At 44.5% G+C, this 271,473-nt stretch overlaps 1 protein-coding gene across 4 annotated transcripts; it reads right to left on the bottom strand.

The window, feature by feature from the left end:
- Positions 1 to 46,309: 46,309 nt before the first annotated feature.
- ACVRL1 (activin A receptor like type 1) lies at positions 46,310 to 229,130 on the bottom strand. 4 transcript variants are annotated; one of them, XM_088445812.1, is made up of 10 exons: positions 228,898 to 229,130; positions 164,044 to 164,149; positions 155,469 to 155,705; positions 149,155 to 149,348; positions 147,373 to 147,472; positions 136,492 to 136,638; positions 125,516 to 125,791; positions 105,799 to 105,996; positions 85,163 to 85,293; positions 46,310 to 47,224 (listed from the first exon to the last, which is right to left on the bottom strand). In XM_088445812.1, the coding sequence occupies exons 2-10, from the start codon at positions 164,096 to 164,098 to the stop codon at positions 47,066 to 47,068; spliced, it is 1,497 nt and encodes a 498-aa protein (XP_088301938.1). In that variant the 5' UTR covers positions 164,099 to 164,149; positions 228,898 to 229,130; the 3' UTR covers positions 46,310 to 47,065. The 4 variants fall into 4 exon arrangements, with proteins under 4 accessions (XP_088301938.1, XP_088301871.1, XP_088302008.1 ...); XM_088445745.1 differs by having other exon boundaries at positions 228,909 to 229,130; XM_088445882.1 differs by lacking the exon at positions 228,898 to 229,130 and adding an exon at positions 166,055 to 166,137.
- Positions 229,131 to 271,473: the final 42,343 nt, after the last annotated feature.

The following is a 271,473-nucleotide window of genomic DNA, read 5'->3' as shown; positions in this document are numbered from 1 at the left end:
TAGACACATGCCCGAGTCTCCTGCACAGGGCGCCTGAGGCCACCCTCCATGATAGCAGCAGCGACTCGCTCTACCCACAGGGAGAACACTGAAGTCAATCATGCAGAGTTCCCTCCTCTCTGTAACTGTTCCGCCAACTTTATACCGGCTGGCTCTCTGCCGCCTGGGAGTAGCATGGCCAATGTGCTGTACCTGTCTGAGGGGTGATATCTGGTGTTATTACTGCCTAATGGCAGGGTGCCGCCAGATCAATTATTATTATTATTATTATTATTATCCTTTATTTATATGGCGCCACAAGTGTTCCGCAGCGCCTTACATAGTACATAGAACTAATAAGTGAACAAGAAACAAGTAACTTACAGTACATTACAGTGCAGGACAGGGACACAACTTATATACATTGCTGAAATAGTGATTAAAGCACTCACAATAAGCTGCCGGGAGTTGGCGGTCCCGTGTTAGGTGCCCTAATGGGGAGTAGAGAGTAGAAGAAAATGTAAAGAGAAGCACATGAGGGAAGAGGTCCCTGCTCATGAGAGCTTACATTCTAAGGGGAGGGGCAGACAGACAGGCGTGACACAGAAGGGGAAGATAGGAAGGAAAGAGCATGAGGTGGGTTAGGAGGAGTGCTGGAAGGCCTTGATGAAGTAGTGGGTCTTGAGAGCCCGTTTGAAGATTTGTAGAGAGGTGGAGAGTCTGATAGGGAGAGGGAGAGCATTCCAAAGGTAGGGAGCAGCACGGGCAAAATCTCGGATGCGGGAGTGGGAGGAAGTAATCAGTTGGCAAGAGAGGCGGCATGCATTAGTTGAGCGAAGTGGGCGGGTGGGAGTGTGAAGGGAGAGAAGGTCAGAAATGTATGCGGGAGAGGATTTGGTGAGGGCTTTGTAGGTGAATGTAAGAACCTTGAATTGGCATCTGAAGGGGAAGGGGAGCCAGTGTAGGGCTTGAAGGAGAGGGGAAGCAGATATAGAACGTCTGGAGAGGAAGATGAGCCGAGCAGCAGCATTGAGAACAGATTGTAGTGGAGAGAGGTGAGAGACTGGGAGGCCAGCTAGGAGAAGGTTACAGTAGTCCAATCTGGATATGACCAGTGAGTGGATGAGGGTTTTAGTGGCATCCTGGGTGAGGAAGGGTCTAATCCTGGAGATATTTTTTAGGTGAAAACGGCAGGACTGCGAGATGTGCTGAATGTGCGGTTTAAAGGAGAGGGAGGAGTCTAGGATAACTCCAAGACAGCGCACTTTGGGGCTAGAGGAGATAGTTGTGCCATCAATAGATAACGAAATTGTGGAAAGTGATGTAGTGGAAGAGGGTGGGAAGATGATCAGCTCAGTCTTAGACATGTTAAGTTTAAGAAAGCGTTGGGACATCCACGAAGAGACAGCAGAGAGACAGTTGGAGATACGGGTAAGGAGCTCAGGGGTGGAAAGGTAAATTTGAGTATCATCTGCATAGAGATGATATTGGAGGTCAAAGGAGTTAATGAGTTCACCTAAAGAGGATGTATATAGGGAGAAAAGGAGAGGTCCAAGAACAGAACCTTGGGGAACTCCTACCTTTAGTGGAAGTGGAGGGGAAGAGGAGTCATGAGAGGACACAGCGAAGGAACGATCAGAGAGGTAGGAGGAAAGCCAGGAGAGGGCAGTTTCACGTAAACCGAGAGAGTAAAGGATTTGCAGGAGGAGAGGGTGGTCTACAGTGTCAAATGCAGCAGAGAGGTCAAGGAGAATGAGCAGAGAGTAGTGACCCTTGGATTTGGCAGCAAGGAGGTCGTTGCTGACTTTCGTGAGGGCAGTTTCCGTGGAGTGGAGAGATCGGAAGCCAGATTGAAATGAGTCAAGGAGGGAGTGGGAGGAAAGAAAGGTGGTAAGGCGGTTGTAGACAATACGCTCAAGGAGTTTGGAAGCAAAAGGGAGAAGAGAGATGGGTCGATAGTTTGAAAGTATGTTAGGATCAAGGGTAGGTTTTTTAAGAATGGGGGAGACAAGAGCATGTTTGAATGCAGAAGGGACAGTGCCAGATGATAGGGAAAGATTAAGGAGGTGAGCCAGATGGGAACAGGCAGAAGGAGACAAGTGGGAGAGGAGACGGGAAGGGATAGGGTCAAGAGGGGAGGTGGAAGGAGGGGAGGACCGGATGAGGGCCAAGACTTCCTCTCCAGAAGCAGGGGAGAAGGATGTCAGAGTTGGTGAGACAGAAGGGGAGGGGTGGTAAGGGCAAGGAGGGAGAGGAGTGCTAAGGGTCTGATGGGATATGATGTCCTCACGTATGGAGTCAATTTTAGATGTAAAGTAGGTGGCAAAGTCGAGGGCAGAGAGCGAGGAGGGAAGGCAAGGAGGGGAAGGGCAGAGTAGGGAGTTGAAAGTGGCAAAGAGACGCCGGGGGTTTGAGGACTGGGAGGAGATGAGGTTCTTGAAATATGTTTGTTTGGAGAGAGACAGGGAAGCACTGTAGGAGGAGAGAATAAATTTGAAATGGAGGAAGTCAGCCTTAGAGCGTGACTTTCTCCACTGACGCTCCGCAATTCTTGAACACTTTTGTAGGTATCTGGTGCATTTGGAATGCCAGGGTTGTGGTGTGGATCTGCGAGGGTGAGTGGTTATTGCTGGAGCAACAGAATCAAGAGCAGAAGCAAGGGAGGAATTGTACAGGGAAGTAGCTTGTTCAGGACAGGAGAGAGAAATGATAGGGGAGAGAAGAGAGTCCAGCAGGGAGGAAAAAGCAACAGTGTCAATAGCCTCAATATTACGCTTAGTAATGGTAGCCTTAGGAGTTAGAGGAGGGCAAGGAGAGAGGGATAGGTTAAAAGAGAGAAGGTGATGGTCAGAGAGGGGGAATGGGCAATTGGAGTAATCAGAAATATCACAACGGTGCGTAAAGACCAGGTCAAGTGAGTGCCCACTCACATGGGAGGGTGAGGAGGTCCATTGGGCGAGACCAAATGAAGAGGTGAGGGTAAGGAGTTTAGCTGCAGAGGATTCTGTGGGAATGTCAATAGGAATATTAAAATCACCTAGGATAATGGAGGGAAGATCTGAGGAGAGAAAGTGAGGGAGCCAGGAAGCGAAGTTGTCAAGGAATTTGGAGGGAGAGCCAGGGGGACGGTAAATGACAGCTACTCTGAGGTTTACTGGTTGGAAGAGTCGTATAGCATGAACCTCAAATGTGGGGAATGTAAGGGATGGTTCAGAGGGTATTAGCTGGTATGAGTAACTGGTGGATAGAAGGACCCCAACTCCACCACCATGGCGACCCCCAGGCCGGGGGGTGTGGGAGAAGGCAAAGCCCCCAGAGGATAGAGCAGCAGGAGAAGTGGTGTCAGAGGGTGAGATCCAAGTTTCAGTGATGGCTAGGAGATTCAGAGAGTTGGAGATAAAAAGGTCATGGGTGGGGACCAGTTTATTACAGACTGACCTGGCGTTCCAGAGGGCACAGGATAGAGAGATAGCATTTGTGGGGGAGATGTGAATGAGATTGTCCGGGTTGCTGTAACGTGGAGGTGAGATTAATTTGGGGGACCGATATGAATAGAGTTTAGTGATGGTGCGGGCACCTGAGCTGGAAAGGGAACCAATAGGAGGTGGGCAGGAAGGGAGATGTGGATGGCAGTGGGGTGAAGTGACAGGGAGAGGAGTGTAGGAGGAGGGTTTGGTGGTGGGGTAGTAGGACAGAGGGGGGTAGAACAGGAAGAAAGTGGAGTAATGGGTGAGGAGTGAAGAGTAGGCAGACAGAGGAGGGGGGAGAAGGGGAGGAGGAGGTGGAAGAGATAAGGGGGAAAGGATAAAGGTGGAAGCAGGGGGCAGAACAGAGGATTAGGTAGAGACAGAGGGAAGGAGGGAGTTGACGAAAACCTTGTCATGGTGTTTATAAGTAAACAAGAGGAAAGAAATTTGGAAATTTAAATGAGATATGAGTGCAAGAGATTTGTAGGAATGCAAGTAAGAAAACAGTGACGTATCAAAGAACAGTGTATCAATATGTATGCAGATTAACAAGATTGTTATAGGGAGAAATAAAAGTGAGGTTCTAAAGTGTGCAGAATGTGAAAAATAACGCAGATTGTAAGCAGACAGAGGATGTGAGGCTAGGCAAGAGAGCTGAGATAAAGGACAGTGTTTCAAAGTTGATAGATATAAACTGACATGGGGAAAAGTACGATAAGCATTGAATTGTATGCTAGAATCAGTAGGCCAGCATTATGAATAGCATTAGAAGTGTTCTTGCCGTGATTGTACAGGGAGTCCAGTTGTAGTCTGAGTCTTTAGATTGTTGGGGTTTGTTGCGTGATGGACCTTTTTTCTCCTTCTGTTTTTCCTCGGTTTAACGCAGGTCTAACGCTAGTTATGCACTTAAAAAACTACACTTAGAAAAAAAGCTGCACCCAGCCAAGGCTTCCCCAGCCAAACTACTGACACTTATACAGGGAAGCAGGCAAGTGTGGACACTAATTAATGAAAACCCCCAATTGGCCAGCCAGAGAAAGCTAGCAATAAAAATGGCTTAAGTCAACAATGACCACATACCATACATCTAAGGCTACAAATAAATCAAGCATTCACTTTAGTCAATAAACTGAGAGAATCCTTAAAACAATGTAACTATTACAAATCATAAGGCATTAGAAACAAAAGCATAAGGATTCAGTAAAGAATAAGCTAGTTACCTATGATTATAATTAATAAAGGAGGCACAGGAGGTGAAACACTTTGCAGTCACAGTCAACTTCAGTTACCTATGATTATAATTAATAAAGGAGGCACAGGAGGTGAAACACTTTGCAGTCACAGTCAACTTCAGTTACCTATGATTATAATTAATAAAGGAGGCACAGGAGGTGAAACACTTTGCAGTCACAGTCAACTTCAGTTACCTATGATTATAATTAATAAAGGAGGCACAGGAGGTGAAACACTTTGCAGTCACAGTCAACTTCAGTTACCTATGATTATAATTAATAAAGGAGGCACAGGAGGTGAAACACTTTGCAGTCACAGTCAACTTCAGTTACCTATGATTATAATTAATAAAGGAGGCACAGGAGGTGAAACACTTTGCAGTCACAGTCAACTTCAGTTACCTATGATTATAATTAATAAAGGAGGCACAGGAGGTGAAACACTTTGCAGTCACAGTCAACTTCAGTTACCTATGATTATAATTAATAAAGGAGGCACAGGAGGTGAAACACTTTGCAGTCACAGTCAACTTCAGTTACCTATGATTATAATTAATAAAGGAGGCACAGGAGGTGAAACACTTTGCAGTCACAGTCAACTTCAGTTACCTATGATTATAATTAATAAAGGAGGCACAGGAGGTGAAACACTTTGCAGTCACAGTCAACTTCAGTTACCTATGATTATAATTAATAAAGGAGGCACAGGAGGTGAAACACTTTGCAGTCACAGTCAACTTCAGTTACCTATGATTATAATTAATAAAGGAGGCACAGGAGGTGAAACACTTTGCAGTCACAGTCAACTTCAGTTACCTATGATTATAATTAATAAAGGAGGCACAGGAGGTGAAACACTTTGCAGTCACAGTCAACTTCAGTTACCTATGATTATAATTAATAAAGGAGGCACAGGAGGTGAAACACTTTGCAGTCACAGTCAACTTCAGTTACCTATGATTATAATTAATAAAGGAGGCACAGGAGGTGAAACACTTTGCAGTCACAGTCAACTTCAGTTACCTATGATTATAATTAATAAAGGAGGCACAGGAGGTGAAACACTTTGCAGTCACAGTCAACTTCAGTTACCTATGATTATAATTAATAAAGGAGGCACAGGAGGTGAAACACTTTGCAGTCACAGTCAACTTCAGTTACCTATGATTATAATTAATAAAGGAGGCACAGGAGGTGAAACACTTTGCAGTCACAGTCAACTTCAGTTACCTATGATTATAATTAATAAAGGAGGCACAGGAGGTGAAACACTTTGCAGTCACAGTCAACTTCAGTTACCTATGATTATAATTAATAAAGGAGGCACAGGAGGTGAAACACTTTGCAGTCACAGTCAACTTCAGTTACCTATGATTATAATTAATAAAGGAGGCACAGGAGGTGAAACACTTTGCAGTCACAGTCAACTTCAGTTACCTGCCTGGAAGACTGCTCTGTCTCTGGTCCCTGCGGATCAATAAGTACTCTGAGCTGGAGAGAACTCATGAGTTATGTGATATTAAAATGATGTCTTTTATGGAGTTTGTAAACCAATGATAGAGGAGAACATGCTGGGAGTTGTAGTTCTACAATAGCTGGTGAACAACAGGCTGCCCCATGTATTGCGAACAATTTATTAAAATAGAATCAGCTTCTACTGGGTTGAAGATTGACATTTCTAAGGGGATTGAGAGCTGGCAAATGGATCGCTAACTATACTTTTTACATATTCAAGCGCAGCCTTTATCATCATTTGGACGCATGCACATCCTTCCTGGAAAATATCACTGACGCCATTTTCCTGGTGATTTCTCTATTGCACATTTCTCCAGGAAAATGACAGAGGCTCCACTTTACTGGAGGTTTCTTTAGAGACATCTGCACTTGCCACACAGGGTAAGTAGATTAAATAAGTGCGGAGTGGGCCCCACCGGACTCAGGGGCCTGTGTGCAGCGCACACCATGCACCCATTAGAGATACCGTCCTACTCCATGCTAGGCGCAGGAGATCCATCTGAATTTATCATCCGGAATTCATACCATGACTCCGAATAGTAACTCTAGCTACAGATGGTTCTCTTGCATGCGTTCACATTGTTCCCACCCATTAACCCCCATTTAGCGTCTGCTGAGAAATGGGTAATATCCATGAAATTCCCAATCGTGTGTATATTTGCAAATATACTTATATAGCCCGGGACGCATGCGCTGTATACGAATGAATACTAAATGTGACCGCATACAACGTTGTATGAGAATCAGGCCCATGATGGTCATGCGGGTACTGAGATTTATTTACCATAGGAATTTATTAGGTGATTTATTATATGTAAGGTAAACACATTAAAGCATATTTACCAATAGAACTCATTGTTTTGGGTGAGAACAAATCAAATTTAATTTTCCGTTACACAACCTAGACTCGCTCATAGTGCCCAGCAAGCAGCGAGAGGCAGAAACAACTGACCTGTTCTTTATTAATAATCCAAGGGCAGTTATTTTGGAATGCATCTTGTTCTTTTATATTCAATTTTGTTTAGGACAATCCCCATTTTGCTTGTGTATGTGTCTCGTAGAGAACAAGTGTAAATATTGCACAACATTTTTGGGCATTGTTTTTCCCTCTGACAAACATTTACATTGCTTGTCCGCGGAGTACTTTGTTCTGGCCCTCTGAGCTTTTCTCTACTAGCCTCATCTGGCTAGCATGGTGCCTAGAATGACACCCTGCAGCCAGAATCTATGCAGCAGTGCCACCAGGAGCGTCCTTAGGACAGTTCAGACGGTCACACCGCTGCCCTTACAGCTCCACAGAGCATCCTGAGGATGCTGTAATCATCGGCGATTGTGGCCCGCCCCTGTGTGACATCACACGGAGGGGGTGTGGCCTGCATCGGGTCCGCGAATAATGTTCTATACCGTGTTTCCCCGATAATAAGACACTGTCTTATTTTTTTTTTTTGGTCAAAAAAACACCATAGGGCTTATTTTCGGGTAGGGCTTATTTTAATTTGGATATTTAATTTAATGTTGAATGCAGCCTGTGCTCTCCCTCCCCCCCGTTGTTGATTGCAGCCCCTGCCTCTCTCTCTCCCCCCCTATTGTTGAATAGTCTGTGCCTCTCCAGCCCGAACCCCCCCCCACCACGGTCTTGATTGCAGCCATTTCCCACTTACCTTTTTACAATAAGAATAATCGGGAGGCGGCTTCTTCATCCACGATCCGCGGCTCCTCCGTAGTCCACCTTCAGAGGCGCGCCATGATGTCACGCGCGCTGACTACAGTACCCATAAGCTGGTCGGGTAGCCTCCTCCAGCTCTTTCATTTACCGTAGTACCATACGGTACTACATGCGGGGGGCGGAGCTGGCTAGTGTAGTGCAGGGACCCGGAAATATTTGATTTTAATAGGTCTTATTTTCGGGGTAGGGCTTATTTTGGGCCATCCATCAAAACTAAGGATAGGTCTTATTTTCGGGGTAGGTCTAATTATCGGGGAAACACGGTATATCAAAATGGCCCTTGGCAGAAAAAAGGTTCCCCACCTCTGCCATAAATCAACAATCGGCATAATTCTGTGTCGTGTCAATGACTGTGTAAGGGTCCAACATGTTTGAAAATGTTGGAATCGGCGAGTTGAGGGTTTCTAACGTTGGATTCTTCAGATCAATGGAGAATCGGAGATCTAGGAATCGTATCAGGGAATCGGGCTTGTAGCTGTATGGCCCCCATTACATGTATCTTTTTTATGTTTGAAGCATATTTTTGTTACTGCATTGGTCAAAAGCCCTGATTCAGAGCCGGACGCTCTGAATCAGGGCCGGGCCACTTTTTTTTTTTTAGAACGGCCTCCTGGCCGCACGCATAGCTGTGGGTGACCACCCACAGCTATAGTGAGTGGCCAGGAAGATGGTCGCGATGGTCAAGACCATTGCGACCATCGGGCTTGCGACGAGACCCTTGTGGTAGGGTCTCGTTGCCACAAGCCCCAGAGAGATTTCGGCTCTAACAGCCGAAATCTCTTCCACTGACATCACTCGTGATGTCAGTGGGGCCGCCCCCAAACGGAGGCGTTCACATGGGAACGCCTCTGTTTGGGCAGCCACTCCCCTGGCCCGCCCACCAAAGGGGGCGTGCTGTCACTCAACATCGACAGCCCGCCCTCTTTGGTACGAAACCCAGAGCAACGGATTGCCCGTTGCTATCCAGGTCTTGCGCATGACGGAGCCGGCTCCGTCATGCGCTTTGGACCACCATCGACCCGGTTGCGAGCGCTCAGCGATTGCGACCGGGTCTGAATCAGGCCCTAAGTGCGCTTAGAAATTTGATTTCCTGCAGACCTGTATCTGGGTGTTCAAAATGTATTTCTTTAGAGGACCATATTCAGCAGAAGATGGAATTGCAAAGCCCACAGAAGTGGCTTTGTTAATCTGTTCTGCAAAAATGCAGTTGTAGCAGGAGGTTTCTGACATGTCCTTGCTGCATCTGCTATCCCAGCGCTGCGACTGCGGTCGTAGCCTGGGGTCACCATCAGTCACGATAGTTTCCCCTTTGGTCACAGATTCTTTCCTTGCTACTCACAGAAAACGGGCAACACGCTCATGTTTCCTGGAACGCAGGCCGCCCCTGCAAACACCTCCGCCTGTCAATCAGACAGAGGCATACGGGAGCCTGCGTGTGATCTTTCAGGACCCGTTCTGCACATGCACAGAACAGGTCCTGCACGTGAGCAGATTTCCAATAATCGTGCATCTGCGGTCAGTAGTGTACTAGCATGCACTGCTGAATCCTGACCAGAGTCCCAAAACATGGTTCCATTGTATAAAAGTAGGAGTCTGATGTCACAAAAATGTTTGATTTTACACTTTTTGAAGTTTATAACAACCTTATACAGTACAATATTAGCATTCATATTGTACAAATGTATCCTCAGAACATCAAATTTATGATTTTAACTATTTATTCAAACTTGTATATGTAACAAAACCAATAAATAGTCAATATAGGTATATAATTGGCACAAACAATATAACTTTTACTTTAACATTGTATTTATTTATTTTTAAACAAAGATTTTATTGTATTTTTTTTTAGATAAAGCGATGGTACAGCAGTAACTTGCATACAGTACAGATAGGTAATTGCAGGTAGTGTGATAAACTTGTAATTGAAGTGGGATAATAGCAGAATGGCCATGAGGTCAAGTGAGATGTGACAGGAGTTTCAGGGAGTGATCAACATAACATATGTACTCAGGAATAGGAACAATGAAAAAAGAAGAAGAGAGACTGGCAGGAGGAAGAAAGGGAGATGAAGAGAGGGGAAGGGAAAAAAAGAATGAAATGTGTTAGTAAGGGAAGAGGGGGTAGAGGGAAAAAAAAGAAGAGAAGATGCTGGTGGGCTGAGAACATGGGGGTGCAACAATGTGCTGTACAATCAGGATGTGGAGGGGTGTAGAGAAGAGAGAGAAGGAGTGTCCGGATGCTTCCATTGGGCAGCAGTAAGGACATGAGTAATTAGCTGTTGAGCTTTGCCTGTTTATGTCAGGAATGTTTATAGATAAAAAAGAGAAAGATGGGCAGAGTGGCATGGTGAGAGCAGTAAGAGAGAGGTGATTAAACGGTGGACGGAGTTCCCGAAATTTTAGATATTTGGACAGAGCCACCACATATGACTATAAGTGCCCCTTTCCCCACAGCCCCTCCAGCACTGATCAGTGGAGAGGTAAACTAGCATGAAGTTACCAAGTACCAGTGAAACATATGTTTGTATGTGTTCTCCTTGATTCTTTAGCACAGAGATGCTCCAGCGGTATTATGTTTACTATCCTCCTCCCATTCTTCCAGAGGCAGGTTTATCCCTATCTCTCCCAAGCTGGTTTGTGGGGCTCCTTTACAGGTTGGTTATCGGAAATCAGAAGGCTATAGAGGGACGAGATGAGGCCCCAGGAATTCATGTGCAGGATACAAAAGTTCTCCAGAGGAGTATATTGGGTTCTGTGGCAGGAGCTAAACTGAGAAGAGCAAAAGTGGCGAAGCTGGGAGGTTTTAATAAAAAAATGTAAAGGAAAGGCAAAATCTGTCCCTCAGGGTGGAAAATCTGGCTAGGGGAGAAAGTTAACATTGTGTCTATTCCAGAGAGCATAGGCTTTGAGGTCCTGGCCCAGGGGGAAGGCAGTATTATTCCAAAGAGGGGGCTTAAGGGGAAGATTATTAAGCTGCCCGAATACTCTGGCATAGTAATCCCATAAAGAGAGGGTAAATCAAAGGGTGGAAGGGAGTCATTGTTGATGACAATGAAAATAAAAAGCAACAAAAGAGTAGAGAGTTGGGTAATAATGAGCAAAATGCATTGACGGAACACTATAAGAGCTTTGCAAAGAGACCATGGTCTCATTTACTAGAGATTTACTTTAGAATATGTTGAGATCAGATCTAGAAAGAGCCCTGAGATGAGATTTGATGTTTCCTGGTGGAGAGGCACTGTTGGTTTGTGCTGCTGATGGAGGCTCTTATCCCTTGAATAGCAGAGATTAGCCAAATTTGCTATTTGTTTTTTGGTTAGTGTGGGTATTTCCTATCTACACAATATTTAATGGCCATGCTAGTATGTGCCGCCTGATGTAAGGTTGGTTTGGAAGATCTTTTTGTGGAGGAATACTAACAAATAACCCAATGGAATGAGAATTTGTAGCATTGCATTGAGATTTTAGCTTGAAGATTGTTACCATAATAATTGCTTGCAGATTTCTGCCACATATCAATAAGCATTTACATCATAACCCCTATAACATAATACAGTGGTTCTCAAACTCGTTGCCCTATATTATCAGCATTTTCTTCACGGCATTCCTAGGCCTAAAATCTCTTATTGAGAAATTCTGCAAAAATTATAAAATTAAGTAAATTGTGCTTATATGTTCAGTTATGTGGTGGTGGATAGGGTTGCAATACTTTCTGTCCACAGATTTAATGTTAGGCAAAACCAGTGCTGATGGCTGCCAATCACATGGACCATAAGTAATTTGATTTGATCCTGGACCACCAACCTATGGCACCCGTGCACGTGCATTGCGGCACCCTGTTTGGGAGACACTAACATAATAGATATATGATGGACTATGTGTTGGGTGATATACCATTCAAGAGAGAATTTCTAGCGATTCTTTTTGTCGGATATGCATAAAGATGATAGCCAAGTTTTAAAAAAAAATCCTGCCCAGTCTTCTATTGATAATACAGGAAGCCGCGAGACTCCTATTTAATTTTTTGTTTTGTTTTCGGTTGATTGCTATGATAAACATAGTTGTATAAAGTTTTATACCAATAATTCTAAAGCCTCATCCATTAGGTTTACTACATGAGTATAAATTTCAAATTATTAAGTCATCCTTATGTGGTGACCTGGTGGGAGGCTTTTCACAAAATGGACTAAACACTTTACATTGCTTCAGATTACAGGCAGTTCATATCAAGTAGGAACATTTTATTAAAGCAAATTAAGTCTGCAATTGTGTGGAATCACCAAGATGACTACTAACAAAACAAGGTACCAGAAAGACTGGATGGAAAGGCAGGATTCACAAAAGAGATGTGTCAGACACGCTATTATATTGGTGCTATAGGAAATAACATGGTATATCAGACTTCTTGCATTTTTTTATATAGAGTTATTGTATGAGGTCTATCAGAAGGCTGACACCACAAGATATCTTACACTAACAATGTATTTTCCATCCCAACTCATCTGTTATAATTTGTTGTGATCAGTTGAATGATTTGGGCACATTCATTGTAACCAGCTTAAGGCTGCCATCCCTCCATTTGTGGATAAATATCTCCCTGCTAATGCAATATGATTTACTACTTTACAGAAAGTCCACAACTGAAATGATGAAAGATCAGGCAGCTGAGGACGAGAAAGGACCAGTATGAAGACTTGGGGAACTGCGTACTATGCCTTGGAGAGAGATAAAGTACCAACCAATTAGCTCCTAACACATTTTTCAAGCCTGTAATATTGCAGTTAGGAGCTGATTGGTTGGTACTTTATCTCCGTCCACTTTATCTCATAGGCACCTTGGTAAGATTGTATCTATGCATTTATTCAACCAAGTCAGGAGATGAGATTTTTAGACCATAACTTGAAGTCAAGTAATTTGGAGTACATAAGAAAATAACAACATATAAATCTTGCAAAGAGGGTCTTATGAATAGTCTAACTATATGGTATAATATAGATATATTAGCTTCAGATTTATAATGGTTAATTTTGGTAATTTGATTAATTAGCCGGTAAAACATGTGAAGAGAATGTAAACAATGTAATTTTGAAGTCCTCTGAATGCATTAGATGGATAACCTTGTAAAAGAGTTCAGAGAAGAAACATCTAAGGCTAGCAGTAGTATCAAGATAAAGAACCATACTGCCACTTACAATGGGGTGGAAATCCAAACTGCTTGAGGACCTGTTGCATATATATCTCCTGTCAACCCTATAGATGGAGATTTTCACATCCAATAACATTTAGGATCCCTCAAACTGCATACATGAAACGTAGGATTCTCTCAATGCTTCTGACTTGTCATGGTTTATCTTGTAACTGGAGAGTTGCCCATAGAGGGAGAGTGAGAGTAAAGAGTACATCGTCTGTGAAAGAGAGAGTTTGTAAGAGGAGCCACCAACAGAGATATCCGGGTTCGCACGGATCCTGCAGGCCAGAAGTTCAATCATTAGGGCAAAGATTAGTAGGGAGAGGATACCCCTGCCTAGTGCCATTAGAGATGAGGAAGGATTCCAAGAGAAGACCCCCTGCAAGAACTGAGGTGGAAGGATTATGATAGAGGGCCTAAATGGCCTGTAGAAATTTACCTCCAAAGCCGAAAATGAGAGTGTTTATCATGAAAGACTATGAAACCCTATCGAAGGCCTTCTCGGCGTCAAGGGCAAGTAAAAAGGGAGGGGAGCCTGATAGAATTGACTCTAAATTTACTCTTTAAATCTACTGTACGTCTAGTATTATCAGTGGCTTGGTGGGAAGGTACAAAGCCCACCTGGTCCGGATGGATAAGAGAGGGATGGATGGGGTTTAATCTGTTTGCCAAAATTTTGGCAAGGAGTTTGAGGTTATTATTTAAAAAGGATAATGGCCGGTAGTTAGCAACCAATTGGGGGTCTTTACCCGGTTTTGGAATAACTATTATTTTGGCCCTAGTGGTATCCGGGGGAAAGAAGCTGCCCTCACGGATTTTATTGAAAGAGTTTGTGAGGTGGGGAACTAACGAGCCATGAAAAGTTTTATAATAGGAGAAGGGAAGATCCATCCAGGCCAGGTGCCTTGGAGGGTTTCTGTAACCTGAGAGACCAACTCCTCAGTTATGGGGAGATTAAGAGTTTCAAAAGTGGAGGAATCGATCCGAGGTAGAGTGCAAGATTTCTAGCTATGAAGAAGGTTACTCTTTAGTGGATCAGTTAAATGGGTGCCTGGTGTGTAGATAGTCTGTGAATAGTTTTATTGAAGACCTTTGGCATGCGGGTGATAATCTTAGATGTATTATATCAATCTAAGAGAAGTTACTCTTGTAGATTGAGATCACCTTCAAAAATAATAAAACCTGGTGAATTATTATTCAGAATGTACAAAATATATCTAAATAATTTAGATTGAGATGAGCTAGGAGCATATCACTGTAGTAGTCATTTGAGTTTGATTTAGATGCCCACTGAGGATCACACCTGAGGAGTTTCTTCCTATTTTTTAGATTGAAAATGAATGATCTGTTTTTGTAGATTTAGGGCCTGATTCCAAGATCTAGATCAATGCTGCTGCAGCTGTAATTTATACTGAGCAGCTGTACGAAAATATGCAAATGTCGCAGTCGCCGGCATTTGTATTGAGACGCCCACCAGCAGCTTCGCAAATCCAAGCAACTGCATACAAAGACGCAGCTCGGTCGCAGATCAGTCGATTGTCGGACTTCTGAGTAACCCTATAGTCGCACAGAATGGCCCCAGGAACTGAGACATTTAGACAGTGTACAGGATCACAGTTGCAGGGTGAGACATGCCCCAAAAACGGTTGTAACACGCTTGCATTTCAGTTGGCAGCCCCCTGTTCCTGCCCACAAATGGTCTCTGCCTTACTATCACCTCGCAAATAAATCCATACTGTAAGCGACAATTAAAATTAAACGACGCATGCGCTGTGTGACTCAGACGCATACGTAGCTTACTGAAAATCGCTCAAACTTGCTACATATCTCCATTGGGTCCATCTCTGAATCAAGCCCTTAGATGGGTGGTACACCATGGGGTATGTGGAATGACAGAATTTTGGGTCATAATTAGCTGTATGATGGATCACTCTTGGAAATATAACATTGACTTTGAGTCGATAGACAATTCTCAGCATCAGCCAACTGTTGGGGACTTTATCATCATTGATTATTCTAACGGTGTCAGAGGTAATTTTAAAATAATTAGTTGTCACGGGAGAACTGTAGAATGTAAAGGAAACTGAGGAATTGGTATGGCCTGATTCAAAGGAGCAGAGATTATGCTGGGATGAGGAGGGAGGAGAGAGAAAGACTAAGGAGCCTATTCATTGTTGGAGGCCGAGTGGCCCCCAATAATTGAGTAACTCTCCGCAAGTGGATATGAAATGGTTCCTAAAAGTAGCTATCCCTGCATGATATTCTATTCCAGGGGTAGGCAATCACTGGCACTCTAAGCTGATGTGGAACTAAACATCCCAGCATGCCTTGCCACAGTTTTAGCATTGCCTAACAGTAAAACTGGCATTGCATGCTGGGTTGTGTAGTTGCATAGCTGGACTGCAAGGGGTTGACTACACCTGGTCTAATCACAGAGTAAAGCAATAAACATGCATGCAACTTGATGCTAGAACATTAGTGAGATAAAACAAATTTCAGATAAAATTAAAAATCATATGCTGAATAACCAGAGTCTAAAGTGGCATAGTCTAGCATCCAACATTAGCAACCAGGGCTATTGCAGGTCCAGCAGCTTTAGTATATTGTGGGAAACATTTGTTGACCATGGACTAATTTGGAACTAGGGAAGTGGAAGAAGTTAACATAAGAGTATTTTACATTTCAAGCTGTGAGGTCAAATTAGCAGACACATCTTTCTGATCCTTGAGATCTAGAATATAAACATTTTTGGATACATTGTTGAGTGGAGATGAGGCCTTTTCAGGTAAATATAAAGAATCTATTTATTTTTTCATTTTTTTTAAATATATTTTTATTCGTCTTTGCAAAAAATATAAAGTATAGCACAAAACATTTTTATCAATATAACACAATACAATACAATAACCACAATTGTTTGGTGCAAAAACATATTCTGAAATAGAATATGGGGGGGGGGGGGATATAGAATATTCTGATTTGTGATATTCTGATATAAAAATCTATATTGGGTCATTATAAAATGAAAAGCCCTCATCCGTTTTAGTAAATCATACATTATCTATTACATGGATAATAAATTGTCTAACGTTTCAATATCTCTAGTTTTATTTCTTAAAGATCCACTCTATATAAATCATGGACTTCTTTTAAGCTGCCTACAGTAGTTTTTTGTGGAGAAACCAGTCAGTAGACTCAAATACCATAAAGATATGAGACTGAGTAATATCATCTAAAGTGTCGACATAAGGATCCCATTTCTTATAAAATGAGATTATCCCATGTTCAATGCCTGACTTTGCAGATTGTTGATCGAAATATATCAATTTAAGTAGTATCTGCGTCACCGCAGTGACTGTCGGAAGAGAACGGTAGATCCAGTGTTTAAGAATAATTTTCTTAGCCACTGTAACTATTATGGTGAGTATAGAACATAGGGATGTTGTGAATCCATGAGATTTCCATGAATCAAAATTTGCGTGTAAGAACGCAAAAGGATTCAGAGGCAAACGCAGATTAAAAGTTTTATTTATAAAGAATAGTAGTTTATGCCAGAATCGTTTAACTTTCCTGCATTCCCAAAAGTTATGTATTAAAGTCGCAGCTGACCCTCCACACTTCAGGCATTTGCCTGTTTCTTCTGAAGCATAGTGCTTTTTTTGGGCCTGTGAGATGTAGGCTCTATGTATTGTCTTGGCATGTATTTCTTGCAGGATTGAAGAACGAAGTATGCGAAAGTTTTGTCATAGTATTTAAGACAATCCTCATTTTGGTTGAGAGAGGGGAAATCTTGTTTCCATTTAATAATTAAATGTGTCGATAATTTATCTGCGTTTATCTCTGTGAGCTCTAGATACAAATAGCGGGTCCTATATGTATATTGAGCAAGCCTCTCTAGCAGTCTCAGTATCGGGTGTGGGTCGGGCGGATTAAGCATAGCTTTTGGAAGAGACTGAACAAAGCTCTTAATTTGTAGATAGGTGAAAAGATGGTGATAAGTCAAACTATATTTTTCTTGTAATATAGAAAAGGGATAAATTACACCACCTGGGTCGAAAACATCAGCAGTTGTTCAAATCCCTTTAGTCTTCAACCTAAGGAATGTGTGGTCTTCCATCCCAGGTGTGAACAGATGGTTACCCGATAAAGCGATATTATTTGTTCTACCATGGTTCCTGACAAACTTTTTGTTAATATTACACCAGGAAGAATAAGTGTCATGGAACAGGTTATTCAAAAAAGCAGGGGGAATTTTTGATCTGGGAGCATGTAACAGTGCATTCGGGGAGTATGTTGTGAATAACTCTGAATCTAAAGCAAAAATAGTATATGTATTCCTCTCGAAAATCCAGTCTACAATGTATCTAAAAAAGGCCTTGTGGGAAAAACTTTGTAGGTCAGGTAAGTCAAAACCGCCATTGGTGCATGTGGTTTGTAATTTGCTTTCGCAATTCTATCTTTTTTTCCCTGCCATATAAATCTTTGAAACATATCTGAAAGTACTTTAAAATCTGTTTTTGTTAAGCTAATTGGCAACATTTGTATGGTATAGGAAATTTTTGGAAAAATTATGGATTTTATCACAGCTATTCTGCCTAAGAGTGATAATGGGAGTAGCATCCAGCTGTCTAATAATTTAGACAATGATACAATTAACTGTGTAAAATTGCTGGAATATAATTTATTCAAATGAGATGGGATATGTATTCCCAAGTATTTAAATTGGTCTTTGACAATTTTTATAGATTGTAGAGTAGGTTTGGAGGCTAGGAACGTTAGTTCACCAGATAAGAACATAATTTCTGATTTTTCAATATTTATTTTATAACCTGAGAAACTTGCATAGGTGGAGATTATTTCAAGGACAATAGGCAATGAATAAGCTGGGTTGGATAGAAATAGCAACATGTCATCCACAAAAAGCGCCACCCGTAGGTCTATTTTCTACTTCAGGGTCCATAGGGTATCCACAGGATACCTTGGGGTATAGGTGTGACGTCAGTCATCGGGCACCAAAGACAGCATGGACGTCAGGACTGACTGTCCATGCTGTACATCCAGATGTGCAGCCACAGCTGCATAGAAGAAAGCTTCAGGGGCTCTTCTAGCCCCCACTCCGACAGGTGCACCCGACTCTGGCCGGGCACCAAACTAAACTGAGGTGCCTTGGCTCGGGGACGGGGTATAGGAGGGGGACCTAGTGCATCCTGGGAGGCTGTAAGCTTAACTCTTTGGTGCCCGATGACTGACGTCACACCTATACCCCAAGGTATCCTGTGGAACCCTATGGACTTCGTAGAAATAGAGATAACAAGGGTAAGTTCTTACCATATCTCATATTTTTTCTGTCAAGATGCCCTGATACAGAGGATATTGCCTTAGTGCAATGACAAGTGGCTCGAGGGCTACCGTGAATAGCAAGGGCAACAATGGGCATCCTTGCCTGGTGCCTCTTTGTATGGGGAAGGGAGTGGACAAATAACCGTTGCATGATATCTGCGACGATTGGGTCTTATATATTGTTTTGATATAGGCTATACATTTTGAAGGGAAACCGAATCTTTCCATAGTGTCGTATAGATGCTTCCAAATAACCATGTCGAAGGCCTTTTCAGCATCCAATGACAAAATGGCTCTAGCTGGAAGATTAGGTATTTGGTTTGTGGCGGATATAGCTGTCAGGATTCTAAGAATATTAACTACTGATGATCTCCCTGATATAAATCCTGTTTGGTCACAATGGATTATATTGGGTAAAATCAATTTCATTCTATCTGCAAGTATTTTTGTCAGGATTTTGTACTCTATATTTAAGAGTGATATGGGCCTGTATGAACCTGGGTTGCCCATATCCCTTCCTGGTTTTGTGAGAAGTTTAATAGTAGCCGCATTAAAATACAAAGGCATAATGTTGTTATCTAGAATAAAATTAAATAGGATAGTCAATGTGGGAACAATCCTCGGGGACAAAAGTTTGTAAAAGTCAGCCGGAAAGCCATCGGGCCTGGTGCTTTCCCTAGTTTCAATTAAGAAATTGCATTTTTATTCTCCAATTCCGTAATAGGCATCACCAGGTCCTCACCAGACTGTGTTGAGACTGAAGGTATGGGTAGATTATCCCAGAAAGTATGGTGATGAGAGGGAGGATCAACCGGCTGTGCATACTGGGCCTGATTCAGACCCGCTCGCGAGCGCTGAGTGCTCGCAAGCGAGGCGATGGTGCCCTAGAGCGCATGCGCACGACGGAGGGAGCTCCGTCGTGTGCATGCGCGAGACCCGCATAGCGACGGCCAAGCCGTCGCTATGGGTCTCGCACCAAAGGGGGCGTGCTGTCGATGGTGAGTGAAAGCACTCCTGGGCTTGCGGCAGCGAGACCCTACCGCAGGGTCTCGTCGCAAGCCCAATGGTCGCGATGCTCTTGACCATCGCGACCATCTTTTTGGCCGCTCGCATAAGCTGTGGGTGGTCACCCACAGCTATGCGAGCGGCCAGGAGGCCGCTCCAATTTTAGGTAGGAGAGCCCTGATTCAGAGCGAGCGCTCTTGTCAGAGCGTCCGGCTCTGAATCAGGCCCACAGTCCGGTGCATAAATATTGGGACATTGACAGAATTTTCATATTTTGGCCTCTATTCACCACCACAATGGCTTTGAAATTAAACAAACAAGATGTGCTTTAATTGCAGAATTTCAGATTTAATTTGAGTGTAATTACATCCAAATCAGGTGAACGGTGTAGGAATTACAACGGTTTCTAAATGTGCCTCCCACTTTTTAAGGGGCCAAAAGTAATGGGACAAACTAAACAATCCTAAATCTAACTTTCACTTTTTAATACTTTGTTGCAAATCCTTGTAGGCAATTACAGCCTGAAGTCTGGAACGCATGGACATCACTGCTGGGTTTCATCCCTGGTGATGCTCTGCCAGGCCTCTACTGCAAATGTCTTCAGTTCCTGCTTCTTCTTGGGGCATTTTCCCTTCAGTTTTGTCTTCATCAAGTGAAATGCATGCTCAATCGGATTCAGGTCAGGGGATTGACTTGGCCATTGCATAACATTCCACTTTTTAGCCTTAAAAAACTGTTTGGTTGCTTTTGCAGTATGCTTCGGGTCCTTGTCCATCTGCACTGTGAAGCGCCGTCCAATGAGTTCTGAAGCATTTGACTGAATATGAGCATATAATATTGCCCGAAACACTTCAGAATTCACTCTGCTGCTTTTGTCAGCAGTCACATCATCAATAAATACAAGGGAACCAGTCCGATTGGCAGCCATACATGCCCACACCATGACACTACCACCACCATGCTTCACTGATGAGGTGGTATGTTTTGGATTATGAGCAGTTCCTTTCCTTCTCCATACTCTTCTCTTCCCATCACTCTGGTACAAGTTGATCTTTGTCTCATCTGTCCATAGGATGTTGTTCCAGAACTGTAATGGCTTTTTTAGATGTTGTTTGGCAAACTCTAATCTGGTCTTCCTGTTTTTGTGGCTCACCAATGGTTTACATCTTGTGGTGAACCCTCTATATTCACTCTTGTGAAGTCTTCTCTTGATTGTTGACTTTGACAAATATACACCTACCTCCTTGAGAGTGTTCTTGATTTGGCCAACTATTGTAAAGGGGTTTTTCTTCACCAGGGAAATAATTCTTCTGTCATCCACCACAGATGTTTTCTGTGGTCTTCCGGGTCTTTTGGTGTTGCTGAGCTCTCCGGTGCGTTCTTTCTTTTTAAGAATGTTCCAAACAGTTGATTTGGCCACACCTAATGTTTTTGCTATCTCTCTGATGGGTTTGTTTTGATTTTTCAGCCTAATGATGGCTTGCTTCACTGATAGTGACAGCTCTTTGGATCTCATATTGAGAGTCAACAGCAACTGATTCCAAATGCAAATGTCACACCTAGAATCAACTGCAGACCTTTTACCTGCTTAATTGATAATGAAATAACGAGGGAATAGCCCACACCTGTCCATGAAATAGCTTTTGAGTTGTTAGTCCCATTACTTTTGGCCCCTTAAAAAGTGGGAGGCACATATTGAAACTGTTGTAATTCCTACACCGTTCACCCGATTTGGATGTAATTACCCTCAAATTAAATCTGAAAGGCTGCAGTTAAAGCACATCTTGTTTGTTTCATTTCAAAGCCATTGTGGTGGTGAATAGAGGCCAAAATATGAAAATTCTGTCAATGTCCCAAAATTTATGGACCTGACTGTATATATTAGCATAATAATTTTTCATTACTTCTGTAACTTGTTCGCTAGTGGAAGCAAAAGTATTATCAGGTAGTTTTAAAGGATGTATTACTGAAGGGGTATGCTTGCCTCTCAATAAGTTAGTCAGAAGTTTTCCGATTTTATTACCAAACTTAAAGAATCTATAGTCTTTCCTGAAAGAATATGATGTCTCCATCAAAATGCGACTTAGCGGTTAGGTATGAATTTTTGTTAGCAGGATTAGGAAACATTTGGTAATGTTGAAAGGTATTAGTCAATTGTTGTTGTGCATCTAAATAGTCAGCAGACACCTTTTTTCTATTGGCTATATAATTTCACCCCTAACAACAGCTTTAGATGCTTGCCAGAAGAGCAGCAGGTCGTCTTCTAATCATGATATATTATTTAATCGATAGTCCTCCCATACTATTTCTACCTTATCACGGAACTGGAGCGAATGACAAGCTAGAAGGATAACGCCAAATTTTATATGGGCCTGTGTCAATATTAGTATGAATTGTAAACCATAACAAAGCGTGATCTGACATGCTGATAGGTTCCATCTCGGTCTTCGAGATTCTCGGGAATAGAGTTGATGAAACAAATAAGTAGTCGATTCTGGACATCGAACCATGGGCGGCCGACATACTTAATTGCATTGACTTTCCGCCTAGGCAGAGACGGGATCACAAATGTTATCGCAATATAACATCACGACAGTGTATATTTCTTTGCATCAAATACATCTCAGTGATCTGCGATATAGTTACACATAGCAGGTGATCTCAGTGGCATCACAAGGGGGGTGCGGTGGGTGCGGGCCGCACCGGGTGTCACCCTCCAAGGGGATGACACCAAAATCCGACTCATCCCTGCCCCCTGCTCAGCAGAGCCTGCACTGTAGGAAGATGCCAGGCTGAGCAAGTTTTTACTTCTGCCGCTGCCCCTGTCACACTGAGGCTGGGGGGGGGGAGAGGAGGAGGGTGTGCGCAGGGGCGCCGAGAGGGGGGGGAGCGGGTACAGATTACCCGGGCTTCCTGAGGGGCCCGGCGGGGGCCCAGGTCCGGCGCCGCACGCCCCCTCACTGAGCTGCATTTGGAGACTGCTTGTGGCTGCTGAGCAGCAGCCACAGCAGTCTCCTGTGCGTGGGAGCGATCACACTGATCGCGCCCACCCTGGCTTTGCACTGGGCTGAGGGGGCTCAGAGCTCCCCCCCTCCCCAGCGCGCGGTGCTGCAAATCCTTGTTTTTTTTTTTTCCTCAAGGCAAGGGGGCGTGGCCACGCCTCCCCTATTAGGCCATGCCCCCTATTACCGGGGCCCGCCACGGCTCTTGGCGGGCCTGGGTGTGCGCTAGAGGCACAGGGCTGATTACCTACTGTAAACAGTGTAAAGACGATCAGCCTGACTGAAGCCGCTGGGGTGGATGGCAGCTGAGCTACTGCTCCTCCTCTCTTCAGTGAGTCAGCTTGTTCCCTGTCTGACAGATCTCACGCTGGGAACAAGCAGGGACAGTCTGCATTTGCCAGTTTACAAGTGTATTCAAATACTGTTGATTACACTTGAATAGTGACAAGTAGTTTGTACACCGTCCCTGCTTGTTCCCAGCGTGACCCTCTGACCTCCCAGTCAGAGAGGATGAGAAGGAACTGGGAGACAGCATGCAGTGCAGCAGCAGCACAGTGACTATGGTCTAATGTATACAGTAGGTGTAATGGGAAGTAACTAATTCAGTGAGGAGGGGGGGGAGGAGCATTACCTGTGTGTGTTTATTATACCTGTGCCTGCAGGGGCTGTGTTCTCCTTATCCTTTATCTCCTATTTAGTGGTGCATTGTTTTACCAAGTTAACTAAACATAGGGTCTATTTACTAAGCAGTGTTAGGAGACAGAGTGAAAAGTGATAAGTCAGTGATAAGGTGCCAGCCAATCAGCTCCCAACTGTCATTTTTCAAACACAGCCTGTGAGATGGCAGTTGGGAGCTGATTGGCTGGTACCTTATTACAGACTTATCACTTTTCACTCTGTCTCATAAAACTGCTTAGTACATAGACCCCTAAATCTCTGTAATTGCTTCTGGAGGAGAAATATTGTCATCTATTTTTTTTTTTTATAAAAACATCATGGCTTATTTACATTGTCTTTACTGCCTGGTCTGTGCAGAGTTCTGTTTTCATTCCCTTTCCCCATTACTATGTCTTGCTTACCTAACCTAGCATTTCCTTTGAGATGGGTAAGGGATGCCAGCGTTCAGGATCCTGGCAGTCAAAATCCCAACACCAGCATCCCGAAAGGGATTCAATGAGGAAGGGTGTATTTGTTTTTAACTTGGGGAGGTAATACTGTCTATGCTGGGGATGGTGTATTAATGTATGTGCGTGGGTATAATTATTGTGTTTCTGTTTGTGTAAGGGTGTATTCATATTATGTGTTATATGTGGGTCAATGATGGTCTCTGCATTATCTGGCATTCACTGCGACTCTACATTACCTGGCGGTTACTACGACACTCTTTGCATTATCTGGCGGTTACTACGACACTCTCTGCATTATCTGGCGGTTACTACGACACTCTCTGCATTATCTGGCGGATACCATCACACTCTCTGCATTATCTGGCGGCTACTACGATGCTCTCTGCATTATCTGGCGGTTACTATGATGCTCTCTGTATTATCTGGCGGTTACTACGATGTTCTCTGCATTATCTGGCGGTTACCATGACGCTCTCTGCATTATCTGGCGCTTACTACGACGCTCTCTGCATTATCTGGCGGTTACTACGATGCTCTCTGCATTATCTGGCAGTTACCATGACGCTCTCTGCATTATCTGGTGGTTACTATGATGCTCTCTGTATTATCTGGCGGTTACTACGATGCTTTCTGCATTATCTGGCGGTTACCATGACGCTCTCTGCATTATCTGGCAGTCACTGTTACACTCTATGCAATACAATAGGGGGCATTACTTCTGGGAGTAATATAGGGGGTATTACCACTGCCACTGTGGGCGCTATTGGGGTGCATTACTAATGGGGGCACTACTACAGGGAGCATTACTTTTGATGGCACTACTACAGGGGGCATTACTACTGAAGGCATTACTACTAGGGGCATTTCTACTGAGGGCATTACTACTGGGGTCACTACTATACGGGGCATTACCACTACCACTGGGGGCACTATTAGGGGGCATTACCACTGGGGACATTGCATAGGGGCACCACTACTGTGGGCACTACATACGGGGCACCACTACTGGGGGCATCGTGTAAATGTGTTTGCCGGACTGGTATTAGGGGAGCGTTTGCGGAGCTGCGCATCAATTTATTTATTTTTTTTGGTGGAGGGGGGGTGTCACCATGAGTTATAGCACCGGGTGACACCAACCCTAGTGACGCCTCTGGGTGATCTCAAGGCACATTAGAAGTAGAGCAGTGCGCTGCCACAGCATCTTCTTCCTCCAGGAACGCTTTTGCATCATCCGCTGTTGTAAAGTCTACAAATGACGAGCCATTATAGATACTTAAGCGAGCCAGGTATAGTAGTGCAAATTTTCTTCCTTGATCAATCAGTTGGGAACATATAGGGGAGAAATTATTTTGCGCCTTCATCAGCTCCGCTGAATAGTCTTGGAATAAGAATAATTTATTATTTTCCCACATTAAAGAGCGGTGTCTACCTGAGGCACTCCAAAAGGTTTCTTTGTGTTAATAGTTCAAACATCTAAATAATACCACCCGGGGTCTTGCGTTGGCATGTGTGCGCTAGGGTCCAATTCTATGCGCCTGTTCTATTATTAGATCTTTACAAACCTCTTGGACCTGTAACATTGACGGTAGTGTGGTACCAATAGTGTCCAGTAATTCAGGCCCCTTTACTGACTCAGGCAGACCAACTAGTCTGAGATTATTCCTTCTTGACCTATTTTCTAAGTCATCCAGTTTGTTCCAAATCTGGTGCTGTGATTTAATTTGGGAGGCTTTATATTTTTGTAACTGAGAAACATCCTCAAATAATTCCCCCACTCTGTGTTCAGTGTGCTGTAGCTGTTTTGTAAGTTGTGAGATCTGTCCTGCTATGCTAACAGTTTGTGCTTTCAGTAAGGGGCTCATAGCTTCTCTTATAGCCGTGATCATGTCTCCATATGTCACAGGCGTGTCTAAGGCAGGTATTACCTGATTTGGCATGGAGGAGGTGAGCAGAGCACTAGTAGTGTATCCGGAGCTATCATCTCCTAGTCCGCGGTGTGTGCGGAGCGGAGGTGCGATCAGGGGATGAGGAGGGTGTATTGCTGCAGTCTCCGGCGTCCGGCGCCATCTTGTATTCGTCCGGCCGGCTTTGCCGATTGTTTTTGCGGGGCAGGAGAGGCATAAAATACCTCTCCATATACCGCGTTGTGTTCCTGGAGAGTTGCGCTGCACTCCTGGTGAGTTGTAGAGGCCAGGGGAGGCCGAAAAATAGGGTGTGAGGATCGGTGGTAACGGTGCAGTGCTCTCACGCTGCTCACATGCCGGACCGGAAGTCTCAATAATCTTGTTTTAAGATCTTTAGTAGTTATCAGTTTGGCACAAGTTGGCAAGCTCAGTTTCAGTTGCTACACTCTTGGGCTGCCAAATCATGTCAACTATAAAAAAAAGGTTTTTTTAACACCTGTTTATACCTGAATAGATCTTTTGTAATTATATTTTATTGTTACTCATGGCAGCTTTACTGTAAAAAATAAAATGCATTGCTTAATTTAATAAGCTCAGTGCTGTTTTTTTCTATGAAAAAAGGTATTGGTATTCTCCTAATGATCTATCTCAGTCACGCTAAAAAAAAATCCATATTTCGGAATATTTGGATATGAGAGACTCAACCTGTAGTAGCTTTCATATTCTGGGCAAGACTTCAATCCCTTATTATATTAATTTCTAAAATTGTTAAATTGATTTCATACTGTTTCCAAATTTACACTATAATACAAACAATAAAAGGTCAACAATTCCCCTAATTATCTGCTGCAGGGGTATTGACACTGGTTACTAATCTGTGTAAAATAAGCGCTGAGTTTGTTTGAGTTTATTGAATGTTTCCAAAACTAGTTATAAGAAATTTTATACAAAAAAAGGTGACAATACTGCGTACTGGGGAGCGCCATCAGGAAAAGAGCACTGAATACACATAATATTAGATATTGGAAAATGTGTCCACTGTTAAAGGACTTGTCTTTTGTACACCCCTTTTATTATAAACTGCCAATGCCTTATATAGAAAATAAGAAGGGTCCTCTTCAGTGTTAGACTGGAGCATGAAGGGCCACTGGGAAATGCAGTGGCAGGGGCCCAAGCTTAAGAGGTGTGACCAACCACCTGAGGGAGTGTAGCTAGCCACCACAAAGGGACTTGTCCAACCATTTGAGAATATATGCAAAGAACAGGGGCCCTTTATAAAGCAGGGGACGGGTGTGTCAGGACAACCACATTGATCAGCACGAGGGCTAATCTTGGTGTAGTTTCCATACTAACAAAACAAGCACCCAGGTTCATCCATGATCCTGCTTCACCAAGTTACCGACCCCTAGAGAAGGGGATGGGGCCCTTAGACAGTGGGACCCACTGGGGATTTCCCCTGTACCCCTGTGGGCCTGTCCGACCCTGGTCCCCTTACCGCCTGAGCCACAGTTGCCTGAAGCCAGGAGCCTATCACATGCAACATAGAGCTAATTAGAAATCAGCATAACTTTTTATAAGATCTTAAAAGCATGGGTGATTTGCAATTGGAGAAAAATACAGTAAATGCAGTGTAAATGTTGTTTCTTCTTTTGTGAAGCCATACATGTGTGCCCACAGTCTTTTTGAACATTGAAAATAACAATGTAAGTAACTCACAATTTTCCTGTATAAAAAGTCTAGACAGAAAAGGCCACACCCGCACTGTGCTGATGCCAGAATCATTACATGTAATACCACACTACTACTGGCCGAAGGAAATCCAGGCTGATTGGACTAGTGTTTTAATTTACTGTATTTATTTTATATATTTTCTAATTATAGGTAATTTTATTTCTGATCAGGATAACATTTCTCTCACCTAAAATTACTCTCAGCTTTGTATTTTATTTTCTGTACTTTGTATTGCTGGCTTTCATATTAAGGCCCGTATTCAATTTGAGGCGAAAAGCCAGAATCCGCAGAAAAGTTTCGCCGATGACGTCATTTCGCCAGGCGGAAAAGTATCACCGTATTCAATTTGAAAGACTTTCTGCCTAGGCGGAAAGTCAATGCAATGTAATAGGCGGAAAAGTTTTGCCTATGAATAGCAGACGGAAAAAAGTGCAGAAGTGGGGTTTTGGGGTGCAACGTCGTGGGCACCCCTATGCAGCCTTCAGACATTCCCCCAAAGATAAACTATGTAAAAAAAAAAAACACTTAAGAACACCCCAAAAAATCACTTTGAATTTGGGGGCGGAAAAAAAAATGTTGGGGGACAAAGTTAAAAACTAGCATACTAGACTCTGGAGGGGTCCCCAAGTATGCCCCATGTGTTTTTTTCATTGCAGGGGCTTGCGGCAGGTGGATTTTTCACACTTTACTTTAGCAACTTTAAAATATGCTGACCCCCTTTTTCAAGTACCCCAAATTTGCTGGGATAAGTTATTTTCTGCAAAAAAACCCTCCAGAATACTATTCAAAACTATACAAAAACGCTATTTAGCAGATATTGAGCCCGTTTAAAAACACCAAATACCTTCAGCAAGCCAAATCGGGGGGGTACCATAGCTAACCCCCATGTCAGAGCATCTTTTGGGGGGTGTTGGGCTGATTTCCCCAAATCTGACAGGACTTTCCGCTTGTTTAAGTTTCGCCGGGTCACGTTTTCGCATACTTTCAAATGGAATATGGGGATACGCGTGCACGCGCGTAGTACTTTTCCGCTACAAAACACATGATGTAGGCAAAAAGTCCGGGAGGTGGAAAAGTATCGCGGGTCCGCTCAAATTGAATACGACTCTATGTATATATATCACTACATCCTAAGTACAAATATTTGACCTGAAAAAAAGAGATTTAAAAATGGAAACATTGACTGGGAAGCATGTAAGTAATATTATAGAGGAAAGCAGTACCATTTTCATACTTAAGAACATTCCTCTTTTATCCCGATGGCATATGAAGACTGTCTTGGACACTGACTAGTACTTTCACAATAGCCCTCACACACCTCATGTACCTTCTCATTTTCCTCCCTGTCCCTTCCATCCTTTAATTCACCACTGTGTCACCTTATCTTCAGTGGAAGGTTTGGAAATATTGCAGGGCGCAATTCTGAAAATTCACTTTAGATTTGCTTTGTAAATGTTCCCCCTCATAATAACATTATCTTTAAAACCTTACACATTCTCAAGCTACTATAATCAAGGTATTCATACCGGGTGTGTATTACAGTTACTTCTCATTTACTGAAATGTCAAATATCCATTACTAAAATCCATAAAGATTATGGTAATTACATTTTATTACAAAACATATTTAAATCTTTTATGCATACTGTTATTTCTATACACAAAGCTGAAGCACAATTCCATGTTGTATATATAAATTTAATTTCAATGATTTACAATCCAGTGATATAACATTAGCAAATAAAATTGGTTTAAAACATTGTTACAATAATTTTAGGTATAGATATATAATAAATAATGTAAGCAATATTACATGGTGTGCTGTACATTGATTAAAGTTGCTTATTTACAACCTACAGTCATGAGGAAAAAGAAAGTAAAATCTCTTTTGAATCTGTGTTTTTACAAGACAAGGGAAAATAATACATTTAAATATAGTACTATAGGGTGAGTGGACCAACAGTTCTCTAATTAGATGTAAGAGAACTCACTATAAGTAAACTCATTTGGAATAAACGTCTTCAAGTTATTCATCATACAAACTTACTGAATAATTAGACATACTTTTCACACAAGGGAGAGATGTACTAAGCTTTGGAGAAAGAGCAAGCCTGTAAATAAGACAGTTAGGAACTGATTGGATACTACTTTACCTCTCTACTTCTTTATGGGCCATATTCAATTAGCCATGGGAGTTCACCTGTGACTAATTGCCGGCCCAAAGTCCCGCGGCACGGGGATTAGCTATTCAATGAAATAGCTTTTTCTCTTTCATCCACTAGGGGACACTGGAGGTGCTTACGCTGGGGTATAGAGGCATGGATAGCTGGAGCTGGCACTTTAAAATTTAGAAGTGTGAAGCTCCTCCCCCTCTATGCCCCACCAGCCCTCAGTTTAGAAAATGTACCCTTGGAGCTGGTCACAACCTGCTGTGCTCCAGCAAGCCACATAATTTATTTCTTTTATTTCATATATATTTTATTATTAGTTTTTCTTTCTTATTTTAAACATCTTTTACATAATTTTTCTTAGTACCCTTCGCCACCTCTCTAAAGGTGGGGTCCGGGTTACTGGCACCCTGTTAACCTCCTGGGTTACAGGAAGGAGTGTGCAGTGCTTAACCAAAAGCATCTGACAGCTCCTTAATGCCGCACACAGCACACACACCACAGCTGCCTTCATGTGAGTGCTGTTCAGAGGAGCTGTCCGGAGAGGGAGCGCAGTGAGTATGAATCACATGCACATGCCCAGTTTCCTGTCCCGCGGCCAGCGCTGGCTTCAGAGAGCGCGATAGCGCTGCTCATTAATTACACTATCTCCCCGCTGATGAGCGCGGCTAGCGGCTCCTACTCAGCGGGGCTTGCACAGGGGGGAGATGATCCTGCAGGCGGGGGCAGCCATTTTCCGGTCCTTAGGGCATAAAGAAAGGAGGCGGAGCCTAACAGCGTGGGCTCCCTGTCTCAATAGAGCAGCTCCCTGTCTAGATAACGCGGCAGCGGCTGTGTGCACAGCGTGGCTGCTGTGTTTAACTTGTTTGAAAGACTGCATCTCTCCACTACAGGTCGTATGCATTATATACAGAAGGCTGATTCTCCTGACTACATCCCTGACAAGAGGTTGTGAGTAACACTGGGGTGTTTGGCAGGGAATCTAATCTGTGGGAAAGAGTGGGGAGTGCCTCTTCCTCTGTGTCCCAAACCAGCCTTCTGTTTTTTCTTTACTTCTGTATATACTCTGTCCCTCTGTGTCTGGGTGACTGTGTGTATCCATGTCAAACAGAACAAAAGCGCCTCAAAAGATGTTTGTCTGTTCTAAGTGTAACAACAAACTATCCAAGCCACATGCTGCTGGGTCCACGTTATGTGATACTTGTATAGCAATAGATCCACCTATGGCTATTACTGCCTCTCCTGCTCCCCCATGGGCCGCTGACATGGTAGGAGTAATGACGGATTTAACGTCTGAGTTAGCTGAGGCACATAAGTCTCAACCTCCCTGGGTGGCGGGGCTAACCAAGTCTCTAGACACCCTGGTACAGGTTATGGGTACAGTGGTGCCTGCACCCTCCACCTCCTACCAAAGACCGACACAAAAGCGTACTCGGCCGACTGTTCTCCAATCAGAAGAGTCGGACGAAGAATTCCTCGGAGGAAACAGAAGAAAGGGAATTGGAGGAAGCGTTACAGGAATTAGAATTAGAGTACACTTCTTCCGGGGTGAAATCTCTAATTTTGGCCGTCAGAAAAGTTCTGAATCTACCTGAGGATGTAATACCTGCATCCCAGGAGTGTGAATTATTTCATGAACAACCAAAGAGCTCTGCGGTTTTTCCGTTCTCACAGCAACTTCAACAGCAGCTCTCAGTGGCCTGGAAGCAACCGGAAAAACGGTTCCTAATTCCGCGCCGGTTTCCGTCTAGCTATCCTTTCCATCATCCATGATGGAAAAGTGGGAAACACCCCCTCCAGTAGATGCATCAGTCTCCCGTCTCTCTAAGAAAACAGCACTCCCAGTACCGGGAGCTACAGTACTAAAAGATCCTTCGGTCGTAAGTTGGAGACAACGCTAAAATCAATTTATACTGCAGCGAGTGCTCAACTTAGATCCACCCTTGTTACCGCTTGGGTTAACAAGGCAGTGGTCGGCTGGGCTGACCAGTTGATTACCGGTTTGGACTCTGCTACCTCCAGAGCAGAGTTACGTCTACTAGCAGAACACATCCGTGAGTCTGCAGTTTACCTGGGAGAAGCTTCGAAAGATATCAGTCAGATTAGTGCTCGCATATCTGCTTCTGCTATTTCGGACCGCAGAGCCCTCTGGTTGCACGCTTGGCAAGCGGACGCAGAATCCAAGCGTGCGGTGGAGGGTTTACCTTTCACTGGCGATATGTTGTTTGGCCCGGAACTGGACAAATGGATATCCCAGGCCACGGGGAGTAAGTCTTCCTTCCTCCCATCGGTTGCTCCAGCTCCAAGAAGATCTTACAATGGACCTTCATTTCATTCCTTTCGTGCGCCACATTCCTTTCGTGGTAGAGCCAGAGGTGCTCCCATGCAACATAGAGGTTGCAGAGGTAGAGGTCGTCCATACCCTATTGCACGTAGACCAGAGCCTAAACCAGCGGAAAAGCAGGTGGCATGACGGTCTTCCGTACCGCCTGGGACCTCCTGCAGTGGGAGCCCGCCTGCAAAACTTTCAACAGGTTTGGAACCAGACCTCTACAGAACCGTGGATCCGCAGACTGGTTTCCCTGGGGTACCGAATAGACTTCGAAGTCCCCCCTCCACCTCGGTTCTTCACCACAAGTCTGCCAATGCCTGCAAGCAAGGCCAAGGTTTTACAGGAGGCTATCCAGTCTCTAGTAGTATCATCTGTACTAGTTCCGGTTCCAGAGCATCAGAGAGGTTTGGAGTTTTACTCAAACCTGTTTGTAGTACCAAAACCAGATGGCTCGGTCAGGCCCATCTTAAACCTCAAGTCTTTGAACCTGTATCTGAAGATTTATCGCTTCAAAATGGAGTCTCTGCTGTCAGTCATAGCGAGCTTGGAACCAGGGGAGTTCCTATTATCCCTGGATATCAAGGATGCCTATCTCCATGTCCCCATTTGGGAACCTCACCAGGCTTTTCTGCGTTTCGCCATATTGAAGGATCATTATCAGTTTCGGGCATTGCCGTTCGGGTTATCCTCGGCTCCCCGCGTCTTCACCAAACTCATGTCAGTCATGATCGCTCTCCTTCGGTCATCAGGAGTGAACATAATCCCTTATTTGGACGACCTGTTACTCAAGGCTTCATTGGTATCTCTTCTATCAAATCAGGCCTTACTGACATATCAGACCCTAATCCAACACGGTTGGATAATCAACTTCAAGAAATAAAATCTCAATCCGTCCCAGTAACTTCTGTTTCTGAGCATGATCTTGGATACGGCCTCACAACGGGTTTTTCTTCCAATAGACAAGGCCCGGGATATCCGGTTGTTAGTTCAGCTGGACCTCAGAACAAGGAAGGTGTACCTGCTTCTTTGTCTGCGTCTCTTGGGGAAGATGGTAGCAGCTTTCGAGGCACTACAGTTCGGCCGGTTCCACTCCAGGGTGTTTCAGCTGGACCTGAGAGCACAGGGGTCAGGGTCTCATCTGCTTCTTCATTGACAGATCCATCTGAGCCCGGTTACCAGAGTGGCCCTTCTTTGGTGGACACAATCCAACAATCTGTTAGCGGGCAGAAGATTCGGAGTGTGGGACTGGATCATCGTAACAACGGATGCCAGCCTTCGAGGATGGGGAGCAGTAGTCCTCGATTATCACTTTCAGGGTCGATGGTCCCCTCAAGAACAGAAGTGGCCCATAAATGTGTTGGAACTCAGAGCGATTTACAATGCTCTGATAGAGGCAAAAGACTTTCTAAAGGCTCGTCCGGTAAGAGTTCAGTCCGACAACGCGACGGCCGTCGCTTACATCAACCGCCAAGGAGGGACTCGGAGTCGCATGGCTATTCGGGAAGTAACTCAGATCCTTCGGTGGGCCGAAAAACAGTCAGTAATCCTGTCGTAGGTATTCATCCCGGGTGTGGACAACTCGGAAGCAGATTACCTGAGTCGACAGTATATGCATCCCGGGGAATGGAAGCTTCATCCAGAGGTGTTCAATGCGCTGATACATCGATGGGGATGTCCTCAGGTGGACCTCATGGCATCGCGATTGAATCAGCTCCCAGTATATGTCTCAAGAACTCGGGATCCGCAGGCGGAAGCGGTAGACACCCTGACAAGTCTGTGGATCTACGACTTCGTTTACCTTTTTCCTCCGATTCCGCTTCTTCCTCGTCTTCTAAAAAGGATAAAACAAGAATCAGCCTCTGTAATTCTTGTAGCTCCGAACTGGCCTCGGAGAAGTTGGTTCTCGGACCTTCGGTCCCTATTGTCAGATGATCCGAGGCCCCTTCCTCTACGCCCGCATCTTCTACAGCAGGGTCCATTCGTACATCCCAACCTAGTGCAATTGCGTTTAACTGGATGGCTCTTGAAACCGATATCCTAAGACGCAGGGGCATCCCAGACGCGGTTATTCCCACCATGCTACGCGCCAGGAAGCCAGTTTCGGCTGCGCATTATCATCGCATCTGGCGTGCTTATATCTCATGGTGTTCCAGTCGGGGTCTTCCATCTAGAATTTTTCGGTTGTCCCGGTTTCTGCTTTTCCTTCAGATGGGTCTGGATTCTGGCCTTCGGCTGGGAACTCTAAAGGTGCAGGTTTCTGCCCTCTCCATTTTCTTTCAAAGAAAATTGGCCCTCATTCCTGAGGTGCAGACGTTTCTTCAAGGGGTCTTGCGCGTGCAGCCTCCTTTTGTACCTCCAATAGCTCCCTGGGACCTAAACTTAGTGCTTCTGTTTCTTCAGTCGCCCATGTTTGAACCTTTGGAGGAGGTCGATCTTAAGTACTTGTCTTGGAAGACTGTCCTCCTCCTGGCTCTCGCTTCGGCTCGTAGAGTTTCGGAATTGGGTGCTCTGTCCTGTAAGCCACCTTACCTTGTGTTTCATGCTGATGGGGCGGAACTCCGGACGGTAGCCACCTTCCTTCCCAAGGATATGGTTCCTTTCCATATCAATCAGCCTATTGTGGTACCGTCGTTGCTGGAGGACTCTGGTGGATCTTCTACCTTGGATGTGGTTAGGGCTCTCCGCATCTATGTTGCCAGGACAGCATCCCTCCGTAAGTCTGAGTTGCTTTTTGTCCTCTATGATGCTGTTCGGAGGGGTTGGCCGGTGTCTAAGCAGACTTTGGCACGTTGGATCCGGCTGACTATTCATCAGGCTTATGATAGTGCTGACCGTCGGCCTCCTTCGTCCATTTTCGGCTCATTCCACACGTTCTGTGGGTGCGTCATGGGCGGCCGGTAGAGGAGCCTCCACGTCACAATTGTGCCATGCGGCTACTTGGTCTTCAGTTCACACGTTTGTCAGGTTTTACAAATTTGATATGTTTGCTACTTCGGCATCCCGTTTTGGCCGTCTTGTTCTGCAGGCGCTGCAGAGCACTCCCGCCCGTGGGGAAAACTTTGGGACGTCCCCAGCGTAAGCACCTCCAGTGTCCCCTAGTGGATGAAAGAGAAAATGGGATTTTGGTACCTACCGGTAAATCCTTTTCTCTGATTCCACAGGGGACACTGGACGCCCACCTCTGCGCTCTATGCCTGCCTGTTCGGTTTTGTTCTGCATGTTGTATGATTTAGTTATTGTGTGTTCTTCTCTCCTTTCACTCCGCTTGTTCTCCACCTCCTCTCGGTCTTCATTTTCTAAACTGAGGGCTGGTGGGGCATAGAGGGGGAGGAGCTTCACACTTTTAAATGTTAAAGTGCCAGCTCCAGCTATCCACGCCTCTATACCCCAGCGTAAGCACCTCCAGTGTCCCCTGTGGAATCAGAGAAAAGGATTTACCGGCAGGTACCAAAATCCCATTTTTCCCACATCGTAAAATCGGTACTTGTGCGCGTAAACACACTGATTCCGCGAAAACTGCAGAATCAGTGTGTTTTTTCTTCGCACACGAGGCCGATTGGGCCGTTTTTACGCGGATTTTACCTCGCACCTCCATGAGGTGTGTGGTAAAGTCCGACTGCGGGGACTCTCGCGCTGGGTCTCGGGTGCGAGGAATCCCCCCTAATTGAATTGGATCAGCGCGACAATTAGTCGTGGGTGAACTCCCGCGGCTAATTGAATATGGCCCTATATCTCTCCAAAGCTTCATACATCTAAAATCCAGAAATCCCCACACCGCAAAGCACAGTCCTTATTGGGAGAGCTGTCCTTTGTTTAAATCTACATGTATATGGCTTTACTTAACACTGCTATGCATGCGATCATTGGCGGGATGCATTTAATCCAAAATGTGATGATTGATGCATCCCGTCCTTGGTGAGAACATGATGATTGTTCATTGTATCCTAATATGTAAAAGCAGATTTGAACAAGGTTGGGCTATATTTATCACATGGTTGTATAACTATAAATATATGGTTCATCATTTGGAATAAAAGGGTACAGATTTCAATTTGATTTCAGATCTGAGGAAGTCCTTTGTAGATTTATTCTGGATGATAGCTGTCAAAAGCTTCCAACACATAAAAAGATAATGTTGCTCAGTCCATTAGCAGAGCAACAGAATCGTCTTTCAATTTGAACACACACTTTGTGGCCTAATGGGCTAGATCTGTCCTTTAAAATTTCTAGAGTCGTTAAGTCGGATCATTTCCCACATCTGCCACGAAGATGATCTAACACAGATGTTATATTTTGTCTGCCTTTTCTGACATGCCCAATAAGTTCAATGTCAATGCTCTTTTTCAATAGGAGCCTTATCTGGGATTGTGGTGGTTTCAGAGCAACACATACTGTGATATATAGTCAATTGCCCAATTTTTTTCTGCAGTAGCAGAAAATATACTGATGTAACTATTGAGAGAACTTTCCAGAGGATGGATTTACGTCACAGTAGACAGAGGGAAACACTTGTGACATTTACACTTGACTTTTAAGACATCTCTAAGCATTGTCAGTGGAAGAATGTGCAGAACAATTGTAGCAACAGGATTGTGACATTTAAAAACTGAAAAATAGATACACAAATAAATTGAGTAAAGATTGTCAGTTACACAGACAAAGCGTGACTTTTCTTATTGTGAGATTTATCAGATCTTGATTAAGTTGAGAGAGCTAAAGTACCAACTAATTGGCTTCTGTCATATTACAGGCTGTGCTAGAAAAATGACAGGTGATTGGTTGCTATGAGTAACAACTCCACTTTATCACTCTGCAAGATTTGATAAATCTTCCCCAGTGTGTTAAATGTAAATAAATATCTCCTACAGATGGAAACTGTCTACACGTTTTTGTGTATTGCTTTCATAAGGGTCACCGCCTGACCGGTCGTCGCACATGTGCATGACTCAACAGCTCGTCACTGGCAACGATAGGCTGCCAGCAACAGCGCAGAGGATGCTGCTAAGGAGGGGGACATTGCTGGACCTCATTTAAGGGGTAAGTAATGTTAAATACCAACGGCATAGTCGTTGGTATCACTGAGATTCTAAACAAAATAAACCGTTGGTAATATTCATTGTTGTTAAATGGGGCCCTAAATGTCATTTTCTATTTTAGTTTAGAAACTGAAAGCAAGTTTCTGATTGTTTGCCATGGTTTACATAACCATACAGTTGTACAGATAGTGTGTTATTAATGAAGCATATACTGTATTATTTATTCCATCAACACGGAAAACCCCACAGTATACCTCACTTGATGGTTCAGGTAAATTATTATTCATTTATCTAACTTGCACCATGTTCAGAATTTATTTTTAATTTAGACAAAATAATTTCAAGAGCAAATGGAATCTCATTTAAATGTAACATGTGGATAGGGAGATTCCCCTACTTCTAACAATCAGATTGTTAGTCACATTATACCCCTTTTACACCAGAGATAAAACCCGGGTAATTGCAGGGTTAACCCGGGTAGCTCCTTGGTGTAAAAGGGGACAGGGTTGGATTCCCGGGTCGAGTGACCCGGCAATCCAACCCGGGTGACTTGCAGGGTTAACACAGGAGTGACTTGTGAAACCCTGCAGTGTAAACGGCGCGATCCGGGTCACGATGACCTGGAGCGCGCCACATGCCGGCCGATTGGCCAGCTTCAGTGGCGCTTAGAGATTATGTCATCTCCAAGCGTCCACTTCCACGCCAGAAGAGCCGGGTCACTGCAGACGCGGCTCCAGTGTGAACGGCGCCGACTCGGGAATATCCTGGGTCAGTGCCGGCTAAATTCCGCGTCTGATCCGGTTTGGAACCCTGTTCCAACCTCCGGGTCAGATCCGAAATTTAGGTTTAAAAGTGGTATAATTAAATGCAAGTAAAATAATCATCAGCTTGAACGGTGCTGGCAGGCACCGCTGTAAGGAGATCAAATACTTCTAATTGTGGGCTGAAATGTCATAAAGTGGGATTTTCAGCCATACTGGAGTACAGTAAACTTCTCAGACAAGCTGATATTTGCAGAAAGTGACATTTACTGGCAATTCAAACCAGACAGAGTGATATATTATCAGTTGCCTCAGTTACTGCTATCCTGAAATGGCTTATCGTTGCATATGGTTGAAGATGTTCAAAAACAACAAACACTGTGCAAATAATAAAGTGAAACTTAGGGATAATATTTATTAAAGGGCAAAATGTCCAATCTCCGTTTTCGCTGGCTATAGAGAATAGCATTATTCATACAGGAGTGTACATAGCTGGTAGTAAGACTCACCAGTTGTCACCAACAATGGTTTCCCTGTGAAAAACATGGGATAGCCTGGTGATAGGCAGTTGAACTGATAGTTGAACAGTTCAACTGTCTGAGGAAGTGGCTGGATGCCGTGAAATGCGCAGCAACTTACATTAGATTTTTACCTTTTATTTTATGCTTTATTTTTAAGTATATCAATTATTATGTCCTATTTTATCAAGTGATAATGTTTTAAATGTATTTGGTTTTGCATTTTATTTTAAATTATTTTTTGTAAGTTTTTCATCATTAACACTTATCAACACTCATTTTATTGCCAAACATATTAGAGCGATTTTGGATTTTTGGTGCCGATTCCCTATATCACATCAGTTTTGCTAGATCGGCTCTAAATTTTTAGATACACATATGAGAAACAAGAAAAACACAATACACAACTGTCAACTGACTGCTGGTTGAGTGGCAAATATTCTAGAATGATTGCGGAGTGAACACCTAGAATATTTGAGTGTCTCACATTCTAGAATGTTCAGATAGATTCCCATAAGCATGTGTTATGGCTGAATTCCCTATTACTTGAGGGTATCCATTATCTCAAGAAGTAGAGCCAATTTGAAAAAAATTATTTCATTTTTGAATTCAGCAACCTCAAAATACCCTAAATTTGTGCAAATATCCTTGGCAACTGAAGAACATGTTTTTTTTGTTTGTTTTTTTGAGCTGTGTTATCGTCTACACTTAGAAAAACATTATGTCATTTGTTTATCCAGAACTGTAGTATGTTTTTTTATGCCATTAATAAATAAAAAAATACTATTTATTTACATTTATACTTGGTCACTCTTTTGGTCATTCCTACTTTATAATATAGCTCTCTGTCAGAGTAAAAGTGTGAGTAAAAGGTTGATCACTATATTGGTTGAAGCTGAGACAATCAGCTTCAACCAATGCAGTCCCAGAACACTGTATAGCGCTCTTTTTAGGAGAGTTAAGCTGCCCATTCACAAGGCGATTAAACCTAGTGATTGAGTGATAACGACCGTCGTTATTGCTCAATCGCTTGGTAATCGCCCGCAAATCAGGCAATAAAATGTTAAAAACGACCAGCAATGCGCGCGCCTGCTGGTCGTTTTTAACATCAATCATAGCCCGAACATGACTGTCAACCTGACGACCGCCGTCAGGTTGCCATGTTCGGGGATGATTGATCTGCATACATTGAACGTCTGAACGTTCAGTGTATGCACTTCACTCCGCGGGAGACGACGGGATCGTAATCGTGCCATCGGCCCCGCATCTAGTAGTGGATGGGCAGCATTATGCTGCCCATCCACTAGCAGACTTGTCCCTGAAAGATGAAAGATCTTCACAAATCATTCATCAATTCTTGATGATCGTTATCGTTCATGCGCATGAACGATTTGTGAACGATTGCACAAAACGACCAACGACCATAGACCAACGATATTCAAAGCAGTTGTTAATAAAAGTGGGCTGAAATAGTTATTTAAATCTTTATATCTTTATATGTTGGTCGTTGGTCGTTCCGGCATTGAAAACGTGGACCGATGCATGAACGATTGCACGATAACAATGTCCAATAACGACTAATTGACGGGCAAAACAGGATGACGCAAACGACCAGCGGGATCGCGCATCGCTGGTCGTTTAGGACATTTTACTGCCTGATTTGCGGACGATTTCCAAGCGATTGAGCGATAACGACGGTCGTTATCGCTCAATCACTAGATTTAATCGCCTAGTGGATGGGCAGCATTAGGGACAGTCTAGTCACAACATTGTGTCACATACACATTTTATCAGATTATTACCAAGATTGTTGTTGTACCCTCTTCCAGCGCTGGAGATATTCCTCTTTTTTCCTGCTAATCTATGGGGTTGGATGGGTATCCCTTTTCTCTCCTTAGGTTGCAGGAGTAATGGTATCCTATTGGGCGCCGCCCAGATATGCTCCATTCTCTAAGATTTATAGTAGTAATCAAAAGTAATTTAAAACGCCATGTAAAAAAAAATGTTTGCAGTTTTGATTGAAATTTAAGCAATTCCAGTTAAGTGATAACTGGAAATGGTACAAACTGCTAGAGGTTAAAGGAAAAAGTTTAGCTTAGCAAAAATTGTAAAATTATGTTAATTTCATAGTTAATGTATATAAAAAAAGCTCATTTCAGAGAACAAGTAATGGGGTAAGAACTTACTCTGTTCAGCAGCAATAAAAACAGAAGCTTGTCTGGACCATGAAGCACGGACAGTGGACTACTGAAGACTGGAAGAAAATTTAAGGACCAAGAAATCTAAATTTTTAATCTTTGATTCATCATGTAGAGTTTTTGTATGCTATTCAGTAGGTGAAAGGATTACTCGTTAGCGTATGGGATATATTTACTAAGTGGCCACTTTTAAAACCCACCGGTTCCCGGCATGTTTAAGCCCAAAATTTAAAAGGGCAATACTTTTAATAGCAAAACACCATATGTTTTGCTATCAAAAGCATTACACTTTTAAATTTCTGACTGAAACAGGCCGAGAAGCAGCGGCTTTTATAAGCCACCGCTTAGTAAATAAACCCCTGTGACACCAATTGTCAAGCATGGAGAAGGAAATGTGATAGTCTAGGGCTCTTTTGCTTGATCCTGAGTTGGAACAAGCACAGAGTTATGGGCACCCTGAACCAAAAAGGGTTACAACGGCATTTTGCAACAACATGCAATACCCTCTGGTATACGCCTAGTTGGTCAAGGGTTCATCCTAAAGCAATATAATGTTATAATGACCAAAACCAACTACAGGCTGTCAAAACTACCTTCAAGCTAAAGAACAGAATGGTAGGCTGCAAATCATGGAATGACCAGCACAGTCTCCAGACTTAAACCCCATCAAGCTGGTTTGGGGATGAACTGAACAGAAGGGTGAAAGCAAAGCAACCTACAATTGCAACACACTTGTGGGTGCTTCTTCAACATTGTTGGTTAGAACTTCTCGAACAATATATGATTTCCATTGTAGAAAGAATACCATGTGTCCGGCGGTTATATCTGCAAAGGAGGCTACTTTGATTAAGTGATTCTATTATTTCTTTTTTTTTTATCTCCAATTGTTTATTAGTTCTATGCTCTGATAAACTTATAGAGACATTAAACTGCATAACTTAAAATTCTCAACTGAAATATATTTATGTATGTGCTGTGATCATGTGGCACAACAGTATGCAATCATGAATCAGAGTGGGTGCTATTATTATGTAGCATTAGGGTAGGGACGTCTGTATAGAGGAGCCTTGATGCGGCCCGGCGCTTAACCATGTATTTGCAAATATATGCAACAAAAACTTATGGATTTCTGTTATCATGTAGTATTCAAGCCTTTCTGCTGGTTTTTGTGCAGTGTGCTGGAGGGAAACTTTTTTCTTTTCTTTATTTTCTGTAATGCAGAGTAACCCCCTCCCTTTACAAGCACTTGTGAAAAACCATTAAGTTGATATGAGCAACCCCTATTTTGTATTGCTGTTTCCTTTCTCAAACCTGTTCTCTTTCTTTCTTTATCCCATTTTCTCTATTTTTCTCTTTGCCTCTTTCCTATCAGTTCGCCACTCTATAGCTATAATGTAGGAAAATTAATGAAAAAAATACTTTATGATTTCAATAAAACATGTTCTCCTTGGTAATTATTTTTTACCCATTTCTTCATATATTTATCTATTTTTTTTTTAACTATTTTTACTCTATGTTTTCCCAGTAGGTGGAACCGAAGCTCAAGAATGTTTTCAGTTCCATTGTGCATGCTTGACCTGGCTAGCGATAGCCATGCATGTGCATATTGCCTGAGACTGGACTGGAAAAACAGGCACTTAAGCTTTACCACTCCAGGCCAGTATCACTTGGCTGTCTCCGCTATATTTTCATGATAAATTGCAGCATTAAATGATTTTATTTTGGAGACACATTTTAAAAAATAGACCCCATATTGAGGACTGCATAAATGTTCAGGAGACTGCAGGCTACCAATTTATACACTGGCTGTCTTCTGTGTGTTTAAGTGAAAGGAGCACTTAAACAAGCACTAAATTGTAAAAGAATCGACATAATGTACACAAGCAACATTGTGGTGGAAAAATTAGCTAACACGTGAAAAAACTAAGTTTTAATATTCCTTAAAATAAGTAAATTATAACCTATACATCTGCAGTATAAATTAGAAGGCTATTAAAATGTGTGTATCTAATACTAGATAACAGTCCTGTAAGTAATACTGTTTTTAGTGGCACTGCCCTCTAGGACATGACAGGTGCTGAAGTGGGCAAAAATCAAAACAAAGTGAATATGTATTTTAGCGGCAGCTTCTTTAAGCAAAAGGCAAATATAAAATTGTTGACTTGTAATTGATTTATCTATCCATTTTATCCTCAATGGCCTGGAGCTAGCTTATTTATATGTCTGCATTTCAGCTACCAAAATCACATTTTATATAATTTTGAAGTGGGATCGATTATGTCTACATTATTAATGGCTGCCCCAAGACACAGACAACTGTATTTTAAAATGGGATTAACATGAACAATGTACAGGCCAGCCTTAAAAGACAGCATCACTTGGATTGGGAGACTGATCTGGGAAGGACTCTGGACGAGTGGTTAGATATTCGACAGTTAGTTTCTAAGACATCCATTAATACCAACCTTAAGGAAAATTATTTTAAAATTTATACCAGATGGTATGGTCCCTGAAAGACTTCACTCTATCCACTAACTTTGGACCTTTGCTGGCGTCAGTGTGGACAAAAGGGCTCCTACTTTCATATATGGTGGGATTGTCCTCTGATTTCTACATACTGGGATGAGGTTTTATAATTGATAGGTGATATCTTTATTACTTTGCCTTGTTTTATTATGTAAGCCATTTTCTCGACTCTTCTAAATGATATAACAAACTATGTACTCGTGTTTAGATCAGCTGAACTTTTGACAGCCACTAATTGGAAACAATTTACTGCACCTTCTATTACAGCGCTAATTAGCGGAATTTGATATACCGCCTCCATGGAATATATCTCCATGATAAAATTTCAAAATTCCATAAAGCTTGGTTCCCACATTTTCATAGAACCCTGCCAGGCCTCATCTGAACCTCACTGTAGAGTCTTAAAATTGTATGACACCTTTATATATTATACTAAGGTTGTTTATATTCCCCGTACTCTGCAGCCGATGCTCACCCTTCTCCCTCCCCCTCACACAATTCATATTTTTCTTATTCTATATCTCATTTTCTACTTATTAGAAGTTATAGGTTTACATATTTTGATTCAACAAAAAAATGAAAATGTGGTAGTTGGATGTTCTTTCTTATCTTTTTTGTGCACTGTGGGGGGAATTCAATTAAGAGCGAATACATTCACCCGGCCAAATCTGCGCGGCAGTCGCTGCATTTTACGGCAGCGGGATCTTGCTGAAAAGTTTTAGGGGAAGGGAGCCTGGACTGCACACCCTAGCTCTTACTAATGGGATGTACTACCTAGCTGAGACTCAGTACTACAACATAGAAAAAAGAAAGACCAGATGCACCATACTTTGGCCAAATTTATGCCAAAAACCTCATATATGATGTATAATTATTGATGGTTGTATGGTGCATCTGGTGTCTCTTTTTTTTCTATCTCGCTGAAAAGTTTTCACTACTCCATAGGGTAGCGAGCACTTTTGAGCGAATCGGGCATTCGATTGGCCGGGTGAAGGGTGCGAGACGACCTACTGTTGCCAGCGTTTAAACGCCGTGGCAACGGCAATTCGCGCCCTTCGCCTGTAATTGAATTCTGTGTCTTACTCAGAGTCTTTTTTGATATTATATCACTGTTATGTACTATTTTCTAAATGTGACTACTCTATACGGTTTGATGTTAAAATATTCTTTTTGCTGCATGTATTTTTATTCATTTGTCATCTAGCCTTATAAATAAAGAGATTTAAAAAAAAAAGACAGTCACTGGCATGGACTAATGCCACATATCCACTACACGACTACGGAACGATTGAACGATCACTACATCGTGATCGTTCAATCGTTCATTTTATTGTTCAGTGGACATTGAGCCCACACTGAACGATATATCGTTCAGTCTGGGCACCCTCCCTCAACCCCAAAGCTGCACAACCTGACGATATCGTCAGGTTGGACATCAGTTTCAGGCGATGACAGATGCCGACAACGACTGCTGGTCGTTGCCGGCATTTTCACTGCATGATTAATGAACAATTATGGTGTCGTTATTGTTCATTTATATCGTGTGGTGGATATGCGCCTTAAGATCTCAATAGCAAAATTTACAGACTGCTGTTGGATTACAACATACAGCCAAAATGTCCATCTCACAAAGGGATGGTTCTTCATTAGGGGCTTTTTGCAGCAAAATTTCAAACTGTGACTTTTTTTCTAGACAATATATGGCGTGTATTGACTTTTTAAAAAAAATGTATGCTTTAAATCCCTGGCAGAACCGCTGAAAAGCCTCAGAAAATTTTATTTTTTTAAAAACGGACAATTTATTAATAAACATCTTATACCACAATCCTCTTAATTTTGATCAGGACTTTGGAGAAGGAGGGCACTGGCTATAAAGAGAGTTTTTGCACCAACATTCACCTTGAATCAAATACCAACTAAAAATTTGACCAAATACATGTACCTAGTTGAAATACATATTTATCTATTTGAAATGCTATATACACAACAAAAATTCCATTATATTAATTTTTTTTTTTTTTTTTTTTTAAAGGTTCAAGATTTGGTTAAAAAAAAAATATCATCTTTCATGTGTCGAAAAACAGATCCATGCTACGAGTTATTATAAAAAAACAAGTTACTATACACAACTAGAATTACCACAGAATCCTAACAAATGAAGGTGCTCTTGTCTGTTAGGTTCCTAAACTGATAAGTTTTGGAGCCAATAGAAGTTTATCCATGCAGGTATATATGCTAGCCCAGAACAAAAAGAGGAACAGAATAGAGATGGTAATTTGGTCTGAAAAATGACAGGGAAGTGTGAAATGATTGATAAGCTCACTGTTAGCTTGATTTGTGAAGAAGATAAAAAATAATGTAGGGCTTACCACCTTATCATTGGTGTCAATGAAGGCTTCACCCAGAAAAAAAAGCCAATGAAAGCCACTTCAACAAGAATAGCAGCAGTATTTGTAATGCAGCAATAACTATTCTATTAACACCACATCAAGTTGGACTTAACAAAAGCTTCATTCCTAATATATTTTTAATTAACATTACATTAATTATTAAAACGTAATGCAGGTAGATTTTTCCCAGGAGAGCAGACCGGCCTCCCGGATCCTGTCTGCTTCCCTAGTGAAGTGGGTAGTCTGTGGTCATGATGTCACAAATTGCGGTGAGTTGCTTCATCATGGCCCCAACATACTTTTGTCATTCCCTCTACAGGAGAAGCCCGGAGAAGGGATGCAGCTTATTACTTTGGGGGCTGTGTCTGGCTCTGATATCATTAGGCTAAAATGATTATTACAGCTGTTATACAAAAACAGAGCTAGAAATAGACATGTTTATATGAAAAAGAATCATAGAAAGTGCCCTGACAGACACAATGTGAATGCTTATTAGAAAGTACATGCCTACATGTCCATTTGCTTGTATATTCCTTTTTCTTTTTACGTATCAGTGTTAAAGTCTGTTTATAAGCTTTATGAATATGCGCTGAATGCATAAAATTAACTTGCCTGAGCCCTAAGGAAAGGCTAGCGCTACAGCCTGACTTCTGTTCCTGTTCATTCCAACAATAACCTGCACTAGAAATAGGGTATATTACTATGTTCTGGGATATTAGTAAACTGGTGGAAGATCTAGGCAAACAGCTAATTGTATTATAGAGATTGTGCTTTCTTATCATATTCTGCACATCCAGTTATAGAGACAACATGAACATTACGTGAAACAAACATTTTAAGTATATTAACTCTAACAGCCAATTGGTTAGCATTCAGTCTGTATGTAAGGCACAAATATACAATTGTCTGTCAAATGCTGGTCATGAGATATATTACACCTCACACAGTTTCCTCCTTTATAAAAATAAATTATTCTGTTTACTTGAAAACAGAATATTTGCTGATTTCTATGATAATCTCTAAGGGCCTCATTTATCAATGAGTTTTATCATTCACAACGAGTGATAAAACTCGCTGTGTATGATAATGGTGCTCCAGCCAATCAGATCCCAACTGTCATCTTTTTGAAAAATGACAGTTGGGAGCTGATTGGCTGGAGCACCATTTATTATATGCGTTTTATCACTCGTTGATAAATGAGGCCAAAATATCAAATGATCGTTATTAAGAAGAAGTAAATTTTACTTATATATGTGTAGATGAGCATTGTACAGTTGGGAAGTCTTTGTTTTATAATCACACTATTAGCTCAAAGAAGTGGACCTATCACACACACACATTGGAGACAGCCATGCCCATGTCATAAACTATACCATATTTGTGAGATTGCAGCCTATCAATTCAAAAGGAACCTGTGACATCACTGAGGTACAAGTGCTGTGTAAAATAAATATGCAATGTTGAAATTATGAAGCTGATGATGCAGCCAAATGGACCATCATTATACTGTTCTCACATCTACTGACAGATATTTACAACATAAGTCTCTCTACGCTGAGTGTCATACACCTTTCTGACTTTGCTGCTAGAGTGTCATGTAGTGTGGATTTGCTTTAGAACATAGTCATGATACAGTATATGCTTTACAGCTGTGAGCAGAACTTACGTTCAGAGAGCTTAGATGAGTGGCTAAGAAAAAGGCTTATTTGCAACTAGTAAAAGTGCTCATCCTAATAATCTAACATATCTATCATTACCAGAGGCATCACTGCTTAAAAGCTGGCATGTTTGTAGTTCTATAAGATCCAGCGTTTGGTATGGTCTTCAAAACTGTGCTTTCAATTCTGGAACATATTACAGGCATTGATGCTCACCATAAAGAAAAATGTCCCACAAACATTTTCTCCTATGGCTTAATTTCAGTCATGTGTTTTAAGATTATTCATAGAAATTGTCGATCTTTGATCCAATGAATTTTTCAAGTTGTTTAATGTTTTCTTAATCCGCAGAGCAGTAAGTCTTGCTGACGGATTCTGAAACCAGCATTCTCTCATGGTCTTTGTAAGGTCTGATAAAATCTAAGAGAATAAAGAAAAAAAAATTAAATTACATTTTCTATAGATATTACGCTTCTGTTACACACTCTGAAACAAATTCTGATACATTGCTAACTCCCCAAAATATTCATTTTATTTTCTTTTTAACATAGCTCTTATTAACATGGATGTTGCCTAGATGGTGTCACATGTACAGATTTCACGCACTGACAGCTTTTAAAATCCTGCTTGTAGCATTTAGGGGCAGCAGGAAAACAACTGAAGCAAATAAATGCCTTATTAAAGTCTGAAGTGTGCATCTGTCACTGAAACCATTAAACAGCTGCTCAGGAATGTTTACAAAGGTAACTTCATTCTTAAGGTGAAATGTGATAGAAAAAAAAAACTTCTTATGACCAATTCACATAATAATAAATATCTTTGTGAAATTTGAAAATTAATTGCTGCTCCTATGAACTAAAAGAACACATTTCCATTATACATAATGGTCCTGATTCTGTGTTGCACACACTGCTGATGTTGGACGCAGTGGTTCAATTTGTTTCTTCTGCACATGCGTCTAAGTCGCACTGCGCAGTCCAAGTAGCGTGCACACAGAGTTGGAGTTGCGATTTAGGCACACGGGAGACACGCAGTCTCAGAAATGTCTTGAAAATGTTTTGGGCATGACTGTGTCTCCCTGGCTGATTAGGGTTCTCCGGTCTTGGTGCCCATGGGATCAAGTGTACTAGATGCATAGCCAAAGGAAAATACCAGCTACTCCACACAATGTGAGGGCGGAAGGCTGTATTAACAAGTTAATGAAGTTCTGCCTCAGAACTATGGGTACTGTCTCATGAGATCCTAAGTCATTATCTCACGATACCTTGTCTCTAGAGGCTATGTCCAGAGGGATCTCAGTGGACTGTCCAGGCACTGTGGCAGCCTCAGGCACACTCTCCATGACCCACGTTAACTGAAAACTTCAGGCAGGCTCACTCACTATTCTATTGTACTTGTACTAGAAGACTATAGAGAACACTAAAGAGGTCACATATGGTAAATTACATTTTCTGCTTTTAATAATAATGCAAAAGTGCACTGCCAATACTTGTACATGCAACATAATAATAATATATATTATAAGGGCACAGTCGTGCCCATATATAAAGGCTGTATCTAAAAAAACGGGGGGGGGGCAGGGTGTTCAAGGGGCTACACCTCAAAAGCTATTATAGGTACAGATCTGAAATTTGGCAAAGCCAGGTAGAACTGTCACTGGGTGCTGCATGCCAAATTTCAGGGCAAAACATTAAAAATGAGGATTTGGGAGTAATCTAAAACTCCAACTGTCACTTTTTTCTGACTTTCTTAATTAGGACCACTTTTCTGCTGTAGTCTATGGTTTTTTTTGGGAAGGCAAAACTCATGGTAGGAGTGGAATTTAGACTTGGAGTTTGTTTTATTAGGTAGCTATTGTGCCAGGGTACGTGCTTTTGGGTTCAGGTAAATTAGAAAGTTACAGTTTTTCAACTATTACCTCAAGAATGTGCCATTGTAGAGATAGGACTTTTCAACTTGTTGCAGTGGGAGCCTCCAGCAGGTGTAATAGCTGTGGCTTCACTTGGGTGCACAAAGATGGCTGTCGTTTGCGGGCTTTAGCGGTGGTGGGCTCGGGTGAAAGAAGCAGGCGTTAGCTGCAGCGGGAGCTGGGGGGAAAGGCGCGAGGGGGTCGTGGGCATTATCTGCGGCCAGAACCCGGGGACAGTAGCGGACTTTAGCGGTGGCAGTGTGGACGGCAGTGGGGCAGGCGCTAGGGCCCGGGGGAGCTAGCAGCTCACAGAATGCAGGCTCGGATCTGGTAGATCCATGATACCTGCTTCTGTGTTTAATTAAAATAAATGGCGTTGCCCCGCACCCCAGAAAATAACCAGCACCAGACTTTGGAGCCCCAGTACTGCTTGTGCTAAATACAAGGGACAAATGACGTAGGGGTCCCCCGTATTAAGCACAATCAGTACCAGGCCTTTCAGAACCTGTCCTGGTTGCCAAAATAAGGGGGACAAATGACGTAGGGGACCCCCGTATTTAGCGCAACCAGCACAGGGCTCTGAGCCGGTCCTGGTTCTGGAAATACAGGGGGAAAAAATGCGTAGTGTCCACCTGTATTTACCAGAACCAGCACCGGACTCCTAGCGGGGGGGGGTGTTGCCACAGCCAGGGGAGCCCTTTCACCAGGCCCCCCAGCCACAGCATCACCCCTGACCGCTAGTCAGGTCGGGGATCCCTGGGGATTTGAGGACCCCCCCAATAAAGGGGTCCCTGTCTCCTGGGCACCCCAAGCCCAGGCTGATAGCCCGGGGCTATCCCCAGCAACCCTGGGTGGTGGGTGCCGGGTTGTTTATGTAAATTGTGGTGCATATGAAAATATAAATATTGGCTTTTGCTGTGGAATTACAGTTCCCAGCAAGCCTCCACCGCATGCTGGTACCTGGAGAACCACAAGTATCACAATGCAGGGCATTACAGGCTTGCTGGTACTTATAGTTCCACAGCAAAAGCAATTTAAAAAGCACAACACACACCGTAGAAAAGTACAATTTTATTAAAACATACATGCACACACACATGTACTCACACATGCACACACTATCTCACATACTCACCTAGTATCCCTGAAACCATTCTGTCCTCTTCTCCAGTAGATAATCCAATGGGGAGTACCTGTAATAAAAATTCCATACTCACCTCCTCCTACGCATGGATCAGATCCTCTTCACACAATCCAGGGTCTTGGCAAAAAAAACAAAAACACGAGCTACCCAGCTCTTCGCACATTAGTAGTGTTCTCTAAGAACACTACTACCCGAATGACAGCTCCGCCCGGGCTTTCAGTACAGAAATCCCTGTGTGGAGCGCTCATTGGCTGAGAGAGGCGAGCCTTCCGCCTCTCAGCCAATGAGCTGTTCTCACCATTGACTTCAATGGTGAGAACCGAGCGTGCCCTTTTCAAAAATGGCGCCTGAGCGCCATTTTTGAAATTCAAAGATGGCCGCAGCAAGCCAATAACGGCTCGCGACGTCATCACCCCGCCTCGGCTGGCTTGAATACTGCCAACATGAGTTGCCGTGCACTCAGTTGGCGGCTGGGAGGCAGCAGAGGAGAGCTGCCGAAGACAGAAGACGCCGCGGAAGCCCTGGATGGGCAACGGCCAGGAACAAGAGCTTAATGGCCATCGCCCTCCAGGTGAAGGCGCCATAGAAGTCCAACTGTGCAACTGTCTCCTACCCCCAAATGCAGTACTCTGTCTTCCTACCCATCCACACTAATCTGTCTTCCCCAATACCTACTGTTGTATGTTCTGCACTGCTCTGTCTTCCCATGTCCATGCCACTCTCTTCCCCCATCCACGTCACTGTCCCCCCAAACCGTGCCACTCTGTTTCCCCTCATCCGCACCACTGTTTTCCACCCATCTGTATTACTTTGGCTACTCCCCCCCCCCTGTACTGCTTAACCATCCCTCCTCTACACGCCTTTGTCTCACCTATCCATGCTGCTGTGTCTCCTCCCATCTGCACAGATCTATTTTTTGCTTTGACCTCAGTTGCATAGACTTCATGTGTGTATTCCAATGAGCACACAATTCTGTGAATTAGCAGCTCCACCATTTTGTGAGTGACAGCAATCTGATTCTGTGAGAGTGCTGAATCTGCAGTTAACTACAGGGTTTGATGGCATACCATATCTGTGTTGCGCAAGGAACATATCCATTAAGGCGTCAGTGATCGTAATTTCATTGCTTTTTGAAGTTTGAGTGGCAGAAAATCAATAGGTTTTGTGAATTTTCAGATCATGTCTAAGCAGCCTTAATGGAACATGTGAAACCGTAAGGTTTTTTGTCTATGGAATATATATATATAGATATATACACATAGAATTTGACGGCAGATAAGAACCACTTGGCCCGTCTAGTCTGCCCTTTTTTACCTTTTGGTAACCTCAATCCTATGTGATCCTCAGTTCTTTGTAAGGATATTCTTATCCCTATCCCAAGCTGTGGCGTCACAAGTGGGGTGCAGGGGGTGTGGGCCACACCCGGGTGTCACCAGCCGAGGGGTGACACCAAGGTGCAGACTCTCCCTCAGTGACAGGAGCCGGGTGCCGCACTGTAGTATTAAGTGCAGCACTCGGCTCCTGACATTTGTGAGGGAGCCGACACTGCAACCACAAGGCAGTCCGCATCTCCCCTACTGCACAGTGCACACCCAACTTTCCCCACGGCCCCACCGGTAAGAAGAACGGGACAACGGGGGTTTGGGCCGCGAGGCCATGCCCTTTTTTCGGCATCCAGCGTCCCTCCCCGTCCTGAGTGACACCATGGGGAGGGATGCCACTGATCCCAAGCATGTTTAAATTGTTCTACTGTCTTAGTCTCTACCTCCTCTGATGGGAGGCTATTCCACTTATCTACTACCCTTTTTGTGAAGTAATTTTTCCTCAAATTTCCTTTGAATCTACCACCCTCCAGTTTTAGTGCATGTCCTCGTGTCCTAGTACTTCACTTCTTTTGAAGAATGTCTCCCTCCTGCACCTTGTTAAAACCCATGATATATTTGAAAGTTTCTATCATGTGCCCCCCCTTTCCCTTCTCTCTTCCAGACTATACATATTAATATCTCTTAGTCTTTCCTGGTAAGTTTTGTGCTGTAGGCCATGCACCATTTTAGTTGCCCTTCTTTGTACAGTCTCTAATGTATTTATATCTTTCTGGAGATGTGGCCTCCAGAACTGAACACAGTATTCTAGATGAGGCCGTACAAATGATCTATACAGTGGCATTATTACTTCTTTCTTCCTGCTATTGATTCCTCTCCCTATGCAACCAAGCATCTGACTTGCCTTTCTCATTGCTTTGTTACAATGCTTACCTGCCTTTAAATCACCTGAAATAGTGACTCCTAGATCCCTTTCCTCCTCTGTAATTTCCATTAGAGTACCCTCTATACTATATTTAGCTTTTGGGTTCTTGAGACCCAAGTGCATAATTTTGCATTATATATATATATATATATATATATATATATATATACACACACTACCGTTCAAAAGTTTGGGGTCGCCCAGACAATTCCGTGTTTTACATGAAAACTGACTTTCATTTATCAAATGAGTTGCAAAATGAATAGAACATATAGTCAAGACATTGGCAAGGTTAGAAATAATGATTTTTATTTGAAATAATAATTTTGCCCTTTAAACTTTGCTTTCGTCAAAGAATGCTCTTTTTGCAGCAATTACAGAATTGCAGACCGTTGCCATTCTAGCTGTTAATTTGTTGAGGCAATCTGAAAAAATTTCACCCCACGCTTCCTGAAGCACCTCTCACAAGTTGGACTGGCTTGATGGGCACTTCTTGTGTACCATACGGTCAAGCTGCTCCCACAACAGCTCAATGGGGTTGAGATCTGGTGACTGCGCTGGCCACTCCATTACAGACAGAATACCAGCTGCTTGCTTCTTCTCTAAATGGTTCTTGCATAATTTGGAGGTGTGCTTTGGGTCATTGTCCTGTTGGAGGTGGAAATTGGCTCCAATCAAGCACTGTCCACAGGGTATGGCATGGCGTTGCAAAATGGAGCAATAGCAGTGGCGTCCCTCCCCACTGTGTCACCTGGTGCGGGGAGGGATGCTGTGCGCGCTTCTGTGTTCTTTTGCCCATATTAATCTTTTCCTTTTATTGGCCAGTCTCAGATATGGCTTTTTCTTTGCCAATCTGCCTACAAGGCCAGCATCCTGGAGTCGCCTCTTCACAGTAGACGTTGACACTGGCATTTTGCTGGTACCATTTAACAAAGCTGCCAGTTGAGGACTTGTGAGGCGTCTATTTCTCAAACTAGAGACTCTAATGTACTTGTCTTCTTGCACAGTTGTGCATCAGGGCCTCCCACTTCTCTTTCTACTCTGGTTAGAGCCTGTTTGTGCTGTCCTCTGAAGAGAGTAGTACACACCATTGTAGGAAATGTTCACTTTATTGGCAATTTCTCGCATGCAATAGCCTTCATTACTAAGAACAAGAATAGACTGTCGAGTTTCACATGAAAGTTCTCTTTTTCTGGCCACTTGGAGAGTATAATCGAACCCACAAATGTGATGCTCCAGATACTCAACTAGCTCAAAGGAAGGCCAGCTTTATAGCTTCTCTAACGAGCAAACCCATTTTCAGCTGTGCTAACATAATTGCACAAGGGTTTTCAAGGGTTTTCTAATCATCCATTAGTCTTCTAATGTGCAACCATACCATTAGAACACTGGAGTGATGGTTGCTGGAAATGGGCCTATATACACCTATGTAGATATTCCTTTAAAAAAACAGACATTTACAGCTAGTATAGTCATTTACCACATTAACAATGTATAAAGTATATTTCTGATTATATAGAAATAAAAGCCGCCGGCGCTGCGAAGAACAATCACTATATATATATATATATATACATACACACACACACACCAATTGGTGTTATTACAGGTGTTTTACGCTGCTGTTAAAGGTTGCTAACCTTTGAAAAAAAACAAATCAAGAGAGAGGATAACAGCACTGTGAAACACCTGAAACCTTACAAATATAAGATGAAGAATATTAAATAATAATAAAAGAAAAGAAAAAGAAAATAGAACAACTATGTCAGTCACAATTAGATGTATTTAATATTAAAATATAGAAGATAAAAATTCAGTATATAACAGACATCATTGGCCAATGAGAATACACATATAAAATATAATATGATAAAAAATGCAACAAATAACAAAAAAGAAATCAATTGATGTCAATCAATATATAGAAAATATTGGAGCAAAAAAAGAAAATCGTTGATTTGTTAGGTCACCACAGGACTATATATCGGCTACCATTTAAGGTTATGTCATTGATGTTTCACATCCCATATGTGGGGAAAAGATTATTGTTGTATTTCCCAACATATGGGATGTGAAACATCAGCAAATTGCTCATATTTAACTTTACCTGCCACAAACCATACTCTACACACTCATGACTAGGAGCTTTCTGTAAGGGGACTCTCAGGATTCCAGCACTCAATGTTGCCATATACCGAAAAAGGGCCTGATTCAGAGATGTATGTTCATCCAACAATGAATCTCACTCGCAGACCTCCCCAAGCCGCAGAATTAGTGACATGTTGCAGTGTTTGGTAACCGTTCCTGGAAATGGGGCAGTGTTGCCTCCGTTTTCCAGAAGGGACAAAGCCAGGGTTTACGACGGATGCAGATTCCTGGCCTTTTACATGACCAGCACCTAGTGAGACTGCTGGAAGCTACAGCTCCTGCAGCCTGACCAAAGGAGCAACCATCGGTTGCAATTGTAGCGATGATGATCCCAGCCTGCGACGTCGGTTGCAGTACTGGGGTTGCAAATGCAGCAAGGAGGCTTCTAACAGCTCCTGCATTCGCATCGGAGATGGACAGATTTGTAAATCCATCCACCTCTTATCAGGCCCTCTGTGCAAACCAGTAGCTGTCTTTTTGGACTCCTTCCTACAACTGTGTATACAAAACACGTTCACCCATTTAAAGGACACTTCCTCCTTGCTAAGGATGTTGACATCTATGCAAGAAATACCAGAGGCAACAGTACTGGCCAGCATAGCTTATATACACATGTATTCCACATGAAGGAGGCTTGAGAACTGTGGAAGCACTGATTACTAACAATTTATTATTTACCGGTCCAGATATACAGTTCTTCCTCAAATTGTTAGAATTTATACTGACACAAAATTTCTTTTGAAATGATGGGAAATTTTACATCCAGTTAACAGGCTCTGCAATGGGGCCATGCATGGCCTCTGCATACGCCAACGCATACATGTTTCATATTGAACAGCAAGTGTTTTTCAACAACATTGACATCAGAAGTCAACTTACGATTTTCCTAAGATACATAGACGACATACTGATTTTCTGGGTTGGCACAGAGAATGAATTAAAGTCATTTATCATATCTCATAATAAGACATCCACATCTGTAAAATTCACTCTAACTAGCAATATGCCTAGTATCAATTTCTTAGATGTATGTATTTGATGCAAGATTAAAACCTCTCTGTATGTTAAATCCACTGATCGGATCACCCCCCTAAGAAGTGACAGTTTCTCCTCAAAAGCAACTACTAGGGGTCTACCGTACTCTAAATTTGTGAGGGTGCATCAAATTACTAGTGATACCGTAGCAACAGAGGACCAACTATCCCATATGGTAAACAAATTCTTACAGAGAGAATACAAACTAAAAGATCTTTATAAAGCTAAAGAGAAGGTTCTCAGGTTGGACAGAGCAGAGAATCATAAACCTACTAGACATGAATCCAACCAACTAATTCCATGGGTGAACCAGTTTGACAACGAAAGTAAACATACAACATATTTTGGTCGATATTCCTGTGTGACTGGATCATGCAGCCAACCAAGAAACTGTGCATTCTGGCTGGACCAAAATGCAATATATAGCACCTATCCTTGTGTATCAATGCCTATTTCCCTTAAGATTGTAAGCTTGTGAGCAGGGCCTTCCTACCTATATATCTGTTTGTTATTACCCTGTTTTGTTCTATTAATGTTCCAATTGTAAAGCGCAACGGAATATGCTGCGCTATATAAGAAACTGTTAATAAATAAATAAATACAACGAATAGACCCAAACAACTTTGGGCAATTATAACATCAGATGCTGATCTACCACTATTGAAAGGGGCAAAACTTATGTCCAGTTACACTAGGGGACATAGCATCAATTATATCAATGATATTGTTGTAAGAACAGATGTGACAGACAAAGGTCCCTGATGCTATCATTGCATAGGATGTCAGACTTGCTTATTTTTAATAACAGGAGACACATTTACTCATTCTTATTCTGGTAAAGTTTTTAAAATGAACCACCCCCTCACATGTAGTTCGGACTTTGCGGTGTCTTGCATCTCTCTGTCTTGCACTATGCGGGCATGACAGAGAGACAATTTAAAGAGCATATGACCCAACATCGGTTAGCCATAAGGGCAGCAATCAACACAGCGAACAGCATGTGCCCAGGCATTTAGTCCAGGTTAAACATGGCATGACTACACTATGCTACAGGATCATAGATCAGGTACCCATATCACTCAGAGGGGGTAATAGGGCTAGAAAACTGCTACAGTTATAGAGTAAATTAATGTTTACACTGGACACCGTGCAACCAAGGAGCCTTAAGTCCTTAGGTCTTAAGGTGGGTAAACACCTGAAAGATAAATCTGCAGATCGAGTGATCTGCGGATATATCTGCAGATGATGGTCGTTCATACACACTGAACGACCATCATCTGTGCTAGTCGCGGACTGCGTGGCCACGCCCCCTTAAAAAAAAAAAAACATTTGCGGCGCTGGGCAGGGGGGCGCTGTGTGCCCCTCAGCCCGGCGCACAGCCAATGGGGGGCACGACCAGCATGATCGCTCTCCCCTTTGGCATAGGAGACTACTCGGGCTGCTGCTTTAGCAGCCTCGAACAGTCTCTCAGTGCAGCCCAGCACACAGCAGTTTGTGCTGGGCTGCTGTGGATGGTGAGCTGTGCCGAAGTCGGGTAAGTAGTACCCGCTCGCGGCTCCCCCCCCTGTCTCAACTGATCGGCCAATATATCGGCCAGTGTGTACCCAGCTTTAGTTGCTTCCTATAAGTGATACAGTACAGTCATCGTTTATACATACAGGTATATAAGATAGTTGGATATGCATTTAAACATATGCATATAAACATATATAGTCAACGCAATGCACACCACCACTGGACTATGGAGCAATGGGAACACATTCTCTTCACCACCTGTCACCCCGACTAACTATATTGGGTTTGACGAATGCTTACTGCCAGCTGTAAAGTTTGGTGGAGGAGATTTAGTGTATTTCATGACTGAGGGGCCTATTCATCAACACACAAAAAAAAATCGATGGAGGTAATTAGGTTTAGAACTCGCATGGAGTTCTACCTAATTACGGGAGGATTCATAATTCCTCCTCTCCATAAGTATCTATTCCGAAAAGATGTAATTTTTGCGATGACAGCTTTTCAGAAAATAGATACTTTTCCCTATATGCCCTATCTTACCGCAGCTGTAATCAGTGCTGCGCATGTGCCGTTACATTAGCAAAAGCTGCGCATGTGCAGCACTGATTACAGCTGCGGTAATTCTGTGCCTCCCCCCAAGCCCCCGCCATCCCCTCCGCTCCCCTCTCCTCTCCCACTTACCTGGCTGCATGTCACAGGCTGCAGCCGCAGACCAAGACCTCCCGTCTGAAGAATTTTTTTAAAACTTTATTTTTTTTTTATTTTTTTTTTAACTTTACTGTGTTCTGCCAGGAGAACACAGTCAGAGCAGCAGCCGGAGCCGGAGGAGAGACCAGGGAGCGACGGAGGGAGCAGAGGAGGACCTGTTCACGTTGAAAAAGCAGGTAAGTATAACCCACTGTACGCCACCGGAGAGTGGCGTATACTGTAGTAACACAGTAATGAATACTAAAAAAAAGTTAATTAAGGAAAATGTCTTTAAAAAACGTTATTTTAGTGTTGATGAATAGGCCCCTTGGTCTGGCTAATGGGTCTCCTTGGCGCTTTGAAATGATGAAAATCTTCGATCTAAAGTATACTTCTTAGACCATGTATCTCCAAAAAACATAAAGGAACCTACAATAGTGCAATATTGTCAGGCTAAAGTTCTTATATGCATACAGTATGCCAGGTAAAACCGTACCATTACATGTGGTCTACTATAACCAGCAGACAATAGCGCTTGAAACTAACCAGAATGTCTCACTGGTTGTCAGGATATCCCGTTTTTTTTGATTGGTCCTCTTTTCAGGTGGGTTAATCATATGGAAAATTGGAGAAACTCCAAATAGTGTAATACAGACTTTAATATTATACATGCATCATACATAAAAAACAGAGTGGACAAGGGCAGACAAACAGCGCATAGATATAAAGATAACCAGGCGTCCCCGGAACTTCTGTTATTGCCCGCTGGATCAAGTCTCACTGTGTCAAAACGTCCTCCTCGCCAACGTGTTTGGATACATCAATTGGTATCTTTTTCAAGGCATCCAGGGGGTGATAACAGAAGTTCCGGGGACGCCTGGTTATCTTTATAAGTATGCGCTGTGGTTTGCCGAGTTTGTTGTGGAAAAACTTGGCTGGTCCTTTTCCTCAACCCTATTGATCACTTTGGCATGAATTGGATTCCAACATTAGTGCCTGACATCACTAACGCTCTTGTGACTGAATAAAGGTGAATCCCAGCAGCCATGTTTCAAAATCAAGTAGAAACCCTTCCCTGAAAAATGGAGGCTGGTATTGCAGCAAATAGGGAGGGAAGGATGGGTGGGGGGAATCCATATTAATAGCCGGTGATTTTAAATGAGATGTTCAAGAACCACATACTGTATGTGTGTGATGTTCAGGTATCCATATAATTTGGCCATATAGGGGTAAAGTTACTAAGAATCATGTTGGTCTGATTTAGCATTAGCGGGAGTATTTTATCATTTTTACAAACACGGGAATTAACTATGGCAAAAACTGGAGTATTTTTGGTACTTAACCACTTAACTGACGAATTCTTTTTCCAAAAACCTCTCCAAAATTGTCGGTTTCTTTTATGATTGAATTAGGTCAAGAACATAATTTTAAACTTATCCATCACTATTTTATTTGAAAAAAATATTTTTTTTAAACACAGTAGACTATAAAAATAGCAATTTTTATGTTATACTGTAGTGATGGCCATTGACAACTGTACCATCAATGGTTTAACCATCGTTAGAAGTAGCCACCAATTGTTTAGCGATTGGTCGAGATCTGTGTTGACCACAACTGCCGATGTTTCCTAAATATCGATTGAGGGTTGCCATTGATGGTGCAACGTTGATGGCCACCAGCAATGGCAAACCACTTGTTTTCAGTCAGACCATCGATGGTTTGCAGAACATGGCGTGAGGTTCTCCCATATTTTTAAAACCAGCACCAGACTCAATCTAGTTGGGGTGTAATGCCACAGCCAGTGGACTCTTTCACCGGGTCACCCCGGCCAGAGCATTAACACCCCAAGCTAGTCAGCCCAAGCCTGGGATAATAACGAGGTCCTCCCTCTCCTGAGCACCCCAGGCTTAGGCTGAAGCCCGGGGATCTTCCCTGCAACCCCTGGCCGGTGGATGCAGGGGTAATAGTGTGAAAAAAAAAGATGTTTTTTTTTACAGTGGGACTACAGTGCCTGCCCTTTGGCACTTATAGAACTACAAGTGCAACAGGTAGGCGGTACTCTTGCCCCCACTGTAAAAAAAATAGTAAAATAATCACAGTACACACACACACCAAAGAAAGTACAGTTTTATTATAAACACACTCACACATATATGGCCAGGTCACTTCTCCAGTAGAATTCCCACGGTTTTCCTAAAAAAAAAAAGCCAATACTCACCTACCCCCTGGCGTAGCTCAGTCCTCTTGTCCAGTAGACTCCCTGGGACTTGGCAAAAAAAAAAAAAAAGAATAGCCCGGACCATTTTGGATATGTAGAGGTATCTCTTGTTTTTTAAAAATTTAACCCTTAAAAGACACAAGCAGCCTGCACGTATCTGAATGATATGTGCAGGCAGGACTGCCATCAGAAATCATAGTGCCCGGGACTACCAAAATACAAATAGGCAGCTCCCCCCCACAACAACCCCGGACACTTAACTAAGTCACCACACTCTTCTTATTATTCCTTTCTAGCTGCTCCCAAGTCCTCACATGCTGCGGCTCCTCGGGAGAGGCAGTGGCTGGCAGGAGAGATAGGTGACTGGTAGAGATAGTGTGAGATGGAGAGGTAGTGGGTGACGGGAAGAGGCAGTGGGTTATAGGGAGAAGCAAAGAGTGACGGGGAGAGGATGATGCTGTAGAAGGGTACACTGGGCTGAATGATGGCAGGACACTGGCTGGGAGGGTTCTTGCTGAGGGGCAGTTAGATGGAGGCAGTGGGCTGGTTGTGGAGGGAAGGGGGTAGACACTGGGATGGAGGAGTCAGTGAGATGGTGGGGGACACTGGGCTGGATGAGGGGCACTGGACAGGATGGGAAGGGGGATGTCAGGGCTCAGCCGGGGATCGGCGTCCGCTTACCGCACCGCCGGCTTCCCCTTTCATTCTGGGTGGTCGGTCGGCCTGCGCGACGGCGGGGGAGAAGCTGAGTATTCTCCCCGCTTGCTGTGGCTTCCTGGAGGGCTGGTGTCCGGCATCGCAAATCCGGACATGGGCGCCGCCATGACAGTCGGCCCATGTGACTGGATCCTTCTCCCTGATAGGCCCGTTTTCAGCTGATGCTGTGCACCTGTCTAAGTGTTCCCCTGGGTATAAAACTGTTCCACAGGTTATGGGAAATTGCCTGAACAACGGTTGTCTCCTAGCGTGCTTTAGTGAGTTCCCGGTCCAGGTTCCTATTCACCCGTACAGCAGCAGTGTTACCACCTTTACCTGTGTGCCTAAACATCTCTGGTGAATACCCGTGCAGCAGTGTGACCACCTTTACCTGTGTGCCTAAACATCTCTGGTGAATACCCGTGCAGCAGTGTTATCACCTTTACCGGTGTGCCTATACATCTCTGGTGAATACCCGTGCAGCAGTGTTACCACCTTTACCTGTGTGCCTTTACGTCTTTGGTGAATACCCGTGCAGCAGTGTACCCACCTTTACCTGTGTGCCTATACGTCTCTGGTGAATACCCGTGCAGCAGTGTTATCATCCCCACCTGTGTGCCTTACGTCTCCAGTGAACATCCGTGCTACAACGTATACCGCCTCTACCCGTGTGACTTCTATCTCTGGTGACGTCTCAAGTAACCGTGAGTTGCTTCCCACTTGAAATCCTTATTGACGTTTGATCCTCGTGTCAAGGTGTTTTCTATACAGTATTTTAAGGGACTGTTTTGTGCCTAAGCAGGCATATCCTCGCTGGGCCACGGGTGTAGTGTCTCTATCCCTGCAGGGCTTGGGTACCTGGTCAAAGGACCGCGACCTGCTCACGGGGTGCAGCTAAGCCCATATCCCAATTGGGGGGGTCACTGGCGAACACCATCCTGTGGGTTAGACTCCGCACCTTTGCCCAGGTCTCGCCAACACTCAAGACCTGTGGATGAGGAGAACGTACATCCAGGCCCCTCGTCTCCGCTTCTTTCCCCAACTTAGGCCCACCACGTCCTCTTCTCCAGTTTCAGACGTGACAGTTTGTTCAGGCCAAATGGAGGCTGCAGGATCCCAAGGTACTGGGTCACTGCAAGAGTTGACCTCTCGGATGGACAACCAGGAGGCGCAACACCAACAAGTGGTTCAGTATTTACAGGAGCTCTCGAGGCAACTGGTTTCGATTCAAACCACGTTGGCTTCTATTCTCCCGGTTCCCCCGCCTGCGGTTCCTGTCCTTCTCCATCAGTCCCTCCACCAGTGGTTCCTACTCCCAAACCCCGACTACAGCTTGCCACTCCAGAAAGGTTTGATGGCGATCCCAGGCGGTGCCGCGGGTTCATCAACCAATGTGAAATCCAATTCGAATGTCTTCCCCAGAACTTTCCCACGTCTCGGGCAAAAGTAGCATATGTGATTTCATTATTAACAGGAGCAGCGTTAGACTGGGTCTCCCCTTTATGGGAACGGGCCGACCCCATCGTATCTACCTACGAGGAATTCGTTTCCGCATTAAAGAGAATTTTTGACGAGCCAGGCCGTTCTGCATCTGCATCTTCTGACCTCCTCCGAGTGCGTCAGGGCACACGGTCCGTGGGGCAGTATGTAGTCCAATTTCAGACCCTGGCATCAGAATTAAAATGGAACGAGGAAGCTCTTAAAGCGTCCTTCCTTCATGGACTCTCTGAGAGGATGAAGGATGAGCTTGCCTCCAGAGATTTGCCAGAATCCTTCGCTGACGTTATCTCTCTCTGTATCAAAATTGACCTTCGCCATCGGGAAAGATGGGCTAGTAGGGGAAGAGGTGAATGTCTACCAGTCCGTTCTTCTGCTGTTAGTCCGCCTATACCCACCCTAGCTAGTGAAGAGGAACCGATGCAGGTCAACAGAGCCAAACTCACCCCGGCAGAGCGCAATAGACGCTTCCAAAATAAATTGTGTATCTATTGCGCTGCACCTAACCACATTCTGAAGAATTGTCCTTTACTTGCGGGAAATGCGAAACCCTGACTGAAGTAGGGAGCATTCAGTTGGGGGTTATTCTCAAGCCATCCCAATTATCCGAGAGTCTTTTAGTAGTGTCGCTTTCCCATAAGTCCAGGACAAGAAAGGTTCACGCTTTAATTGATTCTGGAGCCGCTGGTAATTTTATTGCAGAGAGATTGATTCACACCTTGGGTGTTCCAGTCGTTTCCCTACCTAATAAATTGTTACTGTCTGGTCTAGATGGTAAAACTCTGGTGGGGCTACCCATTTCTTTGCTCTCTCATCCTGTGTCTGTCCAAATTGGGTGCCTACATCATGAAATGCTGGAATTTTTTGTGTTACCCGAATCCTCCTATGAGCTGGTATTAGGGCTGCCCTGGTTGAGAAAACACAATCCTGTCTTCGACTGGGATGCTATGCAAATCCTATCCTGGGGTTCACAGTGTTTCCAAGATTGTTTGACCAAGGTCATTCCAGTATGTAACCAAGCGACGGTTTCCAACCCGGCTAAGAAGTCCCTTCGACCAGAGTCTTCTAAACATTCCCCCCAGCCGGGGTTGCCCGAGGCTTATCAAGACTTTGCTGATGTATTTTGTGAACAAGCCGCAGATAAACTTCCTCCGCATCGACCTTGGGATTGTGCCATCGATTTGCTTCCCGGGAAAAGTCCTCCACGTGGCCGTGTTTACCCTTTGTCCGTGCCTGAGACCGCGGCCATGGAAGAATACATTAAGGAAAACCTTGCTAAAGGATTCATTTGGCCTTCTTCTTCTCCTGCATGGGCAGGTTTCCTTTTTGTAGGGAAAAAGGATGGTGGACTCCGCCCCTGTATAGACTATCGAGGATTAAATCAAATCACCATAAAGAATCGGTACCCTCTACCTTTAATTTCAGAACTGTTTGACAAGGTTCAAGGGGCTCAGGTTTTCACGAAGCTGGATCTACGTGGTGCGTATAATCTGTTTTGAATTAAAACCGGGGACGAGTGGAAGACCGCGTTCAATACCAGAGACGGACACTTCGAGTACCTCGTAATGCCCTTCGGTCTTTGTAATGCACCAGCTATTTTTCAAGGTTACGTCAACGAGATCTTCCGGGATATTCTTCATAAATTTGTTGTGATTTATCTCGATGACATTTTAATCTTTTCCTGAGATTTACAGAGCCATCGTCTTCATGTACGGGAGGCATTGTTCCGCCTTCGCACTCATCACCTCTTTGGGAAACTTTCCAAATGTATGTTTCACCAAACTTCAGTACCTTTTTTAGGCCATATTATCTCTGGGGGGAGTCTCCAGATGGATCCTGATAAACTAAAAGCAATCTCTGAATGGCCCCTGCCTACTTCTTTAAAAGGTACTCAGCGTTTCCTAGGATTCGCAAACTATTATAGGAGGTTTATTCCACACTTTTCTACACTGGTAGCACCCATTACCTCCCTCACAAGGAAAGGAGCCAATCCTTCTAAATGGTCTGTTCCAGCAGTACAAGCCTTTCAAAACCTAAAAGGTGCCTTTTCTCGAGCTCCCATTCTCTGTCAGCCTCAAATAGACAAACCATTCATTGTGGAGGTGGACGCATCCTCCGTTGGAGTAGGCGCGGTATTATCTCAGTCTGCTGAAGATGGGAAGATGCATCCCTGTGGATTTTTCTCCCGTAAATTTTCCCCTGCTGAGAGGAATTATATTATAGGCGACCAAGAACTTCTAGCCATGCGCCTAGCCTTAGAGGAATGGCGGTATCTTCTGGAAGGGGCCAAATTTCCTGTCACGATTATTACAGACCATAAGAATCTGATCTATCTGCAAACTGCACATCGGTTGAATGCCAGGCAGGCACGATGGTCACTTTTTTTTTCTAGGTTTGATTTAAAACTCCAGTTTCGTCCTGGTGTGTTGAACAAGAAGGCCGATGCATTATCTCGCTCCTTCATGACTAACTTGGAGGAGGAGTGTTCTCAAGTTCGTTCCATTTTTGACCCAATTGTATTTGCTCCTACTCAAGTAGTGTCCTTGCCACCTGGGAAAATTTTTGTACCTCCTAATTTACGTAAAAAATTGCTGGTTTGGGCTCATGCATCCTTGTTCGCAGGTCACACTGGAATCAGCAAGACCTACCAGTTCTTACTTCGATCGTACTGGTGGCCGACCATGAAGAAGGATGTCACGGAGTTTGTCCGCTCCTGTATCAAATGCGCCCAACATAAAACTCTGCGTAGACAGATGGTTGGTCCTCTTCATCCCTTGTCTATCCCAACTGCTCCATGGACCCACATCTCAATGGATTTTATTTCTGAATTACCTCGGTGCAAGGGACATAACACGGTATGGGTTGTCGTGGATCGCTTTTCTAAAATGGCACATTTTATCCCGCTCGTTGGCCTTCCTTCTGCTCCTCAATTAGCAAAAATTTTTATTCGAGACATCTTCAGATTACACGGTCTCCCCAGGGAAATAGTCTCTGATCGAGGTGTTCAGTTTACAGCCAAATTCTGGAGAGCCCTGTGTAGTACCTGTGGAATCAAACTGAACTTTTCCTCAGCCTACCACCCACAGTCGAATGGTCAAACGGAAAGGGTCAATCAAGAGCTAGAGACCTTCATTAGGCTCTTTGTGTCATCTTCCCAGGATGATTGGGTGGACCTCCTGCCATGGGAAGAGTTTTCTCATAATTTTAAATTCCATTCTTCCTCTAAATCCACTCCTTTTTTTACGGTTTTTGGTAGACATCCACGAGTTCCAGATTTCCAGAAGCTTCCATCTATAGATGTTCCAGCTGTGAATCAAGAGATTCAATCCTTTTCAGTTTTATGGAATAAAATTCACCTATCTCTAAAGCAATCTTCTAGGAATTACAAGAAATTTGCGGACAGGAGACGTTTGGCGGTTCCTCTGTTGAGAGTCGGGGACACAGTCTGGTTATCTTCCAAAAATATTCGCTTAAGAGTCCCGTCCATGAAACTCGCTCCGCATTTTATTGGTCCATATCGTATCATTAAGATAATCAGTCCAGTAACTTATAAATTGGAACTTCCTCCTCAAATGAAGATTTCAAATACTTTTCACGTTTCTCTCTTACGACCCCTGGTGCTCAATCGTTTTCAGAATTGTTCCCCTAAATTGCCTCAAGTCAAGACATTACAAGGCACTGAATTTGAGGTGGAAAAGATCTTGGATTCCCGGCACAGATTCAACACCCTTCAATATCTCATCAATTGGAAGGGCTACGGCCCCGAGGAAAGGGCCTGGATCAGAGCCTCTGATGTACACGCTCGCGACCAATCCAGAGTTTTCATAGGCGATTTCCAGATAAGCCTGTTGGGTGTTCAGTGCCCACCCTTAAAGGAGGGGGTACTGTCAGGGCTCAGCCGGGGATCGGCGCCCGCTTACCGCACCGCCGGCTTTCCCTTTCATCCTGGGTGGTCGGTCGGCCTGCGCGACGGCGGGGGAGAAGCTGAGTATTCTCCCCGCTTGCTGTGGCTTCCTGGAGGGCTGGTTTCCGGCATCGCAAATCCGGACATGGGCGCCGCCATGACAGTCGGCCCATGTGACTGGATCCTTCTCCCGTTTTCAGCTGATGCTGTGCACCTGTCTAAGGGTTCCCCTGGGTATAAAACTGTTCCACAGGTTATGGGAAATTGCCTGAACAACGGTTGTCTCCTAGCGTGCTTTAGTGAGTTCCCGGTCCAGGTTCCTATTCACCCGTACAGCAGCAGTGTTACCACCTTTACCTGTGTACCTAAACATCTCTGGTGAATACCCATGCAGCAGTGTGACCACCTTTACCTGTGTGCCTAAACATCTCTGGTGAATACCCGTGCAGCAGTGTTACCACCTTTACCTGTGTGCCTTTACGTCTTTGGTGAATACCCGTGCAGCAGTGTACCCACCTTTACCTGTGTGCCTATACGTCTCTGGTGAATACCCGTGCAGCAGTGTTATCATCCCCACCTGTGTGCCTTACGTCTCCAGTGAACATCCGTGCTACAACGTATACCGCCTCTACCCGTGTGCCTTCTATCTCTGGTGACGTCTCAAGTAACCGTGAGTTGCTTCCCACTTGAAATCCTTATTGACGTTTGATCCTCGTGTCAAGGTGTTTTCTATACAGTATTTTAAGGGACTGTTTTGTGCCTAAGCAGGCATATCCTCGCTGGGCCACGGGTGTAGTGTCTCTATCCCTGCAGGGCTTGGGTACCTGGTCAAAGGACCGCGACCTGCTCACGGGTTGCAGCTAAGCCCATATCCCAATTGGGGGGGTCACTGGCGAACACCATCCTGTGGGTTAGACTCCGCACCTTTGCCCAGGTCTCGCCAACACTCAAGACCTGTGGATGAGGAAAACGTACATCCAGGCCCCTCGTCTCCACTTCTTTCCCCAACTTAGGCCCACCACGTCCTCTTCTCCAGTTTCAGACGTGACAGGGGATCACTGTGACTGGACTGTTTGCATAGTATCTGTGCCAAATAGAATTGCACATGGTACATGTGCTGGGGTTTTGGAATTGCAGAGAGAACAGCAATGATCTGCAGAACAAAACATGTAATCTGTAGAACTGCTCTTCCACATCTTTTGTTTTGCAGATCATTGGACTCTCTCTCTGCAATTCCAAAATCCTGGTACATGTACTATGTGCAATTTTTAAATATTTGGCACAGGCACAGCATGTGCATATGAAATAAAAAAAATACACCTGACCTTACCGATATGGAGGTTTCTATGCAATGTAGAACCTTTGAGGAAATGTGATCCTCCCTGGGCAGACTGTGTCTTCACTCTGTATTCACTATTCATATAGGAAATCCCATTGTCCGGAAAATGCCTGTTTGTGTAGGAATATAACTAATGTCATTATCATACAACACAGGTTCAACCAGACTCACCACTTGTGTCCCCTCCGGCCTCCTGTCCGTGTGTCACTCCAGCCTCCTGCTCCATGTCCCATCTATCCCCTTGTCTTTCCAGCTACATAACCCATGTCATCTCCAGCCTCCTGCTCCCTGTGTCATCCCCAGATCCCTGCAACATTCCAGCATCCTGTCCCATCTCCCCTCCAGATCCCTGCATCATTCCAGCCTTTCTGCCCTGTGTCATCTCCAGATCCCTGCGCCATTCCAGCTTTCTACCCACTTTCCTCCCCGTCTTTCGAGCCTTCTGCCCCCTTGTCTTTCCAGCCTCCTGTCCCCATCTTTCAAGCCAGCTGCCCCCTTGTCTTTCCAGCCTGCCGCCCCCTTGTCTTTCAAGCCACCTGCCTCCTTTCCACCCCTGTCTTTCCAGCCTTCTGCCCCCTTTCCACCCCCTTGTCTTTCAAGCCACCTGCCCCCTTTCCTCCCCCTTGTCTTTCCAGCCTATGTCCCCCTCTCTTACCATTTGCATGATCCGGGTCTCCCACGCGGCCGGCGGCTCCTCTCTTCAGGAGGTCAGCGTCACGTTCCCAGCAGTCCTTCAGGTAGGAGGAACTGTGTCACAGCAGGGACTGCCGCTTTGCCGGCGAGCAAGACCATAGAGCTCGGCGGCGCAGCGGCAGTTCCTGCTGTGACACAGTTAATGTGGTGATGGATGTATGGCGTGGGCGGGCTGGCGGCGGTACTAGGAGCAGGCAGGGCCCCCAGAGTGTCTGGCTGCTGCCATGGCTTGTGCAGCGGCAGGGCTTAGCAGCAGGCGGGCCCCGGAGTGTCCGGCCGTGGCTGTGTTAGGGGGCGGAGCAGGAGGACTTACCTGGGCTTGGGCTTCAGCAGGGGGTAGGAGCAGACGGGCGGGCCCCCCGAGTGTCCGGGCCCGGGACTCCAGTCCCGGCAGTCCCCCCCTGATGGCGGCCCTGTGTGCACGCTTCTTGTTTGGGAGGGAAACATGGTTAGGAATTATCACATACACCATCGGGAAACACGAAAAAATAAAAACTCTCGATTCTGATCATTCCTACCCATGTTTAAAAATGGACAGACATGGGCAGGAGACAATTCTTAATACATTTACCCCATAGTGTATATTGATAATTTGTTTTATTTTGAAATACCACAGATACAGATTTACAATAGTAACATTTATACCCTAATCTAAGGCAGGGGTGGCCAACGTGCGGCTCTCAATCCGCATGCGGCTCTTACTTAGTTGTGCTGTGGCTCCTAACAGCAAATCCTGCGGTGGCAACTGGGAACAATGAGCTCTGAAGCGATCAGAGGCTAAAGAAATCTCTGATTGCTTCAGAGGCCAGCGTTCCCAGTGATGCAGTGCGCGGGTGACGTCATGAAGTCACCCGCGATGTGACCTCTCTGAGGTCCCGCATCGGGTGTCTCGGCACTGCAAAAAACGCCGGCCATTTTCCCGGCATTTTGCCCATTCGCAGTAAGGAAATCGGCGGGAAATTGGCGGACATGCCATTTTCCCGGCGACTTGCACATGTGCAGTGTCACGACCAGGGTTTCTCGGCATGGTGGTCGATGGGTAATACCTGTGAGGTCACTGTGGTCTGGCAGTGGCGAGGGGCATTGGCTGCACGTGGTTCTGTGCGGGCACATTGTCACTCTGGCTAGTGAGGCCTGGCGGTGCTTCCGTTCCGCTCGGCATGGGCGCCGCCATCTTGCCTCCGGCCATGTGATTCAGTTGACCAATCCTGGTGGGTCATGGTGCGGCACTTGGTATTTAGGAAAGTCCAGAGCCTTCCTTCTTTGCCAGTGCAACGTGTTTCTCAGCAGCAGCTGAGAGAGAGTTCCTGAGCTCGTTACCTGCCTCCTTGGAAACATTACCTAGCCTGTTACCCTGCCTGCTCCAACCGCTGGACTTTCCCTGCACCCTCCATTTACCTTCCCCCTGCCTGAGTACCTGAGTCTGCTGTCATCCTGCACCTTGCTTCTACTTACACTCTGCTGGACTCACTTCAGCCTGCAAATTCACTTCAGCCTGCAATTCATTTCAGCCTCACCACACCTGCATACTGGACTGTTCCTGCCTGTCACTATCTGAACATTCTCCCATTTGCTTCGCTACAGTTCTCAAGTGCACTTCAGTGCTATACCTGGACTATTTATTTTGCCATATCCATGTCTATTAAGTCACTCATTAAAAGATCCACATTTTCATTTAAATCTGCATCTGTGTCTGCTCCTGTCACCACCCCAGGTCCACAACAAAACCAGAACTTCACATGCAGTAGACTCTGGTGGAGACTCTGGGCACAGACTAGTCTACTGCTGCTGTGGTCAGCAGTCAGTCTGCTGCTGGCCGCCGAGGAGAGAGGAGGGGGGCCCCAGATGGGGAATGCACATGGGCCCCCTCCTCTTTTAATACGCCCCTGCCAGTATCCATAAGAATACATGACTTAATAGAGTTAAAAAGAACTGCACGGCACAACTTGATTATGATGTAAAATCTACAATCACCATTTTTAATTAACTTTTGGTGGAGAAAGATTACACATTGGAGAAATTATTAGCAACTAAAAAGTTGATCATATAGATCATGCATCACATTAAATACCAATAGGAAGATTAATATTTCATCACAACATTTTCAGTCTAGTTTTATTTCTAGATATAATAGTGACTATAGAAAGGATTAGGCTTGCTATGTGATAATGGAGCTATGATGAATGATGAATGATAGGTAAGTACTGTAATGTCTATCTGAAAATGATGTGGCCTCACTGCCTGTTCTCTGAATATTAAATATATGCTTTTGATTCAGTGTTCTAGGAAGCATTTGCAAACCTATTGGTATTCTAATGTGTTGTGAATTGGTAAAGTCTCATTATCATATGACAGTGCTTCCTAACATGTGAAGTCACACCTTGTAATTAGTTCACATTTCCTCGTTCCACACTATACTGTAATCTTAATAGCATGTTGCAAATTAAAGCTTTACTTGCAATTTAAAGAAATACTATCATGAAAAAAAGTGTGTTAATCCTTTTGTTACATGTAAGGTACTGTTCGGTAAACAATGTTATAAAACTCAGGCCCTGATTCAGAGCCGGACGCTCGTACAGAGCGTTCGCTCTGAATCAGGGCAGTCCTTCTCTTTTTTTAGAGCGGCCTCCTGGCCGCTCACATAGCTATGGGTGACCACCCACAGCTATAGCGAGCGGCCAAAAAGATGGTCGCGATGGTCAAGACCAGGACCGCCATCAGGGGAGGTCTGCCGGAGACAGCAGGGCAGAAGATATGAAGAATCAGGCTTCGGCAGCCATTGCACCATCCGCGAGCATTACAGCTCGCGGACCGGCGGCCAATCAGGAGTGGCCGCGATGGCTGCTCCTGATTGGCTACTGGTACGCAAGCTGTGATTGGCTCACGGCCAACGCCATATTTGAAAGACCGCCGGCAGAGCTGCGCCATTTCTCCCAGGTTGCCATTGTATATCTGCGCCGCTGTCTCCCGGGCCCGCTGATGCTGACAAGCAAGGTAGGACTCAGAGTCCCTGCCTTATGCCCCTCCACCTAGTGCAGCTGGCCTTCCCTACCCTAACCCTCTACTCCAGCCAGCCTTCACCTGCCCTGTGCTCCCCTTGTCTAGCCAGCATTTCCTGCCCTGTGCCCTCTAATCCAGCCATCCTTCCCTGCCCTGTGCCCTCTAATCCAGACAGTCTTTTCTGCCCTGTCCCCCCTTCCCAGTCCAGCCTTCCCTGCCCTGCCCCCTCTAGTCGAGCCAGCTTTCCCTGCCCTGTGTCCTCTAATCCAGCCAGTCTTTTCTGCCTTGTCCCCCCTTCCCAGTCCAGCCTTACCTGCCCTGTGCCCCTCCACCTAGTGCAGCTGGCCTTCCCTACCCTAACCCTCTACTCCAGCCAGCCTTCGCCTGCCCTGTGCTCCCCTTGTCTAGCCAGCCTTTCCTGCCCTCTGCCCTCTAATCCAGCCATCCTTCCCTGCCCTGTGCCCTCTAATCCAGACAGTCTTTTCTGCCCTGTCCCCCCTTCCCAGTCCAGCCTTCCCTGCCCTGCCCCCTCTAGTCCAGCCAGCTTTCCCTGCCCTGTGCCCTCTAATCCAGCCAGTCTTTTCTGCCTTGTCCCCCCTTCCTAGTCCAGCCTTACCTGTCCTGTGCCTCCCCCCTAGTACACCTAGCCTTCCCTGCCCTGCGCCCCTCTAGTCCAGCCAGCTTTCCCTGCCCTGTGCCCCCCAATTAAGGTTCAGCCTTCCCTGCCCTGTGCACCCCCAGTTCAGCCTTTTCTGTGCCCTCCCAGTCCAGGCTTCCCAGCTGTGTGTCCCCACGTCTATCCTTCCTTCCCGACCCCAAACTTTGAGAATTTTTAAACTGGTTTAATCACCAATTGATGTCCCACCCCACAGTGTAACTCCACCCACATTATACACAGCTCCGCCCACCTCTGCGCCATCCCCCAGGTGGCCCTGCCTATTTTGTCAGTACCGGGCCCCAAGATTTCTGATGGCAGCCCTGGTCAAGACCATCGCGACCATCGGGCTTGCGACTAGACCCTTGTGGTAGGGTCTCGTGGCCGCAAGCCCTGGAGTGCTTTCGGTTCTATCAGAGCCGAGAGCACTCCCACTGACATCACTTGTGATGTCAGTGGGGCCGGCCCCAGATGGTAGGCGTTTCCATGGGAACGCCTCCGTCTGGGCAACCATGCCCCCAGAACGCCCACCAAAGGGGGTGTACTGTCACTTACCATCGACAGCACGCCCCCTTTGTAGCGAGACCCGGAGCGACGGCTTTCCCATCGCTATCCGGGTCTCGCACATGTGCACGATGGAGAAGCCTCGGTCGTGCGCATGCGCACTGGACCAACATTGACCCGCTTGCGAGCGCTCAGCGCTCGCGAGCGGGTCTGAATTAGGCCCTCAGTGTCAACTTAAAGTTTTTACCTTCATTTTATTGATTTAGGGCCTGATTCACTACGGATCGCAATACTGCGTCCGCACACAGTTCAACTGCGATAGCAAACTAATCCACTGCGATCACAATGCACACTCAGCACCACATAAGGACAGCCACTTTACCTTACACACATCCGTAATACTTAGCAGAATAGCGAAACCATTGGTACAATTGAGTACCATCGGACCCATATGCACACTTGCACAAGCCCTGACCTTACCCAGAAATTGCTAACAGCCACGCACGCGATGAGACCTCACACTGCGTATGGCATCACAGTGGATAATTTATGCACACCCCTGAAACGGCGTACCAATGCACTGGCATGCCTGCATTCGGCCAATCACCACCCACAAACGGCACTTCCTGTCATACACTCTGCAATGGGTCAACATGATGACAACTGCATCATGTGAGTATCCACCGCGTTACCAGCTACAGACAACACTGCACTGACAACTGCATCATCATCACTGCTCCGGTCTCTCTCTTTTCCTCATATGGGTGACGTCTGAGGAGGTGAGTCGATAGACTGAAATATACCAGTGGATAAAGGGAATCATTTTGTTTGAAGTACCTCATCAGTGACTTTCATTAGAAGTACTGACAACTGGCTGTATAAGAACACCCTGTCTAAAGTTATTGCAAACCCAGGCTCCTATATATATTTCAAGGACATTAGACTTTATTATAAGAACGCCCACCCTACAGAATAATAGGTGGATAGGTGGATCACACCAGGACTTACATTTATCATTCAGCCTATTTCACATATGCCCCAGTGCAAAACAACTAATAATTAATAATAAAAACATCTAGACCTTCATTAGATCACAGTTTTATCTCGAAGCGCTAGCACTTTCTCTTGTTATTATTATTTATTTATATGAGGTTGGGATACCTCTTTTGTGTATAGCAGCTAGAGGTAGAACTATGATCCTATAGCGCGGACCACTATAAAGCAATGTGAGGATCCGCCACATTACCAGCTACAGACAACACTGCACTGACAACTGCATCATGTGAGGATCCATCGCATTACCAGATACAGACAACACTGCACTGACAACTGCATCATGTGAGGATCCGCCACATTACCAGCTACAGACAACACTGCACTGACAACTGCATCATGTGAGGATCCACCGCGTTACCAGCTACAGACAACACTGCACTGACAACTGCATCATGTGAGGATCCACCGCGTTACCAGCTACAGACAACACTGCACTGACAACTGCATCATGTGAGGATCCATCACATTACCAGCTACAGACAACACTGCACTGACAACTGCATCATGTGAGGATCCACCGCGTTACCAGCTACAGACAACACTGCACTGACAACTGCATCATGTGAGGATCCACCGCGTTACCAGCTACAGACAGCACTGCACTGACAACTGCATCATGTGAGGATCCATCACATTACCAGCTACAGACAACACTGCACTGACAACTGCATCATGTGAGGATCCTCCGCGTTACCAGCTACAGACAACACTGCACTGACAACTGCATCATGTGAGGATCCATCGCATTACCAGCTACAGACAACACTGCACTGACAACTGCATCATGTGAGGATCCGCCACATTACCAGCTACAGACAACACTGCACTGACAACTGCATCATGTGAGGATCCATCACATTACCAGCTACAGACAACACTGCACTGACAACAGCATCATGTGAGGATCCATCGCATTACCAGATACAGACAACACTGCACTGACAACTGCATCATGTGAGGATCCGCCACATTACCAGCTACAGACAACACTGCACTGACAACTGCATCATGTGAGGATCCATCACATTACCAGCTACAGACAACACTGCACTGACAACAGCATCATGTGAGGATCCATCGCATTACCAGATACAGACAACACTGCACTGACAACAGCATCATGTGAGGATCCATCGCATTACCAGATACAGACAACACTGCACTGACAACAGCATCATGTGAGGATCCATCGCATTACCAGATACAGACAACACTGCACTGACAACTGCATCATGTGAGGATCCGCCACATTACCAGCTACAGACAACACTGCACTGACAACTGCATCATGTGAGGATCCACCGCGTTAACAGCTACAGACAACACTGCACTGACAACTGCATCATGTGAGGATCCATCGCATTACCAGCTACAGACAACACTGCACTGACAACTGCATCATGTGAGGATCCATCACATTACCAGCTACAGACAACACTGCACTGACAACTGCATCATGTGAGGATCCATCACATTACCAGCTACAGACAACACTGCACTGACAACAGCATCATGTGAGGATCCATCGCATTACCAGATACAGACAACACTGCACTGACAACAGCATCATGTGAGGATCCATCGCATTACCAGATACAGACAACACTGCACTGACAACAGCATCATGTGAGGATCCATCGCATTACCAGATACAGACAACACTGCACTGACAACTGCATCATGTGAGGATCCGCCACATTACCAGCTACAGACAACACTGCACTGACAACTGCATCATGTGAGGATCCACCGCGTTACCAGCTACAGACAACACTGCACTGACAACTGCATCATGTGAGGATCCATCGCATTACCAGCTACAGACAACACTGCACTGACAACTGCATCATGTGAGGATCCATCACATTACCAGCTACAGACAACACTGCACTGACAACTGCATCATGTGAGGATCCACCGCGTTACCAGCTACAGACAACACTGCACTGACAACTGCATCATGTGAGGATCCACCGCGTTACCAGCTACAGACAACACTGCACTGACAACTGCATCATGTGAGGATCCATCACGTTACCAGCTACAGACAACACTGCACTGACAACTGCATCATGTGAGGATCCACCGCGTTACCAGCTACAGACAACACTGCACTGACAACTGCATCATGTGAGGATCCACCGCGTTACCAGCTACAGACAACACTGCACTGACAACTGCATCATGTGAGGATCCATCACATTACCAGCTACAGACAACACTGCACTGACAACTGCATCATGTGAGGATCCACCGCATTACCAGCTACAGACAACACTGCACTGACAACTGCATCATGTGAGGATCCACCGCGTTACCAGCTACAGACAACACTGCACTGACAACTGCATCATGTGAGGATCCATCACATTACCAGCTACAGACAACACTGCACTGACAACTGCATCATGTGAGGATCCTCCGCGTTACCAGCTACAGACAACACTGCACTGACAACTGCATCATGTGAGGATGCATCGCATTACCAGCTACAGACAACACTGCACTGACAACTGCATCATGTGAGAATCCGCCACATTACCAGCTACAGACAACACTGCACTGACAACTGCATCATGTGAGGATCCATCACATTACCAGCTACAGACAACACTGCACTGACAACTGCATCATGTGAGGATCCATCACATTACCAGCTACAGACAACACTGCACTGACAACAGCATCATGTGAGGATCCATCGCATTACCAGATACAGACAACACTGCACTGACAACAGCATCATGTGAGGATCCATCGCATTACCAGATACAGACAACACTGCACTGACAACTGCATCATGTGAGGATCCGCCACATTACCTGCTACAGACAACACTGCACTGACAACTGCATCATGTGAGGATCCACCGCGTTACCAGCTACAGACAACACTGCACTGACAACTGCATCATGTGAGGATCCATCGCATTACCAGCTACAGACAACACTGCACTGACAACTGCATCATGTGAGGATCCATCACATTACCAGCTACAGACAACACTGCACTGACAACTGCATCATGTGAGGATCCACCGCGTTACCAGCTACAGACAACACTGCACTGACAACTGCATCATGTGAGGATCCACCGCGTTACCAGCTACAGACAACACTGCACTGACAACTGCATCATGTGAGGATCCATCACGTTACCAGCTACAGACAACACTGCACTGACAACTGCATCATGTGAGGATCCACCGCGTTACCAGCTACAGACAACACTGCACTGACAACTGCATCATGTGAGGATCCACCGCGTTACCAGCTACAGACAACACTGCACTGACAACTGCATCATGTGAGGATCCATCACATTACCAGCTACAGACAACACTGCACTGACAACTGCATCATGTGAGGATCCACCGCATTACCAGCTACAGACAACACTGCACTGACAACTGCATCATGTGAGGATCCACCGCGTTACCAGCTACAGACAACACTGCACTGACAACTGCATCATGTGAGGATCCATCACATTACCAGCTACAGACAACACTGCACTGACAACTGCATCATGTGAGGATCCTCCGCGTTACCAGCTACAGACAACACTGCACTGACAACTGCATCATGTGAGGATGCATCGCATTACCAGCTACAGACAACACTGCACTGACAACTGCATCATGTGAGAATCCGCCACATTACCAGCTACAGACAACACTGCACTGACAACTGCATCATGTGAGGATCCATCACATTACCAGCTACAGACAACACTGCACTGACAACTGCATCATGTGAGGATCCATCACATTACCAGCTACAGACAACACTGCACTGACAACAGCATCATGTGAGGATCCATCGCATTACCAGATACAGACAACACTGCACTGACAACAGCATCATGTGAGGATCCATCGCATTACCAGATACAGACAACACTGCACTGACAACTGCATCATGTGAGGATCCGCCACATTACCAGCTACAGAGCATACTTGCCTACATTCCCGGAATGGCCAGGAGGCTCCTGAATCTCATGTGGTGCTTCCGGACACCCGGAAGAGTATTCAAATCTCCTGGTCCGAAGCTGCTGCAATCCGCGTCCAGCCAGCGCCACCCACTTCCTGAGTGAAGTGGGTGGTCCAGGTGACCGATGACGTGATCCGCAGTAAATTTCTTCTATTTACCTATCATAAAAAATACACGGATCACACCATGGGCCAAATGTAATAGGGTGAGAGTTTAGAAAATGTCAGAATTTAGCAGTAAACTGTCACATTGGTCAAGTTTTATCTTTGAAATGGGAAAACATCTGGATGAGAGTTTCAATCGTGAGAGTTTAAAAGCATGCGAGTTTCCATGTTCTTGGACTCTATTACATTGGCTGTGTTTAAAAAGTGTGAGATATTACTGGTAAACGCTCACATTTTCTAAGCTCTCACCCTATTACATTTGGCCCTATATGTTAAATGGCCTTTATTGGGCGGTAATTAGGATGCGATTGCGGGATGGGTCATTGATGTGTGGGCCGACTTAAGTGCTCATTCGCAGAGTGCGAATGGAGATGGTACGTCTGTTTCTGATGGATCCTTAGCACCCAGCATCAGGCTGGTGTATGACCTGGTACTAATGATGATGGCTGCTGATGTAAGAAAAGTGGGCGGGACTGGCTTCCACATAATATTTTTCGAATACTCACATTACCATAAGGTAGTAAATAGGCAGCCGTAGCTATACGCAAATGCGGCCAACTCAGAATCAGCACCTTTATATTTATATACTAGTATTTTTATGCTGTAAACCCAAACACCCACTCCCCTTACCCATCCCTATCACAGAAAAGGAAAAAACCACTAGAAGTGAGTAAGAAACAAAAACAATGCAAAACACAAAGAAACATCATCAGCTGGGTCACGATTAAAAATATTTCTGCTGCCTCTATCACTGAGTCAGTGCTGCACTTCTGCTTCTCTAGTGAACTACGGGGCATTCACTCATGCCCCTGCTCTGATAGGAGGAGACCGACGTGCTGCAGTGTACCATGGAACTTGCCTGTGAGTGTGACTGTATAAACAGGAGCATACAGCTGCACCCAGCTGTTCTCAGAGGCGACCACGGTTCGGAGGTACTGTAGAGCAAGGACGAGCAGGCCAGCCCGCAGGCCGTATTTGCTCACCCCTATTCTAGAGAGGCACCACTCTCCACAGCAATTGTTTATTCATAGTAGTTCCTCCAGTTCACATTATGCTAGATTGTAGTGTTCCCTATAAGCATTATCCCACATTGTAGTGCCCCCCAGTTCACATGATACCAAACTTCCCGATTTACTGGCTGACCGGTTGGCTCAGCAGGGTTAAAGGGGGGGGGGAGTGTTGCGGCAAAGTTGGCGGGCTGGTGGGTGGGATGAAGCAATAACGTGACCCCATCCCCCAATACAGAATGCCGTGATTACCAGCATTGGGAAGCATGGAGCAGGGCGTCAATGACACGATTCACTGTGAATCACATCATCGGCAGCTCAGAATGCCCATTTCACTCAATAAGTGGGCAGCTGTGTGCGGGTGGTGGCCAGCTTGGGAGACTTGCCCACTCGTATAGTGTTTTCGGGAGCCTCCTGGCCGTTCCGTGAGGGTAGGCAAGTATGCATGATGCCATATTGTATTGCTTCTAGTCATACATGCCTACCCTCCCGGTTTTCGCGGGAGGCTCCCGATTTTTCGGGTAACCCCCCGCACCCCTGGAAGGGTAGGCATTTCTCCCGCATTCTGCCCACTTCCTAGTGAAGTGGGCAGAATTAGGAGAATACCCGCGACAATCGTGGGTCTCCGTGAAGGGGGCGGGGCTTAAGCTGTGATTCTGCATGAATCACAGCATTTGTCCCCGCCCCCTATGTAAATTGTGCCCAATCGCGGCAATTTTACCGCGAGGGGCGGGGCTTAATGACGCAAATCATCAAGCCCCGCCCCCGTCGGCCCCCTGCTGCTTCTCTTACCCGGGCTTCTCCCGGGAAGAGAATATTAAAGGTAGGCAACCCTGCTTCTAGTTCATATTATAGAGGAACTGTACTAAGCCTTGCAGTGTGATAAAGTGGAGAGAGATAAAGTACCAACCAACAATCTTCTAACTGTCACGTTACAGGCTGTGTTTGTAAAGTGACAGTTAGGAGTTCATTGGTTAATACTTTATCTATCTCCACTTTACCACTCTCCAAGGCTTAGGACATCTGCCCCTAGGCCACGTACACTTTAGATAACTAAATAAATGCATAAATCAAATGATCAGTTCACAAAAGATGCTGTAATTTGTTCATGTATTTTCGGATATGAATTAACTTTAATATTATTTGAATTCACAAATAAATATAATGTATATTAAACTTATTATACTATATCAAAAGAAGTTAAGTATCCCACTTACATTCAAAGATGTAATATTTTGTCTTCCTTTAGAATGAGATTTTTGTTGGATGACAATTCTGGCCTTTTGCTTTTTCCAAGATACTGTAGCTTCAAAGTTTTCTCATCATAGCATACAAAAGAGACATATATAGTATAGTACCTTTTGTGCTGTATAATTCACAATAATAGGCATCCCATTCACATTTGTTAGAATGGTCATTTGCCTTTAAATTATGAGAATGGCAGACGCAACAACCAGATTTTCAAAGGATTGTGTTCCAAATCCACATTCAGTTTTCTCCTGGAGGGACAGGTTGCTGCTCCTGGCCGCTCCCTATCTTTTTCTGACAATGGATAAGCAACATGAACTGCTCCATAGACTTCAACCCTGGAGTGCTGGGCCAGCTAAGAAACACACCACTTTGAGAGACAATTTACTGAGTCTGAGATATCCTGGTCATCGACTGAGGCACCGCTTCCTCTATACCTGGAGCTGGGTTCTACACTTTGTTTCTCACTACACCATCTTTAAACTGAGAAAATAGAATTTCTGCATCAATGGTGCACTGCACTTAAATTCTGCCAGCTGTCCTGTGTATATCAGATCAGAGTTGGCCCCGTAGTGCTGCATACGGTGTGGACTATGGAGGCATCTCTTTTTCTCTGTTCCTGGCTGGCTGTGTTGTGACTGGCAGCAGCGTGGTGGCTCCAGTGCTGGACATGCCCTGGTATTGGGGATCTCACTTCATGGATTGCTGGGAGGAGTGTCACAGTCTCTCTCCCAGCAGCTTTTGGCTTCATGAGCTGGGTGCAGGGGATTGGGCACCATAGTCATCCAGGCCTAATAGCAATGGCACTCCTTGCACCTAAGTAGTTATGTTCCTGGCCCCTTAGAATGAAGGGTTGGAGATTATAGCTAGGGAATGTGGCCCTGAGGCTCCCACCTCCCCGAAATATCCTGAACAGGAGGGGTCACAACTAAACGGTGGGGCACTACGTACTGGCTATCACTCTGTCGGCCCTTTGGCTAGAGCAGTGTTTCCCAAACTCATTGCTCGGGGAGCACTAACAGTGCATGATTTCCATTCTTCCTAGTTGGTGCACAGGTGTAATCATTACTCGCTGACACATTTTAAAAGATCCACAGGTGGAGCTAATTATTTTACTTGTGATTCTGTGAGTAGACCTGGAAAACATGCACTGTTAGTGCTCCCTGAGGAATGATTTTGGGAAACACTGGGCTAGAGGATCAAGGTAGATCTGCTTATCATGAGGGGCTACATAGCACCACATAAGAAGAGATACTACATTTGGACTGAGAAGCGACTGAGAAGCGAGTGACAGCTGCAAAATTTGAGCATTATGCCATTAATACTGACAACTGCACATTATTTTTAACTTACTACAATGATCACTTGCCAAAGGTCAAATCAATTAGGACTAAGAGAACTCACCTTTATGCAGCCTTTATAAGATCATAACTAACCAATCTTTGTACAAGCAAGGAGCAAATTGGAATTTACTTTCACTGCAGGTGCTTCAAAGTCTTGTTTTGTTTAACGACTTCAGCTTTGTCCATCTCGATTCTACCATCTCCAACCTATGAACTTCAACTTTGCCTGGTCATACTGTGTCTCTGACAGCTACAGCAGCCAATTGTTTCTCTCCTGGGAGCTGCCAGCATGTTCACATTGCATTGCTTTGTTCACGTTGCCTCTACAAGAGGCATGCATTGAAGTAGTACTTTTATATGTCTCCATTCCCTCAGCTCCAGCTGCCTACAGTATGTGGTAGATAATACTATAAGATGATTAGTGATAATACAGCTAAATATTTGCCAATATGCCATCTTCACTGGACTGTCCAGGAGGCTCAGAGATTTCTTGGGAATTCTCTTGGACTCCCAAGAAAGCTTAATACTTTCATGGGCAAGAGTGTGCTTGTATAAAAGTATGCCTCCTTTTTATGAGGTCTCATTCAGTAACTTGCTGACTGATTAGCAATACTATGTGTTTGCCATCAACAGGAATGTGGCCTAGCATAGAACACAGGAGCAATGGATGCTGAATTTTTGGTAAATAGAGTTTAGTCAATATGAAAATATTATGGCCTAACTGGATTCATTTCCAAACCTATTGGTGTTCTAATGTATCTAGCGTTCCCGCTAGGCTGTTTCAGCAGGGCGCCGCACCGTATTGCTGAAGGGCAGAAAGCACCCTGCCCTCCAGCGCGGTGCCCTGCTGAAACAGCCTGCGGGTTCTGTCCTCCACCTGCGGGCCGCAGTGTCCCGCATGTGGGGAAAATAGCAGAGCGGTGGTCACCGCCTGTGAATGGATGCTGGACGCATGTGCCCGGCATCCTTTCACAGTGACCGTGGCGTTTGGGGACTGTCCAGCATGTCCATAAGTGCACCCCCCCAAGAGTGACGAAAAGGGACGCATCCTAAAGACACGCCCCCTTTTCAGTGACCACGCCCCTTTTTAGGGAAGTGCCCTAACTCTAGGTCCGGTGCCCTGCCTGCCGCCGGACCTAGAGTGAACACTAGTATCTATTCTATATAGTCTGATTATCATATGGCAATGCTACTTAACATGTGTAGTCACACCTTGTAATTAGTTCACATTTATTTGTTCTACTTTAAAATAACATGTTAATAGAAATAGAATAAAAAAAATTTATAGTTTTGGAGCATATTTACAGAACACATTTTAAAATAAATGTTAGTAGTGTGGTATACTTTGCAGACAGAACATCTAGATATGCTAATAAGGCACTGACCATCAGGGGCAGTTTAGGATCTAAAAAGTGGCCCTGGAAAAAATTTGAGCAGTGGCCTTACATACTGTAATGGTGCATACACACGGTCAGATTTTTCTTCAGATCTGAACGATAACGATTTTAAAAATCGTTCAATCGTTCATATCTGAAGGAAAATCTGACATATCTGACATGTTTGTCAGATGAACGATGTGCTTTCCCGCTTGTCAGATAACGATATCTGACATGTGATGTGTTTGCAGTCAGATTTGGACGATTCCATTCAATTTAATGCAGTCAAAAATCGTTCGTAGTTCAAATCATTCAAATCGTTGGTCATATTATTCATCAAATCATTCAGATCGCTCAGATCATTCAAATCGTTCATCTGACAAATCTGACTGTGTGTATGCCCCTTAAGTAGTTAAGCAAATCAACTATAGGTGTGACCAACAAAAAAGTACACTGGTTAGCACATCATTATGTCTAACCATATTGGAGGCAGACAAAGCAAACAAACACTCAATGGTAGATAGAGTCACGAGAATGGCAGGCATTCCTGGGAGCATCTCAAAGAGCATTCAAGAGACCAATATACAATACAACTAGTATTTCAGAGACTACATTAAAACACAGAGGGCATCCTAATTTCTGGCATACAATAGAAAGAGCGTTCCAGACATCAATATACAATACAGAAAGCATTCTTGAGACCACAATACAATACAGATAGCATTCTTATAATACAGAGAGTATTCTAGTGACTACCATAAAATGCAGAGTGTATTCTTAGGACCACCATAAAAACAGAAATCTCATGACCATCATATAGTACACAGAACATCTTTGGGTTTGCCATGCAATTCATTAAGCATTCTTGGTCCTGCATACAAAAATAGAGCAATCTTGTGATCAGAAGAGAGTATTCTTGTGACAGCTATACAATACAAACAGCATCCAAGTGTCTGCCACACAATAGAGGGAGCATTCTAGTTACTGGTATACAGACAGCAATATTTTAACCCATCGTACAATGCGCTGAACATCTCAGTAACTGCTATACAATACAAAGAACATCATAGTAACTTTTATATACAATACAGAGACCATTTTTGTGACTTTAATACTATACAGAGAAACCTTCTGACTGCCATACAATAAACAGAGCATCTTAGTGACTGTTATACAATACAGAGAACATCATAATGATCTACATATACAATACAGAGGCATATCTTGTGAACATTTTAGTTATCACAGTACAATACAGATAGCATTATTGTGACTCCCATACAATATAGACCAACCAAGTTATCTCTGTACATTGCAGAAAGTATCCTAATTACCGTCATAAAATACAGAGAACATCTCAATGACTAATATACAATACAGAGAGCATTGTTATGACCACCACACAATGCAGTGAGCATTCTTTTGATTGCATTACAATACAGTGTGCATCTTAGTGATCGTTATACAATACAGAGAACAGCCTAGTGATCATCATACAATAAGGAGGACATCCTAGTAACATATAATAAAAAACTTCACTCTACAAGGCCCCAATCACCCATCTCCTTCCTTCTCCAGCCTCAATTTCACATACTTCACCCTTTTTACTCTGCCAATGTCTGCTGCATATTCAGTTTCCCATTGCTGCCTTCAAGATTTGTTCTGTGCTACTCTGAACCACGCTGAATCCGAACTGCACTCATCCTCCCAGGCAAACTCACCTCTTTATTCAAGCATTCCACCATAACTGTGCAGCCTCTGCAGTCCCAAACTCTCCTCCCCTCTCCTCCCCATTTTTTATGTGCTCGTATCTCCTCTAAAATGTAAACTCTAGTGACCAGACTACTCTCCATTTGGTTCTCTACATAATGATGTAATCTGTGGATTATAATTGTGTAATAATGTATACACATAAATTTGTCCTCAACTGTCTTATTAGGCCACATCTGTATTTGTGCAACTTGTTATCATGCTCTCATCATTAATTAATCCCTACTCAAAAATCATTCCGCCTCACCGTAACAACCCAATTCCTTAAGTGGAGATGTGACTGAGGGGCCTATTCATCAACACTAAAATAAAGTTTTTAAGGACATTTTCCTTAAATACCGTTATTTTAGTATTCATGAAGTATTTTAACACAGGAGATATCACGGATATCTCCTGGTTGAGTCCCCCTGTGTTAATTTCCACACTCCCCATACATTAGTATGGGAATATGGAAATTATGGTATTCATCAAATTCAAAAAATTATGTATTTTCAGAATTTGATGGCGTTACTATCAGCCACTGTGAGGTGGCGAATAGCAGGTGATTCTTACCTGCGTCCAGCTGGTGAGGTCCCCCGGCGTCTTCCTCCGGAGCCCTGGTCCGTCCTCTGGCTCAGTGGCTGCTCGGACACTGTGTTCTCCCAGCAGAACACAATAAAGTTTAGAAGAAAAAAAAAAAATTATTTTCTTCCTAAACTGTACTGTGGTCTGCTGGGAGAACACATGTCTGAACAGCCACCAGAGCCGGAGGCGCTGCAGCGGGCAGGTAAGTGCGGGGATGGGGGGGGAGGTGAGCGGGCGGGAGGAAGGGATGGGGGCACAAAATCAACGCAGCTATAGGTAGTGCTGCGCATGCGCTGGTTTTACGAATGTAACAGCGCATGTGCAGCACTGATTACAGCTGCAGTAAGTTAGTGTAGACAGGGAAAACTATCTATTTCCTGAAAAGCTGTCATCACAAAAAATGACAGCTTTTCGGGATAGATACTTATGGAGAAGAGGAATGATGAATTCCTCCTGTTATTAGGTAGAACTTTAAGTTACGATGAATAGGCTCCTGAGTTACATACGACTTTGTTGCATATTCTTGGCTACAGAGAAGGCGCAGTGCTAAATTTGCAGGAATCGTCCGTAAACCGGATTTGCGTGCAACTCTGCACCAGCCCCATAGTGCCAATATTTATGGACCAGCTAATTAATGTTTCACTTACTTTGTGTAAATGCCAAGTGTTAGGAATATGTGGTCTCTGTTGGTCAATGCAAACAACCTTCTTCATGTCCTCAAAACTTGGGTCATGTGGAACCATATCAAAGAATGGAGGCTTGTAATCTTCTACCATACCTAAAGCAGCCATGAAACAGGACAGAGAGTGAGAAACATAGTAACATGTCTTAGCAATATTATCCAGACATTGCTCAATTTCAATTACAAATATAATACTTTTTTTAAAATATGAAGAATTATTGTTGCAATTTATTAAAGTGTCCTGGAACTTTCAATAACTTAATAAGTAGTAGTAGTAAAGTGCAACAGAATATGCTGGCACTATACAAGCAGGGCCATAGGGAGGGTGGTGCGACCGCTCCTGCCACACAAGGCGGCACCGTTGCAGCCCCCCAGCCCTTGCATCTGGCCAGCAAGGTGCCGCAGCCTGTATTGGTGTTGCAGTGTCAGCCAAAGCGTGCTTATGACGACATGCACTCACAGGACTGGGGCGACCGCACACATGGCATTCTGAAGCAGGGCCATCTCTTCCATTGGGCTTGTTGGGCAGTTGCCCAAGGTTCCGAAGTTTATAGGGGCCCGCCAATCCGTCCCCCTGCAGCCGCGGCCAGTTGGTAAATTTGTGATATTTTTATAAGCAAGCTGCCGGTGCACTGTATTCTGATCTAGCCTCCCCCACCCCATCCCCCCCGGTGACGAGTACTCACCTCAGTCCCAGTTTCACTTCATTCACCGGCTTCAGACCAGTCAGACAGAGTCTCTCTGCATGTGTGGGAGGTCTGATGGGCATGCAGGAGGGTTTAATTTTATTGACCATTTACATTTTTTTCCCGTGAATGGGTGGGTAGGGGCCCCAGTGCATTGCTTTGCCCAGGGCCCACACTGCTGTTAAGACAACCCTGTTCTGAAGCCCAGTTATGTGGCTGTATATAAGTAACTGTTGTTATTATTATTATTATTATTATTATTATTAATAATAATAATAATAATAGTAAGTACTGCTCTAGTCCCATGATTACCTAAACCTGTATAATATATGCAGCCATGCATATACATGCTTATGACCTTACAGGTTCTGACCCAAGATTCAGGCATTTAGGTACATCTGAGGGTTATGAATACAATTTCTATATTACTCCATTTTGCTTACTGGCTTTCTTGCTGTTGCCATTAATATTCTAGCAGCTTTTCATACTTTCACATAAACCAGAAAGGAGATAGCTATATCATTCACAAGGGTAACATTTTTATACGTTTGATTGAATCATAATATGAAATCTGATTTATGGAACACAGGTTTCAAAATACAGTATGGTGAACGTTCTCTTAAGATTAATATAATATTGCACAGTGTCATTGTAATGAATATCAGGATCCATTTATAAAAAAAAAAGTTCCAAGCTAAGGGCCTGATTCTGAGCTACATGTAGGTCTGAATGTGGCCGCAATCGGAATGTGGATGGATTGCATACAGAATGCTAATATACGTACACTCTAATGTGTACGCATAACACTGCCCCACTGTTATTGTACGTAATCAGGACCTATATGTATAAGATGCTAATCATATCCCATTACCAAACCCCCTAATGTTATAGACACTCCACTAACTGTTTGTATGGAGATAGCGAGCCTGATTCAGATTTGGGAATAGAGATAAAGATAAGTTAAGATAAAACCTGGACAAACCATGTTGCAATACAAGGGGTGCAAATACGTATATTATTTTTGCATGTAAGGTAAATACTGGTTGCTGTTGCATGTAACCCACAAATGCTGGACAGCTTTATTTTTACACTGCAATTTAGATCTGAGTTTGGACAATCTCCCAAATCTATATCTCTCTGCACATCTGCCTCACCTGCACTGCGACATGGTCTTACCAAGTTGCACAGTAGTCACTTCATCTTTCTTAATCTATTCCCAAATCTGAATCAGGCCCAGAGAACAGAAATCTTTGGGAAAAGGAATACTTCCAGTTCCAAATGTATTAGTGCTTTGGAACATTAAAGGACGAAGAATGTACAAGTGGTTAAAATAGGCTGTGTAATTATTTCTGTGCAAGAGTCTCATTAATGAACAACTTCATTCCAAACTACAAAATTAGTATTGGGTGGAGCACAATGTGATCAAATAAAAATACTTACCTGGAATGATGCATATCTGCCAGTTCCCTAGGAGCCTGACTACAATTTCTATTTTATTGTATGTTATTGCACTGCTCCAAACTAGGGGTGTGCACCGGCCACTTTTCGTGTTTTGTGTTTTGGTTTTGGATCTGGATCTTTCTTCGTGTTTTGGATCTGGATTGGTTTTGCCAAAACCACCCTTCTGTGTTTTGGGTTCTGGGTTTTGTGTTTTGGATCTGTATTTTTTTGAAAAAAAGCATAAAAACAGCTAAAATCACAGAATTTGTAGGTTTTTCTGCTCCTATGCTATTATTAACCTCAATAACCTTAATTTCCACTCATTTCCAGTCTATTCTGAACACCTCACACCTCACAATAGTGTTTTTATGTCCAAAAGGTTGCACCGAGGTAGCTGGATGACTATGCTAAGCGACACGAGTGGGCGGCACAAACACGTGACCCATCTAGGAGTGACACTGCAGTGGCAGAGAGGATGGCAGTTAGAAAAACTAGGCCCCAAACTGTACATAATGCAAAGAAAAAAAGAGGTGCAAGATGGAATTGTCCTTGGGCCCTCCCACCCACCCTTATGTTGTATAAACAGGACATGCACACTTTAACAAATCAATCATTTCAGCGCCAGGGTCTGCCACACAACTGTGGCTGAAATGATTGGTTCGTTTGGGCCCCCACAAAACAAGCTGGCAATTAATGTGTCCCTGCACAAACTGGCTCTACGGAGGCAAGATGTCATCCTCATCCTCCTCATCCACCGATTCCTCACCCTCTTCAGTGTGTACATCCTCATCCTCACAAAGTATTAACTCGTCCCCACTTGAATCCACCACCACAGGTCCCTCTGTACCTTCTGGAGGCTGGTCTCCCTGGAAGAGCTGATAATTCATTTTGATGAACATCATCTTCTCCACATTCTGTGGAAGCAACCTCCTACGCCTTTCGCTGACAAGGTTCCCGGCTGCACTAAACACTCTTTCGGAGTACACACTGGAGGGGGGGCAACTCAGGTAAAATAGAGCCAGTTTGTACAGGGGCCTCCAAATTGCCTCTTTTTCCTGCCAGTACAGGTATGGACTGTCTGACATGCCTACTTGGATGCTGTCACCGATGTAATCCTCCACCATTCTGTCAATGGTGACAGTATCATATGCAGTGACAGTAGACATGTCAGAAATTGTTGCCAGGTCCTTCAGTCCGGACCAGATGTCCAAACTTGGTCCTGCCTGCCCTGCATCACCGCCAGCGGGTTGCTTAGGATACCTAAGTTTTTTCCTGGCAGCCCCAGTTGCGGGAGAAAATGAAGAAGGAGCCGTTGACGTGTCACGTTCCGCTTCAGCTGATAGTGTGTTCACCAGCAGGTCTTTGCACCTCTGCAGGCTTGTGTCGGCCGGAAAGAGAGACACCACATAGGCTTTAAACCTAGGATCGAGCACGGTGGCCAAAATGTAGTGGTCTGATTTCAACAGATTGACCACCCTGGAATCCTGGCAAAGCGAATGAAGGGCTTCATCCACAAGTCCCACATGCCGAGCGGAATCGCTCCATCTTAGCTCCTCCTTCACTTTCTCCAGCTGCTTCTGCAAAAGCCTGATGAGGGGAATGACCTGACTCAAGCTGGCAGTGTCTGAACTGACTTCACGTGTGGCAAGTTCGAAGGGCTGAAGAACCTTGCACAACACGGAAATCATTCTCCACTGCGCTTGAGTCAGGTGCATACCCCCTCCTTTGCCTATGTCATAGGTGGATGTATAGGCTTGTATGGCCTTTTGCTGCTCCTCCATCCTCTGAAGCATATAGAGGGTTGAGTTCCACCGTGTCACAACCTCTTGCTTCAGGTGATGGCGGGGCAGGTTCAAGAGTGTTTGCTGGCGCTCCAGTCTTCGGCACGCAGTCGCTGAATGGCGAAAGTGGCCAGAAATTTTTCGGGCCACCCAAAGCGTCTCCTGCACGCCCCTGTCGCTTTTCAGAAAATTCTGCACCACCAAGTTTATTGTGTGAGCAAAACATGGGACGTGCTGGAATTTGCCCAGATGTAATGCCCGCACAATATTGGTGGCGTTGTCAGATATCACAAATCCCCAGGAGAGTCTAAGTGGGGTAAGCCACTGGGCGATGATTTCCCTCAGTTTCTCTAAGAGGTTGTCGGCGGTGTGCCTCTTACTGAAACCGGTGATACACAGCGTAGCCTGCCTTGTAACGAGCTGGCGTTTCTGAGATGCTGCTACTGGTGACGCTGCTGCTGTTGCTGCGTAAGGTGATACATCTACCCAGTGGGCTGTCACAGTCATATAGTCCTTAGTCTGCCCTGTTCCACTTGTCCACATGTCCGTGGTTAAGTGGACATTGTGTACAACGGCATTTTTCAGGACACTGAGGACACTTTTTCTGACGTTTCTGTACAGTCTCGGTATCGCCTGCCTAGTGAAGTGGAATCTAGACGGGATTTGGAACCGGGGACACACTACCTCCATCAATTGTCTAAATCCCACTGCACTAATGGCGGATACCGGACGCACGTCTAACACCAACATAGCAGTCAAGGCCTCAGTTATACGTTTTGCTTCAGGATGACTGCTGTCGTACTTCATCCTCCTCGCTAAGGACTGTTGGAGGGTCAATTGTTTAGTAAAAGTAGTGGTGTTCCTACTTCCTCTCTGGGATGATGAACGACTCCCAGCAGCAGCAACAGCAGCAGCGGCAGCAGTAGGCGTAGCAATGCAGGATCCTCCGGAGGAATCCCGGATAGGAGAGTCAGTCATGCCAGTGATATGGCCTGCAGGACTACTTCCGATCCTGACTAAGGAGGAAATTGACGAGGAGGGAGTTGACGGTGTGGTTTGCAGGCGCTTGGATACAACAGGACAACGGGATTTAGGTGTCCCTGGACTGCTTACGGTCTGAGCCAAAGTTTCTGAACTTGACAGTAACTTTTTATGAACGCGCTGCAGGTGCCGTATAAGGGAGGATGTTCCTAGGTGGTTGACGTCCTACCCCTACTTATTTCACCTTTACATATGGTACATATGGCAAGACAGTTGTTGTCCGGATTTGGATAGAAATATTGCCAGACCAAAGAGGTGGAATGTTTGGTCTTCTGCCCAGGCATGACCGTGATGGGCTTTTTCATCCCACGGACAACAACTGTCTCCCCCGGAGCCTGATTTAAACAAACCACATCACCATCAGAATCCTCCTCGCCAACTTCCTCCTCAGCGCCAGCTACACCAGTATCCTCATCCTGTTGTACTTCAACAGTGACATCTTCAATTTGCATATCAGCAAGTGGACTGTGGGTGCTCCTTTCAGCACTTGCAGGGGGCGTGCAAATGGTGGAAAGAGCCACCTCTTCCCGTCCAGTGCTGGGAAGGTCAGGCATCGCAACCACCACCACACTTGGACTCTCCTTGGGGATTTGTGATATCTTCTTAGAAAGCACAGTTCTTCGCTGTGCTTTTGCCAGCTTAACTCTTTTGATTTTTTTAGTGGGAGGAGTGCTTCCATCGTCATGTGAAGCTGAACCACTAGTCATGAACATACTAGGGATCGACCTTAGCCGTTCCTTGCCACTCCGTGTCGTAAATGGCATATTGGCAAGTTTACGTTTCTCTTCAGCTGATTTAAATGTCTTTTTCAAGGTCATTTTCCTGAACTTTGCCATTTGGGATTGTATGTGCCCTCTACTATGACATTGGGCATCGGCCTTGGCAGACGACGTTGATGGCATGTTATCGTCTATGTCATGACTAGTGGCAGCAGCTTCAGCACTAGGAGGAAGTGGTTCTTGATCTTTCTCTATTTTATTTTTATCGGAGAAAGTTTGGTCCTCCATTTATGTTATATCGATTTGATATATACGTGCGGCTAAACACAGAAAATAATTTTTTTTTTGGTTTGGACTGGAGTGTACTTTCGGGGGTTACAGCACCCTTTAACGGTCAAGCCAGCCGGCCCTTTACTTATGACACAGGCGCACGCTTGGCACTACTTTGTTGATGCACGTGCGGCTACTGCGCACACAATTCACAAACACAGAAAATAATTTTTTTTTAGGTTTGGACTGGAGTGTACTTTCGGGGGTTACAGCACCCTTAACGGTCAAGCCAGCCGGCCCTTTACTTATGACACAGGCGCACGCTTGGCACTACTTTGTTGATGCACGTGCGGCTACTGCGCACACAATTCACAAACACAGAAAATAATTTTTTTTTTGGTTTGGACTGGAGTGTACTTTCAGGGGTTATAGCACCCTTAACGGTCAAGCCAGCCGGCCCTTTATTTATGACACAGGCGCACGCTTGGCACTACTTTGTTGATGCACGTGCGGCTACTGTGCACACAATTCACAAACACAGAAAATAATTTTTTTTTAGGTTTGGACTGGAGTGTACTTTCGGGGGTTACAGCACCCTTAACGGTCAAGCCAGCCGGCCCTTTACTTATGACACAGGCGCACGCTTGGCACTACTTTGTTGATGCACGTGCGGCTACTGCGCACACAATTCACAAACACAGAAAATAATTTTTTTTTTGGTTTGGACTGGAGTGTACTTTCGGGGGTTACAGCACCCTTAACGGTCAAGCCAGCCGGCCCTTTACTTATGGCACACGCGCACGCTTGGCACTACTTTGTTGATGCACGTGCGGCTACTGCGCACACAATTCACAAACACAGAAAATAATTTTTTTTTTGGTTTGGACTGGAGTGTACTTTCGGGGGTTACAGCACCCTTAACGGTCAAGCCACCCGGCCCTTTACTTATGACACAGGCGCACGCTTGGCACTACTTTGTTGATGCACGTGCGGCTACTGCGCACACAATTCACAAACACAGAAAATAATTTTTTTTTTGGTTTGGACTGGAGTGTACTTTCGGGGGTTACAGCACCCTTAACGGTCAAGCCAGCCGGCCCTTTACTTATGACACAGGCGCACGCTTGGCACTACTTTGTTGATGCACGTGCGGCTACTGCGCACACAATTCACAAACACAGAAAATATTTTTTTTTTTGGTTTGGACTGGAGTGTACTTTCGGGGGTTACAGCACCCTTAACGGTCAAGCCAGCCGGCCCTTTACTTATGACACAGGCGCACGCTTGGCACTACTTTGTTGATGCACGTGCGGCTACTGCGCACACAATTCACAAACACAGAAAATAATTTTTTTTTTGGTTTGTACTGGAGTGTACTTTCGGGGGTTACAGCACCCTTAACGGTCAAGCCAGCCGGCCCTTTACTTATGACACAGGCGCACGCTTGGCACTACTTTGTTGATGCACGTGCGGCTACTGCGCACACAATTCACAAACACAGAAAATAATTTTTTTTTTGGTTTGGACTGGAGTGTACTTTCGGGGGTTACAGCACCCTTAACGGTCAAGCCAGCCGGCCCTTTACTTATGACACAGGCGCACGCTTGGCACTACTTTGTTGATGCACGTGCGGCTACTGCGCACACAATTCACAAACACAGAAAATAATTTTTTTTTTGGTTTGGACTGGAGTGTACTTTCGGGGGTTACAGCACCCTTAACGGTCAAGCCAGCCAGCCCTTTACTTATGACACAGGCGCACGCTTGGCACTACTTTGTTGATGCACGTGCGGCTACTGCGCACACAATTCACAAACACAGAAAATAATTTTTTTTTTGGTTTGGACTGGAGTGTACTTTCGGGGGTTACAGCACCCTTAACGGTCAAGCCAGCCGGCCCTTTACTTATGACACAGGCGCACGCTTGGCACTACTTTGTTGATGCACGTGCGGCTACTGCGCACACAATTCACAAACACAGAAAATAATTTTTTTTTTGGTTTGGACTGGAGTGTACTTTCGGGGGTTACAGCACCCTTAACGGTCAAGCCAGCCGGCCCTTTACTTATGACACAGGCGCACGCTTGGCACTACTTTGTTGATGCACGTGCGGCTACTGCGCACACAATTCACAAACACAGAAAATAATTTTTTTTTTGGTTTGGACTGGAGTGTACTTTCGGGGGTTACAGCACCCTTAACGGTCAAGCCAGCCGGCCCTTTACTTATGACACAGGCGCACGCTTGGCACTACTTTGTTGATGCACGTGCGGCTACTGCGCACACAATTCACAAACACAGAAAATAATTTTTTTTTTGGTTTGGACTGGAGTGTACTTTCGGGGGTTACAGCACCCTTAACGGTCAAGCCAGCCGGCCCTTTACTTATGACACAGGCGCACGCTTGGCACTACTTTGTTGATGCACGTGCGGCTACTGCGCACACAATTCACAAACACAGAAAATATTTTTTTTTTTGGTTTGGACTGGAGTGTACTTTCGGGGGTTACAGCACCCTTAACGGTCAAGCCAGCCGGCCCTTTACTTATGACACAGGCGCACGCTTGGCACTACTTTGTTGATGCACGTGCGGCTACTGCGCACACAATTCACAAACACAGAAAATAATTTTTTTTTTGGTTTGGACTGGAGTGTACTTTCGGGGGTTACAGCACCCTTAACGGTCAAGCCAGCCGGCCCTTTACTTATGACACAGGCGCACGCTTGGCACTACTTTGTTGATGCACGTGCGGCTACTGCGCACACAATTCACAAACACAGAAAATAATTTTTTTTTTGGTTTGGACTGGAGTGTACTTTCGGGGGTTACAGCACCCTTAACGGTCAAGCCAGCCGGCCCTTTACTTATGACACAGGCGCACGCTTGGCACTACTTTGTTGATGCACGTGCGGCTACTGCGCACACAATTCACAAACACAGAAAATATATTATTTTTTTAGCACTTGGGGGGAGCACCCCTGATGGACAGAGCACCCCCTGGACAACACTACAGCACTCCTTTAGGACTGGGACACTGCACAGGACTTTGGAGTGGACACAGCCCCTATGGAGAACTGACTGTACAACACAGTCCAGCCAGCCCCTATGGACTTTGAAGTAGTGGACACAGCCCCTATTAACAACAGCAGCACAGCACAACACAGCCAGCCCCTATGGACTTTGAAGTAGTGGACAACAGCAGCACTACACTACACTACACTACACTACACAGCCCTAACTCCCACCCTCCCTCTTCACTGTCCACAGCCGAGTGAGAAAATGGCGCCGACGTGGGTACCTTATATAGGATCCAAAACCCGCGAGACTCGGAAGGCGGGAAGATGACGTTTTGCCTCGATTTCAGAATCCGAGTCAGGCGGGAAAAGTCGAGCCTGACTCGGATCGGACTCGGATCGGGGGGGCTCGGGGGGGTTCGGATTTCAGAAATCCGAACCCGCTCACCCCTACTCCAAACACATTTTTACTTTTGGGTGTAAAGAAGTCTAAAAATGTAACTGTAAAGTAGGCATAACCTACACAACACAGGAATCAGAAGTGTCACATTATTAATAATAATAATTATTATTATTATTATTATTATTAATAATTTTATTTGTGCAGTGCTTTTCTCCAATAGGACTCAAGGCATACCTCCCAACGGGATCGGTATGAAATACCACCGGACCTATGTCCGGCCATTCAAATCCCAACACCGCAAGCCCGGCACCAGTGATGATCCCGACTGGTCTAAAGTATTTACTAACCTAACCCCCCCCAACCCTAACCCTCCTTTAGGGGTGCCTAAACCTAACCCTCCCCTTCCCCGCTGCCTAAACCTAACCCTCCCGGGGGGGTGCCTAACCCTAACCTCCCCCCCTGGGGGTGCCTAACCCTAACCCCCTTTCCCCCAGCCTAACCCTAACCCTCCTGGAGGGGGTGCCTAACCCCAAGTCCCACCCGGCAGCCTCTAACCTAACCCTCCCCCACTGCGGCTGCCCGCGCCCGGCTTACCTTCGATCGGTATGCCGGGTGTCGGGCTCCCGGCATCGGTAAAATGCCAGGCGTCGGGATCTCGACGCCTGTCATTAGACCCCTGCCGGGATTAGACAGTCGGGAAGCCGATGGTCGGCATTATGACCGTCGGCTTCCTGACTACATCCCCTCCCAACATGACCGATTCCAGGAGAGACAAAATGCTCTGTTCCTGGACTTCCATCTTAATTTATAACACCTGTATTGAAAATGGTGTGGATTAACAGATAGAAAGTAAAAAGGTCGACGGTGTCTAGATAGACACCAGATGTTAGATAGTCAGTAGGTCGACTGGGACAAAAGGTCAACTGGGACAATAGGTTTTTCAGAGCAGCTGTCCCCGTACCGGAGCAACGATGAAGTACTCTGGTGATCAGTATCCCCCGCTGCGAGGTGGATACCTAATCATCCCCCGATGAGGAATAGGCTTTTTTGTAAACATGATACAGAGGTTTAGAGTTGCAAAAATACAGAGACCATGAACCTAATACAGAGGTTTGGATTTGCATGAAATACAGAAACCATAAACAGAATACAAAGATGTGGCAGCCATTTTGGGTCATCAGTTCCAAGGATTATTCATCACATAGGTACAAACTCCTGATTTGTTACATGTTATATGTAATTTAACAGGAGAATGTAATTTTTTTTTTAATGGTGGAGAAAAAAATACCTTGTATTTTATATTGACTGTGTAAATACAGTTTTATGACCTTTATTTCCCTGTAACCCCATGATTGCTAACAGTGAATAGGAGTTGTCTTCTAAATACATTCCAAAAGTGTAAAGGGGGTGAAAAGAAAACCCATGACCCCTGCCCAATCTGATGATTGCATTTCTTGTAGACTTGCCGCAGGGTCATGAGGTCACATCCACATGCGTGTCTTCATCTGACAACAAGCACTAAATTGCCAGGGATAGAGGGGGGCTCATCCCGAGGGGGGCTCGTCCCGAGTCTCAGGGGCGGATTCTGAATCAGCAGTGCCCATGTGTGTGGCTTTTGCCGGTATTGCTTCTGCTTCTTTATGCAAATGCCCTTCCCTGGTATACAGCCATGCGTATGAATGCGTTAGGACTGGGATGCCCACTTTGAGTGTCAGCAACACGCAGGCGACACTCTGATAACATGCCCATAAGATGGCCATCTCTATGCGTCTGCTTAGCCACTTCCCTGTCACTGTTCAGGATATTTCTGAGACAGTAAACCTCAATCTCAACAGCGACTCCATGCGCACTAACACTGGACACATGCACACTAACACTGGACACATGCGCACTAACACTGGACACATGCGCACTAACACTGGACACATGCGCACTAACACTGGACACATGCGCACTAACACTGGACACATGCGCACTAACACTGGACACATGCGCACTAACACTGGACACATGCACACTAACACTGGACACATGCGCACTAACACTGGACACATGCGCACTAACACTGGACACATGCGCACTAACACTGGACACATGCGCACTAACACTGGACACATGCACACTATCACTGGACACATGCGCACTAACACTGGACACATGCGCACTAACACTGGACACATGCACACTAACACTGGACACATGCGCACTACAACTTAGACACATGCGCACTGCAACTTAGGGCCTGATTCAGAGTTGGGAATAGAGTGAGATATCGCTCTCAACTGATCATCTTGGTGAAACCATGCTGCACTGCAGGTGGGGCAGATCTAAAATATGCAGAAAGATTTAGATTTGGGAGGAGTGTTTCCAAACTGACATCTAAATTGTAGAGTAATAATAAAGCTGTGCAGTATTTGTGGGCTACATGTAAAAGCAGCCAGTATTTACCCTACATGCAAAAAAAATTATATGTATTTACACCCCTTGCATTGCAACATGGTTTGTCCAGGTACACAGTTAAGTACTATCTCTCTCTCTATTCCCAACTCTGAATCAGGCCCTTAGACACATGTGCACTAACACTGGACACATGCGCTCTGCAACTTAGATACATGCGCACTAACACTGGACACATGCGCACTGCAACTTAGATACATGCGCACTAACACTGGACACATGCGCACTGCAACTTAGATACATGCGCACTAACACTGGACACATGCGCACTGCAACTTAGACACATGGGCAGAAGGAAAAAATCAATCAACTGCCTGCAGCAACATGGTCAGCTCATCTGACTTACTGTCAGCCCATCAATCTGCCTATCCCTATTTCAGAAAACCATGGGGTACCTATAGTAATAGGATACTGTTCTTATAAGGAGACTGGCAGCTGTGCAGAAAGATATAACAATCCTTTCTTTTCACCTATATTTATTTATTTTTTAATAGTTATTTATATAGCCCACACATATTCCGCAGATTTTACAGAGAATATTTTGTCCATCCTCATCAGTCCCTGCCCCAGTAGAGTTTACAATCTATGGGCTAAATTCCCGCTCACTAGATTCGTACGCTCGCACCCAGCGTATGCAAATCCGAAACACATCCAACAAGGCAGGCGATCGCAAGGCAAGGCATAAGCACGCCCACTATGTCTTGGCGTGTGATCGCTTTGTGTATGTAGAAGCCCACCAGCCTGTCTTAAGACACCCACTTGTGCACGTCATCTCCAGGAAGTGTATGCAACCATCAGTACATCGGGTACCATCGGAAGCGAACGCAACGCTTGAGGTTTACTATACCCTGCCGCAAGCACTGCGATCACTTGAGTGTAAAAGTCAGCCAGGTTACGTGTACAAAGAAGCTGCCTCTTAATTATGCACGCCTCTGAAATGGCGTTGATACGCTCAGACACGCCTGCGTTCGCATATCCACTCCACCGTTATTAAAGGCCAGCCCCTGTCACCACCCACAAACGGCTTTTCCTGTCACTCACTCTCCTGGACAGTCTATGCGCAATGAACGAACGCTTCCCAATCTCTCGCACTCCACACAGTTAGGGCCGTGGTGGGAATCAAACCCACGACCTCAGGGCCTGATTCAGAGCCGCTCGCTCTGACAGAGCGCTCGCTCTGAATCAGGGCCGGGTTTTTTTTTTGTGTGGATCGGCCTCTTGGTGAGCTATTGTGAGCGGCCATGATGATGGTCGTGATGGTCAAGACCATCGCGACCATTGGGCTTGCGACAAGACCCTTGTGGTAGGGTCTCGTGGCCGCAAGCCCCAGAGAGATTTCGGCTCTAACAGAGCCGAAATCTCTCCACTGACATCACTCGTGGGTCAGTGGGGCCACCCCCAAATGGCAGGCGTTCTCATGGTAACACCTCCATTTGGGCAGCCACCCCCCAGCCCGCCCACCAAAGGGGGCGAGCTGTCACTCAACATCGTCAACTCGCCCCCTTTGGTGCGAGACCCGGAGCGACGGATTGCCCGTCGCTAGCCGGGTCTCGCGCATGTGCACGACGGAGCCGGCTCCATCGTGTGCATGCGCTGTGGGCCACCTTCGACTCGGTTGCGAGCGCTCAGTGCTTGCGACCAGGTCTGAATCAGGCCCTCAGTTCTGTGAAGAAGTTATGCTAAGTGTCTGTGATGCCCATTGCAACGTTGTTTAATAAATAACTGTAAAATGTGTTATCTTACACAATACAGCCTAGTATTAGGGTGTAATGAAACCTATGGGATTTTGTTTGTTTTAAATTATACTTATTTTGTAAAAAAGGGGGTATATTTACTAAATTGTGGGGTTTTTAGAAGTGTAGATGTTGCCCATAGCAACCATTTCAGATTCTACTTATTTATTTAGCACCTTCTAAAAGATAATAGCTAGAAACTGGTTGCTATGAGCAACATCTCCACTTCTAAAAACCTGCAATAAAGTAAATATATCCCCAAGGTGTGATTTGTGTGGGCAGGGCCGCAACTAGGGAGGGGGCTAAGGGGGCACGTGACACAGGTGCCGGATTTGAGGGGGTGTCGGGGAGAGGCTGTCATGGGAGGCTAGGTTGCTGCTCTTGTGGGTTTGGAGCCGCATCCTGGCCTTGAGAGTCACATAGACACCGTCAGTGTAATGTGGTGCCGGTCGCAAGCCAATCAGTGCTCACGGACCGGCAGCCAGTCAGCAGAGGCTGCCGGTCTGTGAGCTCCAATTGGTGGTGAAAGCGGCGCCACATTACAATGATGGTAGTACTGACAGTTCCCCAGCATGTGGCAGCCCCGTCCTGAGCTCACCCACTGCACAGCCCTGGCAGGTAAGAGAAGGGAGATGGGGCCTTACTGTGGCTTAAAGTAAAAGAGGCTGTATTGTGGCATAATGTGTAAGGGGCCTTACTGTGGCATAATGTGTAAGGAGCCTTACTGTGACATAATGTGTAAGGAGTCTTACTGTGGCATAATGTATATGGAGCCTTACTGTGGCATAATGTACATGGGGCATTACTGTGGCTTAATGTATAAGGGGCATTACTGTAGCTTAATGAATAAGGGGCATTACCGTGGCATAAAATGTCATAAGGGACATTACTGTGTGTCATAATGTGTTATAAGGGTCATTAATGTGTGGCATAATGTGTTATAAGGGTCATTAATTTGTGGCATAATGTGTTATAAGGGGCATTACTGTGTCAGAAAACCACACACCCTTTTCGTCCTCTATGTTGTATTTTCTTGGGCGGGCGCCAAATTATGGCCTTGCCCCTGGTGACAAAACTCCTAGTACCGGCCCTGGTGTGGGCAAATTAAAATGCCTTAGCAGTGAAAGGGTTAACAACCAACTTTAGTGATACTCTGAAAACTCGCTGCTAGTTCTGCATTACCTACACATAAACATTCTTTCTTTGTGTGTGTTTTTTTGTTAATTAATATTTGGCTCATTTCTCTCCCTTCTGCCATTAACACCCACCAGGCTTTCAGATTCTTTATTGTTGGAGGAATTGTGTGGGTGAAAGTCAGACTCCATATCCGCGTTGTGACTGCACTGCAGATTCAATGTCAAAAGTAAAGCCATGGACAGTCCTACTCTGCACAGTACAACATGCATTCTGTGCTCTGCTGCCGCTCTGTTATGGTGGAAATTGTCCTGTGTTTCAGATTTATGGCAACAGGCTGCAGGAAGCATGGCAGCGTTCCAAGCTCCTCTCTGATGCTGCTAGTTTTCTAATCAGTGTTGAATAAACAGAGTGCTGATTGAATGTAATGGCTGCTTTAATCATGGACCTGGGTGCTGACACCAGATTACAGTGTTTATAATTTACAGCTAATCCTTTGTGGAAAACAAAACCAGTTGAAATCAAAGGACTGATTAGCAGGCGCGCAGTGTCCGTTTTGTTCCAATGGAAGAGGCAAGTTCTGCCTTGGCACATTATTTTGACTAAGCAATTAATTGACGTGTAATAAAAGAATATTTATTTGTGTGGATGTGTGGAACAGAAACACAGGTCCGTGCAGGCTGCCACATATCTGAAATAGAGGATTAGTGGTATGGTATGAATGTTTTACAAGATGTAGCAGCTTACTCCTAATACCCTATTAACACATTACAATTAGAGCTAAGCGAACCGATTCAGGATCTGGATAACTGCAAATATTGCTGAGATACACTATCCAAGATAATCTGCTGTTCCAATGAGACATCATCTCTGCATTTCCTTCCACTTTAATTAATGAAAGCAACATTACAGAAATGTTTTTGTATATGTATAAACAGTGGCTTGCAAATGTGTTAAACCCCCTCATAAAAGTCTGTATTACAAACAACACTAAATCCTGGTAATAAATTCTGCATATCTGATAAACGCTGTGACCTGACAGAGTGATTATCGGATCGGTGTGCACTTGTACACATTGAACAATTTTTAGCTCAGTGTGTGATGTCTTCAACTGGATCGGAGGTCGGGGAACGAGATTGACAAGCAGGACATCAAATCCCGACATTCTGATGCAGGAGAGTTTAAAGCTATTTTTCGACTGATCTACTTGATAATTGTATAGTGCGTACGTAATGTTACACAGATTGTTCCAGACAATATTTTTATTGCGAACCAGTAGGCTCCTCAAGTGAGTTTTCAAACTAATAATTTATTACTCAACAATCCACACCACCCCACAAGCTCGCTGCCTTGGTGTCATTCTTGACTCTGAATTGTCCTTTTTTCCCTCATTCAATCTGTCTCAAAATCATGTTACATACATCTAAATACATATCCAAATTTCGACCATATCTCACACAAGACACTGCAAAAACTCTAATCCATGCACTCATTATTTCCAGCATTGACTATTGCAATAGTCTTCTTACTGGTCTTCCCAAAAACAGGCTATCGCCATTACAATCCATTATGAATGCAGCTGTGAGGCTTATCTTCCATGCCAAACATTCATCGTCTGCTGCCCCGCTCTGTCAGTCCCTCCATTGGTTGCCAGTTTTCTACCGTTTTCAATACAATATACTGTTACTTACATTACAAACCATTAACCAAACCATTAACCAAACCACATCAACATACTTCACTCATCTCAAAATATCTCCCAACCCGACCGCTACGCTCAGCACAAGATCTGCATCTCTCATCCCCACACATTACTTGCTCCCATTCACGGTTACAGGACTTTCTTCGGGCTGTACCCACTCTATGGAATGTCTTACCACGCACAATAAGACTTCCCTCTAATCTTCAATCCTTCAAGCGTTCCCTGAAAACTCACCTCTTCAGACAAGCTTATCAGATTCCAGAACCTCCCATATAACCTTCATAGCTTCCATGTCTTATTACATCCCCTCTCACAGTCCACACATAACCTCACACATTGTTTTTCTTTCACATACTCCTGACATTTGGCCGACATTCCTGTGTGACTGGATCATGCAGCCCACCAAGAAACTCTGCATTCTGGCTGGACCAAATTGCAATATATAGCACCTATCATTGTGTATCAATGCCTATTTCCCTATAGATTGTAAGCTTGCAAGCCGGGCCCTCTTACCTCTATGTCTGTCTGTTATTACCCGGTTTAGTTCTACAAATGTTTTCAATTGTAAAATGGAATATGCTGCGCTATATAAGAAACTGTTAATAAATAAATAAATACAATTATTTGTCTGCAGATATTTTTTAGACAAATAAAATTATGCTTGCATAAGTAATGGACCCCTGCAGGCTAGTACTTTGTAGAACAACTTTTGCTGCAATAACAATGCCTGTTGGGTAAGTTTCTACCAGGTGTTCACAGACTGTTTGGGTGTGAATGTTGCCCATTCTTCCTTGCAGATTTGCTCCAGGTTGTACAGGTTGTTGGATGACACTTGTGGACTGTAGTTTATTCTCAATTGGTTTGAGATCTGGACTTTGACTTGGCCATTAAAGAACATTCACCTCTTTGTTTTTCAATCACACCTGTATTGCTTTGGCACTGTGTTTGGGATCCCTGTCCTCATGAAATATGAACTTTCTCCCAAGCTTTATTTTTCCAGCAGACTGAAGCAGGCTGTCACAGCTGTATCTCCCTGTATTTTGTACCATCCATCCGTCCGTCAACTTTAACAAGATGCTAGTCCCCAATGAGGAAGGCATCCTGACAACATGTGTTGCCCCCCCCCCCCCACACACACACACACACTTCACATTGGGACGGTGTTTGCTGAGGAATGGGCACTACAAGATTTGCGCCACACATAACCATATTGTATCAAAAATATAAATATTTGTCTCATTTGACCATGAAACCTTACGCTACATTTTAGCTGGGTCACACTGATATTTTTTTGCCAAAAACTTTAGATGTGCTTTAAAGTTGTTTTTCTTCATAATGTTTTTTTTTTTTGACAATCCCCATTACGGCATACTTGCCTACCCTCCCGGAACGGCCGACCACCCGGAAAAGTGGACAAGTCTTCCGGCCGGCCACCCCCCCATGGTCCCCTTCCCCCCAGCAGCCGGCCACTTATACAATACAAGTGGGCTGTCTGAAGGGAACCAATGATGTGCTTCATGCTGAATCACATCATCGTGGCCCCATCCCCTGCTGCACATCGGCAGTAATTTCAGCATTGTGTAACAGGGGTGTGGTTGCAATGACGCAAACTCACAGTCACACCCCTGCTCCGCCATCAAACATGCATCACGCCCCCCGCTATGCCGACTGGATTGTCAGCAACTATGCTACATGCCAGTTGTATGCAGAACCCTTGATATGGTTGACTGGTGTATCTTCACTCCAGTCTCAGCCACTTAACTCTGTAGCTCCATCAAAGTGAGAATTGTCCTCTCTGTGGCTTCCCTCACAAGTCTCCTTCTTGCTCCTTCTTGCTCTGATACTGAGCTTTGAGGGGTGGCCTTTTCTAGACAGTGCCTGGGTGGTATGATGCAGCTTCCATTTCCTCACAATGGACCCATTAGTACAGTGTTGGCTAACCTTGACACTCCAGCTGTTATGGAACTACATAACCCAGCATGCACTGCTACAGTTTTGCTATTAGGGCATGCTAAAACTGTGGCAGGGCATGCTGGGATATATAGTTCCACAACAGCTGGAGTGTCAAGGTTAGCCAACACTGCATTAGTACTTACTGGAATATCCAAGCACTCGGATATTATTTTTTTAGCCTGTTCCAATCTTGTTCATGTCTTAACTTCATCTTTAATTTTTTTAGATGACCAATTGTTACACCAATATCTTTCACCTGTGCATACTTGGAGCTTCCATAACACAATTTTTCAGTTTTTATTAATTAAAAAAAAAAAAATCTGAAGACAAATAATGAATTAGGAGTTTAAAAACTGACTTTAAGAGCCTACTATAATTGCAATAAAAATGCTGTCTGGAACAATTTGTGTTGTTATTTTTAATACAGACAAATCTGTACAAATACAAATGTCAAGAAGACTCAGGAAAACAATGGTCACATATTTTCCCTCTAATATACTGCTCATTAGTATATCGTCACGGTCGGTACAGATGACATAAGAGCTTGTTTCACAACTTTTGCATTTTGATATACTTTGGTTCTACATCTTAATATACTTCTGCTATGAAATCTGCCTTTAATAGGCTTTAATGGCATCTCACTGAAATTAGTGCTTAATGTCCAAGTACTGTGTTGAAAACAATCCAAACGTGTAGTCTCATTCCCCTTCCCATGAAATTCATAAAATGTTTATGCCACACAATCAAATGCCATATTTGCATAATAATTAAGCGTACTACTGTGGCTAACCTGTGCTTTGCCTAGAATACCCCAATCTGCCCATGTTCTGTCCTATGACAATAAATGCCATTTTGTCAAGCTAACCTTTGTATGTTTCAGGGCATGAGTTCGCAAAGCAAGAAGGAATGTTTTTTCACTGCACTTCCATATTTATGATCCAAATACATAGCAGTGAAGAGCCATGCTTTGGTATGTTGGATATACATAGATGCACCTTCTCTGTAGTTGATCATTAGTTGCACAATGTTCTCACTGCATGATGGAGACAGGTCATTGCCGATTATTATATAGATATTATTGTGAACTAGTATTATGGGCCTGCTGGGTCACCTCAGCCCACCCCTGCTCTGCCCCCACTCCACACCCATCCCATCTCCGACCCGCTATACCCAACGGGATCGGTATGATTTACCGCCGGCCGAGGTGAAGCCCGACAGCAGCAAAGGTGAGTACAAACTAACCTAACCCCCCACCTAACCCTAACCCTCCCTTAGGGGTGCCTAACCCTAACCCCCTCAAGTACCTAACGCTAACCCCCCTCTAAGTGCCTGAACCTAACCCCCCCTTCCCCGCTGCCTAAACCTAAGTCTCCCGGGGGGCTGCATAACCTTAACCTCCCCCCTGATGGTGCCTAACCCTAACCCCCTCTTCTCCTAACCTAACCCTAACCCTCCCGGGGGGCTGCCTAACCCTAAGTCCCCCCCCGGGAGCACCTAACCTAACCCTCCTGCCTGCGGCTGTCCGCGCCCGGTTTACCTGTGATCGGGATGCCGGGCATGGGTAAAATGAAAGGAGTCGGGTTTTTGACGCCTGTCATTAGACCCTTGCCAGGATTAAACAGTCGGGATGCAGACCGTCGGCATCCCGACTGCATACCTACCTAACACCGGTTGTCCCAATACTATTGGAGCCCTTGTCTCTGCAGGTTTATTTCAATATATCCAGAAAATCTAATTTTTTATTGCCCATAACAAATTATAATTTTCGGGTCTAGAACCTGCTGATTAATAAATATGCCCCATGTTAGTGAGCAATTCCACTTTTCTTCAATTATACACACACTGTGGCTTAGAAATTCAATGTGAATGAGTGAGAAATGAGCACATTACAAAATAACAGTGCTGGGGCAAAATAGTTGACAAAATCGGTGTAGACACTTTTGCAGTTTGCAAATATCGGTCATTCCGACCATTGCCCAGATAAATGGTGGTGGAATGTACCAATAGGTATCACTGTACTACATTCATCTGCCTTTCTATTAGGAGGGGCAACTTGGGTACCATTCAATTGATAATATAGTCTTTTTTTCAGGCACTACATTACAGAATCTGTGTTTGTGCTACATTTATACTTAGAGAGAGAACACTAGGAAGGTATTAGTCTGCTTTAAGAGGAATATCCAGTTCCTCATAATAGTACAAGCATCCATCATGCCAGCTGCCCCTGCTCACAAATAAGAGAATGATTCTGCAGGCATAGAACTCACCATTTATAATTGTTCTTCTACATATTTCCCACAACACTAATCCATACGCCCACACATCTGTCTGTTTGTATGATTCAAATGAATCTGTGCGTATGGTTTCATCCAGGACTTCAGGTGCCATGTAACGTTTGGTGCCAACCCGGGGGTTATTACCAATATCAAGGTAATCACCATTCTGAGAGTGCACCACAGCAAGCCCTAAAAATAAATATATTTGTTATGCATTCTTACCAACATACATAGATACATTATTACAAGTAGACATGGTAGTATTGTAACAAGCAAAATGAAACTAGATTTTATGTGGAATTTAAAATATACTGCTACAAACACTCACAGTGCCATACTGCTACACACACTCCCAGTGACATACTGCTACACAACACTCACAGTGACATACTGCTACACAACACTCACAGTAACATACTGGTACACACACTCCCAGTGACATACTGGTACACACACTCACAGTAACATACTGGTACACAGACTGACAATGACAGTGACATACTGCTACACACACACACAGTAACATACTGGTGACAGTACAATGACAGTAACATACTGGTACACACACTCACATTAAAATACTGCTACACACACTCACAGCAACATACTGGTACACAGACTTACAATGACAGTGACATACTGCTACACACACTCCCAGTAACATACTGCTACACAACACTCACAGTGACATACTGCTACACACACTCCCAGTAACATACTGTTACACAACACTCACAGTGACATACTGCTACACACACTCACAGTGACATACTGCTACACAACACTAACAATGACATACTGCTACACAACACTCACAGTGACATACTGGTACACAGATTAACAATGACAGTGACATACTACTACACACACTCACAGTAACATACTGGTACACCACACTCACAGTAACATACTGGTACACACACTCACGGTAACATACTGCTACACACACTCACAGTAACATACTGCTACACAGACTTACAATGACAGTGACATACTGGTACACACACTCACAGTAACATACTGGTGATAGTACAATGACAGTGACATAATGGTACACACACTCACAGTAACATACTGGTACACAGACTCACAATGACAGTGACATACTGCTACACACACACACAGTAACATACTGGTGACAGTACAATGACAGAAACATACTGGTACACACACTCACAGTAACATACTGCTACACACACTCACAGTAACATACTGGTGACAGTACAATGACAGTGACATACTGGTACACACACTCACAGTAACATACTGGTACACAGACTTACAATGACAGTGACATACTGGTACACATACTCACAGTAACATACTGGTACACAGACTTACAATGACAGTGACACACTGGTACACATACTCACAGTAACATCTGGTACACACACTCACAGTAACATACTGGTGACAGTACAATGACAGTGACATACTGGTAAACATACTCACAGTAACATACCGGTACACAAACTCACAGTAACATACTGGTACACACACTCACAGTAACATACTGGTGTCAGTACAATGACAGTAACATACTGGTACACAGACTTACAATGACAGTGACATACTGGTACACATACTCACAGTAACATACTGGTACAAAGACTTAAAATGACAGTGATATACTGGTACACACACTCACAGTAACATACTGGTGACAGTACAATGACAGTGACATACTGGTACACACACTCACAGTAACATACTGGTGACAGTACAATGCGGGTGACATACTGGTACACACACTCACAGGAGCATACTGGTACACAGACTCACAATGACAGTGACATACTGCTACACACACTCACAGCAACATAATGGTGACAGTAAAATAACAGTAACATACTGGTACACACACTCACAGTGACATACTGCTACACACACTCACAGTAACATACTGCTACACACACTCACAGTAACATACTGCTACACAGACTTACAATGACAGTGACATACTGGTACACATACTCACAGTAACATACTGGTACACACACTCACAGTAACATACTGGTACACACACACGGTTACATACTGGTGACAGTACAATGACAGTGACATCCTGGTACACACACTCACAGTAACATACTGGTACACACACTCACAGTAACATACTGGTGTCAGTACAATGACAGCAACATACTAGTACACAGACTCACAATGACAGTGACATACTGCTACAAACACTCACAGTAACATACTGCTACACACACTCACAGTAACATACTGGTACACACACTCACAGTAACATGCTGGTACACACACTAACAGTAACATACTGGTGCACAGACTTACAATGACAGTGACATACTGCTACACACACTCACAGTAACATATTTGTACACACACTCACAGTAACTTACTGGTACAGACACTCACAGTAACATACTGGTGATAGTACAATGACAGTGACATAATGGTACACACACTCACAGTAACATACTGGTACACAGACTCACAATGACAGTGACATACTGCTACACACACTCACAGTAACATGCTGCTACACACACTCACAGTAGCATACTGGTACACACACTCACAGTAACATACTGGTACACAGACTTACAATTACAGTGACATGCTGGTACACACACTCACAGTAACATACTGTTACACAGACTTACAATGACAGTGACATACTGCTACACACACACACAGTAACATACTGGTGACAGTACAATGACAGAAACATACTGGTACACACACTCACAGTAACATACTGCTACACACACTCACAGTAACATACTGGTACACAGACTTACAATGACAGTGACATACCGGTACACACACTCGCAGTAACATACTGGTACACAGACTTACAATGATAGTGACATACTGCTACACACACTCACAGTACCATACTGGTGACAGTACAATGACAGTGACATATTGGTACACACGCTCACAGTAACATACTGCTACACACACTCACAGTAACATACTGCTACACACACTCACAGTAACATACTGGTGACAGTACAATGACAGTGACATACTGGTACACACACTCACAGTAACATACTGGTACACAGACTTACAATGACAGTGACATACTGGTACACATACTCACAGTAACATACTGGTACACAGACTTACAATGACAGTGACATACTGGTACACATACTCACAGTAACATACCGGTACACACACTCACAGTAACATACTGGTACACACACTCACAGTAACATACTGGTGTCAGTGCAATGACAGTAACATACTGGTACACAGGCTTACAATGACAGTGACATACTGGTACACATACTCACAGTAAAATACTGGTACAAAGACTTAAAATGACAGTGATATACTGGTACACACACTCACAGTAACATACTGGTGACAGTACAATGACAGTGACATACTGGTACACACACTCACAGTAACATACTGGTGACAGTACAATGACAGTGACATACTGGTACACACACTCACAGGAGCATACTGGTACACAGACTCACAATGACAGTGACATACTGCTACACACACTCACAGTAACATACTGCTACACACACTCACAGTAACATACTGCTACACACACTCACAGAAACATACTGGTACACAGACTTACAATGACAGTGACATACCGGTACACACACTCACAGTAACATACTGGTGCACAGACTTGCAATGATAGTGACATACTGCTACACACACTCACAGTAACATTTTTGTACACACACTCACAGTAACTTACTGGTACAGACACTCACAGTAACATACTGGTGATAGTACAATGACAGTGACATAATGGTACACACACTCACAGTAACATACTGGTGCACAGACTCACAATGACAGTGACATACTGCTACACACACTCACAGTAACATACTGCTACACACACTCACAGTAGCATACTGGTACACACACTCACAGTAACATACTGTTACACAGACTTACAATGACAGTGACATACTGCTACACACACACACAGTAACATACTGGTGACAGTACAATGACAGAAACATACTGGTACACACACTCACAGTAACATACTACTACACACACTCACAGTAACATACTGGTACACACACTCACAGTAACATACTGGTGACAGTACAATGACAGTGACATACTGGTACACACACTCACAGTAACATACTGGTACACAGACTTACAATGACAGTAACATACTGGTACACATACTCACAGTAACATACTTGTACACAGACTTACAATGACAGTGACATACTGGTACACATACTCACAGTAACATCTGGTACACACACTCACAGTAACATACTGGTACACACACTCACAGTAACATACTGGTGACAGTACAATGACAGTGACATACTGGTACACACACTCACAGTAACATACTGGTACACAGACTTACAATGACAGTGACATACTGGTACACATACTCACAGTAACATACTGGTAAAAAGACTTAAAATGACAGTGATATACTGGTACACACACTCACAGTAACATACTGGTGACAGTATAATGACAGTGACATACTGGTACACACACTCACATTAACATACTGGTGACAGTACAATGACAGTGACATACTGGTACACACACTCACAGGAGCATACTGGTACACAGACTCACAATGACAGTGACATACTGCTACACACACTCACAGCAACATAATGGTGACAGTAAAATGACAGTAACATACTGGTACACACACTCACAGTAATATACTGCTACACACACTCACAGTAACATACTAATACACACACTCACAGTAACATACTGGTACACAAACTTACAATGACAGTGACATACTGGTACACATACTCACAGTAACATACTGGAACACAGACTTACAATGACAGTGACATACTGGTACACACACTCACAGTAACATACTGGTACACACACTCACAGTAACATACTGGTACACACACACAGTTACATACTGGTGACAGTACAATGACAGTGACATCCTGGTACACACACTCACAGTAACATACTGGTACACACACTCACAGTAACATACTGGTGTCAGTACAATGACAGTAACATACTGGTACACAGACTTAAAATGACAGTGACATACTGGTACACACACTCACAGTAACATGCTGGTACACACACTAACAGTAACATACTGGTGCACAGACTTACAATGACAGTGACATACTGCTACACACACTCACAGTAACATATTTGTACACACACTCACAGTAACTTACTGGTACAGACACTCTCTGTAACATACTGGTGATAGTACAATGACAGTGACATAATGGTACACACACTCACAGTAACATACTGGTACACAGACTCACAATGACAGTGACATACTGCTACACACACTCACAGTAACATACTGCTACACACACTCACAGTAGCATACTGGTACACACACTCACAGTAACATACTGGTACACAGACTTACAATTACAGTGACATGCTGGTACACACACTCACAGTAACATACTGTTACACAGACTTACAATGACAGTGACATACTGCTACACACACACACAGTAACAAACTGGTGACAGTACAATGACAGAAACATACTGGTACACACACTCACAGTAACATACTGCTACACACACTCACAGTAACATACTGCTGACAGTACAATGACAGTGACATACTGCTACACACGCTCACAGTAACATACTGCTACACACACTCACAGTAACATACTGGTACACACACTCACAGTAACATACTGGTGACAGTACAATGACAGTGACATACTGGTACACACACTCACAGTAACATACTGGTACACAGACTTACAATGACAGTGACATACTGGTACACATACTCACAGTAACATACTGGTACACAGACTTACAATGACAGTGACACACTGGTACACACACTCACAGTAACATCTGGTACACACACTCACAGTAACATACTGATGACAGTACAATGACAGTGACATACTGGTAAACATACTCACAGTAACATACCGGTACACACACTCACAGTAACATACTGGTACACACACTCACAGTAACATACTGGTGTCAGTACAATGACAGTAACATACTGGTACACAGACTTACATTGACAGTGACATACTGGTACACATACTCACAGTAACATACTGGTACACAGACTTAAAATGACAGTGATATACTGGTACACACACTCACAGTAACATACTGGTGACAGTACAATGACAGTGACATACTGCTACACACACTCACAGCAACATAATGGTGACAGTAAAATGACAGTAACATACTGGTACACACACTCACAGTAACATACTGCTACACACACTCACGGTAACATACTGGTATACACACTCACAGTAACATACTGCTACACACACTCACAGTAACATACTGGAGACAGTACAATGACAGTGACATACTGGTACACACACTCACAGTAACATACTGGTGACAGTACAATGACAGTGACATACTCGTACACACACTCACAGTAACATACTGCTACACACACTCACAGTAACATACTGGAGACAGTACAATGACAGTGACATACTGGTACACACACTCACAGTAACATACTGGTGACAGTACAAAGACAGTGACATACTGGTACACACACTCACAGTTACATACTGGTACACAGGCTTACAATGACAGTGACATACTGGTACACATACTCATAGTAACATGCTGGTACACACACTAACAGTAACATACTGGTGCACAGACTTACAATGACAGTGACATACTGCTACACACACTCACGGTAACATACTGGTACACACACTCACAGTAACTTACTGGTACAGACACTCTCTGTAACATACTGGTGATAGTACAATGACAGTGACATAATGGTACACACACTCACAGTAACATACTGGTACACAGACTCACAATGACAGTGACATACTGCTACACACACTCACAGTAACATACTGCTACACACACTCACAGTAGCATACTGGTACACACACTCACAGTAACATACTGGTACACAGACTTACAATTACAGTGATATGCTGGTACACACACTCACAGTAACATACTGTTACACAGACTTACAATGACAGTGACATACTGCTACACACACACACAGTAACAAACTGGTGACAGTACAATGACAGAAACATACTGGTACACACACTCACAGTAACATACTGCTACACACACTCACAGTAACATACTGGTACACACACTCACAGTAACATACTGGTGATAGTACAATGACAGTGACATACTGGTACACACACTCACAGTAACATACTGGTACACAGGGCTAGATTCAGAGCCACTCGTAACGTCCGCTCGTTTGCTCCGAGCGATGTTCGCACCACTGCGCATGCGTATGGGTTGTAATAGGCATGCGCGAACCAGTCATTGTGGTCGGAAATTGTGTGCTCGCAAAATAGCGAATGCCTGCTAATTTGAGTGACAGAATGAGGCGTTTGTGGGTGGTAACAGGGGAAGGTGCTTGAAAACGGGGAGTGGAGATCCGAACGCATGTGTGCCAAACGGTCAAAACGGGCGTTTTAAGGGTGTGCATAATTAACAAAGCAGCGTCATCGACCATGTCACTTGGTTGTCTTTTAGCCTGAACTGCTCGCATGATTGCGGTAGGAAAATGCTACCACAAGCACTGCGAGCAGTTCAGACGCCTTTCGATGTACTCGATTAATCTAATAAATAGCGGAGATGACGTAGGATGCGAGCGGCCAGGGTGCGTTTTTAAAAAAATAGTGAGCGTATGTTTCTTTCGCTTGTTCAGACATAGAGGCGTCAATTGACCGCAAAGAGCGAGCGCTCTATTTAAATATCCGGCCCCTTTTTCTGAACGAGCGAGCGCAAATAGCGTCCGGCTCTGAATCAGGCCCACAGACTCACAATAACAGTGACATACTGCTACACACTCACAATAACATACTGGTGACAGTGCAATGACAGTAACATACTGGTACACACACTCACAGTAACATACTGCTACACACACTCACAGTAACATACTGGTAAACAGACTTACAATGACAGTAGCATACTGGTACACATACTCACAGTAACATACTGGTACACAGACTTACAATGACAGTGACATACTGGTACACACACTCACAGTAACATACTGGTAGGTACACACACACTGGTGTCAGTAAAATGATAGTAACATACTGGTACACAGACTTACAATGACAGTGACATACTGGTACACATACTCACAGTAACATACTGGTACACAGACTTACATTAACAGTGACATACTGGTACACACACTCACAGTAACATACTGGTAGGTACACACACACTGGTGTCAGTAAAATGATAGTAACATACTGGTACACAGACTTACAATGACAGTGACATACTGGTACACATACTCACAGTAACATACTGGTACACAGACTTACAATGACAGTGACATACTGGTACACATACTCACAGTAACATACTGGTACACAGACTTACAATGACAGTGACATACTGGTACACATGCTCATAGTAACATACTGGTACACAGACTTCCAATGTCAGTGACATACTGGTACACAAACTCACAGTAACATACTGGTACACAGAATCACAATGACAGTGACATACTGCTACACACACACACACACAGTAACATACTGGTGACAGTACAATGACAGTAACATACTGGTACACACACTCACAGTAACATACTGCTACACACACTCACAGTAACATACTGGAGACAATACAATGACAGTGACATACTGGTACACACACTCACAGTAACATACTGGTGACAGTACAATGACAGTAACATACTGGTACACACACTCACAGTAACATACTGCTACACACACTCACAGTAACATACTGGAGACAGTACAATGACAGTGACATACTGGTACACACACTCACAGTAACATACTGGTGACAGTACAATGACAGTGACATACTGGTACACACACTCACAGTTACATACTGGTAAACAGACTTACAATGACAGTGACATACTGGTACACATACTCACAGTAACATACTGGTACACAGACTTACAATGACATACTGGTGCACACACTCACAGTAACATACTGGTGACAGTACAATCACAGTAACATACTGGTACACACACTCACATTAAAATACTGCTACACACACTCACAGTAACATACTGGTACACAGACTTACAATGACAGTGGCATACTGGTACACACACACTCACAGTAACATACTAGTACACAGACTTACAATTACAGTGACATACTGGTACACATACTCACAGTAACATACTGGTGACAGTACAATGACAGTAACATACTGGTACACACACTCACAGTAACATACTGCTACACACACTCACAGTAACATACTGGTACACAGACTTACAATGACAGTGGCATACTGGTACACACACTCACAGTAACATACTAGTACACAGATTACAATTACAGTGACATACTGGTACACATACTCACAGTAACATACTGGTGTCAGTAAAATGACAGTAACATACTGGTACACAGACTTACAATGACAGTGACATACTGCAACACATACTCACAGTAACATACTGGTACACAGACTTACAATGACAGTGACATACTGATACACACACTCACAGTAACATACTGGTGACAGTACAATGACAGTGAGATACTGGTACACAGACTCACAATGACAGTGATATACTGCTACACACACTCACAGTAACATACTGGTGACAGTACAATGACAGTGACATACTGGTACACACGCTCACAGTGACATACTGGTACACACGCTCACAGTAACATACTGGTACACAGACTTACAATGTCAGTGACATACTGGTACACACACTCACAGTAACATACTGGTACACAGACTCACAATGACAGTGACATACTGCTACACACACACACACACACACACAGTAACATACTGGTGACAGTACAATGACAGTGACATACTGGTACACATACTCACAGTAACATACTGGTACACAGACTTACAATGACAGTGACATACTGGTACACACACTCACAGTAACATACTGGTACACACACTCACAGTAACAGACAGTACAATGACAGTGACATACTGGTAAACATACTCACAGTAACATACCGGTACACACACTCACAGTAACATACCGGTACACACACTCACAGTAACATACTGGTGACAGTACAATGACAGTAACATACTGGTACACACACTCACAGTAACATACTAGTACACAGATTACAATTACAGTGACATACTGGTACACATACTCACAGTAACATACTGGTGTCAGTAAAATGACAGTAACATACTGGTACACAGACTTACAATGACAGTGACATACTGCAACACATACTCACAGTAACATACTGGTACACAGACTTACAATGACAGTGGCATACTGGTACACACACTCACAGTAACATACTAGTACACAGATTACAATTACAGTGACATACTGGTACACATACTCACAGTAACATACTGGTGTCAGTAAAATGACAGTAACATACTGGTACACAGACTTACAATGACAGTGACATACTGCAACACATACTCACAGTAACATACTGGTACACAGACTTACAATGACAGTGACATACTGATACACACACTCACAGTAACATACTGGTGACAGTACAATGACAGTGAGATACTGGTACACAGACTCACAATGACAGTGATATACTGCTACACACACTCACAGTAACATACTGGTGACAGTACAATGACAGTGACATACTGGTACACACGCTCACAGTGACATACTGGTACACACGCTCACAGTAACATACTGGTACACAGACTTACAATGTCAGTGACATACTGGTACACACACTCACAGTAACATACTGGTACACAGACTCACAATGACAGTGACATACTGCTACACACACACACACACACACAGTAACATACTGGTGACAGTACAATGACAGTGACATACTGGTACACATACTCACAGTAACATACTGGTACACAGACTTACAATGACAGTGACATACTGGTACACACACTCACAGTAACATACTGGTACACACACTCACAGTAACAGACAGTACAATGACAGTGACATACTGGTAAACATACTCACAGTAACATACCGGTACACACACTCACAGTAACATACCGGTACACACACTCACAGTAACATACTGGTGACAGTACAATGACAGTAACATACTGGTACACACACTCACAGTAACATACTGCTACACACACTCACAGTAACATACTGGTGACAGTACAATGACAGTGACATACTGGTACACACACTCACAGTAACATACTGGTGACAGTACAATGACAGTGACATATTGGTACACACACTCACAGTAACATACTGGTACACAGACTTACAATGACAGTGATATACTGGTACACATACTCACAGTAACATACTGGTACACAGACTTACAATGACAGTGACATACTGGTACACACACTCACAGTAACATACTGGTACACACACTCACAGTAACATACTGGTGACAGTACAATGACAGTGACATACTGGTAAACATACTCACAGTAACATACCGGTACACACACTCACAGTAACATACTGGTACATACACTCACAGTAACATACTGATATGCAGACTTACAATGACAGTCACATACTGGTACACATACTCACAGTAACATACTGGTGACAGTACAATGACAGTGACATACTGGTACACACACTCACAGTAACATACTGGTACACAGACTCACAATGACAGTGACATACTGCTACACACACTCACAGTAACATACTGGTGACAGTACAATGACAGTAACATACTGGTACACACACTCACAGTAACATACTGGTACACAGACTTACAATCAGTGGCGGGCTGGGCCGGGGGGCAGGGTGCCATGTGCCCCCCGGGCCGCAGCCTCATGCGGGCCGCGGGCCGGTGCAGTCTGTGTCACTGTGACACAGACTGCACCTCGTGTGTAGCGCTGACCGGACGGAGTTCGGTCAGCGCTACACTGATAAACACACAGCCGCCGACTCCGGCAGCTGTGTGTTTGTTGTAAGCAGCAGCCAATGAGAGTCTGTCAGACTCTCATTAGCTGCTGCTACGCCCACTGCGGGAGCCGCTCCATCTTCCGGCTCCCGCAGTGGGCAATGGGAGAGGCGTCATGATGTCATATGACGTCTCTCCCATAATGCAGAGCGGCCCGGCCCGGGAGGACAGACGGAGGAGCAGATGGCGACGGCGGGAGCGGGGATTCTGGTAAGTGTTTTTTTTTATTCTGTTTTTTATATTACGTGTGTCTACTGGGGGGCGTGTCTGGCACTACTGGGGGCACTACAAAGGGGGGACTACTACTACTGGGGGTATTACAAGGGGGGTGGGGGACTACAACTACTGGGGGCACTACAAGGGGGGGACTACTACTACTAGGGGCTCTACAAGTGGGGACTAATGCTGGGGGCACTACAAGGGGGAGGGGACTACTACTACTAGGGACTACTACTGCTGGGGGCACTATAAGGGGACGACTACTACTACTACTGGGGGCACTACAAGGGGGGTGGGGGACTTCTACTACTGGGGACTACTACTACTGGGGACACTAAAAGGGGGGGACTACTACTACTGGGGACACTACAAGGGGGGGACTACTACTGGGAGCACTACAGGGGGGGACTACTACTACTGGGGGCACTACAACGGGGGGGGACTACTACTAATGGGGGCACTACAAAGGGGGGGACTACTACTACTGGGGGCACTGCAAATGGGGGGGGACTACTACTAATGGGGGCACTGCAAATGGGGGGACTACTACTACTACTGGAGGCACTCCAAAGGGGGGGGACTACTGCTACTGGGGGCACTACAAGGGGGGGGACTACTACTGGGGGCACTACTGGAGGCCTGCATAAGGGTGTTCTCTCCTGTGGCACACGGGGGCACTGCATATGGGCACTACGACAGGGGGCTGCCCTAATCTTTATTTTTACCTTACATTAATCCCATATGGTCCCGCCTCCTCCCTGGAACACTGGAGGGTGGGGGGCGCCGTAGCATGCATATTCTTCGGACACACACACTACTCCTCTGCCAGGGCCGCCTGCATGCATTTGCCCCCTAGGCTAAAAGTTGCCAGCCAGCCCCTGGTAGTAGTAGTAGTAGTCCCCTTATAGTGCCCCCAGCAGTAGTAGTCCCTAGTAGTAGTAGTCAACTCCCCCTTGTAGTGCCCCCAGCATTAGTCCCCACTTGTAGAGCCCCTAGTAGTAGTAGTCCCCCCCTTGTAGTGCCCCCAGTAGTGCCAGACACCCCCCCAGTAGACACACGTAATATAAAAAACAAAATAAAAAAAACCACTTACCTGAATCCCCGCTCCCGCCGCTGCCATCTGCTCCTCCGTCTGTCCTCCCGGGCCGGGCCGCTCTGCATTATGGGAGAGACGTCATATGACATCATGACGCCTCTCCCATTGCCCACTGCGGGAGCCGGAAGATGGAGCGGCTCCCGCAGTGGGCGTAGCAGCAGCTAATGAGAGTCTGACAGACTCTCATTGGCTGCTGCTTACAACAAACACACAGCTGCCGGAGTCGGCGGCTGTGTGTTTGTCAGTGTAGCGCTGACCGAACTCCGTCCGGTCAGCGCTACACACGCGGTGCAGTCTGTGTCACAGTGACACAGACTGCACCGGCCCGCGGCCTGCATGAGGCTGCGGCCCGGGGGGCACATGGCACCCTGCCCCCCGGCCCAGCCCGCCACTGACTACTACTGGGGGCACTAAAAGGGGGGAGGGGGACTTCTACTACTGGGGACTACTACTACTGGGGACACTACAAGGGGGGGGACTACTACTACTGGGAACACTACAAGGGGGGGGACTACTACTGGGGGCACTACAGGGGGGGACTACTACTACTGGGGGCACTACAAGGGGGGGACTACTACTAATCGTGGCACTACAAAGGTGGGGACTACTACTACTGGGGGAACTGCAAATGGGGGGACTACTACTACTACTGGGGGCACTCCAAAGGGGGGGGAGTACTACTACTGGGGGCACTACAAGGGGGGGGACTACTACTGGGGGCACTACTGGAGGCCTGCATAAGGGTGTTCTCTCCTGTGGCACACGGGGGCACTGCATATGGGCACTACGACAGGGGGCTGCCCTAAACTTTATTTTTACCTTACATTAATCCCATATGATCCCGCCTCCTCCCTGGAACACTGGAGGGTGGGGGGCGCCGTAGCACGCATATTCTTCGGACACACACGCTACTCCTCTGCCAGGGCCGCCTGCATGCATTTGCCCCCTAGGCTAAAAGTTGCCAGCCAGCCCCTGCTTACAATGACAGTGACATACTAGTACACATACTCACAGTAACATACTGGTACACAAACTTACAATGACAGTGACATACTGCTACACATACTCACAGTAACATACTGGTACACACACTCACAGTAACATACTGGTACACACACTCACAGTAACATACTGGTGACAGTACAATGACAGTGACATACTGGTACACAGACTCACAGTAACAAATCTGTACACACGCTCACAGTAACATACCGGTACACACACTCACAGTAACATACTGGTACACACACTCACAGTAACATACTGCTGTCAGTACAATGACAGTAACATACTGGTACACAGACTTACAATGACAGTGACATACTGGTACACATACTCACAGTAACATACTGGTACACAGACTTAAAATGACAGTGACATACTGGTATACACACTCACAGTAATACTGGTTACAGTACAATGACAGTGACATACTGGTACACACACTCACAGTAACATACTGGTACACAGACTCACAATGACAGTGACATACTGCTACACACACTCACAGTAACATACTGGTACACACACTCACAGTAACATGCTGGTACACACACTCACAGTAACATACTGATAAACAGACTTACAATGACAGTGACATACTGCTACACGCACTCACAGTAACATATTGGTACACACACTCACAGTCACATACTGGTACACACACTCACAGTAACATACTGGTGACAGTACAATGACAGTGGCATACTGGTACACACACTCACAGTAACATACTGGTGACAGTACAATGACAGTGACATACTGGTACACACACTCACAGTAACATACTGGTACATAGACTCACAATAACAGTGACATACTGCTACACACACTCACAGTAACATACTGGTGACAGTACAATGACAGTAACAAACTGGTACACACACTCACAGTAACATACTGCTACACACACTCACAGTAACATACTGCTACACACACTCACAGTAACATACTGGTACACACACTCACAGTAACATACTGGTACACAGACTTAAAATGACAGTAACATACTGGTACACAGACTTACAATGACAGTGACATCCTGGTGCACACACTCAGTAACATACTGGTACACACACTTACAGTAACATTCTGGTACACACACTGACAGTAACATACTGGTGTCAGTACAATGACAGTAACATACTGGTACACAGACTTACAATGACAGTGACATACTGGTACACATACTCACAGTAACATACATTGTACACAAACTTACAATGACAGTGACATACTGGAACACATACTCACAGTAACATACTGGTACACATACTTACAATGACAGTGACATCCTGGTGCACACATTCACAGTAACATACTGGTACACACACTCACAGTAACATACTGGTGACAGTACAATTACAGTGACATACTGGTACACATACTCACAGTAACAAATCTGTACACACACTCACAGTAACATACCGGTACACACACTCGCAGTAACATACTGGTACACACACTCACAGTAACATACAGGTGTCAGTACAATGACAGTAACATACTGGTACACAGACTTACAATGACAGTGACATACTGGTACACATACTCACAGTAACATACTGGTACACAGACTTAAAATGACAGTGACATACTGGTATACACACTCACAGTAACATACTGGTGACAGTACAATGACAGTGACATACTGGTACACACACTCACAGTAGCATACTGGTACACAGACTCACAATGACAGTGACATACTGCTGCACACACTCACAGTAACATACTGGTACACACACTCACAGTAACATGCTTGTACACACACTCACAGTAACATACTGATACACATACTTACAATGACAGTGACATCCTGGTGCACACATTCACAGTGACATACTGCTACACACACTCACAGTAACATACTGGTGACAGTACAATGACAGTGGCATACTGGTACACACACTCACAGTAACATACCGGTGACAGTACAATGACAGTGACATACTGGTACACAGACTTACAATGACAGTGACATACTGGTACACATACTCACAGTAATACTGGTACACAGACTTACAATGAAATAATGGTGCACACACGTACAGTAACATACTGGTACAGACACTCACAGTAACATACTGGTGACAGTACCATGACAGTGACATACTGGTACACACACTCACAGTAACATACTGGTACACAGACTCACAATAACAGAGACATACTGCTACACACACTCCCAGTAACATACTGGTGACAGTACAATGACAGTAACATACTGGTACACACACTCACAGTAACATACTGCTACACACACTCACAGTAACATACTGCTACACACACTCACAGTAACATACTGGTACACAGACTCACAATAACAGTGACATACTGCTACACACACTCACAGTAACATACTGGTACACACACTCACAGTAACATACTGGTACACAGACTTACAATGACAGTGACATACTGGTACACATACTCACAGTAACATACTGGTACACAGACTTACAATGACAGTGACATACTGGTATACACACACTTACAGTAACATTCTGGTACACACACTCACAGTAACATACTGGTGTCAGTACAATGACAGTAACATACTGGTACACAGACTTACAATGACAGTGACATACTGGTACACATACTCACAGTAACATACATTGTACACAGACTTACAATGACAGTGACATACTGGTACACACACTCACAGTAACATACTGGTGACAGTACAATGACAGTGACATACTGGTACACACACTCACAGTAACATACTGGTACACATACTCACAGTACCATACTAGTACACAGACTTACAATGACAGTGACATACTGCTACAAACACTCACAGTAACATACTGGTGACAGTACAATGACAGTGACATACTGGTACACACACTCACAGTAACAAACTGGTACACATACTCACAGTAACATACTAGTACACAGACTTACAATGACAGTGACATACTGGTACACACGCTCACAGTAACATTCTGGTACACACACTCACAGTAACATACTGGTACACATACTCACTGTAACATACTGGTACACAGACTTACATTGACAGTGACAGACTGGTACACATACTCACAGTAACATACTGGTGACAATACAATGACAGTGACATACTGGTACACATACTCACAGTAACATACTGGTACACAGACTTACATTGACAGTGACAAACTGGTACACATACTCACTGTAACATACTGGTGACAATACAATGACAGTGACATACTGCTACACACACTCACAGTAACATACACTGGTGACAGTACAATGACAGTGACATACTGGTACACACAGTCCCAGTAACATACTGGTACACAGACGTGCAATGACAGTAACATACTGGTACACGCACTCACAGTAACATACTGGTACACAGACTTATGACAATACAATGACAGTGACATACTGGTAGACATACAGGAACATATTGGTACACAAACTTACAATGACAGTGACATACTGGTACACACACTCACAGTAACATACTGGTGACAATACAATGACAGTGACATACTGGTACACATACTCACAGTAACATACTGGTACACAGACTTACAATGACAGTGACAAACTGGTACACATACTCACTGTAACATACTGGTGACAATACAATGACAGTGACATACTGCTACACACACTCACAGTAACATACACTGGTGACAGTACAATGACAGTGACATACTGGTACACACAGTCCCAGTAACATACTGGTACACAGACGTGCAATGACAGTAACATACTAGTACACGCACTCACAGTAACATACTGGTACACAGACTTACAATGACAGTGAAATACTGGTACACACACTCACAGTAACATACTGGTACTCAAACTTACAATGACAGTGACATACTGGTACACATACTCACAGTAACATACTCGTAAACAGACTTACAATGACAGTAACATACTGGTACACATACTCATAGTAACATACTGGTACACATACTCACAGTAACATACTGGTGACAGTACAATGACAGTAACATACTGGTACACACACTCACAGTAACATACTGGTACACACACTCACAGGGACATAGAGAGCCACGCGGGGCCCCGGTAAAGAGGGGGCGTGGCCTAATTTCAGAAGGCCTGGCCACGCCCCCTTGAAAAAAAACAGCGTTTTGCAGCGCCGCTGCGTTCCGGGGAGGGGGCGCTGTGAGCCCCTCAGCCCGGTGCAAAGCCAGTGGGCGTGTGATCAGTGTGATCGCTCCCCCTTCAGGCATAGGAGATTGCTGTGGCTGCTACTTAGCAGCCGCAAGCAATCTCCCGCTACAGCCCAGCACACGCTGTGTGCTGGGCTGCTACAGAGGGAGGGAGGGAGGAAGTGAGGGGGGGCGGCGCCAGACCCGGGCCCCCGCCGGGCCCCTCTGGAAGCTCGGACCCGGGTAAACTGTACCCGCTCCCCCCCCCCTCTCGGTGCCCCTGCACACTCACAGTAACATACTGGTACACAGACTTACAATGACAGTAACATACTGGTACACACACTCACAGTAACATACTGGTACACAGACTTACAATGACAGTAACATACTGGTACACACACTCACAGTAACATACTGGTACACAGACTTACAATGACAGTAACATACTGGTACACACACTCACAGTAACATACTGGTACACAGACTTACAATGACAGTGAAATACTGGTACACATACTCACAGTAACATACTGGTACACAGACTTACAATGACAGTGAAATACTGGTACACACACTCACAGTTACATACTGGTACACAAACTTACAATGACAGTGACATACTGGTACACATACTCACAGTAACATACTGGTACACAGACTTACAATGACAGTAACATACTGGTACACATACTCACAGTAACATACTGGTACACATACTCACAGTAACATACTGGTACACAGACTTACAATGACAGTAACATACTGGTACACATACACTCACAGTAACATACTAATACACATACTCACAGTAACATACTGGTACACAGACTTACAATGACAGTGACATACTGGTACACACACTCACAGTAACATACTGGTACACAGACTTACAATGACAGTGACATACTGGTACACAAACTTACAATGATATACTAATACATGAACTACAGTGACATACATCAGGACTCTCTTTACTACATGTGGCACTTTTGCGTCTTTGAAGCTGTGTTTTACTTTGTTTACGGGGTGCCTAGTAAAGTACAGATATGTTTCCCATTAGGGATGAGACCTGATCCCCCTCCAGCTTAGCGATGATGCAAAACTGAAATTTTTCTCTGGAGTGGAATTATACATGGGCCCCTCCACATTGTTTTTGTACAACTTCACACACAACTAACCCCAATGGTGCGCTTACTCAATACGCCCTCATTCTTCTCTACTCATCCCATCTGCTGGTGCAAACTGCCGGTCCTCCACCATCTCGCACCACTTTACACGGAAATCTACTGCACTGTATTTTTGGAAGTCTTATCAATAGCTATTTAATACAAAGCATCTTGTCTTTTAGTGTTAGTGTTTTTTTTTTTAGAGTTGACCTTAACTTAATTTTAACATAGTCACCTAGGTCTGCAATGCAGCATTGTTTGTTGGCTTTCACTAGGATGTTCCTGCTTTTAAGGTCTCTGTGCGCGATTGCAGGTTTTCCTTGTGTGCCAAATATCTCCACGTGTAGGTGCACCAACCCACATATAATGGACACTGCTAACTGCAAGCATTCTTCAGGATCAACACTCGTCCTCTGGAGATAGTCATATAAAGACCCATTGTCATAGTAATGTGTGATCAGCCAAAGCTGAGTGCTGGAGTTCCGGGACGTCATATCTGATGCAATAAAGCCTGAAAAATAAATAGTAATATATATAATAATGAAATCTCACCATGTCATATAGACAAAAGAGAATAGTACCTTCACACTAAGGGCCTGATTCAGACCCGGACGCTATTTGCGGACGGTCGTTCCAAAAAAGGGGCCGGCTATTTAAATTGAGCGCTCGCTCTTTGCGGTTTGTTGACGCCTCTATGTCTGAGCGAGCGAATGAAAAATGCGCTCGCTATTTTGTAAAGACGCCCCTTTGCCGTTCGAATCACACGTCATCTAGTATTTATTAGATTAATCGGGAACATCGAAATGCATCTGAACTGCTCGCAGGGCTTGTGGTAGCTTTTTCTTACCGCAATCACTGCGAGCAGTTCAGGCTAAAAGACAACCAAGTGACGTGGTCGAGGACGCTCCTTTACTAATTATGCACTCCCATTAAACGCCCTTTTCACCGTTTGGCACGCCTGCGATCGGATCTCCACTCCCCCGTTTTCAAGCGCCTTCCCCTGTTACCACCCACAAACGGTACATTCTGTCAATCAAATTAGTAGCCCCTCGCTGTTTTGCGAGCGCACGATTTCCGACCGCAATGACTGGTTTGCGCATGCGCATTACGACCCATACGCATGCGCAGTTGTGCGAACATCGCTCAGAGCGAACGAGCGGCCGCTTACGAGCGGCTCTGAATCATGCCCTAAAGTCACATTTCCCATATGAAATGTAATAAATGTCCTAATTTGAATTGTTCACATATGTCCTTTGTTACATTGCCTATGTTTTTCAGATAACCATTTTTGTCACTGAGGAACTCCCATTTAAATAATGACATAGGCATCAGATCTTCACTGCAATTGCCCTTCCTGTGTGGGCAGGAGGGGCAATTGCTGAGGTCCTCTACTATATTTTACTACCTTAAACTCATTTCTAGGGGTAGTGCTGGCCAGACCTGCCCCACCATTCCTATTTCTGTTGCAGGAGCTGTCTAATATTTATTAATGGATTCAAGTGTCAGTCCTAGAAAGGGTTGGTGCAGCAGAGGTAGTTATGTAGGAGTGAGTCAGGAGCAGACAGCTGTTGCTACTGTGAGGTTATACCGTCTCTCGGCTTTACGCACTACAGCAAGCTGTTAGATTACATAAAACTCATTTTGGGCATCGGCCTATAGTTGCATTTTGGCGGCGAAGCACATTTCAGTCACTCAGAAAAATGTAATACAAAGCTGTATACACATAAACTTATAAAAGTCATCACAACGTCCACTATCTTGTTCTGACTTCAAACAATACAGACTAAACTAAGTAGGCCTAGTATTTTCAGAGAAAAACTGAAATGTTTAATACAATTAAAACAAGGGCCCTCATTCAGAGCCGCTCGTTAACAGCAGTACGCTCGTTGCGTTCCGATGTTGACTAACCGCGCATGCATCGGTGTAACACTGCGCATGTGCGTACTGCAGATTGCGAGTTTTTTTGGACTCGTTCCTAAAATAGCGTACAGGAAGTGACATGTCAAATGACAGAACAGGGCGTTTTAGGGTGTTGACGAGGGTGGAGATGGAAAAACGCAGGCGTGGCGAGGCGTTTTTGGGGCGTACATACATTAGCAGATGCGAGCGTAAAATGTGTACGGACCGACTCCTACGTCACTGGATGATCCTCTTTCCCTTCCAAATGCTCGCACAGCTTAGGGTCTGGATTACTCGACCACATTGGCGATGGCCTTCTCCTCCGTTCCGGGACTCCACGATGTTGTTGCGATTAATCGCGGGAGGGCAGAAAAGCAATTAGTGTTGGATTGAGAACCGGCTTGGTATGTGTTTTGAAATCAGTTTTTTGGGATAGCACAAAACCGTACGCAGGTGGAACTCAGAGCTGCTAATGTCAGGATGGCACAATCAATTTGCGTACATTTGTGGGGGTTTATTTGGGCAGCAATTTGGTGGTTAGGGCCTATTGTAACAATAATGTCATCATGTTTTCATTTTCGCACCATTTTATTTGTGCCTCTTGAATTTGCCTAATTATATGATTTTTTAAACGTTCCTTAAAGAGCCCTTTTTTTTTTTTTTTTTTTTGGGGCGAGTTTTTGCCTTTTGGCCCAGGATTAAATGTAACCCATTTGTACAATAATTTCACAATCCAATGTCATTTTTTAATTTCCAATTTATTGCTCAAACAAAAAAACTTATTTTTAAAATTTTGGAGACATCTTTTTTGCCCAAAGATATGTTCCAAACTCAAACAAATTGGCCCAACATAACTGTTAACATAAACATACAACAAAAAAATAAAAACATTTCACAAGAAAGGAGAGGGAAGTTTGGCCCAGAAAGGAATATGAGCCAAGCACAGAAGGATTGTGGGAAAAGTCACCATTGCTGTCACCGTTTTTTCACCCGTTTGGATGGGGGAGGGAGGGCGCCAGACCGGGTCCGGGATGTCATCGGGCTGGCCTGTCCAGAGGCAGATGTTGTGGCCTCTGGACTAGGCACAGGGCTAGGCACATTTGGAGGATTGGCTGATGTTGTGCCAGAGGTGGAGGATCCTGATGTTCCGGCAGGAAGGGAGGTCGGCTCCACCATGTGCTGGCGAACGAGCTGCTCCAGGGCATTGGCGATGCGGATGTTGGCCCTGGTATTTTCCGCCAGGGCCTGACCAATGGTCACGTTGGCCGCAGCATTTTGCTCCAGGGCCTCAGCCACCCGTACCAGACTGGCGTCCATCCTCTGCAGAATCTCCGTATGGGAATCCGATTTGAAATTGAGTTCTGTGAGGAGGGCCACTGCCTGCGAGGGGGATTGCCCTGGACTGGCTTCTGCAGGGTCCTCAGCCGGATGTACTGGTTCCTCCCCTGCAGAGCCAGCAGAAATTCGGCGGCCAAGGCTCCCCTCTGGAGCAGACTCATCCGCCTGTGTCTCTGTTAGGAAAAAAGAGAAAAGCCTCACATTACAATCTACATATTGGCACAATAACATTTCAGAGTTGATGACATCCAAAGATTTACCTGGGACAACATGAGGAGCCGCAAAGTCTGGCATGTCCGTATCCATGTTGGACACGCCAAACACCTCCACAGGCTGCACACACCCCTGTGCCAGCTCTTCTAAATCCGTCAACTCCAATGACACAGGGGTGGGACCCCCACCTGTCCCCCTTGCATGCCTAGCCCTGTCCGCGAGTTTTTGCTTTAGGCGATATTTGAAGTCGGCCCATCTGTGGGGAAAAATGGAAGCCATTATCCTTTGGTTTAAAATGGGGTTTGTTTTTAGGGGGGGCAAGGGTTTACTTACCGCCGTTTGACATCCCGGGCTAGACGGACATAATCACCCACCCTATTGACAGCAACGGCTACCTCTTCCCACATTCTCCACTTCTGGCTTAGACTCATATTCCTGTCTGCCTGTGGAAGGATGTCCACACACTTCTGGATCAAAACCTCCATCTCCTTTCTTGTGAAATGTGGCTGCCTTTTTTTTTTGGCCGCTTTGGCCGGAATACTGGGCCCAGCAGCCTCTTCCATGTCATCCTCCTCACCTATTTGTGTAAATTTACAGAATTCTCAAAATCACAACTTGCCTAATCTTATGTTTCAAATTAATCATTGATACAAAATGCATGAAAGACTTACCGCCTGACTCTTGGGCATTTTTTCCCTGGTCTGTCGCCATGTCTGAGGTCCAAACAAGAAATACACCAGAATTTGAATGTGTTTTCGTGACGTATTTATACATGCGTCCTTATTTTGCGGCCGCATCATTGATTGTGCGGCCCTATGATCCCTCCTTAATTTGTGCGGGAAACGAAACACTATTTATGGCTTGGTGTGTCTCAAGTCGAGGTGGCATTTTTGGATTGTTGGAGGTTATCTTGGCTGGAGTTTATTGATTGCGTAGAAAGGAGTTGGCGGTTGGAGATTCGTTTGTTGGTTAGATTTGCGTTTTTATTTTCCGTTATCTTTGTTGGTTTATATTTTTGGGACCTCGTTTGTTGATTTGGTAAGTTTTGTGAAGTCTAACTTTTGTTCAATTGTTGTTTCATTGTGTTTCTTATTTTTTGTAATTTTTGGATCCATAATTTCTTCTATTTTAGATTTTGATTATTTAGACCCAAAAGACCTTTTGATTTTGACTCTTATATATTTGCTCTTGGTAAGTACATTTTTTATCTTGTATTTGCTAACTAATTAGTGCATTTTTAGTAGTTACTCTTGTGACTTGTATTATCGAACTAATTAGCGCATTTTTAGTAGTTACTCTTGTGACTTGTAATAGTGAACTAATTTGCGCTTTTTCAGTAGTTACTCTTGTGACTTGTATTAGCGAACTAATTTGCGCATTTTTAACTGCTTAATAATCATTCTAATTTTTTGGTGGTTTCTCTTTCGCTTTTTGTGCCAACATTTCGACCCATTTTGATGTACTGTGTTAAATGTCGCTTTGCTGTTTTGCTAAATGGGTGTTTGCCATATTTTAACTTTGGTCTAGCACAAAATTTATAAACAAAAATGCACAGAGTGAAATGTGTCAAATAATTTTGGTGTTTATTTTCAGTTTGGACGTATCATGACAATACCCCGGCATGTAAGCAGCAATGGATGGTATCATCAAGCTAAGTTGTTTTAATATAGTTTTGGGGTGGGTCAAAAGCCTTACTTTGAAATCTTTGAATTTCAGGTAGATCTGGGGCGGATTGTTCTGGCCATGCTCCCGGAAGCCGACCAACCTCAATCTCGTCCCAGGCGTAGGCATCGTAGGCATGCAAGGCCCCAGATATTTCGAACACGTGTCACCCTTTTTGGAATGCCCGATGATGAGGTTTTAAGACACTACCGTCTACCTCCCAAAATCATCATAGACACTCTCTCATTAATAGAAAGTGATCTTGAGCGGCAAATTGACAGTCCAACAGCAATACCACCACTTACGCAATTTATGGCGGTGTTACATTTCTGTGCCTCGGGATCGTTTCAAACAACGGTGGGAATAGTGGCGGGCATCTCCCAATCCTCCTTTTCCCGGATCCTGAGGGCAGTGATGGAGGCACTTTTCAAGCACCTCCATCATTTTATTCAAATGCCTTTGGATATGGGTGCCCTTAGTGTGGCCAAGGCCAATTTTTACCAAATAGCTGGCTTCCCACACATCATAGGGGTTGTGGATGGTACTCACATACCACTTCAGCCTCCAGCACGGCTGGAGGCCATATTTCGAAACAGGAAACACTATCACTCCCTGAATGTAATGGTGGTATGTGATGCCTCCCTCCAGATCCTGTCCCTGAATGCTAAATTACCCGGAAGTGCACATGACTCCTTCGTCATCCGGCAATCAGGGATATGGCACAAATTAACCAACCTACAAGCTGGTGATGCGTGGCTTCTCGGTAAGTGGAGACCTTTAGTACATAACAATGCTAAGCTTGATACACAGTGTTCCTGATGTTGTCAATTCTTTTCCATAGGAGACAGTGGATATCCTTGCATGTCCTGGCTGCTCACTCCTTATTTGGCTCCCACACCAGGCCCACAAAGTGCGTTTAATTCCGCACTTACAGCCACCAGGCAAGTGGTGGAGCGCTGTATCGGCCTGTTAAAAGGCCGATTCCGATGCCTCCACCGCTCTGGTGGCGAGCTCATGTATTTGCCGGATATGGTTTCGAAAATTGTGGTCCTGTGTGGGATATTTCACAACATCGCCATAAGGAGTGGTGTCCCAATGCAGCCAGAGGATGCCTTACCTGAGGATGGCCCCCCCGAGGTTGGTCGGAGGTCAGTATGTGGGGGGGCCATACGCGATGATGTGGTGGCCAGATTTTTTAGGTAAGTTTTAACCAAACAGTGTTTATACCTAATGTGTTTGTGTTTGTTTGCGAACCTCTAATTTTGTTTTCATTTTTTCACCATCTTCGGTTTGTTCACATAATCTTTGGCACTACAACGCTCACTACTTCATGCTACCCTTACCAAACCTGGATCTGGTCATTTGGGGAATATATTCTGGAACCCATATCGCAACGCCATGTTTGTGGAATCATTTTGGCATGGTCCTTCCTCAACCAGTTCTTGATTTGTTGATTTTTTTTTTTTTGTATTGGTATGTGTTGTATTTGAGATTATCACTGTGTGTTTTTTTTGTGAGTGACCACTTTGATTTCTCTGTTATGTTGTGAATAAATGTTTGGAGAGTTAAATGTTCTTCCTTTTTTTGGACGTTACCAGCAAGTTTAACCAGGTTAACACACCTTACATTTTACTAAGGGGTAATCCAGTACTGACGCCAGTTGAGCAAAAATTAAATATGTTTTCAGGTTCCCAACCCACACCAAAAGGAAGCCTGTCCAATCATTTGGCTTTGTAACATTCGCCTAAGCAGCTTGCCCACCAACTAGGAACCTGTAAAATTTAGAAATATCTAATTGACACTACACACAAAAAGGGAAATGACATTGTTACTGTTATGTGTTTCTTGAGGGTGTTTTACATACAAATACAAAACCCAATCTAATTTTAAAAAAATGCAAAACCTTGCAGGAACAGTCTACTTATGTCAGGGTTAACTATCTTTGGTTTTGAAAAAACGAATGAGGCAGAACGTATATTAGAAATAAACAATTTATTTTGAAAAAGATAAAAAAAATTAAAAACTACTGCCGAAGGATGCCAGACAGCCGGTCAAGGGCCACAAGCACCCCAATTACATTTTGGCGCATGTGTGCCACACATTCTTCGACCTCTTGCCGACGCCTCTGTTCCTCTGTGGGTGAGAAAAGTGTGTGGATTAATAAAACAATAGGGAATCCACATTAAAAAAACAAAAACACAACGAAATCACTCCAAAAACAAAAATTAAAAAAAAAGGGGTGCTGCAAAAATTACAAGGCCTATGTCGAAATACCCACAGGTGTGATATGTGTATGTTGAAATCAACAGGAAGAGGTAAAGGCAAACTGCTAAATCACCAAAAAACAACCCAAAAATCACGAATAAAGGAACGACACATGATTACATACAAACAGTTTGTGGTTAAAAAAAACGCGAAAGAAAAACATACCGGTAGCCAAAACGGCAGATCCAGAAGTCCCTCCATCTTCAACCTCTGAGGAGTCTTCATTCCCCTAAGAACGGGGCGGGGTTATCACGGACTCCGGGGAGGGGGTACTTGGAAGAGGGGTGGTTGGAGGAGAGGGGGAAGGGGGACGGAGGGGAAGGAGGCCCGACAGTTCCGGGAGAGGGTCTTGGAAGGCTTGGGAGGAGGGGGGAATAGGGGAATTATTTGGGGTGGAGTGTTGGCTGGGGGTTGGTGAGAGTGGGCGGGAACGCCGTCTGGCCGGACGGTGACGGCGTAGTCTTGGCTGTCCCCCTAAAATATGTCAAACAAATTGTGGTTAGTTTCTGGCCAAATCCTGGCCAAATAACATTTTAAAATCACCCACCACCAACACAAAACATGCAAATATGAGTAGAATGAATATATCAGAAATAGAGGGAAAACATGGCCATGCAGATATGAGGAGAATGAATAAATAGGACAGACATGGAAACATGCACACGCAGATATGAGGAGAATGAAAAAATAGGACAGACATGAAAACATGCACACGCAGTTTGCCCCACAAAGACAAACATGAAAACCACAATACATAACACTTACTTTCCACTATCTGCATGCGAAAGCATGCCAGCAAGCGGGGCATTCGCCGTTGCAGGTCAGACCACCTGCGCTCCAGCTGGCCGATGTTGCGGCGTGAGCCGAAGGAGCGCAGGCGGGCCCGTGCCTCCGCATACGCGGAACGCTTCTGCCGGTTGGTGATGGGTGGAGGCTGGCTGGTGATACGCCGATCCATCACCTCCGTTAGCAGGAGCAGCTCGCGCCTGGTGAATGCGGAGGCTCTCATGATGGCAATGGTGTTTTTCTTAAAAAACATTTTTGATAAAGTGTGCAAAAAATTTCTGATTGGCTAATGTATCTTGGAAATTAACAGGAGCAATTTTATTGGTTAGTGTATGAGTCATGTGTTCGACAGGGCCAGAAATCTCTGGAGAGTTATGATAGGCTTGATGCAGTGACATGCATAAGCAAATTTAAATAAAGAAATGAACCCCGGGAAATATGCGGGGATCCACAGCAATAGAACAATTGTTTCATTGTGGCTAACATGTTTTTTGAGCAATAAAAGCGAATGTTTAAGCCGTACGTATTCTGCGGGTAAACACAAACACGGACAAGAGTAAAGTTTCTTGCATTGTTTTGAAAAAAAAAAAACAATTAAGCTAATTGATACATTGATTGGCATGATACGATTAATGGAGGTAGGCAGAATAAAGGAGCAGGTAATCGACATCTGACATGGCCACTTCCAGTTTATACTTGTGCGTGCGTTCCCTTCAAGCCATTTCGGGGATGTACGCTCGCTATTTCGCACGCTCGTTAGTTAGAGGAGGGGTCGTCTGAGTTTGGGGAGGATTTTTAGATGCGAACGAAAATATGAGCGAGCCCTTGAATTTAAATATTTTTGTACGTACGCCTAACGTACGTGCGCCCGCTTGCGAGTGGGTCTGAATCAGGCCCCATGTCTCTAAAGTGGCAGGAGGATGGATCTTTAAGTAGGGCATCTATTCGGACACCTATACGTGTGTCTAGGTTGCAGAGGTGTCTCCTGGAAATCTAGAGACAGGTACACCAGGGTAAACAATGGCGTGTGTAGGTGCACACCAAGGATCTGATAGTAAATTGGTCACACATTGATCAAATAGGTATATTCGCCCATATGCAGAAATGTACACATTTCTAAGTGGCTGCACTGCCTCTATACATTCACTTGTAAAAGTAGTCGTCATCACTATCAGCGTGCATTTGCACCAGCCCTATCCTTGGTGCAGTATGCATTTGCACCAGCCCTACCCTTGGTGCAGTATGCATTTGCACCAGCCCTATCCTTTGTGCATTCTGCATTTGCACCAGCCCTATCCTTGGTGCAGCGTGTATATGCAAAAGCCCTATTCTAGGTGCAGTATGCAGTATGCACCAGCCCTATCCTTAGTTACATCTGAAATCAGATGGATCGCTGTGTATGTTTACTTCTGAATAGCCCACAGTACACAGCCACGGAACACATGCTATATGTGACTGCCCCATTGTCATTGACTCAGCAGCAAAAAGAGATGAGGGTGAGAGGCTGTGTGACCCTGAATCATCCATAGTAGCTCAAAGTTGTGTATGCAGACTCTTAACATATGTGCGGTTGTTAGAAATTGACAGAAGTAGCTGCACAGTGGACTAGCTCGCAACTCTGAATCCGGCCTATTTGTTTTTATTCATATGTATGAATGTGATGGGTTTCATCCACAGTTCTAATAATATGGGGCCCAAACTCATTCTCTGACCTGGGCCCCAACTTGTCTAAAATGGTCCCTGGGTTAAGGGGCGGAGGGGTCGCCATGGGGCTCACACACACAGAGGGGCCCCACACAGGGTCGATGTGACCCTGCCGAAAACAGGTGTCCAGCGGCACCTGTTCCAGGGTGGAGGCTCAGCAGCCGCAGCTGTTCTATTGCATGCAGCAGCTTATTTAGTGCTGCTGCATGCAGCGCAGAGTGGCTCCCATCAGTGTCACATGACACATGTCTGTCACATGTCATCAGCGGTGTGGGCCCAGCAGTAGCAGTGTTTATATACAGTATGTATATTTATATTTCGAACCTCCCTCCCAGAAAATCCTGCGCTTGCCCCTGGATTCATGTGGCTTTAGGCTCTGAGTGGCTTGGAGGGAGCCCCCACAACTTAGTTGTCCTGGGGCCCCCACAAACCTCTTAATACAACCCTGCCCTGACCCATTACCCTTTTTAGAGCATCCATGCTTGCTAACTCCCTAAAAAGGCAAATAAATAAAATACACAATTTCCGATCACTGGGTTCAGCAGCGATGAGGTCCCCAATGTTACAGTGGATTACGAAGATCCATGAATGACATGGGTTGCTGAAGGAGTTCTCGGAATTCCTAAAATGTAGAAGGAAGGTATGTGGTTCCAGCAATACTAGTGATAGCACATCGAAGTACTGTGTCAGCAAAAGTATTGCTATTACTTGAAATATCCTCTAAACTAGTGGGCTTCTAACCACCATACTAACCACTTGCTTTGGACAGAGACTAACATTATATCTGCATGTATAGAGTCTAAGCTTAAGACTCTTTTATGTGGGCTTGCATGCGGGCCCGCAAGTATATTGGCACACTAACCAGCGTTGCTTCTGCAGTATTGACTGCTACACTCAAATTATATTAAGACATATATGTTTGTTTGTAATGTTTGTTTGTACCATGGGTAGCATATCCTTCAATTGATACTTTTTAGTATTGACTGTCATATTTTTATAGACCATCTTTATCTATATTATGGTCTATTATTTGCTAATTTCTTGAGTAAATACCGGCCGGTCTTATCTATTAATCTTTAGTGATTGTTTAATTTTATATGTATTATTTATGTTATTAAACCCTGTCTATTTAGCGCTGTCTATTATTTTTGTTTTCATTTTTCTGGTAATAGGTAAGGCACAGACCTATTTTTAGGATAGCAGCTGTTGATGGGATTTAGAACTTGTTTTTCAAATATTAATTTACATGTGTATGGTTTAGAGCGCTTGGTTTTTTGTACTTTTTCGATTATATAATACAGACAAGACGCAAAACAAGATAAACAAAAATCAACTTTACCTTACCCAAAATATTTTCATGACGCAGCAAAACAGTGTTGTAAATTTCAGTTTCTCGAAACCAAGACTGTTCATCTCGAGAAGAAAAAATCTTAACAGCCACATTTTCCCCTTGCCACGTGCCCCTCCAGACCTCCCCGTACCGCCCTTTACCTAGAAATAAATAAACAATATTTTACATTCAGGCCACTGTAGTTCTGATTACAAAATAATCATTAGCCAATTATATCACAGGCACATTATACAGCAACATTATTTACTTAATATTATTCTGCCTCTGTTTAGCTTTTCTTGCTGAATAAAATAATTGTACAATCATATTATACCGCTTACCGATTTGCAGTATTACAGAGAGCCCGTCACCAGGGATGTTTGCGGATTACAGAGGACTCTGGGCCAAATTCATGTTTGCACGCTGATGAGATATCACATGCGGTTTTCAGATTGTTGAAAAACTGCACATGAGCAGGACCCGTCTGTGCAGAACGGGTTCTGCTATATGGCTCTCAGATTCCCAAGCCGCAGCTTGATTGACATGCTGCGCCATTTGGGGGTGGAGCAAAGGCATGCCTGGGCAATGCCCTAGTTTTCCAGGAGTGCTGAAGCCAAGGTCTGTGTCAGTGGACGCAGATTTCCTGGCCTCGCAGGCTGCAACCTGAGTAAGCTGGAGCCTACTCAGACTGGCCGCTGCTGATCGGTTGCAATGGTGATCCGAGGCAGCATCTATGGATTGCATCTTATAGACGCCTCCTGCACTATTAAAATATTTACTGGACGGTATTATGCAGCCATTTCCTTGCGGCTCTGCAATACCATCCTAACATGAATCAGGCCCTCTGTGCATTGTATAATAAAGGGTAAAAAAAAAAAAAAGTTGCATTGTTTCACTGGATCAACTCCATAACCTTGTTTGTCTGGGAGAAAACAGTTAATAGAGTGACCTCTCAATGTGCTGTAAGCTCTACACCAGGGGTGCTGTCATGAGTCACACTACACTATCATGCTAGATGATATGCTTTCTCTCAGAAGATCAAGGGTATGAAGAGACCGCTTTTGTTTGCTATTATTCTTGTTAAGTAAATATTTTACTGGCTCACAGAATAACTTTGCTACCAACAATGAAGGGGAATGTGACATTTCTTATCCTTCTGTGATGTACAGATCATCATTGCGCATCATATTGTAATTGTGCCCAAATGCAAGAGCAAACTTTTGTTGCAGGATGATGTTTAAATGGGCTTCAAAGTGCTGTGTTTAGGGGCCTTTTACAGGATTTATAAGTAGGATTAGATTTTTTTTACATCACATCTGAACATAATTGGAGGAGCCATAAATGTGGCGGACATTAATAAATACACACCTAAGAGAGCCTGAATGATGTTCCAGGACATTGCGTATCTTTACCTCAGACAATAATTACACATTGGGTTGTGCAAAAGACACTTCCAAAAACAATAAACTTGGTGGGAACCAATGTATTCGCATGATGGTACAATAACAAAAGTTGCACAAAAAAAGAATAAGAGTTACGGTATAACATACCTTTGTTAACTCTTTTTCTACGAGGTCCATGGGGTCCACAGCAATTACATTGGGATATGTGGTTGGAGTGATCCAGGCACAAAACAGTTAAAACAAGCTCTCAGCTCCCAGGATGCCCTGGGTCCTCCCCACATATATACCGCCCCCGGCTACAGGCAGTCAGTTTGTTATAAAAGCCCAAGTAGGAGAAGGCAAAGGATAAGAAGGAAGAACCCTTGTTCTCTAGACCAATCTCTCACAGAAGAGGAAAATCTCAGAGATACAAAAAAAGATTACCCAATAACACTAGGTGCGTTAGGGTGGGTGTCCTGTGGACCCCATGGATCTCTTATTTTCTTCTTCGGGATCCATAGCCATTATGTTGGGGATGTCCCAAAGCAGTACCCCTAAGAGCAGGGACGCTCCTGTGTCTTCGTAGAAAGGAGAATGCTACACCCGAAGGAAGCATTCTGATAGGCAAAGGTGTCAAATGCATTAAACTTGACAAAGGTGTGGACGGAAGACCATGTGGCTGCCTTGCACACCTGTTCCACAGAGGCACCCCAGCGGGCTGCCCACGAAGGTCCCACTGACCATGTAGAATGCGCAGTACCTGAGTCTGGCCCCATGCAACCGGCTTGAGTGTAAGCCTGAGAAATTGCCATACGAAGTCATCTGGCGAGGGTCTGTTTATTGGCTGGCCAGCCACACTTATGACAGCCATACAGCACAAAGAGAGAATAGGATTTCCTCAAGTTGTTGGGGCGATCCACATAAATACGTAGCACACGAACAACATCCAGAGAAGCCTCACCTACAGACAGGCCTGAAGTATGAAAAGCTGGGACCACAATTTCTCCATTTATATGAAAACGCGATACCACCTTAGTAAGGTATCCCGCTTTAGTACGCAGTACCGCTCTATCCTGATGGAATATCAAAAAGGGGGAGCGGACAGAAAGAGCTTCCAAATCAGAGACCCTATGGGCAGAGGCGATAGCAAGAAGAAAAACCTGTCTTTGCTGTCAACCACTTGAGGTCTACTGATTTCAGGGGTTCAAATGGGGGAGCCTGTAAAGCCCTGAGAACTAATGTCAAATCCCACAGGGCTACCGGGGGAACAAAGGGGCAGCTGAACCCTTAGAACACCCTGAAAAAATGTCCTTACATCAGGCAGCGGGGCAATCCTCCGCTGAAACCAAACCGAAAGTGCAGACAGGGAGGCCAGATGGAGACCTTGCTCTAAATCAGTCTGAAGAAAAGAAGAACTCGAGAGCCCCTAAACTCTTTAGGATCATATCCTCTCAGTTCACACCACTGAAAAAATGAGTGCCAAATTCTATAATAGACGCGGGCAGAGGAAAGTTTTTGTGCCCTCAACCTTGTCTGTATTACAGAATCAGAAAACCCGTTTGTCTGTAGGATGGAGGCCTCAAAAGCCATGCCGTCAAAGACAGACAAGGAAGATTCAGGTACAAGCAGGGACCCTGTATTAACAGGTCCGGCCTTAGAGGAAGAAGCAACGGAGTGCCTATGGAGAGACTCTGTAGATCGGTGAACCAATGGCGTCTGGGCCAGGCAGGAGCTATCAGTATCACCATACCACTTTCCTGCTTGACCTTCCTGATGACCTTGGGAAGAAGAGCCAAAGGCAGAAAAAGATACGCTAGTCTGAAATTCCACCTTACTGCCAGAGCTTCTACAAATTTGGCCATCGGATCCCTGGTCCTGGACCCGTACATGGGCAACCTGTGGTTATGCCTTGAGGCCATGAAGTCTATTTCTGGAAGACCCCATCTGTCCACCAGGCTCTGGAATACCTGTGGATTAAGAGCCCACTCTCTGGCATTTATATCCTGCCGACTCAGGAAGTCTGCTTCTAAAATTAGGAACCCTAGTATTAACATGGCTGATATATGCTGGAAGGTGACGTTCCGGCCATACAAGAATTTTTGACACTTCTGCCATGGCCCCCCGACTCCATGTGGCACCCTGATGATTGAGGGTAAGCTACCATGGTGACATTGTCGGATTGTACTTGTACAGGTCTGCCCTTCAGACCTGAGCGTGCACCAACGCTCTGAATACTGCTCTCAGTTCTAGGATATTTATGGACAGAAGACTCACTGCCCTTGTCCATCTTCCTTGAAAAGTGTGCTGACCTGTCACCACCCCCCAGCCGAGAATACTGGCATCGGTCGTGAGGAGTGCCCACTCTGGAATCCAAAATGGGTTCCCACTGACATCACTAGTGATGTCAGTGGGGCCTCCCCCAATCGGTAGGCGTTCCCATGGGAACGCCTCCGTTTGGGCTGCCACCCCCCCGGCCCGCCTTCCAAACGGGGCGAGCTGTCAATCAACATCGATAGCTCGCCCCCTTTGGATCGAGACCCGCTACGACCGGCGCTGTCGGTCGTAGCGGGTCTCACGCATGCGCACGATGGCGCCGTCACCGTCGTGTGCATGCTCTGTGGGGGGCCATCGACCCGGTCCGAGCACATCAGCGCTAACGACCGGGTCTGAATGACCCCCATAGTACCCCTTCTGAAATGCCCCCTGAAGTTGTGACCCTTCTCTAATGCCCCCAGTAGTTGTGCCCCCTGCAATGCCCCCAATAGTTGTGTCTCTTATTCAATGCGCCCTGTAGTTGTACCACTTGTCTGATGCCCCCAGTAGTTGTGCCCCCTGCAATGCCCCCAGTAGTTGTGCCCCCTGCAATGCCCCCTGTAGTCGTGCACCCTAAAGTAGTGCCCCCAGTATTAACTCCCCCTCCGCGCCCACACACCTGTGAAAAACTTACCTGTCAGAGCTCCCGGGTCCCGCCGTCGCGGCTGTCGCTGCCTGCTGGATAAGGCGCGCAGGCTCCTCTCATCGCGCGGGTGCCGTCATGACGTCACCCGCGCAATGAAGCGCTCAGAGGCCAACGTTCCCAGTTAGTTGGTCACGATCTACATGCAGGAGCTCCGCGAGCTTCTAGTAGATCGCGACCAACCTTAGCCGGACCTGACCTGAGGCATGTGGCCAGGGGTCGGGGACAATGTGTGGGGGCCCCCTATGTGTGGGGGCCCCTGGACGACCGCCCCTGTCGCCCTGCCTTTAATCCGGCCCTGGCTGGGAGCCACAGGCCGCTGCACTCTAGCAGCCCCTGGACATGACTACTTGAGAGTGTGCAGTGAGGTGAAAAAAGGCAAGATACAAAGTCAGAAGGCAGAAGAGTGGTCAAAGGTTGCTGAGGTTGTCAAAAAGGCTAAAGTTAAGGTCACAAGCTCAGGTGTGTATATGGTAATTCATTCTGAGGTCATGGACATAGTCAAAGAGTCACAACAAAGGAGGGGTCTGGTACACAGGAAATCCACAGTAATATCTGGATCGCTGGAGCAGTAGGTAGCGAGAGTTAATATGTTGGCACTGTGCATTGGTCAGAGAAAGCTTTTTATGGAAAAGGTGATTACATGTTGGTACCAGACTAACATCATCACAACACTTTTACATTTTCAGAGAGGCAGGGGCGTTTCTAGAGAGGAGGGGGCCCGTGTGCAGTCTCCGACACGGGCCCCCTCCTCTCTGTCCGGCGGCCTGCAGTGCACTGAGCTGTGCGCAGCCAGCGCTGGAGTTATAGACTCTGGGCACTAGAGTGCACCCAGAGTCTATAGAGTATGCACAGGTCACCGGGAAAATTTTCCCTGTACTGCGCATGTGCAAACGACTGGAAAATGGCCGTGGCGGCCATTTTTCAGTCGTTTTTAGAGCCCCGGACCCCGGACGCTATGGGTGTAGGGTGTGCGGTGCGGGGCCCCCACACCCATTATAGATACGCCCCTGCAGAGAGGCCTCGTGCCTACCCCTTAGGGAAAGTGCTATGATCATGATGCCGAACTGAGCCAGCAGGACCAGTATATGTTAGGAGGAGAGCGGACATGCTACTGCACCCGCTAAGTGCAGTGCCCTTTTGTGACATAGGGGCCCATTCATCATGTTAATTATCAGAGGCCGGACAGCCCCCGATAATTAACATTCTGACTAGCTGCAAGAGAAGATCAGCTGTCCCAGTGAATCCTTTCACTGCTACTTAGTACACTGTACATTATATATATATATATATTTATATATATATACATACACACACACATATATACATACACACACAGATATGCCTGATTCAGCAAAGATCGCAGTTGCTTATACGCATGCAATCGGCTGATTGTTGCGTACTGCACATGTGTATGCATCGTAGTGCAGATCGGGACTGCAATTGCAGAGGATACGCAGACCCATGGCAGAGTGATTGACAGGAAGTGCCGTGTGTGGGTGGTGACGGGGTGGGGGGGTGGTCGGGTGAACGCAGGCGTGCCAGTGCGTTGGAACGGCGTTACAGGGACGTGCATAAATTATCCGCTGCAATACCATACGCAGCATGAGGGCTCATAGCGTGTGCTGAAGTCAGCAATTCCTGAGTGAGGTCTGACCTGCCTTAACTGTGCATATGGGTCCGATGTTACTCGATGTCTCCAATTGTTTCGCTATGTTGCCCAAGTATACGGATGTGAGTAAGGGGAAGTGGGCTCTCCTTATGTTAGGCTGTGATCGCAATGCGAATGCAAACATTTACATATCACCGCTGATATTAGCAACTGCGCTGCGTGCGTATAAGCAGAATAGTGATCCTTGCTGAATCAGCCACCATATTAGCAGATGTACCCAGTTTCATCCGGACAGAGCTTAGATATAGACTGTTTCAATTTCCATCTCCATCTCACCACTCCAATAACACATTAATCCTTCACCTCTATAGTAAGACATTACCTTCCCTCACCTGTGTACTAACATTCCACTTCCTCACCTCTGGAGTGACACCTTTCCCTTCCTTGCCTGTGTTGTAACACATTTGACATTCCTTTCCCTCCCTTGGGGATAATGTGTAGTAACACATTACCCCCGCTCACCCTTGTAGCAACACATTCCCCTTCCTCTCTATTTCGTGTTGAAACAGATTCCCTTCCTTCATCCTGTAGTAGTAAGTAACACATTTGACATTCTCCATATTCACCTGTGTAGTAACACATTCCCCTCCTTCACCTCTGTAGTAACACATTTCCTTCCTTCACTATTCAAATAAGGGAGCTACACCAGCTGCCAGTGATGTTTGGCAGCACTTGTTATGAGTTATGACAGTTGGTGTTTGAATATTCAACTGTGCTACAGCCACAATGAGACAGTCAGCAGGACACTGACTCAATAATTACACTGCTGGGAACACTGTTAGGTGTAATTATTGAGTCAGGGGGCGGAGTGTGGACGGTGTTTCAGCCAGGTGCAGGGACTGATTGGACGAGATCCCTCTGTCCAGGGGCAGAACTATGGGAGACAATGGAGGCGCCTGCCGCCGGGCTCCAGCTCTGAAGGGGCACCTCCTCCATTGTCCACAACATATTCACCCCACTTAGGGCTGTAACTATGTACCCGGAGTAAACTGTCACGACAACCCAATACATGGCACCCCTTCCCGGCACCTGAGTAGCTACCATTCACTAGTGGATAACTCCATGTCAGACCATCAGCTGCTGCTTTCGTCTATCTATAGCCTGTCTGCATACGAATTGCTACATTACGGTGTCAGCGGCTGTGATGGGGGGGCACCAAATGATAACTTGCCTCCGGGCGTCTGGGATGAACTTACGCCACTGCCTCTGTCCCTATAGTTTTCGGCTCAAATAAGGCTTTTCTACATATAATGCCATTCTAAGATGCCGATATATGAATTCAGCTTTTACGCATTTTTTAACGTTTTCATGTTTACTGAATAACAAACACATTAAAGAGCTGCACATAGAAATGGCTTGTTCTCTACAATGTGAAACTGTGTGAGCTCGGTATTACGGAGTAGATAGTTGCATTATCTCCTCCGTTAACCCTCTGCTGAATAGTATGAATAAATGCTGAAAAGTTCGTTTCCACATTTCTGAATAGAGCCCATTGCCTCTTGTGTGTGTGGTCAAATTAAATGACAATTCTGTTACTCAATCCTAGAGGATCCGATGGGCACGATTCAGACTGCATGTATATTCAACTGCTGTGGCTGTTGGGCAGGGGTGTACCTAGGGGTCCGAGCACTGCTGGCAAACCAAGGACTGGCACGCTCCTCCAATTACTGCTTTTACTGGAAAAAATACTAACACACACTGGGGGTAGTTTAATTCACACACCTGTACAAATAGGGAGAATATTTTTTTATTTCTCTTTATAATATATATATCTATTATAGAACTTACTCTATTGCAACCCACTATTTATTAATTTATGCAAAAAAAACTACAGGAAAAGATTGAAAACATTGCGTTAAAAACAAACAAAATGCATTATGGGTAAAGTAATTTACATACATTCAAATAGGGCTGTCTATACTGCATTATGCTTTTTATCAACTCCACCTTATAATTCACTAGGATGACAGCCCACAATGGTCCTTTCCTAAAACCCACATAAGAATAATGACTTTTCATAAAGATTGTGTCCTATTCCCCAACATGGAACTATCCACAACCTACAAGGATCATGACAAATCCCTCAAACTGAGGAAAGATAGATTCACTTGACTTACACTGGGGGCAGTTCAATTTACACGCCTGTAGAAATAGGGAGACAATATATATTAGAATATATATATTTTTTTCAGTTATAACACTTACTACATGCAATGCACGATTTATTAATTTCTGTAAATCAACAACACAGGAAAAGAGGGCATCAATAACAAACAAGATGAATTGTGGGGAAGAAAATTTGCATATATGCAAATTACCTTGCAAATAGAGCCTTGTGATTGATGTGGCACTCTTTTCCTGATTGACATATGGGTGAGTGGTGATTGGTATATGGTGGGTATTGTGGGGGAAGAGATATATATATATATATTTTATATATATATATATATATATATATATATATATATATATATAGGGCACATAAGAAGCCTGCCGAGCAGAGCAGAGGAGACAGAAGGAGACCAGGGATCATTTGCTAATGACGGCTGACTGCGGGACACTGGTAAGAGGAGACAGGAGACCAGAGATCATTTACTAATGAAGGCAGTCGGCAACTGCGTCCCCCCTCAGCCGGCGCCCCTGGCGAGGGCCATCTAGGCCAATAGGAAGATACACCCCTGCTGTTGGGCTTCCTACTGAGATACCCACAGGCTGCGCCGTTGTGCATAAGACGCACCATCAGAGATTGCAACAGCCCTATAGAGGTGCATTCCTCCATCTGAAAATGGCCGCCTGTGTCAGTGCAACTGCGCAGGCACTGACCGTAACACATCTGTCTTGCCACCTCCCTCTTACAACCTAGAAGCGGCCACCGAAATTGCATCTCTCTGCATCCAAATTCATTCTGCGTCTACCAGCGGTAACCATCAGAACATGTGCAGTCCTTCCAACATCAACCAACTGCGTGAATATTGGCTATCCTTACTGCATTAACTAATGGCTAACCTTACTGCATTAACTTAGTGATCCCTGCACTAGAAACTGGTTTATACAGGCGGGCTGTTATTAAGGGGTCTATTTACTAAGCAGTGTTAGGAGGCAGAGTGAAAAGTGATAAGGAAATGATAAGGTGCCAGCCAATCAGCTCTCACCTGCCATCTCAAAATATGACAGTTGGGAGCTGATTGGCTGGCACCTTATCACTTCCTTATCACTTCTCACTCTGTCTACTAACACTGGTTAGTAAATAGACCCCTAAGAGTGAGTCCCAACTTTGGAGCTCTTTAGTCGGCATACTGTGATAGGGAGATGTGGCCATACCCTGGGGGAGATTTTGGCACCTCTGAAGTGCTATACTGAGCGTAACTGAACAAGACATATCTCCCAAGTCTCCGACCTGTGGGACAAAGATGTCTGCTGGTATGACAGAGCCCGAAAATCAGCATGATCCCGCTTAAGTCACTTGGGAAGGAAGTTTTAAGTTATACAATTTTCAACATATTTGAAGCACATTGATAAGTGACACGCCATCACGGCAATCAGGGAGAAAAGCAACCAGGACCATCATTACCAATGGGGCAGAAGGGACCACAGCCCCAGTTACCCATATAAAAATAGGCCCATCATCATGACAGCATTATGATGAGCAGCCAGCTAGCTGGCCACACTGGTGGCTATAAATCACAAGTATTAAAATTGTATTTCTCACAAAATTATGCAATTTTTCACGCACACATGGTCCTTGCCACACTCACACTGGCCACAATCACACTGGCCGCACCCACACAGCAACTGTCACCGTTCCTCACAATAGACCCTTCATCATTTTTAGCCCTAGACCCATATGGGTCTGTGAGGTCTATTTACTAAGCTGTGTTAGGAGATAAAGTGAATGGACATAAGGTGCCAGCCAATCAGTTCCTAACTGTCATTTTTCAAACACAGCCTGTGAGATGGCAGTTAGGAGCTGATTGGCTGGTACCTTACTTCTGTTCACTTTATCTCCTAACACAGCTTAGTAAATAGACCCCTTAATCTGGCCCTGAAAACAACGATAATTTCAGCTTCAGTTTTCATACACAAAATAAAAAAATAACAATTTCGGTAAAATCTTATTAATAGAAGACAGGTAATACCCCTTTTCCACTGGCATCAAAATCTCGGGTTATTGCGCGTGAACGTGCATCAAACCTGGATTTTTCTCAGTGGAAAAGCCTCCACCCGGGTCAAGTCACCTGGGGTGCCAACCCTGCTAGCAAGCAGGGTTTTTCACGGAAAAGACCTGGGTAAGGCTCTGTGTAACCAGGTAACCTGGGTCATCCAACCTGGGACCCGTTTACAGCATGGGGAGAGCCACAATCTGGCGCTAGAAGATGACATCATCTCCAAGCACCAGCACTACGCCTGTGTGCTGTGTGAACGGCACCGATCCGGCAATAACCCCAATCTGCGCGGCACTGGAAATGCTGTCTGACCCAGGTCTTACCAGGTTTCGAACAGTGTACCAAATCTCGGGTCAGACCCAGGACTTAAGAGGAAAAGGGGTATAACACGTATGCTCATCTTGGCGATATGCTAAACATAACGTAAATAAAGATGATTCACCATTTTGATCATAGTGTGCCTTAAACCATTATTTACAAATTGAATGAAAAGGTCACTTTTATTTATAGTAGACAAGGATTTGGGTACAAATGTTATTGGTGCACTATAGAGACGGAGATTATGTTATATAATTTTTTTATAAAAATTTACGAAAGTGGAGTAAAGTTTATTTCTTAAAATGAATAATTTCTAATTTATGGTAGAGACATATTTAAATGGCTGCGGTGAAAATTAAAACATTTTACTCAGATGTGATCTATTGTTACCACAGTTTTCTTACCTACACATTTCAGAAGTGTAACCTGACGAGCCACAGTTCTCTGCACAAGAAATGGGAGCCCGGAGCCGCTACCAGTCGTACAGTTGTCATCTAGAAGATCCTGCCAAAATGAAAGCATTTCCAGTTATTGTTTCTATTCTTTTTACCAAACTAAGTAAATCTAGTTATTATGAGGATTCCCGCACTAGAGGCTTTTTTCATGCATTTAATGTTGCGCAGTGCTGTGAACCATTAATGACTCCAAAGATGCTCCTTCACTTTTTGTTACATTCCTATTTAAAACCGATATTTGTACATGATCCAGTAATTGCGTAGTATGGCAATCACAGATATCATCCAACTGAGACTAATAACAGCGTCAAATTGCTCCCCCTATAATATATCAGTAAACCAACAACAAAACCTACGCAACTGACCACAATTGTATGTAACGGGGCGGAATGCACCAAAGCTAAAAAGATAGTCACACCTCCGAACATGCAGTTTTTGGGGGTTAGTAGCACGGCATGCATGCGATGAGTGGTGGGATGCATCGCATGCAGAATTTGATGCTTGATGCATCCCCACTGTCATTCTTATTCTTCTTCATGTGGAACTATTTGCCAATACTCTGCGCTGGTAACACGGTAACAGAGTGATAACACAGTCCATGGTTCAATCTATGAAATGAAAAAAAACCTTTAATTGTAGTAGTGTAGCCGTGATGGGTCCTTCAACATGCGGACACACTAGTATTGTCTATTTAGCAATTACAGAAGTCTACACTTTAGAAAGCATCCTAAGGGACCTATTTAATAATTGCCAAAATTTTGCCTCGTTAATAAAAATGTCATAGCCGCTATTTGCAGTGATAACAGAAAAATAAACAGGGCAATTGGCCATTAAAAGTCTAATATTTCCATTATATTCTGTTTGTCACTGTAGTGTACTAAGCTGGAAATCCCATGGCTATAAGGCCAATAATAGGACTTGGGGTAGTGCATTATATCTCAATAGCAAGGTAAATTATAAGCTATATTATAAGCTATTATTATGATTATTATTAGCATTTATATATAAAGGTGCCACAAGGGTTCCATAGCACTGGTCAAAGGACAAAACAAGATACATAAGTACAGACTACTACAGACAGTATATATACATTTACGTAGTTACAGTTAGCATAATTATGTAAATAAGATGAAGGGGAGAGAGCCCTGCTCATACCAGCTTACAGTCTATAGGAGATATTGGTGGACACAATGGTAGATGAGGGCATAGGCTTCAGGGTTAGGAGAAGGTGTGGCAAATATATTCTCCCCCATAAGCCCACCCTCCCCTAGGTGAAAGAAAAACAAACTGCGGTTGGTACATATTTTATAACAAAAAAAAGAAGAGTATGTTTTTTTTACTTTAAAGTATTAGTGTTCATATTTTGCAACATCAGTCGCACCATTGACATTTGCGGTAGCTTAGGGTCTATGGATTTGTAGCAGCGTTCCCATAACACGCCCATGAAACGGCCTCTTTTTGCGATCACCTTTAGGTCACCTCCCAATCTCCACCCTGATACTCCTAGGGATCGCAAACCCCTTCTCAAGTATTAGCGTCTGCAATTGCAAATGGCACCGCTCACATTGGTTCGTGAGTGTGCACTAAGGGTTTTCGAGACGTTTTACACATGAACAGTAGCAAAGCATCGCTCAGCTACTGATATATCGGCACTGCGTTCAACTTTGAATCAGGCCCTCAGAGAACACACTCCATCATAGTATTATCTTTAGTATCTCTCACATAACTCACCACTAAAGTGCTGTCACCAATAGTTGATGCATTAACAATGTCTATATTCCCAAAGTCAATCAGTCTAGCCAAGGACTTTTTCCTGCTGCTTTCCTTCAATTTCCAGAACAAGAAAGTGAAGGCCATTAGGAGAATCAGGAACAGGACTATTGGCAGGACAATCACCAGTATGAGGTTTGTTTCTATGGGTTTTTCTAAAGGAAAAGAAATAAAGAAACAGGTTGTTATTGATGTGAAAGTTGATATTTTCCCAACACCCTCCACCCCCCCCCCCCAAAAAAAAAGAAAAACCACGCAAAAAAACAAAAACTTTTTGTTGCCACAAAAATGTAAAAAATAGAAGTTTACCACTGATTGGAGTCATACGAGGAGCAAACAGGCAGCTTTGGATTCGCTGTGCAGCAAGACTTACATCAATGTGCATGTGTTTATGTAGTAAGGTGGACACGTCTTGGGAGGGGCAACAGTTGCAGAGGGGAGGAGTTGGGCAGTGTAAAGGAAGTATGGCGTAGGAACACCGATGCATTTCCTTTTCCAGAGCAGTGTCCCGTGTCTCTATGTTGCACTTTTAAAAAAGCCATAAATGGGGCTAAATCAAGAAGTATTTTAGGAGATAAAAAAAACTGATAGGGTTGATAGAGAATAGAGATGATTGATTTTTACATTATTACAGTGTGAACCCCATTCAGAGTTGGATGAAAACACAAACCGAGGCTTTTTTTTTGCCCACAACTTTTTAGTGCGTATTTGCTTTTTTCTTTTCAAGCAACAAGAAGGGCTGGGTCAGGGAGGGCGCGTAGACGCTGCCAAAGTATAGCACATTTTCCTGGCTTGTTGACCAAGATGGCTAACAAAAAGTCGTATATACGTGTCTGTTTGGGGATACTGGACTTACGGGTACTAAAACTCTGGTACAAGGAGAAGATGAAGATAGCCACAGGTTGCATCGGATTAGTCGAATGCTTCATATCCATTAATGCAAATTAAGTTAAATTGCTGAAGTTGTGATTTAAAAGCAATAGTACATTGTAACGAATACTCGTTTTACAAAAACAAAGTATGTTTACTATGCTGGAATACGGCTGCCTATATGATTATTATAATTTTGTGGGGGGGAGCAAACAAGGCATTTGCTCCGGGTGATGGAGGCACATACATCAATCATTATCCTTTAAATATGTGGTGATGCACAGGCTCAGAGTGCAGGGAGGCGGGCCAGAGAGGTGGCAGGTGGAGTCGGGAGGAGGATATAGGTGGGCAAAGAAGAGAAGGGAGATGGGTCTCAGAGGAGGTAGGTGGGCCAAAGGAGATGTTGGGGTAGCCAGGAGGATGACACAGGTGGGCCAGGAGGAGAAGGGAGGCAGATTGGGAAGAGGAGGTAGGTGGATTGGAGAAGGCGGGAAGAGGGAGGAGAACGCAGGGGGCTGGGTGGAGGAGGTAGTCAGAGCAGTTAGTGTTACTCAGGCTGCATTTGTTGGCCGAAGAGCGCTCTGACGCTGCCTCCATCCATGCTGTAGACAGGAGTCTGCAGTCTCGAGGACCTTCCAGAGCTCAGGACGAGGTCTGACCTCTGACATGTGATACTGCACATGTACTGTGTCTCCGTGCGGGTTTCTTCCTAATGTTCCTCATGGACAGAAGCAACCCTGAGACTCTCCATCTGTTTGCTGTGTGCAGAGCCTGTAAAGCTGCTGCACGTATACTACACCAACACCACTATAGTGAGGGGGCATACTGCTAACATCCACTGGTGCTTTTGCCTCCAGGACGCCCAGCGCACTATAATGCCCATAAGCTCCAGGCTGCTTCTACAACAAATCTAAAACTAATAATTGTATTACCTGCGCTAATTGGGATGAAAAGAAGACCTGACAGAAAATAAAACACAATATAATTTATCAATATATAAAAGGAAATTTAATATCCTGAAACAACAATATGACCGGAAATAGAATATCACATATAAGACAATAATATTGTTAACTACAGAAAATTATTATAAGCTAAATAAATCAATAATACACTACAATGTATAATAAGACCTAAGGGAGGTGGATCCTAAAAAACCTGGTATTACCAGTATAAGGATTGTATTGTGTGATACTCGAAGAATGTAATTTTACATCAATTGATGCAATATATTTGAAGTCCCTTAGCTAGTTCAATAGAACTCAATCAAGGTTCTGTGGACATCCGTAATAGCAATGCTGGCTTTGAGGTATAATTATACGCTGTGCACACAATATATGGACAGGGGGAGACAAAGGGAGGCACTTCTCCAAACGGAGGTACCATGCATCAACTTTCTGTCAGATAAGTACAGTGCTGTAACTAACATGTTGTGCCCAGCCTCAACCTTAACTGCAACAATGTGTCAGCTGTGCAGTACAATGTCTATGTCTCCAGGGCTCCACAATAGTCAGGTGTGCACGATCTTGTAGATCTCCTGATGTGCCCAGTTTCCACTGGGACAGTGGCAGCGTGTCCAGGCGCACAATAAAGCAGCCGAATCTCCGGGTCTCCACAGCAAACAGCAAGTGTCAGCAAGTATACACAAATCTAACATCACTTATACTCTGGCCAATGGTATTTCATCCTGGTTGGTAATCAGTTTGGATAATAAATAGATCTAGTATCATTCCATTGCACTCCACATTGCTAGGCTAGTCTGCCAATGGGCTATGGACCAGGACAAAGTCCAACAGCCTTAAGTTAATAGGTTATGGTCCCCATACTGCCACTCTGCTTAAAGTATTGGCATTCATCCAGAGGAGTAGCGTGGAACCATGGCGCCTGGAGAAAGTGCATGTCATAGCGCCCCCCCTCCCTGTACTGAACTGTGCCAGTGGGGTATGGGCAGCCTGTGGGGGAATACTGAAGTGAAGAGAAAAACGGCAAACAGTGGCAGTATCATGCTGGGCTAGAGGTCCCATTGGGGGAATAGAATGCTTTGTTGATCTGACATTAAGGGGTAGCTCCTTTGGCACTGCTTTATTTATGTATAGCTCCCAGGATCTGACTTTTATCTCCTTTGAATCATTGTTATCAGTCAATAGAGGAGATTGTATTATATATTCTGATCATTTAACTTAAATTGACAGAGTACATGTGCTAGAGTGAGATTCCACAGGGTGCACAGCTTATTACTGCAATTACTGCCCCGAGCAGCTATCACTGGAGTGGGAACACCTATAGGAAGCTCCATTCTTAGCTATGCTCCCACTTTGCAAATTTACATTCTACCTATATTAATGTGACTACTACTAATCATGTTCTGTCTACCACCATTATTATTATTTCAGGTCTCCTTTCAAATAACACTGTGTGGTCATGCCTGGGAATATCACCATTACTTTAAATAGCAAAGCAGTGACTTTTTTTAAACTCATACCTTATAATTGAAGTTTAGGATTTTACCTCAGATGTGTAAGTATTAAGTCCATGAAGCATAATGAATGAATGAAGAGAGAAGCAGGGAAGGGATCAAACAGAAGAGGGGAGAGGAAAGTGCTGATCAGAGAGGGGAGATGATAGAGGCCAAAATGAAAGGAGAGGGGAAGAGCAAAGCCAATCAGAGAGGGCCAGTGACAGAAGCCAATAAAAAAAGTAGAGGAGAGGGGTGGTGACAGAAGACAATAAGAAAGGAGTGAACAGGGGCAAAGAGCCAATCACAGGGTAGAGAGGGAAGGCAATTAAAGAGTTGAGAAGTGAATTTAATTAATCTGACAGGAAAGGGGAGGTGACAGAAGATGATAACAGAGGAGGAAGGACTGAAGGGGAAGTAATCTGGGCAGCTTGAGGGAGCATGAAATGTAAAAACGGATCTCAGATTCATAACTTACTGTATTTCGAATATAGAGCAAACAAATCAAAGATAAAACTAACAGGTGGGCATTACACTGTGCAGCACCCCATGAATTCTGGAACCCTGGATGGCGCCCTCTGTCCATTTTGGCGCCCGGAGCACATGCTCCACTGGAACCACCCTCGCTACTCCCCTGCATTCATCTGAGGGGCCTGACCAGATCCAGCGTTTAGTTGGCAGTTGATTTAAATCCTTTAAAGTAGCAGCAGGGATTAATGTTTATTTTTTTACTGTCACAACAGTTCTCTTTTAGAATATTTAACCAGCGAACAAGGGTTGGGGCCATGCTGTCAGGAACAAATCATACTTATCCTTTCCCAGGGACTGTACGCTGCAGCAATAGGCTGAATGACCCCAGATAGACCCTCCTCCTCACAGCTCTGGCAGCAGGGAGTATGGTCTCCAATGTGAATAATTAAGCATCTGAGGGCCTGATTCAGCACAGGACGGAATTGCAAAGCTGCAAGCAAGCAGCGGGTGATGGGAGAGATGTCATGACATGGGGGAGGCGCTACTAGGGGCACTGTAAAGGGGGGGGTGCCCACTACTGGGGGCACTGTATTGGGGGGGGCTACTACTGGGGGCACTGCATAGGGGGACTACTACTGGGGCAATGCATAGGGGGACTACTACTGGGGCCACTGCATAGGGGGGTCTACTACTGGGGCCACTGCATGGGGGGACTACTACTGGGGCCACTGCATAGGGGGGACCACTACTGGGGCCACTGCATAGGGGGGACCACTACTGGGGCCACTGCATAAGGGGAACCACTACTGGGGCCACTGCATAGGGGGGACTACTAGCAGGGGCACTGCATAGGGGGGACTACTATTGGGGCCACTGCATAGGGGGGACCACTACTGGGGCCACTGCATAGGGGGGACTAGTACTGGGGCCACTGCATAGGGGGGACTACTACTGTGGGCATTGCATAGGGGGGACTACTACTGTGGGCACTGCATAGGGGGGCACTACTGGGGGCATTGCATAGGAAATTTGTTGTACTGTACATGTTCAGACAGAGACTTGTGTTTTTTTCCTATAATTGACTTCTGGTTTTCTGCCGATAGCCAACACCCCCCACCCCTCCCCTGGTACAGCCTCCAACGATAGCATCCCATCCCCAGCAGAGGGTTGTTTAATAGGGGCCGCAGTGCATTGCTTTGTCCAGGGGCCTGCCCTGCTGGTAAGACAGCCCTGCATGTGGAGGGAACTGATGGTACATAAGGTTTAAGTGGAGGAGTCTGATGGCACATAAGGGGCATGTGGAGTGGTGTGTGTTTGTGTTTATGTGTATGTGTGTGTAACTGGCACATTAAGTTTAACTATATTTTATCTGGTACACTGATAGCATAAAGGTTCCCTTCCACTGCATTAGGGTGTCAGGCTGTCTGCCCATGCAAGGAATCTGGCCCAGATGTGTTACCCAACCCTGCCCGAGGCTCTGGAGCAGCCCTGGCCAACCTATGGCTCTCCAGCTGTTATGAAACTACAAGTCCCAGCATGCTTTACCAGCTAATCAGTACGAGGACATGCTGGGACTTGTAGTTTCACAACAACTGAAGGACCACCGATTGACCAGGCCTGCCCTGGAGGGAAAACATCCCAGCTGCTTGTGCCACCCAATTTCTTAAAATATATATACAGTATACAAAATAAGCAGGGAGATGGAATGTACATGGGTCAGTTTATATAGAAGTTAGAATAAAACTCCAATAGATAACGTTATAAAAATCTCCAGTGGAGTGTTGCGGAGAGAGAGGTCTTTCTAGAAGCATTTGTGGCTCCTTCAAAATGCTGCTATGGGGCCCATGGCGTTCTAGTTATGCCCTTTAAAGTAGGAGTTTCATACAGGTGGTTAAATGTTGAATATGATATATACAAAAATAGGGGAAAAAACTTGCTTATAACCAGTGACGTGTGGTGGGGACAATGGCTGGGGAGCCTGTCTTACCCCCTACTCATTGTAACTCTCCCCTCACTACACTAAGCTTCAGTGTCTATTGGTTCTCCTACCTGCATCACCTTGCTTCTGCTGACTGAGCTCTGATCTCTAAATACTGCAGTGTACTTCCTGGTCACATGACACATACTCAGAGGCATGTCTCTTTCAGCTCTCTTTCTGTGCAGCTTACTGCTCATGCTGTGGTCCCGCCCCCAGCTCTGCAAGCAGTGTCTGACCATACAGAAGCAAGGCTGAGCTCTTGCTGCCTCATCTCTCATCTCCCTGCAGTCCCAGGGAGCTTCACAAAGCTGGTGAGTGTTAGCTCTAAAAATTATTACAATAAACAAAGAAGATGCCTACCCTGACTGCACTTCCCTGCGTATAGTATATTTTATAGTTATTTTACATTAAAGACACTTCTGACTAAATTGAATAATTAGATTAAAATTTTAAATTGTGTCACATATTTACCAACATTAAAGAATGGAAGTGATAATATACCTAAAATGAACATGGTAATGTTCTGATTGCAGTAATGTGCATAGCAGCACTCCACTCGTGTGACTTCTGTCTTGCCGTTGCACTGCTCCAGGAGATGGTTATTATAGCAGCCTCTGACTCTGTCGATGCCTCTAGAGTCAGGTAGCAGTTTCTCTGTCACAAAACATGTCCTTCCAACACACGTTGTTCCATTGCAGCCTCTACCTTCACAGGTGCAGCTGTAATAGAAGTCTGTTGCTAAATGAAATAAACAAAAAAAAAAAGAAAAGCGTTGAAAGCATATATCTGTTTAAAACGTAAGTCTTTATGGGTTTTATGTAGAATTGGATGCAGTTATAAATTTGCAGCATTTTAGTCCCACAAATTGCCTTTTATTATACTGTTCATACACAACAAAAATTCTTAGGTGTCCATCCCTATGATGTCTGGGACACGTGTTGCTCTATGGACTCCTTGCGTTTAGAGACAGAAAGAATTTGGAAGAAGTGTGTAAGCAAAGTGAGCAAAGTACAGCATATTTGTGCAAATGCATCCAATGATGACCATAGGAAAGACACATTTGTGTCGATAAGGAGACCGATAATTTGCGTGTGCTTCTTCATAAAGACATTCATTCAAAAATACTAAAGATGTGTGGGTTGGGATCGGTTTGCATTTTCCCGCCAAATTTGGATCTTTCCCGCCAAACTCCGGATCTCAGAACGAGGAAAGAGGCAAAACATCATCTTTCATGGACAAACATCGTCTTTCATAGGTAAAAGTCCATGATAGATGACATTTTGTCTCTTTCCGAGATCCGAAATTTGGCGGGAAAGATCAAAATTTGGCTGGAAAATCCAAACTGATCCGAACCCACACATCTCTAAAAAATACTGTTTCATAAATGTACTTTCTGTTCCCATCTGTTTTCATATTCTATCAGCTGCCCTTGCCAAGAAGTATGTCAGATTTAAAAGCCCTATTGCTGGCAAAAATAAGTAGGGCTAATGCAGAAGTGGCTGCAATTATGCTCCAAATTGTAGATGAAAAATGCATTCACTAACAAAGCTGCAACTATGTGCATACCCAAGGTTGCAATTATTGCAGGATGCATAGAGGTCCACATCACTAGCACATGCGTGTTTACCCCAGTCACACTTCACATACATTCATGACCATATTTTTAATCATTCATGTTTGCTTTAAAATATGCATTCTTGTCTTTAAGTCTCCATCTTGTGCCAGAAAAAAAACCACATTGTTGAAAATGCACAGAAAAACAATGGATGTAGGAATAATACAGAGAGTAGAGCATTCGCAATCAGCCAATCACAAGTGGTTCGCTAGGGCAAGTGACCATCATCATCATCATGCATTTACACCTGCCCTTGACCATCTGCAAATGATACAGCTTTCACAGTCAAATGTGCTTCTGTGTGCCTGTTTATGGGGGAGATTTATCAAAGCTTGGGGAGAGATTGTCAGGTTGCGGCCAAGGATCGTGCGTTACTCACCTCAGCGCTGGCTTCCCCTGTTCTCTAGAGAGGCTAGACACCAGGTGTGGTGGCAAGTGACGTGCTGAGGTTTATACCTGGGGTCTGCTAGGACATCAATGTGCTCGCTCCGTGATGTGGTTTCTGCGGTTACCGTCATGGACGCAGCTATGACAGTCTGTTTTCACCTGACTAACCCTTTACCCAATGGTAGCATTGGTTGCTGTCAGTTGACAGTGTCCTCTAATGGAATGTTACCTACCTTAGGGTATATAACTGGGCTCTGGAAAACAGGAAGTTGCCTGTACAACATCTGTATACTTGCTGTTGCAGCATTCCAGGTTCCAAGCTCCGTTCCTTCTAGTGACTTGTTAATAGTGTTTTCCACAGCGTGTGTACTCAGAAAGTCTTCTGAGTACAATCTGATATAGTCATCTCATGTGCTAGCTCCGCAGCTGAATTCTCAGCGTGTGTACTTAGCACATCATACAAGTACCATCTCGTGATACCATTTTCCTGTGCCAGTTCTACGTCTGAAGCCACAGTGTGCGTACTTAGTACATCATCCAAGTACCATCTCCTAATATCATTCTCCAGTGACAGCTCTGCTCCTAAAGCCATATAGTGGTAATCTCCTGTGCCAGCATTGCGACCCAAAACCACTAAGTGTGTACTCAATACACCACTTCAGTAGCAACCTGTCAGGATGCCACCTGGGATCGGCCGCTACCCACCTCCGCGTTGGCGTCCTTGGGCTTAGGTGTTCAGTTGCTGGGAGTGGAGGTGAGTGGTAACTGAGTATTCTCCCTGGGGTCTGCTAGGGCTTCCGTGCATGCGTCCTGGTTCCTGTGGTAGTGGGCACCTGATCAGTTTCCTCTAATGGCAGTCCTGCGGTCTCTCAGCTGATCTCCTGATCCAATGACCAACTGCCTAGGGGTATTTAAGTCTGACTCCAGGAACAGGAAACTGCTGTTCAACTTTGTTGTTCCAGTGATTGTTATGCTCTTTGGTGTTTTCCACGAAGTATCTAGTGTGTTGTTTCAGCCCTCATGCTGACCACCAGTGTTACTTGTATTAGCTCCAATGCTCATTCCCAGTATGTTACTTCAGCTCTCTAACAGAACTTCAGAGTTTCCTGTAAATCCCTGTGTTGTCTTTCAAGTATTCAGTTCATTGCTGATCTCATGTGTTCAAGCATTCAGTTCATACCCTGATCTCCTGTGTTCAAGTATTCAGTTTATAGCCTGATCTCCTGTGTTCAAGTATTCAGTTCATTTGCCAATCTCCTGTATTCAAGTATTCAGTTCATATGCAGAGCTCCTGTGTTCAAGTATTCAGTTCACGCTGATCTCCTTTGTTCAAGTATTCAGACCTAACTGATCCTTTGTGTCCTAGCTGGCATCTAGTGTTATTACATTCTTAGGTTTCCCAATGCTAATTCATTCTAATATAGTTCTGATCTTACTGCCACTCCCAGGTACCTGTCCAGAGGGCCGCGACCTGCTCACTTGGTGCTGCAAAACCCATATCCCAACTAGAGGGGTCACTGGTGAAGACCACCAAGAGAGTTAGACTCCGCGCCTCTAGGCAGGTCTAGCCAAACCTGGGTTTGGCCACAATAGGGAGACCTAGCACTGTTACTCACCTGCTTGTTCCCTAGCCACCCTAACCACCTGGCTTTTTCCCATACGGTTCCTGACACAACCTCATAACTTTCTCCTGTGCCTTCCTGTGATAGAGTTCTTCCATTTTTTCCCCACTTGTGCCGGATACCTGACCAAAGGGCCACGACCTGCTCACTGGGTGCAGCTTAAGCCCAAATCCTGCTTGGAGGGGTCACTGTTGAACACATCCCAGTGAGTTAGACTCTGCGCCTTTGGTCAGGTCTCGCCAACATCCGGTACTGGTGGATGAGGAAGTCACTAATCCAGGCCCCTCGCCTCCTGTTCCCTCCTCAACCTGGATCCACGTCTTCTAATCTCGTTGCAGAGAAATCACCTTAGCCAGAATGTGACAGTTTGTACAGGCCCAATGGAAGCCGTTGGATTGCACAGTGCAGGGACATTGCAAGATCTTGCCTCTCACATCGAGAATCAGGAGGCAGCACAACACAAGGTGGCTTAATATCTCCATGAACTCACCGGTCAATTACTCACCATTCCAACGACTCTGGCCAATATACTTCCTACCCCTTCTGGATCCACTTCTGTAAGTCCTCCAGTAGCAGTAACTCCAAAATCCCATCTGCAGTTGGCCTCTCCTGAGTGTGTTGATGGAAACCCCAGACAATGCCGGGGCTTCATCAATCAGTGCGAGATACAGTTCAAGTGTCTACCCCAGAACTTCTAAACACCGAGGTCAAAGGTGGCATACATTATTTCTTTGTTATCTGGGACCACCTTGGACTGGGTCTCTTCATTATGGTAGCGAGCTGATCCTCTCATTTTTGATGAGCCAGGTCAGACTGCCTTGGCTTCCTCCAATCTCCTTCAAGTTCAACATGGGACACGTACAATGGGGCAGTATGTGGTTAAATTCCAGACAATCGCTTCCGAATTAAAGTGAAATGATGAGGCACTTAGAGCAGCATTTCTTCATGGGCTATCCAAAAGAATGAAGAATGAATTGGCCTCTCCAGATTCTCCTGACTTTTTATCGGAAGTGATATCATTATGTACCAAGATAGACTTGCACCACAGAGCGGTTAGTAAAGGGCGTGAAGATCATCCCAAGGATCGATTTGTGCCAGCTGCACGTTCTTCCTCTCCTGCACCAACTAAAGAAGAACCTATGCAGATCAACAGGTCTCGGTTAACTCCAGCTGAACAGACCCGCTGATTCCAGAACAAGCTTTGCCTCTACTATGCGGCCCCTGATCATATTCTTAAACTTTGTCCTCTCCTCTCGGGAAACGGGAGACCCTAACTGGCTCTGGGAGCGTCTGGTTGGGGGTGTTAACCAATTCTTCCCATTTGAAGGATAGTCTTCTACCTGTCACAAGCCGCTCTACTGCGAACACTGGCCCTGATTCATAGCCGGACGCTCTTTCAGAGCGCTCGCTCCGAATCAGGGCGTTTTTTTTATGTGGAACCGGCCTCCTGGCTGCTCGCTAAGCTGTGGGTGTTAGAAGTCGATGCCTTTTCGGTAGGAGTGGGAGCTGTACTGTCTTAAGTGGCTGAAGATGGAAAGAATCCTCCTTGTGGTTTATTTTCTCGTAACTTCTCTCCGGCGGAAAATAGTTATGCCACAGGGGATAAAGAATTGTTGGCTATAAGATTGCCAGTAGAGGAGTGGAGACACCTATTGGAAGGTGCTAAATTTCCTATTACAATCATCACGGTTCAAAAGAATCTTCTTTATTTCAACACAGCTCATCGTTTGAATGCCAGACAGGTTCGCTGGTCCCTTTTCTTTTCCAGGTTTGATTTTAAAGTGCAATTTGAGCCTGCCATACAAAATAAAAAGGCTGATGCACTCTCCTGGTCCTTTTTGCCTCCACAGGAAGAGGAACAACCTCAAGTTCGTTCTATTCTAGATCCTCTTGTCTTTGCTCACAGCCAGTTACTTCCTCCTCCTCTTCCTCGCAAGATCTTTGTGGTACCTCAGTTGCATAAGAACCTATTAACTTGAGCTCATGCCTCCTTGTTTGCTGGTCACTTGGACATCCTCAAGACGTTTAACTGCTCCTAAGTGCTCCTACTGGTGTCCCACTATGAAAGAAGATGTCTGGGATTTTATTGTCTCCTGTGCCAAGTGTACCCAGCATAAATCCATTCACAAAAAAGTGGTTGGTACTTTGGCTATTTCTGATGTTCCTTGGACTCATTTGTCGATGGATTTTATCTCCAAGGCATATAATGCTACTATCTGGGAGGTAATGGACCACTTTTTAAAAATGGCCCATTTTATTCCCTTAGTGGGACTTTCTTCTGCTCCACAGTTGGCCATAATGTTTATTCGTGACATTTACTGTCTTCAAGGACTACCCAAGGAGATACTGAGGTGTGAAATTTGTGGCCAAATTCTGGAGGGCTTCATGTGCCTCTTGTGGAATTAAACTAAAGTTTTGCGCCACCTATCACCCACAGACAAATGGCCAAACTGAGAGGGTGAATCATGAATTGGAAACATTTGAGTCTTTGTTTCTTCTTCTCAAGATGTCTGGCTCACTTTATTGCCCACAATTTTAGGTACCACTCTTCTTCAAAAGCTACTCCATTGTTTGCAGTGCATGGAAGACATCCGCGTGTTCCAGATTTCCAAGATTTACCTCCCATGGAAGTGCCTGCCATCACTAATCTTGTGCAGTCATTGTCTGATACATGGAAAATTTTCACTCCTCTTTGAAAAAGGCTTCTAGTAATTACAAAAAGTTTGCAGATCAAAAACATCTTGCCTGCTCCTCTTCTGAAGACTGGAGATAGGATGTGGCTGTCAACTAAGAACATTCGACTAAAGGTTCCACGCTTCATTGGACCGTATCGTATTCTTAAAATCATCAATACAGTAGTGTATAAACTAGAGCTTCCTCCTCAATTGAAGATTTCCAACACATTTCATGTTTCTCTTCTACGACCATTAACTCCAACATTCTCCACCCAAGACTCCTCAAGTACAGACTCAAATGGGAGTTGAATTTGAAGTTGAATAGATCCTTGACTCTTGACACAGATTGAATCATCTTCATTATCTCATTGACTGGAAGGGGTACGGACCTGAAGAATGAGCATGGATCAAGGCATCTGATGTCCATGCTCCACAGTTTGTTTGAGAATTTCATAAGAAGTTTCCTAATAAGCCTTACGTGTGTCCGGAGTCCATCCTGAAGGGGGGCATCAGGTTGAAGCCTAGGATCGGCCATCAGCACCGATGTCCCCTGATCTCTAGAGTGGTCAGACGCCAGGTGCGGCAGCAAGTGACACGCTGAAGATTATACCTGGGGGTCTGCTAGGACATCCATGTGCTCGCTCCATGATGTGGTTTCTGCGGTTACCGTCATGGATGCAGCTATGACAGTCTGTTTTCACCTGACTAACCCTTTACCCAATGGTAACATTGGTTGCTGTTAGCTGACAGTGTCCTCAAATGGACTGCTACCTTAGGGTATATAACCGGGCTCTGGACAACAGGAAGTTGCATGTACAACGTTAATACTTCCAGTGTATACTTGCTTTTGCAGCGTTCCAGGTTCCAAGTTCTGTTCTTTCTAATAACTAGTTTCTAGTGTTTTCCATTGTGTGTTTACTCAGAACGTCTTCTGAGTACAATCTGTTAGAATCATCTCCTGGGCTAGCTCCGTGGGTGAATCCTCAGCATGTGTACTTAGTACATCATTCAAGTAACATCTCGTGACAGCAATTTCCTGTGTCAGTGCTGCGTCAGTGTGTGTACTTGATGATATTATGAGCTGGTACTTGGATGATGTACTCTACGCCTGATTCAGACCCGCTCATGAGCGCACAGCGCTCGCAAGCGGGTCGATGGTCCCCCACTCCGCACACCGGAGCCGGCTCCGGCATGCGCATGCGCGAGACCCAGCCAGCAACGGGCGCTCCGCTGCTGCGGGTCTCGCACCAAAGCGGGGCAGCTGTTGATTATGATTGACAGCTTGCCCCGTTTTGGAGGCGGGCAGGGGGGATGGCTGGCCAGACGGAGGTGTTCCCGAAGACGGCCCCACTGACATCAGGAGGCAGTCTTTAAAAATAAACAGGGACGCCCTGGTTCAGAGCGAGCGCTCTCAATCAGGCCCTAAGTACGCACACTGTGGCTTCAGACGTAGAACTGGCACAGGAGATAGTATATCATCCAAGTACCAGCTCATTATACCTATCTCCTGTGCCAGTTCTACGTCTGAAGCCACAGTGTGCGTACTTAGTACATCATCCAAGTACCAGCTCCTAATATAATTCTCTAGTGACAGTTCTCATCTGAAGCCATCGAGTGTGTACTCAGTACATAATCCAAGTATTATCTCCTAGTGCTAGTCTCCTGTTCCAGCATTGCGACTGAAACCACTAAGTGTGTACTCAATACGCCACTTCAGTACCAACCTCCTGTGCCTTCCCTGTGATAGTGTTCTTCCATTTTTTCCCACTTGTGCCGGATACCTGACCAAAGGGCCGCAACCTGCTTACTGGGTGCAGTTTAAGCCCAAATCCCGCTTGGAGGGGCCACTAGTGAACACATCCCAGTAAGTTAGACTCCGCACCTTTGGTCAGGTCTCGCCAACATCTGGTACTGGTGGATGAGGAAGTCACTAATCCAGGCCCCTCGCTTCCTGTACCCTCCTCAACCTGGGTCCACGTCTTCTAATCTCGTGGCAGAGAATCACCTTAGCCAGAACATGACAGAGATAAAGTACCAACCAATTAGCTCCTAACTGTCATTCAAATACAGTCTGTACAAATCAAAAACAGCCTCCAAGCTTTTATAATCTCCCCCAATCTGTTTGCACCGCCTTAGTGTGCTCAAAATTGGGACATAGGTGTTGCAAACAGAACTTTTTTCACACCATTTATGCTCTGTAGCTGAAAAGACACATCTTTCAGCAACCCAGAGTCACACACATCTCAGCTGCATCTCCACTTGCAGCTAAGTGAGTATAACTGAGCAGCAATTGGACATGAAGGATAAGTGTTCAGTGAATATGTAGGTGGTATGACTATTCACAGAGGTGAGCGTACACAGAGATCCATCCTTGCAGGAGGATAAGGCTGGTGCACATGAGCACTGGCAGTGACTACGGCTACTTTCACAAGTGGACCGATGCCAACTCTGAATACAGAGATTCACTTTATTTCCGAGCACACAATACATCTGCACAGCCCCATAAAATATTTAATATGTGCAATGCTTGCTAGTTTTGAAAAAGAGATATTTAATACTTCCTAATCTAGGTGTCTACTTTTTTTTTTTTTTCTTTGGTTCATTCAATTTAGAAACCACTCAAATACTGCAATAAATACAGTGTATTATGTTTTAAACAAAAAAGTATAGTAAAAAGTTTTCTTCCTATTAGATAATAGCTATTTCAAAGTAATCATAATATAAAGTTAAAGATATGCAAAAAACATTATATTTTGATGTATAAGAAACACACTTACTAGTTACAGATGTAACAATTGCCAGGTAATGTACCCATAGGTTCTTATGAAGCATGTTCTTTGGGAAAAGTTTGAATTAGTTCAGTCGTGTTCAAAATATCTTGTCCTGTATGAAAAGGGAAGAAAATTGTAACGCACAAGCATTTTTCTGCTGTTAATATTCATTTTAGCAGGGTAAACCGAATAACTCATTTTGTCAATTTGCACAAAGATTAGGTGGTTGATTACTGTTCTCAAAAATGAAGAGTTTCATAATGTATAGCAAAGCCTGCCAACTTTTCCTAGATTGAATCATTTTGCAAAACCATTGGATTCACAGAGACACTTATTTGTTTAATTGCACCCTTAATGAAAAATTAAAATTTGTGCTTTTCTTCAGAAAGGAAGTCATTAAAAATACTGTTTCATAAGTGTACCTTCTGTTCCCTGCTGCAAAAACAACTGTTGTCTGCTGCCTTGTGTTCTGGCTTCCTACAATCCTTATCCCACTCATTCTGGGTTTGGTCCACTAGACAAGGCACAAAACACACTGCAGGTGTGCAGAAACTGTCAGTATGTCTTATTAATAATGGTGCATGAACGTTTCATTAGAAAACATAATTATTTAGATGTGTAAAAATTACATGTAAAAGATGCATTTACTATTATTATAGCTAGCAAGTTGGACATGTAAAAATTCAATATACACATTTTCATGTAGAGGACCATTTGATACCATGGTTTTGTTACATCAGTTTTTACAGGACCCTCCAAACACTACCCTGTGCTTATTGGGGACCCTGCTATATCCACTATCTAATTCTTAGGGACCTACAGTATGTGCAATGCAGCCACAAATTATCAATCAGTTGTAATGTTGCATTGGGTGGTAACAGGGTAAACAGTCCTGTGGTGGGAGGCAGAGGAGTAGCGTGGAACCATGGCGCCTGGAGAAAGTGCATGTCATAGTGCCCCCCCTCCCTGTACTGAACTGTGCCAGTGGGGTATGGGCAGCCTGTGGGGGAATACTGAAGTGAAGAGAAAAACGGCAAACAGTGGCAGTATCATGCTGGGCTAGAGGTCCCATTGGGGGAATAGAATGCTTTGTTGATCTGACATTAAGGGGTAGCTCCTTTGGCACTGCTTTATTTATGTATAGCTCCCAGGATCTGACTTTTATCTCCTTTGAATCATTGTTATCAGTCAATAGAGGAGATTATATTATATATTCTGATCATTTAACTTAAATTGACAGAATACATGTGATAGAGTGAAATTCCACAGGGTGCACAACTGCAATTACTGCCCCGAGCAGCTATCACTGGAGTGGGAACACCTATAGGAAGCTCCATTCTTAGCTATGCTCCCACTTTGCAAATTTACATTCTACCTATATTAATGTGACTACTACTAATCATGTTCTGTCTACCACCATTATTATTATTTCAGGTCTCCTTTCAAATAACACGGTGTGGTCATGCCTGGGAATATCACCATTACTTTAAATAGCAAAGCAGTGACTTTTTTTAAACTCATACCTTATAATTGAAGTTTAGGATTCTACCTCAGATGTGTAAGTATTAAGTCCATTGAAGCATAATGAATGAATGAAGAGAGAAGCAGGGAAGGGATCAAACAGAAGAGGGGAGAGGAAAGTGCTGATCAGAGAGGGGAGATGATAGAGGCCAAAATGAAAGGAGAGGGGAGGAGCAAAGCCAATCAGAGAGGGCCAGTGACAGAAGCCAATAAAAAAAGTAGAGGAGAGGGGTGGTGACAGAAGACAATAAGAAAGGAGTGGACAGGGGCAAAGAGCCAATCACAGGGTAGAGAGGGAAGGCAATTAAAGAGTTGAGAAGTGAATTTAATTAATCTGACAGGAAAGGGGAGGTGACAGAAGATGATCACAGAGGAGGGAGGACTGAAGGGGAAGTAATCTGGGCAGCTTGAGGGAGCATGAAATGTAAAAACGGATCTCAGATTCATAACTTACTGTATTTCGAATATAGAGCAAACAAATCAAGATAAAACTAACAGGTGGGCGTCACACTGTGCAGCACCCCATGAATTCTGGAACCCTGGATGGCGCCCTCTGTCCATTTTGGCGCTCGGAGCACATGCTCCACTGGAACCACCCTTGCTTCTCACCTGGTGGGAGGCAGTCCCTGCAGGATGACTGTCTTATCCGGATCTAGATATATGATAAGTAGAATCTGATTGGTTGCTATGGGCAACATCTCCATTTCTAAAAAACCCGCACTTTAGTAAATATACCCCTTACAATCAATTCTGAAGGATATAATACAAAGCAGAGGCAATTCTTGTACAAATACTAAACAGAGCCATACTGATGACAACTATACTAAGTAGAGTCCATTCTGAAGCCAATAATACAGAGCCAATTCTCATACCAAGAGGGGTATTCAATATGAAAGGTTAACTTCCCTGGCAAAGTTAATGTTTCATATCGGAATTTTTTACTGCGTAAAGGTATGGTGCGCGCTCCCGCTTATCCCCGTATTCAAAATAAAATGAACAGAAACCGGAAACTCCGAAGTTGGATTTGCGTTAAGTTACGAATTTTTCCTTAAGATAATTGTAAGACCCCCCTAAAGTTGTAAAAACATGGGGGAACACTATGGATACCCCCGTTTTAGCCTTTAATTGAAAGTCGGGGATTTAAATAGCCGCAGCAGGTGCTTTTTTCCCGACATTGAAGAAGTGATGCAGAAGAGCACTTAGGTTATTTTTTTCGTTTTTTTAAGTGGTCCCATCAAATTTGGGGTACATGAAAATGGGTACTAGCATATTTTTAAGTCCCTAAAGTCAGTTTTTAAAAATTCTGCATTTGTGCACCTGCCGCTATAATTCTATTCTAGAATACACCTGCCGCATACTTGCAGAATAGCCCTGAACCTATTTCCCTATTTTAAATTAATTTTTTGCCGTGTCCCTATTTTTTTTTTTAACTTTTTTTGACACAGTTCTTTTTTAAATGTCAATCTCAGGGGTGCAGGCTATTTTTTTTAAGCCTGCACCCCTAAACCCCAATTCTGCAGGTGAAAAGTTATCACCGTTTTTTATCAAAGACTTTTCAAAACTGCGATAAGTCTTTGAAATTGAATACGGTGTAAAACTAAAACCAGTGATATTAATGCAAAAAACGATGTTATCGCACCCATATTGAATACCCCTACAAGTATACTAAGCAGAGCCATACATACTGGCGATAACTTTACCAAACAGAAGCCCTGATTCAGAGATGTACGCTAGTATGATCGCAACTGGGTCATTCCATGAAAAATAGGAACCAATACATGAAAATTACCAGTTACATTTTAGTAAATTTATGCTGCAAAAAGTTTGTAGTATATTGTGTGATAATTGAAAATCAATATATTTATTACGTATCGATTTCCTGTGTATGTAAACATTAAATATATATGAAAGTTGTTGAAGTGGATGCAAAAATGGCTAATTTCCATGTATTTTATACGTGAAATTATAATAATAATCATAATTTTATAGTTGCTGTCAAAGTACTTTTAAGGTAAGCAGTTCATCAATAGTAATGGTAAAAATGTTGTGACTGTCAATCTTTGATTTGAGACAGAAATATAACGTGGGTCACATTCGTATGTAACATGAGTCGCATATTAAAATTGATTTTAAGTATAGTTTGGTTAACATTCTGTTTTTTGTATCTCAATAATAAGTTTAGATCCTTATACACAGTCGAGTCACATTATTATGACCACCCTCTACATTTGATGTCGGCAGCGCATAGCCCATGAAGTGCATCACGTGCCTTGCGCTGGCTTGTTGGGTATATAAGGTGTGCAAGAGGCTGTCTGCACACATGTCACTCGTTGCTGTCATGGGTAAAAGGGGTGATTTATCCGAGTTGCAAAAAGGGATGATTATTGGTTTTCAGGCCAAGGGTGGCAGTATTTCTGAAACAGCACAGTTTGTGAACTGTTTGCGTGCTGCTGTGGAGAAGGTGTATCGTGACTGGACAAATAACACCATTGTGAATAACCAATGTGCGGAGCACCACGTGCCATTGATGTGAGAGGTGGATGTCGGCTACGAAGGTGCTTGAGGGCCGACCAACACGTTACATTGGAGCAGCTCACTGTCAAAATTAACCTGGGGGCCACCAGACGTATGTCTAAAACTACAGTTCAGTGAACACTGCTAGGTATGGGGCCTGAAGCAAACGGATGGTCACTGCACCTATGTTAACGAAGGTGCATCAGTGGAAAAGGCTTCAATTTTCACGCCTGTATCGGAATTGGACCTCCGCTGATTCCAATGAGTCATGTTTTCTGCTTCATCAAATGGATGGACATTGGCGTGTCAGACGAGAAACATCGGAGAACAAACACTCTGCAACCATGCTGGAAGAACACGAGGAGGTGGTGGCAGTGTTATGGTCTTGGGAATGTTTTCATGGCATTCTCTGGGCCCACTCATCCATGTGGAAGGCACCCTCAACCGATTTGGTTATGAATCCATCCTTGCAGAGCATGTACACCCATACATGCTGATTGTCTTCCCTGAGGCGGATGGGATCACCCAACAAGACAATGCGACAGGTCACACGGCTAGAAATGTTTGACAGTGGTTGGACGAGCACAACCAAGACTTCCAAGTACTTCCCTGGACCCCTAATTCCCCAGACTTAAACCCAATTGAGCATTTGTGGGACCACCTAGATCGTTGTGTTCGCTCTATGGATACTCCATCACGCACCCTCCAGCAGCTGTGGGATGCACTGCAGTCAGCATGCCTCCAGATACCTGTGCCAAATGACCAGCACCTTATTGAGTCACTCCCAGCCTGTGTAGCTGCTGTCCGTGTTGCACAGGGCAGTTACTCTGGCTATTAGCTGGTGGTCATAATAATGTGACTGTAATGTAAGTGTATAATATAGCAATCATTGTAAAAATAATTAGGAGAGCAGGTTTAAATAAATATATGTCCCCTCAGTTATTATGTCCATTCTGTTGTAACATGAGTCACGCATATAAACAATAAAATGTAACTACTAAGCATGTACATTTTTTTCAGCTTCTATGCATTAATTATGACTACCTATCCTATATATTATTGCCTTTTTTAAAATGTTAAATTTCAGCTACATTTTTGTGTGTGGTGTATTTAAACTTCTAAAAATTAACATGAAATGTAATGTGAGCTACATGGAATGACTCAAATGCATTCTCTCAAGGATCGCAGTTGCTAAAATATGCTAATGCATTGTAAAGATCAGTCAAGTGTAGGGATGCCCATATGCGTCCAACAACGTGCAACAGCGTAAACATCTATAACATTGATGCAGATTGGGCTGCCATGCAGCATAGGTAGCAAGTCCGCAAACACTGCAGCTCTCGTGACACGCAGACAGCTCGTATGCTACAAAGGAAATTGCAATAGCTAATTCAAGCTTGCCCATGAAACTGTGTTTAAATGGACACACCTGCGTTTGCCTAGCCACCCCCCGTTACCTCCCCCAAATGCTGACTACCTGTCACTCACTTTGCGAATGGATCCTCTGTGCAGGTGTAATCACAAAACAATCGCAGCATGTGTGCAGTGCATCTTACATGCTTGCGCATAGGCAAACAATTGCGTAAAAATCGGCATTGCGTACATCCCTGGATCAGGCCCAGAGTGTCCATTCTGAAGCCAATAATAAAGAGACAATGCTCATAGCATGTATACTAAGCTGAATCATGCTGATGACAACTATATCAAGCAGAGTCCATTCTGAAACCAATAATACAGTGTCAATTATCGTAGCAATTATACTGAGCAGATCCATACTGGTGATAACTATGCCAAACAGAGTGTCCATTCTAAAGCCAATAATACATAGCCAATTATCATAGCAAGTATACTAAGCAGAGCAATACTGGTGATAACTGTATCAAGCAAAGGGCTTGATTCAGAAATTTACACAATACTGATATATACAGAGATTGCCATTGCGCATGCATTAAAGCCATACTGCTCACGCGCTGTGACTGGTTTGCGATTACGTACGCATAGAGAATTAAAATGCAAAATGAGTTACAGGTAGTAAGCGTTTGGGAGAGGCAACGGGTGGGTGGCTAAGAAAACGCAGGAGTCTGACCTTTCAAACGCCATTCCATGGCCATGCATAAATTAGCCATTGTGATCTCCTTCGCAGCATAAGAGCTCTCAGAGTGTCAGGAGAGACGCAGTGTTTAAGATAGTCAGGCTTACATCAGAATCTGCGTGGTTGCGCGATCTGTGTCGCTGTTCCCGATGTTTATTCTGTTGCACATCGTTGGACGGACACAAGAAGGCAGCAGTGGGTGTCCCTGTGCACCGGTAAGCTTTGGAGAGATTAGCATATTTTCGCTACTGTGATCCGTGAGATATCGCAGTAGCGATTGCATTAGAGTAAGTCTCTGGATCAGGCCCAGAGTCCATTCTGAAGCCAATAATACAGAGCCAATACTAAGCAGAACCATAGCGGTGATAACTGTACCAACAGAGTGTTCATTCTGAAGCCAATAATACAGTGTCAAATCTCATACCAAGTATATTAAGCAGAGCCATACTGGTGACAACTGTACCAAGCAGAGGCCCTGATTCAGAGCCGCTCGTAAGCGACCGCTCGTTCGCTCCGAGCGATGTTCGCACATCTGCGCATGCGTATGGGTCGTAATGCGCATGCGCCAACCAGTCATTGCAGTCGGAAATTGTGCGCTCGCAAAATAGAGAGTGCCTACTAATTTGAGTGACAGGATGAGGCGTTTGTGGGTGGTAACAGGGGAAGGTGCTTGAAAACGGGGAGTGGAGATCCGAATGCAGGCGTGCCAAACAGTCAAAACGGGCGTTTTACGGGTGTGCATAATTAACAAAGCAGCGTCATCGGCCACGTCACTTGGTTGTCTCTTAACCTGAACTGTTCGCATGATTGCGGTAGGAAAATCCAACCACAAGCACTGCGAGCAGTTCGGACGCCTTTCGATGTACTCGATTAATCTAATAAATAGCGGAGATGACGTATGATGTGAACGGCCAGGGGGCGTCTTTACAAAATAGCGAGCGCATGTTTCGTTCGCTCACTCAGACATAGAGGCGTCAACAGACCGCAAAGAGCGGGCGCTCAATTTAAATAGCCGGCCCCTTTTTCTGAATGACCGTTCGCAAATAGCGTCCGGCTCTGAATCAGGCCCAGAGTCCATTCTGGAGCCAATAGTACAGAGCCAATTCTAAGCTAAATCATAGTAGTGATTGTACCACACATAGGGCTCTATTCAGATCCGCTCGCTAGATGCGTTCGCATGCTAGATTCGTATGCAAATTCGGCAAGGCAAGCGATCTTGGCTTACTCAGTGACAATGTTAAAATGTTATCTCATTTCTTCAGATATCAAAACTACTCCTGGAAATCTGATTTGTATTATGCATCTAAATCATACTTATTTGCTTGCTTGACTTGATTTAAAATTCAAATTAAAGCAAATAGATCCACACCATGGGGTATATTTACTAAGGTGTGGGTTTTTAGAAGTGGTTTTGTTGCCCATAGCAACCAATCAGATTCTACTTAACATTTATCTAGCACCTTCTAGAAGGTAATAGCCAGAATCTGATTGGTTGCCATGGGCAACAAAACCACTTCTAAAAACCTGCACCTTAGTAAATATACCCCCATGATCCCTCAAGTTTCGATGTCACTATCTCCATATGAAACATCAATAAGCTTGTTTCACTGTCTCCTCCTGTACAGTGATGCGCCAGCGGGATGATGTCACTGCCATGCTAGTGAGCATGCGAAAACTTTGGGCCTGATTCAGGTTGGATTGCAAGGCTCCATTCGCACGCAGCCAGCCGATGTTTGCATTCTGCACATGCGTTTAAGACGCAGTGCGTGTGCGCGAACCGGCCACTGCGATCGGGACGCGTTCGCAGTGAGCACGCAGAGTCCTCACACAGTGATTGACAGGAAGTGACCGTTTGAGGGTGGTGACGGGGGGTGGTCAGAGAAACGCAGGCATGCCTGGGCATTTAAACGCCGTTACAGGGGCGTATATAATTAAGCCCTGCGATAGCATACGCTGGCAGAAGTCTAGATGGCGACAGGAAGTTTAGCAGTTTGTGCGTTAAGCTCAGGTCAACCACAACTGTGCGGATGGCTCCGTAGTTAAATGGTAATAAACTATTGTTTTTTACCGTGGAACTACAGGTGCCAGCATGCCTGCCCTTTAGCACTTGTGGAACCAAAAGTGCCAGCAGGCAGCCAGCACCCATACCCCCGCTGTAAAAAAAATTGTTAAGAAACCACAACACACACACGTAGAAAGTATAACTATTACATACACCCACCCCACTCACACATAATTATCTGCTGGACGTCGCTCAGTTTGTTTCTCCAAGTAGAATCCACTTGGAGTACCTGAAAAAAAACAACAATACTCACCTCTTTCCTGGCGCTGGTCTCCGTAGCATCCCCATGTCTTGTCAAAAAAACAAACCGGCACCCGGACCAGACACTTACATTAGCGGTGTATGTGTGTGACCACATACACTGCTAACTGGCTCCTGATTTTACTCAGTGTGAACTAGGGGTATGCACCGGCCACTTTTCGTGTTTTGTGTTTTGGTTTTGGATCTGGATCTTTCTTCGTGTTTTGGATCTGGATTGGTTTTGCCAAAACCACCCTTCCGTGTTTTGGGTTCTGGGTTTTGTGTTTTGGATCTGTATTTTTTTTTAAAAAAGCATAAAAACAGCTAAAATCACAGAATTTGTAGGTTTTTCTGCTCCTATGCTATTATTAACCTCAATAACCTTAATTTCCACTCATTTCCAGTCTATTCTGAACACCTCACACCTCACAATAGTGTTTTTATGTCCAAAAGGTTGCACCGAGGTAGCTGGATGACTATGCTAAGTGACACGAGTGGGCGGCACAAACACGTGACCCATCTAGGCGTGAAACTGCAGTGGCAGACAGGATGGCAGTTTGAAAAACTAGGCCCCAAACTGTACATAATGCAAAGAAAAAAAAGAGGTGCAAGATGGAATTGTCCTTGGGCCCTCCCACCCACCCTTATGTTGTATAAATAGGACATGCACACTTTAACAAACCAATCATTTCAGCGCCAGGGTCTGCCACACAACTGTGGCTGAAATGATTGGTTCGTTTGGGCCCCCACAAAACAAGCTGGCAATTAATCTGTCCCTGCACAAACTGGCTCTACGGAGGCAAGATGTCATCCTCATCCTCCTCATCCACCGATTCCTCACCCTCTTCAGTGTGTACATCCTCATCCTCACAGAGTATTAATTCGTCCCCGCTGGAATCCACAACCACAGGTCCCTCTATACGTTCTGGAGGCTGGTCTCCCTGGAAGAGTTGATAATTCATTTTATGAACATCATCTTCTCCACATTTTGTGGAAGCAACCTCCTACGCCTTTCGCTGACAAGATTCCCGGCTGCACTAAACACTCTTTCGGAGTACACACTGGAGGGGGGGCAACTCAGGTAAAATAGAGCCAGTTTGTACAGGGACCTCCAAATTGCTTCTTTTTCCTGCCAGTACAGGTACGGACTGTCTGACATGCCTACTTGGATGCTGTCACCGATGTAATCCTTTAACAGACAGACGCACGCTTGTCGCTGCTGCTTTGAGGTTGCAAGTGCGGCTACAGCCCACACAATTCACAAAGACAGAAAAAAAAAGAAGAATATTTTTATTGTTTGTGTAGCACACTTTGAGGGTGTCACCACCCTTTAACAGACAGACGCACGCTTGTCACTGCTGCTTTGAGGATGCAAGTGCGGCTACAGCCCACACAATTCACAAAGACAGAAAAAAGAAGAACAATATTTTTATTGTTTGTGTAGCACACTTTGAGGGTGTCACCACCCTTTAACAGACAGACGCACGCTTGTCGCTGCTGCTTTGAAGATGCAAGTGCGGCTACATAGCACACAAGTCACAAACACATTAAAAAAATAGTTTTTTATTTTTTGGAGCACTTTGAGAGTTACACCACCCTTTAACAGACAGACGCACGCTTGTCGCTGCTGCTTTGAGGATGCAAGTGCGGCTACAGCCCACACAATTCACAAACACAGAAAAAAGAAGAACAATATTTTTATTGTTTGTGTAGCACACTTTGAGGGTGTCACCACCCTTTAACAGACAGACGCACGCTTGTCGCTGCTGCTTTGAAGATGCAAGTGCGGCTACATAGCACACAAGTCACAAACACATTAAAAAAATAGTTTTTTATTTTTTGGAGCACTTTGAGAGTTACACCACCCTTTAACAGACAGACGCACGCTTGTCGCTGCTGCTTTGAGGATGCAAGTGCGGCTACAGCCCACACAATTCACAAAGACAGAAAAAAGAAGAAGAATATTTTTATTGTTTGTGTAGCACACTTTGAGGGTGTCACCACCCTTTAACAGACAGACGCACGCTTGTCGCTGCTGCTTTGAAGATGCAAGTGCGGCTACATAGCACACAAGTCACAAACACATTAAAAAAATAGTTTTTTATTTTTTGGAGCACTTTGAGAGTTACACCACCCTTTAACAGACAGACGCACGCTTGTTGCTGCTGCTTTGAGGATGCAAGTGCGGCTACAGCCCACACAATTCACAAAGACAGAAAAAAGAAGAAGAATATTTTTATTGTTTGTGTAGCACACTTTGAGGGTGTCACCACCCTTTAACAGACAGATGCACGCTTGTCGCTGCTGCTTTGAGGATGCAGGTGGAATCTAGACGGGATTTGGAACCGGGGACACACTACCTCCATCAATTGTCTAAATCCCACTGCACTAATGGCGGATACCGGACGCACGTCTAACACCAACATAGCAGTCAAGGCCTCAGTTATACGTTTTGCTTCAGGATGACTGCTGTCGTACTTCATCCTCATCGCTAGGGACTGTTGGAGGGTTAATTGTTTAGTAAAAGTAGTGATGTTCCTACTTCCTCTATGGGATGATGAACAACTCCCAGCAGCAGCAACAGCACTAGGAGGAAGTGGTTCTTGATCTTTCCCTATTTTATTTTTAATCGGAGAAAGTTTGGTCCTCCATTTATGTTATATTGATATATACGTGCGGCTAAAGCGCACACAAACACAGAAAATATTTTTTTATTTTTGCTGGAGAGTAGTGCACTTTGTGGGTTACACCACCCTTTAAGAAATGAGCCAGCCGACTCTTTACTTATGGGACACAGGCGCACGCTTGGCGCTGCTCCTTTGTTGATGCACGTGCAGCCACACTGCACACAAGTCACAAACACAGAAAATATTTTTTTTTTTGGTTTGGACTGGAGTGTACTTTGGGGGTTACAGCACCCTTTAACGGTCAAGCCAGCCGGCCCTTTACTTATGACACAGGCGCACGCTTGGCACTACTTTGTTGATGCACGTGCGGCTACTGCGCACACAATTCACAAACACAGAAAATAATTTTTTTGGTTTGGAGTGTACTTTGAGGGTTACAGCACCCTTTAACGGTCAAGCCAGCTGGCCCTTTACTTATGACACAGGCGCACGCTTGGCACTACTTTGTTGATGCACATGCGGCTACTGCGCACACAATTCACAAATACAGAAAATATATATTTTTTTGGTTTGGAGTGTACTTTGGGGGTTACAGGACCCTTTAACGGTCAAGCCAGCCGGCCCTTTACTTATGACACAGGCGCGCGCTTGGCACTACTTTGTTGATGCACGTGCGGCTACTGCGCACACAATTCACAAACACAGAAAATATATATTTTTTGGTTTGGAGTGTACTTTTGGGGTTACAGCACCCTTTAACGGTCAAGCCAGCTGGCCCTTTACTTATGACACAGGCGCGCGCTTGGCACTACTTTGTTGATGCACGTGCGGCTACTGCGCACACAATTCACAAACACAGAAAATATATATTTTTTGGTTTGGAGTGTACTTTTGGGGTTACAGCACCCTTTAACGGTCAAGCCAGCTGGCCCTTTACTTATGACACAGGCGCACGCTTGGCACTACTTTGTTGATGCACGTGCGGCTACTGCGCACACAATTCACAAACACAGAAAATATATATTTTTTTGGTTTGGACTGGAGTGTACTTTGGGGGTTACAGCACCCTTTAACGGTCAAGCCAGCCGGCCCTTTACTGGCACTACTTTGTTGATGCACGTGCGGCTACTGCGCACACAATTCACAAACACAGAAAATATATTATTTTTTTAGCACTCGGGGGGAGCACCCCTGATGGACAGAGCACCCCCTGGACAACACTACAGCACCCCTTTAGGACTGGGACACTGCACAGGACTTTGGAGTGGACACAGCCCCTATGGAGAACTGACTGCACAACACAGTCCAGCCAGCCCCTATGGACTTTGAAGTAGTGGACACAGCCCCTATTAACAACAGCAGCACAGCACAACACAGCCAGCCCCTATGGACTTTGAAGTAGTGGACAACAGCAGCACAGCGCAGCACAGCGCAGCACAGCACAGCACAACACTACTCTGCACTACACTACACTACACAGCCCAGCCAGCCCTAACTCCCACCCTCCCTCTTCACTGTCCACAGCCGAGTGAGAAAATGGCGCCGACGCGGGTACCTTATATAGGATCCAAAACCCGCGAGACTCGGAAGGCGGGATGATGACTTTTGCCTCGATTTCAGATCCGAGTCAGGCGGGAAAAGTCGAGCCTGACTCGGATCTGCCTCGGATCGGGGGGGCTCGGGGGGGTTCGGATTTCAGAAATCCGAACCCGCTCACCCCTAGTGTGAACTGTCAGGAGCCGGCAGCCAATCAGCGGCCGCTAACTGTAGAGCGGCCGCTGATTGGCTCTGGTTCCTGACTGACTGACCAGCCCGAGTGGGACCTGTCAGGAGCCGGAGCCAATCAGCGGCCGTTCTACAGTTAGCGGCTGCTGATTGGCTGCCGGCTCCTGACAGTTCACACGTGTTTACTGAGCAGTCAGGAGCCGGTTAGCAGAGAGTTCAAAACATAATTATCACTAATGATAGTTATGTAATGATGAATAGGCACCTAAAAGTGAGCTTTCATCAAAGTTTATGCTCTGGAATAACATCTCCAACAATTACTACTCTGAACAGTTCACTGAGATCTCCTGCATCCATGCTGGCTTATTAGAGTCTATTCAGCAAGCAAAATTTTACTTAAATCATGTGGAAATTAACATTTCCGTATTATTATTATTATCTCAGCTATGTAGGAATTAGTTAACAAAGAAGATAACGCAAATATTTTCTCCATTATTTAATATATGACTCCAACAACATCGCACTATAGGTATCAAGGCATTGCTCTCTAAGGCCAGTATTCAATTTGAGGCGAAAAGCCAGAATCTGTGGAAAAGTTTCGATGATGATGTCATTTCGCCAGGCAGAAAAATATCGCCTTATTCAATTTGAAAGACTTTCCGCCTAGGCGGAAAGTCAATGCAATGTAATAGGCAGAAAAGTTTCGCCTATGAATAGCAGGCGGAAAAAAGTGCAGAATTGGGGTTTTGGGTACAACATTGCGGGAACCCCCGTGCAGCCTTGAGACAGTCCTCCAAAGGTAAACTGCATCAAAAAAATTAAAAAAACACTTAAGGACACCCCAAAAAATCACTTTGAATTTGGGGGCGAAAAAAAAAATGTTGGGGTACAAAGATAAAAACTAATGAACTTGACTCTGGGGGGTCCCCAAGTATGCCCCAGGTGTTTTTTTCATTGCAGGGGCTTGCGGTAGGTGGATTTTTCACGATTTTTTCAACCTCACTTTAGCAACTTTAAAATATGCTGTCCCCCATTTTCAAGTTCCCCAAATTTGCTGGGATAAGTTATTTTCTGCAAAAAAACCTTCAGAATACTATTCTGCACCACTTATACAAAAACGCTATTTAGCAGCTATTGAACCAGTTTAAAAACACCAAATACCTTCAGCAAGCCAAATCGGGGGGTAACCATAGCTAACCCCCATGTCAGAGCATCTTTTGGGGGGTGTCAGGCTGATTTCCCCAAATCTGACAGGACTTTCCGCTTGTTTAAGTTTCGCCGGGTCCCGTTTTCACCTACTTTCAAATTGAATATGGGTATACGCGGGCACGCGCGCGATACTTTTCCTCCTACAAAACACGTGATGTAGACGAAAAGTCTGGGAGGCGGAAAAGTATCGCGGGTCCGCTCAAATTGAATATGGCTCATAAGCTGTTAATGTTTTCTGCTATTAAGGTAGCAGAAAAACATTTTTTAAAAATCCCTAAAGTCTTACTTTATATAATGCCATCTGGGAATGGTGTTATATGAGGAAAATCCTTATTTCTGCTGAAAACTGCAGGAATGGCTCTCGCGCAATTAGTCCCTGCAGTTGGCTGAAGCTCTCATATCTATATAAATATACAGTATATATATATATATATATATATATATATATATATATATAGCATACATGCTTCTATGAACACTATATATACATGTATATATATATATATGGCATTCAAACGGGAAGCCGGCTGCCTTGATACCGGCAGCCGGCTTCCCGACTGTCATATCCCGGCGAGGGATGAAATACCAGGCATCTAGATGTAGACGCCTGACATTTCCCTGACGCCGGGAGACAGGCGCCCAGCATCCCGATCGAAGGGATGCTGGGCGCCGCGAGTGGACAGCCGCGGGGGGGGGAGGGTTAGGTTTAGGGCACCCGGGGGGGAATTAGGGTTAGGCACCCTTCCGGGAGGGTTAGGCGGTATTTCATACCGATTCCATACATACATACATATATATATATATATATATATATATATATATATATATAGGGAAGCAAAACTGAAGGGCACTCAACAGGACTTTCACAACCTAGGTAAATGTGATCAAGAAACCAGGCAGAGCCAGATGTACTGTCAACGTTTCAGCAGAAGGTGCTTTTATCAAGACATGATTACAAACAGAAATGTAGTGGAATATATAGCAGATCACTCACCCAAGTGTCCATCACCTCCACGATCACCCCAGCCGCGGCTCCAGCTGATGACGTCACCAGCGGGAAACACCAGCGCGCGTGTAGGCCTGGGGGGCGTGGTATACTCACCAAGTGCCATCACCATGGCTACCTAATACAACACAGGAAGTAGTCTCAACAGAGCAATGTACAGAACATGCAGCTGCGCACAGTATTAATGCATGAATGACCAAACTAATGTGCACAATGCACAATATGACACATATCACAACAGTAGTGCATGTGTGAATACACATGTAGAGTAACCGGCTGCGCTGCAGGCTAACTGTGCTGAATGTGAAAAACATGTAGCAGCGCACAGGGCAGTGACATAAATAACCAAGCTATGATGCACAATGTAAAATGTGTATCATGATGTCACCGAATTATAATATAATGTAACCGGTTGCTGTTACATTGATGACATTTTCCTGATATGGAGGGGTAGTCAAGACGAGTTTCTAATACTCATTCACAACATCAATATACGTGATTGCCCGATTAAATTAACTTCGGAGAGTAGCTACACCACTGTCCATTTCTTGGATGTGTCCATCAATTTGTTATCTGATGGTACCATCCAAACATTGATGTTTTACAAAGAAACTGATAGAAATACCCTGTTGGCAAGTGATAGTCAACACCCTAAATCCCTAAAATATGGTTTGCCGTTTTCCCAATTTTTGAGGGTTATCAGAATTTGTAGTGACCCCATTGATGCTAAAATCCAGATTCAGAGAATGATGCTTAAATTTCTCGCTAGAGGTTATCATCACAGTCTGCTGAGCAAGGCCCGTGATCGGGCACTTGCAGTCAGTCGCCAAGACTCCTTGGTGCCCTCTACAGTTAAATCATTGGAGAAACGCATAGTGTGGCCCCAAATCTATACAGACGACAGCAATTCCATCATGCAGACAGCCAAAGCGATCTGGCCCATTGTAGCTACTGACAAACACATTCCATCTTTATGTGGTTGTTCCATTTTACCCTCATTTAAAAGAGGTAGAAATATTCCTGATACTGTAGTACACAATGATATCAGTCAGTTTGCAGTACAGCGGCAGAGTCACTTCTTGACTCGAAAGCCAGGCAACTACAAATGCACGGGCTGCACGACTTGCAGCTTCCTAGAGACAGGCGATACTTTTACACATCCTAGATCAGGCAAGAAATTTTCCATTAAATATGCACTAACATGCTCGAGTAAATTCGTTGTGTATTACATTAAATGCCCCTGTGGTCTATTCTACGTTGGGAAAACCACACGACAATTGAAGGAACGTATGGCGTTGCATCGGTCTAACATTAGGGCAGCCTTGGAGGGCAAAAATTGTGACCAGCCGGTCGCACGTCATTTTTTGCTACATCGACATAATCTATCCAGCTTGAGATATAAAATGATTGATTGGGTGCCTCCGTGCACCAGAGGTGGAGATAGGGGCCGTGTCCTGCTGCAAAAAGAAGCCAAATGGATTCACACTCTGCAGACTGTACATCCCTTTGGCTTAAATGAAAATCTCTCTTTTTCATGTTTTTTATAATGTACAGTTAGTCTATTATGTTCTGCCTCCTCTAGTGTGGTTAGCCTTTAGCGCAACCGGTTACATTATATTATAATTCGGTGACATCATGATACACATTTTACATTGTGCATCATAGCTTGGTTATTTATGTCACTGCCCTGTGCGCTGCTACATGTTTTTCACATTCAGCACAGTTAGCCTGCAGCGCAGCCGGTTACTCTACATGTGTATTCACACACGCACTACTGTTGTGATATTTCTCATATTGTGCATTGTGCACATTAGTTTGGTCATTCATGCATTAATACTGTGCGCAGCTGCATGTTCTGTACATTGCTCTGTTGAGACTACTTCCTGTGTTGTATTAGGTAGCCATGGTGATGGCACTTGGTGAGTATACCACGCCCCCCAGGCCTACACGCGCGCTGGTGTTTCCCGCTGGTGACGTCATCAGCTGGAGCCGCGGCTGGGGTGATCGTGGAGGTGATGGACACTTGGGTGAGTGATCTGCTATATATTCCACTACATTTCTGTTTGTAATCATGTCTTGATAAAAGCACCTTCTGCTGAAACGTTGACAGTACATCTGGCTCTGCCTGGTTTCTTGATCACATTTACCTAGGTTGTGAAAGTCCTGTTGAGTGCCCTTCAGTTTTGCTTCCCTGTATTATACCTTCTTGGTTTGTTGTGGCACCGGGGCAATACTTATATCCTTTGGAGAGTGCCGGACCCCTACAGGTTTTATATATATATATATATATATATATATATATCTCTTCCCTGTGCTTGTCTACCTTGAATTCATACTGCTCCCCCCACATTCCTCCATGGAAACTCCGCCTAGGAAACAGAGGAGCGTGTGGGGGAGGGAGCAATATGAATTTAAGGTAGTCAAGTGCAGGTAAGGATATATTTGTATATATGTACCATACTTGTCTACATTTGAAAAAGCATTTCAGGGAGATTGTGAAAGCACCACCTATAAGCGCGGCGGTAAAGTAGGCGTGTACTGCTATACCTGGGAGGCGTGTCATAAACCTCACTTGCATCCAAGTATATATGAGCCCCAAAGCAGTTAGTAAGATCTACATGTATTGTGTTTTACAAGTGGTTCCATATAAGTGGCCATGAGATACCTTATATAAAAATGTATGTAGCCAAAGGGATCATTGTGCCTTATAACCAATGCAGGGAAATGATACTTATGATCCCATTTGAATGTGTATATCTCTTTTTTTTATTTCATTTTTATTGAAGCATAAGAATCAGTTACAGATACTACAAATAGTAGATACTAAAGGACACATTGATTACAATTGTTACAATGTTGTTACAGGTCATACAAAAAGAAGTATAGATAAGAAAAATAAACAAACATATTGCTAGACACAATGAGAAAATTCACTAGACAAAAATACAAAATATACAAAATAGTGAGTGCACATAATGCTCAGCTTCAAATGTGTATATCTCTATATTTCCAAGTATATAACAGCTACATAATGGTGGTAAGGTGATGATATATATATATATATATATATATATTAGGGGTGAGCGGGTTCGGATTTCTGAAATCCGAACCCCCCTGAGCCCCCCCGAGTCCGATCCGAGTCAGGCTCGACTTTTCCCGCCTGACTCGGATCTGAAATCGAGGCAAAACGTCATCATCCCGCCTTCCGAGTCTCGCGGGTTTTGGATCCTATATAAGGTACCCGCGTCGGCGCCATTTTCTCACTCGGCTGTGGACAGTGAAGAGGGAGGGTGGGAGTTAGGGCTGTGTAGTGTAGTGTAGTGTAGTGTAGTGTAGTGCTGCTGTTGTCCACTACTTCAAAGTCCATAGGGGCTGGCTGTGTTGTGCTGTGCTGCTGTTGTTAATAGGGGCTGTGTCCACTACTTCAAAGTCCATAGGGGCTGGCTGGACTGTGTTGTGCAGTCAGTTCTCCATAGGGGCTGTGTCCACTCCAAAGTCCTGTGCAGTGTCCCAGTCCTAAAGGAGTGCTGTAGTGTTGTCCAGGGGGTGCTCTGTCCATCAGGGGTGCTCCCCCCAAGTGCTAAAAAAATAATATATTTTCTGTGTTTGTGAATTGTGTGCGCAGTAGCCGCACGTGCATCAACAAAGTAGTGCCAAGCGTGCGCCTGTGTCATAAGTAAAGGGCCGGCTGGCTTGACCGTTAAAGGGTGCTGTAACCCCCGAAAGTACACTCCAGTCCAAACCAAAAAAAAATTATTTTCTGTGTTTGTGAATTGTGTGCGCAGTAGCCGCACGTGCATCAACAAAGTAGTGCCAAGCGTGCGCCTGTGTCATAAGTAAAGGGCCGGCTGGCTTGACCGTTAAGGGTGCTGTAACCCCCGAAAGTACACTCCAGTCCAAACCAAAAAAAAAATTATTTTCTGTGTTTGTGAATTGTGTGCGCAGTAGCCGCACGTGCATCAACAAAGTAGTGCCAAGCGTGCGCCTGTGTCATAAGTAAAGGGCCGACTGGCTTGACCGTTAAGGGTGCTGTAACCCCCGAAAGTACACTCCAGTCCAAACCAAAAAAAAAATTATTTTCTGTGTTTGTGAATTGTGTGCGCAGTAGCCGCACGTGCATCAACAAAGTAGTGCCAAGCGTGCACCTGTGTCATAAGTAAAGGGCCGGCTGGCTTGACCGTTAAGGGTGCTGTAACCCCCGAAAGTACACTCCAGTCCAAACCAAAAAAAAAATTATTTTCTGTGTTTGTGAATTGTGTGCGCAGTAGCCGCACGTGCATCAACAAAGTAGTGCCAAGCGTGCGCCTGTGTCATAAGTAAAGGGCCGGCTGGCTTGACCGTTAAGGGTGCTGTAACCCCCGAAAGTACACTCCAGTCCAAACCAAAAAAAAAATTATTTTCTGTGTTTGTGAATTGTGTACGCAGTAGCCGCACGTACATCAACAAAGTAGTGCCAAGCGTGCGCCTGTGTCATAAGTAAAGGGCCGGCTGGCTTGACCGTTAAGGGTGCTGTAACCCCCGAAAGTACACTCCAGTCCAAACCAAAAAAAAAATTATTTTCTGTGTTTGTGAATTGTGTGCGCAGTAGCCGCACGTGCATCAACAAAGTAGTGCCAAGCGTGCACCTGTGTCATAAGTAAAGGGCCGGCTGGCTTGACCGTTAAGGGTGCTGTAACCCCCGAAAGTACACTCCAGTCCAAACCAAAAAAAAAATTATTTTCTGTGTTTGTGAATTGTGTGCGCAGTAGCCGCACGTGCATCAACAAAGTAGTGCCAAGCGTGCACCTGTGTCATAAGTAAAGGGCCGGCTGGCTTGACCGTTAAGGGTGCTGTAACCCCCGAAAGTACACTCCAGTCCAAACCAAAAAAAAAATTATTTTCTGTGTTTGTGAATTGTGTGCGCAGTAGCCGCACGTGCATCAACAAAGTAGTGCCAAGCGTGCGCCTGTGTCATAAGTAAAGGGCCAGCTGGCTTGACCGTTAAAGGGTGCTGTAACCCCCAAAGTACACTCCAGTCCAAACCAAAAAAAAAATTATTTTCTGTGTTTGTGAACTGTGTGCGCAGTAGCCGCACGTGCATCAACAAAGTAGTGCCAAGCGTGCGCCTGTGTCATAAGTAAAGGGCCGGCTGGCTTGACCGTTAAAGGGTGCTGTAACCCCCGAAAGTACACTCCAGTCCAAACCAAAAAAAAATTATTTTCTGTGTTTGTGAATTGTGTGCGCAGTAGCCGCACGTGCATCAACAAAGTAGTGCCAAGCGTGCGCCTGTGTCATAAGTAAAGGGCCGGCTGGCTTGACCGTTAAGGGTGCTGTAACCCCCGAAAGTACACTCCAGTCCAAACCAAAAAAAAAATTATTTTCTGTGTTTGTGAATTGTGTGCGCAGTAGCCGCACGTGCATCAACAAAGTAGTGCCAAGCGTGCGCCTGTGTCATAAGTAAAGGGCCGGCTGGCTTGACCGTTAAAGGGTGCTGTAACCCCCGAAAGTACACTCCAGTCCAAACCAAAAAAAAATTATTTTCTGTGTTTGTGAATTGTGTGCGCAGTAGCCGCACGTGCATCAACAAAGTAGTGCCAAGCGTGCGCCTGTGTCATAAGTAAAGGGCCGGCTGGCTTGACCGTTAAAGGGTGCTGTAACCCACAAAGTACACTCCAGTCCAAACCCAAAAAAAAATTATTTTCTGTGTTTAGCCGCACGTATATATCAAATCGATATAACATAAATGGAGGACCAAACTTTCTCCGATAAAAATAAAATAGAGAAAGATCAAGAACCACTTCCTCCTAGTGCTGAAGCTGCTGCCACTAGTCATGACATAGACGATAACATGCCATCAACGTCGTCTGCCAAGGCCGATGCCCAATGTCATAGTAGAGGGCACATACAATCCCAAATGGCAAAGTTCAGGAAAATGACCTTGAAAAAGACATTTAAATCAGCTGAAGAGAAACGTAAACTTGCCAATATGCCATTTACGACACGGAGTGGCAAGGAACGGCTAAGGTCGATCCCTAGTATGTTCATGACTAGTGGTTCAGCTTCACATGACGATGGAAGCCCTCCTCCCACTAAAAAAATCAAAAGAGTTAAGCTGGCAAAAGCACAGCGAAGAACTGTGCTTTCTAAGAAGATATCACAAATCCCCAAGGAGAGTCCAAGTGTGGTGGTGGTTGCGATGCCTGACCTTCCCAGCACTGGACGGGAAGAGGTGGCTCTTTCCACCATTTGCACGCCCCCTGCAAGTGCTGAAAGGAGCACCCACAGTCCACTTGCTGATATGCAAATTGAAGATGTCACTGTTGAAGTACAACAGGATGAGGATACTGGTGTAGCTGGCGCTGAGGAGGAAGTTGGCGAGGAGGATTCTGATGGTGATGTGGTTTGTTTAAATCAGGCTCCGGGGGAGACAGTTGTTGTCCGTGGGATGAAAAAGCCCATCACGGTCATGCCTGGGCAGAAGACCAAACATTCCACCTCTTTGGTCTGGCAATATTTCTATCCAAATCCGGACAACAACTGTCTTGCCATATGTACCATATGTAAAGGTGAAATAAGTAGGGGTAGGGACGTCAACCACCTAGGAACATCCTCCCTTATACGGCACCTGCAGCGCGTTCATAAAAAGTTACTGTCAAGTTCAGAAACTTTGGCTAAGACCGTAAGCAGTCCAGGGACACCTAAATCCCGTTGTCCTGTTGTATCCAAGTGCCTGCAAACCACACCGTCAACTCCCTCCTCGTCAATTTCCTCCTTAGTTAGGATCGGAAGTAGTCCTGCAGGCCATGTCACTGGCATGACTGACTCTCCTATCCGGGATTCCTCCGGAGGATCCTGCATTGCTACGCCTACTGCTGCCGCTGCTGCTGTTGCTGCTGCTGGGAGTCGTTCATCATCCCAGAGAGGAAGTAGGAACACCACTACTTTTACTAAACAATTGATCCTCCAACAGTCCTTAGCGAGGAGGATGAAGTACGACAGCAGTCATCCTGAAGCAAAACGTATAACTGAGGCCTTGACTGCTATGTTGGTGTTAGACGTGCGTCCGGTATCCGCCATTAGTGCAGTGGGATTTAGACAATTGATGGAGGTAGTGTGTCCCCGGTTCCAAATCCCGTCTAGATTCCACTTCACTAGGCAGGCGATACCGAGACTGTACAGAAACGTCAGAAAAAGTGTCCTCAGTGTCCTGAAAAATGCCGTTGTACACAATGTCCACTTAACCACGGACATGTGGACAAGTGGAACAGGGCAGACTAAGGACTATATGACTGTGACAGCCCACTGGGTAGATGTATCACCTTACGCAGCAACAGCAGCAGCGTCACCAGTAGCAGCATCTCAGAAATGCCAGCTCGTTACAAGGCAGGCTACGCTGTGTATCACCGGTTTCAGTAAGAGGCACACCGCCGACAACCTCTTAGAGAAACTGAGGGAAATCATCGCCCAGTGGCTTACCCCACTTAGACTCTCCTGGGGATTTGTGATATCTGACAACGCCACCAATATTGTGCGGGCATTACATCTGGGCAAATTCCAGCACGTCCCATGTTTTGCTCACACAATAAACTTGGTGGTGCAGAATTTTCTGAAAAGCGACAGGGGCGTGCAGGAGACGCTTTGGGTGGCCCGAAAAATTTCTGGCCACTTTCGCCATTCAGCGACTGCGTGCCGAAGACTGGAGCGCCAGCAAACACTCTTGAACCTGCCTCGCCATCACCTGAAGCAAGAGGTTGTGACGCGGTGGAACTCAACCCTCTATATGCTTCAGAGGATGGAGGAGCAGCAAAAGGCCATACAAGCCTATACATCCACCTATGACATAGGCAAAGGAGGGGGTATGCACCTGACTCAAGCGCAGTGGAGAATGATTTCCGTGTTGTGCAAGGTTCTCCAGCCCTTCGAACTTGCCACACGTGAAGTCAGTTCAGACACTGCCAGCTTGAGTCAGGTCATTCCCCTCATCAGGCTTTTGCAGAAGCAGCTGGAGAAAGTGAAGGAGGAGCTAAGACGGAGCGATTCCGCTCGGCATGTGGGACTTGTGGATGAAGCCCTTCATTCGCTTTGCCAGGATTCCAGGGTGGTCAATCTGTTGAAATCAGACCACTACATTTTGGCCACCGTGCTCGATCCTAGGTTTAAAGCCTATGTGGTGTCTCTCTTTCCGGCCGACACAAGCCTGCAGAGGTGCAAAGACCTGCTGGTGAACACACTGTCAGCTGAAGCGGAACGTGACACGTCAGCGGCTCCTTCTTCATTTTCTCCTGCAACTGGGGCTGCCAGGAAAAAACTTAGGTATCCTAAGCAACCCGCTGGCGGTGATGCAGGGCAGGCAGGACCAAGTTTGGACATCTGGTCCGGACTGAAGGACCTGGCAACAATTTCTGACATGTCTACTGTCACTGCATATGATACTGTCACCATTGACAGAATGGTGGAGGATTACATCGGTGACAGCATCCAAGTAGGCATGGCAGACAGTCCATACCTGTACTGGCAGGAAAAAGAGGCAATTTGGAGGCCCCTGTACAAACTGGCTCTATTTTACCTGAGTTGCCCCCCCTCCAGTGTGTACTCCGAAAGAGTGTTTAGTGCAGCCGGGAACCTTGTCAGCGAAAGGCGTAGGAGGTTGCTTCCACAGAATGTGGAGAAGATGATGTTCATCAAAATGAATTATCAGCTCTTCCAGGGAGACCAGCCTCCAGAAGGTGGTGGATTCAAGTGGGGACGAGTTAATACTTTGTGAGGATGAGGATGTACACACTGAAGAGGGTGAGGAATCGGTGGATGAGGAGGATGAGGATGACATCTTGCCTCCATAGAGCCAGTTTGTGCAGGGACACATTAATTGCCAGCTTGTTTTGTGGGGGCCCAAACGAACCAATCATTTCAGCCACAGTTGTGTGGCAGACCCTGGCGCTGAAATGATTGGTTTGTTAAAGTGTGCATGTCCTGTTTATACAACATAAGGGTGGGTGGGAGGGCCCAAGGACAATTCCATCTTGCACCTCTTTTTTTTCTTTGCATTATGTACAGTTTGGGGCCTAGTTTTTCAAACTGCCATCCTGTCTGCCACTGCAGTTTCACGCCTAGATGGGTCACGTGTTTGTGCCGCCCACTCGTGTCGCTTAGCATAGTCATCCAGCTACCTCGGTGCAACGTTTTGGACATAAAAACACTATTGTGAGGTGTGAGGTGTTCAGAATAGACTGGAAATGAGTGGAAATTAAGGTTATTGAGGTTAATAATAGCATAGGAGCAGAAAAACCTACAAATTCTGTGATTTTAGCTGTTTTTATGCTTTTTTAAAAAAAAATACAGATCCAAAACACAAAACCCAGAACCCAAAACACGGAAGGGTGGTTTTGGCAAAACCAATCCAGATCCAAAACACGAAGAAAGATCCAGATCCAAAACCAAAACACAAAACACGAAAAGTGGCCGGTGCACACCCCTAATATATATATATATATATATGCTGCAAAATAAATAAACAGAGGGAGCGCCTAATAGTGCATTATCTCCAAAACCATTTATTTATATCCAGTACAAACAACCACAAGTCTTGAATCACGTACCGGACAATACGGTCAGACCACCGCAAGTAAAAACAGCTTGAACAAATGAAACGAGTCTCCGGGAGCCAGTGAGTGGTAACCTCGGTAGTCTCATACCATGTGGAAAGTAACGCTAGGCCACGCCCCTACGCGTTTCGTCACTAGGACTTCGTCAGAGGGCTGGCTTTTTACTTGCGGTGGTCTGACCGCATTGTCCGGTACGTGATTCAAGACTTGTGGTTGTTTGTACTGGATATAAATAAATGGTTTTGGAGATAATGCACTATTAGGCGCTCCCTCTGTTTATTTATTTTGCAGCATCCATTTACCTGTACTTTGGATACGGGGAATCTTGAATGAGGGAAAGACGTCGGTCTATTAAGGCAGTGCACACAGATCCACAGAAATCAATTTACATTGGGACTGTTTATGAGAAAAAATAAGACTTGCGCTTTGATTATTCTTTTCATATATATATATATATATATATATATATGCTGTGCAGAGATGGGGCATGCGCAGAACAGGAAAGACTGCCTGCATGGACTTCACAGAGACAGCATGTTGACGCAGCCTTTGTCCCTGAGAAGATTATTGCTAAATAGCGGGGAAAAGTATTGAAAAAAAATAAATATATTGTATTGATGTTGTCCAAAATATTCGGCCCAATATCGATGCTAATGCTGAATAGACCCCATTGTTTCAAAAGCACAGAGACATTCTAGCTCCCCTTCCATCTAACTCTCTCATCACTGTTGTATGACCTCCCTCTTCAATCTCCATTACTTACTTATCACATCATTGACATTTTATATGGGTGGCATTTTTTCCTGTGCTATAAATCAACGGATGATCTTAATAGTGAAACGAATATGATATGTGATGTAAATGTGATTTAAGGACTACACTGTTTATGCAAGTATTTACCTTAGAGGGATATTTCACATAGGGCTTTATACCTCCTTGCACAAACACCTGCTATATCACATATATGTTCAATTACAATCCAATTAGGTTGTGGTTAATTTAGTAAGATATACAGAACTATGACATAATTTATTCATTTCTGACTACAGAACATACTGTATCTTACAAGTCGCCCCCGTTGTGCTCCTACGCAATATATATATATATATATACATATATACACAAGTACAGGTAAAGTCTACTGCCGGCACCTATACTACAGTGACAAGCTGTTTGATTTAATTGTTTATCTTCTGAATATATTTTCGCAATAATATCATTGATAAAATATGAAATGTTATTGTCAGATGCAAAATTATTATTAGTATTTTTAACATTGTTCTACTTTTTTTTTAACAAATACCTGATTAAAAGTTATATTTAACTAGAACTATTTCTCTCAAGTGTGCCCCCACACAGTACTCTTTTTTTTCTCTCTCCCAATCTCTATGACTAGTATAAGAGAAGCAAGTAATAAATTATTTATTTCTAATATTTTTTTTCCTATATTTATATTTTACCCAGTCATGAATAGGTAAACAGTTGTGACATATCCTTATAACCTCTCAACTTGTCTATTTTGACAAATTCTTATGTACATGTGGTTTCTTAGTGTGTTTTTTTTTATTAAATTTGCAAAAATCTCCAAAAATATTTTGAGACGTTGTCATTATGGGGTATTGTGTGTAGAATTTTGAGGACAAAAATGAATTTATTCCATTTAGGAATAAGGCTATAACATAACAAAATGTAGAAAAAGTGAAGCATTGTGAATACTTTCCAGATGCACTGTAAGTACGAACCATGACCCCTTTAGCGCTTGCTACAATGGCTGCTTTTGCAATTGTCCAAAAGTATTTCAATAAAGAGAGTGAATATTCCCAAATTACACTCACAATGAGAAGACAGAAGAACAGGTTAAAAATAATAAATTTTATTCTGCTGTAACCTGGGGAATCAACATCAGAAAGCTCTTCACTCTCTTTCTTATTTAGACAATGAGGCTCCATGTGGGCAGTAGGCTAAATAAGATGGAGGAAGTTACATTTCCCTTTTCAAGAGCTTTGCTTATGAAACTTGCTTGGATCTTGGTTTCATTTCCAGTGTTGGCTCCTTGTAACTAAGAACAAGTCACTTAACCTTTGTCCCTGGCACCAATCAGTAGAAGTGACGACGCTGATTGAAAGATTCTGTGTACATTACAAAATGTTTTGACAGCATGATTTTTATTTAATCATAAAGTGATCAATAATATTTATAACTAGCTAGGATACCCAGCAATGCCTGGGTTGAAGACTGGACCTGAAGTACACCTGCAGCCTTCATGTTTTTACATTGTCATCACCTATAACCTGGATAACTATGCAGACTAGGTGTAAATGACAGGTCAGGCAGGCTCATGAGCCTGCTAGGCACTCTGCTAAGACCCCCATGGCGACTGCTGTAAGATGAAACAGTAAGTGAAATGCTAATAATGCACACTGTTTAATGTCAAAGTTTATTATGCAAACGCAGAGGGCTAACTAACTTCGTATTTCATGTATGTGGCTGTTAGAAAAGTGATATAACACAGCACTTTGGAAGAGATGAGAGTGTGACAGTCTGTGTATGAAGCCAGCCCCTCAGCACCTGAACCTGTTTAAGTTGTGTAAGAGTGTCACGGGTTTTATGGGATTGTGTGACACTGTGTGGCCCTGACGGAGTTCAAACCTAGGCAAAAACCTAATCCTGCTCAAACTACACCACCATGCCAAATTTGGTGGAGCTAGGTAAAAAACTCTGGACGTACATAAAGGACAAACAGATAGACACATACACACAATTTCTCGCTTATTATATAGATAAATTGGTATCCGGATAGAGATAGACAGTTAAAAGGTTGACAATGTCTAGATAGATACCAGATATTAGGTAGGCAATAGGTTGACAGGGACAAAAAGTCAACAAGAACAATAGATTGATACCATAAAGGTCGACATAGAAGAAAGTACATCACGGCAGAACAGTGTCGGACTGGGCATGAATGGCCCACTGGGGGAATGCAGTGATAGGGGCCCGTATTTAGGGGTGTGACCAGCCTCCACAGAGGCTTGGCTAACCATTAGAGAGTGCATGGACTGGACCCCTTAAAAATGTATATATATTATATAGTAAATACACCATAGTCCTGTGCAGTATAATGTAACATATGTATAATGTATAGTTCTAGTGCATAGACTTGAACATGATCCCTAAAGGAGGGGGTGGGCCCTCAGGCTGTGGGGCCCACCGGGGATTCCCCTGTACCCCTGTGGGCCAGTCCGACCCTGCGGAAGAACATTGAGCTGAATTGAATTCCCTTCAATTATTTTCCTAGAATGAACCTAGCACAACGAGATTATTAGTCCTATAATTAGTGGTGCATCACCTCCTATGCTCCAGTATTCCAAATCAAAATGACAAGATCCATATCCTTCATACATCAGTCCACAAAAGAATATTGAGGTTTGAAGTGAACATGACACTGTCTGTCCAACATTTGGCACCTATGACACAGACATGTGGCTTATATGCTAGTCTGCTGGGACTCCTTATCACCTCCATCTACAGACAAATATAACAGCTCCAGTCTGCACAATATGCCAAGAGGAAGCCAAAAAATATGTACTGTAATATTTGCTCAATGAAAAAAAAAAGCTACAAGAATGTAATTGCAGCCACACACACCCTGATTTGATCAGAACATTTTGCAAAAATAAAAGAATGGAGCTGCTTCGGAATTCTTACATTAATAATTTGTACGTATTGTTTAAAGCTTTTGAAAAAAAAATAGTACATGTCCAGGGCTTCCTGGCATTGAATTTAGGCACCCAGCTGTCTCTGGGGAAGCAAGTTCAGGAATCAAGATTGTTTAGATTTTGGCAGTGATGGAGAACCGCAGTCACGCACTCTGAACTGCCCTGATCTGAGATATTTTTAACGCTGTCATTTCAAGTCTTGAGTTTTGTAGAAATAATAAAAAGAAAACTTGCAGCAACATTATGACCTAGGCTAATGATAGTATCTTTGAGTAGCACTTCAGGAAGACTAGTATGAAACTAATGAGTTCAGATACATAACAGGAGCTTGCATGACTTACACACACGACTGACTACATGATGTATTGATCAGTCTAACCCCAGATCAGCAGTTTCCCATGAACGCATTTAAGGCAATGTTATCTCAGTATAAGGAATAACTGATTAAAAACAGAGATACAGCGAAATGAGTTAAGAGCAGTAATATTTGTGTTATTCCCACAATCCTGGCTGAGTTTAGAAAATCATAGCTGCTCAGATTGTTCTTATAACACAAGCTGTGTTATTGCTAAATGCTGGCTCTAGTCCCAACCATGGCGTATCTCCCATGTAACGAATTAAATATGAGATGTCTGTTGTATGGAAAAACTCACATCGCTCTTACATACCAAAATGCAGATACGTCATTAAACAAGTATGGCCTTGGACAGATACAGTACTAAAATCCCAGTCCTTTTCATTTAGTTTTCAGAGTCTGAAATACTTACAGTACATTTAAAATGCCAAATCCTTTGTGTGTTTTAAATTATATTTAAAACTATCTTACAAAAATATTGTTGAGTTCCAAATATAACTTTATTCTACAGTTAACGTGCACACTAATAAGATAACACACATAACATTTCAGTACCACTTACATGGGTCTATTCATAGAGCAGAGAAAAGCCCTGTTTTGCGGTAAACAGGGCTTTTCTCTGCTTAGTGCTATTCACAGAGCGGATTTCCGAGGAGAAGTTCCAGATTTCTCCAGCGTCATTCCCATTCTGTGGCTGAATCTCATCACTATACTTTTGTATGGTGAGTGGAATTCATAAAAGAACAGAAAGCTCAGCTTTCCGTTCCGCTGATGTGTTCAGATTCGCAATCTTAACATAGCGTAATCTGAACATCAGTGTGAAACGGGCAGGAAAGTAGGGATGTACATCGGAAACCGATGGTTAGCAACCATCAATGTTTCCGATTCGATGGCAGTACTTTTTCCATCGAATATCGGGAATTCGATGGTTGCCAGGCATTGCATGCAGCTTTCCAGTGGCTGGCTGCGGGGGGTAGAACACACACCTCTGCTCTGCATAGCAGCAAATGAGCAGTGGGAGAATAGATGCCATGTGCACAACATCTAGTGTTAGGGGGAGCCTGGGGGCAGCCCAGCATCTCAGAGAGTGCTGGGCACGCCCCACAGTGACGTGAATGAGGGTGCCACAAGGCTCCGTCCCCATTCACAGTGCCTGCTGCACCAGTCATATCAATAGTTTTTACCATCAAATACTTTGGATGTGATGGTTAGTTACCATCGCATGAAAAGATTACATGGTGGAACATTTGATGGTGGGCTTCCGATGTCCATCCCTACAGGGAAATTGCTTACTTCCCTGTCTTCTACACGTCACCCATTCTGGCTCCACCCCTTGATATCCCAGCAGCCAGAGCAGCCTCCCCTGAGCTCAGGAAGGACCTGTCTTCGCCTCCACATTTTTAACACTGGACCGCAGCTGAAGATAGAACTGCCGGAGCCCTGGATACTGGACTGCATCGCTGGAAACATGAATTGCTACTGTCAAAGTCCAATAATTGGGTATGATCGCTTTACAATTATTATCTGACGATATAGTTGTCTATAGTCTGATGACGAGTTACTTGGACGCTACTTTGCGTCGGTGCAATCCAATGTGCACACATGTATTCACATACACACACGCATACACAGATGCATATATGCGAATTCCGCACACAGACGCACAAATGCGAACGCATATATATAAAATGGTTCCCACACATTATAGATAATAACCAGAGTTATTAAAGGTATTGTTAGCTAATAGTTATGATGTAAGATGTACTTAAAAGAGATCTAAGGTTCAGAATACAGTGGACATGTCATGTTTGGTATGTTGAAGCTGGATAATTGGCTAAGACAGAATCAGTTTAAAATTAGATTGGAACGACGTCATCTTGCGAATGGCCACAAGACACCATCTTAGAAAATGAGATCTGCACGACGCCATTTTGCGAATGGCCGCCCAGCGCCATTTTAGAGAAAGTCACACTTGCGTACATACGGCGATGCTATTATTAGCACCATGCGATCGCATATTTCACCATACCCCATACACACATTAAATACACACAGTTGCGCTGTTAACATGACGCACATTAGCGAATGCATAAAATCCTGCAGGCGAACACTGTTTATTAGCTTCATGCGTATGCATCTTCCCTAAGTTACATATAACTAACTAGCGTCTTTTCCCAAACCCCTCATACTTACACACTGCACACTCACATAAAAGGTTCCATAGCTCCAAAGTGTAATATTCAAGGGTTATTCATTTATTACTAATGTTGTGAAATAAAGACTATTTTGATATCTAAAGTTTAGTACATGATAAGTAAACCGTGTTTAGTGTTGTACTGATCTACTCTGTCTCAACAGCTTTCCGGTATCATCGGTGAGAGGATCGCAACATGCATTCTCAACTTATGGACTGTAGAGAGTTAAAACACTAAAATGTACTTTGTAATATTAGCAGCTTAGATTTGCATGCGGCGGGAAAAAGGAGACAAAAGGCTCTTGGGGGCTGATCTGTGTCCCTTTGAATCAACCTGTTAAAATCCTGTAACAGATGCACGCGTACTGGGAACCAATGGAACAATGCCAAACTTTTCTATTGTGTTGCTTATCCCTGTAAGGGTATAAATGTGCGTACTGACTCCAATTTGGAGTCTTCTTGCTGATGCTGTTGACGGAGGTCTCTTGTTGATGCCGGGAACTGGTTCCAGTGCGCGTGCATATGTATAACTGTACCTTGGGTCTGTATAATTTCTTTGCGCTAAATTGTATTTAGATCACAGCGTGTAACTATCTGTACTTTTCTTGAATAATAACCTTTGTGCGCTGGAAACACAGTTCTCAAAGTCTGAAGGCATTTATTTACCGTATGACTGCGTATGCAATAGCAACAATTCTAGAAGGTATAGGCAGGTTTTAGAAGGTATAGGCAGGAGCGTATAGAGGTTTAAATCCAGTATCGTTAGTTGGGGGCTCGCAGTGTAATCACACCACCAGTCCGTAACACTCGGTATCGAACTCCCAGCAAAAAGTTGGAGGCGTGCCTGACAGGAGAACGCATTGTGCGTTCGGAATCTGTTACCACCGTTGTTGCTGAGAGTGCGCTACTGGTTACTGTGACTTTAGGAGCGCTGATTAAGAATCCAGGGACGGGGAAGGAAAAAGTTTGTTTTCCTTCGTCGATAGGTTGTTTGTTTTACATTGTGTGTTAAAAAGGGGGAAGTCGCATTCTTGCGTACGCAGCCAAGTTGTTATATAACTTAAGTCATAATACGGTTGTGTAGTAGTCGCATTATTGTGTATGCGACTAGTCACACAATAGCGTATACGTATTTCCGGTCTTGCTGCCACGTGTTTTAAACAAAGCCGTTGAGATTACATTATCAATTGTTGCCAATAACTGGGTTAACGTATATTTTTCTGCGCAGGAAAAAAGTGTGTAACTGAGTATTTGTTTAGGGTATAACACGGGACCTAAATGTTAAGGGTATCGTAGGACCCTTAAGTGCTAGGCGAAAGGAGCGGCCTAGTCACTCGGTAGCAGCTTACCATTTACTTTACACAAGGCAGGTGTATGGGTTATTATTTTTGTTAGGGTTCGGCTCCCAGTGTGATTATAGTATTCAGTAATTGGTTAGGCTTATTTGAGCACTGTAATTGAACCGCATAGTTTTCGGCTAAACTGTGATTGTGAACTGGTGAGAGGGAGGCCGAAATCAACTGGAAAACAAAGGGTATTTTTTGCCCCCTAGCAGTTGAAACGTAGTCAAAAAGTGATTTCTGCGTGGGAGCAGCTTTTCTCCCATAGGTGAGTGGAGGCGTCTAGAGGTCTTCCATATGGTTCGTGGATACACCCTTTTTCCAAGGCGTCCGCAGGTAAGTGAAAGTATCTTGACTGTCTTTCACCAGTTTATATCTTTATTGAAAAATTTAGGATTTGTCCCAGGATGGGAGCCAGGCAAACAGTAGAGATGTTAGACAATGATGTGCTGCTAATGGAAACGCCGCTTGGATCGGCCCGTCGTATTATACATACTAAGTATGGTGCTTATGCAATTAGGTACTGTGATGTATGGTTTAAGATGACGATGAAGTGTAAGGCCGTTTTCCAGATTTGGTAGTTTTGATAAGGATGTTTAGAACAAAGGCCCTGATTCAGAGCCGGACGCTCTGACCAGAGCGCTCGCTCTGAATCAGGGCCCACCTCCATAATTATGGAGCGTCCTCCTGGACGCTCGTATAGCTGTGGGTCACCACCCACAGCAAATACGATTGTGCAGGATGATGGTCGCGATGGTCTTGACCATCGCGACCATCGCCACTGCGAGCCGAAGCCTGCGGTTAAGTTTCTCAACCGCAAGGCCCGGAGTGATTTTGGCTCTATCAGAGCCAAAATCACTCCCACTGATATCACTAGTGATGTCAGTGGGGCCGGCTTCTGACGGTAGGCGTTCCCTTGGGAACGCCCCCGTCTGGGAGGCACGCCCCCGGCACGCCCACCAAAGGGGGCGTGCTGTCAATCAACATCGACAGCACGCCCCCTTTGATAAGACACAACGAGCGAAGGAAAGTCCTTCGCTCGTCGCGTCTCGCGCATGCGCACGACGGATCTCCCTCCATCGTGCGCATGCGCAGTGCACACCATCGACCCACTTGCGAGCGGACAGCCGCTCGCGAGTGGGTCTGAATCAGGCCCAATGTCCGAGATCACATCAGCCTGGTGCGTTCTCGAGTGAAAAAGGTAAAATATAACGAATGTTTAAACTTGTGGCAGCATGAAGGGGATGCGTGGCTTAAAAGTGTGCAGGCGACGCCAACTAGCGTTGCAAACGCGTTACCAGAAAGTACACCCGTAGCGCTAAACTGCAATGTGTGCAAGCCGCAAAATGTCGCGCACGTGCAGCAAGGTAGTATTGTGGAAGGTATTGCCAGTGGTTCACGCGCACCACCGCCGCCTTATGTTGATGGTGGTGCAGGTACAGTTATTGAAAAACCCATAAAAATTTAACAAGTCATTTGTACCCTCTCTTAAGTAACCATAACGAAAATGTTTATGATGTGCATGATGAGCCTATTGTTATGTCTGCCATTTCCCATGCTGTACACATGTTAGATGCTCCACCACGACAATCACAAGTGGTGCAGCCATCTCCATCAGTGATAGTACAGGAAGTGTTAACATCCACTGCACCCGTAGAGGAAGTTGTTAACCCTATACGTTGCAGTAACAGACTAAGGGCCTGATTCAGAGCTGGACGCTATTTGCGCTCGCTCATTCAGAAAAAGGGTCCGGATATTTAAACTGAGCGCTCGCTCTTTGCGGTCTGTTGACGCCTCTATGTCTGAGCGAGCGAACGAAACATGCGCTCGCTATTTTGTAAAGACGCCCCCTGGCCGCTCGCATCCTACGTCATCTCTGCTATTTATTAGATTAATCGAATACATCGAAAGGTGTCTGAACTGCTCGCAGTGCTTGTGGTTGGATTTTCCTACCGCAATCATGCGAACAGTTCAGGCTAAGAAACAACCAAGTGAGGTGGCCGATGACGCTGCTTTGTTAATTATGCACACCCTTAAAACGCCCGTTTTGACCGTTTGGCGCGCCTGCGTTCGGATCTCCATTCCCCGTTTTCAAGCACCTTCCCCTGTTACCACCCACAAACGCCTCATCCTGTCACTCAAATTAGCAGGCACTCGCTATTTTGCGAGCGCTTGATTTCCGACCGCACTGACTGGTTGCCGCATGCGCATTACGACCCATATGCATGCGCAGTTGTGCGAACATCGCTCGGAGCGAACGAGCGGCCGCTTATGAGCGGCTCTGAATCAGGCCCTAAACCCACAGCCAGGTAATAAGGTCAAAAATAGCAGTGCGGCCGGTCTGCATCCCATGGACAATAACTGTTCCTAATGGGAATGCGGATGCGAACAGAGTAGTGCCCACAAGGGAAGTAGTAATGCATTGTCCTTGGACAAGAGTGGAGCTAAATTCCATAATGAATGATTTCCCCGATCCCAAAAAGGAATTAGCCAAATGTCAAAGATTTTTGAGAAATTTGGGTAGTTCTCATGAGCCAACCAATAAAGACTGGCGAGTAGTGTTAAGGGCCTGTCTACCACGCAATATCGACGTGACAAAATTTATCACGGATTGTGTATTGGATGGAGATGTTCCCTTAACAGACTAAATTAATTAAGGTAACATTTCCCGCATTGTAACTCAATTGGGTGTATATTTTCCAGTAGTAGTTAACTGGAACACAATCTTCACTATAAAACAAAAAGAGAGTGAATCTGCAGAAGATTATTGTGACCGGGCTCTGCAGGCTATCACCCAGTACACTGGGTTAGAAGATATTAAAGATAGCACTCACCACAGGGGAATGATTGTCACTGTACTCATGGATGGTCTCAAAGAGAACATAAAGACCCGGGTTCAGACCTAACAGCCTGGCTGGAGGGGAGTCACAATAGACACCCTCATAGAATCCGCAACTGAACATGACAAGAACATCTCTAAAAAGAGAGAGACCCAGAGCGAGAAACTAATGGCTGTCAGTATTCAAGCTCTAGAAGGAATGACAGTAACATCAGAGCCAGCAGACACACCTGCACCCACACCTACACCCGCACCTGAACAGTTACACGTCCTCACTAATCCCACACCACCGCAAACGCAGCCCTGCCCCACTTATCACACACAGCCACAATTCCCATACTATCCACAAACCCCATATCTCTCACAATACCCTCTCCCTCAATATCCTTACCCATACACACCACCTTTCTCTCCTGCTCAACCCACAGAACAATCCTTTCATTCATCCAACCCACGAAAGTGTTTTAATTGCGACCAGCCAGGACATCTAAGTAAGAACTGTACGGTAAAAAGGGTAGGACCCCCTAACCAGGGAGTACCTAGATATCCTCACAAAGGATATACATAGAGGCCAGCAAATGTCCAACAGGCACCAGCTCCAATTGTGGCTGTTAATGCTTTATTGGAGAGTGGGAGCCAATGCTAGGGGTCAGTTCATACCTGTAGTCTACAGATAGTCAGGTTAACAGGAAGTACTAGGGAAGAACCGGTAATGATGGTTGATGTAGCTGGTACTAAATATCCTTTTCTTGTAAACACAGGGGCGACCAGGTCGGTGATAAAATCTCCCGTTAATTTACAGGTAACCATCGAGACAGTACCAGCAATGGGCGTAACAGGTAAAGGGCAACATTATCCTTTAACCAAATCCGCAGAGGTTACTATCGGGCCGTTGCATGCCAGGCATTCTTTCTTCCTGGCAGCAGCAGCTCCTACTAACCTACTGGGAAGGGATTTGTTATGTAAGATGGGATGTGTCATATATTGTACCCCTGATGGTGTATTTTTAGATATCCCCGAGAGAGTTGCGCACGAGGTGAGGGACATGTTGGACACTCCCCAAAGGATAATGTGTCACTCTACCAGTTTAAGATGGAAATCCATCTCAGGTAGATAAAATGTAATCCCAAATTCCAGATTCACTTTGGATCAAGGATGGACAGGACACTGGATTAATGGCAAACGTAAGCCCCGTAATGATAAATTTAAAAGGTGGTAGGCAAGCTCCAAAAATTCCCCAATACCCATTAAAACAGGAGGTAGAATTAGGGGTATATCCCATAATTGAGCGATTGTTACAACAGGGAATTTTAGTTCGTACAGCTAGTTTAGCCAACAGTCCCATTTTCCCGGTAAAGAAGAGTGGTGGGAGGGGTTATAGGCTGGTACAAGACCTTAGAGGTGTTAATAAGGTGGTAGAGAGCCAATTTCCTGTAGTGCCAAATCCAGCTGTCATTCTCATGCAGATCCCACCAAATGCAACCCATTTCACTGTAATTGACCTCTGTTCTGCTTTCTTCTCTGTGCCTCTCCATCCTGACTGTCAGTACCTATTCGCTTTCACATACAGGGGTGTACAATACACATGGACACGATTGCCCCAAGGTTTCATAGACAGCCCCAGTATCTTTTCCCAGGCCTTGCACGACTGTTTACAATCTTTCCAACCTGTAAAATGGGTCTGTTCTAATACAATATGTAGATGATTTATTGCTATGTTCTGACTCGTTTATGTCATGTTTAAATGATACTAAACTTTTGTTGCTTAATCTCTCGCAAACAGGACACAAGGTTGCTAAGTACAAACTACAGCTGTGCCAATCCAGTGTAAAATACTTGGGACATTGCCTAACCCAGGGGTTACGATAACTACTGATCGAATCCAGGCCATACAGAACATGACACTGCCGCAGAAGCAACAGCAGATTCATACCTTCTTGGGAATGTGTGGATACTGTAGAATGTGGATCCCAGAGTTTTCTATTTTGGCCTTGCCATTACAGGACTTAGTCTCTTCCTCAAAGCCCGACCGGCCTTGCCATTACAGGACTTAGTCTCTTCCTCAAAGCCCGACCGTGTCATACACACAGAGGAATCAGAGCAGGCTTTCCTTAATCTTAAGGATAATCTGACAAAAGCACCTGTATTGGGAATACCCGATTATGAAAAACCTTTTGATTTGTATTGTACAGAAGCTGATGGTTGTGCTGCAGGTGTCCTCACACAAAAACATGGTGATGTGAGTAGGCCCGTAGCATACTACAGTGCCCAGTTAGACACTGTGGCAAGATCACTCCCAACGTGCTTAAGAAGTGTAGCAGCAACGGCTCTATTGGTGAGTAAAAGTGAGGACGTAGTATTGGGCCATGATATGATTGTCTATACTCCCCATGCTGTATCTGCTCTGCTGAACTCTGCCCAAACCAGACACGTCTCTTCGGCTAGGTTTACCAAATGGGAACTAGCACCTGCAAACATCACTGTTAAATGATGCAATACGCTGAACCCAGCAACGTATTTACCATATGTACAACATGATTTACAAAGGGGGGATGGAGATGAGTTGCTGGCGGGAAGTGAGTTTAACGTACATAGTGATGCACATGATTGTATGGAATATCTGAACCAGGCCTTTACTGCACGACCTGACATACGTGACACACCTTTAGAGAATGTGGATGTGACATTTTACACGGACGGGAGTTGTCATAGACAAACAGACACAGGTGAATTATGTACAGGTTATGCTGCTGTAAATGACACAAACATCATAGAAGCTGAACCCCTTGGTCCTCCTCACTCAGCCCAGGTGGCGGAGTTAGTAGCACTAAAAAGAGCGCGTGAATTGGCAGCAGGTAAATATGCTAACATTTACACTGACTCTAGGTATGCGTTCGGAGTTGTACATGATTTCGGAGCTCTATGGCGTCTGAGAAATTTTATAACAGCAGCAGGCACACCAGTTGCATATTCCAGACATATAAAACCATTACTGAAAGCAATTCAACTGCCCAAAATGGTGGCAGTAATTAAGTGTAAAGCCCATACATGTGAGGATGACCCAGTGTCACTGGGCAACAACAGAGCAGATGAAGCTGCAAAATGGGCAGCAGCGTTAAAAATGTTTTTACCAACGGAACAAATTATGTCTTTTCAAACAATTGATATGCTGAAATTAATTGAGATGCAAAATTTGTGTTCTAACGAGGAAAAATCAGTCTGGAAGTCCAAAGGATGTGGGCAAGAGTCCTCTGGACTCTGGAGGGACGGACAAGGTAAGCCAGTAGCTCCCAAGGCATATTACCCCAGCCTGGCTGAGGCAGCGCATGGTCTGACTCATTTGGGAAAGCAAGGTATGTGCAAATTGGTGAGAACATACTGGTGCGCACCGGGGTTTTCTTCTCAAGCAGAAAAGAGAGCAATGTCCTGTCTAACCTGCCTGAGGAAAAACATTGGGAAAACGATCCCTACTGAACCATCCCACATTCCACCGACTGATGGATCTTTCCAGGTAATACAAATTGATTTCATCCAATTACCACCCTGCAGGAATCTCAAGTATGTATTAGTGTGCACTGATGTGTTTTCCAACTGGGTTGAGGCATACACAGCAGCCACTAATACTGCTGCGTTTACTGCCAAGAAAATTGTACAGGAGTTTGTATGCAGATACTGTATCCCTAAAATTATCGAGAGTGACAGGGGTACTCATTTCACAGGTGATGTTTTTCCAAATATGTGTAAACTGATGGGTATTAATAGTCGACTTCACACCCCCTACCGACCGCAAGCCAGTGCCAAGGTAGAGAGGATGAACGGGACTATTAAGAATAAACTAAGTAAAATCATGGTAAAGACTGGACTAGGATGGCCAGAAGCATTACAGCTGGTCCGACATAGCATAAGGACCACTCCCAGACCCCCTCTGATTCTGTCCCCCTTTGAAACACTGTTTGGTAGACAACCTCATTTGATTATAAGTCCACAGGAAGACTTGAAGGGTAACAACGAGGTAACAGTAAGGTATCTTATATCAATGAGTAAACAGTTAAAACAGCAACAGCAGAAATTGAAATTGTTGTCACATGATATGCCTGAAACTAACTGTCATGATGTTGAACCTGGAGAATATGTTATGATCCGAAATTTCTTACATTCAGGTTGTTTGACTGATCGTTTGGCTGATCGTTGGGTCTGTATCAGGTGTTGCTGATGAGTACCACATTTTTGAAGGTGGCCGAGAGAGATACCTGGGTCCATTCCACTCACTGCCAAAAGGTCAACCAACCGGTAGAGAAACAAGGCGGAGACAAGGCTGATAAAGTGGATCTGTCGATCGCTTGTTCCGGGAGGATTAAAAGGTTGTAGTGAGATACCTGAGCTAGAGAAATTTGCAGGTCCTTGCTGCGGTGATGGACTGGTCTGCTGTTTTCATTTTCATATTCTCTTCCAGAGTTTCCATCATCCTGGTTTGTTCGGGGATATCTGGTTTCTGTGACGGGAGACCGATAGAGGAGATGGGAGCTGATGAGTGCTGATGGAGTGGAGTCAAGAGGAGGAGTGCTATGCCAATCAGGGGAATGTCTGACCAATCTTAGTACTGTAATTGTTAAGAGATCTGCTATTCCGGATACTCGGGGAAGGTGTGGAGGTTTATCGTCTGAAGATTCCTGTATTTGTGATCTTTGTGGGTCCCTAGTTGATGAGAAATGTATCCAACGGTGCCAGCCTAAATATAACCCGTACTGGGGTGGGTAACCTTTAGAGGATTATCATAGCATGGTAGGCAAAGTTTTAAATCAGACTGATTGTTGGGTGTGCTCACACGTGCCACAGGGACAGCATAATGTAGGGTTGGTACCATTTCCGCTGAATATTATGGAAATATTAGAATTGCAAAAAGGGAAAACGTTGGATGGAAAATTCCTCTCATCCAAACCGCCTCATTTCAAACTCCATCAATTCCAAGTAGATAGATCACTTTTGTGTTTAAACATAACCAACCCCAATAAACCAGGGAGTTGGGAAGTGATGGGGAATAATCAGACGATGACATTCTCACTGAGAGCTGATAATGAGCCTATGAATCATGATCTGTTGCGCTCAATTAGATCTAATGAGAGACACTTTAGGTATCGGTATACACTAAGTTCCACCAAAGAAATGATTGGTAAGGTACCAGACGGATATTGTGCTAAGATAATACAACCAGAAACTTGCATGTACCAGATGGAAGAACCTGAGATAGGATTATTTGGAAGGGAAATGTGTTTAATGATAATGAGGCATACAATTCCTTATGTTCTCCCCGATGATGTATATTTTATATGTGGAAGAAAGTGTATAAGTGGCTCTCCCCGAGTTCCGAAGGTTTGTTTTACTTGGGAAGAGTAGTCCCAGAAGTTATGACCCTCACACATGTTGAAATGCATTTATTCATAAAAACACACCATCACCATATCTTGACATGCAGTATGAACAAAGAGGCAAAAGAAACATGATACCTGGTGATGTACATAAAGCCACTCAGTTAATTAGTGAGACAACTGGCTTTCAAGTTTTAGTAGCATTGGATCCAACCAGGATTGCTCGGGGTACACTAAATTTTAGATATATCCAAGATCTTGCTAAATTGATAGATAATATCACTAAAATGTATGATGACACCTTCAGGTATACAGGTAGGGAATTGCAAGCGTACAAGAAAGAGCTGGTGCAATACAGACTAGTGTTAAATTAGTTAACAGCTGTCACTGGAGGGTACTGTGTAACTTTGGCCACCCAATTTGGAGTGAAGTGTTGCACTTATGTCACGAATGATACCAGCGACCCCAAGGAGGTGATAGACCAAAAGATGGATGAAATTCTGCAGCTAAAATGGGATTTTCGTAAGAACCATAATGCTTCAGTGGCTGAAGTAGAGGAGAACATAGAGGAATGGGTTTCATGGTTGAACCCAGCAAAATGGTTCTCAGGTCTAGGAGAGTGGGTCCAGGAATTGATCGCAAGCATAGGTAAACTCCTGATCCTCATACTGGTTGTCATCATAGTAATTGGCATATGTGTCAGGTGTGTTCCTACTGTGTTGAAGTGTGGAAAATGTAAAAATAAGGTAAACCGGAAGAACGAAATTATGATGGTGGTTAGCAATGACAATATGAATACTGAGGTAAATGTAGAACTGCATTACAACCCTGAACTAGGAAATACCATCATATAATGTATTATATTTAGACATGCACCAAATGTATTATTAAAATGTTATTTTAAAACACCTCAAATAATGTAAGTCCCTAATCCCCCTCAAGACTTCCTTTATAGGATAGGTGCATCCCCACCCCTTTCCCATGATCTTCCAAGATCCGCGGTGTGCGTATAATGGTAGTTTTATGCCCCCTCTTAGAGACCCATTATTGATGGATTAAGAACTACCTTGTGCCATCCCATAATAACATTAAATAATATATGTCAAATGTAAGCCTAAAATACAAATTAATGTAAGACCAGTGTATGATTGCATGTTGTTTGCTATCAAAGGGTGGACTGTCGAAGCTGGATAATTTGCTAAGACAGAATCAGTTTAAAACTAGATTGGAACGACGCCATCTTGCGAATGGCCACAAGACATCATCTTAGAAAATGAGATCTGCAGGACGCCAATTTGCGAATGGCCGCCCAGCGCCATTTTAGAAAAGCTCACACTTAAGTACATACGGCGATGCTATTATTAGCATCATGCGATCGCATATTTCACCATACCCCATACACACATTAAATACACACAGTTGCGCTGTTAACATGACGCATATTAGCGAATGCATAAAATCCTGCAGGCGAACACTGCTTATTAGCTTCATGCGTACGCATCTTCCTAAGTTACATATAACTAACTAACATCTTTTCCCAAACCCCTCATACTGCACACTCACATAAAAGGTTCCATAGTTCCAAAGTGTAATATTCAAGGGTTATTTATTTATTACTAATGTTGTGAAATAAAGACTATTTTGATATCTAAGGTTTAGTACATGATAAGTAAACCATATTTAGTGTTGTACTGATCTACTCTGTCTCAACAGCTTTCTGGTATCATCGGTGAGAAGATCGCAACATGCATTCTCAACTTATGGACTGTAGAGAGTTAAAACACTAAAATGTACTTTGTAATGGCGTTTACTCCCGCTCACGGCTCTCAACTTGCTCCTTTGCTATGGGAAGGAGCCCTGGGTTTAGAAGATCCCTCTGCCCCTGTCCGGCTCCTTCCGCTGGAGGTCCGGGCTTTGTGCGCATGCATGACCTGTAGGTCACGCAGGCGCACTTTCCTCAATGCTCCGAAACGAGCAGTGAAGCTGCTCGCGAAGACAGCTGTTTCTCATATCAGCTGTCTACGCGCCGGAGCAAAGATGAATCGCTCTGGCGAGTCAGTACCGTATGTTAATTATTGGGGTCCGTTCAGACCCCAAAAATTAACATGATGAATAGACCCCATATAATGAAGTAATAATCCTGTTTTCATTTTCTTCAAGAATAGACCCCTAAAAATGTGACAATGCAGCATAGAAGCTTCATAGCATCTAAGTTTAGCAAAGCTACCGTCAATGAGTGTTACCTGTTTGTGGGCCTGATTCAGCAAGGATCGCTATTGCAATTACGCACGCAATTGGCTGATTGTTGCGTTCCATGCATGCATATGCATCGCAGTGTGCGAGTACTCCACTGCGATCGGGACTGCAATCACAGTGACTACACAGACCCATCGCAGAGTGATTGACAGGAAGTATCGTTTGGGGGTGCTGATGGGGGGTTGGTCAGCGAAACGCAGGCATGCCAGTGCGTTTGAACGCCGTTGCAGGGACGTGCATAAATTAGGCACTGCGATGCCATACACAGATAGGGTTTTCACTGCGTGGATGAGGTTAGCAATTTCTGAGTAAGGTCTGACCTTGTGCAAGTGTGCGTGAGGCTCCGATGGTACTCGATGTTACCGATGGATTTGCAGTCTTGCTAAACATTATGAATGTGTGAAAGGTAAGGTGGGCGTCCTTATGTTAGGCTGCGTGTGGTATTACGATCGCAGACATTAGCATATGCAATAGCGATCCTTACTGAATCAGGCCATGTGTCATGTTTTTAGAACATTCATAGTTAAAAGGCATCTGATAATAACAGCTTGGTAAAATCATACATTCAACTGAAAATTCTATTTTAATGTCAGTAATCTGGTGCTGCCCATGTTAAGGCCCCTGTGACACTAGCAGAAAACATGACATTCCAGAAACTATTTTTGATGCTGATAACATCGTCTGTCTGGCTCACATTATGGAAAGCAGTTGCATGCCTGGACATTTGGTTGCACAGTTATGTTACCACTATATGAGCTGGTTTTATAAGGAACAAGTGTTATGTCTGGAGCATACGAGTATTTAGGAACTAATACACTTGTTTTTGTTCTAAAGTACATAGAATGTTGATGACAGATAAAGACAAATTATGCTCAGGACAAACAAATGTTTTTCCCAGGCATATTAAGCATCCTTTACAATTTAGCACAAACTAGGTACACATTAAATGTAATTTACAAAAGTGCAGCAGGCATCCTACTTAGGGATGTGAACATGCATGGAATGTGGCACACCACTAGGGGCGTATCTATAATGTTTGCAGGGTGTGCGGTGAACACGGGCCCCCGGGTCCAGGGGGGGGCCCGCACCGCACACCCTGCACCCATACTTTGTAATACTTACTACTCCGAAGTCCCGCGTCAGGTCTCCCAGCGCTGTTCAAACGCCGGAAAATGGCCGTCGCGGCCACTCTTCGGTCATTTTGCGCATGCGCTGTGAGGGGATCTCCGGGAAAATGGCGGCCTCGCCAGTTCCCCGGCGATCTGCGAATACACAATACTCTGGGCACAATCTAGTGCCCAGAGACTATTGATTCTGCGGTGGCCGTCCAGCCTCGTCAGTCAGCTGACGGCCACCGGAGTGAGAGGAGGGGGCCCGTGACGGGGGATGCATTGTAAGTGGTAGGGAGGGGGCATGTTCCTGGTTTTGTGGAAGGAAGCAGACACTCTTCATAAAACCAGCTTATAGTTCTGCTCAAAGTTACCAACGTCGGCATGCATGCGAAGGGCTCCAAGATGCACCACATCCTGTCTGCAATGCATCATGCATCCCGACCTGTGTTTGAAAAATGTCAGGAGCTGATAGGTTGGTACTTTATCTCCGTCCACTTTATATATCTCCAAGGCTTAGTACTAAGACCCCTCAATCTCTCTCCACTTTATCTCTCTAGGTTTAATACATGTACCCACTGGCATCACAAGGGGGTTGCGAGGGGTGCGGGCCGCACCTGTTGTCACCAGCTTAGGGGTGACACCAAAGTGCTGGCTCCCCCTCAGTGACAGGAGCCGTGATGCATTACGTGCATCACTCGGCTCCTAGCACAGTAAGGGAGCCGGCACTCAAACAAGCTGGTCTCCGCGGACAGCCTGCACCTCCAGCACCCCAGGTGTAACAAGAAACGGGGGTTTCGGCCCGCGGGGTCACGCCTCCACCTGCGAGGCCACACCCCCACCTGCGAGGCCACGCCTCCTAATTTTCCGACATGCCGTGCGCAATGAAGCATGTCGGTCCCGGCCCGCACCAGGTGCGATGTCAGGTAAGGACGCCACTGCATCTACCCCATAGTCTTTTATGCTGACAAACATGCAAGATTCTAATAATATTATTATTCCTCCTGAAATAGCTTTTCGTGATTGGAGTTTACGGGAAACTTGTATAACCATGTACTTTCTACAGCTTTTCCTTAATATTTCACAGTGAACATATAGGGCCTGTTTCTGAGTCAGACGCAGAGGAGTGATGTTTTTGTGATGCAAATTTGAGTCGCACTGCACATGCTGCCCAATTTTGTTCATACAGTGTTGCAGAACAAATTTAGATGCACAGTTGCAGAAATATAAGGGGCGTTCTTGGATGGTGACTGGGAGGAAACGGGGATATCTAAAAAGAAACACAGAGATGCCGCTTCTTATGGGAGTGTTGCATGCATGTCACTGAAAGAGGTTGCGCACAGAGACACACAGCCGCTCACATAAGAGGCCACACTCAGATGGCGAAACTACATCTGCTATAGGACTTGTGCAAGTTTTGATGGTGCGTGTGACCAATGATGCGTCTATAGATGCACCAGGCGGTAATGCAGCATCTATAGAAACTGCAGTGAGCCTCTCATTCCTTGTACATTCAGACGCACAGATATACATCAGGAAAGGGCTTTGTAGTGGCATTAGAATAAATAAAGTTGCAGATGCAATTGCAGCAAAAGACACAAGGATGACCGACAGATTCAGACCCATACGGTATTGCAGTCAGTGATTTTGTATTCTGTCTATACACATAGAGCCTGATTCAGATATGGACGCAGCTCCGTCTTTGTACGCCCACTTCAACCATCATCGTCTTCTCCGATCCGCTGCTGCGTCCGAAGACTCAGCATTGGATCAACTGCGCGACTATCGGACATCTGAGTAACCCTCAGGATATTCGGCAAAATCACTCTGCTGGGGCCAATGAAGCTGCATCCGAGGACGAAGCCACCGACATCGGCATAAACACGGCCGCAATGTCCCTGTTTTCTGTAACGCTAACCATTGCCAACCACAGAAGCCAGCAGCATGGCAATCATGCGGCGGCTTTGGAGCACTGCAGCCGACGTCGCAGAAACATATCTGCACATGCGCAGTGTGGCCCTGTGCATCTACAAACATTGGAGATTTACGTCAAATTTAGGTTAATCTCTGAATTAGGCCCCTAGAGCCTGATACTGCGTTGTGGAGCATATATTGTGTTTACACAGTGCGCAGAATCCGGAACCAAACGCATTCAAGTACCTTCTAGTATAGGCTGGTGTACCTGAGCTCTGATGATGATGAGTATCAAACCAAGTGTATGGATAGGAAAGGTATGCACCAAAAAGATGCACATGGACAAATATATATTCTGCGCACACAGGCCCTGATTCAGAGCCGGACGCTCTGACAGAGCGCTCGCTCTGAATCAGGGCCATCCCTCCTCCTTTTTGGAGCGGCCTCCTGGCCGCTCGCATAGCTGTGGGTGACCACGCACAGCTATAGCGAGTGGCCAAAATGATGGTCGCGATGGTCTGGCTTGCGACGAGACCCTTGCGGTAGGGTCTCGCTGCCGCAAGCCCTGGAGTGCTTTTGGCTCTATCACTAGTGATGTCAGTGGGGCCGGCCCCAGATGGTAGGCGTTCCCATGCATGCGCACTTGGGCAACATCGACTCGCTTGCGAGCGCTCACGAGCGGGTCTGAATCAGGCCCACAATGCGGGAGCAATTACGTCCGATTTGCATTCAACTCATCAGGACCATAGAGCTTAGACAGAGAATAGTTGAACAGCCAAGATACATATTGTATAAGCCATAGGCCCTGATTCAGAGTTACATGCAGTGTCAATGACACAGCGAAGTAAGTCTTTGCCTTCTGTGCATGCGCCAAAGGTGCACGGTGGTCGCACTGAGGATATTTTCGCAAAGTTAGTGACAGGTAGTCAGCAATCGGGGGGAGGTACTGGGGGAACGGGAAGGCTACAAATTACAGGTGTGCCAGGATTGGTGTGCGCTAGTGAGCCTCAGATGTTCCATGTGCAACCAATGCTTCCAATGTTTTGTCTATTCTACTCAAGCATGTGAGACGCTGGTGGTGGGTGTCAGCTATATCATTAGCATATTTTCACAGCAACACTGCTTACGGAAATGCAGTTTTAATAGTAATCGTGTGCACCTCTGAATCATGACCATAATCTCAACACAGCGCTATAATTATATATTTTTATTTTTTACATTTAAGTCTAGTTAGACAAATTTGGATGATAAAATCAACCATTTATATCACAACACTGTGGAGTAATGTTAGAATATATTTTACTGAAAGATTAGTAGATGCTTGGAATAAACTCCCATTAGTGGAAAACACATCAATAAATGAACTATGGTGTGAATGAACATTGGGCCTGATTCATTACGGATCACTATTGCGATCGCAGCTGTGATTACACACGCAGTTCTATTGCGAAAATATGCTAATGACTGCAATCGCAATGCTATTATAGAGACGCCCAAATCCAGCATAGAGACGCCCACTATCGCTTTCACACATCCGTAATATTTTGTTGATTGGGGGAGCGGGGAAAGAAAGGATATTAATACACCTGCACTGAGGGATATGTAGGGTAATATATTTGAACAAAAATTCTGTTATGCTATAATGAGGGTGCACTCAAGGAGCAAAAACCTATGGTAATACAATTGTAAGAAAGAAAAAGTACTCCTATATTTAGAGGCACACCTCAAGGTAATTATGAATAACTGATATTAAAATTTAACCTTTAATTGATTTCTTTATAAAATCACCAAAAAATGTATATGACAAACTAACATTTAGACAGACACGTATGAGCTCAAAATACACTAAGTACTGTATATAACATCTGATGTGGTAGTAAGAGAGTTATATTCTCAAGGTTGTTAATCAGTAGCTAACTTGATATTTTTTAGAATAAAGTGAAAAGAATAAAATGAAAAGAATGGAATAAAGAAAAGAGTTAATTATATATACAATAGTGATTGGTGATAATATTTACCACCTGGGTGAATATCAGTGAAATTTCAGTGAAAATATACAGTAAGGTGTTTACACACAGTTAAAAACATTTTTGCACCTTAAACCAGACCATACTATAAATCCTTAATATGCTGATGGTTAATTGTTTAGGGAGGCGTCCCTCTGACAACTGGGAATGTAATTGTGTATCAATACTGGATTGCGTATACTCAGGTAGGTTACAATTTTAATATATAGTGTATAGATGAAACATAAAGTAGCTGTGTATTTATATGCACTGGGATCTGCTTTCCCCAGTCTTGTCATACATGTGACTAGGGATGAGAGTCCCGTGCAATGGCACAGTTAAGAAACTAAAGGGCTGTTTCTGCTGCCTACCGTAGCTCAGAGCTGAACCCTGTTGCTAAACATTGCAGGGTGTCAGCGGAACAGCAGAGAGGAGATAAAGTACCTGAGTAGATTGTTGTGGTAAGTCCCCAGTTGTATTGGTCTGGTGGTGCGGGGGTCCTCCGTGCGTACAGAGGTGCCCCTGGAGTGGTTCCGATATGCATTTTGCCTGGAGCTTTTTCACTTGTGCAGGAATTCCTGAAGACTCGTGGCACATGCGTTACACAGAGAGTACGCACAAAGGCGCTGATGAGATGGAGACACGCTGTATCAGAAAGGTTGTGTAAAAGTTATGGGCGATGACTGGGAAGTGGCTAGCAATGCACAGAAAAATGACCCGTTCAGTGGGCGTGTTATGGGAGTGTATTGAGTGTGTCAATGCAAGAGGCTGCGTTCACAGACCCAGACATAGGAGGCCATGCTCAGACAGAGAAACTGTGTCTGCCATAGAGCTGGTACAAGTACAATGGTGCAAAGATAGTGGCGTCTAAGGACACACCAACTGATATTACTGCATCTATAGACGCTGAGAGTGGACGTCTCAGTCATTGCACATTCAGCCGCATGGATGTACACAAGGGGAGGAGTTTGTAGCGGCATTTGCATAAAGTCGCAGACAGATGACCGCCAGCAGACGCTGCTGAGTGCACTTCTGCGTCAGACTCAGAATCAGCCCTACAGTCTCTTTCACAATCCTGCCATTCACACATCTGCAATATTTCCAGAATGAGGCCCTTCCTCACTCTGACATAGGGATAACAATCCCTGACCCGATTTGACATTTCAGGATTTCTGGATTACTGGTAGCCAGTCTCAGTATCCCAGGATTGTTATTAAAGGTAAAAAATGAGGTAGTAGTTTTAATGTCAGTGCTCAGGCCATGCGTTACCGGCTGCGTTATAAGAAATATAAAACTAAGTTATGTTTGAGCTGCTTATAATATGAAATAAAGATAAAAGTACAAGAAAAAGTGGAAGCGTTTCAGGTAAATGAAATGCAGTGTGAATTATAATGATACACCACTTATTTACTGTTGATTCTGGATAGATCTTAAACTAAAGATATTTTGTATCCTTGGATCTGTTTTTATTGCACCACGAGTCCAGGAAACAGTTACCAATTAATTGGATAAGTGTCTGTCATACAAAGGGAAAGAGCAGTCTCAATAGCAGTGCCTCTGCTTAATATATGAAGTTTGTTTGACTGTTATATATAGTCTTCCGTGCTTAACCGTGAGTTGTAGATATAATCAAACTGTCTGTAATACCAGCAATTCAGACTTTGTTAACAGTGAATTCAGAGGAGTTCCCCAGCAGCTTCACAGATTTACTCACGTTTCTCCAGCCGACTATGTGCATGTCCAGGGGCTAAAACTGTTATTAGCTCAACAATGGTAACGCGTTGCTATCCCTGTTTTATTACCATTTTGGAGCTGGTGGATTTGCCTCGCATTACTTTACTTATTTATCTGGAAGAGGAATACTTTGTTGTCATTTGTACTCCAGACGCCGTCGTCGCCATTGATGCTGAGCTGCCCGGGGATATACATACAACCGTTGTCCTGTGCCGGCTTTTTTATGCTGTCCGGCATCTGACGGAGAGAATAATTTTAATCATACTGGCACCGGTAGCCGCACCTTTGTTACATTCAAGAGACTGTTTATTCTATTACCATTGTTGAGCTAATTACTGTGGATAGATCATCATCACCCCAATTTTAGCCCCTGGACATGGAACATAGGGCCCTTTGGTGGGCGGGCCGGGGAAGTGGCTACCCAAACGGAGGCGTTCCCATGTGAACGCCTACGTTTGGGGCCGGCCCCACTGACATCCCGAGTGATGTCAGTGGGAGAGATTTCGGCTCTGTCAGAGCCAAAATCTCTCTGGGGCTTGCAGCAATGAGACCCTACCACAAGGGTCTCGTCGCAAGCCCGATGGTCATGATGGTCTTGACCATCGCGACCATCTTCCTGGCCGCTCGCTATAGCTGTGGGTGGTCACCCACAGCTATGCGAGCGGCCAGGAGGCCGTCCTAAAAAAAAAATAGCCCGGCCCTGATTTAGAGTGAGCGCTCGGTCACAGCATCCGGCTCTGAATCAGGGCCATAGTCGGCTGGAGAAACATGAGTAAATCTGTGAAGCTGCTGGGGGACACCCCGGACTTCACTGTTAACAAAGTCTGAATTGCTGGTATTACAGACAGTGATTATATCTACAACTCACGGTTAAGCACGGAAGACTATATATAACAGTCAAACAAACTTCATATATTAAGCAGAGGCACTGCTATTGAGACTGCTCTTTCCCTTTGTATGACAGACACTTATCCAATTAATTGGTAACTGTTTCCGGGACTTTTGTTGCAATAAAAACAGATCCAAGGATACAAAATATCTTTAGTTTAACATCTATCCAGAATCAACAGTAATTGCTCTTTGGGACTTTTGCTGCAATTAACAATAGATCGAAGGATACTTTATAACTATACATTGTTATCTATTTAGAACTAAGGGATTGTGTATCAATATATAATAGGATTTATATTTTAATAAGATAATATATATAATTGTGTTTAGACATTTACGTATAAATGCATGTTTAAATTTTATATGTATGATTAATTGATTTTTTATCTGATATTATATAGACTATTATTGAGTGTAACCAGCGCTGCAATGTGTTATTAATGTTTCCATTTAGTTGGACACATTTTTGATGTTTGATATGGTGTGACTCTTGTGGGGAAGCAAATCTCCTAAGATTGCATGCTGCAGGTGCATTTAATTATTGATTAGATTTGGTTGTCCTGCGCAGACCCTTTCCATTTCAAACTGCATTCAATGCCATCTATTGGCGTTGCCTGACAGACCTCAGAGACTCCTGCCTCTGTATGGAATCCCATAATTTAATGTTTATAATCCTGAGTAGTTCTAGGACCAAAAATGTACTGGGATCCTGGAATTGGAATCCCTTCTCTGGACACACTAAAACTCATAATTTCCCACCTTGACTACTGTAATGTGCTCCTCTCTAGTTTTACTAACACCTGCCTCGCCCCCCTCCAGTCTAACCATAACTCTACTGCCCACCTCATTTTCCTCTCTCATCGCTCTACCACTGCTGCCCCCTTCTGCCAGTCACTCCAGTGGTTCCCGATACCACTCAGACTCCTCTCTCACACCTGTAAATTTCTAAATGTCACCGTTCCTCTCTATGTCTCTAGCCTAATTTGTCACATACTGCCTCCCGCCCACTTCGCACTGCTGATGACTGCAGCCTAACCTACTCCCTGAACACACCTTCACATTCTTACATTCTTATTATGTCCTGGGCTACTTATAACCTCTGGAATGCCCACACACACCCCATTAGACTTGCATCCAGTGTCCTTTATCCCAGTGTACATCGGGCCTGATTCAGAGCCGGACGCTATTTGCGGAGGGTCGTTCCAAAAAAGGGTCCGGCTATTTAAATTGAGCGCTCTCTCTTTTGGTTTTGTTGACGCCTGTATGTCTGAGCAAGCGAACGAAAAATTTGCTCGCTATTTTGTAAAGACACCCCTTTGCCATTCGCATCACACGTCATCTCCGGTATTTATTTGATTAATCGGGTACATCGAAAGGCATCTGAACTGCTCGCAGTGCTTGTGGTAGGTTTTTCTTACCGCTATCACTGCGAGCAGTTCAGGCTAAAAGACAACCAAGTGACGTGGTCAATGACGCTCCTTTACTAATTATGCACTCCCATTAAACGCCCTTTTTACCGTTTGGCACGCCTGCGTTCGGATCTCCACTCCCCCGTTTTCAAGTACCTTCCCCTGTTACCACCCACAAATGATACATTCTGTCAAATTAGCAGCCCCTCGCTGTTTTGTGAGCGCACGATTTCCGACCGCAATGACTGGTTTGCGCATGCGCATTACGACCCATACGCATGCGCAGTTGTGCGAACATCGCTCAGAGCGAACGAGCGGCCTCTTACGAGCGGCTCTGAATTAGGCCCATCATCCCTACAGGGTCCCTGTATCTCAGTGTACCCCATCCCTACAGTGTCCCTGTATCTCAGTGTACCCCATCCCTACAGTGTCCCTGTATCTCAGTGTACCCCATCCCTACAGTGTGCCTGTATCTCAGTGTACCCCATCCCTGCAGTGTCCCTGTATCTCAGTGTACCGCATCCCTACAGTGTCCCTGTATCTCAGTGTACCCCATCCCTACAGAGTCCCTGTATCTCAGTGTACATCATCCCTACAGTGTCCCTGTATCTCAGTGTACCCCATCCCTGCAGTGTCCCTGTATCTCAGTGTACCCCATCCCTGCAGTGTGCCTGTATCTCAGTGTACCCCATCCCTACAGTGTGCCTGTATCTCAGCATACTGCATCCCTACAGTGTGCCTGTATCTCAGCATACTGCATCCCTACAGTGTACCCCATCTGCAGTGTCTGAGGCCAGGATTTGTATTGTGTAGCAGTCTCTGGAATACACTTCTCTGGAATGCTCTATGTTTTGTATAATGGTCCCTGGCATACTTCCTGTATTATATTGTGCCCTAAAACGCCTGTCTATGTTTTGACTAGGAAAGTAAACAATGTGAGAGGGACACTATGTATATTAGCCTAGGGCGACTGGAGCCTTTGCTATTAGAAACCACAAACCGTTAAGTATATGTTACTAGCATTTAAATTATTTTGTAACATCTGCACATATATTAACTCGCATGCTTTACTTTAACATATAGGTGAAAGAAGAAATATATGTTAGACTTAGTACGATTGTAGTTGATCCTTTAAATGTATCCCAAAGTTACTAGTTAATAAATGTATAGTGTCTGCCAGCCTTTTGTTACATTGTACAGTATGGTATATTACTAGTTAATAAATGTATAGTGTCTGACAGCCTTTTATAAATGTTATTTTGTATAGTATGGTACTGTATATTACTAGTTACTAGTAAATGTATATAGTCTGCCAGCCTTTTATAAATGTTACATAGTACATTATGGTATATTACTAGTTAGTAAATGTATAGTGTCTGCCAGCCTTTTATAAATGTTACATAGTACTGTATGGTACTGTATATTACTAGTTAGTAAATGTACAGTGTCTGCCAGCCTTTTATAAATGTTACATAGTACAGTATATTATTAGTTAGTAAATGTATATAGTCTGCCAGCCTTTTATAAATGTTACATAGTACAGTATGGTACTGTATATTACAAGTTAAATGTACAGTGTCTGCCAGCCTTTTATAAATGTTACATAGTACAGTACTGTATATTACTAGTTAGTAAATGTATATAGTCTGCCAGCCTTTTATAAATGTTACATAGTACAGAATGGTATATTACTAGTTAGTAAATGTACAGTGTCTGCCAGCCTTTTATAAATGTTACATAGTACAGTATGGTACTGTATATTACTAGTTAGTAAATGTATATAGTCTGCCAGTCTTTTATAAATGTTACATAGTACAGTATGGTACTGTATATTACTAGTTAGTAAATGTATATAGTCTGCCAGCCTTTTATAAATGTTACATAGTACAGTATGGTATAATGTTGTTATGTACAGGTCTCTCTGTATGCTGCACATTGCTGTATGATACAAATCAGCATTACACGAGTAGGTAAATAGACAGCCCTCCCCCCAGCATATTATCCTGTAACAGTAATATGCAGAGAAGGCGACAGGATCCTGCCTTCTAGGATTTATCGATTAAAAAGGATTGTCTTATGGGGCGTACACACGGTACGATCAGTCAGCGATAACAATGGTCACTGACTGATTGTCCTGCACCTTCCCAGTGTGCTGGATGATCGCTATCGTTCATCCATCACATCACCAACCCACCAATGACAGGCCAGCGACCCGCGATCAACGATCGCGTGTACCTATGCAACGTGGTTCGATATCGACCAGGTTGGCCTACATACACGGGTGATGGTCGATATCGTTATCGTCCATACTTGCCCGCGTATCACTGGTTGTTTGAGGGTTGGTAGGCACCAAAAAATTAACGATCTGAACGATTACAATATGGTCGATATCGCTATCGTTCATATCGTGCATTTTTATTGTACCGTGTGTACGCACCACTAGAATAGCTTTTCTATCATATTATACAGTAGGTAGGTTCTTTGTTGGCCAACTGGCTTTACTAAACCCAGAGTTATGTCTATAAGTAAGGAAAAATTTTATTTTCACAGGATCTAATTACTGCGTCATTACATGGTAATTTGATGGAGCATGATTATTCTGTGCCTTTATGCATAGAATCACAAAGGTCCTTCTTTTTAACAGTAAACACCTTATGTTTCTTAACAGTTGTATAACTTAATTATATGCGTGCTCTCAATGGAATAAGTAATGTTGCTTTGTCCTTATTCCACTGAAAATCCGTTTGGTTTTCACTATATGTGCCCAGGAACAGTGGCACAGAAATAAATGCAACAGCTGTATCTCACCCCAGGGGCTCAATATGCTATACAGCGTCAGGACAGTTGAGATGTGTATGATAATCATACTGCACAGTACTCTCATAAGAAGCAAAATTACAAAGTAATAAATATATGTCCATGGGGCCCTGGCTCATATTTTGCAGCACGTCTCCTGGACTTCCCTCTTTATTTTTGATTGTCATCATCTGTGTTGAAAAAACACCTTTCTTATAAATGAACTGGTTCAACACAGGTGACTGCAATTATAAATTAAGTGGCAAGTCCAGGAACAGAGCCGCTGCTATGGGGCCAGGGCTGCCGCCGGAGCCCAGCTGTCCCCCTGCATCTACTGTGCACCTACGCTGCCAAGCCAGTTATGCGCTCACCTCTTCAGCTCTGTGGTAGTCCTCCTGTGCAGGGCAGGCACATCTGCTCTCTCTTGGCCAGGTCTTCCACCTCCGTCTCTCCCCACTGATTGATACTGGGAGGAGGCATGGCCGTGATCCGGGGATGTCCAGCAGGCTCAGCGTCGGTGAGGAGAGACGGAGGCGGAGCCGACTGGGAGAGCAGATGTGCCCGCCCTGCGGAGCACACTGCTGAAGGAGAAGTTGACTGCATTGCATGAGAGATGAGCCACTGAAGGGGAAGGGGGAGTCAATGCCATCACTATGGTGTGGGTCGCACCTACTGTCACCCTTGGAGGTGCGACATTCTCCTACAGCACTCGGCTCCTGTCACAGAGGAGGAGCCGACAGTGCAGGCACTAGTCTCCGAAGGGTAGCCCAGCATTTCTGAGGGATTTCCTGTGAGGCCACACCCCTTTTTGTTAGGTCATGCCCCCCATTAGGGCATGAGGGAGATGTAGAGTGTGCACCGGGTGTCACCAGACCCAGTGACACCTCTGGGGGAGTGCATGAAAATTTTGCTATGGGGCCCCCCGGGTTTTAATTATGCCCCTGAACAGAGCATTTTGTCCCTCCTGGAATGGGTAATGTTGGGAGGTATGCTACGCCACTGCTACTCCATTTAATAATTTTGTCTCGGACTTGCATTAGTCTCCTACCCCTGTTCCACCTTTATATTAATCTTGTGTGTTGGATACAGAAACCTAACTTAGGGACAACAAGTTTTAGAAACTCATTTTAGAAACTTTAGTTTTGAAACTCATTGTATATGATAAAACTTGTTGATAAATGAGCCCCTTATTGCCTATCATCTTATATATAAAATTCATTGGTTTGTTTGTTTGCATTCGGCACCCCTTCACTGATTGGGATGAAACCAATGTGAGGTGGTCCAGTTGGATCCTGGCCAGGTTTTAGGGAGGTTAGAGTTCTGGTCAGACCTCCCATTTGCTGTACCCTGGCCAGAACTTTGACCTGGGGAGCCTGTTCTGAGCCTTCCACTGAATGGATTTGGACAAAAACTTCACAGAGTGGTAAAATTGGATCCCAGAAGACATACTTAGGGTTGAGGTCCTGGTTGGATCTCACGTTGGTGTACGCTGGGCAGAACTTTGACCCGGGAGCCTGTTCTGGGTCTTCCACTGGAAGGATTTGGATGAAAGCTTCACAGAGGGGTGGCAGTTGGTCTGAGATGCCTCCAATGGAGTGGTTGGGGTCTTGGTCCAACCTCATGGCGGAGAACAGAACTTTGATCCAGGGAGTCTGTTCTGGGCCTTCTACTGGATGGATTTGGACGACATCAGATAATTAAACATAATAAAACTAACTCAAAGATTTAAACCTGGGCAATGCTGGGTACTTCAGCTAGTGTCTTAATATATCTCATATTTGCATATAATATTAAACATTTATTCTATGTTTCTGTATTTATTAGAGTTTGACTAACACAGTAAAATAGGCATGTGAAGAGTGATTTCCAAGTTTTAGAATTCTCCTTTCTAGATCAGAATTACTGAAAGTGACAGTTACATACCTCACAAAACTCGCCAATAGCAAATCAGGATAAATAAGGCCTCACACTCTATCTACACAGCCCACCTAAGCCACCACCATAGATTGTGTATCTCAGCTTAACTGAGAAAATCTAAGGTATGCAGTTTAGTTTATGAAGAAACTAGTGACCTGCCCCGGATTCGCACAGGAGCAATTTCATCTCGCCATAGCCCATAACAACCTGCGCCATGTCACCACAGGGGTTGGGTACGTGATGCCAGCACTCAGGATCCCGGCGCTCAGAATCCCGACTGGGTTACAATCCTGACACAACCACATAAGTATACTAATCCTTCTCCTAAACCTAAACGCAGCCTATACCTAACCCTCCCCCTGCAGCCTAACCCTCCACCCACACAGCCTAACACTAACCCTCCACTAACCTTAATACTTACCATCAGAATGCCAGCGGTCTGGATGATAGCGCCGGGTTTCTGACTGGTGTCGGGATTCTGGTGCCGGCATCTTGACGGCTGGGATCATCATAACTACATCCCCACCACAGTACCCTGCAACTCACCACAATCCCCTGCTTCTCACTCCTGCCCCCTGCATCTCACCAGTGTCAACGCAACCCCCACTTCTGCTACCCTGCAGCTGGCTGGAGCCCAGCCACTGTGATGTGCTGGGAAGGGCAGAAGGATCATGGAAAAGAGATTTGCGCCATGGTGCCCCTGTCCGAGAACAGCGCTGACTTCCACGGGAGGTGCCTCCTGTTCACCGAGGGCGTGTGGCTGAGCAGGAACATCACGCTGGAGGTGGAGCACTTTATGGTGGAGGAGTGGGGGCCAGAGTTTGCCTGCAGGTTCAGCGTAGGGATGGACAACAGAATCTGAATGATGTTTTTGTTCCTATGGCAGTGTTTTTACCATTTGATGGTGGGAGTCCGAAGTTTGCCACCATCAAATGGAAATCATTTGATGGTGTTCTGATGTTTTTGTTTTTTTTCCTAATTCCTGATAGCTATGCCTCCCCTGGTTCCTTCCTGGCTACGGTGTCTGCATCAGGGCATCTTCATGGGTTCGTTGGAAGCTGTCTCTCATTCTGGGGTCTATTTACTAAGCCTTGGATGGAGATAAAGTGAACGGAGATAAAATACCAGCCAATAAGCTCCTGACTGCCATGTCACAGGCTGTGTTTGAAAAATGACACTTACGAGCTGGTTGGTTGGTATCTTATCTCCATCCGCTTTATCTCCATCCAAGGCTTAGTAAATAGACCCCTCTGTATCTGCCTCAAATGGGACCCTGCTCAGTCCCTGACTCCCTCCCCTCTCTAGGCTGCTGCTAAGCAGCAGGGCACATTGCTATCTCTGTTTGGCTCTCACTGGCTTGCTGTTTCAGCACCCTGGGCAGCTCCTATACCCCAGCTTGGTACAAGATTTTTTTCTATGACTTTGCTTTACTAAAATCGTCACTGCTCGGCTCCCTTTTGTCACAGATGAATGGTTCTTATGCTTAAACCTTTCTCGATTAGCCTAACGAACAGGCAGAACCCTAAACCGGGGCCTTTACATACATTATATATATATATATATATATATATATATATATATATATATATATAGAGAGAGAGAGAGAGAGAGAGAGAGAGAGAGAGAGAGAGAGAGAGAGAGAGAGAGAGAGAGAGAGAGAGAGAGAGAGAGAGAGAGAGAGAGAGAGAGAGAGAGAGATAGATAGATAGATAGATAGATAGAGAGAGAGAGAGAGAGAGTTGTTACAGACCTATTTTGGGCACTGCAAAAGTCTTTGTTTGGGCTCTTCTTTGCAAAGCAATGTGATTTGCAACACTTCTCGGTCTAGTGATGATCACACGCACACAGTAGAGCTATCAAAACAGATGCCAGTGGGTCCAAGGTCAGTGTGGGCTGCAGTGCAATACGTATGTTTATCGTACAGTATAAAAGGATACAATGGATTGCTGGATAAGTAATTATTTGCTGTATATGAGAAAGGATTTGGCTGGGCAGGACGGACTGAAGGTTCCATAAGGTTTGTTTTTTGTGAGAATCTTCTGAACTATTATGTTCTGCATTTTCAGTTTTGGAAATAACCCCAATACTTTTTATGTTGAAGCAAATGGAAAAATAAAACTTTGGCAACGAGTATCACCCATGGGAAAGCAACATAAGCAAGAAAATGAAATGTAAAACATGTAACCTGTTAGACTGCCAGAAATACATTATATTTACTGTTGTGATGAACCCTTCTATTTATATTCATACACATTACAGCCCTTTTGTTATTTACAGCATGGAACAAAAACATTGCATGATAGTGAAAAGTTCTATTCTGTGCTGAGTTATGGATGGTCCACTAGCCTGAGGAGTTAGACAGTTATGTACAACAATTCCCATATGTCTCAGACGGGATGTAGTTATGAGACCGGCGGCCGCGATGCCGCCGGTCTAAATTCCGACGGGGGAAGCCCGACAAGGGACTTAAGACAGGCGTGGAAATACAGACGCCTATCTTAATCCTGACGCCGGAATCCAGAAGAACGCCAGCCCGAACGAGGTACGTCCGGGGCGCACTAAGTGTTAGCCGCGGGGGGATAGGTTTAGGCAGCATAGCTGGGTTAGCGTTAGGTTTTGAGGGAGGAGGTTAGGGCTAGGCACCCCTAGGGGGGAGGGTTAGGGTTAGGCACCAAGGGGGGAGGGTTAGATTTAGGCATGAAGGGGGGAAACTTAGGTTTAGGCACTAATGGGGAGGGTTAGGGCTAGGCTACAAAAAGGGAGGGTTAGGGTTAGGGAGAGAAAGGGGGAGGGTAAGTATACTTACCTGTCCCCTGTAGGGATACCAACCATTGGGATGCCACTGTCAGTATTTTGACAGGAAGCATCCCGACAGCCGGCATTACATACAGATTCCTCTCAGACTTGTCCTGGTCTGATATTCATCTCCTAAATCCATTTGTATAGATTATCCCACACACTTCAGGATGAGCGGCAAATAAGCACATGGCCATACATCCCAATTTTTGGATAAAAAGGAACACTTAAAGGGGTTTTACAGTTTCATAGAAACTCCTAATATAACCAGCTCCCCTAAGTAGCAAGCAGGGGGATGGTCTCCATCTGGAGTCCTCCAGGTAACTAAAGCCAGGAGCTGCAGCTCTCACCTGCAGATCAGACCTGCGTATCCCACCTGTTACCTGAGTCTAGAACACACAGATCACACCTATATAAAGCTCTAATGTGCTCTAATGTGTGTGTGGCTTGAGTCCCCCAGCAGAATGTGTGAGGTTGGCTTCAGGATAGAAAGGTCTGTATTGAAAGGGGATTTCCACCTTCAGACATCGTATATTTATTGGCATGCACTTGCAGTCCTACAACCTTTTCTTAACAACTTGTTTTTGCAGTCATGCATTTATATATTTTTTTTTTGTCTTGGAAAACATCACAGTTCCGCTTTGCTCTATGCCAGAGGTTCCCAAACTCGGGCCTCAAGGCACCCTAACCATCCAGGTTTTAAGGATAACCATGCTTGGGCACAGGTGACTTAATTAGTACCTCAGTCCTTTGATTTAACTATCTGTGCTCAACCATGGATATCCTTAAAACTTGGACCATTAGGGTGCCTTGAGCACAGAGTTTGGGAACCTCTGCTCTATGCAAACTTGTCAACAGCCCCCCCCCCTTTTTTTTTTCACAGTCCTATCTATTGGATGCCAAATTGGATATGGCCTACTTGGAAAGTTTTGTGGTCTCATCTGAAAAAAGCATGCTGTGATATGATCTGGATGGTATATTGGCCTATAAGGGGGCTGAATTTATTTGTCTTGATTTTCAGATGGGGACTGCTGATGGGTATGGGTACAAATGGTTCATGTCATATATTCTTCTTATTATTACATTTTATTTATAGGGCGCCACAAGTGGTCCGCAGTGCCGTACATACAGTAAAGGGTACACAGAACATTACATTACAATACAGTAACCAAAATATAAACAGAGCACAAGTAACAGTTAGCAACACAATTCTCCATACACAGTACAGCTCTGAAGGTGAAGGCTGTCAAAGAAGTGCTAGAGAAGAGGGCTGTGAGACAGTGGGGAGGAGGACCCTGCTCTTAGGAACTTACAATCTAGGGGAGGGGGGATATAAGGGGATATAAGCAACACAAAATGAACATGTTTGTACGATTATGCTGATCCAAGCTGAACAACACAGAATGACGTCTGCAACTCATAGCAATGTATATAGTCAGATTTGTGGGAAGGAGTGTACAAGGCAATAAATAAGTCTGGGTGCTGCCTTTTGTCAGGGAAATGAATGTACAAGACACGGTACAAATAACACAAACATGCCGTTATCAGTAGTATCATCACACTGATAGCAAAATGGGTACAAATTATTCCATTAATTAATACACACAAAAATTGCATATTTCCACACATATACATAGCTGCGCCCATCTCCAGATGTGTACAGAGCTCCATAGGCAGCATATGTGCCTAGTGCCTGAAAAGTCATTATCATCATCATCATTATGTATTTATGCTTATAGCAGGTGCATAAGATATGCCTCTAAACGGGCACTGAACTTTGCCTATGTCAGAATCCCCCCTCCGACAGAAGTACGGCTTGATGAATACATAATGTGTCCCACTCTGCAATTATGCGTTTGGATGTAATCGCTTTCTGGGCAGTGCAGTGCGTAAATAAGCCATATATGCTACACCAACGGGCATAGTGCAGTCTGCTTTAGCCCCTTTACCTTCATTAGCCTGATGTACCGGCACATTAATGCTAGTACCAGAGCTTTGCTCTTTTCAACCAGCAATGAACTGAGAACAAATGGACCTTTAAATAGAGATCATTTATACTCATGGTAAATTGATGGTCCATGCACAAGCACTAAAGAGAAAGTTCATTACTGTTTGCACCACTCTATTCTGCATATACACCAGTCTGGGTATTTTCTGGTTGATTTAATTTAACAGTTAGGGGTAGAGTTACTAAAGCTTCTAAAACAAGTGATAGTGTTGGTCATAGCAATCAATCAGATTATATATATCACTTTCCAGAATGCAACAGAGAAATAATAGCTAGAATTTGATTGGTATGGGCAACACCATCACTTGTTTGGTTTAGAAGCTTTAGTAGACTGGTTTGGGACTCTGCAATGGTAATCAGCAGTTCTCCCGAAATTAATTACATGTTTTCACTGCTGAACAAATTATAGGCAAATTGTTTGCCTCAAAAATGAACCAATTAATTGGCACCTGCAATTAGTGAGCTAGTTTTCTCTTCAACTATAAAATAATAATAAAAATGAATTAATCAAAGAACAAAGATTAGCATAAAAAGTTACACTTTGCATTCATACAAACTCATACCCCTTGTCCACCAAAAAACGAGGTCCGACCCAGGTTTTTGAACACGGTTACAACCAGTGTCAGAGGTGGGTTGGCCCTGTTTACACTGAACCCAAGTCTGCCCTGCAAAACCTGTGTATGTCATTAGAAATGGCCTTTTCCAGGCTCACAAAAATTAGGTCATAAAAGAGTGGGGGGTGACAGCTCACTGAAGCTCCAATCAGTGGCTTTGTTGCGAGACTTGTGTCTGATAACCCAGGTCGCGATGTTTACATTGCACTGTCACCCGGGTCCTTCCCGGGTCACTCAACCTGGGTTATTTTTTAAGGAACCTTTTATACCAAGCCACGACCCGGGTAGAACCAGAAATAACCCGGGTTATTTGGACAGTGAAAAAGGGGTGTCACTTACCTTACCTCTCTACACCTTCTAGTACAATTCTGCATTAAACACTATAACCAATTATTACCACAACAAGTACAAAGCGTGGGTGCTGTTATGCAGAATTTGGGAGCTGGGCAGCCATTTTTTGGTGCTAGTGGTTCTCATTATCCATAAAAAGATATTCATCAGATCCAAAAGACAGACAGGGGCATTTTAAAGAAAAGAGAGACAGTTGGATCCTAAAGAAAAGACGGCCAGATGGATCCTAATGAAAAGAGGGACAGAGGGATCCTAATGAAAAGAGGGACAGAGGGATCCTAAAGAAAAGAGGGACAGAGGGATTCTAAAGAGGGACAGAGGGATTCTAAAGAGGGACAGAGGGATTCTAAAAAAAGGGGGCCAGATATATTCTAAAAAAAAGAGGGCCAGATGGATCCTAAAGAAAAGAGGGACAGAGGGATCCTAAAGAAAAGGAGGGACAGAGGGATCCTAAAGAAAAGAGGGACAGATGGATCCTAAAGAAAAGAGGGACAGAGGGATCCTAAAGAAAAGAGGGACAGATGGATCCTAAAGAAAAGAGGGACAGAGGGATCCTAAAGAAAAGAGGGACAGAGGGATCCTAAAGAAAAGAGGGACAGAGGGATCCTAAAGAGGGACAGAGGGATCCTAAAGAAAAGAGGGCCAGATGGATCCTAAAGAAAAGAGGGACAGATGGATTGTAAAGAAAAGAGGGCTAGATGGATCCTACAGAAAGGAGGGCCAGATGGATCGCAAAGAAAAGAGGGACACAGGGATCCTAAAGAAAAGAGGGACAGATGGATCGTAAAGAAAAGAGGGACATAGGGATCCTAAAGAAAAAGGGGACAGATGGATACTAAAGAAAAGAGGGACAGATGGATCGTAAAGAAAAGAGGGACAGATGGATCCTAAAGAAAAGAGGGACAGAGGGATCCTAAAGAAAAGAGGGACAGAGGGATCCTAAAGAAAAGAGGGACAGAGGGATTCTAAAGAGCGACAGAGGGATTAAAAAAATGGGAGGAAGATTTATTCTAAAAAAAAGAGGGACAGATGTATTCTAAACAAAAAGGGACAGAGGGATCCTAAAGAAAAGAGGGACAGATGGATCCTAAAGAAAAGAGGGACAGAGGGATCCTAAAGAAAAGAGGGACAGAGGGATTCTAAAGAAAAGAGGGACAGAGGGATTCTAAAGAGGGACAGAGGGATTAAAAAAAAGGGAGGAAGATTTATTCTAAAAAAAGAGGGACAGATGTATTCTAAAGAAAAAAGGGACAGAGGGATCCTAAAGAAAAGAGGGACAGATGGATCCTAAAGAAAAGAGGGACAGATGGTTCCTAAAGAAAAGAGGGACATAGGGATTCTAAAGAAAAGAGGGACAGAGGGATTCTAAAGAAAAGAGGGACAGAGGGATTCTTAAGAGGGACAGATGTATTCTAAAAAAAAGGGGAAATGTATTCTAAAAAAAAGAGGGACAGATGTATTCTAAAGAAAAGAGAATCAGAGGGATTATAAAGGAAAGAGGGACAGAGGGATTCTACAAAAAAATAAAAGATGGACAGAGGGATTTGATTCAGAAATACAAAGTTAGGAGATATATAATTATAAAGGACCCACACACCAAATGTTTGAGACAATCCTTCTTTGTGTTTATATTTTAACAGGATAAAGTTTATAAAGGAGATGACAGATTCAGCATATTTAAACCTAAACAATGGAGTCAATCCTATTCCATGGAAGGGTGTGAGTTGCCGTTGCAACGGTGTTAAAACGCCGGCAACGTATCGGCAACTCGCACCCTACGCAGCCTGCTCCGAGCCCAAATTCACTTCATTTTGCTCTGAGCTCTATGGAGCTGCGAGCACTTTTAAGCAAATCCGGGCTGCCGTCAAGTGCGCCCATTGTCGCGATGCCTCGCACGCGTGAGAACATCGCATGGAATAGGATTGACCTGAATAAGTGATATAAATAACATATATTTAAAGTAACAGTTTTGTTTATAATGTTGCAACTGTAACATCTTAGATAAATCATAAATGTATGATAATAATTATCACCAAGTTTTAATATTGTATATCAACAGACTTCATCAACAAGCAGTTTTGCATTGCAAAGCTTTTCAAAAGTAATTATAACTACCAGCATCTTAGGAGGCAGCGGTGATAGCAGAGAGCCTGTATAAAAAGGTACCACCAAAATAGGGTAACAATTAGAGGCAAAGTGCTCTTTAGTCTGTGGCGGAAAAAAGTAAGAAATTCAAGAAACCCAAAATTTTAGGAACCCCGTGGAGACCCCATAGTAGCAGGAGCAAAAAGAGATCCCAAAGAACCATAGCGGGAAAGATAAAATAAAGATAAAATAAAATATTCCTGTCCCAAAAAGTTTTTTATGAGTGCAATCATCTCTTTGTAGAGCCATATCCATGTAATGTACTGTATTGTATTGGTTGGAAGCTGAACATATATTACTTTCATAATACCAATAAAATATATAAATCCTAACATGTTAAAGAGATCTCTGTACATATAAATACTGAGGCAGCCAGTAGATGGATACATGGGTCTGTATAATCATTGCCCACATTGGAAAGAAGAACAGGGGGCTCTAGGCAGAGGGCAGCTTTCCTCTGTACATGTTCAGAACTGTGAAATAAAAGATAGAGGGTCCGAGGAGAAGATATCACGTGTGACATTTACCTGACATTTACCTGGAGTGAGATAGGAGCAGCTGGACCTGAGAGGGAGTTCATTAAAAAGCCTTATTCATCCATTTAGGTTTTGTTCCTCTGCTCTCGTCTGTGATCTTTTCACATCAGTCCCTTCTTTCAGCTGGAAGTTCCTTCACTGCCTGCTCATGGTTCTGATTATAACTATGCACACCCTCGTCATGGCTTTTTAATGTCTTTAGTTTCCTCTCTCTAAAAACAGTCTTTTTTTTCTGGCTACCAATCCCAGTACTTCCTGTTGGTCTTTTTTTTTAAATACAGGATGCAACACATGACACAGTTCCCTTTTCAGAGCCCAGCCACTGATGGGAAAGCTCAAACTAAATGGATTAATGAGGAGTGACAAAGGGGTCCTGCCAGTTATACACATGATTATCAGTTTCACAAGAGATCTACATTGCATGTGGCGTATGTGTGGCTCTGGCTAATGTACACCAAGCCTAGAAGTATCAGGCAACCTCCGAACCAAATGCTTTTGTCAAAACATAAAACCTGGGGGGGCCTCGGAGGGAATTATCAATATATGACTTTATAGAGAAAAGGGTATTGAGACAGAAATATTACTTGATATTTTCCCTAAGTATCTGTGAAATTATAGCACAGCTTTCAAAACCTGTTATACCAAATTAGTTACTATAAACTAAAGGTTTATTATACAGGGGTTCTGTGTGCACTACAGTACCATTGAGGTAAGATACTTAAGAGTTAATGTCTTTCTCCAGTGCTTTAAGTTTCATTTTATACAATTTCCATGCCCTGAAACTAATCAAAAGATATTACTTTATGAAATGTAATTAAAATGTAATTAGTTTCCAATATATTTATAATAAAAATATGTGTTAAACTTATCCTGGTGGTTTAACGGCATGCTTGCCATCTCTCCCAGAAGGACGGGGAGAGCCCTGAATTTAGTAGGGTTCTCACAGCCTCCAAACAGGGTTGGCCCATCTCACAGTGCTGCCTACTTGTTGATTGAAGCAGGGGCGGTCCAGAGGTTGGATGACAAGATTCGTATTGATCGCATCATCCTAGCCCCTCCCCCTCTGTAAAATGCAGCGAATAGCGGATTTAAACACAGCAGGCTTCGTCCCTCACTCATTGAAGTGCGTTGCCCCTTCTGGGACTCTCCCTGTTATGTTCTGGGTTGCTTGTGGACCCGGGGTGGTAGCAGGAGCGATCACAGAAGCAGATTTGAAAATAAAACTAGGATTTTTAATAAGTGCTTGAGTAGACATATAATGTGGCAGTAAATAAAAGTCCAGGAAAATATAAATGTGCACAAGAGTTCTGTGGTGGAAGCAAAAGGGTTAATGTCCAGGTAGAAACAATTAGAGCTGTCCAGGTGTGCAGGTAGTGAAACTGAAAATAATCAAGCCAGGTTTGCAGGTAGTGAACTGAAAATAATCAAGCCAGGTTTGCAGGTAGTGAACTGAAGCGCAGGATGTCAGCAGGCTCAGGCACTCAGGTATGGGCAAGGGAGATGGAGGAAGCGGGATAGTCCAGTGGGAACTAGGAGCTGACAGGCAGACTGGCAGACAGCGAATTCACAGGAACAGGAAAGCACAGAGAACTCCCTCTCAGCTAGGCTGAGATACATGTTGCACTGGCAAAGAAGGAAGGCACTGACCCTTCCGAAATACCCCATGCCGTGCTGTTACTGGCCGGAGGGAACATGTGACTCACCAGGATTGGCCAGCCGCATCACATGGCCAGAAGGCAAGATGGCGGCGCCCATACCAAACGGAACGGAGACGCCGCCACGCCTCACCAGCGCAGAGTGACAACAGGGCCGCACAACAACGCGCGCAGCCAAAGCCCCCCGCCAGACACCAGCTCCGCCACCAGACAGCCCGCGCCACAACGACCTCACAGGTAACACCCGCCTAGCGCCATGCTGAAATACCCTGGCCGTGACACTCCCAGTTCGGGCTTAATGAAAGTTGGCAAGTATGTCCAGTCTGGGAACCTCTGACAGTATTGTTCAGCTGTGTTGGTTCCTGTTCATGGTTCAAGTTTCTAAAGGACTTCATATGAATCCAGAAGACACATTTCGTCATTAAACGCCCAGTTACAGCTCATTATTATTATTTTATTATTAATATATTTTATTTGCTAGGAGCACATCATGTCACTAATAGGTTAACATAAAACCCCTAAAAATACACAGCAAAAATACACTGCATAAAAGAGAACAGTATGAAGCATAAATACAAACATTGTAATAAAACCAGAGGCAGGAAGTGACAGGTACGGGGGGAAAGGTTGGGCAACTCACTGTAGTTAGAATCAACAGGCAAAGGTGAGTTGCACGGACAGGCACAACAGCCTCCAATGATCCTGTACCCGTCATATTAGTGAGCAGACAATGTCAGAGTCGCTGAACTGGAGAAGGAGTGAAAAAGGCCCTGTCTAAGAGTTTACATTCTAAGGGGTCTATTTACTAAGCAGTGTTAGGAGACAGAGTGAAAAGTGATAAGAAAGTGATAAGGTGCCAGCCAATCAGCTCCCAACTGTCATGTTTCAAACACAGCCTGTGAGATGACAATTGGGAGCTGATTGGCTGGCACCTTATCACTTATTTATCACTTTTCACTCTGGGGCCTATTCATCATTACTAAACTTTCCATGGGGGTAATTAGGTTTAGAACTCGCATGGAGTTCTACCTAATTACCAGAGGAATTCATCATTCCTCCTCCCTATAACTATCTATTCCGAAAAGCTGTCATTTTTGCGATGACAGCTTTTCAGGAAATAGATAGTTATCCCTGTCTACACTAACTTACCGCAGCTGGAAACAGGGCTGCGCATGCGCTGTTAAATTCGTTAACCCAGCGCATGCGCAGCACTGCCTACACATGCGGTAAGTTTGTGTCCCCCCCCCTCCGCTCACCTGCCCCCCCTCCCCCCCGCTCACCTCCCCCCCCTTCAGCACTTACCTGCCCACGCAGCAGCCTCCGGCTCCGTCCTGCTGGTCTGTCACATGGTCTCCCAGCAGACCACAGTACAGATTGGAAAAAAATAAAAAGTTTTTTTTTTTTTTTCTAATCTTTATTGTGTTCTGCTGGGAGAACACAGTGTCCGACCAGCCTCCAGAGCCAGAGGACGCACCAGAGCGCCAGAGGAAGACGCCGGGGGACCTGTCCAGCTGGCAGCAGGTAAGTTTCACCTTCTATTTGCCACCTCACAGTGGCGGATAGTACCTCCATCAAATTCCGAAAATTCATAATTTTCGGAATTTGATGAATGCCATAATTTCCACATCCCCATACTAATGTATGGGGAGTGTGGAAATTAACACAGGGGGACTGAGCAAGGAGATATCAGTGATATCTCCTGTGCTAAGTGGCTTCATGAATACTAAAATAACGTTATTTAAGGAAATGTCCTTAAAAACGTTAATTTAGTGTTGATGAATAGGCCCCTCTGTCTCCTAACACTGCTTAGATCCCTTTCTTGGAAAATTCTGATATTTGTAGCCCATAGAAGATGTTAGCTGCTGGGGCCAAGCTTGATAGTTTTGACATTTTAGCAGCCCCCATAGAAACCTGTTTTTGCAATCAAAAACTGGGGATTACAGCATGCTTGCCAACTTTCTTGTTGTCCCCTTCGGGAGGGGGCAGCCAGGTCGGCACTGCATGGTGCGGGCTGGGGGTGTGGAGAAGCGATCAGGGGCATGGCATTGGTTGGGCAGTTCGGGTACATGATGACACAATTGCGTCATCTTGGACCCGTGCCCGCTATTCAATGCTGAGATTACCGAAATTGTAAAGCAGAGGGCGTGGCTATGATGACATTATTCAGTGCAAATCACGTCATTGGCCATCCGGACCGTCCACTTTACAAGGCAAGTGAGCGGCGCTGGGTGGACGCAGCTCAGGACCGGGAGGCTTGAATGCTCTTCCGGGTGGCCAGGAGCAGCAGCCCGGATTCGGTAGTCTCCTGGCTGTTCCTGGAGAGCATGTATGACATACAGATAAGAGCTAACCCTCTAGTCATTTGCTTGGGTGTTCTGAGTTGAATCTGCACCCTGAATAAATGCTTTGATTGCTAATCTGCAGTCCTGATAGTAAGTGGTCAGGAGGAACCAGCCACAGTCACCAGCAAAGATGTGCTGCATATACTAACACCCAGAAGTAGTCTGTTCCCAGTGCCAGGGAAGATGCCTTTAGCTGGCAATGACTACTATCCTACAACTAATGTGCAGTTGAGTTGGTGAGTGTCTGTTGTCCAAGTAACACCAGTAAGAGTGGTCAGTAATAGCTGTTTACTAATGGCAAAAGGAACCACTAGAATATATGTAAAGCCATCCCTATGATATGGAGGAAAAGATCCAGTAAGTGCTTTAAACATAACCAAATATGATTTTACTGTGCATTTCATGCCATGGATTTTCCACCTTCAGCTGACTTTTATTTATTTGCTTCATTTACTGTTCTTCTGCAACTTTTATTAAATTCATCTGTGCTCTTCAGCCATGAATCCAAATCTGAAACCATCAAGCATCTGATGTTTTTCGATGGAGGCTGGGCATATGCAGAGGGCTGCGAGCCATGATGGTGATTATGTGGTAATAACAGCTATACACAGCTGAATGGTATATCTAACCAATGATTAAATATAGGATACAGCTTATAGTAGCAAATACAAGAATACACGTTAAAAGTCGACCTTTTTAATGTGTTGACCATTTATCCATGTCACCTACAAACATGTCTACATATTGATGGTCAGCCTGTGTCCAGCCAATTCAAGCCAGTGTTCTCTACCTTGCTGCCTCCAGCAGGTGTTCCAGCCGCACCTGTGTTCATCTGTCTGCTCAGTCAGTGGCTTGTCGTACCTCGCCCCTCAAGGCCACACTGTGTTGTTCTTGTCGTACCTTGGCCCTCAAGGCCGCACCGTATTGTTCCTGTTGCACTGTCACAACTCTCGGGTGGATTGTGGATGCAACCCGTATGCAGGGAATTGGCTGTATCTATTCCTGAGGCGCGGAGTCTAATGTGCCAGCTGTATTCACCAGGGACCCTCGCAAGAAGGTATGGGCTTGGCTGCGTCTGACACACAGGTCGCGGCCCTCAGGTTAGGTTTCCCTATACAGGTGCTGGTGTATTTAGACAGAGTGCAGAAGATTTAGAGTAGTCAACAAACCGGGTCAGAACCAATACAGACGAGACGGTACCAGCGAGCAGGCGTAAGCGGGTTACAGGGAATAGCCGAGGTCAGAACCAAATATCAATGCAGAACCAGGGATCAGACAGAATCGGGGTCACAAACGAAGCCAAGGTCAAAACAGTAATCAGAAAACGCACCGAACGCTGGAGTATGGTAATGAGCCTATACTCTGGCACTGGAGTGTTCACAGAGTCCCCCTTATATAGGCAGCTATAATAACTTTCTGTGGCATCACTAAAAGGGGTGTGTATGGCCCTTCAAATCCCTAGCAAAAAAAAAGAGCGGTTTTGGAAAACCTGTCCACCACTACCCAGATAGTGTTGAAATCTTGGCATAGCAGCAAATCGGTGGCAAAGTCCATAGAAATATGGGTCCAGGGACGGTTGGGTACTGATAACGGATGCAGATCTTACGAGTGTGGCTGGGGTGGGACTTTATATTGAGCACAAATAGTGCAAGCTACTACAAAATCTTTGACATCTTGACAGACAGTAGACCACCAATAATTCCTAAGAATTCTTGGTGAGGGCAGTAATTGGAGCAGCAACAGACGAGTAATTCCTGATGAACTGCCGATAAAAGTTACAGAAGCGAAGGAAATGCTGTATTGCTTTTAATCCCACCGGTCGGGGCCAGTTAACAATGGTGGAAACCTTCTCAGGATCCATTTGAAGTCTAGAACTCGAAATAATGTAACCCAGGAATGGCAACTCTTTTTGCTCGAAGGAGCATTTTTCCAGTTGCAAAAAAGTCGATTAGCACGTAGTCATGACAGTACTTTGCATACATGTTCATGATGACTCACTAAGTCTTTGGAAAAGATTAGGATATCGTCCAGATACACCACGACATACTTGTATAAAAGGTCTCGAAAAATGTTGTTCATGTACTTTTGGAAAACTGCAGGGGCATTGCTTAACCCAAATGGCATAACCAAGTATTCGTAATGTCCATCACATGTGTTGAAGGCCATCTTCCACTCATCCCCCTCTCGGATTCTGATTAAGTTATAGGCCCCATGGAGGTCTAACTTGGAAAAAATCCTTGCTCCTTTTATGCGGTCAAAAAGTTCAGAGATTAGTGGTAGCGGGTACCGATCCTTTACAGTGATGGCATTCAGGCCCTGATAGTCTATACATGGCCTCAATTCCCCATCTTTCTTTTTAACTAAAAACAACCCTGCTCCTGCAGGCGATTTTGATTTTCTGATGAATCCGCGCTCCAGGTTCTCCTGGATGTACTCGGACACCGCCTGGGTTTCAGGGAGCAAAAGGGGGAATACTCTTCCTCGAGGAGGCATCTTTCCTGGAAGTAAATCTATAACACAGTCCCACTCCCCATGGGCCGGAAGTGTTTCAGCGGCTTTCTTGCTGAACACATCCTCAAAGGACCGGTATGAAGCAGGAAGTGAACTCTCTGGGGAGATGGTTGAACTCTGAATGACACGCGGTGGTGATTTGATGGATGGTAAGCATGACTGATGGCACTACGATCCCCAGAACAGAATTTGAGGTTCATTCCAAACCAAAATAGGAGCATTCCTGCGTAGCCACGGAAGACCCAGAACGATTGGATTTTCTGCTGTCGGGAGTATGTAAAATGAAATCAATTCCTTATGAAGCGCTCCAACTAGCATGATAACTTCTGTAGTCCTGGAGCGAATGGTAGCCATAGGAAGCTTGTGTCCGTCCACTCCGATGATGCAGGTTGGTTCGTCCAATGGTATACTTTGAATGCCTAACTCATGGATTTTCTTTGCTGAGATGAAATTACCATCGGCACCAGAATCTAAAAAGGCCTTAACGACATCAGGTGGTTTGTCTGACACCAGCATCACGTCAATAGTAAACTGGGACGATACTTTCCCTTTTGGGGTGTGCTGAAATGCACCTAAACTGACCACCCCTCGATCAATTAGGCCTTCTCGTTTCCCGGACATTTAGGGCATCCTGAGAGAAGATGTCCCGGTTCTCCGCAATATAAACATAGCTTGTTCCGGAACCTTCTTTCTCTTTCTGCAGCGGGTAAACGTGACTTCCCGATCTGCATTGGTTCTTCTGGAACCTCAGCCGGAGCTGTGAAACGAGGAGCAAGTTTGAAACTAAAGCGTCTGGATTGTTCTCTCGCGCGCGCTCTTTCTCTGTGGCGGAGATCTACCCGGATACACAGAGAAATCAAATCGTCCAATGTAGTAGGTAATTCCCTGGATGACAATATGTCTTTGATTTGCTCTGACAGACCTTGCATAAATGCTACTATCAAGGCCCCAATTCCGAAGCAAGGGTTCGACATTGCACGGCATATTGCCCCGCAGTCTTGTTGCCTTGTTTCAATTGTAGAATGGCCAAACTTGCAGAGGACACTCGTCCGGGCTCATCAAAGACTTTCCAAAGAGCCGCTATGAACTCAGTACTATTATTTACCAGAGAATCATTTCTCTCCCATTATGGAGATGCCCAGGGTAACACCTGTCTGGACAGTAGCAACACAATATAAGCCACTTTCGTCCTCTGGGAGGAAAAGTTTGCAGCCTGGACTTCGAACTGAATGGAACATTGATTCAAAAATTCTCAACAGCCTTTGGGATCCCCGTCATACTTGGTGGGATTTGGAATTCGTAATGGCGCCGAAGCATCTGCAGCTTGTACGGACACCACAGGAGAAGGAGCGGGTTGCATCGGAGATGGCTGAACAGGTCCCTCCCATTACATAAGTGTCTGAAGGCACTGCATAATTTGGGCGTGGTCTTGTTCCTGTTTTTCGACTCTAGCAAGGAGGTTTTCCAATAAATCTTGAGGTGAAATATTACCAGCAGCATCCATATTCTTTAGGTCAGAGTATTCTGTCACAACCCTCCGGTGGATTGTGGATGCAACCCATTTGCAGGGAATTGGCTAGACCTATTCCTGAGGCGCGGAGTCTAATGTGGTGGCGGTATTCACCAGGGACCCTCGCAAGAAGGTATAGGCTTGGCTGCCTCTGACACACAGGTCGCGGCCCTCAGGTTAGGTTCCCTATACAGGTGCTGGTGTATTTAGACAGAGTGCAGGAGATTTAGCATAGTTGAAAAGCCGGGTCAGAACCAATACAGATGAGACGGTACCAGGGAGCAGGCGTAAGCGGGTCACAGGGAATAGCCGAGGTCAGAACCAGATATCATCGCAGAACCAAAGATCAGACATAATAGGGGTCACAAATGAAGCCAAGGTCAAATCGGTAATCAGGATATGCACAGAACGCTGGAGTATGGTAATGAGCCTATACTTTGGCACTGGAGTGTTCACAGAGTCCCTCTTGTATAGGCAGCTATCCTAGTCACTTCCTGTGACATCACTAAAAGGGGCGTGTATGGCCCTTTAATTCCCTAGCAGGTCGGCGCGTGCACCCGTTGGAAGCCACGCCCGTCTGCATTAGAGAGAGGAACAAGCGGCGGGGACCAGCGGCAGATGCCGGGAACTCCCCGCCCGCTGTCCCCTCACAGACCAGTGCCGCCGGACCCGGTAAGTGTGTGCCGGCATCTGGCGCACTGTGCCACGCACCTAGGCCCTCAAGGCCACACTATGTTGTTCCTCTCGCACCTCGGCCCTCAAGGCCGCACCGTGTTGTTCCTGTCGCACCTCAGCCCTCAAGGCCGCACCTCGGCCCTTAAGGCACACAGTGTTGTTCTTGTCGCACCTCGGCCCGCACCTTGAACCTAGTCTGTTACTTCAACCAGTGGCCTAGCTACATTATAGTGCATTTCTTGTCTGTCCTGTCGTTGACTATAACACCACCCTGCCGTATCTTGCTTGTATTCATTGTCTTGCCACTCCTTGCCTGGCAACCTACCTGCACCATAGTCCCAAGACGTATCTGAGATCATCACCATCTATTGCTGCTTGTGTATCTTGTCCTTTACATCTGTACTAGTAATCATCTGCCTGCAGCCTCACTCCAGCTAGTTCCAGTAGTGGAAGGACTGCCACTCCTCAACTCTGCCTTGTTTCTAGTCAGCAGTCCTGCGGTCTTTCGTCGGTTGTGTAAGCATCTACTGCTGGAGGCTTAAATCTAGGTGGCCACATAAGTACCAGTGTGAGTATAAATCACTAAGGGAACAACGAGTGGCTGCTATTGGTGGAAGATCCTCTCTTACACAACCGTGCAAGAACGGTAACACTGAAATTCCATTAACATTAGAACTGTACACGTCTTAATAAAAATCATCCACTTAACATTTGCAATCATGCACTCGAAAAGAGTTATTGGTATGTGTCATACATTTTTACCTTGTGAAAAACTTAAATATTGTTTTTCTTTTATTATCACTTTTATTGTGAATTACATAATATCATTTGAGAGTTTCATATAGCATTCAGAGCTGTGCTTAGCCATTCTGCATCCCCAGGCAGCAAGTGATATGGAGATCATCTCATCCCTCATAAATCAACACAAATATCCATTCTTTACTAATGCACTGTACTACATTACAACATATTGTCGCCTTAGGCAGTCATACCTATCTCAGCAATGTGTACAATGCTGTACAGGAAGAAAAGTTCTATTCTATGTTATGTCCACATTTTAGTGCCTCCAAAATCTGCTGCCTCCTGGTTCCATATATGCAGGGGCTGATTCTGAGCTTGGAGAAATGCAGAAAAAGTGAGAGATTTAGATTTGAGAGGGGCGTGACCAAGCACATATATAAATTTTGGTGTAAAAATAATGCTGTCCAGTATTTATAGACTACATGTACATAATTATGAAATAAAAATAAATATCGTTCAGGTGCAAAGTTCCTTTTTTCTTTTTCTTTTTTTGCATTACTCCCAACTCAGAATCAGCCTCACAATGTACCTCATCTACAGTCAGCGGTAAATTCAGGTAGGAGGTGTACTTTTTACTCTGCAGGGAGCAGTGGCAAACGCAGGATTTCTAGAGGGGGGTTTCCAAATGCTGGATTTTAGAGTGAGTGTGACCAGTCCATGAAGAGGGCATAATTAGTACTTAACCAGCTGTAATATGCGTCATACAAAGTGTATTCTGTGTCATAATTCCAGCATATACAGGACCAGCAATCACAGTAAGCCACTAAATGTGGCAGCAGGGCCATCTTGCCTGGCTGACACACATTAAAAGATCCACAGGTGTTGCTAATTATTTAATTTGTGATACTGAGTAGAACATGCAGCACTAGTAAAATTCTATTATATTACTATTTCTATTGTGGTCATGGTGTGGGCTGCATTTGCCTATGGGGAGTGGAGGGGGCAGTGCCGTGGGAGCGGTGTATCCTAGCCATACTTGCCAACTGTATGTTTCACCTCTCAGTGGGAAGGCTGGAGAGGAGATGCAGCTGCCCACTTCAGGTGCGGGGCCAGGCTCTGCACGTCATTAGGCTCTGCCCCAGTCAAGGCAAAATACAGTGAGTCAGTGGGGAAGGCACAGGACTAAAACAATGTGATCAGCATCATTTTACCCCCGCCATCTCCATACAGACCAGCAATTCCTGGTATTATCTTCCCATCCTATCCACTACACTAAGAAGTGGGTGGGTTGCAGGAGATCCACCCACAATTCCCAGGGGGTCCCTGGAACTACCTGAAAAATCTAGGCTATGCACAGAGCTTGTTACAAATATTTTATTTTACTAAAATGATGTAAAATAAAGAAAACTATCAAAAACTGATGCATGTTAATATAGGATGTAGTCCTAATGTTGACATTTTCAATGATGACATTCATCCCACAATGCACCCATATATTATGTCACCTATCCGGCAACCTGTGTTGGCGCTGCGGAAATCACCGGGAATATGGCACAGCAGGCATGCGCAATAAAGAAGTCACCGGGAACATTGCACAGGCGCCATACACCCAGAGACCTGTGAGAATCACCAAAATAACAGAATGAGAATGGGGAAGTTTTATTGCAGAACTAAGAAGGGAAACAAGGGGAACTTGGTAGTCAATGCTAAATTAATTAGATGGGTAGTTGCAACAAGTATGAGTTAAAAAGAGAAAGAAGAATGAAAACAGTGAATAGCGAACCTACATTAGTTATGTTTAATGAAGTAATTGAATAAAAACTTTGGAATAGGGGGTTAGATTAGGAGCAAAAGAACAATATTGATGGCTCTATTTACTAAGCAGTGTTAGGAGACAGAGTGAAAAGTGATAAGGTACCAGCCAATCAGCTCCTAACTGTCATTTTTTAAACACAGCCTGTGAGATGACAGTTAGGAGCTGATTGGCTGGTACCTTATCACTTTTCACTCTGTCTCCTAACACTGCTTAGTAAATAGACCCCTGAATGTTGGAGCTTGTAAGTGCTCAACTCAAATGAAGGATGAGAAAATTAAGTGTTACAACTGAATGAATGGCTAAGCATTGAAATAGGAATGTAAATTGCCTAAAAACCCAGGGAAATAGGTGTGATTGTGTATGTATGCAATTTAAATACATTTTGTATTATTATTATCTTTTATTTATATGGCGCCACCAAGTGTCCATAACACTGTACTGAAAAAATTACAAAATGCACATAGTCCATACAATACAATATAAACAGTCAGCACATCTGTGTATCTATAATAGGTGCAGGGTGTATGGTACACACGGGCCCCTGGGTCCAGGGGGGCTCACATTGCACACTATGCACCCATAGATTATACTTACCTGTCCACCGAATGCCACATAAAATCACTGAAAAATGGCAACACAGCCATCTTCCTGGCGATCTGCTCACATCAGATAGAAGTGTAGATCAGAAATCACTGGGAAAATGGAACTGGTGCCACTTTCCAGGAGATTTGCACTTGCACAGTAGACTCTGGCACAGTCGGCTCGGTGCGTGCGTCAGTGAGAGCGAGGGCACATACGGAGACTGCACATAGCCTCACTCCTCTGAGTCAGTTACTCAAATGTGATTACATTGATCAGTTTATCATTGTTAACTGTTGTGCTGGGTTATCGCTAGCTTCAATATCATACCAGTTGTTGATTGTAACATGTGGAAAAAGTATTAAGTGGATATGTGCATGTCACAAAAAAATATTGTTTATCCAGACAAATTGCTTCTACTTCCCTATCAAGGTTGACAGTGAATTATTATAAAATAATAATATCCACCTTTTTTTATAGCAAAAAATCTGTAGGTCAGTTATCAACTGGATGATTGGCTGTTGATTTAATACCAGGAACCATGTTCTCTAAAGTCAGGGCCAGATTAACAATGGGGCGGATGGAGCTACAGCTCCAGGCCTCCAAATAAAAATAGGCCCATCATCATGACAGCACGATGTTGACTGACCATCTGCTGTCCACATGGTCAGCCATAAATCATAAGTAGTAAAATTGTATTTATAGTTACCTCACAAAATAGATTTTTTTTCTTTTACATATTTACGGAGACATTGGTGTTGAGATTATAGCGGGTGTATATGCCCACGTGGCTCTGGCCACACTGTACAGCACTGGTCACACTTTTCAAAATAGGCCCTTAATCATTTTCAGCTCCAGGCCCATGTGGCCCTCAATCCGGCCCTGCCTAAAGTGAAAGGTTATACTCTCTCTGAAACCAGAGCGGCGAAAGAATATATTGAATACATTTTTTTTAAAAGTGTTTACCAGACTGAAGAAGACACAGTAAAGCCAGGTCTGTTATTTTAATGTGTCTATAATCAATTTTTGCAGCCTAATGCCGGGTACACACTAGCCGATATGTCATCCGATCCGGTCAGATCGGACGAATTATCGGGCACATCGGCTAGTGTGTACCTGCTATGTTGCTGACGATGCGCGCTCCCACGCGTCGTCAGTTACATAGCCCGTTGGACCTGCATACAGGTCCGACGGGCGACATCGTTAGCGTTAGATATCGCGCCGTCACTCCCGGCATCAGCAAGTGTGTATGCACTTGCAATTGCCGCCGGGTCGCATCGCTAACGGGGTCGGTACACACTAGACATCGTCTACTGTGTACCGGCCTTAAAACCAAAACAATATAAAGAAACTGATCTGCACTGGAAGCCTGGTCACGAGCTTCCAAGTTTAAATTAGGGGTGTGCACCGGCCACTTTTCGTGTTTTGTGTTTTGTGTTTTGGATCTGGATCTTTCTTCGTGTTTTGGATCTGGATTGGTTTTGCCAAAACCACCCTTCCGTGTTTTGGGTTCTGGGTTTTGTGTTTTGGATCTGTATTTTTTTGAAAAAAAGCATAAAAACAGCTAAAATCACAGAAATTGTAGGTTTTTCTGCTCCTATGCTATTATTAACCTCAATAACCTTAATTTCCACTCATTTCCAGTCTATTCTGAACACCTCACACCTCACAATAGTGTTTTTATGTCCAGAAGGTTGCACCGAGGTAGCTGGATGACTATGCTAAGCGACACGAGTGGGCGGCACAAACACGTGACCCATCTAGGCGTGATACTGCAGTGGCAGACAGGATGGCAGTTTGAAAAACTAGGCCCCAAACTGTACATAATGCAAAGAAAAAAAAGAGGTGCAAGATGGAATTGTCCTTGGGCCCTCCCACCCACCCTTATGTTGTATAAACAGGACATGCACACTTTAACAAACCAATCATTTCAGCGCCAGGGTCTGCCACACAACTGTGGCTGAAATGATTGGTTCGTTTGGGCCCCCACAAAACAAGCTGGCAATTAATCTGTCCCTGCACAAACTGGCTCTACGGAGGCAAGATGTCATCCTCATCCTCCTCATCCACCGATTCCTCACCCTCTTCAGTGTGTACATCCTCATCCTCACAAAGTATTAACTCGTCCCCACTTGAATCCACCACCACAGGTCCCTCTGTACGTTCTGGAGGCTGGTCTCCCTGGAAGAGCTGATAATTCATTTTGATGAACATCATCTTCTCCACATTCTGTGGAAGCAACCTCCTACGCCTTTCGCTGACAAGGTTCCCGGCTGCACTAAACACTCTTTCGGAGTACACACTGGAGGGGGGGCAACTCAGGTAAAATAGAGCCAGTTTGTACAGGGGCCTCCAAATTGCCTCTTTTTCCTGCCAGTACAGGTATGGACTGTCTGACATGCCTACTTGGATGCTGTCACCGATGTAATCCTCCACCATTCTGTCAATGGTGACAGTATCATATGCAGTGACAGTAGACATGTCAGAAATTGTTGCCAGGTCCTTCAGTCCGGACCAGATGTCCAAACTTGGTCCTGCCTGCCCTGCATCACCGCCAGCGGGTTGCTTAGGATACCTAAGTTTTTTCCTGGCAGCCCCAGTTGGGGGAGAAAATGAAGAAGGAGCTGTTGACGTGTCACGTTCCGCTTTAGCTGACAGTGTGTTCACCAGCAGGTCTTTGCACCTCTGCAGGCTTGTGTCGGCCGGAAAGAGAGACACCACATAGGCTTTAAACCTAGGATCGAGCACGGTGGCCAAAATGTAGTGGTCTGATTTCAACAGATTGACCACCCTGGAATCCTGGCAAAGCGAATGAAGGGCTTCATCCACAAGTCCCACATGCCGAGCGGAATCGCTCGTCTTAGCTCCTCCTTCACTTTCTCCAGCTGCTTCTGCAAAAGCCTGATGAGGGGAATGACCTGACTCAAGCTGGCAGTGTCTGAACTGACTTCACGTGTGGCAAGTTCGAAGGGCTGGAGAACCTTGCACAACATGGAAATCATTCTCCACTGCGCTTGAGTCAGGTGCATACCCCCTCCTTTGCCTATGTCATAGGTGGATGTATAGGCTTGAATGGCCTTTTGCTGCTCCTCCATCCTCTGAAGCATATAGAGGGTTGAGTTCCACCGCGTCACAACCTCTTTCTTCAGGTGATGGCGGGGCAGGTTCAAGAGTGTTTGCTGGCGCTCCAGTCTTCGGCACGCAGTCGCTGAATGGCGAAAGTGGCCAGAAATTTTTCGGGCCACCCAAAGCGTCTTCTGCTTCGCCCCTGTCGCTTTTCAGAAAATTCTGCACCACCAAGTTTATTGTGTGAGCAAAACATGGGACGTGCTGGAATTTGCCCAGATGTAATGCTCGCACAATATTGGTGACGTTGTCAGATATCACAAATCCCCAGGAGAGTCTAAGTGGGGTAAGCCACTGGGCGATGATTTCCCTCAGTTTCTCTAAGAGGTTGTTGGCGGTGTGCCTCTTACTGAAACCGGTGATACACAGCGTAGCCTGCCTTGGAACGAGCTGGCATTTCTGAGATGCTGCGACTGGTGATGCTGCTGCTGTTGCTGCGTAAGGTGATACATCTACACAGTGGGCTGTCACAGTCATATAGTCCTTAGTCTGCCCTGTTCCACTTGTCCACATGTCCGTGGTTAAGTGGACATTGGGTACAACGGCATTTTTCAGGACACTGAGGACACTTTTTCTGACGTTTCTGTACAGTCTCGGTATCGCCTGTCTAGTGAAGTGGAATCTAGATGGGATTTGGAACCGGGGACACACTACCTCCATCAATTGTCTAAATCCCACTGCACTAATGGCGGATACCGGACGCACGTCTAACACCAACATAGCAGTCAAGGCCTCAGTTATACGTTTTGCTTCAGGATGACTGCTGTCGTACTTCATCCTCCTCGCTAAGGACTGTTGGTCAATTGTTTAGTAAAAGTAGTGGTGTTCCTACTTCCTCTCTGGGATGATGAACGACTCCCAGCAGCAGCAGCGGCAGCAGGAGGCGTAGCAATGCAGGACCCTCCGGAGGAATCCCCGATAGGAGAGTCAGTCATGCCAGTGACATGGCCTGCAGGACTACTTCCGATCCTGACTAAGGAGGAAATTGACGAGGAGGGAGTTGACGGTGTGGTTTGCAGGCGCTTGGATACAACAGGACAACGGGATTTAGGTGTCCCTGGACTGCTTACGGTCTTAGCCAAAGTTTCTGAACTTGACAGTAACTTATTATGAACGCACTGCAGGTGCCGTATAAGGGAGGATGTTCCTAGGTGGTTAACGTCCCTACCCCTACTTATTCCACCTTTATATAAGGTACATATGGCAAGACAGTTGTTGTCCGGATTTGGATAGAAATATTGCCAGACCAAAGAGGTGGAATGTTTGGTCTTCTGCCCAGGCATGACCGTGATGGGCTTTTTCATCCCACGGACAACAACTGTCTCCCCCGGAGCCTGATTTAAACAAACCACATCACCATCAGAATCCTCCTCGCCGACTTCCTCCTCAGCGCCAGCTACACCAGTATCCTCATCCTGTTGTACTTCAACAGTGACATCTTCAATTTGCATATCAGCAAGTGGACTGTGGGTGCTCCTTTCAGCACTTGCAGGGGGCGTGCAAATGGTTGAAAGAGCCATCTCTTCCCGTCCAGTGCTGGGAAGGTCAGGCATCGCAACCACCACCACACTTGGACTCTCCTTGGGGATTTGTGATATCATCCTTAGAAAGCACAGTTCTTCGCTGTGCTTTTGCCAGCTTAACTCTTTTGATTTTTTGAGTGGGAGGAGGGCTTCCATCGTCATGTGAAGCTGAACCACTAGTCATGAACATACTAGGGATCGACCTTAGCCGTTCCTTGCCACTCCGTGTCGTAAATGGCATATTGGCAAGTTTACGTTTCTCTTCAGCTGATTTAAATGTTTTTTTCAAGGTCATTTTCCTGAACTTTGTCATTTGGGATTGTATGTGCCCTCTATTATGACATTGGGCATCGGCCTTGGCAGACGACGTTGATGGCATGTTATCGTCTATGTCATGACTAGTGGCAGCAGCTTCAGCACTAGGAGGAAGTGGTTCTTGATCTTTCTCTATTTTATTTTTATCGGAGAAAGTTTGGTCCTCCATTTATGTTATATCGATTTGATATATACGTGCGGCTAAACACAGAAAATATTTTTTTATTTTTGCTGGAGAGTAGTGCACTTTGTGGGTTACACCAGCCTTTAAGAAATGATCCAGCCGGCTCTTTACTTATGGGACACAGGCGCACGCTTGGCGCTGCTCCTTTGTTGATGCACGTGCGGCTACTGCGCACACAATTCACAAACACAGAAAATAAAAATTTTTTTGGTTTGGACTGGAGTGTACTTTGGGGGTTACAGCACCCTTTAACGGTCAAGCCAGCCGGCCCTTTACTTATGACACAGGCGCACGCTTGGCACTACTTTGTTGATGCACGTGCGGCTACTGCGCACACAATTCACAAACACAGAAAATATTATTTTTTTGGTTTGGAGTGTACTTTGGGGGTTACAGCACCCTTTAACGGTCAAGCCAGCCGGCCCTTTACTTATGACACAGGCGCACGCTTGGCACTACTTTGTTGATGCACGTGCGGCTACTGCGCACACAATTCACAAACACAGAAAATATTTTTTTTTTTGGTTTGGACTGGAGTGTACTTTGGGGGTTACAGCACCCTTTAACGGTCAAGCCAGCCGGCCCTTTACTTATGACACAGGCGCACGCTTGGCACTACTTTGTTGATGCACGTGCGGCTACTGCGCACACAATTCACAAACACACAAAAAATATAATTTTTTTAGCACTTGGGGGGAGCACCCCTGATGGACAGAGCACCCCCTGGACAACACTACAGCACCCCTTTAGGACTGGGACACTGCACAGGACTTTGGAGTGGACACAGCCCCTATGGAGAACTGACTGCACAACACAGTCCAGCCAGCCCCTATGGATTTTGAAGTAGTGGACACAGCCCCTATTAACAACAGCAGCACAGCACAACATAGCCAGCCCCTATGGACTTTGAAGTAGTGGACAACAGCAGCACAGCGCAGCACAGCACAGCACAACACTACTCTGCACTACACTACACTACACAGCCCAGCCAGCCCTAACTCCCACCCTCCCTCTTCACTGTCCACAGCCGAGTGAGAAAATGGCGCCGACGCGGGTACCTTATATAGGATCCAAAACCCGCGAGACTCTGAAGGCGGGATGATGACGTTTTGCCTCGATTTCTGATCCCAGTCAGGCGGGAAAAAGTCGAGCCTGACTTGGATCTGCCTCGGATCGGGGGGGCTCGGGGGGGTTCGGATTTCAGAAATCCGAACCCGCTCACCCCTAGTTTAAATATTATAAAAAAGAAAAGATAGAAGTTGAAAATAGAAAAAAAAAAGTACATATAGAAATGCATATCTTCTTGTTTATCATACCTGCAATCACCATCCTGAGTTAGCATAGGAGGACAGACAGAGGTACAGGTATGGTCTTTCTTTGTTATATAAGTGTTAGCTAGCTTCTGCATGCTTTGTATGGGGAAGGTATCGTAGGAGAGATTGTGTTATAGCTAGATTTAGGGTCCTTCACCCTTTAAAATACAGGCCGCTGTAACACGCCTTATATTACTTTGTTTGCATGGTTGAAATATGAGTAAATATATTCAACCAAAAATAAGTGAGAAAAGTCGTCTCTAATTTACACTTTTACAAATGCTCCTTACTTTGTGAGCAATGCTAACTTAGATTCTGAATGTGTGTCACGAGCCAGGTTTCAAATTGCAGTTTTTAAATATTATCATGTATAAATGCCTTATTAAACTTTATTTTACCCGTTAATTCATAATTTCTACTTTTCTTCAGCCTGATCACAGTTAGAAAAATAAAAGGTTTTTATTTGCTAAACAATATGATGCTATTTACATATTAATTTCCTGTTTTCTTAATTTTACATAACATACAGAATAACTTGTATATAGACTCCCAGTGTGCAAAACACAGGAAATGGGAAAAGGTAAACAAGAAAAGTCAAATTGTGAGGCGCCCTAAACAGGCTACTGATGGGTGTGTCCAGGAGAACAATGAAACTGGTCAAGTATGAAAACAATTCCCTTTGGAAGGAGCCTTCAATTTACAAAATTTTTATTATTTGAAAAAATAAATGAACACAAAATTTAAACAATATAAGGACTAAAAACTAACAATTGTTTTGCAATGAAAAAACTCAAGGGCAAATAGAGCACAGTTGCTCAATTCAATTTAATTTATTTTCAATTTATTGTAACTACAACATAAAAAAATGCATGAAAGGAAAGTACAGGGTGATCTTACACAAACTTCAAGTGTAAATAGAAGGCTAAAATAAGATATTATATATTTAAAATAACCATAACAGGAGGAAGAACACTACTTCACAACATACCGGCACGGCATTTAATACATTGAAAGTTTTTTTTACAAGGCAATAAGGAAAAAAGGAGGGACATGGATGACTAGGATCAGCAATGATCGTATTAGCCTTTAAATTGCATGGTGAAGACATTGTAGTAATAAAATAGTAATAGTAATAAAATAGAAAAGAGAAACTGTATTTCAAAGATTATTTGTATTACAAATGCAAGCCATACAGCCTTCTGAAGGGTGGGTTTCCATCATAACGGATCACATGCGAAGGAGTGCAGTGAGACCATGGATACGGTCAATTATCTCAATGTAGGAATATATTTTTACTGTAAGAATATTACACAGCTAAATTTCTATAAGGGTTTCAGCATTTGGATACAAATATGACTGATTTACAATGATTCCTGTGTCCATGGGCACAGCTATAGTGGGCGAAGGGAGTGCCACAGCTATAGGGCCCAGAGGCTTAGGGGGAGTGCGGAACCAGGTCATATAATTGTCTACTAAGGGCCTGATTCTGACCCGCTTGCGAGAGCACATCGCTTGCAAGCGGGTCGATGGTCCCCGACAGCTTAGCGCGTGGCCTGGAGGCTGGATTTTTTTTTTAAAACCCTGCCCTGATTCAGAGCGAGTGCTCGCAAACAGCGAACGCCTCTGAATCAGGCCCTAAGTTCCCAGAATTAACTGCTATGCAGTTGAGTCTGGCCTGAAAACCGGGACTTGTCAGCAGTCTGAGTGGTTTTTAAGGCGAGACTGTGTCATGCTCCAGGCCTTAAAAACCACTTTCTTACCTCTCCAGTATCTGTCCAGGCTAGCACTGAGTATTGAACTGCTCCTGCCCCGTCAGCTGACTGCGTGCAGCTTTGCAATTACGATCCTTGCAGAATTAGGCCCCCAGTCTGTTATATCCAGTTCCTATATCTGGTAAACAAGTCTCCTATACCATCTTGCACACCAGTCTTGTTTTACCACTGAGACTTGTTCTTACAGCCATCATCAGTTCCAGCCAATACCTCCAACCATGGGTCTTATCCGATGCTTCCATCATTGAACTCATATTAAGGCCCTCATTCAGAGCCGTACGCTCTGAGCAGAGCGCACGCTCTGAATGAGGGCCGTCCTCCATAACTATGGAGCGTCCTCCTGGACGCTGGTATAGCTGTGGGTCTTGATGGTATAGCTGTGCAGTTTGATGGCCGCGATGGTCTTGACCATCGCGACCATCGAAACTGCGAGCCGGAGCCTGCGGTTGAGGTTTTCAACCGCAAGGCCCGGAGTGATTTTGGCTCTATCAGAGCCAAAATCACTCCCACTGACATCACTAGTGATGTCAGTGGGCCGGCTTCTGATGGTAGGCGTTCCCTTAGGAACGCCCCCGTCAGGGAGGCACGCCCACCAAAGGGGGCGTGCTGTCAATCAACATCGACAGCACGCCCCCTTTGATCAGACACAACGAGCAAAGGAAAGTCCTTCGCTCGTCGCGTCTGGCGCATGCGCACGACGGAGCTCCCTCCGTCGTGCGCATGCTCAGTGCAGAACATCGACACACTTGCGAGCGGACAGCTGCTCGCGAGTGGGTCTGAATCAGGCCCTAAGTTCTTCAATTCATCAACATCAGTCCCAACCAATCAAGTTCATCAATTCATCAACATTGGATTCAAATCCATCAAGTTCTTCATATCATCAACATCGGTCTCAAACCGATCCAGTTCTCAAACCAGCATCATCGGTCCCAATCCGATTCTGCTCATTCATTCAGTATGTGTGTAGCATAATGCATAAGGGGAATTACTACTGTGTGGCATAATGTGTAAGGGGCATTACTACTGTGTGTGGCATAATGCGTAAGGGGCATTACTACTGTGTGTGACATAATGTGTAAGGGGCATTACTTTGTCCACAGTTTCAACGAACATTCCAGTTTAACTACGGTGTGGCACAATGTGTAAGGGGCATTACGGTGTGTGGCATAATGTGGCGTAAGGGTCATTACTACTGTTTGTGGCATAATGTGTAAGGGGAAGTACTACTGTGTGGCATAATGTGTAAGGGGCATTACTACTGTGTGTGGCATAATGCGTAAGGGGCATTACTACTGTGTGTGACAATGTGTAAGGGGCATTACTTTGTGCGGCATAATGAGTAAGGGGCATTACTAGTATATTGCAGCATGGATAAGGTCCAAAAGTCATATATATTGAAGGACTTCAGAATGATAGTAATTCGTGTGCCATATGCAAGTACGTAACATTAAGTCACCTCTGTTAATATATAGATATCGAATGGCAGATTTTTCACAGTGGGGCGTACCCCAATTAGCTACACCATGCTTCCAACTGGCACTTTCTCATTTCTACCAATAAAGAGCTATAATTCTAAACTGCTTAAATATGTTTTAAGAGTCATTTTTAAATTATACGGATGAACAGATCCAAAAAAGTAAAAACAAACAAAAAAACATGAGCGATGATGATAACTGGCACATACAATAAATGTAAAATACATAAAAACAAATACAAATTAAAGTAATCTCCCTCCACCACCCCCCACAACCACCAAAATTGATCCAAGCACCAGCGCTTGCGACCTGGTAGGCTAACAGCTATTAACATTTAGATTAATATAAATTTACCTCAAACTGGAAGAAGTCAAATATGTAAGCAAAAAATATGGTAGTTGCTCAATCAGCTTAATATACTACAGGTGCTTGTAAAGGGCGGGGTTTACACTGAACACAGAAAAAAGAAAAATTGCCCTCCAGCACACTGCAGATAAATCAAAAATACTTGAATCCTACATGATAATAGAAATTCAGAGGTATTGGTTTACATACATTTGCAAATATATGAATAAGCGCTGGGCCATCGTCAAGGCTCCTCTATACCAGCGTCCCTAAAATTAAGGGGTTCACGTCCGAGAAGCAAGGCACCCCAAAAAATTCCAGCCAAGGACCACCCCCAGGGCATCACACGAAAAGGGGAAAAAAGGTGATAGTGAAGTGTTAAAGGATAGGTGTGTAAAGATAAATCAATAAGTGTTATTGAGATGTAAAAGAATTAAAATGACATAAATAATACACAAACGCATAGAAAAGTGAAAAAATATTCTATGTGAATTAAGTGGTGATGCCATGAGCAAGGTCCAGCCAGAACAATCCCGGGGGCCCCACTCCCAAACGCTCACCCCAAAATAATTATTGCTACATAATAGTAGCACCCACTCTGGGTCATATAATAACAAATTGATGTACTGCATGATAACAGTACATGTATGAGCTGAGAGCTAACTTACCTTGGAGGTACCCCAAAAAACCTCCACATGGCACTATAAGGATCAGCACCTCCTCCTAATTCATGCCTCCAAACTGCAAGCAAAAAATATGGTAGTTGCTCAATCAGCTTAATATACTACAGGTGCTTGTAAAGGGCAGGGTTTACACTGAACACAGAAAAATTGCCCTCCAGCACACTGCAGATACATCAAAAATACTTGAATCCTACATGATAATAGAAATTCAGAGGTATTGGTTTACATACATTTGCAAATATATGAATAAGCGCTGGGCCGTCGTCAAGGCTCCTCTATACCAGCATCCCTAAAATTAAGGGGTTCACGTCCGAGAAGCAAGGCACCCCAAAAAATTCCAGCCAAGGACCACCCCCAGGGCATCACACGAAAAGGGGAAAAAAGGTGATAGTGAAGTGTTAAAGGATAGGTGTGTAAAGATAAATCAATAAGTGTTAATGAGATGTAAAAGAATTAAAATGACATAAATAATACACAAACGCAAAGAAAAGTGAAAAAATATTCTATGTGAATTAAGTGGTGATGCCATGAGCAAGGTCCAGCCAGAACAATCCCGGGGGCCCCACTCCCAAACGCTCATCCCAAAATAATTATTGCTACATAATAGTAGCACCCACTCTGGGTCATATAATAACAAATTGATGTACTGCATGATAACAGTACATGTATGAGCTGAGAGCTAACTTACCTTGGAGGTACCCCAAAAAACCTCCACATGGCACTATAAGGATCAGCACCTCCTCCTAATGCTAACTCCTTTCATGCCTCCAAACTGCAAGCAAAAAATATGGTAGTTGCTCAATCAGCTTAATATACTACAGGTGCTTGTAAAGGGCGGGGTTTACACTGAACACAGAAAAAAGAAAAATTGCCCTCCAGCACACTGCAGAGATAAATCAAAAATACTTGAATCCTACATGATAATAGAAATTCAGAGGTATTGGTTTACATACATTTGCAAATATATGAATAAGCGCTGGGCCGTCGTCAAGGCTCCTCTATACCAGCGTCCCTAAAATTATGGGGTTCACGTCCGAGAAGCAAGGCACCCCAAAAAATTCCAGCCAAGGACCACCCCCAGGGCATCACACAAAAAGGGGAATAAAGGTGATAGTGAAGTGTTAAAGGATAGGTGTGTAAAGATAAATCAATAAGTGTTAATGAGATGTAAAAGAATTAAAATGACATAAATAATATACAAACGCATAGAAAAGTGAAAAAATATTCTATGTGAATTAAGTGGTGATGCCATGAGCAAGGTCCAGAACAATCCCGGGGGCCCCACTCCCAAACGCTCACCCCAAAATAATTATTGCTACATAATAGTAGCACCCACTCTGGGTCATATAATAACAAATTGATGTACTGCATGATAACAGTACATGTTCTGGCTGGACCTTGCTCATGGCATCACCACTTAATTCACATAGAATATTTTTTCACTTTTCTATGCGTTTGTGTATTATTTATGTCATTTTAATTCTTTTACATCTCATTAACACTTATTGATTTATCTTTACACACCTATCCTTTAACACTTCACTATCACCTTTTTTCCCCTTTTCGTGTGATGCCCTGGGGGTGGTCCTTGGCTGGAATTTTTTGGGGTGCCTTGCTTCTCGGACGTGAACCCCTTAATTTTAGGGACGCTGGTATAGAGGAGCCTTGACGACGGCCCAGCGCTTATTCATATATTTGCAAATGTATGTAAACCAATACCTCTGAATTTCTATTATCATGTAGGATTCAAGTATTTTTGATTTATCTGCAGTGTGCTGGAGGGCAATTTTTCTTTTTTCTGTGTTCAGAAGTCAAATATGTGTAAAGAGTAAAGGGGCACATCCACTAGACGATCTACTCCCTGTCCAATCTCTAAACGATTTTCCCTTGATTTTTTCCCTTGAAATTTTATCTTTCAGTCTGAACGATTTGCAAACTATCTTTAATAGATCAAGTGAAATTGACCTGCATGTTCAGTCGACTGACGAGACGATCAAACGACCAGCAGGAGCGTGCATCGTTGATCGTTACTGACCAAACACTGCACGATTTATAAACGATTGAACGATAATGACGTCGTTATTGTTCAATCGCCTGCTAAAATCGTGTAGTGAATGCCCCCCTTTACAGCAATGAGAAACTATCTATAGATATAGATACAACGCGCACTCAGCTAATAACTCAGTGTCCTATAGCAGGCAATGGCTTTTATTCTAAACTGAGTGACATCACAAAAGCAGTCTCTCACAATCACCCTCACATTGGGGAGATGCACTAAGCCTTGGAGAGTGATAAAGTACCAACCAATTAACTCCTATCTGCCATTTTACAGGCTATTTGAAAAATGACGGTTAGGAGCTGATTGGTTCATACTTTATTTTTCTCCACTTTATCTCACTCCAAGCTTTAATAAATCTCTCTTTCACTCCCCAACATTGTTCTCTCCCTTCCTCTCACCCACCTCTAGGGAAGATGCGCTAAGCCTTGGAGAGTGATAAAGTGGAGAGATAAAGTACCAACCAATAAGCTCAGAACTGTATTTTTTCCCAACACAGCCTGTAAATTGACAGTTAGGAGCTGGTTGGTTGGCAGTGGCGTCCCTCCTCGTGGTAACACCCAGTGCAAATACGATTGTAGTGCACGCGGCAAATCTGTGTACTGGTAAAAAAGGGTGTGGCCTCACTGGTAGGGGGTGTGGCCTCATGGGTGGAGCATGACCTCACAGCCCGAACCCCCGTTTTAGTCACTCTGTGGGTCCCAGATATGTGACTACCCACAGGGACCAGTCTGTGTGCAGTGCCGGCTGCCTCACTGTGTCAGGAGCTGAGTGCTGCATGTAATGCTATAGTGCAGCACCTGGCTCCTGTCTGCACTTTGGTGTCACTGTGGAGTCCAGTTTCATACATGGGGCCGTATTCAATTTGAAGCGAAAAGTCAGTTTTCGCCTGTTTTCGGCAAAAACTTTTCGCCGATGACATCATTTTTGCCTGTTTGGCTTTTACCCTGTATTCAATTTGGAACACTTTCCACCTAGGCGGAAAGTCAATGCAATGTAATATGTGAAAAAGTATCGCCTATGAATAACAGGCGGAAAAAAGTGCAGAATTGGGGTTTAGGGGTGCAACGTTGCGGGAACCCCCGTGCAGCCTTTAGACATTCCCCCAAAGGTAAACTGTGTAAAAAAATAAATAAAAAAACACTTAAGGACACCCCAAAAAAACACTTTGAATTTGGGGGAAAAAAATCAATTGGGGGACAGTGTTAAAAACTAGCGAACTTGACTCTGGGGGTGTCCCCAAGTATGCCCCAGGTGTGTTTTTCATTGCAGCTGCTTGCGGCAGGTGGGTTTTTTACGATTTTTTTCAACTCACTTTAGCAACTTTAAAATATGCTGAACCCCATTTTCAAGTACCCCAAATTTGCTGTGCATAGTTATTTTTCCCTAAAAAAACTTCTAAATGCTCTTCTGCATCACCTTATTCAAAGCCGCATTTATGCACCAGCCGCGGCTATTAGAAACCCCGACTTCCTTCAAGAGATAAAAATGGGAGTACCCTTTGTCATCCCCTGGATTACTTTCCGAAAATTCCCGTTGTGTTTAACCTTTAAAAAAGCGGGTTAAAAGTTAAAAAAAAAAAATTACATAGCCCCCCCACCCAAACCAGCCCCAGGCTTGCCAGCTGGTCCTGGTTTCTAAAATTACGGGGAACAAAATGTGTAGGGTTCCACCGTATTTTAGAAACCAACACCAGGCTGCAGGGACCAGTCCTGGTTTTAAATATAGGGGGAAAAAAGACGTGGGGATCCCCCTATATTTGAGACCAGCACGAGACCCAACTGACTGGGGTGTAATGCCACAGCCCGGAGACCCAATCACTGGGGCTCCAGGTCCAAAGCATTAGCACCCCAAGTCGGTCAGCGCAAGTCGGTGAAGCCCGGGGCTCTTCCCCATACCCCTGGAGTGGTGGGTATGGGGGTAATGGAGGGGCCAAATAATGTAAAACTATTGTATGTTACAGTGGAACTACAAGTGCCAGCATGCCTGCCATTTTGCAGTTGTGGAACTACAAGTGCCAGCAGACATGCGGCACCTGTAACTTCACTGTAAAATAAATAGTTAAATAAAGACAAAACACACACACACCGTGATTAGTATAACTTTATTACACACACCTACCCATTCACACATACTTACCTATACCAGATGTTTTTGTCCCCTTGTCCAGTAGAAAATCCTTGATGAATGGCTCTGCAAACAAAAAAAAAACATCCATGAACTTGGCAAAACAAAAAAACGAGTTCATGATCCACGTACCCAGGATCTGTATGTGTGTTGCCCCTCTTCTGCATCACGTCTTCAATGTCGGGAAAAAAAACACATGCCGCGGCTATTTAAACACCCGACTTTCTTTTGTAGGCAAAAATGGGGGTACCCATAGTGATCCCCCTGGTCTGGACATCTTTAGGAGGGTCCTACAATTATTTCCCGAAAATTAACTTTTTTTTCCGCCAATCCAAGTTTTGACGGTTCCCGATTTCACCTACTTTCAAATTGAATACGGGGATATAGTGGGCAAGCGCGCGAAAAGTTTTTGCCTCCAAACTGGCGATGTAGGCGAAAACGGGATTTCGCCGGCAGAGGCGAAAACGCTGCTTCAAATTGAATACGGGCCATGGTTCCCAAATTACATGTTTTACCGCTGGCATCTTGGAAATTTCTTTGTGTATTGATTAATTTATTTATCATTTATTAAGAGTTTCTTATGTACTGCTGCAGCATATTCTGTTGCACTTTACATTTGGAAACAACAGTGCAGCCAAAACAAAATCCTGTAATCCAATTTTAGGGGGGTACCTGATTAGCCCCAATAACCTGTTTTTCTTTCACCGGTGAAAACTTTTCTCCAAACATGGTTATCGGGCTATCCTATTAGCCACAGTTTTTGCATATGTGAAAACTGATATAGGAATTACTGCAAATTTCTTTTCACCACCTGTGAGCAGGTGATACGTTGTGCAAAACCTCTATTTTTACTAAAAAATGTCGGGACTTGGTGCAGAACCACTGGGACACTCTCCTTAATGAATAAATAGGCAAAAATATTTTTTTAATTAGCTTCATTTAGCCAGCCAATCATGACATGTCATTTTTTGGGGTGAAAAAGTAAAAAGTGCTGGAAAGTGAGTTTAAACTTAGTGGGATAGCTATATGGGGGTACTGTATGGATAGGACAGGTGTTTTAAACATTGCAGGTGCAATTGACAGGTGTTTTTTAAACATTTATAAAAATGCCCTATAATGACACAAAAATATACTTACACCTATCTTAATGTACCACTAATTTAACTACAGCATTTATTTTAGCCAAAAAATATTGCTTTCTATCATTTTTTCCACTGTTAGAGAAAAATGCATATAACAGTAATTTCACACAATTTAATAATCCCAAACCCTTGGATTATGGCCACTAACACACTTCTATACCACTACCCTACCTAGGTTTACCTTTTTATGGGGTACAGACTGATTTCCTCATTTTCACCTGTGCTTATCGCTCCTCATCCATGCAAGAATTATTGTGCAAATTGGTTATCTCTGGTTTTGCAATAGGTTAGCATGATAAATGGGAGCGCGCAAATGTGCGATAAGCGGCAAATTCGGGCAGTCCGGAGAAAACTTATCATTATAGTGGCTAATTGGATACCCCCTTTATTCTTGTTGTACTGGTTTTAATATGTCTAATAGTTGGGAGAAGCCTGCATGGTCAGTCCAAACAGGTTAGTTGTGGTGAGGATGCTGAGATAAAGAACAATTATTATCAAGAATTGATATGAGAACATGAATGATGAGGGAATGAGATATTTTAGACACAATAGATCATAGGTTATGTATCTTACAATTCTTTCTGGTCACATGGGGTGGGATACATGACGTATCGCACTCGGCTTCTGCATGCATGCTGGCGTTGGTAACGCTGGTATGCATGATGATCACCACAAAGGACCAATCTCTCAGTAAGATCGGCCCTTTGCGATGGAGGGACTTCCGGGACTATGACTCAGAAGCCCTCCAGCGCCCTGTGCATGTGCAGAAGGATGCGCGCGACGCTGGGGTTCTGGGAGTGATCCAATCCCTCTTACAGCTCTCCGCAGAGGGAAGCCCATAGGCTTCTATGGGTAACGCCATCAGAAAACCTCACCTCCGTGTTTTGTTTTTCGGTTTTGGATCGGGATTTTTTCTTTAAAAAATCATAAAAACAGCTAAAATCACATAAAAAATGGACCTGTTTTTGTTCCTACATTATTAATCTCAATAACATTTATTTCTACTCGTTTCCAGTAAATTTTGACCACCTTACAGCTCACAATATTGATTTTTTCATCTAGTTAAGAGCCAAAAGGTTGCATCCAGCTAGCTGGCTCAAAACTGAGTGATAAATAGAGTTGACGACTGTGCAAAAATGATGGTTGGGGTACGTCTTGAGGATTGAAGAATTGTTGGTGCAGCCACTGGCTGAAATATGAAGAGTTGATACTTGATAATTGGTGCAGTCCCTGGCTGAAGAATTGTTAATTGGTGCAGCCACTAGCTGAAGAATTGATAATTAGTGCAGCCACTAGCTGAAGAATTGATAATTAGTGCAGCCCCTCTCCTGGCTGAAGAATTGATAGTTGATAGTTAATTGTTGATGCAGCCTCTGGGCTGAGTAGTAGTGGAATACAGAGCTATGATTAGTCCTGCAACAGACTTGAGGCCTGGAACTCTTGGCAAGTTGCGGCCATTACAGCCTTGAGGGCTGGTGAGGAGTGACTACAGGTAGCCTTTAGGAAGTGAAGCAGGATGCGTCCTTTGGGCTGTGTAGCAGCCTTAAGGGTTGAGAACCCTTGGCTGAATGTCACTGTTATGCGACTTGTGCCGTCGGGTTGACACAAGCAGCAATTGGTTCAGAATTTTCTTTAAAAAAAATGAAGGGGGCATGCAAGAGATGCTGTCTGTGGCCATTACAATTTCTGGACATTCATAAACCATAACTTTAAAATGTCAGACAGCAATAACCAACCAGCACATAATGGAAAGGAAAAAGGTGCAAGATGGAATTGTCCTTGGGCCTTCCAACCCACCCTTATGTTGTATATATGAACAGGACATTCACAGTTTAACAAACCAATCACTTTAGTGACAGGGACTGCCACTTGTGGCTGAAATGATTGGTTTGTTTGGACCCCCCACAAAACAAGCTGCCAATGCGCAGTGGACATTGGTATCAATGATCCCATACACAAACTGGCTTTACAATACATTAGATTAGATGTCGTCATCGTCGTCCCCATTAGTGTGTGTATCCTCCTCTTCTTCACACAATATGAATTTGTCCCCGCTGGAATCCACCATTACAGAGTCAGATGCTTCTGTATTTTTTGGACTTAAGTGCTGGTAAAGGTCTTCCTCGTGGAATTTGTAATTCATTTTGATGTACATTATCTTTTCCACATTTTGAGGAAGTAACCTCCTATGACGATCACTGACAAGATTCCCGGCTGCGCTGAAAACTCTTTCAGAGTACACACTGGAGGGCGGGCAACTTAAGTACAGCAAAACAAGTTCGTATAAGGGACTCCAAATTGCCTCTTTTTCCTGCCAGCAGTGAAATGGACTGTCTGACATGCCTACTTGGATGCTATCCCTAAAATAGTCATCCACCATTCTCTGAATGGGGACTGTATCAGACAAAGTCACAGTAGGCATGTCACTCATTGTAGGCAGTTCTTTCAGACCCAACCAGATGTCATTACATTTTGCTGACTGCTGCATCACCACCAGCAGTGGGTCTCTTAGGAAAATTTAGTTTTTTCCTGGCAGCTGTAGAAACTGAAGATGCTGCCGTGTCACGATCCGCTTGAGCTGACAATTTTTTCACCACCAGCTCTTTGCATCTTTTCAGATTTATGTCTGTCGGAAAGAAAGACACAAGGTATCACTTAAACCTAGGACCAAGTATGGTCGTCAAAATATAGTTATCTGATTTCAGGAGATTGACGAACCTGGGATCCTGTCAAAGCGAATGAAGGGCTTGATCTGCAAGTCCCACATACTTAGCAGAATCACTCCGTTTCAGCTCCTCCTTCACTTTCTCCAGCTGCTTTTGCAAAAGTCTGATTAGGGGAATGACCCGACTCAAGCTGGCAGTGTCTGAACTAACTTCACGTGTGGCAAGTTCAAAGGGTTTGAGAACCTTGCACAACATGGAAATTATTCTCCACTGCGCTTGACTAAGGTGCATCCCCTTCCTTTCCCTATGTCATAGGCCATAGTGTAGCCTTGGATGGCCTTTTTCTGCTCCTCCATCCGCTGAAGCATATAGAGGGTAGAATTCCACCTAGTTACTACCTCTTCCTTCAGCTGATGGCAGGGCAAATTCAACAGTTCCTGCTGGTGCTGCAATCTCCAACACGCAGTTGCTGAATGTCGAAAATGTCCAGAAATCTTTCAGGCCACCAAGAGCATCTCCTGCACGCCCGTCATTTTAATAAAAATGTTGCACCACCAGATTGTGTGACCAAAACATGGGATGTGATCGAATTCGCCCACATATAATGCTCGCACAATATTGGTGGCATTGTCAGAAATCACAAATCCCGAGGAGAGTGGGGTAAGCCATTTTCCAATAATTTCCCTGAGCTTTTCAAAGAGGTTCACAGTGGTATGCCTCTTAGTGAAACCGGTGATGCACAGAGTAGCCTGCCTCTAAATGAGCTGGCATTTATTAGATACTGCTGCTGTTGCTGTTGTAGGCAATACACCTATCCAGTGAGCTGTCACAGTCATGTAATCTTTAGTTTGCCCTGTCCCACTTGTCCACATATCTGTGGTTAAGTGGACAGTGGGCACAATGGCAATTCGGAGGACATTAATAAGATTTTTTTTTAATGCTCTTGTACAGATTGGGAATTGCTATTCTAGAGAAGTGGAATCTAGAAGGCACACTGTAGCGGGGACACAGGACCTCCATTAACTGGGTAAAACCCACTGCATTAATGGCGGACACTGGACGCACATCTAATACCAACATAGCTGTTATGGCGTCAGTAATCCGCTGTGCAGCTGGGTATTTGCTGTCATACTAGTTCGCCAATGCAAAGGACTGTGTGACAGTCAATTGTTTGGTTGAACTTCTTGAACTACTAAAAGTAGTCTTCTTCCTGGTCCCCTTCTGGGATGAAGATCCACTTATAGCAACAGCAGCAGCAGTAGGCGTAACACTCAAGGATCCTTCTGAGGAACAATGGATAGGAGTCAGTCCTTATGATATTGGATGCATTCCGATCACGAATGAGGATGTTGATGATGATGCAGGTGTTGGTTGTGGATATTGCAGGCACTTGGATCCAGATAGAAGGGAGCAGCTTGGTAACATTGGACTGATTATTGTTTGTTTTTTTGTCCCCAAAGTTTCAATATCCTTTCCGATTTGATGAATGTGCTACAAGTGACGTAACAGGGTGGAAGTTCCAAGATGGTTACCTCTACTCACTGTTACTTGGTAATGGTCACAAATGGCTTGGCAAAGGTTTTCCGGATTTGGGTGGAAATGATTCCACACATGAGAAGTGGATTTTTTGGTCCTTTGCCCAGGAATGGCAACAATGGGATTTTTCACACCATGGGCAACAACTGTAGCCTGATTTACAGTTTTTACACAAATATCCTCGCCATCAACATCCTCATCATCCTTGTTGTTATCGCCTACTAGATAAATATCCTTCTCATCCTCCTCGTGCAATTCCACAGAAGCATCCTCGATTTCTACGTCAGTAGGCACACAAATAGTGGAAGGAGGATCATCTTCAAGTAGAGTATTAGAAGAAAGGTCAGGCTCACACATGGCAACCGCGGACACACTTGGACTTTCCTCGGGGATTGGTGATTTTTCCGAGCACACAGTTGGTTCCGGTGTCTTACTCATCTTAACAATTTTTTTTTTTGTACCTCTCCTACAAGCAGGGGGGTTTAAATCATCACTAGAACCACCAGTCATAAATAATAAAGGCCAAGGCCTTATCCTTTCCTTGCCACTTTGTTTAGTGAATGGCATATTGACAACTTTTTGTTTCTCTAAAGCTAACTTAGCTTTAGCTTTTTTTTTCCTTTATCAGGGTAAAAGTTGATTTTTTTTACATGGCTGACTTAAGCCCTGGTGCATCGGCCTTCATAGATGACGTTGACAGCCTTGCATCATCATCATGACTGCTGCCGGCAGCTACAAGACTGGTATGTGGATCCTGCTCTTCTGTCATGTGACTGTCCTCCATACTCACTGTGGTCTTACAGCAGTATCACCAAGCAATTATAGTGCAGCTCAGTTGTGGCTAACGTACACAAGCAAAAAATTTTTTTCTTTTTCACTGGTGATGGGGCAGGCTAACACGCACACACCAAAAAATTGTTTGTTTTTTTTCACACTGGGGGTGAACCCCTGATAGAGGCAGCAGCCCCTTGACAGACAGCAGCAAAGCACTCCTGAGCACCGATCCGATGCTGATGACAAATGTGGCCAACATGAACACAGAAAAAAATTGTTTGTTTTTTTGTCCAGCAGCCCCTTGACAGACAGCAGCACAGCACCCCTGCCCACCTACGCCGTTGACAGGTGTGGCTAACACGCACACAAAGAAAATTGTTTATTTTTTTTTTCACACTAGGGTGGGTGAAAAGCACCCCTGAAGGACAGAGCACCCCCTGGACAACACAGCAGAACAGCCAGCCTCTATGGACTACAGCCAGCCAGCCCCTATGGACAGGACAACAGCCAGCCAGCCCCTCTATAAACAACAGCCAGCCCCTATATGGACATTAAGCAGCCAGCCCCTGAGTGACAACAGTAGCCAGACCCTATGCACAGCATCAACACAGCTCCCTCCCTCTTCACTCTCCACAGCTGGAATGAAAAATGGCGGCGATCGCGGGACCTTTATAGAATCCAAAACCCGCGAGAATCCGACAGCGGGATGATGACGTTTTGCCTCATTTTCAGATCTGAGTCAGGCGGGAAATTCCGAGCCGACTCGGATCCCCTAGGTTCGGCTGGGTTCGGATCTCTGAGATCCGAACCCGCTCATCTCTAGTCATCGATATCGTTATTGCTGACTGATCGGCCCGTGTGTACCCAGCATTAGTCACGCTTTCCTAGTGACCTCCCTTAGCCAAGCTCCCTAGTCATGTCCATTAGCTATTCCCCTTGTCTGGAAATCTGAAAATAAGGAAGCAACTGTACTCTGATAGTGGGACACAGTTGGGAATGAAAGGTTCTAGAACACCTCTTGTTGTTTATTCCTTAGTGCAGGTATTTTTTACTTTTTCCACAGGATGGAATACACAAATCAATGTATAAGCTGATACAGGTGCATGAAAGGGAGGAATTATCAAGAAAAACACCAAAGTTTCCCAAAGCACTCTCCATAAGTCCGTACAAAAGACAGCATTCTTTATACAATAGAGTGCAAGTCTTAGTTACACCCTTTTTCAAATATATGATAAAACACCTGCCACTTCACGACAATTCTGCTAACAATGGTTCTACTATGCCTCTAAGACAACAATAGCGTGTCAGGTGTTCCGGGTGATGATGCCACTAATATACGCCACTTGCTGGACGTCCTGCAGCTGACGGTCACTCACATAGTGCTGGATAGGGGTTGTTGATGTCATCTTTGCATACGTGGTCATTATTTCTTTATTTTGACACCATACAATTTCTTAGCACTGGACAATTTTTAAACATAATTTTTGTTTGTTTTCATTTTAAGGTTAAGATAGTGAGGGCATTTAAGAGTATTTAAGTGATGTAGACAGGGGTAAACAATAAGGATTTACCCCAAGCATATAGGCAAGGAATGTATAGAATATTAATATTATATAATTGCAGGCAATTCTCACTATCCTCACACAAAGATGAATCTCTCCAGTAATGGGTAAACTAAGGTTTGAGAACTCCAGGAGAAATTTCCCAAGTAATAAAAAGCAAATAATTATTCTTATATGGTAAAAGTTAACAGTATTTAAATAATTACGTAGATTACAAGGCACTTTATTTACATATTGCTTGGAGAAGATGGCTGGAAAGATATATTAATTTTCCTTTCATGTAAGTAACAAAATAATATCCTGTACATTTCTGAAAAGTAGTGTACAGGAAAAATGCAATGATTCAAAGCAAACAATCCAACATGGAAATTAATGTTGTAAGCCATGCTACACGAATGACTGTTAGAACTAAGGGCCTGATTCAGAGCCGGACGCAATTAGCGCTCGCTCGTCCTGAAAATAGGGGTGGCTATTCAAATGAACCGTTCGCTGTTTGCGGTCTATTCACGCCTCTAGGTCTGAACGAGCGAACAAAACTTGCGGTCGTTTTTTGGGAAACTACGCCCCCTGGCCGCTCGCATCCTACGTCATGTCCGCTATTTATTAGATTAATCGAGTACATCGAACAGGGTATGAACTGCTCGCTATTCTTGTGGTCGGTTTTTGCTACCACAATTTTGCGAGCAGTTCTGGCTATAAAATAACCCAGTGACGTGGTCAATGGCGCTGCTGTTTTAATTATGCACACCCATAAAACGCCCGTTTTGACCTTTAAGCACGCCTGCGTTCGGATCTCCACTCCCCGTTTTCAAGCACCTTCCCCTGTTACCACCCACATACGCCTCATTCTGTCACTCAAATTAGCAGGCATTCGCTATTTTGCGAGCACATGAATTTCGACCGCACTGACTGGTTCGCGCATGCCTATAATGATCCGTACGCATGCGCAGTTGGCCAAACATCGCTCGGAGCGAACGAGCTGCCGCTTACGAGTGGCTCTGAATCAGGCCCTAAAAGTTGTATTTGTTGGGATAGGAAACAACCTATTTTACTTCTGTTCATCTGTATTCAGCAATCTCCCCTTATATTGGAAATTAGCAGTGTTCATTTTTTTAATTTCTTCTCCATGCTAGGATCTACAAAAATATTTCAAGTAACTAGAACCCCATCTTGTGGGGAGTTTTATTGTTGCTGGTAAAAAAATATTTACAGTATTAAACACAAAGGCCCTCATTAGGCAAGTGCACTGCTCAACGCACATTCCCAATTATCGCATGTGCAGAACGGGTCCTGTGTGATTATACGCAGAGCGGCAGCAGACTGTTAGTGATTGACAGTCTGCTGCCGTTTGAGGGCGGGGAGGGGGCAGTGACGGCCTCCTTTTCCCAAAACGGTGGCGTGCCACCGCTGTTGGGGAAGAGGCCAGAATCTCCGTTGGCTGAAGGAGATTTCCTGGCCTCTTTCCCTTATCTGTGATGGCCGGTCACTCAGCCGGCTGTGGCACACGCAGATAATCCGATGCTGCGTACAAGGACACAGCTAGGATATTTAATGCATGCAGAAGGCGTAACGCCTCCTGCTGCATTACCATATTAGCAAGGACATAATTGCAAAGCTGTTTGTGTGGACTAGTGTAATCCAGCAAATAAAGACCGTGGTTCTGATTCAGCAGCGTATGGAACTGAATTAACGTACGCACTTCGGTCGACTGTTCACAACTACACATGCTTATAAGCTGCACTGCGCGTGCACGGTGATCGCACTGCGATTTCGCACGCACAGAGGAATCCACAGACTGTGAGCGTTTGGAGTTGGTGACAGGGGAGTGGTTATAGAAACGCAGGAGTGTCTGTCTGTTGGAACCCCGTTGCATGGAAGTGCATAAATTAGCCACTGAGGTTGCATACGCAGCTTGTGTACTCACTGTGAGCGATGAGACTTGTAGTTTCTGCGGCTGGTCAGACCTGGTGTAAATTGTGCATGACGGGCCGATGTCCGTTGATGGTACCGATGTATACGCAGGACTGCGAGGTATTACTGATGTAATAAAGCAGCAGTGGGCGTCTCTATGCTGTGAGAGCTATGGCAGACATTAGCATACATTCGCAGGTGCATACACAATAGCGATCCTTACTGAATCAGGCCTTGTATGTGCATTTCTGCAGCGCAGGTTATTCACCCTCCCCAATTCATGGTTGGACGGTCCCTCTAACCTGTGCTCTGTGAGAGGTGTGCCGTTATGCTTGTTTTTGGTGATGCTGTGATTTGTTAAAATAAACCCTAGGGTACAAAATCCTTCCGTTTGTGAAGTGCGGAGTGTTATTTGATTTTGAATCCGTAGAAATTGGGTCCTGCAATAATGTATCGTCAATGAATGCAGATGTATAGTACTGTAAGAACGTGGTGTGAAATGTTCAAGAATGGACAAAAAAACGCTGCATGGCGAAGATCAACCGGGACGCCCATCACTTGTCACAGTTTTGGGTAACAGATTTTCGATCACCCACCCTATAGTGCAGACCTTGCTCCAAAAGATTTTCACCTTTTCATTAAGCTAAAAGAGTTCTTGGACATAAAAAATGTTTTGGAAGTGATGATGATTGGTTCAATGGCTGGAGGCAGAGGAGTACAACAAGGGGATTCTAAAGATCATGGAAAGATGATAAATGCTTAAATTAAGGAGAAATAGACAAAGGTTCTCTGTGTTTAAAAAAAATTAAATAACTTATAATGTAATTTTTTTTTACAGCCAAACGGTCTTTACTTTCTGGATTACCCTAGTATGAAGGACCAGCAATGAGTTTATTGTGAGGGGACCCTTTAGGTCTCCACTTGATACTAACTCCAGGCTAAGGTGCTATACCAGCTATGGGCACAACTGTTCTGTTGGCTTTGTGCAGGTCCATGGAATGATAAAATAGATTTGCCATAACAGGCGTACCTGAGATTATTATTATCATCCTTTATTTATATAGCACCACTAGTGTTCCGCAGCGCTTTACAAAGCACATAAGCAAATGATCACGCAAGAAAACAGTTATTAACAGTTCCATACAATGCAGGACAAGGACATGGTTTATACACTTTGCTGCATTAGAGATCATACCACATAAATAAGCAGCAGGGCATCAGCAATCAAGTGTTAGGTACAACTGTGGGGAGTTAGGAGTATATGATAGACAGGGGCGCCGAGAGGGGGGGGGGACGGGTACAAATTACCCAGGTCCGGGCTTGCTGGAGCCATCTCCCCTCCTCCCTTCTACATCACAGCAGCCCAGCACACGCTGCTGTGTGCTGGGCTGCAGTGGGAAACTGCTCGCAGCTGCTAAGCAGCAGCTGGAGCAGTCTCCTATGCCTATGGGGGGAGCGATCACGCTGATCGCGCCCCCCACTGGCTGTGCGCCGGGCTGAAGGGCTCACAGCGCCCCCTCCCAGCGCGCAGCTTAAATTTTTCCTAAGGGGGCATGGCCACGACTCTCGCTGTTAGGCCACGCCCCCTGTCACCCGGGCCCGGTGCGGCTGTTGACGGCCCTGATGATAGTATGAGTAAGGGAAGAAGCACATGAGGTAAGAGGGCCCTGCTTGCAAGAACTTCCGTTCTATAGGGGAGGGGCAGACAGACAGGGTGACGCAGGTCGGGAAAACAGTGAGGAAGGAGCATGGAGCAGTGAGTAAGATGAAAGCTGGAAGACTTTGATGAAAAAGTGGGTCACTTAAAAAGAAAATAATTGCTCCATGTCATCAGTGTCACTGTTAATTGTTTATTGACAATTTTTTATGGAGTACCCACAAAGGGACAAATGTAGTAAGCTCTGGAAAGTGATAATTTGGAGAGTGATACATTACCAACCAATCAGCTCCTGTTATTTTTCAAACACAGGGGTTGATGTATCAATCAGTGAAAACAGTGCCCATAGCAACCAATCAGCTTTGAAGTAGTATTCATCAAGTACAGTCTATAAAATAATAGGTAGGAGCTGATTGGTTGCTATGGGTAACTTCTCAACTGGTCCACTTCTCCGTGCTGTTCACTGCTTGATACATAAACCTGCCTGTAACATGACAGTTAGGAGCTGAGTGGCTGGTAGTTTATCACTCTCAAATTTATCACTTTCCAGAGCTTAGTACATCTTTTCCACGTGTTGCATGTTGTTTTTTTGCTACCCCTATGTATCCCCTGTGCTTGAGTCTTTTCTTACCTACAGTATATGGTGGTATCTCTGCAACGGGGGGACCTCTGAAGAAATTGAGCCTCCCTCAGGGCCGGATTAATAATGGAGCGGGGGGAGCTGCAGCTCCAAGCCCACCATGAAAATAGGCCTTCAGCATCCACTGACTTGACAGGAAAATAAAAAAAATTCACTGCGATCATCACTGTCTGCACAGTGCACTGTATTGAATCCGACGATTGAACCGGAGCCGGACCATTCAACCAACCCATCCCCCCAGTTACACATCGGCCGCCCGAAATACCGCCCCCTTGCCACCCGGAGCTCTGCCCCCAATCTGCACTACAGCTCCCTCTGGCCGTCCTCCGTTGTCTCACCTGGGTCACCAGAAGCTTCGGTCACTGGGCCATCTGAAGCCCAGCCCATTCCTCCCTACCCCATGCCCTTTTGGCAACTAAGTTGATAGCTGGCCCTGGGGCTGGGCACAGAAATGATTAGGTCAGCCCAGCGGGTGAAGCACAGAGGCTGAGCTTCCTTGCACGGGAGGGAAGGCAGCTGTCATCAGCCGTGAGGAGAAAGCAGCAAGCACTACCAAACAACCTTCCCACAGGTTAGTGTGTGTGTGTATGTAGACACTGTGTATTTGTATGTATATATGTTTGTGTTTGTATGTGTATGTATGTAGGTTCTTCTAAATAACCATATGTAGCGGACAAACAAAAGTGGTACTCTGGAGACTTGTTATACTGTATAAAGTGAAACAATGTCTTTAATCCATCCAACGTTTCAGGCCTCTGCCCGTCATCAGGTCCCTGATGATGGGTAGAGGCCCGAAATTTTGGATGGAATAAAGGCCCTCATTCAGAGCCGTACGCTCTGAGCAGAGCGCACGCTCTGAATGAGGGCCACCCTCCATGAAAATGGAGCGTCCTCCTGGACGCTCGTATAGCTGTGGGTCACCACCCACAGGCTATACGAGCGTGCAGTTTGATGGCCGCGATGGTCAAAACCATCGCGGCCATCAAACTGCGAGCCGGAGCCTGCGGTTGAGGTTTTCAAACGCAAGCTCCGGAGTGATTTTGGCTCTATCAGAGCCAAAATCACTCCCACTGACATCACTAGTGATGTCAGTGGGCCGGCTTCTGACGGGAGGCGTTCCCGTGGGAACGCCCCCGTCTGGGAGGCACGCCCCCGGCACGCCTACCAAAGGGGGCGTGCTGTCAATCAACATCGACAGCACGCCCCCTTTGATCAGACACAACGAGCGAAGGACTTTCCTTCGCTCGTCGCGTCTGACGCATGCGCACGACGGAGCTCCCTCCGTCGTGCGCATGCTCAGTGCACACCATCGACCCACTTGCGAGCGGACAGCCGCTTGCGAGTGGGTCTGAATCAGGCCCAAAGACGTTCTTTCACTTTATATAGCAAGCCTCTAGAATGACACCTTTGATTGTCATATATATATATATATATACATACCCCAATGGAATGGGTATGTAATGCCGGCTGTCGGGATGCCTACTGTCACAATACCGACAGCAGCATTCCTGATGGTTGGAATCCCAACAGGGGTCGATAAGTATACTTACCCACCCTCCCCTAACCATAACCCTCCCTTCTTGTAGCCTAACCCTAAACCTCCCCACTCGCAGCCTAACTCTCCCCATTAGTTCCTAAACCTAAGTCCCCCTCCTTCGTGCCTAAACCTAACTCTCCCCCCTTAGTGAGTAAACCTAACCCCCCCCCCCAGTGGTGTCTGACCTTAACCCTCCCCCCTAGGAGTGCCTAACCCTAACCTCCCCCCCAAAACCTAACCCTGCTAACAGCCCTAAACCTAACCCTCCCCTTCTCCCCCGCGGCTAACAGGATGGGCGCCCCACACTTACTCATGCGTCCTCCTGGATTCTGGCATCGGGATTAAGATAGGCGTCGATATTGTGACGCTTATGTTAGCTCCCTTGTCGTGATTTCAGCGTCGGCATAGAGACCTCCTCTTGACTACATCCCATACCGATACCTAGTTCAGTTCACCAACTTGTTATTTAACCTGTGGCTTATGCATTTATCATTACTCTTTTTTGCATACCCATTCTGTCAACGGTCCACGTCCACATCACACAACATGGCTTCATTATAATATCTACAGTATTTGGGTGGCCCCAGATTTATTGGCATAGGGCACATTTATTCAACCTTTTGAGAGTTTAGTGATCCATAATAGCCATTTTAGTATTAGCTGTCTTCTATATATATTTTTATCCCTTTAGTTGGTTACTAATACCCCTTTTACACCAACCGAATAACCCGGGTTATTGCCGGGTCGATGCTCTGTGTGAACGGCTCCCAGAAAAATTTCCCGGGTTGATTTACCCGGGAATCTTACTCGGGTTGAGAGCAGGGTTGAACACGGGTTGTTCCCGTGTCATGCGGCAGTGTGAACGGGTGCTACCCTGCTTATTTGACCCGGCTAGCTCTGAAAGATGCTGATTGGAGCTTCTGGGGCACTGGCAGATGATGTAATTTGTCAGTGCCCTGCAGAGAGATGCACATGAAGCCATCGCTTGCCTGCCTAACCTCCTGCACCACAGCAGCCTGACCAGCAGCCACAAAAGCAGGCAGGCACACAGCCTGCCATAGCCAGAACAGCAGCCTGCACCACAGCCTGACCAGCAGCCACAAACGCAGGCTGATACACAGCCTGCCACAGCCAGAACAGCAACCTGTAGCAATGCTGTAATCAGTCCCCACCCCTCTCTTTTGTTGCCTTTTGTGACCATCTTTGTCAGACCTTAAAACAGACCATTTTAATGACCTCTATAGAGAAAAGAAGGGATTACCCGGGTTCAGTGTGAACGGGGCAAACTCGGGAATAACCCGGGTCAAGTTGCAGTGTAAACGGGGTCTGAAGCCAAGTTCGACCCGGGATTGACCAGTGTTCAAATTCCAGGGTCGGACCTGGGATTTTGGTGTAAAAGGGGTATTACAGAGGCTGCGCACCATGCTGGAGCGCAAACAGGAAGTGCCTTACTGTGTACTTACGGTCATGGTCCGTGACTATGCGGCGGTCTCCTACTGACAGTAGTGGCAATCGGGGGCACTGTAGATGTTGGAAGCAGGTACACAGCACTCGCGTAACCTGTTTTGATACTTCCTGTGATAATATAACCCAGAGGAGCGAACATAGGAAGCGTGGTGCCGAGCACTTCCGGTCACGGATTGGCGATATTATGTTACTGGCCGTGATTTACCCACATTATCTCTACTACATGGGGCTGATTATGCATGTTAGTTAGCCCATTATTATCTACTGAGTTTTGGTTTTGTTAGATTTAATACATAGATGGGTAGGCAGGACTTTGATGTTATTTCTGGTGCTCTGACATGTGAGCACAGGTAGTGGTGGGGTATTTATATGAGGTTTCAGTCACTGTGGTGATACATACAGTTCCTTTATCTGATGTTTCGTCTTGAGAAAGGTCTCAGAGCAAACCGAAACTTCGACTAATAATTAAATAAAACTTCCTTCTTAAAAAGTCCTAGTGGGTGCCCTCAATAAAGAACAGCTACAGGCTCAGGTCTAATTACTAAGCCTTGGATGGAGATAAAGTGAACAGAGATAAAGTCCCATCCAATCAGCTCCTGTCATTTTTGAAACACAGCATGTGACATGACAGATAGGAGCTGATTGGTTGGGACTTTATCTCCATCCAAGGCTTAGTAAATAGATACCTCAGTGTGTCTGTAGACATGCTGGCTGTGGTGCACGCGGTATGGAGGGAGGCCGGAGTGAAGGATAGAGGAGTAAAGCTGTGTACACACTAGGTTGACAGGTCGGCCGAATGGCTGGCCCATTTGACAATTGTTAAGTGTATACACATTTACCAATTCGTCTGCCCAATATGCCGGGCTTGACAGCTCAAATTGGCAAACACCTCCGGGTGCCACAGCATGTGTATGGGCAGTCAGCGGG

The sequence above is a fragment of the Taudactylus pleione genome, unplaced genomic scaffold (assembly GCF_031769625.1).
Source record: "Taudactylus pleione unplaced genomic scaffold, aTauple2 ptg000005l, whole genome shotgun sequence".
Taxonomy (NCBI): Eukaryota; Metazoa; Chordata; class Amphibia; order Anura; family Myobatrachidae; genus Taudactylus; species Taudactylus pleione.
The sequence above is the reverse complement of the archived record's forward strand: the minus strand, read 5'-3'. Positions and strand labels throughout refer to the sequence as shown.

Excerpts from the sequence above, each read along its gene's own strand:
- ACVRL1 (XM_088445812.1), bottom strand. The coding sequence starts at position 164,098 with ATGCTTCATAAGAACCTATGGGTACATTACCTGGCAATTGTTACATCT. Across the intron at positions 125,792-136,491 it reads GCGTCATGAAAATATTTTGG|GCTTTATTGCATCAGATATG; the intron begins GTAAGGTAAAGT and ends TTTATTTTTCAG. Across the intron at positions 85,294-105,798 it reads TAGAAGAACAATTATAAATG|GTATGGTAGAAGATTACAAG; the intron begins GTGAGTTCTATG and ends TGGCTGCTTTAG.